This window comes from Falco biarmicus, chromosome 5 (assembly GCF_023638135.1).
Source record: "Falco biarmicus isolate bFalBia1 chromosome 5, bFalBia1.pri, whole genome shotgun sequence".
Taxonomy (NCBI): Eukaryota; Metazoa; Chordata; class Aves; order Falconiformes; family Falconidae; genus Falco; species Falco biarmicus.
Genome location: NC_079292.1, coordinates 35,788,290 through 36,076,647, shown reverse-complemented (window position 1 = coordinate 36,076,647; position 288,358 = coordinate 35,788,290). Strand labels below are relative to the sequence as shown.

General features: G+C 40.8%; 7 protein-coding genes across 15 annotated transcripts; 4 read left to right on the top strand and 3 right to left on the bottom strand.

Annotated features, from left to right (window-relative positions):
- Positions 1 to 6,002: 6,002 nt before the first annotated feature.
- Positions 6,003 to 15,567, bottom strand: IL22 (interleukin 22). The gene is made up of 6 exons (XM_056342034.1): positions 8,907 to 15,567; positions 8,570 to 8,827; positions 7,709 to 7,774; positions 7,467 to 7,610; positions 7,183 to 7,248; positions 6,003 to 6,777 (listed from the first exon to the last, which is right to left on the bottom strand). Exons 2-6 carry the CDS (start codon positions 8,771 to 8,773, stop codon positions 6,664 to 6,666), a joined length of 594 nt encoding a protein of 197 aa, XP_056198009.1. The 5' UTR covers positions 8,774 to 8,827; positions 8,907 to 15,567; the 3' UTR covers positions 6,003 to 6,663.
- Positions 15,568 to 19,841: 4,274 nt separating this feature from the next.
- Positions 19,842 to 47,435, bottom strand: MDM1 (Mdm1 nuclear protein). Of its 4 annotated transcripts, none has more exons than XM_056340706.1 (15): positions 47,211 to 47,435; positions 46,182 to 46,287; positions 43,415 to 43,776; positions 42,814 to 42,945; positions 40,613 to 40,768; positions 38,416 to 38,549; positions 36,173 to 36,272; positions 31,150 to 31,188; positions 30,613 to 30,788; positions 27,978 to 28,256; positions 26,057 to 26,205; positions 25,803 to 25,933; positions 24,566 to 24,824; positions 23,414 to 23,482; positions 19,842 to 21,136 (listed from the first exon to the last, which is right to left on the bottom strand). In XM_056340706.1, the coding sequence occupies exons 1-15, from the start codon at positions 47,256 to 47,258 to the stop codon at positions 21,030 to 21,032; spliced, it is 2,247 nt and encodes a 748-aa protein (XP_056196681.1). In that variant the 5' UTR covers positions 47,259 to 47,435; the 3' UTR covers positions 19,842 to 21,029. The 4 variants fall into 4 exon arrangements, with proteins under 4 accessions (XP_056196681.1, XP_056196679.1, XP_056196680.1 ...); XM_056340704.1 differs by lacking the exon at positions 47,211 to 47,435 and adding an exon at positions 46,603 to 46,725; XM_056340705.1 differs by lacking the exons at positions 31,150 to 31,188; positions 47,211 to 47,435 and adding an exon at positions 46,603 to 46,725.
- Positions 47,436 to 124,329: 76,894 nt separating this feature from the next.
- On the top strand, positions 124,330 to 157,153 carry RAP1B (RAP1B, member of RAS oncogene family). Its single transcript, XM_056340096.1, has 8 exons — positions 124,330 to 124,442; positions 143,003 to 143,087; positions 144,466 to 144,534; positions 147,333 to 147,389; positions 148,812 to 148,952; positions 152,112 to 152,255; positions 153,853 to 153,968; positions 155,912 to 157,153. Exons 2-7 carry the CDS (start codon positions 143,031 to 143,033, stop codon positions 153,937 to 153,939), a joined length of 555 nt encoding a protein of 184 aa, XP_056196071.1. The 5' UTR covers positions 124,330 to 124,442; positions 143,003 to 143,030; the 3' UTR covers positions 153,940 to 153,968; positions 155,912 to 157,153.
- A 6,347-nt stretch (positions 157,154 to 163,500) lies between these two features.
- Positions 163,501 to 195,555, top strand: NUP107 (nucleoporin 107). The gene is made up of 28 exons (XM_056339919.1): positions 163,501 to 163,606; positions 164,384 to 164,469; positions 166,222 to 166,311; positions 172,258 to 172,373; positions 173,231 to 173,366; positions 173,886 to 173,989; positions 175,810 to 175,937; positions 176,262 to 176,310; positions 177,610 to 177,681; positions 178,163 to 178,251; positions 179,133 to 179,211; positions 180,248 to 180,361; positions 182,646 to 182,736; positions 183,891 to 183,967; positions 184,506 to 184,565; positions 185,988 to 186,133; positions 186,237 to 186,285; positions 187,448 to 187,517; positions 187,967 to 188,085; positions 189,618 to 189,656; positions 190,005 to 190,155; positions 191,165 to 191,271; positions 192,274 to 192,376; positions 192,555 to 192,715; positions 192,901 to 193,026; positions 193,730 to 193,843; positions 194,121 to 194,288; positions 195,225 to 195,555. The coding sequence occupies exons 1-28, from the start codon at positions 163,599 to 163,601 to the stop codon at positions 195,330 to 195,332; spliced, it is 2,760 nt and encodes a 919-aa protein (XP_056195894.1). The 5' UTR covers positions 163,501 to 163,598; the 3' UTR covers positions 195,333 to 195,555.
- Positions 195,556 to 196,277: 722 nt separating this feature from the next.
- On the top strand, positions 196,278 to 202,798 carry SLC35E3 (solute carrier family 35 member E3). The gene is made up of 5 exons (XM_056339921.1): positions 196,278 to 196,793; positions 196,929 to 197,039; positions 198,654 to 198,812; positions 199,752 to 199,834; positions 200,306 to 202,798. Exons 1-5 carry the CDS (start codon positions 196,404 to 196,406, stop codon positions 200,490 to 200,492), a joined length of 930 nt encoding a protein of 309 aa, XP_056195896.1. The 5' UTR covers positions 196,278 to 196,403; the 3' UTR covers positions 200,493 to 202,798.
- A 17,755-nt stretch (positions 202,799 to 220,553) lies between these two features.
- On the top strand, positions 220,554 to 239,316 carry MDM2 (MDM2 proto-oncogene). 4 transcript variants are annotated; one of them, XM_056339511.1, is made up of 11 exons: positions 220,554 to 220,708; positions 221,263 to 221,335; positions 223,518 to 223,592; positions 223,950 to 224,083; positions 224,243 to 224,292; positions 225,469 to 225,533; positions 225,684 to 225,777; positions 228,293 to 228,450; positions 229,422 to 229,577; positions 231,229 to 231,306; positions 232,796 to 239,316. In XM_056339511.1, exons 2-11 carry the CDS (start codon positions 221,267 to 221,269, stop codon positions 233,363 to 233,365), a joined length of 1,449 nt encoding a protein of 482 aa, XP_056195486.1. In that variant the 5' UTR covers positions 220,554 to 220,708; positions 221,263 to 221,266; the 3' UTR covers positions 233,366 to 239,316. The 4 variants fall into 4 exon arrangements, with proteins under 4 accessions (XP_056195486.1, XP_056195484.1, XP_056195485.1 ...); XM_056339509.1 differs by having other exon boundaries at positions 228,290 to 228,450; XM_056339510.1 differs by lacking the exon at positions 220,554 to 220,708 and adding an exon at positions 220,897 to 221,145 and having other exon boundaries at positions 228,290 to 228,450.
- A 677-nt stretch (positions 239,317 to 239,993) lies between these two features.
- On the bottom strand, positions 239,994 to 272,995 carry CPM (carboxypeptidase M). 3 transcript variants are annotated; one of them, XM_056339513.1, is made up of 9 exons: positions 272,578 to 272,678; positions 272,267 to 272,417; positions 253,838 to 253,935; positions 245,666 to 245,838; positions 243,982 to 244,166; positions 243,565 to 243,735; positions 242,593 to 242,745; positions 241,429 to 241,577; positions 239,994 to 240,668 (listed from the first exon to the last, which is right to left on the bottom strand). In XM_056339513.1, exons 1-9 carry the CDS (start codon positions 272,593 to 272,595, stop codon positions 240,435 to 240,437), a joined length of 1,332 nt encoding a protein of 443 aa, XP_056195488.1. In that variant the 5' UTR covers positions 272,596 to 272,678; the 3' UTR covers positions 239,994 to 240,434. The 3 variants fall into 3 exon arrangements, with proteins under 3 accessions (XP_056195488.1, XP_056195490.1, XP_056195489.1); XM_056339515.1 differs by lacking the exons at positions 253,838 to 253,935; positions 272,578 to 272,678 and adding an exon at positions 272,789 to 272,995; XM_056339514.1 differs by lacking the exon at positions 253,838 to 253,935 and having other exon boundaries at positions 272,578 to 272,684.
- Between the last annotated feature and the right edge of the window lie 15,363 nt (positions 272,996 to 288,358).

Here is a 288,358-nt window from a genome sequence, read left to right as displayed (position 1 = left end):
AGTATAGAAAAGATGAGTTGTTCCCTTCTTCCTATTTTCAGAGAAACCTCACATTTGTCTCACCTAAAACACATTCTTTATTATGTATTAATTTCCAGTGTCACTTGATTACCAACATAAATTGAAGTTCCTAACTGCTAGTGTAAAAAGTACCAACAGAACACAGTTAAGAAATGAAAATCGAAATCTAAATTCACATTCTTATTGCCAAAAGGTTTCCAAAGTAAAATGGCATTGAAAAAGCTGTTTGTTCCTGCTTCTTTCTCTTGCCAGGAGCTTGACCCACAAGCAACGTAAGACCCTGAAGTCTATGCCTGGGATTTGTCACACCCAACCATAGACCACTGGAGGTTGGACGTCTCAGTCTGACGGAGAGGACCAGGTCTCAGAGGACACCTCCCCTCACATGCCTAACACCCTTGCTGCTGATGGAGCCAGAGGTGGGCTCTGCAGCTGCCTGTGGGCAGCACCTCAGAGTCTGCTGGCTCGCTTTCTGGCACCAAAGCTAGGGCAGACGACTCATACAAGGCTGTTATCAAAATGAGGGAAAATTGTGGTGTTTTACCAATTCACAGCATCAGAGTTGGTCACTGATTTGTTTTGCTCTCCCAGTCACTGCCCAGAAGTCCTTGTCATGTAACAACTGAATCTCTGGCAGATTAAAAATGAGAGCACAATGCTAAGGCTGAGCAGCTCCCTGTTTTGGAGGCTTTGACCTCACATGTCATGTTAAACCAGACATTTCATGTGCAAGTAATTGTCTTGCATTTTCTGGTACACACGTGTCCCTTCAAAACAAGATGCTTTCATAAACTTAATGGAATCTGTTACATACAGGAGCAATGATCACCATGTTGAAATTGACATGTTAATGCCTACAAAACAATCATATTGTTTGCCAAATGCTGTGCTTGACAAAAAAGTATTCTCCATTTTTGAGTTAGCAGAGTAAAAAAGAGCATCAGAGTTTATAACCCCTGACTCTGGGATTACCTACCTAAAAATTCTGTTATCTTTTTTTTTTTTTTTTTTTTTTTAAATATAAAAAGAAAAAAGACAGAATCTGAATTTTCTTCTATTCAAGACTGGTAGGCGTCAAATTATAAACTGCTAAAGGAGAAAGGTTGTTCAAACCAGAAATTTTAAATTTTAGAGACATGTTTGATAAGAAGTATTAACCTAAGACAAAGCCTGGATAGTTTTAAAACAACAAAAAAAGTCAATGCAATGATAAGCATTGTCCAATGTTTATTTTGGAACTTCTGCTTCCCAAGAAAGTGTCAATATATTGGACTTTCTGGAACAAGCCTTTTATCGGAGCAGTCCAATTCATCACTTCCACCTTAATATCTGTGTTGAAATTTTTCATCTTTTCTTTGTAACATAATTAACTTGATACACTCACGAACTACAAGCCTGGTCTTACACGCTTTGAAGTCAGTAGGAGTATTATTTCTGCCTTCTGCAGAGCAGGGCGAGAAACATGATGGGCTAAACCATTGGGGAGCTCTTACCTCTCAAGGCCTAATGCAAAAGACAAATCAGAAAGTCAGTCTTCACGACTGCACAGCTTTTAGGCTTTACCACGGATACCTGATTTCCCCTATCCCTTTCACAGCATTATGAACATCATCTCCACTCCTTACATGTGCTGCAGGCACCAGGAGCAACCCACTTTTGGAAAACTATCAGGCAAAATAGACTTTAAATCAGTGCAACTTTGTAGTTTTTGGAAAACTGTATCATTTTGAATGCCATCGCTTGAAACTAGGGCTACAGTTTCCATTGAAGAACCTTAGTGGTTCTTGCAGAAACAGCCATACAACAGTTTCAAGTCAGTTAGTCAAAGGCACGATTTTCAGTCTGTGTTTTTCAAAGTATTTTGATTCATGTTGCCCTGAGCAAAACAGAAGAGGTTTCTCATTTAGTAAGATTTGTCCTTTCTCTTTATCAGTCCTAGGGAAGAAAAATGGGCTGATCTTGGGAATATGTAATGCTGTGCCTTAATCCTTCATACTCAAAAAATGCTTACAGTTGGGTTTCATGAGTTAAGTTGCTGAAGATAGACAGTTAGTTCTCCTCAAAATTATTTTTTTTCTCCCCTTAAAGGAGGAAAGATGTAGGAATATCTTCTTTTCTAAACCATACATCAGTGAATTCCACATTAAATTATAGCAAATGGTATCTGCGAATTTGGCCAGGGATTTGGAATTTAAAAGTTAAACAGAAAGAGTGATTTCCTAGACTTCAGAAGAAATTTTTTCACTTGCATTGTTGTTTAACACTTTTGCTAGCGATGGTATTCATACAGTTCATCTGATAAGGTCTGAAGCTGCATGTTAACCAAGAAAAAGGTGTTACAAATGGAAATGTGTTAAGAAGCATGAGTAGCTCCAGAAATGTCATCAGCTTTAGCATAGTTTGTGTTTTGTAATTTACCTCACAAATAAAACTTCCTAACAAATTCTTGAAAGGCACAGCATCCTGGTCTGGATCCCCTGAGAGGCTGCATTACTTTCCATCCTAAATATGTTATTTTATGTAACATCGGATTGGGTAGTAGCCTGGCAAAAATACCCTGGGTCCCATGGAACTGCATTGTATGTTTTCCTTCTTTCCACGGTCATTACCTTCTCTCTGGCAGCATCATTCATAAGCCTGAAATTGACTGTAATGTCTCTGCCAGTCCTGCTTCGCATCAGCAGGCCAGTTCTGCTCCGGGTTACACCAATTTTACAAACATCCATCCAGTACTGATGACGGCTGTGACTGAAAAGGTTATCAGGCATTTGCTGTTGTTCAATTGCAGCCCATACCTTCTTCAAAGCAGCTAATTGTTTAGCTAATTGTGCTTCAAAACACAGACTGACTTAATCCCATGCCTCTGGCTTACCATCAGGATAGCTTCGGTTCTTTTTGTATTGTCTAGAATACACTTCCAGTAGCAAATTGGAAATATCAACCTTCTGTTATTCTAGGTCACTTAAGGAGTATATATTCGGGCATTAAATATGTAAATCTCATAACTGAGTAACTCTCCATGCAATGTATTTAAGAGAAGTTTCTTAAACTGTCACCAGTACTTACTCAGCAGGATGTGGAAACTTCTATTCATGCTTTGGGTTCCTTTATCTTCAAAATATGAAGTTTCAGAGGTAGTTTAAATGTTTTATAATTATCTATGCAGGAAAAAAAATGCCTGTTCTTGTCACCTAATGTAAGCAAAGGAGAGGAAGAGCCAACAAAATGCAAATTTAGCAGTAGGTGGCTCTGTCAGTTTTTGTTCTGGAAGAGGTTCTCCAGCCTCTGCAATGGAGGTGTCCTCGATGAAGGATGTGAGGCAGGTGCCTTCCCTAACAGTGATAGGTCAAGGACTTCTGGGAATTACAAATAGTCCATGACTTGGAGGTGGTGTGAGAAAAGGAAAATAGGGCAACGGAAATTAGAATTTTGTGAACAACAGAGTTTCTCTTTGGTGACCCAACTGAAAAATTAAACCAAAAAAATTCATTTTGGGGTCAACCCAAAGCACTTGTCCAACTCAAAACGAAACAGCTCATTTTGCTTTCAAATCTCTTTTCAAACTTTGAAAGAAAATGTACATAAAATTCTAAACCAAAACAGTATTTTGAAGTGTAAAGCCGAAATAATTTTATTTAGAAAATGTCAGAACAAAACATTTCAGCATGATTTTCCTTGTTTGAGCTATAACTATTGACTGAATTGAAAATCAGCTTGCCTGACAGGAACTACATCTTTATTTTCTTTTGGTCAGTAATTGTTTGTCCCAGACATTTCCCCTGGCTGTAAGGGAAATCTCCTCCGACTTCTACTTCCTTTGTCTGTTCACAATTGACCATCACCTGCCATCCTTCACACACCCACAAGTCACATGTGCCCTGCAAGAAAACCTATGGTGGAAATTCTGCAAAATTTGCTGTGTGGCATTTCCAGGGCTCCAGCTCATGAAGTTCCCATGATAGAGTCTTCTAGCTAGTGGTTTTCAGGGTTGGAGAAGTTAATAAATAGTTGACGTGTTTACATTTTTGCAGACAAATGAGTTTTCATCTGGGTTTAGCCCCAGTGTAGAAAGCTTGAGAGATAGATTTGACATTTCTGAGTAGGACAGCCCAACAAGGACAAGGTGGAAGAGCCCTAAAGGAAGTAGAAGAAGGAAATAAGTTAATTATCCATTTGTGAAAGATGAGCTCAACAACGGACAGTATGTGTGGTTCACAGTCTAGACTCTTTATAATCAAGGAAGAAAACACGTACTTTTACAGCAAAGTCTCGTTATTCCGTCCAAAGGCACAATCTTTATAAACCTCTAATGCAGATGAGATGAATGACACCTGGATAATTCCTATTTCCCTCCACCGACTGTAAAGGGAACCGGGTGTTGCCTAGGGATAGGCAGTGTCTGTCAAAGGTCAGTGAGATGAACTCCCCGTTTGGTGCTTACCTTCCTCCTTTGCTGTCAGCTGTCACAATGATAAGAGAAATTATCAAATGATAAGAGAAATGATGTTGGCTAACAGCTCTTGACAACATCATCCCTATGAATGCTGTCTGTCACTGTTGGGTCATTTCTGCCTGGACTGTGAACAGGTATGTAATTCATATGTTGTGAGATGCAAATGGAAGTGTGAAGTAAACTATGTTGATTGCATCTAGTGTGACAGGTAACAGGCACCCATGACCCAGATGGATCATATACCAGTCTACTATGTGGGTTCCCACAAGGAAGTGTTATAACTTCAATTCACAGAAAGCTTGTTCACATTAGGTATGGGTGGATGCTTTTGTCTCAAAAATTGTCTGGTTCAGGAACAAGACAGGATAGTTTAATTTCACTTCAATGCCATCTAACTTCAATATCTGATGTAAGACGTGTTGAGACTATTTTTGGTCTAACTAATTTCTCTTTCAATTTAATTTATGAAGCTGCCAAGACAGGTCAAGGTAGGTTTCCTGCCAACATTTTTCTCATATTACAGTATCTATTCATGGGGTGACTTCTAGATAACCTTTTAGCAAGAATTTTTGCATTTGTATGTTCCAGATACTCTGTGTTTACAAAATTCACTCTCCTCACCTGCAGTGCCGCCCTGAGTGCTTTTTCAGACCCGGACAGGATGCCTGTTGCCCTGATAAATAAATGGTAAAGCCTTGCTGAAGAAGTTTTCACCAGTTGCTGAGAATCTGCTATTACATATTTCCTCTGGCTTTCTCACTATTTGTATGCTTTTCATCTCTTTAACCTTCCTTGGTCCAGCCACCAGTGTCCCTGGCTGCACTAGAGGAACTCCTTTGTCTTTGCCCAGGGGACATTGTTGAAGGACTTGTAATGATAGAATAAACTGTTCTTCAGTGACTTGGATTTTTTCCTCTGTCTGGGAACTTGTGTCAAGAGTAGGCACCAAGCACTTCTTTTCTGAAGCACTCTCAAATCCCTGATGCTGCAGAGCACCACACCGTTTGTCCTCAGCATGCCTATGGGGCACAAGAAGGCAGCACTCTGAGTTTTCAGTAGCAGCTGCTGCCTGACTGTCTCCATCTCATCTAACCCAGGGGGGACTTTTCACCAGCAGCTGTTCAAGATGGGATCTTGTCTATGGGCATACTGAGGCAGAATCAATGAACCAAACCAATGACTCTCAGGAGTGATGTTATTTTTCCCGCCACCCCCGCACAAGAAAAGTTGACCCACATGTTCCCTGCTAAGCCCTGGCCTGTGACAAGTTGAAATTGCAGCCTTATTGTGAAGAAGCATGTCCCAGACCGAGCTCGCAGCCTTTCTGGATATAGAAATACCAGAATACATAAGAATACAGCCACTGGCCCAGTAGCCCCACAGGCACAGTAGCCCCACAGGCACAGTATGTAAATGACGCATATTGTGTGGCTGACATATATAGATGATCCTTTGCATTTGAGTAAAAGAGAAAAGCTCTGTAAATGGCAACATTTGAGGACCAAAATATTTATTATAATAACTTAAAGAGTAAGCATTTATAAAACAATCCATCTGCATATAAATATCACACAGCATTTTCTTTCTAATTTCATAGTTCACTTAAAAGCCTCTGATACAGCTTCATAAATACATTTCCTTGGATATTTTTCAATCAACTCTATAAATAAAATTACTGTATAATTATTACCTTAAAATAAGTTACCATATAAATATGAATGACAAAAATTCTCTCTGAATTAGTCTGAAATACCAGCTTTTCAGGTAAAGGTCAGAAGGGGGCAACATATGCAAGAGAGATTTTCACGTAAAAGGCTCCAAACACCCTGGCTCAGTACTGCTGCCTACCTGGAGCAAAGCTGGCTCCTAGGTGTCAAAGCTCAGCATATAAAATACAGAAACAATTGCCTTATTCCTATGGAGGTGAGGAGGACAGGAGCATGCCTTTGAAAATAACTAACGTCCCCTGTTGAAATGGAGCTGCAAACACTGTCCTGGAGTTTTCGTTCTCAAAGGCAGCAGCAGTATGTGTCCTGCCTGTGACCATTTAATTTGCTACTTCTGGCACAAGTGAAAAATATACTGCATCTAGGGGAGGGGAGGGTGGGGGGCGTCTGCAATAGGACATCAGTCCAGGTCACAGCAAGAGTTTCTTAGAGACATGTCTTCAAACTGGATCTGAAATTCTTTCAGTTTTTCATCTTTTTCCCTCCCTTCTTTGGGGCATCAGTACAGGCATTCTCTATGTAGTCAAACAGTAAATCCAGTTCTCCAATGGCTTTAGTCTTTCCATTCTCTCCCAACTAGAAAAGAGCAGAATGTAAGTTTTAGCACTTTGTTATTTTTCAGAAAATTGAAACCAGGTCTGTCAAAGCCCTTGAAATTAGAACTCACTCTCATTCTTTCAAGTACTTCTGTTTGAGTCATTATACCCTAAGATACAAACTAGCTCGTTCAGCTCTAGTTTAGCATATACAGCTACCTGCAATCTGACTTCTGAAGGTTTAAATTTCCATAACGTGTGCAGAGAGTTAACAGAAGTAAAGGGGTGCTGAAAGTGGAAACATCACTAATCCCCTATTTAATACCCCTGCAGGCTTCACTTCCTAAGTAACTTCCAGAGTTTGTTTCATAGTTAGGTCAGCCTTAATCCAACTAAATGACTGGGGTTAGGAACTGTTCTTTTTAAATGTTGGGGGGAAATGTACCTGTTTCATTTTGCTCTTCATTTCTTCCAGGTTCTTTTCTATGTGCTCTCTGTGTCCTGAGAATTCCTAAAAAACGAGAACATTCAGACGTTACATTGGCAACTGTATGCAACGATGTGCTTTTTTTTCCTTTTTCACACCTTTCTATCAGCCTCTGGTCCCATATCTTTGATCTGAGGTTTCCTTTCATATCACTGCCTTTTGCTGCTGTTTGCAGCATTTTGAGATTCAGGAGCAGTGTCAAGAGCCACAACTCAGAGGGAAAGAACCACAACACTACTCACACATTTGCTCAGCTCCGAGGTCAGGGATGCCAAGAACTGTGCCACCTCCTCAGTGTGTGGGTACTGGTCCTTGGCCTCAGTGAGGAGGACATCTTTCAGTACAATCTCCGTAATCGTCTTCATCATATAGCAGCGGTTGGTTTCCTATGTATGCAAATTATGTTAAATATGTTAAATCGTGGCAAGAGATCAACAAGTGCTACAGAAGGATGCACAGAGCAGCCTCCCAGTGTAAGGCTTACCTTGATGTTAGCATAGAGTTGCTGCCCAATGAGCCTGTTGTCCGTGTCCTGGTCCGAGACCCTAGCCTGAGAGGAAAAAAAGGAAATGTCAGGTGGGGGTGGGAACCTTACCTAAAAATTAATAATAAACCCTAAGTTTTTCATCAGTAATAGTGCAGGTGAAATGAGGGAACGGACACCACAGATAGCCTGCTACAGGTGGATAAGCTTGGACACTGTTCCTGTTTCTCCCCTTAACTGGGTGAGACTCAAGGTTAGTATCACTGGAAAATAAATAAGCAGCAGTCTGAATTCCTGTGACCCTCTTAAACGTCATATGTCACAGTGGTTATGATGACTAAACCAGATGCCACAGGTGGCCGACCTCACGCCAGCCCGCAGCACTGCTGGGAGGTGCTGCAGCACTCCATGGAGCCCACCAGCGGCAACACACCCACGGTGAGAGCAGCCAAGGAACCTGCACAAACGGAGCACCGTAAGATGCCAGAGGAGCTGCCTGGCCACGGCTGGAATCATGGACAGGCCCAGGTCCAAATGGACAGGCAAACACAGAAATTTAACCTCATGTTTCACAATTGCCCCAGTCTAGTAGCAGCCACCTGGGAGAAGGAACTGTGCTGTGCCAGGGGCTGCCTTTCCCCAGGGGAGCAGCAGGACAAGAGGCAGCATCTTCCCCCAGCTACGCAACCCAAAAGCAACAGACACACTTCACATACCCGAGCTCTCCCTTACTGCAAATGCACGGTTTTTTATGGAGAAATGCATGAGAAAGAGAGAGGAATGCCGAAGGTGAGAAGCCAGAGTACTGGCAGAGGAGGAGGTCCTCAGATCCCACCATGAAGGACACACAGGTTACTGTACCATTTTAGCCAAGGTGTAGGTGCGATTCCTGATGTAGGGCTGCTGGAAGTTGATCTTCCTGAGCCTGCAGGCACGATGGGCAGTAGAAGCCACCCCTGCCCTTTTTGGAGGCAGAGGGCTGGTGAGAAGAAGAGGAAGACAGCAACAGCAGCAGAAGACAACCCATCCTGAGAAGCTCTTGGTCAAGGTCTGCATGGATGCCATGGCCCCCAACCCAAAATCGTCCGTCCCAGCACGTTGCAGGTACAGCACTCAGCACTGGTGAGAGAGAGCAGCGTTAGCATCAGAGGGAGTGGGCAAGGCACAGCGAGAAAGGCACAAAGGCTGCACACCTTACCTTTGCTGTGATTCTTGATGTGCTCTGCAGGAGGTGAGATGCACCTTATATAGGGCCACCAACATCTTTCTCAGCTTTTTTTCTTTTTCGGGTACTGGTGGTAAAATAAAAATGACATCAGCAAGTCTCTTACTTTCCAGTATCCTCTTCTGAGAACTACTTAACCACTACAAAACCCACAACTACAACTTCAAGGCCATTATAATCTTTAGTTTCTTATAAAATAAACCAGATTTTAATACGAGGCAAAAGCAGGGGCTTTTACTGGGGCAGGAATCCTGAATTCTTTTTGCATAAAAATGTTCAAGAAGTTTATGGGTTTGTGCCTCCTGTCCTGATTGTAACACACTAATTGGATTGGCAATTTGATGGCAGATAATACTACTTACATAAATTTTTGTTCATTTTCTGTGGTAGTAGACTGGTGCACTGCTGCTGCTGACTGGTATGCACAAGTGGTCAGAGACTGCACCAGACTTGAAGTACTGACAGCCTATGGTTCCTGCGATGCAAATACCCTTTCCTACACAATGGCTCACTGGAGTCACCGCCCACCTGCCCATCACTGCCCTTTCTGAGAGATCAGAAAGTGTGTAGGACCAACACTGCATTTATCACATCCCTGATCTCCAAATTCCCATTTTCCAAAAAGTTATCCATATTCCAGGCTGTAACCAGGTGTAATGACCAGAGCTGTGGTCATGCACTTACATATCCAAGGGATTTCCGTCTTGTCAACCCTGTTCTACTAACATAAAGGCAGTGCTGCACCTTCAGTCTGCGATATTATGCAGGGTGCTAAAGGGAAGCTGTGCTCTCTTCAAAGAGTCATTTGCAGCCCAGCTGTCGACAGTAATACATGAGGACACAAAACCAGTAGAAATGCAAACTCCTGGCTCTCTAACACCCACAAGGCACACAGGTGACAAATGTCAGAAATCAGACCTGGAAAACCAAGCCTCCAGCTCTGCCTCTGAGAGTGAACAGGGGCATCCCTGGGGCTGGGCTTCACCCCTTCTCATTGAGGTTCTTGGTGCAAGAGCCAAGATCAGCCTTGCCCCTTTCAGTCAGCTGAAACGCCCAGCTCTTGTGCTTATACCTGAAGGGAAGCAGTTAAAGGCACCAGCTTTACACTTTAGCCTCCTCTGATGCATCCGCAGCACAGATTCATCTCTTCCTGCCTCAGTCCTGCCTCAGTTGCCCTCAGATATCTGCCCCACCAGCTCTGTGCCCTTGAAGCTGCACCCCCTTGTCCTGGAGCCATCATCAACATGTCCTTTTCCACGTCCCTCTCAGGTACCCACTCCCATGCCCGTTCTCCAACAGCACCCTGACTGCAACAGACAGCAGAAAGCAAGTCTGGGCTCAGGATGTCAGCAACCTAGTTCACACCCCAAATGTACCACAAAGCTATTCAAGAACATGTTTATAAACCCTTTTCCACAAATTTTTCATTTGCCGGGCTAATAGGGCCAGTGGGGAGCAGGATAATGAGAATATGGGAGGCTGATTTATACTTAGCCAAAAGACAGACACTGAAGACCAAACTGAGAGAAATCCAGAGAGGCTGTTTCAAAGGATTGGCCTCCCCCAAAGTGCCTTTCTGTGAACTCCTCTCTAGGTGTTAAACACAGTCTGATAACCAAAGTTTGCTTCTAACTGAGGTTTCTTGCACTTCTCCACCCGCTCATCCAGCAGAAGTCAAGTCCCAAACCCAGAACAAAAGCTGTGAATAGGCATCCAGACCCTACCTGGTCCAGATCCCCCGTCTTTCTGCCCTTCTGGCAGATCCCACCTCTCCACCCCTTTGGTCACTTACTCTTGTCAGACATGGGTCCAGCTTGCCTGACCTCTTCTTGCGGCTCCAATCCCATGGAAAGGGTTCATGACCAGGGTAAGTGCTATGCCACTCTCACCTGTTCAAACCGCTGCGAAGAGCCCCCCTGCTCCCAAGCTGCACACACCGCCTGATGGACATTTATGCAACATCAGGCAGAGGAATGAGGAATTAGATGTTGAATCTCTCTTTTGCCCTCTTTTATGCAGTCATCACAGCATCCCTTCTGTCTGCCTTCTCTAGTATTGGAAACAATACACTGGGAAATACCTATTTTCAAAGAAAATGTTGTTAGACTTGAGAAGGCTCTCTTTCCCCCATCTATACTGTTAGCCACCTCTCTCAGTCATACTACTTTTTGGCTGTGCCATGATGTCCTTCTTCTAAGGCTTTAAGAAAAGCTTTGTTCAATCGTTCAGTTTACTCCCTGCCTCTAGTATTCACCTTCATTTTCCAAACATTGAAATGCTGAAATGCATATTGTAAGTTCATGAAGTTGTATTTCACAAAATCCTTTTTGATTACATTCCTAAAGCCTTTGCATTATTTAACCTTTTGTTCGCAGTTGTGAGTTGTAACAACTCGTATTCCATCCCTCTAGCTTGCTGTGAGTATGGTCCAGGCCAAAAATGAACATTTAAAATCTTTCTGGAAACTAATTTTAGCAGATTGTGTGGTTCCCGTGCTCACCAGTCTACTCCTGCCCTCTTCCCAACCACCTTCCACCAGGTGACTGCTGGTCCTGGATGTACCACTGAGTAAGTGGCATCACAGCCATGGCTGCATTATTTCCCGTAGCGTGTCAAGAGAATTTCTTTGGAGGTGGAGATACGCCTCCCATTCCCAGGGTCTGCTATTTCTGTTACAAGATTGCATTGAACAAGGATGTGACCAGCTATCACTGTTAGCACTTCTTTTGACCAGCTCACCACACCCTGGATGGCAGATACACATCCAGCATTGCAACCTATAGAAAGATGGGACTAAAAACCTGTGCTACCGCTAGATCCCACTCCAGTTCCCAGCTGAAGTCTAGAGAGGGAGGAAGGAATCCCGAGGTTTTCTGCTACAGTTGAAGATGAAATTCTTTCTTCTTGAGATGAAGATACTATAAACTTCTGAAAAACAAGCACTGAAGGTGAACCTCAGGGAAGTGCTTACTTAGACACCTCTCCCCAGACAGGCTGCTCTGAACTGTAGAGCTGACAGAAGAGATCAGTGTTAGGAAAGCTGCATTAAATTTAAAATGTGGTACCCTGGCTGAAACCATCACCGGTGGTCTTACTCTAGGGAGAAAGAATAAAGTAGAAAAAGCAAGTCTGAAGAACATGTCCTGAAAAAGCAGCCTTTCTCACTATTACTTTCCCGTGTTAACATCTAGCACGTGCTACGGGAACTGGTAATTTTGTAATTTCTCTTTGAGCCTGAACTATTGATGTCTTACGATACATGATAGTACCAAACTTTTCTTTACAAAACAATATTCTCTTGAAAACAAACAAACAAAAATGAACCCCCAAAAAGACCTCTCCAAGCTCAGGTGGCGGGGGGGTGGATGGGGGTGGGGTGGGAGTGGTAGAAGACTGTGAGGTAAAAAAGTTTTCCCTTTTTAATTTTATGGATTTTTCTAGGTTTAATGTTATTTTTAATGTTTAAGGCTAGTAGCAGTACTTAAAATACTAAAATCTTACAAGAAAACATACCTGCTATGCTTTAATTTTAATTAAAAACTACCAAAGACCTCTGAACTTCTATAAAGTATCCTCTGCATTGTTTTTTAAGTATAATTAATTTTGAAATTGTTCACAGATCGTATTTTCTTCCCGATGCTGTCCCACGAGTTAAACGTCTATCATATCACTGACCTTGCCGATAAACTTTTACAGTGTAATTACACGGGGTTTCCCTAATTCATTAAGAAACCATAGTGGTTGAATATTCTCGACAATGACTTTTGACCCATATTGAAGGCAGAGGATTTTTTGAGGAGGACTGGAACTCTACATCACATCTGCCTCAAAAGCCACAGACACTTCCTTCTTACTTTGAATGAGGCCACAGGTGAATAACCAATACTGTATTTTGATGTTCAGCTGTTCCGTATCAGCAGCAGCGTGCTGGCACACAGGAATTTTCTTTAGTACATTTACGATCAGCTTGGATTATATTGCATTACTAGAAATATCCGCAGGAGCCGACACCAGGCTAGAAGCATTGTCAAGAGTAGGCATATCGAAAAGTGAGCTTGTGTATTGTCTTGGATCTTTTACCTGGCAATTAAATTCTCCTCCCTTAAACATCTGTATGAATGGACCACAGGTCACATAATGCCTAAAACATGCAATCCATATGGAAACGTCCTTAACTTTCAGGTCACACTCATCCCCATTTTGCTTCAGCTCATTTGTGAGCTAGCCCATTGCGTTTTACCTCAGTTCTTCTCTGCTTTTGCCTAGGCTTTCAAGCCTAAAAAGATGAAAGCAGACTTTAAAAATGTTTCAGTTCAGCTCAAGCTCCAGAGTCAGCTTTCTGCCCAGCAATGAAAATGCTAGCAAAGGAAATTGATTCTTTACAAAACCAGAACATAAGCTTTTCTGTAATTCAGCCATTCATTATGGAAACATTCTAGTACACAGGTAAGTGTCTTCTGGGCACGATCATTAGGAATGGCAGAAGGGATTAATTTTCTATGGAGGAAATTATATCAACACAGAGATTGGGAGAGGACATACAGCATTTGACCATTACATTTTTGCTTTTTTTCATGATAGGTTTAATGCTGTGTAAGACACTGTGAACCTTTTAGCAGAAGGAGGAGAAGTATTAAAATTGCTTAGCCTGGGAGTATTAGTTGACTTTGGAAAAGACTCTTGAGTCAGATCTCAGTACAGACACTGCTGACTCAAGGCTTTTTGCAGAAGATGTGCAGTTCACCTACCTACCCTGACAGTAACACTTTTGTTACACAGTGAGTAACACATTTCCTCTGACAGTAACACTTTTGCTTGTATGTCTGGTACTTCAACAAACACCTTTGTCTCTGACCTTCACTTGGTTCTGTTACATAATTTCTGGGTCTGCTAAGTATAAGATGATATATGTAATAAACATCACAAACCTGTCATAAAAAATGATCTGTCATAAAAGATCATAAAAAAATCTAAGTGGAAGGGAACTAATAGTTCATTGTGGTCTCAATTTTAAATTACATTCTGGGACAAAAAAAATCCTTGGTTTCAATAATATTATTCTCACCTCAGAAACATTCACGTAGTGAAGATCCAAGAGGAAGCCACCCAGAGACATGCCGAGATCGTACTATACAACTGCTACAGTTATTACTGCTACTCCAGGACCACTGATTTCGTAACTTCCACTGCAGTGCCGGGAGGATTCAGTGATCAATATGAAAACAAACAAAAAAAACCCACCCAAAAACCAGTGCCAATGCAAGTGCAATAGATGTTAGTCTAGTGGTCCTGCCTCTGCAGACAACTGCTGCCAACATCGGTAAAGCACAAACAAAAGTTTTAATAAGACATTGGTAGGAGCCATTACACAGACAGGAAAAAAGAGAATTCTTGCTGCACGCAGCCTCATGCCACCGAAGGCACCGCTATTAACACTTCCAACAGATGGCTCATTTTTTAAATTCAGAGTGTAAAATCACACACATATTATGGGACTCTGTCACTTTATCTAGTGACCTACATATATCCAACCATGTCTTGCGACTAGTCAGGTCAGGCGAACCAAAACTTCTGTGCTTCCTGTTAATGTGGTGTGGTTGCACAGCAGTGACTCAGTGACATGGCAAAGTGGAATTACTGACATAGCGTATCTCAAAGAAAACCACTTTAACTGGGAACGGAATTTTGCAAGCCGGCTTATAATCCAAAATTCAGTGACAGTTACTCAGGTTAAGAAATAGCCCCGGTATTATGCACCTTGATTTACCAAGTACTACCAGTTTTATCATGTAATAAATCAATACCAACTTGAGTAATTAAACAAAGCCATTTTGCAGGGAAGCAATTATTTAAGGTGAAGTACTTGTGTCCAGACACTGCCCATACATCAGCACTTCCACTGAGGCTCTGAGCTCAGCATCATCTCCTGAAGGTAGAGCCCCTGGCCGCTCAGTTATTCTGTGTAACAGGGCTGCCAGCGAAAGAGGTGACAGTTCCCATGTTGTTAACAGCAGTCTTCTAGCCAGTATCCATCCCTAGGAAGTCAACAGCCCTTCCCCTGCCCAAGGTTATGCTACTGCCCATCTCCCAGGAGAGCCTCTCAGTCAGCAAGTTTCCTGTCGGAGTGGGACTGTTGTCAAAAATACAAGATTTATGGGGCCAAAAGGAGACCAAAAAAAATGGCTACAGTCCAGCAATCAAGATGCTGTTTTCCTGTGTTATCTGTTTTTAGCCACATGTCACATCAGCTAAAATATGTAAACAGGCTGGAGCCAGCTTCCCACTGGATACATGAAGAGCATTTTCCTCACGAGAGCACTGTTCTGGGAATTCAGGGAACCACTCAAGATGGGGGGCACCGAGCCTTGGCAGGTTTCCCCAGCCCCACAAGAGACCTCAGGATGAGAGCTGGGCACCCAGCTCTCCAGAACAGAGTGCATCTGCAGATGCCTGTATCTATCTGTTACACTAACCCAGCAACCTGAAAGGGACTTAGGAACGAAGAAATCCAGAAGTACAGGCTTTCTGCATCCTGTCAGCCATTCCTATTCTACTTTGTCTTGAAGAAAGTGCTTTGGAGACACCCAAGCACATGACAGTATTAAACAAACTCACCTTGAAACAAAAACTATTTTATATATACATATCTATATACATACACACACACGTGTGCATATAAAATATGTGCGTATATCAGATATAAATAGAGTTTAAATGAAAGGCCTGCTCAAAAACTGCACAGGTCACTGCCTTAGTTACCTCAGGAAAAGTAAACTGGCATAAATGTGCATCAGTCACATTTACAAAGTTGATGCATGATTACCAGAAGACTTTATCAAGACCTTTGAAGAAAGTGGGGAGTGAGCAGCTTTAGTTGACCTTCTCTTCTCCACTAAAGAACTGCCTGCACTACGGAGGATTTGCTGCCACAACCGTACCACCAAACTCCCCTGCAAAGAGCAAGCTCATACCAGCAAATGAGTGGGTTTGCTCTTATACTTTTATTCCAGCCCTATGAATGGAATAAACTGACCCAGCAAAAGATGTGTGAGCTGTAAACATCATCAGGCCTTGCTTGCCTTCCCAAAAGGACCACCATCCTCCAGACGAATCTTGAGCAGGTCTCAGTCGTCCACCCTAACAAGACACTGCAGGACCACTGAGTGCCGTCGTTCAGTTTCTCAGGACTCTTCCCACATGCAGCACATTTGGCATGCCAAGTTCAGATCTGCTAGGCAGGACCCAGTTGCTCCGCTGGCTTCTCTAGTACACAGCCTGCGAAACAGACACCTAACAAAGCCAGCTGACATAGGACACAGATGAACTGTAGCAAGTATCAGACTATTTAGGAAGCTCATTCCCGTTTTTTAACATGGAACTCCAGATGTCCTTCTTCAACACAATATTAAACTAGATCGAAAAGCAGAACAAAACTTGGATTTCTATGAAACTGGAGATTTCTGGTTAGCTACCATCCAGTACTCTCTCTCCAGCTTTTGTGGTCAGTGTGATCACTCCCAAGTAACACTTTCCCACCAGGTCCCAATGCAGAGCAAAGCCAAAGAACTGACTGGGCCCCAAAGAGTTAACCACAGCTCCACCTTCCTCTCCTCTCTTCCCGAGGCTCCTGTCTGCAAAGGTTTGAATAACTGCCGAAAGCAGGACGTAAATTTAGGTGTCATCACATGAAAATTACTTGCTTTCTTTATCACATACTTGTGTGCATCTGGGTAATGGAACAATTTTGCTTCAGGCTATGCTAAAATTTGGTCAACAAGGACACAGCAGAACTCCCACTTGCATCAGATGGTGATGGGGGTCTTTGCTGACAAATTTTACCGGATGGTAAGAACTGCTCTGATATCAGAACATTAGGTGCCAGCTCAGCCTTGCAGGAGCAGGCAGATGTGATGAAGCAATCTGGCATTATGCAAATGAGCACAGACTAAATTGTTCACAGCAGCTGTGCTTCCTGCCCCATCTTCAAGTACTACGAATTTACTTGTCAAGTATCATAGCTAGTATTTAGAAATCCCTTTTTCCTCCACTGCTATCTGCCAGAAAATGATGACACCAAGTGTCAGAGAAGGAAGACATCTTGGTACCCGGAATCAAAGAATTTGTGAGTGAAGAAGAAAGCTGGTGGCTGGTACGTAACTCTGCTTCTTTTCACCTTCCTGCAACATAAAGTAGGTTTCAGGCTGTGGTCCGTAGGTCCAGGAGGAACTCAGGCTACCTGCAAGGCATCGGTGAAGGCAAACCTGTTTTCAGGAGGTTGTTACTCAGTATGTAGGGATCTATTAACTGAAAAAAAGATGAAAAAACCCTATACAACAACATACCCATAGTGACTTAAGTACCACTGGAAGAGCACTGGGTGGCCTTAGGACTTAACCCAGACTGTACGTCTGAAAAACATGCCTTGTTGCCTACACCTTCCTTAAATGCAGTCCAGCTCTGATAGCTACACAAACTTGACTGCTTGCATTTGTAAGGTTAACAACATTGATATACTTCACATTATGTTTCAGAACTCACCTTAGTAAGGCGTTAAAATTTGAAAGCAAATTTATTGCAAAACTAATGCATTTTAGCAGGATTTTTTTAATTGGATGGGATTATCCACGACCCCCAGTATTCTCCCAAACTTCCCTGCAGACCTGGAAAGCCCCAACCAATTCCTGTCAAACCGTTCAATCCGGAGTTTCAGGGGCAATTTCAGCATTTTAAGTAGAGAAAACCGATGTATTTGTGAAAGGCACTGGAAATTGAGACTCTCAAATGAAAACCCAGAGCCATAAAAGGATGCAAGTGCCTAAATACTATCTTGCTGCTACTGTAAGCATTTGCGTAAACCCTCAAAACCCCTCCTCATGCCCGGGGGCATCCAAACCTCCCTGGAGGAATTGCCTAAATACTAAGAAAGGTGCTTCATCCCTCCTGCTGAAGTCATTCCAGCCCACTTGATTGGGCCAGAGAGAGGATGTTAGAGTGAGCACAGCTTTGGGAATATGGAGATCATTGTTTCAACTCCTAGGCCACCAACCATTTTTATCAATAAAAAAAAAAGATTCAGCAGAAGAAACTGAGAGCTTGCTTCTCATTCCACAGACAGGCAACAGGCTTATTATCTGGCAAGATGGGAAGTCTTTGAGAAGTTACAGACTGGAATCAAGTCTGCTCTTTGTGGGTTTGCTGGGGGAATGCTTTATTGGCAGGAACATTGGGTAAAGGCAGGCCTTTTCCCAGCTGGCAGCAGTCAGTGAGGAAGAGCCACCTTATTTACTTGTACAGTGGTTGAGAGCTGTAAAGCCCCAGCAGGTATATGCAACTTGGGAACAGCGGCTGAAGACATTCATTTCAATACTTACTGACTAGGTCCATTATTAATGTGCTGGTTTTGCAAATCTTGACCCTAAGTCAACAAGCTCCCAAAGCTGTTTATTCCTTTGATGTATCTCCTATTGGCAACTGCCTTCCCCCTTGTTTGTCTACTTGCTCTCTCCACTTCAAGGCTTCTAAGATTTCCCTGACAGAAAACAATACACGTTCCCTGAACAGCACGCACTTGTAATTGTTAATAAAGGGTGCACTTTTGAACCCTTTTTCCATGTTCAGCTTGCTGGAAAACACAACAGGAAACATGTTTGAAGGTTGGTCTGAAACATTCAGAAAAACAAAACAAAACAACCTCTTGAACTAGATAAACAACAATAGCAGAAAGCAGGCATAAAGAATTTTACATCTGCCTTGAAGAATACAGAGAGCATCCTTCAGAAGCCTTGCACTACCGTTACTCGAAAAAGGTATTTTGTCTATGTTTCCTTTAAATACTTCTGTCCAAAAGTAAATTCAATTAGAACATTTCAGGGAAAAACTAAAATTTGCTCAGATAGGAAAATAACGTCATGATGATGTGTGGGACACCAGGGGCTTCCATTCTCATCTCCAAATTGGGCTTGTACCCCTGTGCAACAAAAATGTCTCCCTCTTTTACCACGTCTACCGTCTCCCTGGCAGAAATCAATATATATGTAGCATACAGCACACATCTAACAAACTCAGAGGTACCCAGATGCATCACTCACGGTGCTAAGCAAAGCTGGCACATATGCTGTTACAGTATCTATGACTTAAAAGCCTCAAAATCGGGCCTGCACACAAACTCTGACAGAGCTGTCAGATAGCCAGGCAAACCTAGAAGATTTAAAAAGAGGACACAGTACAGGTACTACAAAGGGATGAGAGCTCCTGGCCATGAGAACATGTCGAATATGAAGAACGTAGACAGAAGACACCCAAATTAACCCACCCACAATACATTGCAGCAATATTCCCTCCTAAACAAAAATATTTCCATTTTTTAGCCATTGCCAGAAGAAAATCGGCGATTTTCATAAAGGCTGTTGCACACAAATACAGTTTCCCTTTCAGTAGAAACTTTCTGACCAGTTATAACTTATATATTAAGTGCATGCCACAGAATAATCCCAGAAGTCCTCAAGATAAAATACCTTGATTTGTTTCAAAAAACTCCACTTGTAGAAAGCTACTGCAATGCACAATTTCTGGAAGAAGTAGACACTAATTTCTAACACGATCAGTGCCAGATAGCACTCACTTTTCAAATCAACACCTTATTTGTTGCAGACTGGCCTTTTGGGCATTGCAGCTTTCCAGCCTGCGTAGCACCCATCTGCCCTGGGTCACAATTCCAAGTACCTGTACGGCATTCATGATTCCAAGTATCCAGCTTTAGTAACTTAGTCTTTCTGAATATCAGTTCTGAGCTAACACCTTGTCTTTCAAAAGTCTACAGATACTCCAGCTGAACAGGTGAAACATAACTAAATAGACAAGTGCCAACATAAAAGGCTCTATGAATTTATCTGGCATAACCTGGACAGAAACAAATCAAACAACCTTTTTTATTTTCAGTAATACACATACATTATTGCATACAAAATCAAAATGTGAACAAATGTGTACAAAATTAAAATATTTCTTGTATAAAATTTCCAAATTAAGTAATATTAGAACCTGAAGCCACACAAGAAGAACCAAACTGCCTGCTAGCTACCTATTTCCTCTACTTCATGTTAAATTGTTTGCATCACTTGGAAAGATAAAACAAGCTGTCAGCATAAATCACAAACATTTTTCACTGTGACAATGTGACTGACACAACAGTATGTCAGTCTCCCAAAACCAGGGAACTAGGAGGAGAGGTAATTAAAATGTCAAAGTCAAGAAAAAAACATTCTTCTGCATTTACTTTCAGAGATCAACTACTCCTAAATCCCTGAGTTTGAAGTGGGGCTGGAGGAGGCCACTGTTTAAGGTGGCTGAGGTTGCTTTTTCTACAGAAGTTGAAATTAACACCGAACACAGATCTTGCCCACAATAAGACAAATGTTCACATCAGTACATCTGACAAACTGCAATACTGTACACATTGAATTGTAACAGTCATGCTGGCCAAAAAAATGTGGATCGTGAACAAACCCTAGCACTTAAGTGTCCTTTTCTTAAACTCCTGTATGTTCCATGCTAGCTTCATTAAGAAATAATTTTTTGGTAACAGGTTAAAAGTACCAGTAAGTAGTAACCTTTTGTTACAGCACTGTGTTGTACTGACAATTCATAAAGTAACATAAACAAACATACCACGGATAGCTGGTTAAAATCAAGGGAGGTGTTTGGTGAATGATGGTGTTGCCCCTGAATACTGTCCCAGGTCATACTGCACAGCTGCAGCAGAATACCTTGAAAAGTAACACGCAGGTTGCATAAAAAAATAATTATCTCGGTTTCAAGAGGTGCCACTGTAAAAAAAATAAAACCCCACATGGCTGTTGTGATATAATGAATTAAGACATAACTCTCAGATGTAAAGGACCTACATTTTCAACACTGGTTTAAATATTGAAATTTTACATTGGGATGGCAAGTCCTAAGCGTTGGGCCACATTAGTCATAAGTGAAAGGATGCTACATGATATCTACAATGACAATTCTTTGAAATGTACACTACAAACTATAAAAAAAAAAAAAAATAATTTTACAGAACAGCTTCTGTACAACAGGTGGGAGGTATTATGTCTTGCCCCAGAAATCCTTCCTCTTCTGAGCTCGTTCCAGTATCTGAGATGCAAGAGAGCTAGATGCTGCCGAGCGAGCAGAAATCTGAGACAACCTGTCATCTGTGATGAAAAGCAACAAGGGAAAAAGTAAATACGAAGATTAAATATACATATTAAAACACAGTTGACATTCAGGGCAGGCTTTGAAAGTGCAAATATGTTTATGCCCTCTTTCACAACAGATGCTAAAATAGTACCGCAATACACTTTAATTGTATTACTTGGTAACCGATATGCTGGAGAAGAATCTCACTAGAAAGCTACCAGGCTGCGAGGTAAGTTTAGGAGAGCTACATGCCCAACTCTTGACAAACTCAAGAATGAGAGAGATCCTTACTGTCACCTGGGAACTGCCCAATTCTCCAAGTCATCTTTACATTTACTCTCCTGTGTCAGAAGACCTCAGAAATTGCTCCTCTGCCACTGAAGTCTGTATGGACTAGACTCTGATAATAACGTATTCATGAAAGCAACCCACTGTTTCAAGCAAAGCAGACAACCTTAGAATAACGCATGACTAGAATACCAGAACCTATGTTGCCAAAAGAGCCCTTCTATGCCAAACCTGGCTACTGTGTCACAAGCCGAAGAAAACAGGAAGTTTAATACAAAGACAAGAAGAAGCATGCTTTAAAAATGTACTTTTGAAAGGTCTTCCTTTTGAATACAAGGTCCACTTCGCACCCAGCAGAACTCTTAAAATTAAGCAGCTTGGACGCTGCTTCTCTGATAAAGCACAACATTATACTTTAGCATCATTATTAAAATGTTGCTACAGCTCTGTCAAGATGCTCTCTATGAAAAATGACCTTAATTACACCCATTCTCCTGCAACGGATTAAAAAGAACGGTATCACTACTTCCCAGTCCTGTCCTCCACCACCAAAAAAATTTCCAAAAAACAAAAAAAAAAACCTGAAAAAATTCCACAACTCAATCCTAAGAGGACCTGTACTTTGTCAGTGTTTCAATTAACTTTTCAACAGTATTTCTAAATTCTTAAAATACAGTGATCTAAACAGCCCATACCCGGCTCATACACTATGCATAATAACTATATTCCCATGTACGAGAAAACTGCTAAATGCACTTCTGCAAACAGACGTGTCATTGGAATAACTCCCAGGTTGTATGTACATGAACAAATATGGGCATATGAAATATCTGTAAGTTGGCACATTGCACCTGTTTCTGAAAGCTCATACATCATCTTTCGGCTCGTAAGGGCAAAAAAAGGGGGAAAAAAAAGAAACAGCAATTACAGCACTTAGTCTGTGTGCAGCAAGCTTGTGGGAAGCTGCAGACTACTATAGGATTTTGCATGTTTTATGTAGACACACAGATGCTTGGCTGAGCCATCTGCACAACCCACACATTTTCCAGTCAACTGCAATGAGTAAAATAGAGAATCAGCCAGAATCTTGGTTAAAACCAAGGAGCAAACAAGCACAAGGCGTACAGAAAAAAGCTTTTGGTTGCTCTGGGGTATATCTATAAATAAACTGCAATCAGATACAAGCTTGCTCTGCCCATACTCTAATCTGAACTAAACACAGGTGATTGCAACTAGCACAGCACCACACCAAGCTCAGCCTCATATACCATGCAAAGAAATAATGTATAGCAGATCAAGCTAATGAGGCTACAGTGCTCTTGGTTGACTCACGCTACTGAGTATATTTTGTCTGCCCACAGAAGGGCCAGGAAGATGCACTGGTGGGCTGTGCACTGGCTGCTCCCCTAGGTTAACTTCACAGTAAACAGAAAAAAAGGCCAAAACAGCAATCAGAATAACAGGATGCCGTAAGCACCACTAATGCACTGAGCAGAAGAACAGGTGTGAAAATTAAAGCCAGAGAAATCATTTTATGCTGCATATCTGGTGCTGAAGTCTCACAAGTAAAATCTTTCATTTAAAATTTTTCGATACCTTTTTAAAGTTGCAACAGAAGTTACTGCAGTTGCAACCTCGGCTGTGATCATTTTGCAGTTTGCTTCTGTTGCTATCAACAGAAAGGCTTAAAAAAATGTGTGAGGAAGCAACAATTTTAGGTATGGAACCGAGCAAGCTACAGCAACTATATTGAGCTACAATTGTCTATTTAATTTTCAACCACATTTAATGATTTATTCATACTAGAAGACACCTTCATATCTACACTTCAGATTACTAGGATGAATATTTTCAATTTTGATGAAATAATGAAGTAGTTATTCATGCAAACACATAAACTAGCATTACTTACTGCATTCAGAAACTTCTCACAATAGTGCAAGACTTAAAATTAATCTAGGTAATATACACATGATACAATAATACTTTGGGATGAGAAATACCTTGATCATTATAGTTTCTTTCCTGAAGGGGTAACTGGAAAGATCTCATTTTTGGATTGCCAACATTCCCTAAGACAGAAAGTCAAAGGCACAGTTTTGAATCATTTCAAAATAGACAAAGGATAATACTTCATTTTAGCACATTTAAAAATGTTACAACACTATTTCCAAAACGTGAGTTGTATAAGTGGCAAACATACCGAAAACTCCACAAGACTCCTTTAGGTTAAGGTAAAAGAAACTTACTCCACTGTATTATTCTCAAGGTACATATCTCTGGTAGGTGCTACAAGTTACCTTAGTGAACTGTACTTAAGGTGGAAAGCTAGAACACAGCACCGATTCTAACCTCTTTCCAAGGAAATTCTCTGGATTTCACCATCCTACCTAACCTGAGAGCTACTTGTTCCATTCTAGAATGGAAATGCTACTTTAGTTTAGCTAATCTTCATAGTAAAAGGACCAAGAACTGTGGGACCTTAAGCAGCTACAAAAAGTCTTTCTGGAAGGGGGACTTAAGCACATAAACTTTATTTTGACAACAGGGTGAAGGGTGCTTTTCTTTATCAAATTTATGTCCCCAGTACCCTAAACATTGTTTAAAATCTTTGAAATGCTCCAGCACAATTTCCTTCTCAGCCAAGAAATGGCTTTTTTCAATATCCAATAAACCTTTCATATATGCCTTTTTTGTTTGCATATCCTGCAGAAACATTTAAGGAGCTTATCTCTCAGAAATCCAGAACTCCTGCAAAAAAACATGACACTATAAAGGTCCCCAGTTACGTACCACTGTTGGTAACTGCAGCTGGAAACGCATCCAGTTGTAGCCTAAAGATTAAAAATTACAACTGTCCATGCTAAACCAAATTACTCTCATAATGAGTAAGTACTTCTTGAAACTAGTAAGGCAAAATTAGACAACAGACAATTAGAATACAACATTAGTGAAAGGTGAAACTAAGGTGGAGAGTTGTGCACAGTTCCTCAGCAAGACTAAACATATAGTAGAAAAGCTTTTGTTTACAAACAACACATTCTTTGTAGAGTCTGTAAGGCAGCAAGCTCAGCACTCTCTTGTCCTGAACACTGCACAGTAGACATTTCCATCCTGCAGCACTCTATCACAGCCAGTTAATACACAAAACCCACCATTATGCTGGAATTCTGGATCCTTGAGAGTCCCTTGAATACGACGAGAGGGACTCCAGTAAGGCATAGAGCAGCTTTTGGCTGTCTTCAGCACAGGAGATGTAGGTGAATGCTCTTGATGGGCTGCAGCAAGAGGAACTTGCTCATCAGTAACACTGTTAGGAGACCACTGATGCTGCCTAAGTGGCAGAGGATCCATAGTTCCCAGCCCAGCAGGTGGAGAGGTAAGGAGTGAAGCAGCTTTCACTTCCACACCAGGCTAAAACACAATAGAAAAAGGGGAAAAAAAAAAAGAGAAAAAAATCCCAAACAAACAAACAAACAACAAAAAAAACCCAACCACAAAACCCCAACATCTCATATACAGCCTTCCAGCACAGATCCCTACATATGCACCAAATGTTGGCCTTACACTGTTACACTTCTCATGAAGGTACTGGAAGAATAAGTATTTCAAGCTTGTGAGACAACTTAAAGAAAATGTATTCCTAATAACGTATTTAACACGGTCTGAAAGTAATCCAGTCAGGTCAAACCAAAGGCATATTTTTTTCACAGCAAAAAACTGTGTTTGTATATTTTAAACCTACATAACCAACTTCTCATGCAATTGTGTCTCCTTCTATTACAGAACTTAAGTACAGAAGACATACACAGTGAAATGCTAGCTGTGTTTGTAGAATGCAGACTAAGTGCAACTTGACAAAAAAAAAAAAAAATCACAATTTTGAGAGGAAGACAGTTAAACAACTCCTATATGTTTCTATTTTCCTTTTAGTAACTATGCAAACTGCGAAGTAAAAGAAGCACAAAAGTAAGGAGAATGAAACTATTATGGCACATTCACCTATCTTGTACATAGGCAGCCAACCTCTCCTTGAATTTCTTCCAAGTCAAGGAATCTGGAGCTGTGCCCTATGTCAGTGGCAAGCTACAGGAACATTAATGGGGAAATGAACAACTCCTGATGGTAACTTATCTACTTTTTTTTTTTTAACAGATCCTGTGCATTTAGCAGAAAAAACCAAACTGGAGCTCACTCCAAAATTCTTAACTCCTTGCTTAACACTACAAAAAAAATTATTTATTCAGACATCAGCCTTTTATAGTCACAGATGCTGAGAATTTTAGAATAGTAAATGGCAACTCAATAAAACGATTTATTAAATAGATTATTCATAATTACTTAAAAAGCACATTCCTAAATGCATAATGGTAAATCTCTTTTCTGACTCACCTGGAAGGACCTTCTTTTTGAAGCTTCTCTTGCACCTTGCTTAGCTGAAGAAGGCTCTGTTCCTAAACCTTGTGTTCTCCACTGTGAAGATGAAGACTTGCATCTTGGAGGAGATACTAGAACTGCACCTCCTATTGTAGTGGAGAAGATGAAAAATGCTTTATTACCTTAAATAACCTAATAAATCAATTCATACATGTCCTTTTTTTTAGTTAGTTCTTGAAATACTGCTTTGCATTTAAAAGTCTTTTTACCAACGGCTGGGGTAGTGAGATCATGATGAGTCCTCTGAGCTCCACCAAGTGCTCTCAGCTTTGGAGTAGGAAGCCTGCCGCCTGTCCTCGAGGATACAGACGAAGAATCTGACACAGCTGCAGAAGAATTCAATACTAAGGCATTCTCACTGGAAAGAAAAAAAAAAAAAAAAAAAAGAGAAATAACTAAAATATTAGCTAAGGACTCAGGTTCTTGCACTCATGCATTTAGTTTCTAATACATTCCTACAATGAAGCCTACGGCAAGACAGCGCCATAAAACACTAACAGCCTGTAGCTAAAACATATGTTTGCAATGGGGAGTCCTGGATTCCAGCCCCTGAGCCTCTAAAACACAGTTTCTGTATTTTTTTTTTTTTTTAATGTAACTGGATAAAATACATAAACAGTCTCAATGTGCAAATTCTGGCTCCCTCTGTCCCAATAAACTTTGAATGTATTGCTGCGCATTAGCAGAAACTCAACAGGAGGGCTGGAAAGAGTACTCAACCAGAAAAACTTTGAACCCGGTGGCCACCTTAGAGGTGGGAATCTGAGTTTGACTCTTTTCAGTCAATGTAGTAGAACTGAAACCAAGTATCCCACGCTTATGTAATCGCTCTAGCTCCCAGGTTATTAAACACATCAGCACTACCACTTCTGTCTTCTTCCTCCAGGTGCATTTCAAAAGCAGGTGGTTGCATATCCACACTGTGCAAGGAACCTGATCCTATCAGTGCATGCTAGACAAGCTCTTAGGACATGTAGGCAAAGAATGCCTCATTTCTAGCTCTCAAGCAGGCACAGGTAATGCGCAGGTGTTCAGCTGCTCTGCACGGCCAAGTCCAGAGCATATCTCAGCACACACACGACCACACTGCGGGATGAAGGAAAATCTTCAATGTCAATCAGAGACTCAGAGACACACCTATGAACTAGATAATCTCTAGAATTAGAAAGAAACTTAGAAACGTTTTCAGGATGATGGTTGTGAAAGCCTGAATTTAATTTCTATATGAGTCTAGCACCTCAGTCTTTTCTTTGCCTGGGTTTTACATACAGAATATTATCGCCAAAGGAGACAATTAAAATTCCTTACCTTTAATTTGTCCTGAAACACCAAAGATAAAACCCAGTAAGGAATACAAAATGCTTAGATAGTACGGTGACAAGGGCCAAAGTTATTCAGATTTAAATATCGACCAAACTAAAATATTGTTCTACTGAAAAAAAGTATGCAAAATTTGCACAGTAAAATGCCAGAGACTTCTGTAATTAGATATAAGATGGGTCCTTCCACAGTCAAATACAGTGCTACGTACTGTACTATGCACATACTGAATTGACCTCTTATTATTTCTGTATACTGCTCCACCATCTTCTCACCTGTGCTCAGTAACATAATCACCTGCAACTACTGGATGCTAGTTATTTTTTTTCCCCAAGCCCTTTATCTTTTCCCATGAATATTTAAGAAAAACAGATGCTTAAGTACAATATTAGCATGCGTCCTATCCTTTCAGTCCTATCAACACTACACTTTCAATTTGAAGCAAATGGTAAGCTTCAATTTTCACTACACTTGGCTGCTGTGTAATGAACAGTCTGTTCTGAGAGGCCCATACTACAAATTTTATAGTTTTGGGAAAAAAAACCATCAGCATTGCTCATGCTTCTACATACTTCCATCTTGCAAGTTAGAAATCCAGTATTCCTAACGACAGATCCATTTTCATCAAGCAGCTCAGTGTCTTGAACCTTCTCATTCCTTAACATACTATTAAAAACAAAAGTAATGTCACACCAACTTATACTCTCTTAAATAAATCTCATTTAAAACCAAAAATGAGTTAACCTACAAATTGTTGAGATGTTAGAGGAAAAAATTACATATATACACCACAAAAAAGTTCAGCTTTACCCTTCAATTTTCTTATCTTCACTGGCATCCTTATTCTTCTCTTCTAACTGCTGAGCCACGACTGCAGTCTGTTCATCTTGGTCTTCTTCCTTTTCTGTTGATTGTTGATTCTCCCTTTCTTCAGTACCTTCTTGTTCACTCCAAACTAAACGCCTTTTGACAGGAACAGTTAAAGCATCTGACATGTCCTTCTTCTCAGTGCTGTCCTGGTGTGGCTGTTCTTGGGAGTCAGGTTGCTGCAGAGTTCTGGGGCTTGGTGCAGTCTCTTTTTCAGAAATTCTAGGTAAGAAAGAAAGCAGTGTTCCATACTATTGACTTCCACAATATGTATGTGTCTATGCAGAATACATTCATCCAGTTCAGTCCTTTGCCAAAAGTACAGCTCAGATATGAAAAAGTGGTATAGTAGACATGATGAATGGTTAAATTTACACTGAAGTTTTACCTGACGTTTAAGCACAACCCATTTTCAAACTAGTCTATGAAAATTCTTTCTGGATTACCATTTCCAAAAATGCAATGTAAAATTAGGGCTCTTCTTCCAATTTAAACAAGTTAGATTATCAGAAGTGCTCAAAAAATAACTAGTTCCGTGCATAGGGACTGCCTGACGGCACAATTCTGAAAGCCAAGCAGTTTGAAACTACTCTTTAGGCACAACTTAAAACTCTCAGCTGCTCCCAGAAATCTGCATAAATTAGCCCAGTGCACAGAAATGAGATCAGTAAGAGGATCTGTTTAACATCTTCCAGTGGTGTTTAACATCTTTGTCAACAACACAGACATTGGGATTGAGTGTGCCCTCAGCAAGCTTGCCAACGACACCAAGCTGTGTGGCGTGGTCGGCACGCTGGAGGGAAGGGATGCCATCCAGAGGGACCTTGACAGGCTTGAGAGGTGGGCCTGTGAGAACTTAATGAAGTTCAACCAGGCCAAGTGCAAGGTCCTGCATGTGGGTCAGGGCAACTCCAAGCCCAAATATAGGCTGGGCAGAGAATGGATTGAGAACAGCCCTGAGGAGAAAGACTAGGGGGATGCTAGTGTATGAGAAGCTCAGCATGAGCTGGCAACATACACTTGCATCCCAGAAAGCCAACTGTATCCTGGGCTGTATCACAAGAACCACAAGCAGCAGGTCAAGGGAGATGATGCTCCCCCTCTACTCCACTCTCATGAGACCCCACCTGGAGTACTGTGTTCAGCTGTGGGGCCCCCAACATAATAAGGGCATGGATCTGATGAAGTGAGTCCAGAGGAGGACTACAAACATGATCAGAGGGCTGAAGCACCTCTCCTATGAAGACAGGATGAGAGCATTGGGGTTGCTGAGCCTGGGGAACAGCAGCTTTCCAGTACCTAAGAGGGTTACAAGAAAGCTGGAGAGGGACTTTTTACAAGGGCATGTAGTGATAGGGCAAGGGGTAATGGCTTTAAGCTGTAAGAGGATAGATTTAGATTAGATATTATAAAGAAATTCTTTACTGTGAGGGTGGCAAGACACTGGAGCAGGTTGCCCAGAGAAGTTGTGGCTGCCCCATCCCTGGAAGCGTTCAAGGTCGGGTTGGATGGAGCTTTGAGCAACCTGGTCCAGTAGAGAAGGTGTCCCTGCCCATGGCAGATGACGTAGATGATCTTTAAGGTTCCTTTCATTCCAAACAATTACATGATTCTATGATGTGTATTTCACAGATAAAAAATCAAACCAGTAAACCAAAAAATTTACACCATACTTAATATCACACATTGTAGTGTAATAAATAATGTTTTCCATCACATCATCCACTAACCCGTATTAGAGCTACAGTCATGCACATGGGTAGATCTCTCTCACACACAGAGGACTACTGTGTGTACGCAGTCTAAGTGGACTACAAAGAGAGGCACTCAGGGCGCTGTTTTTAAATCACATCTCAGAGAAGACAAATTGCTTTTATTTTCCTCCTTGCTTCAGCAATAGCAGCCTGTACATTTTACTAAAATACTAATTCTGAATTTTCCTGGCAAGGGATTTAACATCTGCCAATTCTGATGGCCTTCAAAGAAAGGAGAAAATGGATGTACACCATTCCAGTTCCTAAGTCTACATCTCAGAATTAAATGGTGTCTGAGACTTGACCACAAGTTTAATTAATCTGCACAAGAACATTAATAACATCTGAGTACACAAAACATATTTCCTTATCATTCCACTGGAAAGAAGAGTATTACTTCAGTATGACTCAAGTGTGAAATTCCTCCAGACTTGATGAGACTAAGGTTGCCACACCAAATATGCACTTGTAGACAATTATAAAGGAGTAACTTTCTCTTCTTCCAGAAGACTGAACTTTGCCTCATTTTCAATTTGAGCACACATCAACTGATGTACCTGTGAAAAGGCAAATGCCCTCATCTGTTCTGCAGAATTTACATATCATAGAACTGTACAAAAATCTAGGTTGGAAGGGTCCTTGAAAGACCATTTGGTCCAACTTTCTATGGGGAAAGGGAGCCTAGATGAGATGATCAAGCACCCTGTCCAATTCCATCTTGAATAAAGTCAAACATCCAAAATCTCACAACTATGCTAAGTCTATATTCAGCATTTTACTCTGTTTCAAAGCTGAAGAATAATAGGCAGGAACGACAACCTTACCCAGCAAGATCTAGTGCTCTGATGTTGTGGCTGATGCCTTCTTCTGAACTGGAATTTGAGGACACATCCCAAAGACTGTTATTATCGGACAGGATCTGATTAAGATGATATCGGGAGAAGTGTGTTCCCTCTACTCGTTGCCTGTAAGCCTTTGCTCTTTCTCGAAGTTCTCTCACCTACACATCAAAGTTTCATGAGTTGCATGTCTGTTTAAAGTTCACTAATAGGCTATTATAAAGTATTTGCATTAGCTAATGGCAGCTAGAGGAGAAAGGCAAGTTACTCATAAAATAGGGCCACCCACAGCACAAACACTGCATGCTGCAGTAAATGCAACATAAGGAAAGCAAAAATAACAAAAGTATGTATTTAGTAAGCCTGTTTGAGCCACGAAGACAAAGCAAGACTGTCAATTATTCATTCAATTAGCACGAAAAGTTATGCAACAACTATGAGTAAGTTTAGTGCTGGATTCTAATTTTTCCATCAGCAGACAAGTGCTCCAAACACTGAAACAGGAACTTAAATGCAACCAACCTCCATATACCACATGGAATTTAGGGTGTTTTGAGATGCCTAAAAAGAGGAATACAGAATTATTTTTAAATTTCTTATTTGTCTTTCAACACTGTATTGTTATTATCGCCCTTGTAACTTTATTACAGTCTAAGTGAGAAATTAAATACTAAAAATCTGTCAACATAGCTCTATGCTGCCTCCCTAAGATTCAGTTTAATAGCTGTAAAACAAGTATCAGCACTGGTATTTCACCAGTTCTTGCCAAGCTTGAGGAAACTGATTTAGGTTTCTATGCATTAGCACTCAAAAGTACATTCACCACTAATTTATGATTATTTCAAGTCAACAGGTCTATGTGCATGTGTAATACTGAGTTTGCAAACTGTGAAAACTGCAACTGTCTCTAGCTATATTAAACTTAGCAAGGAGCTAATGATAACATGAAAACTCTTGATGCGACTGTAAGACATAATAAAAAAATCATTCTTTCTAGGCTACCAGTAACTGTAGTAATGAGATACAAAACTGTTCAGATGTCAGGTTTAGTCTTAAAATAATAAAAGTGATGAGCCCTCTCTTTAGAGGTTATACTGCTGATTATACACTATCGTTTTTATGGTTAAAACTATTTAAACACTCACACCATTTGTGTCCTCCACCCAAACACAATTAAAGTGCAGGAAGAAAAAGCAACAACAAAATTTTATGGTTTAAGTTATTTAAAATAACTTTGTGATATTGTCTGAATTCTGGCTTACTAAAAAATGGTTCACAGGAGAAAAGTATTTTGTCAAAGAGCAGGAAACAAATACTGACATTTCCCCATTTCCCCTAGCACATTTACATAGCTTTTCTTATTTGGTCTTCTTTCATTATAGACTTTGCATCATTCTTCCTGTAACGAACAGAGTTAGCAGGCCAAATTCTGCTAAACCCACTAAAACTAACTGGATGCAGCAGATGGAAACCCACTAAGCCCACACCAGCTAACATCCCACAATTTGACCCACAAAACTTCCAAAGAAAAGCCCATTAAAAATAGATGCTTCTCATTTTAAGAGGACAGTTTAAAGTTTGAGGTGCAAGTGATTTACTGGGTTATTCACTTCAAGAAGAATGAAAAATTAATTATGATAGACACAACAGAAGGAATATAAATCCAGAGCAACGGGACACTGCAGGGGGAGGAAGAATACCATGTTTCCAGTAAATTGTGAAGAAGTACAAAGGACAACTGTGTCCTTCAGTGACTCAGCGGGCAGCATTATCTCAGCAGGACACAGGCCCCAGAGAGTCCTACTGTGATTATGTATTGTCTGCATTAATTTTTCAAAAGCATAATTCAAAGAGATTTTTTCATTCAACTGCTGAAAAAAAAATAATATATTGTAGAGTAGCAGTCCAGGAATAATTGCTACAGCTAAAGTCATACCAGGATTCTATTACGGTGTTCACCTGTTTGGGCTCAGAACTACAGACCCAAAGTTACCCATGTGTGGTCGCAACTGAGGGGGAAACCAGACTGAATCAGTCAGAGCTTATCATCTAATCACTTAGACTAAGTGAGAGATGCTCTGCAGGCACCTTTGGCAGGGGTGAGTCTCCACAACCCACCAGATGTAGAGGTTAGATACAGGTTTGAAGAACATTTCATGTCTGTGCATTAGCACAGGAACCAGAATCAAGTCATGTAGAAACCAAAAGGACTATTGGGCAGCCTATACTGTGAATGGCCAAAGTACCTTTGTTGCTTTACAATAAAACCAATGCACTTAACCTGCTGTTAACATATCTCTCAAATGGCTAGATTCTTTCTTATATCTCAACTGTGAATGAAATACTTTATTCAGTCCTGCTATTTTAGCCATGCTGGATCCTATCGTGCGGTTCTTAAAACAAAAAAGTTGATGGATGCTACAAGAAAAACAAGTTTGGCCAAGAATCAGGTCTATCACAATTTTTATTCTTGTATTATCAGAGGTTTTAAGAATTAACCTTGTTTTTCTTCCAACCTGTCTTGAAGACTGGAAAATTCCAAGCTTTAACCCGGTTCTCTGCTTTTACGACACCCACAAGAAGCTTCTTAAGAATTATAACCCTCAGTGATGCATATGGAAATACTAACAAGACAACAGCAAATTTTAAAATGCCATATAGAAAAAAATCCTACACGGGAACACATTTACACAAGCTAAATGTTAATTCTTTGCCTACTAGCAAAACTAGTTTGATATGCTGTACTGGTCTTGGCTGGGATAGAGTTAAATTTCCTCATAGCAACTCCTATGTTGCTATGTTTTGGATTTGTGCTGAAAACAAGAGTTCGTAAACAAAGGGATATTTTAGTTACTGCTGAGCAATGCTTACACAGCATCAAGGCCTTTTCTGCTTCTCAGACTGCCCTGCCAGTGAGCAGGCTGGGGATGCACAAGACAGGAAGGGGACAGCTGGGACAACTGACCCCAACTGACCAAAGGGATACTCCATACCATATGGCATCACACCCTGCAAGAAAAGCTGAGGGAAGAAGGAAGGAGGAGACATTTGGAGTTGCAGTGCTTGTCTTCCCAAGTAACCATTACACACGATGGTACCCCACTTTCTGGGAGGTGGCTGAACGCCTGCCTGCCCACGGGAAGTAGCGAGTGAATTCTGTGTTTTGCTTTGCTCATGCACACGGCTTTTGCTTTACCTATTAAACTGTCTTCATCCCAACCCACAAGTTTTCTCACTTTTACCTTCCCAGTTCTATCCTCTATCCCACTGCAGGGGAGTGAACAACTGGCTGTGTGGGGCTCAGCTGCGTGCTGGGGTTAAACCACCACGCATGCTCACAGGCATGGGGTTTGAAGTCTAACAGAGACGGGAGAAATTCACGTAATTCCAATTATAAAAGGCTCTTCTACATGAACTCATACTAAGATCTAATGTAAGCATGCATACATAAAAACATGTATGTAATCACAAATGTGTAATCTAAGCACATTTGTCATCAATAAATATTTGTTATTATAAAAATTAGTTTGGTTCTTCCAGCTACTCCTTCATTTAGAAGGCCATAAAAATTCTGATAATTCTTTTTCTAATTCTTCATGTCTACTGCCAAGTGACTTCTTTCTAGTCTCCTGTAATTCCCCTGTCAGCTAGAAAATCTCCATGGAAAAGTCTACAGTGTGGGAATCTGTTGGTTCTCATACATTCTAATTAAATGGTGCACATACGTACTTCCAACATCTCTGAAACACAACCTCTAAAGGATCCTGCCTGGTAAAACAGAACATCCATCCTCCACTTGCAGTCCCCTCATTCCTTCCCTCGACTGTACTGCAGTGACTCCTCCCGGCAGCTGTGCCGCAAACACAACGTACTCCAAGGCAACACATCCCTTTCCCTTTACTTGCCTACCAGTTAGCTGCTCTTGAAGCTGAGCACTGCTCCTGTTTTGAATGTAACTGATGCAACATTCAATCTTACATGCCATTAAAATGACATAATATTCTACAGAAGCATTCTGTATACCACTTAGGCTGAATGCAATAATTCAGAATATTCTACAGCCTTAGTTACGGTAAATCTAATGCATGTATCAATACATAACAAAAATAAAAATATTGCTTGTTTTCAGTCCTCTAATATCCTCTTGAGGCTGTTTGCACAGAACTGATTACCTGATGCACACATATACAAAATTTGATTACAAATCAGTGAATGCTACGATATACTTTAAACTCCAAGACCTATTTCTCATTATTTTGTATGTATTCAATATATACCTCTTTTTGCCTAAAAATAAAATTACTTGCTAGGTTAAGTCCAATGAGAAAACACAGAACTGAACGCTACCACACTACTACTGCAGTTCTCAGAGAACTTTATTTTAAAATCTCAAAGAGCAACACCCTAGAGCCATTTGCTCCAGTTCCACCTTCCACATCAGCTTGGTCCCAAGTGATGAGGAAACTCACATTTCAGCAGCACACAGTGGATGCAGAGATAAACCCATCTGGACTGTTGCATTGTGGCAAGATGTCACTGCCCTGGTGGAGAACCTTGTGAAGGTATGTCACGCACATGCTCATGCACCCAAGAGCTGGGCCACTGAAGAACATCAAAGCAATCAGCAGATAGATCAGGCTGCCGAGACTGATGTGGCTCAAGCAGATCTCAGGCCATCAAAGAGAAGATGCAACACAGATGGGTGGACTTGACCATGGAAACTACTGCACGGGTTATCCATGAATTCGAAACATGCACTGCAATTAAGCAAGCCAAGCGTTTAAAGCCTCTCTGGTATGGAGAACGATGGCCAAAATATAAACGTGGGGAGACCTGGCAGATCAACTATTATCACACTCCCACAAACCCATCAAGGCACGTGCCATGTGCTAACGGTAGAAGCAACCATCAGATAGATAGAAACATACCCTGTGCCCCATATCACTGCCTGGAACACGATCCTGGGCCTTGAAAAGCGAGTCTTAAGGTGACATGGTACCCCAGAAAGAATTGAGTCAGACAACCAGGCTCATTTCCAAAACAACCTCATAGACACCTGGGCCAAAGAGCATGGCAACGAGTGGGTGTATCTCACCCTCAGTCATGCACCAGTCTCCAGGAAAATCCAACAATACAACAGACCGCTAAAGACTACACTGAAAGCAATGGGTGGTGGGACCTTCAAACATCAGAACACACATTCAGCAAAAGCCACCTGGTTAGTCACAGCTAGAGGATCTGCCAACCGAGCTGGCCCTGCCCAATCAAAGCTTGTACATACTGTGTAAGGGAAACAAAACTCCTCCCTCACTTTGGATGTCACATTAATATATTCTTTAAGTCACATCATCTCTAATTTTTTTTTGCTATATAGTATACTGACTTGTCAGGACCTAATTGTCTTTGTATACTCATGTTTGGGAGCTTAGTCATGAGCATTACAGTCTCAAAACTGTATCTTATAAACACCACAATTCAAAGATTTTGCATCTATAAATCAAAATACAAATCATACTCAGGTTTCAGATTTTTTAAGAATACTCACCTGGTTGGGAACTTTACTCCTAATACGATACCAAGCTCCATCTTTGTAGAAATACTGGGCTGGAGACAAAAATTTTGACCTATATTCAGTGTTCATCTTCCTAAGAAATCAAGAATGAGGGAGGGAAAAAAAAAAAAAGATGGAAAAAGTAAAGCTTGCTATCCAGAATACTCTTTAAAAGAGTTATATCAACAATCTTAAGTAGATTTGCATTTAAATGCCAGGGTTGAGATGTGAAAGACATGCTTTGAAACACAATTCATCCATACCAACACAACTAGGAAAGCTGTGAAAAGGCTCAGAGCTGGTGGCTCTTCCCGTAGTTACTCCTGTTGGTTTTTCCTCACAACCCTTCTGCCAGAAGCTTTTGCCCTGACAGCCGTCTCAGCAGATCATAACACACGCATCAGTCTCAATCACTTCAGGCAAAGCACAGCACCTTGGTTTAAGTCACTGATGGAAGGTGCATTTAAGTTAAAATGTCTGGTTTGCACTAACGTATCCAAGCCCTTTCTTTCTATGAACTTCACTCTAGAGGCACTCTGCATATCAGAGCAGAGGGGGTATGTGTGTAAACTCTTGGGGCTAGAAACACCTGACTACCAGAACAATGATCAGTATAATTCATGTAGGTCCTACTGGCTTTGATCTTCAAAAGGCCTCAGCACTTGAAAAGATGGATTCTTTTTCCCTACTGCCACACACAGAAAAATTAACATCATCTAACCTATAGCAGGCAATAAGCAATACTTCAAGTCCTTAAGCACTGAACTGTGGATTTATCAGCTTAAATCTGAACAGGTTTTTGTTTTTAATCTTGCTTCAGAACACTACTAACTTTATTTTAATCTCTCTTTTTCAGTTCTTCTTCCGAAACGGATCATAAAGGCCTGAAGTCAAAGAATAAAATGCACCTTGTAAAAAGAAAAATACCAGTACAAAAAAACCCCTTCTTTCCATATGTGCTGTTCTTTGAAACTGACAATTTCCTTCAGTTTTGATTGCAAAATTAATGGATTAGCTCAAAAAACACATCACTGCCATGCCTTGATCCCAGTCATTCTGCTGCAAAAGCAGGTCATGCAATACAGCTTGCATACAAAGTGACAGTCCTGTCTGCATATTGAGAACCTGCACATTTTGCCAGTTACCTGCCCAGTGACTGTTTTAGAAAACTTTGCCTTGTGCTACCACACTGAAGGCGTAAAGGCAGAAATTTGCCCTTAAATGAAAAAAGTCATAGCAAATGATCAAGAATTTTACACACTGCTCACTGCAAAACTGACTACAATCTAATATATCAAAGAGCTATGAAAACTGGAGTTAAGGGTTTTGCCTACATTATAGCCACTCACTTTTCCAAAAAAGCAGTTTTATTTCATAGAATTCCAGGTGATCATTTTGTAATTATCTCCTGATATCCAACAGCATTCAGACCTAGGTAAGTCTCCTCTCCTATCTTTAATCTAATGCCTTAATGCTGCCAGAAAGTCATGCAAATGAAAGCAATCACTGGGACATACAGTAAGCACAAAGACAGCAGAGATGGATTAATTTGTGCATTTTAAAACCTACATCCACTCTGGGCTTTTATTTCTCTTAGCATATCTCAGATATGTAGAAAATGGAAACGAGTTCAGTTCCTGCAATGTAGGTGTGTGGCAGAAGAAAAAAGATACTTTGATAGTGCTCAGTAACATACAATTTAATTTATTTCTATGCTTGTCAGATTACCCTAAATGGGACAGATTTCTTTCCTCCCCTTTACGTCATGTGTTTGCTTTTGTTACTCTGGGACAGGTGGTGGTACAGACTAGAAAAAACATACGTGAAGTACAATCACCACAGTTTTAAGGTGTGACAAACAAGCACGGGAGAGCAGTTTCAAAGGTGACTACAACGTCCAAAGCACTCACTGAAGTAGCAGCACTACACCAGTGTAATTTCATGCACGTTAAATTTATTAGTAATATTATTATTGCATCAAAAGACTCAACTGAACGAGTGTGGATAACCACACTCTCACTCACGATAAGCTTCCACTCTCACTGCCCCAAAAAGGGGATGGAAATTAACACCATCTTTAGATGTACCCACAGGAAGCTCAATCCCAGTACTGCAAGGGGGCATTTGCTCCTGCAGCTAGCTGTAGTATGGTGTTGTTAAAATCCATCATCCATAATTCTAAACATCAGGCTGCCATATACCTATTCACTAAGCTATTTTTCCTATTTTATACATACCCACGACTTGCATGTACAGAGAAGGGCTTTGGATTGGTATGTTGCTTATTTTTTTGTTTAGGATGTTTCTGTTCTGATTTCCCTTGTTTTGCTGCATCTTCTGCTGGCTTTTGAAATGGTTCTTCCCTCTTATTCTAAGGCAAAGATAATTTTAAAAATAACACATTAATTAACAATCTGAAAACCCTCATATTCCTTTTGACATCAAGTTTTCACAAAAAGATTATTTTTAGTGTTAGCTGTTTTGCATATTTAATGCAAACAAGAATATTACGTTGCTTTGTTAATACGAAAATAAATTAGCGAAATGCCAAAGCTAAGGTTCCGAGTACAACATTCAGCCAGTTTGACAATCCATTTTGTATGCTTTATAAAATGAATTTAACACAAAACACAGAAATAAAATGATAGCTGTGCATTCTAACCTGGTGTAAGATTTAACATGTATATTTCTGGAATTTGTAATTAAAAAAAAAACCACAACCTCTTAGCTTTATACTCAAGAAATATAAACCCATTCATAATAAACCAAAAGGCAACTTTTTAATTTGCTGCCATTCTGGTTAATAAAGGGTCAGACTGACTCCTTCAGTTTTCACATCAAAGATATTTTTTTTCCTGCTTATTTTATCCTCTTGGAAATCTCAAGCATGATTTCTGATTCAGGTACAGATCTTCACACATAATGTTCAAATTCAAGAAGAAGAAAAAAATAAAAAGAAAAAAAAAAGCCCACCAAAATCCCCCAAAACATTTTCAAATTATTAATCACAGAAGAGACACCAGTAGAAACAAAAAGGTTTTGACACTTTCACCAAAATTCCCTTCTCATGCCTTCTCTTCCTTCATTTTGTTAGCTCTCTTGGGAAAACATAACCTGAATTTCCAGTATTACAAAGAAATGCTTCCTGAAAGCTTCATGCCTTTCAAGCTTTCTTCACATCTGCTAAAAGAGACAAAAGGGACATAAAATTCCTCATTCCCAGATGAGATTTATGAGTTGTAAATGATCAAGTCTCTAAGCCAACAATTGTCTTTAAGAGCCTCAGAAGTACCAACGGTTTAAACTGAGCTACAGGCAGTCCACATTAAGTATGCATTTTGCTCAGCAATGGGCAATGACAATGGCTCTTTCTGTTTTATCAGGGAACAGAAATGGGTACTGAAGAGACTTGTATGTGGTCCTTCTACCTGAAGGATGGTTAGCTAACCTGCAGAAATTTAGACAACACTACACTTGGCAACTTGCTACAAACATAGACATTCATATGTCCACCTTGCAAAACAGGTTAGCTGTCATGCAGTCTGAATTGCTCTCACCTGGTTTTAGAAGGTCTCAGTCTGAAACAATTCCATTTTCATTAAATGTATCTGGTAAAACAGCCGTAGCAATGTTTCCTAAAAGTCCACTTAAGTTTGTCCAAGCCAACAGCAAGGCAAGGAAATGCAAGGCCTCAGCCAAATTACTTTCACAAAAGACATTTTAATGTTCTGAACTGAGTAACAGCCCATGTAGGCTACACAACGCCCTGTTACAGCCCTGTGCTAAATACAGTTACTTACCTTGCAACTTATCAAGGCAAAGGGAAATTAATTGTAACCCTGCCTCCATGTTTCTTCAAATTACTACTGACTGAAAATCAGTTCCAATTGTGGCATCTTCCATTCACCAAAGTATTTTTTTTTAATTCACACTATGTCTGATTTATGAGATCCAAAAAGTTCCAGACCTCCCACTCAGCCCTCCTGCATACCAAGAGACTACACTGGTACCAAAGAGAGCATAAATCCAAGATTTATATTTTAGAAACTATCCTAATGACTAAAACCAGTATTTCGATTTTCAATTTAAAAAAAAAAGAAAAAAGAAAAAAAGATAAAACAAACCACTTGAAAACTCATAAATTAAGGTGACAGGAAAAACACACTTAAAATGTCATTGTACACCAAACAAATGCACTACAGAAACTACAGAACCCGCTAAAGAAACCCCTAAGAGCAAACAGAGCTGTACAGTGTTGTTTTCAGTCTTTTATACTAAACCACTACTGAGTCCAGTCCATTAGCAACAGCTCTAAAATGTAACTAAAAAATTTCTGAATAAACCCACCCCCACGTTACAGAAAAGAACCATCAGAATTATAGAAGTATACTAATGTCTTTTTTTTTTTTTTTTTTTTTTTAGGGAAATATTTACTTGTTCACAAACTGGAAATTCTTTCTCTTCTGAACCATCTCTGTCTTGTGGACCTTTAACAGGAGAAGACTCTTTGAAATTCCTCTCATATGCAGTTTCAGAAGCAATTGCAGGAGATTTAGATGGAGGCATGGATTTACTTGTGTTGCAAATAACCTTAGGGGGAAAGAAAACAAAAAAGTATACGAGTGTGAGTTGCTTAACTTAAGGCTAAATTTTCAAAACCAGTTAAATAATTCATGCAAACACACTCACATATGAGCAGAGAGATGGCCATGCGTACAAATACAGCACATGCAGACTAATTTAAGTTCTAGGACAAACTGAAGAGAAACTTAATCTGATAAAAATACATTTAAAAGTGACCATGTCAGACACCATTAAACCTGTGGTCAAATGCTGTTTTTACTATAGCTCACTAACAGAGGTTTTGTTTATTTCGTAAGACAGTTCACCTTCAGAGTTGTATGTAGGATCATATTTTTTAAAACATATGCCGTGAGTCCTCAGTACATGTCCAGTCCATAAGTAACAGACAACTGTTCTGTGTTTTAGAACTGGATGCTTAGGGCTTGGGCAATTTGAGCCATCCACTATTTTCGAATCAATATTGTATCACAAATCAAGGTAGAGAATTTGCCCAATACATGGTCAGGTATCATCTCCTCATGGGGGTGCCCAATTAAAACATCATGCCATATGTCACAAGCATACATTTTCCCCAGCTTTGCTGTGACAGTTTAGGTCTGACTTATAACCTACCTTGGATACTTTCACTGAATCTCTTCAAGGGAAAGGTATTATCATTATTCAGTATTCAGGTATATTCTCCATCACATCAAGAGCAATGAAAAGAGTATCAGTTGTTTAAGATGTATAATTTTTATCACTAAATTCTCATCTTAAGTTTAGAACCTGCAAACATTCATATATATTTAAATTTTTGCAAAGTTCTATTTATCTAAGGATTTGTAGTCCCTACAGACTTATTCTTATGGCGTCTTATTCTGTATAAGCTGTGAAAAGAAGTTTGCTATTTTAGATTCCACAGTCTTTCTTCTGAAATAGCACAATGTTCACAAGCATCAATAATGAAATTATCAAACTGATTTCTAATAGAATCAAATGGAATTCTCTACGAAATTTTCCATAAGGTGACTTTCTGGCACCTGCCTCTTCCTCAGACGGTCCTTTGGCTTCTATACTATTGTCATGCATTTCACTGAGTTTTCCTTGGATAAGGGACTGCTGGGAAACAGGTATCTCACAGTAAGTCCAACAGAAAAAGACAGGATAGTGATTGATCCTACTTATCAACATTTATTGCCTCTGCAAGCCATTACAGAACAAATCTGCTACCTGTGGGTAAAAACAGAAAGTGCACCATCTGTAGCAATCCCATTAATGTATATGCTCCTAGTGAAGAAATAGAAGGCAAAATAAGAGCAAAGTGCCCATTTTATACTGAAGAATGACCAAAAGATGGACTGTCTCTCCTAAGTCCTGACCCCAGTAACAATGAACTGAAAACACATCCTTGTGGTCTAATTAGAAATAACAGCATTTCCAATCCTAGAAAATCCTAACACTCATAAGACGTATTAAAATGCCACAGGAGGATCTTAAAATCAGAAGCCTCTACCTATAAACACAAGCAGTCCTCATGACAGAAAAAACACTACAGAGAGGCACTTTAGGGCTTAGAAGCATACATGCACAGAGATGGAGACTGAGAGTAAGAAACTGTGTTAACCCATAAAAGACCATGAGAATAAATAGCGAAACCTGAATGATTTCAGTGGCAAGATATGTTATTACAATACAGAACACCTGAACATTCCTCTGCTGATTAGCTATATACTAGGTAACATGAAAATGATAAAAATTAAGGGTAATGTTGAGTAGGATCTCAGTCCCTAAGGTAAATTAACGCAAACAGAAGAAAACAGTCCTGTTAGAAAGGACAGAATACAACCAGGCGTAAGCAGAACAAGTAATTAGGCCTGACTACAACAAAGAATAACAGGGAAACAAGTCTAATACTTCCGTGTATTGGGAGGAAAACCAAAAATAATAATCATGTAACAACATTCAAGTCTGTCATTCCCCCATTAAAAGAGCAAGCAAGGAAATCCTGGAAGACAAGCAACTTTGCTGATATATAAAAGAAAATATTTACTTTTTGGATTCTTTAAAGTTACCTCTTCAGCCGCAAGTATTGGTGACTTTTCATGAGGGCTCTTCCAAACAAACTGGCTTTGATATTCAGAATTTCTGGGGAAAGTATTTAAATAAATATTCATGCCTGCTTTCCTCTGAAGATCTCTGTGAAGCTGACAACATAAAAAATAAAAAACAAAAAACAACACCAATTGTTCCCTTTCCTAGAATGTTTTGCAAGTCAGGTATCTTTCGATGCATACTTTCAAACCATTGGTTTAGCTTTCAGTTGTATGAATTACATGAATGTAAAGCACATTTTCTCATTACAGCCAACAACCCCAAAAAGTCTGTAACTATTGGCTAAATCCTTGTTTAACTGAAATCAGTAGTGATGGCACATGAAGGGCAAATTCCTATTGACCTAAGTGGAACTAAAATCTGGTCTCAAAAGTACTGTTCTCCCAACAGCAAAGCTGCAATGTAGAATATCAAAATACAGAACTAAGACAGAGTTACACAACACAGGCTGGTGTATGTGCATTAAATTACTGTGAATCATCAGATTAGTAATTTTTATACTGGTCAATTAAAAAAAAAAAAAACAACAACAACCAGAAAAAAACCCAAATCTTCCCTTACCCCATTACCCATTTTTTCTAATTCCTTTTTTGGAGATGAAAATGCTTCATTTTGATTTGGTGGAGCTGCAGAAGGTGATCTCTTCATGTTGTTTTCTGCAAGGGCAAAAGCTGTTTCACCTCTACAATCTACTGAATGTGACTGAACTTTTGGGGGGAGTCTGGGTCCTTCTGGTGTTTCAATTTTTTCCTGATTCACAGCACTGTTATTGTCATCTGTGTGACCCTCTGCAGTCGTAACAGCTTCAGCTTCAAGTGGGTCATTCAAATCACAATCTGCTGTCCATTCAAAGAACTTTGAAATCTGTGGATTGTGGTAAGGTACCCTTCTCTTGGAAATGAATTTTGGTTCCCTTGCAATTCCTGAAAAAGACACATTAGGTTTAACAAAAACATTCTATTGAACACATAGTACTACAAGAATAAACTGGAAGTTTATCATACAACTGATTACTAGAAAAAACTATTTTAGGATCTGAACAATGACAGCCTATGAATTATGGGCATGTCTATGAAATTCTGCCTTCCTTCCTACCTGCAAATGCCTTTTCTTTCCACTAAAGAGGGATGCGAACATGGTGCTCCAGGCCCATGTTGGATAAAACCTTAGAAAGCAAATATGGCCCCAGGACAATCTTTTGCAGCTTGATTCTGGGAGCCGAACAACAACAACATTAACAGACAGTGAAAAGAATGCAGTTAACAGAATAACCAATCTGCAGCAGTAAGAGTATGCCACAAATACTTCTCATTACACATGGACAACACAACTTGTTGAACAGGTTCTCACCGATTGCAATAGGACACTGACAGATCCCTATCCATCTAATACAACTGTGATTTAAAAACATCTCAGCTGGTGACTTTTTACAGTACAAACAAAAAAACAATTAAAAAATTGTAAAAAGACTATGTAACAAAACTAGGTATCAGGTTATTGTAAAGAATTGCTGGCCTTCGCACATGCACATGAAAATAACACTACCTCACCATTTTAAGAAAAGCATTGAGTAACTGAGCACATTTAGAGCAGGAAATCATAATCCAACTGCAAACCGCTCAACTGCAACAGAAAAATAAGTGAAGACCCCTAACTGGCTGAAAGAAACAGTTTCTTAGGAGAGAGAAAAACCTCCATCTCATGAAAATGCAATGTAGAAAGAGAGAACAACCTACAGTGAAAGGTATACAGAATGTCTGGATGCCCAACCACACATACATACAGGTGGTAGGAAATAATTCCAGCAGAAAAACACTGGAAAAGCAGCAGGAAGGAACTCAGAGCACCTGCTGCTGTTAACTTTTTGTGGTGATGTTCCAAGTCATTCTCAAAACTGCTAACTGTGTTTCAACAGGAAGCACCTTAAGTGAACCATCAATAAAAGCCTGCAAGTCCTATGAGGTGACAAGTGACATTTGAAGACATAGCTCGTTAAATGGCCAGAAGAGGTGGGAGTGAAAATGAATGCAAAGATGCACCAAGCATGACAAAAACATCACTACAACGTGAGGAGGAAAAATTGCTGTACTGCTAACTCATGACTTTATTGCAAGTTTTGTAAAATTTGCAGTTTTGTTTGACTAAAAAAGAAGTATGGATTACAATTTTACAAAGAAGTTAGTGGTTGGATGCTTGGGTGTTTCAGAATTCAAGGACATTATACTCTTAAATACAGGCACCCATACACTAGGGAAAGCAAGGTTAAAGAAATATGTATTTTGCAGTAATGGAAGAAAGCAGTAATATATATAAAGCATAGTGTTTAGCAAGAAAAGATTATTTATTAAAATGTCTAGCATCTCAACTAAAAACAAGCCCTACTCCCAGTAGTCAGTTCTTAATTACTAGGCTGTAATTTAGAAGAGTTAACACATCGTGGGAATGAATATACTGGACTCCGACTGCACAGTGCCGCTGCACTGAACTGCACTCTCTTGTTAATCTGTCTTGTTCCACTACAATAATTCCTACTTTTTACCGCTCCTTTTCAGAGCGCTGCAGTTGTCGTCATTCTCCACCCTACTCCTATGCCTCAACTCCCTACGGGTCGTTCAATCCAGATGCTACCTCCTTTGTCTTTTGCTTCCAGTCCCCACATTCCCCTGCCATAATGCCTACAAGCCCTAACTCCTAGACTACAGCACAAGTTTTTTCCTTTAGTGCTCATCTTTTTCAGTTAGTTGTTCCTGTTAAGTCTTCACAAAAATCTTACTTTGTATAAGACTTTGCCCAAAGTTAGTCTCTTAAATATGGAATTTCACTCACTGTTTCCATCACTACAGGTAATGTATGGGTTAACACGGCATCTGCGCTTCACCTTTGGGACTCAACTTAGGCCGCACCTGGGCAGCAACCACGTATTTTTTCAGGTTTTACTAACACTAAAAGCACTAATATGCAAAGAAAGCTTCAGCGTAGCCAGAAAGAATACGGCACTCAAAAACATATCCTAAATCAGGGGTCCTCAAACTTTTTAACCAGGGGGCCGGCGCGCGGATGCAGTGGCAGGCAGTCATCTGCGGCTGCTTGGTTCCCCCCCCCAACCCCCGGCGGGGGCGTCTGTAAATACCGGGGGCCGGACTGAGGACCCTGGGGGGCTGTATCCAGCCCATGGGCCGTAGTTTGAGGACCCCTGTAAATGATGACGAGGAATGTACTTTTAACAGCGTGAAGCGCACGAACTGCAGGCACCAAGGAGCCACCTTGGTCACCGACCCCCGCCGGGCCCAGGCTCGACCCGACCCCAGCCGGCTCGGGCTGCGCTTACCGAACTGATCCGACCGCAGTCCGGCCCACAGGCACTTCTGCTGCTGGGAAGGGCTACAAAACTCTGGGCTTTTCCATTTGAAGTTTCTCTTATATTCACTGAGCCCCTGCAGCAGAGAAGTACCGAGAAGTACGCAAAAGGCCTGTCTGTATCTCCGAGTAAAGTTTCGGGAACAAACACAGCCCGATCCCTCCCGAACCCCCGCGACTGAACTCGTTCCGTCTGTACTGGGCAGCGCGCCTCGGGGCACGGATCTCCCCCTTCCCGCCTCGCCGGTGGCACCCCCGGAACGGCTGCACCCCCTCCTCCTGCCGGCTGCGGGGCGCCGCCGGGCCCGCCGCCCCCCAGGCCCAGGGCCCCGCCCGCCCGGGCAGCGCACGGCCCGCCCCCGACGCGGCCCGGCAGCCCCACGCCGCCTCACCCTGAAGCGCACGGGCATGGCGGGGCGCGGGCCTGCCGGGCCGCGGCCGTCAACACCGCCGTTCCCTGGCAAAGCCGCCGGGCTGGCCCGCCCCGTCTCCCCGGGCGCCTGCGCGGGGCCCGCCCAGCGGGGGCGGGGAGCGCCGCGGCCCGGCCCGGCCACATCCCCCCGCCACATCCCCCCGCGGCGCTGCCCTCGGGGGCCATGTTGGCCGGGCGCGGCCGCTGCCCGCCCTCACAGCGAAGCCCTCTGGGGCCTTGCGGGTCGGGGCCGGCCGTCGCCCGCCCTCACAGCGCTGCCCTCGGGGGCCATGTTGGTCGGGCGCGGCCGTCGCCTTATCCACGTTAAAAGCCTTTTCCCCGACCTGTGTCAGGGTAAGGACGCTGTGCCGCCCGTGCTGCCCGTCTGGAGGAGGCTGACGGGCAGGCGTGTTCGCCCAGCAGCCTGTCAGCCAGCCGGGCAGGGCGCGCGGAGCTAATGTAGCGCAAGGCCAGGGGAATACTGGCTGCCCGGTTAAAAAATAACACCAAAAACCAACATGCCCGTGCTGGCAGCGTTACGTTGGCACAAAAACAGCGTTTAGAGAGAGGAAAAATAAGACCCCTTACCTTTCTGGAGCCTGTGCGGTGGCATGCCAGCTGCAGATCCTCCTCCATCACCTGGCCTGACCTCGCCGCGGTCAGCAGATCCTAATCCACCTTGTGCAGCTCGTCCCTCAGGCTCACTTTTGTGGCTGCCTTCCCGCTGCTATTCCATCCTGACTCTTGGATTGCATCAAATTAAGGTGAACCGAGAAGGTGGTAAATTAAGCGGTTGAGATAGAAGTACTAAACAAAATGGTATAGGCGATCTGTCTACAATCCCTCTGCTTGTGGCTGCAGACCCTCGTCTTCCTTCTCAGTAGGGCCTGACTCTGGTTGCTGATGCCTCCAGTGCAGTGTAAACTTTGTGAGCAAGGGCTTTGTCAAATCTGCATCTGCACCCTGCCAGGCATGGGAGGAATGATTCGGTGCCAGTCACACTGCCTTAAGTGGAGTTTAGGTCTGGTCAGACCCTGTATAAAAGGTGAGCAACAGTTTTTTACATCAGTGCAAGGGAGGAGAGAATACCAATCTCTAACAAAAGGCTGGCGATCAGAGTAAAACATTATTCTGCAGCATAAACAGTGGAGGGGGAAAGGAAGAAATGTGCTGCATTGGTAGTGTTTCCAAGTTTCACACATCTTTACTAATGAATTTCAAGATAAAGACAAGAATTTTGTTATTGCTGATTACCCTTGAAACTGCAAAGTCCACCAAATAGTTTGGTTTATTATTACAATTGTTTATTTCGCAATGTTCAATCAGGTCTTGTTCAGTACATTTTCTAAAGTAATGTGCGAACTTGTTACAGAATGTGAAAAGCCAGCTGGCATACTCCTTGTTGAAAATACAGATTGCAGGTTTGCCAAGAATCTCTCCTCTTTGATATGTATGGAAACCAGGCCAAACATAATTTTAGTATGTTTTTAGGGTGTTTTCCAGTTAACCAAACTATAATAATGCGTTTAAAGGTGGTTTGGGGCTGTCTGGATTCAGACAGGTCTGATTCTTTAAAGCAGAAACATAACATGACACCAACACCATCCTGAAATGCAGGGTATTGTATTTCTTAACAATGTCTTTTCCTCTTTTTTTTTAAAGATAAAGCAAAATAAATTAACCTGAAGCAATGGAATTCACATTCCTCTGTATGCACTGATTGATTTAAGTTGCATTTTAAATCTTCTCTTTATAGCTAAGAGATATGTGGAGGAAGCGCTTTAAATATGTCAACCACTGAGCTACTGGGATCTTTACCTCATGCACTTTATCACTGCTGATGAATACTAGCTACTTCAAGTTCGATGTATACAGATTACTGAACACACAGTTATTCCAGGTAATATGATGTAAGAATTCTAAAATGCTTATGCTGGTAACAATATTTTAATATGAGTGCTGAATAAATAATGAAATCATAAAAATGCATCCATGTGTAGAAAAAATTACAGTGCATTCACAAGATCATGGTCTTGAAAAGAAAGAAAAGGTTGTTTCCAGTTTTGTGGAAAATAAACTAGTTGGGACTGACATGAATGTGCATCCCTCAGTAACTGGTCAGTATTATTAATTGGATCCCATTGTTTAAAAAAAAAAGCATTTAAAGCTTGTGTTGCTACATAACACATTTAAATAGTTCTGAGTTCAAGTCACTTCACATTTCTGTAACACTTCAGAGGTTGGCCATCTTCCTCCTTTATTTTCTATACAGCAAATATAAGTATTTTATTTTGCCTTGCTGATACTTACTCCAGATTTAGATCTTCTTGTTGCTGTTCTTCAAATGAATCGACAGATGTGGTTTATCTTGCTAAACCACATATGAAAATGCTTTCAATTTTTTATGTATGTAATTTGAAATGGATAATTTGTGACCCATATATTTTTCTTTTCATATCGTTTGTTTGCCCTTTATCTTCAGTACATCTTGCTGCATATACAGACCCTTATCTTTGACCTTCCCTGTCTCTTGACCTCAGCCCCCCTGAGTCCTGACTTCAAGTGCTTAATTAAGTTAAATTTTCCCTGAGCACCTTGCACTTGAATTTCATTCAGCCTGTGAATAGCTATTACATCTAACTAAATGGGGGCCTTTTTACGACCTGTTTCTCATGCTGCTTGTAAACTCCTATCACAGGCAACCCTGCTTTAAAGAGTCGGTAACCTAGAGTCTCCTTCTTTCCTTTTGCTTCAACATTGATGGTCCCTCCTGCCAAAATTCAAAGCATGATGTATCAGCAATCTTCCCTCCAGCCAAAGAAGGCTAGATACAGCTTGCAGTGGAGCCTGTCAACTCCACCCCATGTGTCAGCCTGAAGGAATCAAATGAGAGCAATGAAACATATTTTCTACCTCCAGTCTGTAGCCTCTGGCACTTACTAGTACGGGAGCAAAGGAGGAGCAGTAGCACAGCTGGCCTGGCTCAAGTCCCATGGTTTTACTCTTAATGTTTCTCGTGCAAACTTGTCCCAGATTATTTTACAACTCATTTAGAAACTGCAGTGTTAAAACTACTTTAGGTTTAGTAGTCATTTCAATCCGCTTTTCAAGTGACAGAGCTGATCCAGCAGTTGTTGAAAGGCAGTGTTTTGTTGCTTATAGAGGTCTAGGTTCAAAGGTATCCTGGCTTCACGTCTCAGTAGTGGTTCTTGAGCTTGGCAAAAGCATTAACTGTTACCATCTCCCACTAGTCTGTCCCTCTGATATAATTTCATCCTGAATTGCAGAGAAGCCTATGTAGTTCATCTTTCTAATCATAAAAGAGGTTCATAAAATGAATGTGAAATGTGGATAGACAGGTCTCAGCCCACCATCCACTTTTTTGTGTATTGTGCACTATCTCTTAGGGCAAAACACTGTCAAAAGTGACTGTTGCCTTTGACAACTTCATCTTTTACCCACCCAAGGCCAGACACATACAGCAGTTTTCCATAACTGATGGCTGCCGGCCGCCATGGCAACTCAGGGTGATCTTGAAACTCCAAAATGTCTCAGATAGGACCACTTTTGAAATCAGCACCCTTAGCCTTTCTTGGCATTGCTCCCTCTCTAAAGTGAGAATAATATGAGATTTCTAACCATGGTTTAGTATCTGCTAATCATGAGTTTATTTTGATTTATAAAAGCACAAGATATTTTTAAAAAAGTGTAGAATTCAGGTTCAGAAACAGAACAAGGTATCTCAAATGTGTGTAGCTGATGCAAGGGCAGCAGTGGCTAACTTTGTTTCTTAGATTTGAAGAAAAAGCAAAGTAGGAAAGCGTATGTCATTTTGATCTAATTTTGATCTAATGTTTGCCTGGAGAGCACAGCAAAACCACAGCTGCTCATCCTTTAGCAAGGAAGCGTGCACCAAACTTGTAGCAATAAACAATAGCGATCTCTGTTTCTGTAGGATGCACAGGATGTTACTTTGTGATATTGGTGCAGCTCTACACACTCACTCATTACCAGTCTACATGGCTGTTCATAATGTAGAAATAATGTCCTTTCAGTTTTTAAAGGTGCATAAGATTTACACACTGCAGTAGCAAAATTGTGCAATGCTGGCATAAATAATCTGTTATGACAACCCCTCAGGGAGTAACTCCTGTTGGCAGGATGTGTGTAATTCCGGGATGGTCTGTGCGTTGGTAGCTACACCGTAACAGTGGAAACAGGATCTTGGCCTCGGGTATCTCACGGCTCGGGTAGGCAGGCTCAGCTGTGTTGGCAAGGTAATGCGGTTCAACTTCAAAAGGGGAGGCGAAGAGGCTAATAGTCACTATAGAGGGCCATCTGCTAGACAGACAAAACTGTCTATGATGTATTAAGAAAACGTTTTGTAAGAGACATGCTGAACTTTCTGATAAATGAAACCTGTAATTTTTCATTTCTTACTCTGCTCTGCATGCCATCTGTAACAATAATCTGTTATCACACTGTTGGTGCTATATACACCCATCAGTAAGAAATCACACTTCTGTGGTGCTGACTCATAGCCATTTAGAAGGGAAGGCTCATTAAGGAAATTAGCCACACTGTCCAAAGGAGATTGTCCTTTACTTTTTGGAATACAAATGTGAGCAGCTCTGCTTCCCTGGCACACCTGGTGATGTCCTTCAGGAGGTGGACAGACAGAAGTCTGTTTCAACAGCCCTGTAGGACAGAGTGAAAATGTTCAAACAAGTTCAGGTTTTGTGTATTTAGGTCAACACAGTTCCTCTGGCAATACTGTGGCAAAAGAACATCTAAAAATTGTTCTTGCTCTGGTAATAATGATTTATCAGCGCAGTTTGCCACAGTGTCTGTCATCTGTGCTGGTATCTCTATCTTTTCTATAAAACTATCAACTATAAAAAAGTTGATAATGCAATAGAGTCATGTTTTGAAAAAAATAAATGTAAAACTACTGTGTTTTATAGTACAAATATTGAAAGAGATATTATTAATAGCTTGAAATACCCCGTACCAGTTAGCCGGAACAGTGTTGAGGACAGGCTGGGAAGGGGACAAGCTGCAGGAAAAGCCATTAGTGGCATTTGCATATTCCCTCTCCTTATCAGGAACTCATCTGTGGTGGATACCAGGGGTAGTTGGCTCCAGACAGAGAGCTTGTTACCCCCTTTCTCCCTTACTGGTGGCAACTGGAGAAGTAGCATATTACTTTGTAGTATGCACTTCTTGGGTCACCACAGCAGCTTATGGTGATGGTTTTCTGTCACAGAGGCAGAGAATTATTTTTATGAAGTGGCAGCAGTTCTCAAGATCCTGAATCATATCAAATTTTTTATCTGCCATTGTGTCCATTAGCCCTCCAGTAACTGCAATGCAAATGTTCTTGTTCTTCTTGTTTCCACCTTTTGTTAAACAAAATATCAGCAGATAGCAAGCCTTCACAGCTTGATCATATACCTATACCAAACACAGACCAGACTTTGATCTTCAGCCTTTTTCAATCGGTGCCTCTTCCATACTGACTCCTACGAGCACACAGGATTAACAATAATGCTCCAGCAGTTAGATTTATCCACATTTATCCACAAACTACAAAAATTGTTAGATATTACTGTGCCAGCTACATCGCATCTAGGAAAACTAGATTTGATGCACACAATTACTTGACTAGCTCCAGTGCATTCTAATGAGGTGATTTGAAGGCATCGATGAGAGCAGCGTAGCAGAGGTACCCAAATTGTATTCATGCATTCTCCTCGAGTAAGTATGTTTTGCAGCCAGGTATAGGACCTGCTGTCACTAGCAGTGGCCACCACCACTGCTGCCACTGGTGTCCCTGCCAGTGATGGTACCTGGCTTTAAAAGCCTGTGAAACCCAAATTGAGAAACTTGTCTCCTCTCAAAGAGTGCCAGTAAATACAGCAAGCAGGACATCTGAACGTGCCGTGCTCTAGCTGCCCTCAGTAGACAGGCCAACACAAATCTGCAAGTAAACAGGATCTTGTAGTCCTGGACTAACCACCAGCCTGAATACCTTGGTCTTCCGGCATTTTTCTGCACTAGGTACACACAGCAGCTGATATACGTCTCTTAGCTGTATTCAGGTATTGCAAGGAATCTGTTTGTGTACCTCGTTCTGACACATGGTTCTGTCTGTTCACAAAGACAAGAGCTTCTGAACAATCTGTATAAGCCTTTGGTTACTGCAGCTCAGCTTTTCAGTTGGAATTATATTAGGAAATACACAATAATATTTTAGGGCACTGAATACTGAACACTGGAGCCTTATGGTGCAAAGTGCTGCAGGCATGTATCTGAATGTGCTAAAGAAATGTTCCAGTTTATATTGGTTTGAGTATATTCTGTCCATACCATGCCAGTTTTATGCTGGACTAGATATTACCAGTTCCCCCCAGACAATATAAAGCCAGTATAAACACCAGATTGCATACTCTGGATAATTCACCAGAAGTGCCATCATGTGTTCCTGCCCCATCCATTTGGACTGGTAGGTGATCCAGTGGCACACAAACCAGATTTTAATGATCTTGTCAGCATGTCCTTACTAAAACTGAAGTTTCTTAATTGTCTCAGCCTTTCTTCTGTCTGGCATACATATGAGCACAAAGAAATCTAATATTTACCAGTGCAGCTGTTTCCTACCTCCTTCCCCATCTGCAGCCCCCTGGGACACCATGCTAATAGAGTTTTGTGTAAATAGCAGTTGGCAAAAATACTGAAGTCCCTCCTAAGGCAGATATGACATCACTGTGACACATGCATCTTGAGTTTCTTTAGAAAATTATATCCAAATAATATTATAATCCAGATAATGCCCACCTGAGAAACTGAGCAAGCTGAGGGTGTTCCTGGAGGGCCTCATCCATCTCCAACTGGAGCTAGTGTCAGTCTTTGGGTGGGCTGCAGGGGAGGCAGGTGTGGAGCCACAGGCAGAGCCTGGTCCTACTCTGGTGGTCCTGGGGAGAGGCCTGGTGGTGGTCCATGTTGCTCTTTGTGGACTTGCTAAGTGCACAACTTGCATGATTGATCCTGACTCTGCACTTTCCCAGCTGAAGGAAAGCCACTGCATGGGGATGGGCTGAGGCCAGGCAGCATCACAGCGGGAACTGTCGCTCAGGCAGGGACCAAGCACCGTGGCCTTGGCTGGAAGCAGCTCCCTGAGGACAGGGGTGGTTCCCAGCTGCAGCCTCCCTGTGGGACCGCCTGAGGACCTCTTCCTTGGCTGCACTGACCTGCATTGTCCCCAGGCCCTGGCAGCCAGGCCTCCCGGTGGGGCGATGCTCTCAGGGCCTTTACAAAATGGGCACAGTGGGGCCTTCCCATGTTTACAGCTGCTTTGCACACACACGATGCTTTCTCATATTTTTTTTCAGTCTGGAGCAAAATCTGAAGTTCCCAATATTGTTGGAAAGGAAAATGCCACCCAGCCAGAAATCTGGTCCTTATCGCAGCTGCTCAGTCCTAGTGCCCAAAAGTCCAGTTTCAATCGATTTAGTCTTGGATGCCTTTTTCAATTTCAGATAAACCAGAGCTTTCAGTACTTAACAGCTTTTAGAAAATATATGCAATTAAATATGATATATTTGATTCATTTCAAAATACTTGACTTGCAGTGGTAGACTTCCAGATATAATTTAATTAGGTTTTTCTTTCCGTGACAGTACCTGGAACAAAATCCTGCAATTACCTTCTCATAAGTAGCTCCCACTGAAATCAGTGGAGCAACCTCAGAGGTATGGTCTGCCGAAGGTATCTCTTCTCTTTCCACAGACCAGATTAACTGCTTTACAGGCCAGATCTAGACATAGGGTCATTGGTTGATCATCTCTGCTAAGAGATCTAAAAAGGATTATGTATTATAACCTATGTTCTATTCAGTAGCCAGAACTTGGCCCATGTGAGCCATGCCTTGATGTCATTCATGGGAGCAGTGTGTAGTTGTGAATTCTGGCAAAGCTTTTTCTCAAGTAAGTAGACTGTCTCAGGTAAAATCTGAATAAATTTTGTAGTTTTTTAATCTGAAATCTGGAATGGTAGCAAAGGGTTTTGTAATCAAAACGGGTACGTCCCCACCTGCAGATGTGTTGGGTGTCACCATCATCAGCTGGAACAAGCTGTCAAAATCCAGCCCTCAGTTACAATATACAGTAAAAAGATAAAGTTGTAGCTGTGATGTCCAGAAAGTCCACTGACATAAGGAACAACATTCCTGGTGACCTCAAGAGGAGGAAGAGCCATCCTGTTCTGAAGACGGGGATGGTGAAAGCATTAATGCAAAGAGCAGTATCATAGCGATTGAAAACCAACAGTGGTGGTACTTAACTGTTTTTAAACATTACTTCAGGTAGGTCTTCTACCACTTCTAGTAGCATAACCAAATTTAAATGCTGTCAACAGAACAAAGCAGTTCTTCATCCCCACCAGAGTGTAAAAGTTGCAGGAAAGAAGCCATGTGAGTAGTAGGTAGATTTTAAAATACTAATTTAAAAATAGAAGCGCATAGGAAAAAGCTTATTCTCTTGGCTGACTTATTCTGGAAGTTTCCATTTGGGTTTGGATTTGTGCATACAAAAAAGTAGGGTTAACATTTTCAGAATATCCCATTGGTCCCTTTTTTTTTAATGTGTAAATACCCCCCTGACTGCACAGTCTCCAGTGCAGCAGCATGGTAAAGACAGGCTATTTGTGACTGCTTAACACCCATTTGCAAAACTGTTGGGGCCACCAAGGCAAGCAGAAAACTACCACCTTATATTTGGAGAAAAGTGTCCAGGGCAAAGCACTGCAGAACTGTAGTAAATACTTAGCTATGTATCCATGTGTATCCTCCAGTGTGACATTAATCTCCCACAAAGTATTTTCTCTGGTGGAGACATGGAAATAATTAGAAGTTAAATATTTCTTTTGCAATCACCTGAGGAAAAAAATCCTAAATTTTCCAATTGAAAGTCTTCACATTTTCTAAATACTTCTTTGTTGGGGAGAAAATTAAAAAGAAATAGGAGTCACAGTCCGCTCTGGTCTTAGCAGAAATTAGACTTTGTAGAAATAATATCAGAAAGAAGTTTGAAAATCATTAGATATGTTAATTGAACAGTAGCAACAAGATCCAAGAAGGCAATCCAGCTTGATTGCATCAGCACAGCTGGTGTATTGGTCTTACTTAAGAAAATAGGTGGGTTTGGTTTTCTCTCCATTAAGCCTGGGTCATGCTGGCAGTCTCTGTGAAGTTGTTGACTTTTCAAGCTTAGAAAAACTATTTGACAGTTAATGTTTGATTTTTTTTTTCTGCTCCCTCCCAGACATAGCCATCCTCAAATAAACAATTTGCTGTTATAGAGGATGTTAGTTGGTTTCTGTCACAACATGCTGCATCTGTTCAGACTTCTAACTTTAAAATGTAACTCTAATGCAGCAGCTCTTCCAAGTGATTTTCCTCCTAATCTTTGTACATCTGTACTTGCTCCACCCCTGACACTCACTGAACACTGAAAGCATGGTATTAAGACCGCTTAAAGATGACATATTTCTCGCATTTCTTCTGTCTACAAAATACTTAATCCTCAACAAATGATGCTTTTCTAATCCATTTTTTACATTCATTGAGAACCATGGCTCATCTCTCAGACATACTTCTCGTTGTGTTTTGAATTGGATTATTTAAGAAGCACTGATAAAATGCCTTTGTTGGCATAGCGTCACCTCCATTAGACTCAGAAGTTTTATTTGCTTCCTGGGCACTTTGGCTAATCCAAATGGCAGAAAGGCTTGCTGGAAGAGGGATGTGTGGCAGAACACAAGACCAGGGGCCACACATCACACGGAGAGCAGGACCAACTACTGAGGTGCTGGAGTAAAGGTTACACATTGACAGGAGCTTTTATCAACAGTTTCTGTCAGAAGAACTCATAGGGGATCCCAGTATTAATTTAAAGCTCAGCTCCTAACAGCTTCCAGAAGAGACTGGCAGAAGTACCACATTCTTCTGTGCTCATGGGGAGTGACTTGTCAAGCAGCTCAGGGTTTCAGATTGCTTCCTGCCTCCTCACCAGGGCAAGTTGAATCTTCAGTCTCTGAATGGGGACAATGCAGATTTTATGGCATGATGGTTTCTCTGAAGACCTGAGTGCTGAGTTTCTTTTCAGTATTGGCCTGAATCCGTTAAACCGTATATTAATGCACAATACTAGAAATCTTCTACTGTAATCTAGTCATTAAAACTGCGGTCTGTTCTGTGGCTTGCTCAGTGCAGAAAGACTGAAGTCAACAATTTCTTCTGTTGTGTTTTGGTCAATAAATCTGCTGGTCCAGATTCATTCCTGGTACAATTCCAGTGCTGCAATGTGGATAGATGTAGTCTTTTTTTCTCCCTCCCTGAATTAAATTGTCCAACCAAAAATATGACAAATCTTCAAAAGTACTTTGCTAAAGCAAGGCTGAAAATATCATTGAACAAAGACAAATGGAGGAATTTTAATTCAAAATTTACTGCAGGTTTGCTGACAACTGGTTGTTAGGCTGATCTATTCCAGGTTAAGTTTAGACAATAATCATAAATCAAAGTGAAATACAAGATGAGTTAAATAAAGCTATTTAGAAACATTTATTTTTTCAGATGTACCTTTCAGGGCTTCCAGGCAATGCATGGACTGTTGACAACTGTGTGATGACTTGGGCAGATGAAGTGGCAATGAGTGAGAACTGCCTGAGTAAAGCACTTTTCTATTCTTCTGTTTTATTACTGCATTGCCTCTGGCTTCAAAACCTAGGCAGAGGCCAGCTGGAGTGGGCAGGCAAATTTACAGATGTTAGTGCTTGCCTTTGGCATTTTTTTTCACCAAGGTCCAGGATATCATCTGCAGTCTTCTAAGGGCTGATGTTCTGTTCGGAGGTGAAAGGCAAAACGTGCCGGAGCGTCCAGGGTACCGATTGATAACGTAGGACATTGTGCTTCATCATTTGAAAGTATATTCTCATTGTTTTTCATTAAGAGAGAGATGTGAAAACCACAGCCCGCGTTGCCACTGGGACCCGGCACGATGGGACTGTCACCACTAGGTGGCACGAACCTGATGCAGCAGAAAACATGTCTGAAAAAATGCTGAAACGTTTAATGCTTTGCCGAGCAGCTGCCATCCAGTAAGTGAAAGGACGGTACCACCACCACGCTAGCCATCAGCACAGGACTGGACCTGAAAGTGCACATCTTTCTGGTTTGCACAACAGTCTTCTAGATAACGGGGGAAGGAGGATGTGTTTGGAACAGAACCTCTGCGTTGCCTTCTCCCCCTGGGGCAAAATGAAAGTCCATTACTACTAATGAGCTTTTTCTGCATTTCTGCAGCCAAGTATTTAAAGGACACACTTTTTTTTCTCCCCCCACCTGGAGCTGCAGTGATTTGGACAGCTAGGACCACATCATAAAAATGAGGCTAGCTGGCTGCTATTGCTGTCCCATTCCCTTTGGCCATGGCCACACAGTTCACTCGGTGCAACCTTGCTTTTAGGCCTCAAGGTTGTAAACTGAAGTGTCTCAGCTCTGCTTCACCTCCAGGCCAGCGCTGACACTGCGCTGCAGGTCCGGGGAGAGCAGCTGTCATGGTGTCCTCTGAGTGAGATGTCAATCTGGAAGCTTTGGATGGTTCTGCCAGCAGGTATTAGATACTTCCAGTTAAAGCAAGTGATCCTCAAGATTTTTGTAGGAGTATGCACTCTGATGTACTGCTGACTTTTTATTCAAATTTGCTAATATCTAATCCATTGCTTTAAGCAGCATTTTTAGGTAAATGTGATAACTGATCTCAAAATACAGGAAAACTGGCCTCACTGTTTACAACAAAGTTGACTGAGAGCTACAGAAGTATGTTCTGGTTAGGCTTACAACTCTTGGTTAAGCTTTTGTAACAATTTTTTATTTCTGCATCATTATAGATGTGGAATGCACTTTAAAGAGTGAGAGTATGTGCTTTAGATGTGTTATCATATATGCAGAAGGCACTCAAAACCAAGAAAATGGAAGGTCCTGGTACTAAAACACCTATGCTTTAAATGAGATTAAGTGCAGGATAAGATGACAATAAACAAAGGCCTGGATGGAAGGCTGGCAATGGTGAACAGTCAGACTTAGTAATATGACCATATCTTATTTCCTCCTCAGATTTTTTTAATACAGTAAATTTATTGTAATAGGATTTCTGGACAGCATCCACTTTGAAAGCTTGTGCGGAGGTTAGCAATAGAAGATTGTCTGGAAAAAAATTGAGGCATGTCAAAGGATTTTAAGGGAGTCTGAGGTTTCAGGAAGCAAAAGAACAGAGACTATTTCTTTAAAAATACTTTTAAAACTTCCCATTTCTTATACAGACAGCATGTTTTAATACATCACTCTTATATAAGTTCCTGAGTCATTCGTGTCAAATGTGAATTTGGTTTGGTTTCCTGGAAGTCTGATGCTACACCCAGACACTACAGTGACGGAGGCTTTACACATGAAGCCAGTCAAAAACTGCGTGCAGTGGTAAGAAAGAGTTTCCTTACAGGAAACTTGATTTTTGGCATAAAACAAAGAAAGTTCTCAATTTTGGCCAATGAGTTAAAAAAGGGGGGAAGTGTTCTTTTTTATATAACACGGAGGAAAGCAAACTATTTCTGAGAAAATCTTCATTTTGCCAAAGCCTGATTTTTCATCAGCACAAGTTTCAGGTGACAATTCTCAAACATTTCTAAAGCATGTATGTGAATTCTCGCACTGTATGTCCCTTCCCTGAGGAGGACTGCAGTTTACTTGTGCTTGTCAATTACATGCGATTTAGACACAGATTTATTGCGGACAGCACTTACAAACAGATGCTGGTAGCCACAGAAGCCCTGAAGCTTGAAGCTTGCACAGGGGCAGGAGTTTTGTTTGAGGGTCTTTGCTTGGAGCGGGCCTTCTCCTCAGGCAAAAATGTTTCACCATCCTTTTCTCCTGTCTGTGGAGCCAGAGCTTGGTCCCACCGTATTTCCCCTTGGCAGTGACAAGCCCTTGCGAGGCACGGGGCTGCTGTGGCCACGCGGCCATTACAGGGGCACAGCTGATGCCGGGGAAGAGCCCAGGAAGCAAAACTTACCTGCAAAATTGTAACCGGTTTTTGAAACAGTACCTGCAAAGGCAAAGAGTGAATTACTGGGACTCTGTATTTGCCAAATAAATAAAAAAAGAATGAGCCTACCAGCTCATATCAGGGACATACGATCAAAACTCTGCAAATTCAAAACATCCAGTATTCACCCTCTATCCTTTCTAAAGAGAGACTGGAACCGGGGATGTTTCGCAGTCAGTCGCTGTGTGCTATTTCAGAGGCCAAAAGAAAGTCAGGGGGAGGCACTCGTTGCAGCTAGATACCAAAAAGCACAGCCTTGCACTTCCTCATAAAAATCTGCTTTGCCCCTTTCCTGCCCAGCCCTTCACAGGCCCCCACCCAGAGTGAAAAACATTTCTGCACCACTTTCCTGAGCAGAATGGCATGTTTGTTAGTGATGGGCCTGTTACATTTGGATCTGTGTTACAATCAAAGGAAGTAATTTTGACCAAATCTTCCTGGGACAATCCCCCAGCTTATTAGATCTTTTTCTCTAACATCTGTTCCTTCTAAAAATATATCTAAAGATCAGCAACTGGAAATCTGTTGTACTAGTAGCAGCAGTTGAATTATTAGTATTTTATTTTCCTGAAGGAAAGTGTTTTCTTATGTCAAAACATGGCATGATAGTGCTGTCTGAGGTGCTACACAGAACATCTGTACTCATTTCCATTAACTGCTAGCACTCTGGATCAATATTCAAACGCAGGCATTTGTTCTCTGTGATACCACCAAGCATCTAAAAACTGTCTCTAAAAATTGGGCGGTTAATGTGAACCAGGCATTTTTAAATAGATCAGCCAGCCCACCCATGATTATAAGCCTGAACATAAGGGAGCATGTTTTACAAGGTCAATTCCAATTAAAGCTCCTCTCCCAACCCAAATATCTTTAATCTCTGAAGACTACTTGTATGCATCGTTTCACTTATGCAAGTCTGTTTTGTGATTACTTCCAATTACTTCCCTACCCACGTAGCTTTCTCACCCTCATCACCATGGCTATGAATATACACGTAAAGATGAAACTGGCCCTAGCGTACTACAGCTGCTTTCCTCTGCTGCTTTTTTGTAGGCCAGCCTTCACAATGTGATTTAATACTTGAGAATAAGCTGGCACGTGGGGGAAGGGGAGAGAACTGCTCAGATGATGATGCTTAGTACATCACTTTCCTGCTATTTTAGTTAGCAGGAGTAACATTTTTACTCTAGCATAAAGTTGCAAATATGCTAAAAAGAGCAGAGGAGAGGGTTTTTTTGATGGCAGAAATAGAATGAAATTCTAGTCTTAAACATGGATCAGAGTCAAAACTCCAGGTCTAAACTGGAGGGAGGTTCAAATGTCAAGAGCAGATTTTCATCTTAATTCTCTGCAAAGAAATCTGAAGGAGCTCCACACTTTGTCAAATGTAGTGTTTTCTTGGAAACCTCACTGAGAGCACAGTTTGAATCAAAGTGTGTGTATCTAATCTTTGGTATTTTGATTTGAGTTGCGCAAGAAACCCACTTGTGAACTCTGGCTCAGTCCAGGATTGAGAATAGAAACTTGTTCCAGCCCATTTTAATTAAAAGATATGTTTTAGGAATGTTAATACTGCAGAAGTCAATCAGGACACGGACCATTGTATTATTTGAACAGAGTAGAAAGGCATCTTCCTCCAAACTCTACCAAAATATACTGATTTATTTCTTACTTTTCAACAGACATAAGAAATTATGGGCTTCTGCAGCTCTTTTGTGCCAGAAAATAGGAACGATTCTGCCTGATTCAGTGTTTGCTTCCCTACTTTACATCAGCCTGGTAGTACAAAGGGAGGTGGGAAACAGGGGGTCTCCTGAGCTGGCTGACAGCTCCCTGGGGAGCTGCTGGCTGGCACTGAGCTGCTGGTACCCATCAGTGCACGCGAAGAGGAAAGGCGGGGAGGGAGGTGGCCGAGCCTGCCATGCTCCTGTCTGGTCCCCAGCTGCTGCCCAGACCAGTGGGAGGGACACCCGCTCCTCAGGACAGCAGAGCAGCCTCTGGGCTATAACTGGCTTTTCTGAGACAGCTCAGCTCAGCTCAAGCGTGCCGGAAAATCAGGCCCAGTGGAGTTACACCAGTATGCATGACAGCAGGTTAGGGCCCTGGCTGCCCTGGCTCTTTAGTTTCCTAGTTTCACGTTGGTCACACAATATGACTAATTTGTTAGGAATAATAGCGCTGCACTCAGATATGGCCTCCTCAGAAATACCTTCCTTGCAGGCTTATTAAGGGCAACCTTTATAAAAAAACAAATGCATTTGCTTTAGTTTCTAAGAGCAGAATGACTCTTCAAAGTCACAGAAACTCCCTTCAAATGACACCATCTTGCTGATGGTATTTATCATATATTAAGTATTATATAAAAGTATATATATAAAAAATGTATTATATAAAAGTATTAGGTAGCACCATGCTGCATTTGAATGGTGCTTTTGGACAGGCTGCTTCTCCACCCCCTCAAAAAAGAATACATCTAAATCCATGTTTTTGAACAGGTATCATCTCCTTTTTACCAGACATTCCCTCCAGTACCGAGGCCTGGGGTTTGCTGGTGTGGGACTGTCACTGCATAGTACGCTGGTAGTGCCAAGACCTTGAAATAAAGGTCTGAATTAAAGGAAGCAGATATTTAACAGAAAGGAGATCCCAAGCACATACAGAACATTTCTAATCAGTGCTCATAAACGCAACTGATAGTAAAGGAATCCTGCCCTTGAACTGATTGCTCCAATCAGTTTTAGTTTTAATTGAGTTCAGATGTAAATGGTTTTTAAAAAGGAAGCAGTACTGTAAAAATAACTAGGGTTTGCATACTTCCAGTTGGGATTGGTGGTGAATTTTGAAATTCCTTTTCTACTTGTGTCAAGTATGTGAATTTCTAGCATATTTTTCTTTCTCTGGCATAGGAAGATAAAAATATCTGTATTGGTGCACCTCACCCAAAACACAAGGAGCCAGAAAGGCTTTATACCTGAGTGTCCTCCTATAGGTTCAGTCTCCATCACTTCTGCAGGTCTAGCAAATCTAGCCCCAAGTGTTAAGCATGGGTTTCCTAGGAAAGCTGGTGATTGGATGAACATGAATAAAACCGGCATAAAATGGCAAATGTTCTGGTAAAATATCAGCTTCAAGATAAAAGGCATTCCTTTGAACATGGAAATATTTTGGGGAATGCCCGGGAAATTTTCCATTGCCCACAATAACAGTTAATCTGTAAACTCTGCCTCACCCCTTCCCACCGTATTTCAACTTGAAAACTTTATAAGGTCATATTAGAAAACAAGAGGTACTAGGAAAGATGATGTATTAAATCGGTATATTTATTACATATACCTACAGAATTGCTTGGTTTTGAGGAGAAAAAGAACAAACATATACATTTGAATGAAAGAATATAGTATACACTTATGAAAGTTTGCTGCATGGAGCACGTATTTTCTACTTCTTACAGAAAATCTCCCAGACACTTGTGGTCTTCACAGAACTTACTACAATAAGCGGGTTAACAGGCAAACTCTACCTGAAATGTTATTCCAAATAAGCACACTTGATTGAAGACTTTGTGTACTTTCTGCGGGAGCTGCCCATGTTCTGAGGAGTCAGGAGTTATACCTGTTTTGACTAAAGTAGACCTTTGGAGCAGATGTTGTATTGATCAGATTTCTAGGACACACATCACTGTAGAATCCAAGTCACCTTAGGCAGCATATTTCAGAGCCATGTATAAAGAACATTGATTTTTGGATACCTGTTTCTAAGTGGAGAAAATGCAACATCTGCATCTTTCTTCTCCCTGAACTTGCACCTGGTATTTCCAATTCTTTCCATGCAGGCTGGCTGTAAAGCACTTTCTTGTGTCATCCCCTCTGCATGTTTCTAATACCTAATCCCACTGAAGTCACAGCAGCCATCTTCCTGTGGACAAGATCAAACCCTGAAGATGCAGAATAAGACCAAGGTGAAGGAGAAAGGCATACACTACTTCAGTTCCACAGTTTCACACTGAAAGCCCCTTTTCTGCTAGTAAACTGTATATAGTGCTTTGTCCAGGTAAAAACACTTTGGAGGAAGCCATGCTGTTGCCAAGGATCAGACAGCAAACATCTGTCCTTCACCCATTACCCCTACCAGCTCATTCTTAACTGATTCTCAGATTAGGAAGTGGGGCATCATTATAGAAATAGAGAACACACTGAAACAAAATAACGGTCCTGTGAGAAGAAAGGAGATTTTTCACAGACCAACCACTTAGATCTGAAGGCAGAAGCAAAGGGCTATGCTATTATTGGTACCCTTGTCACCTTGGCCACCAATATTCAAGAAGCCCTGCCTGAAAATTATTTTCTTCACACGTTTTTGCAAATGCAACAAAAAAAAACATGACCACAGAATAAGTTTAGGTTTAAATCAGCAGTAACTCTTGTGGACTGGAGACTGTCATTACATAATGGTGCTCAGTGACGCTTGTAAATTGAGGTGGTCCCTGCAGGGAGCAAACATTGCACATGGCCATGTGTAATACACTGTGCTCTGCTTCTTTGAGCAGTGGCACGGCCAGACTCTAAGTAAAGTCCAGAGAGTAGGCCCAGCTCACCACACAGAGGTATACAGCATATTTGAACTTCATCTCAAATTTTTATCCAATGTTGAGAACTTTAGACAACCTGCTCTTGTAAGCTACACTGGTAGATACAGGGGACTCGCATTAAAATCTTGGCCTTGTTGATGAATATAGGCTATTTTAAAAGTCTTGCGTTAGTAGCACTGCAGTTAGATGTTGTATGACTAAGGCAGGTAATTATGGAGAGAGAGAGACTCTTTATACTAATTGATAGGTTATGTTCTCTATTAATGTAGGGAGTTCATCCACTATGCTTTAGCTAGACACATGGAAGGTTTTAAAAGTGCCTTTGACACTAGGAGCTACTATGAAATATATTGCAACATAAAGTTATTTCAGAAAATCTAGCCCTGTTTATCACAGTGACATTAGGAAGCCAGTAAGGATTATTTTTGTGAGCAAAAGGTGCAGAATTTGGCCCAACTTTTGATAGGCTGCCTGAATAGATCTATGCAATTGTTGCTGCATTTATTTCTGTTTGTAACTAAATGCTAGTTGCTTTCTATGGGAATTTGAATTGTGTTCTGTGTATTATTTACACATGTTGAAAGAAGCATTGATGTACGATAGGAGCCAGTATAAGACTGTAGCAGGGGAAAGCTATTAAAACATATACACGCTGAACTCATTAGCTAAATTTATCTTGTATTATTTTTAGTAAAAGTCCAGATGACTGTGTATCCCCATTACATCTCCCTGGGCTTGTAAATGATCTATTTGTTAAAAAAAAAACAACAAAAAACCCCACAACACCTTAATACAAATTCATCACATGATTTTTCTTTCAGAAACATGTTTCATCCACAATCTTGCACAAGACTGAGGGGCCACAGAGGCTGCCTCTGTAGCTCAGTGGTTGCAGCACTAGGAAGACCCACATCAAACCCCCACCTTCAGCCTGTATGTCCTGCCTCCCCAGCTGAGTGCCTTTAATTAAGGGACAGTTACTCTGTGTATAAGGGAACCTCTGCAGTAGAGGAGGCAGTGCAATAAAGTAAGTTGAAAACTGGTGGCTTGCTGGTCTCCTGCAAAGGAGGTGTGGAGTCAAGCATCCTCAGGCAGTGGAAGGTGTCCAGCTTGTATTCACCACATCTTAGGTCCGTTTGTCTTCAGGAGAAAGAAAGACAGCAGAGATCAGGCAGCAAGAAATCCTGAACAGCAGCAGAGGCTCTTAGGGGGACAGGCTGCTAGTCACAGTGGCTTTTATAGCTCCCCTGGCCAGGTATCTTGTTGTCCTCTAACTCCATGAAGTGCTGTGGCTCAGAACTGTAGCTCTAGCAGGTGAAAGCCAGTAATTTACAGAGCATTTCATCTTGGCCTGTAGCAGGGATTTTGCCATACTCCAGTGAAAGTCAAAACTCAGTTCTAATGAGAGCACCATTAATATCTACCAAGACCTCCCAGCTGAACAAAGCCCTCTGCACCACTGCTTGCTCCACCCCAGCATCACACTTCCACACTCATTTTCCCTGCTGCTCAAGTGTGAAGTGCCCTCAGGATGCTGGCAAGCCATCATCTTCTTCCAGCCTTTCCTCTTCTCAGATGCTGTTCTCTACATGTCATTCAAAACCAAAACAGGGAACAAGAGCACCCTGGCTAATTATGCTTTATTCCACTGGCTCCTGACATCTTTCCTCTTGGAAAACAGTGAGACCCTGACTGTGGCAGGGGAAACTGGGACCTGCTGGGGGAGTTATACAGCAATTGTATCTATTTCAGGATAATTCAGGCACACCTCATTACTTCTGGTGTACCATTGATTTTACTGCAGTTAAATCCTGGAGGACTCAGACATTCACAAAATGGATGCTTCCTGGAGATGCTTTAGTAACACTTCACCCCTCCCCCACTTTTTGATTCACCAGCTCAAATAAACTTCAAACAGGAATCTTCCTCTGATAGTGTCAAAATGTTGGCTAAAATGGCTGGAAATCATTAATACTTCAACCTTACCAGCTAAATTTATACATATTATCCAAGGAGAGGTAGGCATTTGGTGCCAACGCAGGTCAAGGACAACAAGGAAATGAGAAAAATATTGCAATCATATAGGAGCCACTGCAAGGTAAAACTAAAATACATAATGGGAGATGCTTCTCAGGAGTCAGGCAAGTTTTGACACGGAGAAAAACATAAGATAGAGGAGATGGTGTATTTCTGTCCCACCTAACTAGACCCGGTCTCTCGTGCACAGCACCGTGCAAGCTCTGTGGACCAGCTGTGTTGACTGGGCTTGTCTGTGGACTTCATGGAAAAGGCTGTGTTAGCAGGTGCTAAAGGCAAGCTCTGGGCTGGAGGTTCCCATAGCCCTGTTTCCACCACCCTGACTTTACTGTGTTGGGTGGGCGCATCACCCAGACCCTTCACTGGGAATTAGATCCGTTTATTGTGTTTACTTATCCAAGAAGAGCTCATTACACCAATACCACTGTCATGCTCACACAGGAGAATTTCTGTTTGTTTCCAATGCACATGTGCTACAAATCCCTATTGCATCTCGCCTGCATCCTAGGAATAGCTTCCCTCCCTTCTTCTGCTCCTGCAGTGGAGAAGGGGAGAGAGAAACAGCATTTTCATAAAGGACATGATAAACATCACTGATTATGCTTGAGAGATCTAGAGGGTGAACATTCAAAATATGGTGTTCATTTTGTCAGACACTGTTTGAAAACATTCTAGATGGGGATTAATGAAAACCAATAGTGTACTAGCTAAGTTTATTGTTTTCTCATTTAATTAGGGACTTAGCTCTACGTTCCAGTGTCAACAGAGCCAGCAAATATTTAAATGAGATTGGGATACTCATTCCTCATTGCTTTGCTATCAGGGGAGGAGGCACTTTGCTCTCTGTCTCTCCATTTAATATTTTATTATGAAACAACAAAGTGAAGTTTTTTCCATCATCCACATCTGTGTACTGAAAAGAGGGGGGGTAGAAAGCATGGCAACAGATGCCACTTAGGAGGCGAAAACACCTTGCCTGTGCATTACACAGGAACACAGCTGGATTATGGACAACTGATGCCCCAGGCAAAACACAACACAGAGCTCCCCGAGGCTTTCTCTGCTCCCCCAAGGACACGCCATGTCTCCACGGCTACATGGAGCAGCATTGACAGGGAAACTAGCTCCTCTGGCAAGCAGAGAATTGCCTTCCAGCCACTCCTGGCACCATGCTAGAAGCCAAGGGACATCTGACAGCATTTTCCTGCACCTGGATGGAGTGGCCTGCAATGTCACACTCTTCCAGCAACACCTACATGGAGTGCAGTCGCTCCTGGTTTTTAGGGTTTGCACTCTCATTTGCCTTGGGCTAGTCTTCCAGGTGCCAGCAGGATCAGGCATCGCTACATCCATTACACGTTCATCACCCTTCAAAGATTTTTTTCCTGACCGTGAGATCTAGAAATATGTACGTGCTTACATTCAGATGCAGTCACGTGACTCCCAGACACAGAGACCAAGGCGTAGACTTAAAGTACAGCTGCTAGCACCACATCTAGCGTGGGGGGAGTTGGAAGCATTTGCTGCGGAGCTGTTGGACAGAGGGTGAGAGGTACCCCAAGTATGAACCGAAAGAATAGACAACAGCACTGGCACACCACTATGTGGCTGGGCTTTCTTCATGCCAGCATTCCCTGGCACACTGAAAGACTGGGAATAGAAAACTGCTTCAGATGTAAAGGTAGCATCCATTTGTATTTAATAGCTAGCATTGATTTCCAATTTCATATCTGCTGAACAGTAGCCACCAGCCACATTAAAATTCATCATCATCTTCGGTGCACCTTCCAATTCAGACTCTACCATCACCCTTAATGAATCAATCCATGTCAGCATACAATGCATATGTTTTTAAACTATTCTTGGTGCCTTCATAAAGTAAATTCAGCTGGACTCTGAACAGCCTGATTTTAGTTCATGGGGCTACAAGGAAGATTTAAATATAAAACATTCAAGCAGGTCAATGACATATTCAATCTGTATTGAAAAATTTAATATTAGACTATTTTTTGTCCTTAAACCACATCATTAATGCATGATAATAGTGTTTATTCATCATCGTGAAGCTTTACTGCTCCTTACAGCAACATGGGAAGCACCAGATCAGCTGTGTTTCTCTTTGCCAGTACTGAGCGTAGCTGTCTGCATGGCTCACCCTACGCGCTCCGTGAGCACCAGCCCAGGCTGCCTGGTGGCTGGGTATTTGGGAAGGAGGAGGGGATCCCCGTTTTTGTCCTTCAGTCAAGAAAGGGAAATGAATATTTAGTTTCGTGGCTCTGTGGCTTTGTAGCCAGTGGTAAGTTTTGTACCTTTGTGAGAGGGTTGCAGAACCTGCTGCCCAGTGGCCTTGCTGGTAGCACCAGCAGAAACCCTGGAAATGTCAGCGGTGCAGAAGAGGGAGACCTCAGGCTTTTCCAGCCTGCAAACAGAAACATGGCATCTTCATCCCAGGGATCAATACAGGCTGCTGCTTGCTTTGTTTCACATGACCCGGAGCCACCCTACTTTTTTCACCTTATTACAGGACAGCAGTGAAGTGCATGCTAATGCGTGTTGGGCTCAAAGGCCTGTGCAGCCCTGTGTAAGGAAAAGGCACAAATCTTCAGCGCAAAGGCTTGTGAAACACTCTGACAACTGACAGCAGCAAACTCGTGTGATTGCTTGGTGCCACGTTCAAAGAGGTTTTTTGCTCAGCGAAGGGCAGCTCTGCTTGTATCGTGTTTTCCTTCAAGAGATTAGTTCTCCCTAGACCTAATGTTAGCACAGCGAGTCCAGAGATATTACTCATCAATTAAAAATTCAATGAAAATAAACTGTCATTATGGTAATCCTTCATACTGGGAAATACGGAGTTGAGGGCTTTATCATCCTGGACTCTGACAAAAGCCCCAAAGACTGGTGGCTGTGGTGTTAATTGATTGTGTCATTTATAAGTAATTTAACAATCCTGAATAATTTATTCTGCAGTGACATATACTGAAAATATATAGCTGCGCAGGTATGTGCACAGCTTCGGAAGAAATGGTGCTAAACAGGGTGTAAGGCAAAGATTAAGATTCAGTGATCTCCTTTGGAGCACTTGCTCTCTGGCGCTTTTATTACAGCAGAAGTGTATGGATCTGACAATAGGACTGCATAGATCTGGGTGGTCGAGACACGCAGGCTCGATATTCTCTTTCACAGCAGGTTACCCATAATGAATTTTAAAAGCGAGGGAGGTGGATGCCGAGCAGGAAATGTGCAGCACTGAAGAAGACAGCCTTGCCGAACCGCAATAAAAATTGACCGCCGTGTTTCCTCAACGAGGATGCTGGTGATGGGAAAAAGTCTAACCATTTAATCTCTCTCCAACCAAAATGGAATAAAAATTCTTGCCGTTGAGTGACTGCAGAGCAAGTTTTCCAGGGGTCACTTAGTGGGGAGTGACTCTCATTAATCCATGTTGTTTTTACAACTGCGTGAATAGCCTGAGCTGATATGCTTTGAAATCTGGAGGAAACACCACAGAGAGCCAGAAAGACTGAAGAGGCTGGCAGCCAAAGCCAGATCTCTTCCCTTACGGATGCACAAATGAAAAGTTCGTGTGAGCTCTTATTTGCTCAGGCAAAGCTGCCCTTAAAGTCAATGGCTGACGACCTGGGCCTGTTTCAAGTCCATGTCACCCCTTGCTCGGGGTGAATCCCAACCCCGCAGGCCAAACCCTGCTTCTTTTCAGTTCTTTGAGGCACAGAAAGCTTTTCCCTAAATTCCATTTTACTGGAATGATTAGTTGTATTGCTGGGAGTTGTTTCAAAAAATGTTCATATGCATTGTAACTGAAAAGTCTAATCCCACGTGAATTTGTAAAAGAACATGGAAATCAACCCCAAAACACGCAAGATGAAAGGATGGGCTCCTCACAGCATCATTTCTGTGCTGTCACATCAAATTTAAAAAGTAGAGAATTATATTCTTAAGACTTGATTCATGTGGCTAGCTTAAAATTGCCTTTTTTGAGTATTTTTTTAAGCTTTTTAACGAGTGTTGCAGGGTGGGATATTTCTTTCAGAATGTTAGTTTTTCAAGCGAAGTGATGATGCGGAAATCCTAACTTTCACTTCACAAACTTTATAGATCTTCAATCTGCTCCTGGAATGGAGCCTAAAAATACAACTAAATATAGCTAAACGTCTCAGAAACTAGTGTGGCAGGAAAAAGAGCATGCAAACCTTTATTTCAAACCATTTTTTCCCCTCCCTCCCCACTCTGACCTTGTTTTGAGGCCCGGAGGGTGATCCTTCTAACCCTGAGTGCGATGAGCTCTACCTTCTCCGTGGGACTTCTCCATGTGCACAGCGTTTGCAGAGCTGTGCTCGTTTGTGGGGAATGCTGGCTGCAGGCAGCAGATCCCATCTCGCTCCAGAGAAGTCAACAGCAGAGCTCTCCCTGACTTCAGTCAATGCTGGATAGCATCCAAAGAGAGCAAGGGCAGGAGGGAATATACTTGTTTTCATTATTCATGTTGGTTGTGTAAACAGCACTCGCTTGTGACTGAGAAATATGTGATTTTATTTCTGTCATTTTTAGGAAAAATGTTTACCAAGAAAATAATCATTTACTACACACTGATTGCTCATTTTTTCCATTGCTCTGCATGTCAGAGCACGCATTGGTACAAATACAACTGATCTGGTTAAGTGTTTTAATACACAGGGGAGTAAATTGTTTGGGATGAAAGAAATTCATTATCCACAGTTTGCAGGGCTGAAAGTCTGACTGTTTTAATGTTACTGCTGAGTAAAAAATTTTAAAGTGCATGCTGCGACAAGCTGAATACAACCTTAGATTCTATTCTAGTACAGTAAGCACATTAATTAGATTATTATTCATTCTTTCAGTAATGCTGAACCCCAACACGGCTGGTAGGATAACTAAAGGTAATCAGCCAAAGAATAGCCAATTTTCCCTAGATTCTTTTCTCATTAATTTAATTCACAATGGGGAAAACTCCTAGTTCCCTCCTGAGACAGGGACAGGGAAAACCTAAGTGGTAAAGACAGACTATCTTGAGCGGTCACACATGAATCCAAGAGATAATGTATTTGCACGGGGAGGCAGGAGAGTGTATCAGGCTGTGGACTGCAGCAGCGTGTGTGCTCCCACTCCAAGCGATACAGATTAGAGCCTGTCCTCCCCCTGCAAACAGAGGGCTCCTGTACACAGCAAACACAGCCAGGCCTTATACAGACCTCTACTATTTGGACAAGAGATTCTGCAACAAAATTAAAGGACCTCCTCAACAAAGCTTTTGCATCAGCGTTTTCCTATAGGATCTTTATTTTTATCCATACTGCCTTCCAGCTTGTGCATGGTAGAGGGAGAGGACACATTTATTTACTTACATATTTGTATTTCACCCCTACTTTGGCAGAGTTTCACGATTCATAAAACTCACCTTGCACTGTCTGAAGGGATTCCTCTTTAGGGATACTGTGGGATTAACATCTTGGGAAATTAAACATTTCCCACCTGGGTTTTTGTATGGGGCTGCTACCAGATCCCCCTTATAGCCATGAGGTCAAGACATTAAAAAGAAACCATGTCCAATTCATTGAAAAGCTTTGTGGGATGGGATGGTCCACAGTTCAGCATAGAGTTCTTGTTATAAAGTTAGGTTTGCAAGTGCTGAGTTAGTTGGCTTCAAAAGAAATTACATTCTAGGATTTTTTGTTTAATAGCCTCAGCTTTTTTTTTTTTTTTTTTTTTTTTTTTTTTTAGAAAATATAGCTAGATTATATGGCTATAAAGCTGTAGCATTGCTGCACATGACATGCACTAGGAGACAAGATATAAACCATAGAAGACCCATAGAAGTAAGGTTTTTGACTGCCTTGGAATAACTGTACCACCATCAAAAAAGAAAAAAGGCCCCGACCATAAAAGCCCCCTCCAGCTCTCTGCCTTGCCCTCTGCCAAAATTTGCCACCTCTGCAGCAGAGGTGGCCAGGAACAGACCCCTGCCCGCACTGCGGTGCTGGGGGCTGAAGCAGCGGGGAGGGAGACTGGCTCTGTGCTGACTGCAGCTGACGGCAGCCCCGAGGGGCTGCGGTGGCATCGGGGAGTGGGAGCCGCCCCGAGGGGCCTGAGGCAGGCACGGGGAGCAGAAGCCCCCGCCATGCAGGTAACCACTCACATAGCTGTGGAGGGTCTGTGTGCTCCTCAGCTGCCGCAATTTGCAGGCTGGCGTGTAGCGCAAACTGTGGATGAAGGTAAATTAGCAGCATCACGTCCACGGAAATTCCAGCAGCACCGGCACACTTTGATGCCCCTCCCAGGCTGCCGTCCCTCCCTAGAGGAGCAAAACTACAACTAAGCACCCTACAGCTATTCCCAGGCAGCCCCAATTACAATTCTCTGTTTAGGCAGGCTCTGCACTTCATAAATAGCTCAGTCACGCTGCTGGGAGCCCAGCACCTCCCCGAGTCAAGCCCTTCCCTGCATCACAGCAGGGCTCACACAGGTTTGTTATCCCTGCAGCTGAAGGCACCTCAGCAAAGGTGCTGCAAGGACCTGAGGTCGCTACATATTCATGGCATTTCCTTGCGCTGCTTCAGAGCTGCTGCCAGTATCGCTGCCTGGCCCTGTGCTGGCCTGCACGTTCGCGTGAGGGGAGTCAGACCTCTTGGGAGTGGGGCTGAGGTGGTGGACAGAGAATGTGTATCTCATCAGTATTTGAGCCTCACATTTCTTCTGCTTCCTTTCTAACTCAAGGGACTGCTTTGCCCTTGCGCAGAAAATGGTAGTAAAACCAACGGAGTGAAAAGCCATTAACCTGGATGTATCACATCTCAGTTTTTGGGTGCCTAAGCGGAGATGCTGAACTGTGCCTGATATTTACGGCTGGGAGCTGGTGCCATTCCAACAAGCACCAGTGGAAAGATGGCACCTCATGAGCCCTATCTGGAAAAACAGGCAAACAATTCAAACTGAAGAGTAAAAAGTGGGGTCATGCAAAGCCAGTGGTGATGGTAAAACTGAAGGAGACAGTGTCTGCTGAGGGCTGCGCTGGTGCTAAGCTCAGCGCTGCGCATTGAATGTTACAGAGACAAAAATTTTGTCAGCATCTGTCTCACTAATGCTGGTTTGGGGGTCCTTGGTTATATTTAAGTGGAAAGCCTAAAAATCAACAGGTGCAGAAGTGCTTTGCATAGATGCTTCAGACAGATCTATCTCCTTTCTAAGGCCCATCCTGAGAAACTGGGTTTGGGCTAGCAGGGGCAGAGAGGAGTGTCCTTCCTCTGCTGCTGCAGTATGTTCTCTAAACTGTGCTCTTCCATCTGCCTCTCATCTGTGTGCTGAAAAATGCAGCAACATCTGTAATTTCAGTGCCCTGACCTGATACCGCTGGCAGTTTTACCTCCACTCACTTGCCCCAAAGGCTCTGGCATTTGCTAGCGCCAAAGGGTCATAGTCCTGTCCTCTCCCCCATGGTCCATCCAGCTGGAGAGAAGGGTGCAGGATTTGTTCCTTCAGAAAGAAAAAACCAGAGTTGAACATGCAGCATCTCGGTTGCTCTCTGAGCGTCAGCATGGCCCCAACATTGTACTGTTTCACGCTGCAGAGCCACATGGCCCTGCTTCAGCCAGGAACTGCAGCCCTGGCCCTTATCAGGTACTGACTCTCTAGGAGGACAATAGTACAAGGAATTCTGTTTGCTCAAGTAATGACACCTTATTACCGAGCAACTGTACCGTACCAAACATGTTTAATAATTAAGCAATGAGATATGACAAGAGGCAAATTCCAGCACAATTTTTACATGCCTTGGATTGTATGATAAGGCCAAAGGCCAAGAATTTTCATCAGAGGTTCAAACTCTTTTGCATCTGAATCACCTATTCTGTCTAGTTTTCTGCACTCTGTAGCACAACAGTGATATTCTGTCATAAATATTGCAAGCATAAAATTTCTCATGGTCTGAGACCTTGGAATCTATTCTCCCAATGATAGATGTGTATCACCGGCATGCAGAACAGTGCAATACACCCCTTTGTCCATGATTAAGTCTGGAATTGATTTTCAGACTGCAGTTAACAGGTCTGAAAAACAGGTTTGCTGATGGAATTGCTGACAGATTAACTACGTCGATGCAAGGGACATCACCTCAGTGCCATGGCTGCTAACTCTCAAATATTTCTCCTTACGCCATAAAAAAGACAAGAACCTGATATTTCAAGGCAATGCTTGTTCTTATCTGCTGCAAGTTTGATGAGAGTTCTGTTTGGTTCACGCTTGTCTCTCTACTTTAGAACTTGAGTACATTGTTATGAAATGCAATAATTTCCACAGAAACGTCACACTAATGCAGCATCAACTCTGAGACTTTAATCCTACAAAAATCAGGTAAAGCCAGAATGAAGATTCTCACAATAAATTCACAAGCAGCTCTTTGTGGTATGTTTTGCAAGGACTTCCTTTATGCAGAGAATATAATATCAGGCAGTGTGACGTGCTGTACAGCAAATATTTATTGTTGAGATAAGCATGAAGGCTTGAAAGGTCTAATGAGCTAATTGAAATAAATAAGGCTCTGCTGGAATTCAGGGTCAGACACATGTAGTGGGGAGGGGGAAGCTGCGCAGCTGCTCTGCCACTCCTTCTCTCAAGACCAAACTGCTGGTGGGCAAGATATTATAGCTTTAGGCTGCTGACCCCTCCCCACCTCTGCTCTGGGTAATCCATACCTGCAGGAATAATAGAAGTCATAGGAATGGCATTATATATAATAGGCATACATAATGGCTAGAACGTGCTGTTCAGAGGGAAAAGAACAAACCTAAAAATTAAATGTTGAATGTTCTGTAATATAGTTGTACATGTCTGTAATGTTCATTAGAGATACCAACAACGTAATTGTGACTCCTGCCCTCAAAAACTTCTGCTTCAGCAGCAACCTGAAGGTAAGGGTGTGCTAGAGACCAAGTCCATAGGACTAACAGGCAACCCTGTCTCAAGGCAGAGAGGCATCATGTGGAGATCAACCATGGCCATGTAGTAGGGTAGGTGGAGACAGACCAAGCAGGTAAATGCTGGACAGTCACCTCAGAGCTGCTCTTAAATGTAGCGCAGATGAGGACCTGATTACAATACAGAGAGTCAAGGGTGAGGAAAGAAGGCATCAATTAAGACAGGATCATCTGGCTGTGTGATTAGGTATTTGCACATCTTCCTGTGTGCTCAGCCAGCTGTGTGTGTGTAACAGCTGGAGTTAGGAGGGGGACTGCAGCTGGGACACAGTCCTTTCTTGATACCTGCAGATAATCAGCTTTTGCCCTGAAGCACCACACTTTGCTAACCATTTTCTTCAAATCCAATTTTAAATGGACTGTGAGATCATACTGTAACACTGGCTGGCCAGTACAGCACATAAATACATAAACTGAAGGTATGACATATACATTACAATGCATTTCAGGCACTGGTGCAGAAGGAAATATGTTGTATTAAAAAAGACAACAGCATTCTTTCTACGTGTCTATTCTTTTTATTAGATGAGCTATCTAGATTTTTACCATTTTCCTGAATAAGTAAGGGCTGTTTCACAGAAGCTACAGGGAAATGGCTGCATTTTAATACAGTCTAATTGACTTTTATGGTTATCTCTGAGGAGTCCTGGTCATAAAAGCTAATTAAATTATACTGATCTACATATTCAAGAACCATTCTATTTCTCACCCTTGGAAAAAAGAAAGAAAAGGGAAAAAAACCAAAAACCTGAAGGCTCATACTCATGATTAGGACATGGTACAATCTCCTGACACCCCTCTTTGTGCAGTTTGATTTTCTCGGCGTTGCAGGATATATTTAACCTTCCTGAACAAGTGACTGTCCTTACCAGTTTTAAGAATGTCAGTTACATTATTTCAAATCTCTCATTGCAAATGTGTATAAAGATCTATATACTCAATTTACAATTCTACATTCATCTGATAATTCTCTAGAGAAAAGGTTTGGAAAAAAAAAAAACAAACCAAAAAACAGCCAAAAGTAAATTACATAAATCTGTGTGATTGGGGCTTTATTTAGTAGACTTTCTGCATTTTCTTAATCTTTTTTTTTCAAGTGGCCATTTTTTTTCTACTTTTTAGTTCCATGTACCTTGTGAGAGGTCCTGATTTTGTGGTACTAACAGTTTAACAGCATGCCAATCCTGATACTGTAAAAAACAATGCTGCTATTTTTTAATCTGAACTCCCATTATTTTCCTGTATTTATTACCCATACAGTGCCAGATTTCCAGGATATTTAAGTGCCAAACAAATCAGATAAGTGCCAAGTAAGATTTTATGAAGAACACACCATTTCTGGAAGTCTTAGTAGAAGTCTAACTCTATCTTTCAGCACCTCAATACCTTTCAAAACCCAGCCTAAGGCAGTAAGTAAAATTCCTACTTAGAGTTATGTCCATTTGCCCTGACAAAAACTGCAGAAATCAGCTCCTCTAGAGTTAGTATCAATGTATTTCAACTGATTTTTTAAAAGGTGTTCTGACACAATGCACCATACCAATCTCTGTCCAAATGCCTTAATCCAGCTAACACATTGTGCACTAAATAATTACTGAGAATTGCCCAGAGCAGCTCAGAGTACAGCAGGCTCCCTCACACTTGTAGCCACTGTCTTATGGGGTATGAAACGCTCTAAACACCAGCAGTGAAGTGGTAACATCCCTCTTTTGCTTCTCTATTATGGATTGACTGAACAGCTCTGACCGTCTCTTTCACCTCTGCCTGGCTGTTCCTCTCAACTTCTTTGGCTCCAAGTATCCTGGGCACAGCTGTTAACATCTTCTGATATGTATCTGAGAATTATCTGGCAATACAATGGAGACCCATTGTCATTTCCACTGCATCTTCTCACTGCTGACCCGCTATTTTTTCCCAGCTCCAGGGAGCTTTGAAAAGTTCATTTACTAAACATAAAGTAGTAGGGGGAGACATCAAAGAACCAATGCAATTGGCACCCACAGTTATCAGCGCCAGCAAATCCCTCTGCAAAGACCCTCAGTACTGTGGGAGTTTGTAAAGAACATGAAAACCTAAAGGTCACTTCCAACTGGAAAAAGAGAGGAGCTGATTTGTCAAAAGAACTCTACCTTTTTCTAGAAAGTAGTACAAAAAATTATCAAAGTTTGGCAAAATGTCATGAACTCCCATAGGAAAACATGTGAAGAGAAGGAGATAGGGCTTCTTGCTAATTTAAACAAATTGTGAAAGGGGGCGGTGAGGGACCAGCCTCAAGATTGAGCACTGCCAGTGTTTCATACTCTGTAAGGCCATAGCGGTTAACCAACTAGTAGCCATGTTAGGCAGACAAGCCAAAGTTTTCCATTTCTTCGGTGAAAACAGACCAGTAACAAAGCTTCATTGTGCCGATGCCTAGTACTCCTGTGTTCTGTGATGGAGAGGTTTCAGTGCCAAGCTACTAGCTAAGGATCAGATTGCAAAAGAGAAAACCCCTTTTGGGAGAGAGTCTGTACAAAGCAAGGACATTGTGAGAAAAGAATAAGGGCTCCCATCAAAACAGGCACCTCTCGCGTTCTTGTTGGCGTGCACATACAGCACCTCGGTGAAACCGGACCCATGTGCTCTGCATCACTTTCTCAACTCCAAGTTACATAAAATTCAGGGTCGTTGCCTGAGAAATTACTGGCAAAAGCAGACATCTGCGGATGGAAGAGGTCCCTGTTTACAGAGAGCCCACCCAGCAATGCTTCCCCGAGCACAGCTGCGATCAAGCTGGGGAGCTGCAGTGCCGTGCTTTGGCCAGGACTTTGCCAGGGTGCTGCCAGGGTCAGCACCTACCTGGGGCCAGGGGGTGTAGGGGCTTTCCGGGGGGCGGGCAGGGCAGGACTTCACCCCAGGCAGGGAGCAGCTGGGTTCAGCCAAGAGTCCAGGTCATCAGGCACCTCTGTGGTGGTGAGGTGGGTCCAAGGTCAAGCCAGAAAATCAGTGCAGAGGCCAGGATCAAGGGGTCCGTGGCTGGGCACAGCTGTGGTGGTGCTGGAGACGGGCACCCCAACATCACAGCTCAGGCGGAGGTCTAAGGGCTTGGGGTGAAATGGGCCCACGGGTAGAGGTTTGGTCCCTGGTGAGGCTGGGCAGTGCCCGTGAGGCTGTTAGTGCACCCAGGACCCTGAGACGCTCAGTCAGGAAACCTTGCTGACTCAGCTGTTTCTAAGGATGGGGGCTTTTCCTGTGGTCTTCATGCCTTTCCTGTCTTTCCAGGATTTCTGTGATCTTTCTTTGCTGCATTCCCTGCAGGTACATGGAGGCACAACTGAGGTTATCTCCTGCCCTGTCCTCTTGCGTTGGCATCCCCTTGGGTATTCCCACTCCAGCTCCACTGTGGCATCGGTAAGGGTGGAAGTCGCTCTGGTTCCAGATGAGCTGGTGGCTTTTTTATGTTTATCGTGAAGGGAAAGCAGCTTATACACTCACAAAGCTTAACCCAATCCAGAAAAATATTAGCAGGGACCAGACAGTGTCAGGTACTGTCGTAGTTCTATTTGCTTAACACTAAGCCCCTCAGGTACTAATAAATAGTAACATTTCAAGGGTCAGGTTTCAGTGGTGAGTTTGTGCACTTAAAAAGAAAGGCTACCAGCTCTGCGAGGGGTCTGGCAATCAGGAACGTCTTTGTTTTTCACCTGGGAAACCTGACCCCCCAGCTGGGTGCTTGGGGCCGGGCTGCAGGTGCTGCTGACCGCCACAGCATCCTGCGCACTGCCACTGCCTCTCAAGCCATCCCCAGTGACCAGATCAGACAGGTCAATAAATATGGCTGATACATTTTAATTGAGTAGTTTCACGGACCGGTTATGTCCTTCTTCTTCGCAGATGGATTGCTAGGGTAGAGATTCACAACTTTTCTTATTAAAAATGTCTGAAGCTGTTCGCCACCGCTCCTATAACTCAGAAGGAAACTGCCCCAGCTGGACCTTTTTCTTTCCAGCAAAGCCACTCATCTGTGTGTGTTTGATCTAGGGACAACAGTTATATTGTATTAGTGTGCAGGATCTGATAAGCAGGGTGGACAACAAGATTAGAGCTTCTGGTGTTGACAGAAACAGTCCATCCACCAAAACCCGCACACTGCTTAGTGGGGACTCAGAGTCCATTCCCCACTGATCATATCCTGCTTCTTCCTCCAACCCACTCCCACAGCTCTGTTTCACAGTTGTCTCCTTCCCACAAGGCACTGCAGTTTCTGTAACTATTGACTTCTACAATTAAAATGCTTTTCCCAATGCAAAGCCAGGTTGCAGAAGAACTGGTGAGGCAACCACAGCCAATGTTTTGGTTTCTTGCAGAGACATCTTCTACCACACACCTGAGAAAAAGGGGAGGTGCGCCCTTTTAGCACAAGGGCTGTAATGTAACTATGAATTTTCTTGGTCTTTCAGGAAAGCTGTATATCATCCATTAATGAAAGTGGATCCTCAAGTTACTGTCTGACTGTACTATGCCTGCGTGACCAGGGAGTACCAGTCTTTTAAAAATAACTCATATTTGGAAGTCTTCCTTCTTATTGGAATTAGGGTATATTGGTCACTTAAACAGGAGTTAGGAGCCTGAATGCCATTTAGGGTTTAGTCCTTAGCTGCTGCTTCTCAGAAGATGGCCTGCCTACTCAGATGCATGGCATGGGTTTGCCACTAAATTCATTAATCCTGAAGCTGGGTATGAAGGTGCAGAACAGGATTCAGTGCAGGACAGACACGTCTCCTGCATCATCCAGGCTGTTACAAATACATCAAACCATGATTCATCTCTTCTCTCTGGACCTCAGAAGCCCTTGTTAAGACTTTGGTCCTGATCATATGGAAGTTTCTAGGGGTAGATCTAAATCCAGCAAAAAATGAATTTAATATATTAACAATAGAATAGCTGATTGGTATTGTGCTGGAGAGCCAAGAGGTGTCCATGCCAGGAATGGCAGTCTTTGTACAAGGCCTTGTCTAAATAGCACATGAGAAGACAGACCTGGCCACCAAAACCCAAAGAGTTTAAAGTTAGGAAAAGATGCAGGAGATAAGCAGAAGAGCAGAAAGAACAAGCCTAAGGAAGCGATGAAACAAATATTTGTCAATCTAGTAGGTCTCATGCAAACTCATGGAGGCAACGTAGCAAAAAGGAGAGTTTTAAAGGACGACTGAAGAAAGTTTATGAGGCAGCTCTGCGGATGTTTACAAAAAGCTTCTCCTGAGTGTTGGGGACAGCGTGAGACAGAGCATGGAGGCATGAGTTTAAAAAGGTAGCAAGAGGCAATGTGGGTTGATACAGTGGGCTGGTCAAAAACAGAAGTCGGCTTCTCAGCTCTGAAGGAGATGGTGTGTAGTATGAGGATAAACCATGCTTCTCCGTCCATCTCCAGTCAGGCGTGGAGGGAAAGTACCCACAGGGGCACTCACTTAGAGCATTATAGACACTGTCTATCAAGAAGAAACCCACCCCCACCACCTTCTTTTTGACCTGCCATGAGTTAAATAGAACTATGAAGCTGAAATGGAAACAGATGGACAGGTAACTGCTGAGGGAAAGGACTTAAGTGTTTTTCAAATGTTTTTTTCTCTGGTTACAATTCAATAGGAAGGTACTGGAGGTACCTTCTGATGTTATAAAGAGTGATCCACAGTTTGAGAGTAAAGTCTTACTCCCCCACTTATCCTTTGGCTTGTTTGTACTTATTTTTATAGGTCTTCCTTACCACACTGTTTGTATTTGCTGACATTCAGCAACCACTTCTTGCTTCAGCTGTACTTTTTTGTATCAATGTAACCACTTTTCTCATGCTCCCTTGGTGTTCTCTGCTTTTTTTGGGTTAAAAAAGCAGGCCTTGCGTTTGCAGTCCTACCAATTGCTACTTAAATATTTACCAGTACCTACCTGTAAATTCCTGGAAGTTTTAGTGAGTTTTTCATAATCCTTCTGATTATTATCTCTGTTGTCCTTTATAAAGAAAAAGTTTTGTCAGAGTCATCACTGTTCTGCATTATACCATCTCCAGAAACATCCTGAAGTCAGACCTGACAGATGCCTGGATTTGACCCTGCTAGCATGGTGTGTTGGTGTCTTTGCCAGATGCCCAGGTTAAAGCATAGCCCAGACCATCAGACATACAAGTAGGAAGGGGACTACAGCTGCAAGGAAGAGACAACCATACCTTGTTACACCAGGGACACCATGTTCAGAAGTAATCTTCTACCTCACATTGCCAAGGTCTGTGCTCACTCTGAGGAGGTGCTGCATAGGGGTGAGACTCAGGCAGGATGCTATCCTGAAAAAGTTGTGTTGAAGTTCAGGCACAGATGGATCTAAAAAGAACTGATAACTGTCCTGACTACAACACTGTTACCTTCCACACAAAGACTGTTTTTGTCTCTTCATTCTTCTGTTTGTTATAGTCACCTTAAAAGACTATTGGAACTTGCAAGCAAAAAAATCCCAAATTATCATTAAAACTTGTTCCTTCATTACTCTTTTGGACTAACTGATCTCTACCATCTGTGCAGTACACAGGTATTTTTAGCAATTGTAAACTATAGTGATGGGCCAGAAACGTGCAGCTTAGTACATTTCAGTCAGAATCTGAAACTGGGCTATTTGGGTCAACCACATGCAATGTGAGTATTTGTAAAAAGTCACCTATATCAACAGTGTATTTGTCCTCTACTAAAAATCACACTATATAGATTAAAGTAACACAGTTCCCTTTTTTTTTTTAATTTCCTGTTCTATAAATATGGTGATGTGACCATCAGAAGGCAGGCAGGGGCAGTGTGGTAGGTCAGGAGGCTGGCTGCTACAAGCTCTAACCCATTCGTTCACCATAAGGGGGGCTGTATGAACTCACTAGGAAGTGTACATCCAAAGGCTCAAAAAGGAGCCCACCCCCACCATTCTGTGCCTAGGTGCTTATATTTAGCTAACAGTGCTTTAACTGCAGAGGACAGAACATTTCAAAGGGTAGTATTTAAAAATGGTTTAGTCGCTTCATGTTTTTTTGACCTATTGGTTACGATTTACGTATAACCTACAAATATGCAAAAGGAGAAAACTTAGGATTCAAAAGTAGGTGATGGCAAGATCCTTCACCATGTTTCATTCCTGTTATGCGAGATACAGTGTTGACAGCACTTAAAAAGAGATCCACACAACTGGCAGCAGCAAATATTCCTTTGGTTAAAGCACTGCTGAAGACAGTAGTAAAACCTGGACACTTGTGCCAACACTTCCATAGGGGAATGCTGGGAAGGGGACTGGCGAGGAGATGCAAAGCATCAGGTAACAAGGGTGACTCTCAGTTGTGTGTGGTCATTGAGTTTAAGCTGCAATACCTTTAAAAAGTCCAGTACATGCCCCTGCTGGTGTAGAATAAGGAGAGTGCCCCCAGGCCTACAACACTGATATTGCATCTCCTGGAGATGCAGCACAGAATTTTACTTGTAAATTTTATAAAACACTGCTATACAATATTGACGAACAGCTGAATTATTTGTTACAAAGGGTAAGAAAGAAAATGGTCCAGCTGGCATCAACAGGGGACTGGGAGTCAGGAAGGCTGGGTTATGTCCTGGCTTTGTCTTTACAAGGGCTGTTTAATTGTATAATTCTCTTAACATACATGCACTTTGTCAGATCCGTCCTTTAAATAATAATACCCATCTGCTGAGAAGCTTATATCATTTCTAAGAAAGTCATTTAGATACTTGGATGACAGAAGCTTTAAGCATGCATTGCATTATTACTGGCCGTGTGGTCTGAAGCTATCTTCGCTGAAATATTAAGAAATGATCTGATTGATTCTTCTCATGACTTCTTGAACTGAGCCATTACCCAGAGTTAGATGCCTTCTTTGATGATTTGACAAGAAGCCTTGGAGAGGGTTCTAGTTCTCTCTTTAATTCCAAACACCTTAAAAAGATGTATTTTCATGCCTAGAGATTTACCAAACAAGTCACCATTCTGCTGCCCATGGGTCAAGGAACAGCTCTTTGTGCTAGGTTCTCCTCAGAGCTTGTTCAAGGCTTGTCATTTGGGGTTTTTTTCTCTCTACCTCTGTCCCTTTGCTGCTGGGCTGGAAGACGGTTATCATTACTTCCATCTGTCAAACATATTTGGCTTCCAAAAGTGTTATCCAGTAGGCTCACACCAGCTTTATATGGGCCTTTCTTGTGAGTGATGATCTCCTACTTTTTCTTTCATTTGTAGAAACTCCTATTTTTTAAGTTCTCTGTTACAGTCTCCAGCATCAGTGAAGTGCAGCCTTGCACACAACATTTGCTTAACAGAGTGAAAGGCCTGTTTTTCCCTGCCCCCCCCAGTATTCCCACTGACTTCAGCAATATTGTTGCTGCAAACTGAGATCAAAATTTGCCCTGCATTTAGGAGTGCCTTGACTTAGCTGCTAGCAAAGCCACCATTTTTCAAATAAATATTTACATTTGTGTTTTATTTGTGGTTGATTCTATGGGAAACAATTAAACAGGTTCTTGTTCCAACTAAATCTGAATGATTCATATTTGGGGCTAAAAAGTTCATTGTGTGATTTTCACTTGCTTTGCTATATTTTTATTGCTGAATTTGTTATGTTGAAGAATCATGCGTGTCATAAGTAGTCAGCAGGCAACTTAATTAGTCATGAGTATACATTGCTGAATGTCACACGGATTGTCCGGAAGAGAGCACAGATAGCATCAGAAGAAAGCCAGCAGCATCAGAAAACGTTGCTCTAAACGACTAGGAACTTTACGGACAGATAAAGGTTTTTCATACTTAAAAATAACCTCCTAGATAATCGTCCTGCCCATATGTTGAAGGGCTGCTGCTTTGTCATTTCCTTGTTTGTTTAGTTTATATGTTAGTATACACAGTGTGTAGATAGATTGTGGATTGTTTTGCTGTTTTCCTGACTTCAAAACTCTGCAGTTTCACCTAAATTTAGAAGGGAATATTGAAGTTACTTTAAAAGGCGAAGAGATTCTACTGATATTGAACAGTGGGGGCTTTCATGCTTCTGATTCCAAGTGAATGCAAAAAACCATTAGACAAGGCATTCTTAATGTTGTGAGTTTCTCGATGCTCACAAGGATGCCGTGAAAGCAGAAAAGTAAACTGCATACTCCATTTACATAAAGTTAGCTACAAGAAAGTGCAGGGCAGGGCATACATAAAATCTAGACACCTCACCCACAGTCTTCATGCCAAAATCCCACTGAGGCAGCAGGAAACTCCTGTGCAAAGAAGTCTAGCAGGTGTTTTGGATGCTTTTTTTTAGCCTCCATGAAACTTTTGTGTTGAACTATTAATATTTGTTGATACATATCCTATTTGAAAGTGTAACATCTTGTATTTGCATTTATCTTATAAATTCCTTACTCTTGGTACAAGAAATATAGTTTTAAAAGGATATTCCATTGACCACCTAAACAATCAGAGCTTTAATTTTGCTTTCAGTGAAGTTCCAGTTTTCAATAGACACAAGAACAGATCTGCATTCATTACTGCTTTTTATAAGTAAACCAAAAAAAAGGAGCTGCCATTAATATAATGCAGTTTTCCAAATCAATATTGTGGCTTCTTCCTCCCTGATCTGCTAAAATACAATTTCAGAAATGCAGAGCACATTGCCACTTGCGGGGAGGAAGGCACAGAGTACCTAACGTTCCCTCGCTGAAAACGTAAAATCTAAGTTTGTGGACCTTAAAGAAGGGAGGCCAAGGGGAGCTGGTAGAGCTAACGAGTTTTATAAAGCAAAGGACATCAGCTTAAGCCACTGTTGTGCCTGTACTGGCTACCCGCAAGGGGAAGGTATTATCAACCTCCTCCTTGCTTCCTCATGAGTTATTTTTGGCTCCAGACGAGTCCTTCATTCCTCTTTACCAAGAATGCTAGACTTCCGTCACCATCATAAGAAGAACAACAGCAGCAAAACAATGGGCATGTCTGGGTGTGCTCCAAAGAATGAAGCTCAAGGATAGAAATTGTTGTGACATTTTAAGAGAATAAAGAGGGTTTCTGATTTAGTGACTGAATTTATGTCATAAAATGTTAAACTGGCAAAGATATAACATACTTTGTAAATACATTTTCCAAGCTCTCCCAAAGTCAGCTCATGCTACCCATATTTCATCTTACCATTAGGGTATCTTGCAAAGTTCAAGTAATGTGAACATTTCTGAAACAGTGAGCCTGACATTGCAAAGTACAGAGTCTTAGAGAAACCTGCAGAGGACTACATTTCATCAGAGGACCAAGTTCTACCAAACACTGCAAAACTGCATCAACTTTGTCTATTTCTTGTTTATTTTTTGAAAAGAGAGAAAACTGTGGTAAAACAAAAATTCAGTGAAATATTTTAAACAAAATTAGGTTTTCAGAAAATATTTGGATGATCAGGGCATTTTTTTCCACAAGTGAAACCTCCAGACTCTGTGGAATTCATACCACACATCTGCACTTTTGGACTTTCTCAGCATCCTTTAGGTCTGGAAATCTTACCTGTAGGTGGGGTTCTTCTGAATATTCGTGTCTACATTGGGGTTGTTTTCAACTGAATTAGTCATCTAAGCTTTCTGCATAGCCAATCCCACTGGGAGAAACAGACCCTCCTAAAAAATTAGTTAATCTCATCCCAAACTACACATCTAAAATAGACCTAATAGATCAAGCCCTTTTAAAGTGCCTTTCTATTGATGGTAAAGATAGCCCAGGGTGCCTAGTTCAGGTGTAGATGTTTGAATTGTAGAAGACTCAGGTGAGATGAATTCTGCCCCGTATGTCTTCTTGATTTTGCAAGCTCTCTTGGAAGCAGACTCTGGAGTAGGCAGTGAAAATACTGAGACATTTTTGTTCCCTAAACCAGAAAGTTTGGTGTTCCCCAGGCAGGTCTGCTCACCACATGTCTTTACATTTGTTCTGTATCACAAAAATGACTTCTTGTTGCTTGGTTAAATACAACCGTCTGAAGAAGCTAACATATGGCAGTACTACGCCACTTTTCAGAACTGGAATGCTATGGAGAGCAATGGGGAATTCTGTTTAAAAATTGGTGTTAAGAGCTATTCTCAAAAAATCTCTGCTAAATGAGGAAAAGGAGAAGGTGGGGTTTTTTCCCAAAAGTACCTCTTCTTAAAATAATGATAAACTACTTAACATACTATGAGTTAGTTGTATTAGAAAATGCTTATGGCAGTTGTTGAGTATTGCACTGAGGATTTGATTCTGTGCATCCAAATGCATGAAAATTCTTTACACATAGACAGATGTTTAAGATGCAAATACATTAAAGCTGAACCTGTCAGGTCTAAAAAATCTTCTTTGCATGCTGTTTTCTCCATCTTTCAAGTAACATTCATTTCATTATTATTTTTATGTTCCAGGGTAAGGAGTAAATAATGTAATGGCAACCAGCTGTCTCACTGGCACCAATCTCCCTGCCCCCTGAGGCTTTGATACAGTCAGTAGGTGTCCCATGCTGTGAGAGCCAGCAGAAGAGACATCAGAGGCAGGAGAGAGGATCAGGAGGGAAAATGCCTCCCTGGTTCAGACTGGGCATGCTTTGGGCCAAATTCTTGCCCTCAAGGTACAGAAGGCAGCTCACCAGACCTGTGATGCTGCCCAAGGGCGATCCATATGTAGGACAATGGCAATAATGGAGGCTGTGTCTACACAGCTCCAGAAAGATGAGAATATTGTATAGAAGCTTTCTGGGTGTCACCGTTTCCCTCTGGACTACATCGCACAGGTCCCTCTGAGCTGTGTCCAGGGGTAATGTGGTAGGAAATATCAACAAAGCTGCTTGCTCCTGTGGTATAATACTCCCTACATCCTAACACTTCAGATATCTAGTCATCTTCAGAGCCTTCCTCCCACTGCCTTAACCTCCCTACATCTGAGCTGAGGAAGTCTCAGCCACAGGATTCCCCATCTGCACCGATCACGCCAGACCTTGGGTTCAGAGTAACCGATCTTGTTTCACACAAGCTCCCAAAGCTCTGCTGGCACATCAGCGTTGCCGCTGAATCACCGACATGTCTTAGTCAGCCTGCTTAAAATGGCACAGCTCTGAATTGTCTGGTTGCCTCCTCCAAACTGCATCTGACCTTCTGCTAATCCTGCTCACTCGTTTCTAGCTACTGGCCTCATCTCTGAATTTGCACCCCCACGGTCCTTGAGACACCTACACTCCAAAGGCCAGACGACCATCTGCAGCCCCTTCCTCTGATGAGGTATCAGAGCTTTCTTCCATTTGCACTATCAGACCGTAAACCCTTCAGGGCAAGGGCTTATTACGTGTTAGGCGCTGACCTCTTCCTGTACCACATCATGTACATTTACAGCACTATCAATTATTTAAAATAACTCTGCCTTCAGTTCAGCCACATGCTGAGTTAAGCTCCATAGCCTTTGGGTAGTTTGCAGCAATTTTATTTTTCTTCCTCAACATTTCACAAATTGCTTGCTGCTTTGTATCACTTGTTACTATTTGCTAAGGGAGATGATATGGTGTATTATCACTCGAGAGAAGTGTTTTTGTGGAGATAGTGTTAGCTTTCTTCCCAAAAATTCAACTATGCCTGCATAGAATTGGCAGCCCAGACCCTAAGCCCCCCCCCCCTCCCTGAGGGGCCTTGACTTCTTTAGCACTTTCATTTAGCTCAGACAAGTAATTATTAATATCAACATCCAATTCTAGCAAATCTGACTGGGTGTGCCACAAGGTGACAAGATGCAATAAACATAAAACAATGCAGACTTAGAAGAAGGGAGAATGTTCCTTTCAATTAACAAGACAAGACAGCAACATCAACAAACGGCGATGCATGTAAGTAGTTTCATATTTTTTAACTTAATCTTGTTCCCATACATTAAGTTAATTTTTTAATGCTTTTTCCCTTGAAGTATTGGGGACAATTTTAATTATTTACTCAGTTTAATGAAGAAATTAAGCCCTGCCTCCTGAAATATAAATACCAGGACGTTAGGTGACACAAATGCTATTTTTATTTAGCTCAGGAACAGCTGGAGACAAATGTGATGTGATGCCTGTCTTCCCCAAGGTCTGCCAGGGGCCAGGGCACCCTAGAAAGGCCTGCGGGCTTCCCTCCATCTTCCCCATCCTGTGTGTGCTCGGGGCTAAGCCAGGAACAACAGGGTCAGGACACCCAAGGACACAGCAAAAGCCAGACAGGATGAGAGAGACCTTTCTTGCACTGTGCACTCTGTGTGTGCGCACGCAGTGTGTGTGTATACACGTGTGGTAAAGTCCAGGAAGAGGAATCTGGGAGCAAGACTGTTACCAGGGGACCATGTCATCAAATGACTCATGTATAGCCACGAAGAGTCCAAAAACATTATTGTTCCGATTATTCTCTAAGTAATTATTTTTTTTACCTACTGTGCCAAGAGCATTAGACCCTAAAACTATTGAGCTTTATCGCAGAAGATATAATCCCTACTCCCTCTTCTCAGGTATGCCCCCAAATCAAGAGGTAGGGCCACTTGCTTAAGCTGCTCAGACAGCACACTTGGTTAGTATAATACATGGCAATCCACCTTTTAATGGGAAGTTCAAGGGAAAAGAAACTACCATCTGAACTATGCCCCATGGCCTGTAAGTCTATGCCCAGCCTCCAGCAGTCTCACAGGCATCACAGGACCGGGTCTATTGGGTAGCTGGCCTTGGACACAGCCCAAGGTCTGCAAAGACCGTCCTTACAGGAATGTTTGTGCTGAGCATGGTCAGCTACAGCTCAGTCACTCAAGGACAGGAAGAAGAAGGGACAAAATCCTAAAGCATAATTCCTAATTTTTGCTTAGATGTCAAAACCTCTGTGTTTGGCAAATTCACACCACGAATTACAGAGAATAGTTTCTTTCCCTCCTTGAGCCTTTCTCTAGGATATAGCAAAGCTGAAGTGGTTCGGGGCAGGGCTCTCTGGGATGTTGGAGACTAACACCGGCTGTGACGCTGCCTGGCTGCACACTCAAAAGGAGTATGGAGGAAAAAGTAAGAGCCTGAGAAATGAAAGGACTAAGCCAGCTACTTGAATGCTGCTCTTCAAGTCTTTTCTGTTTCTTTAGACCTTTGGTCAGCAGGACCCCTTTACGCCATATGTGAAAGGGTGTCGCCATTAGGAGTGTTGTCAAATGTCAGTCTGAGAAAAAAAATTCTTGCTGAGATCAAAGCCCATTTCTTTTTGTCTAACTGACATACTTTACACTTCCATTCTTAAAAGGATTTGTATTTTCACCTGTATCTCCAATATCTCAAAATTATTTTAAAATTTTCATCCTCTCCTCCAGTGTATTAACAACCCATCCTCAAATGGTGTTGTCTTCAAATTTAGTAAGCTGTTTCATCATCTCAGTTGTTAATGAACACATTGAATAGTACCAGACCCAGAGAGGCCCCTGTCCAACCCTACTCCATTCCTATGTATGGTCTGTTGGTGAACAATCAATTACCACTTTCCAGATGTGGTAAGACAATTAACTTGGCTAATGATGCCATGTATCACATTCAGGCTCCCTGATAACTTCACCATTGGTCCAGGGAGGTGACTCAAGTAAAGACTCATTGCCAGCCTTCATGGTCAATCCCGCTTCCTCACAAACTCCTCACACTTTTGCTGCTTGCCACACATCCGTCACGTTCATACCAGAGTCATCACAACAACAGGAGGATAGTTCTTGCCAGTGCCACTCTGAGAGGCAGCTACCTTATGGTAGAACCACACACAGAACACCCCACAGCACCAGGTGGGGGAACCCGGGCAAGTTCCCAGTCCTACATTTTGTCTAGAGATGAACCTGGGAATCCTGGAGGAGAAAATAAGACTGGAGTAAGCTTTTACACTTTCACCCCAGGAATCTGACTCTGGGACCCTATGGTCAAATGCCCAAAAGAAGAACTTAAGCAAAAACAGACTAGAGACTACAAATGCTTAATGAGGAGGAAATAATTCTGAAATATTTGCTTGTCCACAAAGCATATTAAAAAGCCACAGAAGCACAGGAGAAATAAGACCTTTAAAAGTAACACTATAAAACTGTACCCTTTGTCTGACCCATGGCTCAGTTTAGGCAGCCTGGGGCTAGAAGTGCACAGCATTCTTGTCCAAGTTTTAATTTATCATTATGGTGCATTTGCCATTTTTCCTATGGCTGACCAAAAAGATCCAGTTAAAATTGCCCACGTCTTTTTCTAATTGTTTTTAATTCTTTATTCAGTGAACCCAAGGTTTTACTCAGTCGCTTAGCTCAAAAAAGGAAAGCAACAGAGGAAAAGAAGTATAAGCTTATGATTTATGTAGATGGTTGGTCCTTTATGTATTCCCCAGATCTCTTTTCCTTGCCTATTATGCATAGACTGGCTTCTTACTGGCCTCCTAAAAGACATACGTTTCAATGAGGAACTTGAGCAAAGAGAACAGTGGCCCTAGTGAGTCCTTAAGGCAATAGCTGCAATAATCTTCTCAGATGAGGAAAATATACATACATATAACTTGATTAATATTCTACAGGATAACGTATTACTTTCAGAATGACTTCTTACGTGAATAGCTGAGCATCTTCGAACATTCAAAGTGGCTTTATGTTAAAAGCAGCGTGCAAGGCAAATAGCATGACCTTGTAGAGGTTACAGGGCGTACTGCTGTGAAATGCATCCAATATCAGCAGTCACATGAGCCAACCTGTCCCATATGGGTAAAGTTGTACGCCTAAGGCATTTGCTGGGTATAGCCCCATAGCTGCAGCCACTATGGAAGTTGTTTTATAGCCTGTCTTTCCAACAGAATTAATAAGCTTTTCCAAAAATAAAATACTACAAACACTGTGTCTTTGCTATCAAATTTGGGGTAACAAAATAATGCTTCTCTGAGGCATAATGTGAGGATAATCATGCGCTGGGAGTGCTTTCCCCAAGCTCAAAGTCATTCTTTCTCCTGATTAAGGGACCATTCAGAAACAACTGGTTTTCAGTGACTCCAAAAACCAGACAATTGCCTCCTTCATACCAGAACATATATACTCTTAAGGTGTGTTTCTGTGTGCCGCATTCCTCTTCAGTCAAAATGATTTTACAACAGGCAGGCACATCCAGACTATTGTTAAGAGGGTTAGCAAGCATAACAAAAATTGGTGGCATGGGCAAGTGACTACTAAGTGTGCCCAAGCTGCTTGTACTCCAGTTGCTATCCTGTGCTGTCATACCTTTACCACTGCTGTTACCAGCATGAAGAATATTAAAATTAACACAGGTAGCTCATGGGTATACCAAATCTGCCTTGAGCAAATATTTATAGTCTGTGTAGACATATCCAGTTCAAAAGCCAAAAAAAATGGAACAAATGTCTATGAAGATGCGCTCTTTTTTCTTTTTTGCATATTAGCAAAATAAGCTTCCTCTGTGGAAGTTCTTATTATAGTCTTACTTAGAATAGACTGGCAAGCGACAGGCTGAGTCATATTGGGTTCGATCTCCCTTATATGGCAGCAAACCAGGAGTCACTGCTGAAGTTCACTGGACTAAAACTAGGCTAAGTGGGATCAGAATCAGGCCCACAAACTTGTGTGAGAGTGTTATAAGTCCTGCTGGTGATACACTTATTTTAGAGTTAACCCTCACCTAGTTCATCACCAACACGGTGATGGTAACAGTTCTCAGAATTGAACAGGAGTCCAGATCCACACGGAAGAGTATATGGCAAAATGACGTACAGCCTGGGAAAGAGGTTTTGCTTTGGCATATGATGTATGAGAGTCTCTCAAACACACACTTGATACTTGCATCCCATAATGGTAATGGGACTAAAAGCATAAGTAAGAGTTACAAGATAATCCCTGACATAATTTTACTAATGCCTTACGCTCATTTTTTTTCTGACCCTCTAGGCTGTCATATAACTAAGTATTAAAAACTACCAGGGGATTCCTTGTGATTTAGCTCTAAAAGCTCGTTCATGAATCTTGTGATCTGACTAGCTTAAAAGGCCAGTTGCTCCCTGACATGTAAGCAACATCATAACAACATTAAACAGCACATCATCTCATCTTCAGACAATTCCTGAACATTTATTATTGTGTAAGTGCTATCAGTTTCGTTGGCGAAGACTGTACCAACAACTTTCCAGGGTGTATTAATTTCCAACCATTTTTATTGCAGTCCCTGCTGTTCTTCTTCATTATTTTTATCCTCTATGGGCCATCCACCACTTTGCTGAATCCAATGTCTTTTCTTAATAGCCAGTTTTCCTTGCTAAGTTGTTAATTTTTTTTCTGCTGGCTTTGATGTCTTTCTTCAGTTTCCCAGTGCATCCTCAGAACTCCAATTCATTTCAGGCTTTTATTTCTGTTCATGCCTGCTCTTTAATATACTGCTACATATGCCAGCAATTTACAACTGTCTGCTTTCTTTAATTTGAATTTTTCACGCAATAATAAGACACTAAGTCGATGCAGTGCTATCAACCTAAAGTGCAAAAAAATAGAAAAAAAGAATGTACCAAACAACATCCTCAGTTGGTTTATGATGCTAAGACTTTGTGGCATTTTTGGTCTTCTAACGTAAAGGTAAGGACAAAGATATGCAAATTATAAACAACAAACATAACCCTGAAGGAAAGTCCAGTGTATTTGAAAACATAGTTGAGATTAGCAATGAAGCTAATATACACACTTTTCTCCAAAAGGTATTCTAAATCTCAAGCCAGAATGCCCAAGGCCATTTGAAACTTGCTTTCAAGAATTGTTTGAAGGTGAACTGTTCTGTCAGGGTAAAAAACCCAGCTCAACCATGCAGCACTTGCACAGAGCCAGTGTTACACCCTTCGTGGGGGTTACAGAATGGGGAGAAGGGGAAGTAAGGAGTAGAGAATGAGGCAGGAAGAAACAAAGGCTTGTGGAATTATCCTCTGGCTTCTTACGTGTCCCTCAGAATATAGTCTGTGTCCCACTGTTGCCCCTTTATCTCACTACAGGACACAAAAGCACCATTTCTCTGCTTTGTAGTTCACCTTTAAGACCTTACTGTCCTGAAGTAAACTCCTTGTAAAAGCTCTGACATACAGGATAATTCTGCTCGGATCACAAGGAACAGGCTTGTATTTTATGTTGATGTAAACTATAAAGGCAGCATTTTCTGTATGTGGTTAAAACAAAGAATGGAGAATTTAGCATGCTTGAATTCACAATGAGAAAACCTGAATGTACTTCTAAGGAAAAAAAATGTCAGACACCATTCTCCTTGTTGTATTCATAAAACCATCCTTTCTGAGTGATTCCTTTTAAGTTCAAAGCACAGTTTTTTAGTAAATGAGACAAGGGGGAAATGGTGAAAACAGTTTCCCTGAGGAAAACTATTCCCCAGTTCTTGAAAAGTTTGAACATATTGAAACCTTAGGGAGATGAAAGTATTTTCTATTACATTTGTGCTTTTCTTCTTTCTTTTTATTTTTTTTAAATTATTTTTTACAGAGTGTAGCATGGGGAGAAAGAAAGGAAGAGATCATTCAGATCCATAAATGAGTTCTTGCTTGGGCTACACCAGTCTCTTCCTTCTCACAATTTTTTGAAAGGTTTCCCACCGTTTTCAGTGGTGTGTCATGGCATCTCTTGCTGTCCTCACACTGGCCCTCATTCAGCTCTTTCACGGCTTTGTAGGTGTTTTGTGCCTGGGGTGTTGATTACAGAAGAAAATCCAGCACAAAAAACATCTAAGCAGAGTAGTTTCAGTTATGTCCCAGATTTTTAAAAAATATATTTCCATCTGAAATACACTGGAAATCTTTACGTATAGCAATAGGCTCACAAACAGCAGGCAGGAAGGGACCTTGGAGGTCCTCTAGTTCATCCCATGACCTTACCCACAGTAGGATGGACCATACCTATGTCACTTCTCACAGATGCTTCTGCAGCTTCCTCTTAAAGATCGCTAGAACTTAGAGATCTGCTTCGTAGGACATATACTCCAGTCCTTCGCTATCCTTACCATTAAAAATCTTCACTGATACCCAAACTACATGTTGCACTTGCATTATCCCCCTTAGCACATTGTTTTTGGTCTTTATTCAACATGAACACAGAGGTCAGTTTCCTGTCCTCTCCCTGGCAGGCCTCGATATGTCTGAAAAACACATTTGAAGGCTGACATCATGTCACTCCTCTCGCTTCATTTCTCCACAGAAAATAACCTCGGTTCCTCCTGCCTTTCCTCAGAGTCTGTGCCCTCATGATTATTTCTTGAGCTCTGATCATTCTTGTTGCTTTTCTCATGAAATTCTGCCAATAGTCCCCTTGCCCTTCTGAATCCAAAAATGAATTCTGTATGGATGATAAAAAGATCCCACCCTTGTCAGACCCTGCCTCTCAAACTCACTGTGGAATATCAATATGGAAAATCTTCACCAGCCACAGTAGAAACAAATAGTATTTAAGGATCTATTAAGGTCAGCTTTCAGGAAATCGCATTTTGGCCTCATTGTGTTGTTTGCCAGCACTAATAGGCATTAAGGCTAGTACCACATACACTAGTGTAAGGGAACACGCACCCAGAGGGAAGGAAGGTTACAGGCACCGTTGGATCCAGACCTGGAGTTCCCTTAACTGCCATGTCAGGGCCTCCACCATAGTGTTCCACTACTAAAGGTCATTTGCCTTCCTCACACACGATAAAAAAAGAGATGCAGAAAATCTGAGATGAGAAAGTGCTGACCCACTGTAATTCAGTCAGTGCTGGTACAAAATGATGCTTGGATAGCAGGATCATATCTTCATTCTTGCCTTGTTCTACAAAAACTCAATCTGGTTCACACTCAATTAGTGTAAAGTTTGCTGGAGGCTAACTTTCAGAGTTAATCTCCTGAAAGACTGGTCAGTATCTTTAATAAACAAGGAACCTTATGTTGTGTAGCTGCCCAGGGCTTCTCTCATGTAGTATTTAGGATTCCATTCAAGAGCAGTTCCCCTTTGTTGCCTTCATAAATAACGGATACATCTTGCGCTAGAGATTAGCAAAGATTGTTAAGCTTCCTTTTTTGCATGTGTAAAATTTGGTAGCTTTTGAAATATTGGTATAGTTGTGCAATCTGGTGCACCTATTATAATTTTAAGCAAGAGTTTAGAAATAAAAAAAAAAAACAAACAGGAAGAAAATTATGGTAGATCTAAAAAGCAGATCTCTGTCACTCAAAAGCATCAGAAAATGGGATCCATTTTTAAGTCTATGGAGAAATAGTTGCATTACTAACTTTTGTAATACTCTTTTAAGAAGACTTTACAGAGATTGCTGCAGGTTTCAAAGCAATTACAGTAGGAGGTCATGAAAAGCCTTCAGGAAATGCTGCCAAGGTACTGCACCGTCTATAAGGAAGAACACAGTGCTGGAAACTTTTCAAATCTGATTGAGAGTAGACAAAGGAAGACAAATTTTCAAAGTCCTCTTTACTCATTCCACTGATACTATTTTTAATGTAATACTTCACAATTACATCTTTTCTCTGAAAACACTTTCATGTTTAGCTTTGGTATTCCTTTTTGGAAAAAAACTCAGATAATCCACTGCAGGTTTTGGTGGGAACCAGCTTTATCAGGATTGGTGAGTTGTGTTTTTTCTTTCCTGTGCATGCTACCTAGTTTAACTGTCTAAGCACTGACATTGTACTTGTGGTTCTTTGTATGCAATGAAGTCCTATTTCCAGCTCTCTAGCCCATCCCTTCCGCATATCCCACAGACAGGACTGTTAAATGCAGCTTATTACAGGGACAAGTTAACCGGTAATTTCATTGTGTTCCATGGCTAGGATCCTGAAATGCAGGCTGCCTAGCCAAAAAAGGGTGGACAAAACCTAAAAGACTGCATTAAATAACCATAAAAGTTACAGGGTCTGATAATACATACAGTTATGGCAAAATCATTGCTTTCATGCTGTAGCCAACTCTGGATAATCCAGAGCTATGAGAAAGGAGGAGAAGAATAAAGGCTTGAAATAACGTAGCTTGAAATAACCATGCAGGCAACATGGTACTGAGCAACTTTGTGCCAAGGCATTTGAATGGTTTGCTGTGAAGTCATCCAGGATGGCTGGATATGTGCTAATATGCCCTTCTGGAGCATGTGGATGCCTTCAGGACCACACAAGTGTGTCCTTTTGTCCATGCTCCAGGTTGCAGGGATGCTCAGAGCTGGGTGAGGAGCACAGTGCAGTTGTGGTCAGGGCTCTGCAGGAGTTAGTTAGCTCAGGTCCGGCTGGACTTAATACCTCAAGATTAGTGCCATACTTGCTAAACTGAGGCTGGCTTCATGCAAAGTCACCTTGAGCCATGGGGTGCTTGGATACCCAAGTTGCCTCTGTACAGAGCAAACTTCAGTCTGCTGGGATTAAATAGTTCAGTGTGCAAAATTTACAAAATTGGCTGAGCTTCCTCAGAGACAAACTTACTTTAGATATGCCTGTCTATGCAACACTGTCTAAACTACCAAGCCTGGTCAGATCCAAGCTGCCTCTGTAATCATAATATAATTTAGCCTGAAACCACAGATCGCTGAGAAAGGACTGCTTTAAAGACAAATCATCTGAGATACGCAAAAGATAAGAGATTTATTCAAAGTCTCATTGCATGTCAGTAAGAAGTGCATAGCTGCTAACTATCTCAAAGTTTCCAAGCTTTAGGTCTTAGTCCAGGCTACTCTGTCAAAACAAGGCTGGAGTCTCTGTCTTTGCCTTCCCCAACTGCAGGGAATGGCAGGGTGGGGGACTCCTAACTTGTGAAATGAAAACTGCAAAACTGATCATTCAGCAGACGGAAAGCAGAAATAACAGGACTGAATTAATGGGGACTGAAATAATCAGCTTTCATGACTACATAAGGATACCACAAAAATGATCAAGAAAACAAAGCTATTTGGAAGTTGAAAAGCAGGGGACAGGTACTTTATACCCAAATGGGTTAGCTAAGGCATCACTGACTAAAATTACATGTGCCTTTTTAAATTACCCATTTAGCAGCACTAAATGGGTATGTGAAGAGGGCAAGAGATACTGACCGCATTGTTTCTTTTGACTCTGAGGCAGACTGTTCGGACTGGAAGAGAATCGGAACTTGCAACAAGCTCTTCACTCTTCTAAGATTCATCAGGTTACACACAATGCATCCCAAAGTGACTTAGCCTCTCCTCACATCATAAATATGTTGTGGAAGGAGAGTGGGAAAATACATGGAGAAATGACAATATTCGGAGATTTTCTTACTTTCAATTTTCCTCCTATTGACCTCTATTCACGTTCCTCTATGAGTTACCATTTGATTTCTCACTTCCTCCAACTTTTCCTGTAAAGGAATGTGAAATAACCCACAGAAATCTTTCAAAACATAGAAACAGGGACACCAAGTCAAGGAACATCAGCACAGCCCAGTATGCCATCTGTAACAGTGGGCAGCTGTAAATGGCTAGAAAAGAATGTAGGAACAGAGCAAGTGCATGATGTTGTTCCCAGAATATCTATCGAGCACACAGCAATTTGTGGTTCGGAGGATTCCTGAACCAGACATGGTGAATTGGCATTTAATAGCCCCCAGTTGATTCATCTTCCATTAAGTTGTCTAGTCACTCTGGAACCCATGCTAATTTTACTCATCTACAGCATTTTGTGGTGAGGGGGGTCACATCTTCAGCATTCAGTCCTCCATGTTGTTGCTTTAGGTTCTTGGTTTTGATATCTGAAGGAGATATTTCAGGAAGTATTTCAAGAATTGACAAACTAGCATTGATCTCTGACCTTGAGATGAAGAAATGTGATTCTCCTTCAGAAGATCAGAAAAATGTACCTCTGCCTTTAAACAAAAAAACCCACAGCTGAGCACTACAGTAGCATATGTTTTTACACAGTTCAAGTACTTGAGTCTGGTTTCAGGTGCAAGCCTTTTGTCATGCACAGCTGAATCCATTAGAAAAGTTCTCAAGAAGTAATCTAAACTTGGCTGCATAGTGGGACTGTGCAGATGTATTGCTTTTTGATAAGTATTGAACAGAATTTATGCTGCAGTGTAGCTAGTAGACTCACTCCTGCGGAGTTTCATAAGCAGCGTCTTCTGTTTTCCACTATTCCTTCTTGCCAAAGGAGACAGTTCCCCGTGCAATTCCTCATAAGTTTCAAAGGAATTCACAACAAAAGTGTGAATTCTATCATATACTCAGAAAAAATGGATTCTTTGTGCCATAAGGTAATGGAGCATATCTAAAATAATACAGCACAAGCATTAAGCTTAGCAAGAAAAATTCTGTGCTGTTACCACTAGCTTATTGTCAGAAAATGAAACTGAAAAATTTGGCCAAGCGTACTTCTGTATTTTCTTCACATCTGGCGGTTGTGTTCAAAGGCCTTCTCTTTTCCACAAAATATAAATGCTCCCTGTTCAAATCTAGAGTTCATAACTTAAGAATTTGTTAGCAGGGAAATGTTTTTATTGTTGTTACTAATGCTACTGAGAAGAAGGGGGAAAAAAAAAAGTTTACTAAAGCATTACAGACAGAAAGAAGGGAAACACTAAGCAGTGAGATGACTTTGGCCATCCTGGCCAGCAGCAGCCACAGCACCCTGCTGGCACACCCAGTTTGACCTGACATCAGCTGGGAATTGCCCCAGAGTGAGGTGCTAAGATGGGGACAGAAAGCTCTGGCAGAGAGGTGGAAGTCCAAGATACCCACAGGGATATGCCACCTGATTTTGCTGAAGGTGGGCAGGGAGAAAAGAAGACGAGGGAGAATTTGCCCGTAGGACCTGTTTAGAAACCTGGAAAATGGAAAGAAAGGCCTTCCAACAAAAATGCTAGAAGAGGAGCTGGGAGGAGCAGAGAGGGAAATTGGTATGATGGGAGACATTCAGTATGATATGACCCAGCATGGGACTAACTAGGAGCAGGAAGTGGTTAGAAAGGAATCCAAAATTTTATAAACTCCAAAATGCCTTCTGTGAAGATGTGGGTCAAGAAATATGACGATAAATGAAATTTTTTACTCTAATATGTGCAAGTATCTTCCCCTATACAAAAGTCTATCTTTGCAGTGCATTGCTGCTTGCTGCAGTGGTAAATAAATTCTGCTTTTGCAATTCAGGGAGGACGAGGTCTGCTTTCTGCTTCCCTCTGAGGACACCAAGGGCCCAGACACAGTGGGATGGTGAACAGCAGTGGTGTAAGCAGGAGAGGGGACAAGATGGCTCCATGGATTACAATGGTCCAGCAAGCAGGATTTTGCAGAGGAAGAGTGGGCAACTGGACCACAGGGCTGTTGTTCAGCTGACTGACTGCTTCTGAGCGAGACAACACAAGGTGGGAGCTGCAAGCAGCCACGAGGCCAAGCTGTCCAGGGGGAGAACCAGAACATCACTTGTCTCTGTGAAGTCCACACTGAAAGGAGGAGAGAAAGTGCCTTCAACTGCCACACCCCCAAGCATCCCACTTGGGCTTCTGCACCCTCAGATTGCGTGGATGAAGATTTTGCCCTAAGGAACAGACATAGATTGCTCTTCAGCCACTACTATGTCATACTGTGCTGTTTGCTGTAAGTTTACATTCAAAACAGAACTGGACTTTTGAACTGGAGGACCCCGGGGAGGCAGAACTATGTACCATTACTAAATTTAGATGCTTCTGAAGCGGAAAATGGCAAAATGTTTTGCAAATAGCAAACTTTTCAGGATGCGGTGCACAAGAGTTGTTCCACACAGCCCAGCTGCTACAAACAGATGATAGGAAAACAGGCAATCATTAATCTCCTTCTGGAAAGACATATAGACTCCTAAACTGTTCACAGATCACTTCAGATACATCCAGAATGAAAGGCCTGATTTTTCTTCTTGGCTCCAGTTGCACACAATATTTCACACTGGCACTTCTGCCTAGGAATTGCTGTTCCCCAGGGAGGCATTTGAACCCTCTGCAGAAACAGATGAGTCCATGTAAAAGCTGTCATATTTCCTGACAATATTTGGGACGGGTGTTTTTACCCTGTATTTGGCACTTCTCTTTTTGGGGAAGCTTTATAGGTATCATCAAAACTGATAATCTACTATGTCAGGTAATCATGGTATTTATGGCTTTTATCACCTTCAGTTCAGTTCAGAGTATTTAATTACACTTCAGGTATACTTACATTTCCATGTAGATGTACATCTTGTACTTTTCTGTACATTTCTTAATATGGGTACATAGTGCTAATTAGAATACTTCACTCCTTTGTGTCTTGCTATGGCTTGTTTACAAAGATCTGTAAGAAATTTGGCTTTGGATTTCTTGCCTCTTCTGTGAAAGATCATCCACTGCATTGCATTGCAACATCTGCTTCATGTAAGCTCCTTGAAGGTCACTGGGACTCGGCATAACAAGTAGTAACTAGGGGTTGGCTTGACTGGTGGAGGCAAGTGAAGATTCATCTGCAGAACCTTTCTGACAAGCACTGTGGTCACTACCAGTGATCTGTGTATTTTCATGGTTATTCAAAACAGTAAGTCCAAATGGCTTTTGGGATGTACAAACTGGAATAGATAAAGAGGAACAGAAAAAGCCCAAAGCTATGCTTCCTCCTTTAATTTTTATTCATTACCAATAGAGAAGCCAGATGCAGTGAATAAAAATGTGTGTACTTAAGACCAGAATGCTTTACTACTTATATAACAGAATCATTTAATAACAAGAGGTAAAATCCTATAAAAAATAGCATTTTGCCTGTCTGATGTGGAAGATATGATGCAGACTGGTGGTTCAGAGTAAAACTAGGACAATACAGTTGCATGAATTATGAGACAATATAACTTAAGAGAAAATGTAATTCTGTTGCAACACCATCTCTTGGTTGCACAGCAGGCCAAGGGTTTCCTAAGACAAATTTGATAATCACCACAGAGCTTATTTTCTTTTTTTAGTTGCCTAGTTACAGAGTTTGTAAGCATATATTACAAGGTTAGCCCATTTCCGAGGTATCCTGAATATGTTAGGCCTGAAAACTATAGCCTTGGCAATGTAACACAAACCCAAAGGTTTCTTACAGGAGACTCTGATATGCATCAGTTTCCAACAAAACCTGCAGATGAAGATAATATTTGGCATACAAAAAGGTCCAGGTTAGACCCAGATGGACAATGACCCAGTGTTTCTCCATGGGTTTCTCCATTAGGCTTCTTTGTGATTCAATCATCTTGATATCTGCAATATGCAAAACAAAAGTCTATTTCCTTCATTTCTGTGAAGAATTTTAAGATCTAAAAATAAGAGTTGTATAACAGAGCTCAGTACTATTATCCTAACTCATTCTACTGTTGTGTCTTAAATCAATATATCTATATTCTATGATTCATAATTTGCTCTCTTTTTAGTAGTAGTTTATACATTTTTTTGTGGTTTCTTGATTATTTTCTGATGTCATGCTCTAGAATTTGCAAGGATTCACTTTCCTCAGGATTTTAGAGGTGCAGAACCTAAATAGGCAAGGTGTCCGCTCCTCTCCTGTATGGTCACAAAGGTAACCTTGAAACTGTGACAGTGTCATCAACCTGTGTAGTAATGTCTTCCTGAGGTTGTAAACAGTCTGAATTTAGCACAATAAACTGCCTGTTCGTGTTCCAGGTGATCATGCATACGCTGTGATTCTGCGGCTAGGGTATAAAATTTGTCTAAGAAAAAATAGGCAGTGCCTTTTTTCATAAAATATTTTCCTTCTCCAACCTCTTCTCCAACACTTTGTTTACTTTTTTTCTGTCCTACCATGACCTCTCTGAAACTGCCCTTTTTTCAGCTCTTTAGGAGCAAATTAATTGGATCAAGAAACTCCTCCTTCAACCACCAGGAAAGGAAGTAGGCTGTTAGACACCCAGTCTGCAGCTCTTCAGGCAGAAAGCTGCGCATGCAGGAGGCAGAACTAGGCAGCTCAAGGACCAGCTGGGAAGCTGGGACCAGCCAAGTCCCAGGGCAGAGCTGCTGAAGCCACCTAAAAGCAACCTCTTTCCTTTGAACAAATGGAAGGAAAAGAAGGTGCTGAATAAACACCAACCAAGCCAAGACTCAAGGAGCAGAGCCTAGCCAAATGAGAGATGTAATGTAATAATAACCTTTGTTGAGAAAAATCCCATTAGTTTCGCTGTCAACTTCAGCAACAGTCAGTCATCAATTAACCATCATGGATTATTCATCCTGCTCTTGGAAACACCTAAACCAGCTCTGCACAAGCCCAGGTCAGGTCTAGAAACAGTATAGGCCCTTCATGGAGAACTGTACCTGTCTGGTCAGCATAAAGCTAGCTTGCTGTTTTTTCTCATTGTATGTCTTTACAGCCTGACTTAGATATGTTTCATATTGGTCTTTTTTTTTATTCAGGCCAAGTGTTCACCTCTGTCTTTGCCTGCATTTTGCTAGATAATTAGCAGCTGTGTGAACCATACTTATGGGATGAAGGTGGGCATGGAGAGCTGAGAGCAAAGATTAAGGCCCCATTCTTTCACCTTAGAAACAGCATTTTGTTTCAGAAGAGCCTATGAGTGTTGCCATGGCACTTAAGGACTGGTTTTGTGCGTTGGGTTCCACTGTGTGGTGACTTACATAGAGCTTCTTTTAATTTCCTGGCATTTTCAGTGATGAGGCTAAATTATAAATTCTCAGATCTCTGAACTTTGCTCCTATTGTGTGGTTTGAGCTCATTTTATTGACTGATAATGATTTTATAATAAGAGAATTGTTTCACTCATTAGCAGTGCAGTGACTGCTGAAGGTCTGTGCCCAGTGTAAATTACTTAATCCAAGCTGGCCAGATACTTAAATCAACCATGCATTTTAGCTGTTTCAAATGAGGACCATTTTCATTGAACTGGTTTCTATTCATTTTCACTGCCCTCTGACAGCTGCTGCATCAGAGTTTCCTTTCTGTAATTAGTTATTGCAAATTTGTATATATTAACAGTTTTTAAGTACAAAAGGTAGCTGACACTGGTGCCATTTGCACTGCCAAAGTGGGAAAATGAGTGCAGCAGGAAGAATAGGGGAGACCTTACAGAAGTGAACTGCTGCCGTGTGAAATGTCTTTTGATGTAGTGAAAGGCCTTAGAACCACACAGTGATCACACAGCATGCAACACCCACCCAGCCACATAAAGCCATGGCCCACCACAACCAACCAACAGTCCTCAGGAACAGCTCCCTCGCATTCTCCTGGACCCCTCTGTCATGAAGCTGACTCTGCTGCCATGCATTTAGCAGGCCAGATATACCATAGGTTGCAATGAGTAGTCAACATGAAATGCTGGTTGCAAAGAGTAAGGCCATGAAGAAGTGAAGCTGCCAGGCTAGGTTAGCCATTAGTGCTCTCTCTACAGAGACACCTCCAATGGACAGGTCACTCACCATCCACCAGCATAGCAAATGGGCAGCTTTTCCACTGGTATTGACAGCTTAACTGGGTCTCACCATTTCTTCTAGCCACTCATTTGTGCCTCCACAAGACTGCCTCAGCAGGTCAGAAAAACTCTATGTGGCCACTCTGTGACCACCAGATCAAATGACCAATGTGGACACAATTCGCTGCATCCCACCAACAGAAGCTTCAATAGCACCAGTCATACAACAGTGCAGAGGAATGAGAAGGCAAGGAGACAAAAAGAGCTGCAATTTAATTAAAGCCGTTGCTGACAGCAAAGGAAATATCTGTGAAGCCACCACGACCACACTAACTGCAGACCGACTGAGCCTCCCCTGCTACTTGTCCCACTCTGCTAACTACTGACAGAGACAGGAGACCTCCTCAGGCTAAACACCTAATTTTGAGATGGTTAAAGTCAGATTAAAAACCCCACCCAAAAAATCTCTGGTCTTTGGTGTGAAAGCACCACATCCTGGTACCTTGTTTGCTAACCAGACTATCAAACAATTTCTGATCATGTACCTGCCTTGATGCCCCCTCACTACCTGCTCTTTTTCTCCCTATCCTTTCAAATTGTATTTTGACCCTTTCATTTGCTCTGGCTTCTGTTGTACTTCTTTTCCGCTTTCTTTCATGTTTTTTATCTTCTCTTTTTTTTCTTCTCTGGTTTCAGCTTTACGTTTCCGTACTTCGCTTTCAGTGAGCTGCTGCCTTGTGGGTTGTCACAGTAACACCTTGTACATAATTAGCTCCTGTGCTCTTCCATTGTACTGTTGGCTAGAGATCTAATTGGCCTCTCAGTTTCCCTGCTACAACTCCATAGCCAGGCCAAAGAGCCTTGGTTGTCCCTTCCCCTTCATGCTAACCATCACCATTGTCCTCCTGAATGTTTCTTCACTCTGCCATCCACATGCTGTTGGCAAGGAAGTATATGATGTAGCCTCAGAGCCAGCCGGCTTCCTGCTTTAGTAGCTCATCAAAAATTTGCCTTCCTCAAAACCTAATTTGGAGCTGGCAACTCCAAAGCCAAGCTTCAGCAGTCACGTGAGCATGTGATTTCAGGATAGGGTCACTGACTTGGGGGAGTTGGATGCACCAGAACTGCCCTTGGCCCTCAGCACCAAAACCTCTGAAAGATAGAAACAGAAATAATTCTGCAAATTGAATCCAGGGGTGACTGGGAAGGGCTGGGGGGTGCTGCGGGGAGGAGGGGGAACAGACATGCTCCTCAGTGTTTGCCAAGAGACAGCTTGCTGTTCAATCTGCTTTATAACCATTAGCTTATAAAAAGGTACTTCTCAGCTCTGCTGTGCAGTAACACCAAAGAGTCAGTGCTCTCCAAGTTGTGGAGGGCCTATGCACAGCCTGTTGTAACCAAACAGTGCATTTGATACATTTCCTCCAGGTACTGCCATACATAAAAAATATCCCAGATTGTTTAGCTCCATTAAAGAAAGCAATTACACTATGTTCATTCAGCTGGACTGGCAGGCCAGTGCCACTGTAAAGGAAATTCATCTCCAGGATCTGCAATTGACAGACCTGGCTCCCCTGTACAATAAAGCTTACTGCAGCAGCATTTAGCTGCAGTACCATTCGTTACATTCTGCTTACTCTGTACAATATTGGGTAACTTGATATTGCTCCAAATGACATTTAAATTTAAGTCCAGAAGAAAGCTGATTGTCATCTTTTGTGAAAACATTACGTGAGAATTTTAGACCCCTATGTCACTTGAAGTAAATCAGCTCTGTATATAAAAAGCTACTAAACTACCCTCAGACCCTGTAAGGGCTATAATTTTCACATAATTTTGGGGTGATTATTGTTCAGCCATTTATGTGTGACTATGATAAACATACACCCTTAGAATTAGTCCATTTAAAAACACATTTCCATGATCAGCTTGCCCTTCTTAGCCCTTCTTGACCCCCACTTGGTAATTTCTTCTAAGCCATTTTATTCATGTTTTATCATTACAAGGCTTCTTAATAGGACAGTCTACCCTTCCTTTCTCACTGCATGAACACTGCTGCTGGAGCTTGATTTGCATGACCTAAATGATTTCTGCAATCACTGCTCTCCAGTTGTTTGTCCTGGAGGGACAGTGAAGGATTATACTGTTTTAAAAGCATTTCTATTTAGCAAATACCTCATTTGCAATAAGACATCAGCATTTACCACATTCATAATGCAGCTTGTCCTGTTAATAAATTTCGTTTCTGCTTCAATTTTCTTGCTTCACAGAAGACCAGAGACAAAGATTGCGTAATTGAGATCCAAGAGCAGGTAATAATTCCTTGCCCATTAGCCCTCCAACTGCAGAGCTGTAAGCTCATTCAAAACACCATCCATCCTATCCCAAGGACCCCACATGAGGACCTCCACATCCCCCTGCATAAAAAGGAAGACCACGCTGCTGAAGCCTTGAATTTCTGTTTCTCATGCTACTGTTCCTTTCTGTCTCAGTTTCCCTTCATTTTAAAATAAAAAAAATGAAAACCCTGAGGCTTTTAGCACCACAAATACTTTGACATTAAAGATGGTATTTCTTGTGTTTGAGGATCTGATCCAATCAATAGGAATTTCATTATTGAGTTAAATCACTCCTAGTTCAAGCCCATTTTTGGGAATGGGGAACAAAAAAATGGTGAGGTGAGGTGAAGGGATGGTGTTCAAGCCTTTTCCAGCTGCCCTCCCAGATGAGCTATTCTCTATAGCTAATGGAGGTAATACGCACTAGGCCAGGAGCTATTAAGCTCATTTCCTTTGCTGCCACTACACGGATACACTGAGGATGAGTTAGGTTAGAGGAAGAAGAGTCTAAAGTTTCCCCCATCACACTGCAGCTATGCAATAAAAGAGGCACGATTCTCTTCATAACTGTAGGCTAAATGGAAGTTTTAGAGTTGATTAATAATAGTGGCAGAAAAAGAACTAGTAGTGAAAGCACTTTTAAGTCACTGTATACCTTCCAGTCTGGTGAAGGATTCTTAAATGTACTACATCATGCAGTAGTTGCTGTTAAAGGAAGGCATTCATCTTGCATTATTGATATTGTTTATTCATACAGGTCTTCAGAATAACCACCAATGCCATGTCAAAAGCAGAAATAATGGATTTCCACATCACCTTGAAATAGCCTGTCTTTCTTAAAGCAGGGTATGTCTCTGCCACGTTTCTGTCATGCCGAGGACATTGATATTGGACCTATTAAACTTCATCATAATAGAAGGAGTAATTATTTTATAATCCTTGTAAGAGCACTATAACTCAATAACTCAATAAAATACTTCCTTTTCTCAGCTCCAATACCTAGATGATGCAACACCATCCAGCTCCGCAGTTGTTCCATAAAACAGGTCTGTTTCTGGCAAAGGGAAGAACTTCTTTGGGGAAACATTTATTTTTTTTTCCATCTGCCGTTGAATCCAAAACAGTCTCTCCCTCAAGACCACCAGCAACCCAGAATATTGCTGCTTGGAGCAGAGCACACTTCCCACCACACTGCAGGCCTGCTTTGTAGGGGATAAAAAAGCAGCTGAGCCAGCAGACACTTGTTGAATTCTGAGCATTCTCCATCACCCACCACAAGCAGTGAGGGCAGCTCAGCTGCTGGCTGCAGCAGGAGCAACACAGAAGGCATATTAACAGAATAGACCATAAGGCATTTTATCAGGTTACACAAACACTCACGCACACAAGTACCCACACACTCACACACAAGTACTCACAGGCTCACACACAAGTACACACACAGAGAAATAATAATGGCGCAAGAGAGATAAAAGCAATTTATAAGGTTTGCACCTTGCAGTGCAACAGCAAATTAGAAGAGAGACAACTCCCTAAAACATGGCAGCTGGCCATAACTGGAAGTCTCACTATTAGCATTCTGTTTCTCTGCTGAATTTGGATTAAAGGGGGAATCACAAAATCTGGTGTTGAAAGCATAATCCCCTATAGAGCAAATAACACTGTCAGAGCAGGTGAGGTTCACAGTGAATTGATACAGCTCATGCAACATCAGGCAATATGAGGTGTCATTTACAAAAAAAAAAATATTTGGCAGATAACTTTGGGTCTGTTGGCTGAAAAAGAAAAAGCAATCAATACACGTTGGCAATATTTACTCACTTACAGCACTGCCAAATGTGAATTTGCAGGAATGTATCAGCTGTTCTGAACTGATCTTTGACTTTGTCTCTCCACAGACGAATGTGGACTGAAACTAGAATAATCCACATTACAAAGGAAGAGATATGGCAGAAATGCACAGGGTCACCCCTATTATTTGTTCTTGCTGTAAGAGTCACTGCTGAAAAAATTAGGTCAGATACAATTTCCAAAGGGATTAAGTGAGGTAAATCAGATTGATAACAGAATATGAGTCTGAAAAAACTCACTGTGTCTGACTTGATCACTCTTCTACCTGAAATAAAACCTAGATTTTAAAAAAACTGGAACAGAAATATTGGATTTTAGAAGAACAAGCCCACATCTGGTGAATTATGTTTCCAGCTCTCTCACTCTCCCTTCCTCTCTCCCCTCAGGCACTAGCTTTTAGATGCACCCCCTCAGAAACACAGACTGAGACATCAATGACGTGCTGCAAGTGGACAGTAATGAACACCACCTACAAGACACAAATGCATCCTATGGCAATAAAAAGGACAAAAATTACTTCTGCTTATATAATTTGGTTCATGGTTGCTATTACAGTCCATGCTATGAAAATTTCACTTAAAAACAATAATGATTCCAAATATCAGATCCTAATTAAAAGCTGCAGAAATGTCCCACTAAGCCAAGCTAAAGATCCATCTCATCCAGTATTCTGTCTTCAACACATGCCTTTTTGTCCTGCTGATACTATCTGCTCCCCCAACCTCCCTTATCACTTGTGTAACACAACAAAGCCTTTCTACTCTATCCACATCTTCCAAAGGAAGGCCCAGCTGCCTCAGAGAGACAGACCTTGGGCCATAAACATCAACATGTGGGTCCCTTCCTAGAATGTCTTCCTTCTCATTTTTCAGAGGCCAAGAAATAGTTTGAAACTGAAGATCTGGCTTCTGTGGGACAGCAAAGGCAGGAGAGGAAAGTTAGCTGTTTGCAAGGTGCCAACAGAAACAGGGCTCTCCTATGGTCATACAGAATTTTGAAAAAACTAAGCAACAAGCCTGAGACATGGAATAAATCAAAAGAAAAACTAACTATTGTTCTAAGGCTTTTGCTAGCATTTTTAATTGTGAAAAGAAATGAGAAAACTGTCAAGTGAAATCTCTTTGATATGACTGCATTAGAGGATAATTTCCATTTCCCCGATGCGTGATCTAACTCTTAATGAAAGGTGTATCCTGAAGAACAGAATTTGGCCTTATGTGAATCTAATGAACACAACATCTTTAGCAGGCTTCTCAAATACTCCTTGGCTCTGCAAAGTGCTTTACTGTACTATTTACATGAAAGAAGCTGTACAAAAAAATTAGTCAGATTAAATGCCATAGGGCCAGATTTCATCTGACCTTTCCATGATACCCTAGTAAAAAATTAAAGGAAGATCTTGTAAAGGGAGTATTTCTTTTTACTGCATGAAGCAGAGGGTCTGCTCACTCACAGGGAAGGAAACAAGGACTCAGGCCTAACTTCCCTCTGCACTGGAGGAGATACTGAAAAGCTGAGATCTGCGTATTTCCCCCACATAGCAAAGCTAGGGAAGAATAGTGCCCAAGGTGTAGCCTTACTTTTCAATTACATTTAGCTTATAAGAGAATTGTGGCTTTCCCTAAAACTGTGTCTGCAGGGCAGAGCTGCTTGTAGACTGTGGGGATGAAAGGTGTATAGGGAAGGTTGGTATAACTGTACGAAGTTGGAAAAAATTTTCAAAATAAAATAAATCACAAAGCTATACTGTCCCAAGCAGCTAATGAATTCTGACTAATTAAAAGGTTAATTTCTCTTAGGTCCCTGCAGGACTAAGTTCAAGACAAACAGAACAATAGGCACCAGGCCTAGGAGGACCTATAGCTGACATGAAGCACTCTGGAAGAACTGCTGCTACACATGAGCTCTGTTCAACAACAGTACAAAACAGATTGGGAGAATGACAGTAAGACAGACTTTGGAGATGCTATACAATCCTTGGGGAATGAGAAGTATTTTGGAGGTGATTTTTAATTTATTGACAGAACTCTTTAAATGTGCATGATAGAGAAGGAGATATGTTTTCTGCAGCTCAGTTAATAAATTCAGGTTCTGATTTATGTGGACATTCATTACAAAGAACTGTTATCCTGTAGATATGGCCAGACTCTAATTAGTGGCAAATCTAACACGGACTGAAGTTACAACTCTGTGTCCCCTACTCCTCACAATCACTAAAAGCCAGCTTTGAAGCAGATTTAGAACTACTGACTATATCTCAGCAGCAGAGTAGCACCAATGTAAGGGCAGGCATAAGGAGCTGCTGTTGCACAGCACACTGTGTAGCTGCTGGCTCTGATCTGGCTGAGCTGCCCCAGCTGGCTCATGCCCTTGTGCCTGGCTTTGGGGGTCCAGCCTGGGAAACCGGCCACTGAGCTATGTGCTTTCTTGTGCACTGAGGAAGGCAACCTGGTGGACCTCCACAGTCTCGTGGTCCTCACAGCAGTATCTTTGGACACACACCCCACACATCACCCTGGTCCTTCCTGGAGAGGTCCTGGTGTGATCTCCAGCAAAGCAGCAGAGGTGTGGCTCTCATCAGCCTGATCTTGCAGTGAGCACAACTTGTCTACAAGTCGGGGATGGATACATGGCATTAAATCCTGGGACAACTTCAGGCACCTGATCTAGTGCCTCCTCATATGGCCACTGAAACTTATGAATATTTAAAGGTCCAAAAGAGACTACAAGCTGTATGAGGATCAGTAGATTGCTCCAAATTTTGGGTTTGCCCCTCCCCATAACTCTGTATTTTACGTGGTGTTTCTACTGACAACTGTAATGGAAACACAGGCACTTAACTCTTCCATGTATTAGAAGCCACCACTACTTGTTTGTGAATGCTTTCCCACACCTTTCAGTTGAGAAAACTACATAAGAAGCCACATATAATATCCAGTTTAAACATGAATGGTCACCGATTTTTTTTTTTTCTGAGAACTACTTTGAAAAATCTTTGTGAAATGAATGTAGTATAATGCAATGAGGTAGATGACACTAAGCCAGTTGTTTTACAAGATGGGTGTGTGGTATGAAAGGAAACATGAGTACAAGAACCAGAAAAGAAAAGAAAAGAAATAGTGAAAACCTAATATGCAAAAAAAAAAATATTTAGGAATTGGAATGAAGGAAATATGTACAAAGAGGTAGATTGGGAATTTTGCAGGACTCAGACAGCAACAGCAATACTTCATTATCAGTTAGCAAGGGTTAAACCACGACAACAATAAAGTGCTACAAATATGAGATGGAACAAAGGAATTTAAAGGGGAAAGATAATAGTCTAAGAAGCAAGAGAGGGAAACTGATTTCTTTGTCTTTTCCTGTGATTTGTCTTCATGCTGATAAAACTCCAAATATTTAGTGCACAGCATCATTAGTGGCAAACCTTACTCTGAGCTTTCAACTGTTTTCAGACATGTAGTCAGATTTCAGCGGCACAACTGCTCAACAACTTCCAACACATTCACAGACAACAGGTCCACAAATTACTATCAAAAGCACCAGGTACCCTTCAACACCCCCAATACAACAGTTCTGGATGTTGGGAATATGCAAGGAATGGCCCACAAAGCATGCCAGAGTTTACTCACTATTCTACCTGTACAATGTCTCCCACCTGTGTTAAAGGTAGATTTCAGGACCAGATAGATTGTCAGTTTAATCTCATAGGGCATTTCTTACATGCTTGTGTTCTTAAATCCTTTCAGAAATGTTGTATTAGATGACAGAGTAAACTTCAATTTAAGTTCACAACCCCAATCTCTCTGTTGTAGTGTCCTATGTTATAAATGTACTGCGGGCATTCAGGAAAGCTTCTGTCACACTTGGGCAAAAAGAATTGCAGGATGGCCACAATAGGCCACATTCCCAAATTATTTTCTGGTCCAGAGGAGTCCTTTTAGCAGATCAACATCTTGGACTAATTGTTGGGAAAACCTTGTAGGCACAATACAGAACATGTGGACTGGAAATACCCAGAAGAATTAGATTACTGTGACAGGACAGGAGAAAGGGATAAAGTTTTCATTACTTGAAATCCAACAGCCAGTTTCTTGCACCCCTTTTGACTATCAATACAAATCTGAAAATTCCTGCTCTGCTCAAAAGAGCTCCTGGTTAATATAAATACAGTCTTCATATAGGACTTTTTCCTTAGCATTGCTTTGATTCTCATGTTAATACTTTATGAGCCAGCAGGAAAGGAGCTGGCACCATTTTACACTTGACCCACAGGTTCTAGTGTGAGTAAAGAGTACTCATCATCTCCTACCATTGCACCCGGTAATTATCTTTGGGATAATTAGCATATGTATCCTGGAGATCTCCATCAAAACTCCTCTTTCTATTGCGGACTATAGCTATTAGGTTGGATCTCTGGCTGGTATGAAGTGGTGCAGCACTCTTAATTAACATCTTCTCCTCTCCCTCCAAGCTGGGAGGAAGCCTTAGCAATAGATGTTGTTAAGGGACATTCAAAGCAGCTATGAGCTGAAGATTTCAGTCTCTTAAAATCCGATTGTGCATTCCTTGTGCACTCAGAGCTCTGAAAGTTTTAGCTTGGTCATAAACGTGAGATCAGACCCTTGACTTGTTTAAATGGAGGAATATTCGCTGCATAGAATGCAGTTATCATTAAACTGCTAAACCTTGCCCTGATAGAAACATTTTTTTAACGACTGAACAAATTATTTTCAGACCTTAAAACCTCACAGCCACTATCTATGATGCAAAAGTGCTTGGTCTACCATCCTTCTTATTTTAATTAATATAATTATAATGGATTAGTTTGTATCATTCAAACAAGTTCACATATCTTCATCTTGCAAGCAAAATACCAGTGGTACTTCATGGACCTATCTCAGCTTGAGAACAGCTGAGGTTATTACTATTATTATTCCTCTTTCTCTGTTTGTTGTAGCTATGGCCTGTTTTGTGTTTGCTGCTGAAACCTGACTACAGCCTATTGTGGCAGCAGATCTATGTGCAACCTGGGAAGCTGTCAGTGGGAACAGGGAAGTTATGTCCCCACTTCCTTTCAGTGATAAAAGCCTCAGGATAAAATGTCTGTAAAGCCAAGTGCTTCTGAATAAACGGTTCAGAGGAGTGGAAGCAGGCCGGGATTGAAGTCTAGCTATTTATCTCTTCCTACAGGAGATTTGTGAGTGTTCGCTCTGGAAAGAGGAGAGACTTCAGAAGCCATCAGTGTTCACAAACCACAATGTTAGAGCAGAAGTGTTAACACTTTTCTGTGGCAATGTGTTGGTTTTGTATAAAGTACAGTGACTTCTGCCTACAGATAAATGCTCACAACATGCATCTCTCAACTTGTGGGGAATCTATCAGTAATAACAATAGGGTTTCTGTACCCCCTAATATTTCTCTGGATTAAAGTAAGGTATGAATTTTAATTATAATGACAATTCCAGGACAGCTACTTTTTCAGGCACAGGTAATCTACCACAGTTATTTTGGTTAATTTTTTCTCTGCAAATAAGTACCACTAGTAATAGCTAGCATGTTGTTACAATCCTCTTATGATCTTTCTCATCACATACATTTACACACAATTGCTATTATTATTTTTATTGTTGTTGTTGTTATTATTATTATTATTACAACATAGCCCTATATAATAATTATATATGCTATAGGTATATGTAAGTATATGTATTGTGTCTTTAAAATATCATGCTGTATAAAATGGCAGGTATTAGTGTATATGTAGGTGCTTTGATAAATATATGCACAAGGGAGTGATGGATACTTTGACAAAGGGTATTGTATTTTGAATCACATATGAATAAAAAATTGAGAAATAAAAAAAAAGGAGCTATGTTAGTTCAAACTAAATTCCCTGGAAAGAAAACAAGAGAGAAGAGCTAAATAAAAGCGGTGTATAAAACATAGCCTACACATAGATTCTGATGGCAAGTCAGTGCTATAGATATTCTATCAATATCCAAATTGTTAGTGATAAAGTATTTTTTAGGACAGATTAAAATAAAATTACCCCCCCCCAAAAAAAAAAAAAAAGTTATCAACAATCAAACTATATTTTCTTTTCTTTCCCTCATAGAATGACTTTGATTTTTACTGTATTCAAATAGATCCCAAATCCAGGAACTGCCATCAGGCCACTTGTTATTCATGGGGAAATACAACAGAACTTGTCTTTCAGTATATGAAACAGTAATATCTGATATTGCCAGTATAACATCAGCACTTTCTATTTCATTTGGATGCAATTAATATGGAAGTATGGTAAGGTCCCAGGAAACCAATCTTTACCTAGTTTTACACAGCAGAAACAGATACCATTTACTGGAAGAGTGGCCTCACTTATGTGGCACAGACCTTCCAGTTGGAGTTTCCAAGCACCCCAACATTTCTATTTTGCCATGCTTCCTGTAGGGTATATATCCATTTTCTGTGCTGGTAGTAACATAAGCTATGAACTCCAGGTGTAGTGACACAAAGTGCATAGCCTCTGCACTTGAGCAGGGAGGAAACCGCAGGACATTTATTTGAAGATTTGGGTGACATATGCAGCAGGAAAAAATGGTGGATGTGTAAAAAGGAGCAAACACACACTGAAGATGTGAAGCTGAGAGGCAAAGAGGATCATCTTCAAAACATTCCTTGACAACAACACACACAGATGACAACTGCAAGGTCTCCAGCTCCAGTGGAGTTACAGGCCAGTTTTGCATCCATGTGGTGGCCCTGTGAGGCTTAAAACTCCTCGCTCCCTAGATCTGCTTTCTATCATGACTGCAATCACAAGGATGAGGCTTGTTTCCAAAAGTTGCCTGATCGGGAAGTGAAGATACCTACCAGGATGCCTCTGTCGAGCGCTGCATCTTACCACTGCCATCCTCAGATGCTGGCAGCTGTTGCTGGCACTAGCCAAAACCAGGCATAAATAAATTTGCAAGAATGTCTCTGCATGAGGTATTCAAACACAAAAAAAAAGGCAGGTAACACCCTAGCCCATAAAACTGCTATGAATATATTGATATTTAACTATTGTGACTTAATCAAGATTTGTAAATACCTTAGAATGAGTAAGTGATACACTCAGTGTCAATTAAAGCAAGAGGATGACACAGCACTGAGTTGATAGTAGCCAAAGATATTTCTTGATGATCTGAAAACCGCACCTATCTACTGCTGATGCTTGGGGCAAATTATTTCTGTAGGCTCAAACAATCACAGATACCGTTCTGAATGATGTTTATCTAACACGGCTTTCTTCACAGTAAAGACTGTTAATGTAGCAGTTGAGCAACTACAGGAAGGCACAGTTATCCTGAGATAATCAGGAGCCTGAGGGCTCAGAGGCAGTCATCTGTGTTCTCTGCCCCAATTTCATCAGTATATTAATTTAAAAAAAAAAAAAATCAGTATGTTAATACATCATTGAAGGTCAAACATTTCATTGCAAAGAAGTGTGGAAATTCAAAGGTAGGATTCCCACCGCAATTCTAACTGTATGTTTACATGTATATAGGTATGGTGTATTTTCCCAGATATTTTTACTGCTGTCACTCAAAACCTATTAAAAATATGGACAAATTATTAGGAAACTGATGTCTCAAAAAATTGCATATTTGTTTATTTGTCTCCGTGTGTGTGTTTATGAAGTGTGTGGGTAAGCAAATAACCAATTACTTCAATTTTGCTTTGGATATTTATTTAACAATATTCTTTGATGAATTTTGTAATTTGTTTATATATTATGTGATTGCATATATAGGAAGGCAGAATTAAGGTTCATCCGTCCATCTTAAAAATTCCATGTAACTACCTGGGATCTATTTTATGCGATACTGGTACCAAACCATAGGAGATTGGGTGTATATGTTTTTAACTGTCCTTTAGAGAAATGACAGCTTCCATATAGGTTCAGCTGGCAAGCTTTTTGCTAGTGATATACTCTGAAAGAAAATGGAGTTGAGATTTATTAGTGGTGTTTAGGTTTCCTAATTATGGGCAAAGCAGCCTTGGAAATCTACTAACAAACCTGAAATGAGTTGTAACAAGCTGACAGGCATCTGTCTGACAGAATGGTTGATGACTCTGTTGTGAATAGGTGGCTTATTACAGAGCATCGAAAACATACATCTCCAGAGCGTCACTTGGACAAGTATATGCACAGCTTTTCAATGTGGGTGTCATCAATGTATGCGTATGGCAAGGAGTCAGGACTGACTGTCCTCCCTACACTGCAATAGGAGAGAGCCATCTAATCACACTCTGGCTAGATGAGCAGAAATCCCGAGTATGGAAAATGCTGGGAATTACTGGTCCAGTGAATTGACAACACTCTGTGTTCTCTGTACATTAAATAATGTGGACAGCTCTGTTCACTTTCTGGAGTACATGTGCCTGAATACTGCAAACTCCACACATGCAGCCTTCATGAACAGCCTAAACCATGCACAGAATGTTCCTAGGAACTAAATACAATGTTATGCCTGGACCAGGGCAGATACAGGGAGACCAGGACATGGGCCAACCTAGGAAAGCCTGAAGCACCTCAGAACTTCTATAAAAGGAAGGATTCCCTCCTGAGGGCTTTTCCTCCATCACTGAATGGCCAAAGACAGACAAAAAAATTGCTTAAATGATAATAAGCTATTTGCAAGAACTGGCTATAAAATGACTGTTATCTCCAAGGCACTGATCTTTCTCTGAATCCACTGTTACCCATCAAAATTGTTAAGTAACATGGTGCTAATCTAAGAGTGTTTTCAGAAAAATAAGCTACATTCCTCTCTTTTTATATCATTCAAGGAACATAAAGAAATAAAGTAAGGGTAAATGCTGATCTCTGAGCATAAATTTCAGCATTGTAGTGAATGAAAGGAAATGTAAAGACTATCTTGAAGTTGATTATATCACACAACCCCACCCCAAAACTAACTTGCAATCTTTAAACTGCTGTGTTAAAGCAAAATGGGGGACAAGATAAAAGACAGAGACAAGAAGAAGGGGGGAGGGTGAAAATTGCTGTTTTATAAGATGATGGAATGATATATAATAAAGCTTAGACAAAAATACATGAGTTAGAGAAAGATGGCATGACATCCATTACTGCAATTCAATGTGTCCTCACTGGAGTCTAAAACTTCTATAATTTGTTCATTTTTTAAGGAAGAGAAGAATGGAAGGAAAAGGAAAAATGTAGAAAACAACAAGAGTTAGGAGAAGCAGGGAGCAAAACTAACAACTCAAGAGGCAATACAATTTAAAAAAAAAAAAACAAAACCTAGAATTTTTAGTTTACATTACATCATTAAAATCACGGCCCTGTGTCTTCTCACACTTGAACCGAATTTGGAAAAGCCACATGGCACACACAAACAGGCTGTACAACTAGCATAGCCAGTGGAGTATCACCTTAGCAGGTGAAACACTGCACCAGGGCAACAGGAGTATCTTCTTCAGGCAAGGAAATGCAACACCAGAGCAACAGTTTCCATTCTGTCCCTATCTTTGGTAGTGATTCATAGGGCTCCCCTTCACCCAGCCTCCTCTGAATATGACAATAACGTCTAGAGCTCAAATTAGAATAAAATTTATGCTGCTCGAAGTCGTAATAGAAGATTCTGTGTAGTGCAGAGGTAGTTAAAAGGCTTGGGACCTTGAAGCAATCCTGAATTTGAAAGGAAGGTTTGGAGAGGATAGCATTTTCATTTCAAACGCGTATTTTTATTGATAAAAATTGAATATAACAACACAGATATCTCATGGGAATAGGATATTATGAAATCTTCAATTTGAAGTTCAGCAGAACTGCATAGTATAACAGCAGTAAAATGAAAGGATTCATAAAATAAATCTATTACACAAATAATCTATTTATAACCTCAAACCAGTTAAGGAACAAGAAGAGATCTGACCCCCGAGTCCTTCTGAAAGTGACAGCAGAAAGGGGCAAATAGGCTGTAGGCCTACTAGCTGGTAAAGCACCCTGAAAGAAAGGCTAAAATGAACCAAGCAAGTTGCAAGGAGTATGGCAAGCAGGAGGCAGAGGAGGCAGAACAGGGCATCAACATGTCTCCACACAGCTCTGATGCCATTGATTATCACAGCACCTGTAAAACACGAAAGAACATCAAAACTTTCCCAGACCAGACTGAGAGCCATGGCCTGTGGCAGATGCAGCAACTTACTTGGAGATGGTTTGAATATATGCAGTCACCCAAAATCAGCAGTCAACATTTTCCTGGTTTTACATTGGTTATTTACGGCATACAAAGTTTCACTAAAAGATCATGTTAAAACTAAAATATATACAGTTGGGTTAGCGATAAACACTCCAACAAAAGGTCTGTTTGAGGGGTTTGCCATTTATGGACTTGTTAAGAAAGAAGTCAAACAAAGACATTTTTATCAGCTAAAAAAACCCACAATGCATTCTTTTTGCAAAAAAAAAGATTCATGAAAAAAAAATATTACCCCGCTTTTTGGCTAGCTTTAAAAAGCAAGGAATATGCGTATTCCTTGGTGTAGACTTTTAACTATCCTCATTAAGACCTCTCTCCTGATTGTAGTTTCAGCAACAGCTTCCATGGCCAGAGGGAAGATATGGCAGAACAAGGCCATATCTACAAAGAAAGCTAAGGAGAAAAATACCTAACAAAGTTATGAAATAAATTCTCCTTTCAGTTTTGTTCTTCTAACCAAACCGAGTAACAAAACTAATGAACTGCTAATGTAACTAATGATTTCCCTGTGACTGCTTTTGGCCCATTGTGTTTATTAATGCTTGATTCTGAAGTGGACAGGAAACGAAAAGAAGCAAAGAAAAATCATATCTATTTCTATATTTCAGGGTAAATTACTATGTTAATTGGGATATAATTCTGCTGCTGGGGGAAGCAGGACAAAAAACACCGAGTATTTTTAGACCTGCCATCATTAAATATACTTGCTCCTGTCTTAATATTGACATAAACCAGAAGTGAATATATGTTTTAAATGCAAATATTGCTAAATGTTGCACATCCCTCAAGGGCTGAATTTAAGTCCCGGTATAAAGCTCATTAAAATCAGCAGCAACTTTTCCTCTGTCTCCAGAAGAGTCTGAATCTGGATACAAAGGAGTATACTAAACAAGAGTAACAATGGAAAAGAAAAAATTAAATAACTAAAGAAAGGTATGATAGTTAAAATGTTGATACTGACATTCAGTTATAATTATAGACACTCTTTTCCCAAGTCAAAATTCTGTACTTTCCTGTTCTGGTAAAGCAGAGTCAAAAGTACCCACTTGCCATACTGCCATGTTATCTAAATTGTGAGTGTATCAAACATCATCATTGGTTACCAGCTGTTGCACCCAGTCCTTTTATGAAAGACTTTAAAGAACTATCTAGGTATCTGATTAAGAAGGTAGTAACCTTCTTCTACATCATATACTGCTAAAAGTGTACTCCTGGAAAAGCAGGGAAGTAAAACTTGTGAAGCTCTAAAATTGTTAAAATACATGTGTTAAAATGCTTTTTTTTTTAAGATAAGTGGTTTTTTTTAAGATAAGTGTTCTCCCATATCCTCGACAGATCTGCTCCAGGTAATTACATTCCCTCTCTAGTTCCAATTGGCTACATTATTCTTCATTTACTCTTTTAAAACACTTACATTGCTGTGGCAATCTTGTTCCTTATCTGATCAGCTGGTTGTCCAATGCAATTTGAAAGATGTTTTCAACACCGGATAAAATAAAGTAGGCTATTCTTTTTATCAAATTAATCCTTATTTTTAGGAGTTGAAATTCCAGAGCTCAGGGCATTTTCTTGAATCTCTCTGCAATTCAGAGTACTGTGCTTTCACAACAGCCATGTTGTGAAACAGCTATTCCTTGCTTTATCTGAAGTAACTGCAGTGACATAAAAGTAGTCCCTCAAAGACAGGAGAAAATAGATTAAAACATGAGACCCTTGTAAATAAATGCTGACATTTACAATTTAAACTGCAGTAGCGTCCATTGCCTGTGCTTCCCCAGCTTAAAAAAATAAAAGCAAATTTTGCTCCTCAAAGCAGTTATCACGGGGTAGGGAGGGAGACAAATCACAAGGGAGGCCTATGTTATATGACCAAATAGTCAGATTTGGGCCAACGGCAAGGAAAAGACTTAGCCCAGTAAGAGATATTTGCAGATAAATTGGAAGAGTCATAGAACATCCCTAAGAGATAGGAAAAAGCACTAATTCAAGGTAGTTTTGAGGAAGAGGAGCAGAGAAGTGTCTGAGGATTTTCCTCAACAATGAGGTAAACATATGGCAAGTGAAAGGCTGGGGAAAAAAAATAATCTTGGAGTTAAGTTTCAGTCAAGCTTGTGATTAAATTAATTTAAACGCTTTCATTAGTAAATGGCAATAGATCAAGAAGATGCAATGAAGAGAGGTTAAGATGCAGGACTGCATAATGGAAGCTATGTCAAAAGTGAAGATGATGAACCAGCAGAACTGATAATTATCAGTGTAAAAATCTCAGGCTGAAGTTGTATCAACAGATATGAAGACACTGAGAAATTGCATCGAGTTTTCAGGAGAAGGCACATCTCTGAAACATCTCAAGGAGCTATTCAGGCAGGCAGGTATTCCCACATTATGTGGATAAATCTTCTGAGTATGGAGAAACACCAAACAAAAATCATATTGAAAGATAAAGAATGATAAAGAGCTCTCACGCATCTATGTCTCAAAAATAACAGACATTTTTCGTTAGTGTTGGAGATGTTGTCTCCTTTTTGCTCTCACAATCCAAAGCACATGCTGATCTAGTAAACACTCTCTTGCTGGAACAACCAAGTGTCTGAGCTAAGAATCCACCCCTTTCAGTCCATTCACCAAAGACAAGAACTTTGCTTCCACTCTGAAAGCAAAGCATCCTCCTAGATTAACCAAATGACATTTCTTCTCCCTTCAGGACAAATTTCTAGAAAAGTTCACAGCTAGCTGGCATGTAGCCAGCACTACATTCCCTGGCACCACATGCCTATTAAACTTCAGGGTTTGCTGGCACAAGCCAGCTCTGCATTCTGTCCCAGAGATGGCTGTATTTCAGCAGTAATGAAACTGCAGTACACATAGAGCTACATTCTTTGCTCCAACACCCATGCAGCCCCAGTGAAAACAATGCAGGCAAAGTTAGAAAAATTGTATGGAGGTGACCAAAGGCCACCTTGTTAAGCTTTTATTAAAGCATTATTTAAAAAAAAAATATTCCTTTGTTTTCCCCAAATAATCTATCAACTCCCCCTTGCCCCCCCACTAGTTCCACAGAAATTCTTAAGATCCGTCAGTACTTTCCTCCTCTTCTTCCATCAGAAGGGATCTTCTATGTTCCCTTGTAGCTGTTCCTCACAATAGCCATGACATTATCACACAGCTCACTGTGTTAGTGGTGAGCGGGCTGAATCAGTTCCAACCAAGTACTGGTCATTGAAATAAGAGGTTTTTGGAGTACGGGCAGGCAACTGGTAAATTGGGAGACAGAAGTTACAGCACAAAGGACAAGTGTTTTGGAGAGGTCTATTTGTCATTAAGGTTTATGGACATAAGCAAGTCTCTTCTGGTTTTTTATTCAGTTAGCAGGCAGCTGGGTATTTGACCTCCTTCTTTTAAAAACTCCAGATTGATGATGGGCACAGGCAGGCCTGCTAAGGAAAGCTGATGTGTCTGTATTGTTCCTATTAACACAACAGCACTTTGGCCCTATCTCCTCCATTTTTTCTGTATTCCTGTTTCTCTTGGGAGTTGCTCTATCGTAGGGGCACCTCTGCACTAGTGCAGTCGCTTGAGTGACCATCAGTGAGCAGCTCAGGCACGTGTGAAACACTTAGCAAGCTAAGCAGAACAAGCCCTGTAGAGTACTGGGTGAGTATGCTTAACAAGCGTATCAATTTCTATTTGCTCGTCACACTGATATGAGTAAAGCTGGTTTAAGAATGATGCTGAGCATTAGCTAGATGGTTCACAGGAATATCCAAACTTAAGGGCCCACTTTACATTCAAAGTATGTGGCTGAGAGAGTTGGTCAGAACGGATCCTAGTTGCTTATTTCTTCTAGTTACAGTGATCAATCTCCAATAATGTCTGCATTAAGTAACCCATATGTGTAAATACAATTCTTTTAGAACACTGAGTTTCAGATTCCCCTGTATGAAATTCAAAACACTGAGATCTGCTCACAGGAGATTCACTCAGACTCCCAAAGGCCCCTTCCTGTTTTGTCGTTGTATAGCAAAGAGCAGTATTTGCCCTGCTGCCTGTAAAACACAAGGCAATTAAAGGCACACTGTAAAGTATTATTAGGGTAATGACACACATCTGTTCCCAGAACACTGCTTGGTATTTGTGATTAGTTCACTGAAGAAAGTTGTGAGGGCAGAGGATATATCTTTCTGTTTGTTCTTTTCCTCTGAATATTTTTGGGTGCTGATAATAGTATTTGCTGGCAGAAAAGACTAAAGAAATAGAAACATTTTTCTATCTGGTGAATAAACACGCTATACAGCAAATAATTGCATGAGATGCTCTTACGATTTTTACTTGAGAGATCATATTTTACCTATTTTGACATCTCTCATAAACAATTTTTGCCCTGCATGGGACGCCCCACTGAGAAAGGACTGGTTTCTATACACTTGATTTCTTACAACCTGAGCTCTCTTGCATTACCCGTCATTTACAGGGATTCATTATCAAAGTACTGCACAAGGGTTTAAGCTGTAAAGCACCAAGAGATTTGTCTGGACTTTGGAAGAGATTTTATGACGTCTGGGATTTAGGAGCAACACTCTAAAAGAAAAACATTTTTAAATGCGTCACTTTCTGGACGCCTTGAATCTAGATGAAGCTTCTCTTACCAAGGGCAGTTCATTTCACCGGTCATTCTTTGATGGCATTTGCTCTGAGCTCTAGTGTCTCTGTCTCTCAAACATCACCCAAAGCTGTATGGTCTCCAAGCATTTACAGCAAGGAACTCTCCATCATGCAACTGGGGGAAATGTAATCTCTCTCTTTATCCCTTTTCTATCTCTGTCCCACGAACAGAAAGCCTGTGCTTCCTCCACACCCACACTCCTTGCCAGAAGCCTCACTGCAACTTCCTGTCAGTTTTACACACTCTGCTGTGGACTTCCTCTGAGCAAAAGTTTTATCTGAAGGTACCACGTTAACTATTTGCTTACTGTTTCCTAGAAACATAAATGCTCATTTATGTTTAACCTTTATCGATCAAACCCTTTGTAACTGGAAAATACTAGTGACACTCTGGAAAAAAGTGACTTATATTATTTAGGACTGAAATAAGAGAAAGGCTAAAAACCACCTCAATTATTTGCAGGCAACAGGCATCCTGCTTTGTATCAGCAAGGGCTAATGATAGGCAGTTTGCATCCAGAGGTGTAATAATCCACAGTTGTAAAAACAGCAGTATGTTGCACTTGCAAAACACTCTTCACCCATGGATCTCAAACCCCTTTTAGAACTGTAAGTAATGCTGCCCTGGCATTTATGTTTCCGGCTCTTGATGTTCTAAATTAACTTAAAGCAACCGCAACGTGCTTTTCACCCACCTTCGAGCTGTAGCTAACCTACGGCTCCTACCTGGGGCCAACGAGAACTTGGGGAAAGAGGGACTTGTGTGACCCCAAGGGACGTGCCGCTACGGAGCACGAGGTGTCTTCGGGAACCTCTGCAGGCCCGCAGGGCGCCCCTAGGCTCTGAGCTCCAGCCCTGCCGCGCTTTCCCAGCCCCTGCAACAGCACGTTCAGCCCCTGCTCCGTCTCCCGGCGAAACCCTCCAAGCCCAAAGCAGCACCGCTGACGACGAGGGCCCGCCCCCGGCCCCCACACGGCCCGGGCCCGGCGGCGGCCCCCGCACTCGCTGCCACCGCAGGCGGCAGGCCGGGGACAGGCCGGGGGAGGCCTCAGAGCCGCGCGGCGGGCGGCCCGGCCCGGCGGGGTTTCCAGCCCTGGCACCATGGCCCGAGCAGCGGCCGCCCCCCCACCAGTCGCCGGTGCCGGGGGTGTGCCCGCGGGGTGTCAGCGCCCCGCGGGAGCGGCGCCGCCCCTCGCCGCCCAGGCGGCCGCCCCGACGTGGGGCCCAGCGGGCGGGGGGCGCGGGGGGTGGGGGAGGGGCGGCGCGGCCGCCCTGCCGCGCGCCTGCGCAAGGGGAGCGGAGCGGCGAGGTCACCCCTCCCCTCCGCGCCGCCCCCGCCCCGCCGCGCCAGAGCGAGGCTGGGCGTGCGGCGTCACGGCGACGGCCCCAAGCCGCGCCCCGGCACAGGCAGCGAGAGGGAGCGCAGCGGGCTCGGCCGGCGAGGCGGCGGCGGCGGTTCGGCGGGGAGCGGGGGCGCTGTCCGGTAGGTCGCGGCGGGGGGTGCGGGCCGGGCCGCTGTGGCGGGGGAGCGGGGAGCGGCGTGTCTGGTACAGGTGGCGGGGCGGGGACCGGCCGGTGGGGGCGGCGGCGGCGAAGGCGGCGGGGGGGGGGGGGTGAGCGGCGGCGGGGAGCGGCGCGCTGCCAGGGAAGGGGCACGAGCCTGAAACATGGCGGAGGAAGAACTGGGAGCCGCCGCCTCGTCCGGGCTCCGGCGCGGGGGGACACCGCAGGGGGGCGGAGAGGGGAGAGCGGGGCGCCGAGGGGCAGCTGCTGCCAGCCGGGCTGAGGGCCCGGCCCTGCCCTTCGCCGCCATCCCCCTCCCGCCGGTCCCCGGAGCAGAAGTTGGAGCGGAAGCGGAAAGTTGTAACCCCGCGGCTCGGGGCCGCGACGTGGGGCCCGGCCGGGTGCGGGGAGGGGCGGGTGACGCCCGGCTCGGCCCCGCCGCGGGCGGGGAAGGGGACGGTCCCCGGCTGCCGCCGTCGTTGTCAGCGGGAAGTCCGAGCCGGAGCCCCACCTAGTCCGGTCGCCGGAGAGAAGCCGCTCGCTCTTTCCGGCCGGCGTGCGGGGGCGAGGCGGGGGGGCGGCCGGGTGCGGCCCGCCGGTGCCCGGGGCGGCCGCGGAGTGGGACGGACGGGCAGCGTCGCGGCCAGCGAGTTCCCCTCCTGCTTATCGCAAAACATAAAGGAAAAGGGGATGACAGGGATGTTCGTCTCGTCTGAACACCCGGCCACCACCACTACCCGTGTCAAAGCAAATGGAAGAATTTGACAGACGCTTCCTGCGCCAAACCCGGCTAATAAGCCTGAGATCCGCATATCCTTCTGCCTGTGTTGGTGAAGAAGTGGTGGAACGAAAGTGAAGTTTGCAGAGGGGAAAATAAAACCAAATCCGAGTATTTCTGCACTGGCCTCGGATTACAAAAAGGATAATAAACCAAGGTTTCCTGCAAAAAAAGATCGGTGTGCTTTTACTCCCATTTCCATCTTAAAGGGATGGGTTTTGCCATGCAGGGTAAAACACAAAAAAAGAAAAGAAAAGTCTTTTTCTATACTGTTGTGGGGTATGATAGTAAGGTAGTATGGTTCCAAGACAGAGGGTGTTTCAGAGATGCCTGGCTTGAAAGTCGCACAGATTGTCTGTGTGTTCTTGCATTCATATGTTTTGATTAGTGTAATTTGTTATTTCCAGCATGTAACGGCTACATCTTATCCCAATGCGAACTGTGTACACAGTTTATGACAAAGGCTTTTCAGTATTCTTTCATGGTAAAATATACATTGAAATTACTGTTATAAAAAAGAAGATACAAAACAGTCTTCTTTTTCATAGGTTATAATTAAAAGGTAAAGAAGCAATCACATTGTCTTATATCATAACCATTCAAAATCAAATGTAGTTCCCTTTGGAAGGAGTCGTTTTCCCCTCTGTTGGAAACTTGAAAAATTAATCAAAATGTCATCTTTTGTATGACTTGCCTCTGTTAAAATCGCAAGTGGGGGATAGACACATACACACACAAAATAACCACTAACAAACTTGATATAGTAAAGTGTTTTCACTTTCTTTACTCGTTGCATCTTTTTTTATGCTTGCTCAAAGTCTGTCCTGTAGATTTCATTGTAGCTAAGAATGAGCTGAGTGAATAGTGGAGGTTACCTTGGCTGTTCACATCAAAGGCTTTGCAAATAAAGTAACTGATTAGATGCAGGGTTTTATTCCTTGGTACCTGCATATTTTCAGGGATGCTGCTTCTAGTGGTATGAACTACTTTAAGTTCAAATTGCAACTGTGGTGCAAAGCTTCACGATTATCTGTAGCTAAATAACGGAGTTTTGAGTTGCACCGTATGATATAACTGTCATATATCTTTTTGCGGCAAAACTGATCATACTTGGAGCACCAGTCTGCTGGGTGAGTGTGAAATAATGTGCAAAACAGAACTGAAAGACTATAAGTGTAAAAACAGAATTTGGGGGCGGGGGGAGGGGGCAGCGGCAGCAGCAGAGCCCCAGTAGTCTTTTTACTGTCTGTAACTGCGTGTCTTGCTTCTGTTACTACATACGTGCACCAGATAAGTTTTCTGAGTGGAATTAAAATTGTGCTATTTTGTTCCAAAGCTCTGCTGTAGGACAGTTCATCAAAAATAAATCTGAAGTGAGCCATGACAGTTCTTTTTGTGCTGTGCCAGTTTTGCAGAGTAAAACTTGACTGTCTTTTTAATTGAGAACCTTTCTGGAGCAGAGGCAAACAGATGGGAATCTAGGTGAGGGCCTACAAAAGGAGAGAGAAGTTACTTGTATGGCTGAGGAAGGAAGTGTGCTGAAGACTGTGCACTGTAGCTTGTGATCTAACAGTTACTAAATGTGACTTGGGAACTAAAACGATTGTCCACCTATCATGTGGGATGTGTAAAGTGCAAGAGTAACAGAAATACTTGATGCTTACTGCTGTAGTGCCAATCCTGTCATCTGCAGAGCTCTGCTAGCTGCTCCTAGTTAGGTATGAGGTGCTCTTCAGGGTAAGAGCATCTTGTAGGTAGCAACAGGCATTCTGTTGTTCTTGGGTGTATGGTAAGAGGGTAGGTGGGTCCTTTATGAATTGGCCTAAGTAACACTTAGATGACTTTTGGATACCTAACTGATGTTTGAGAGTGTTCTTCAGGGTAAGTTCAAGCTGTTGTGAGTTTTAATCAAAATTGCTCTCTTAATAAACAGATCACTAGGCATACCCTGTGCAACAGAAGTTCATGTTTAGCTTGTGGCTGCAAGCACTGCCACTCTTTTGCCTCAGAACAAATACGAAAGCAGACCGAAGTGCACTGTGTAATGTCAGTGTGTTGAATCCCTGCTGAGTTGGGACGGGCTTTTGCTGTGTTCTGTTGCATCTAGGTCAGGTAGAGGGATATTTTAGACAGCCTCCTTGTTTGGAGAGATTAAAGGAGTATCTACAGTAACTACACCTTCATATTCGAAGGTAAACTTTGTTTTCCTGCTGAGACATGGCTAAGGTTGTCTGTTTCTATTCTTGCATAAAGCAGGGAGAAGGGAAGGGGTTTTTTTGCTACTTGAATGCTTGTTAATAAGGAACCTGTTTTCAGAGTTGTTCAGCAGTTGACTACAGTAGAGCTTTAGTATCTCACTTAAGCATCTAATGTATCACTTTCTCCTTGGGACCTGTCAACCATGAAAAAACAGAGTGGGACAGGCGTACTAGAAGCAATATTCTGATGAAGTTTCTATGGCACTTTGCCTGTAGTAGGCAAGCACTATTTGTAGAAAGTCAAAGACCTTGTCTGCTGGCACAGAATGTTTCTTCCATGGAGCAGTTGAATGAGGCTACCTTTAAAAGCAGCAGCGGGTTCTGGCTTGAAGCTGGTACCTCTTGAGCTTTAGAATGCCTAAAGAAATGCCGGACAACTAAAAGGGAGAAGGGTGGGGGTTTTTTAATTGTTGTGTGTGCCTGTGTAGTATATGCTGTTGTGAGCTCCTGACGTGTTCCTCTCCTCTAGCAGCAAGGAAAGGGAGGAAGGCTATAAGCGCCAGGTTGGAAATCTGCCTACTAGGCAACTTTTGAAATATAAATTTGAAATATAAAATTATTTGGGGGCCCTCTAGCTATTCAGGATGCTCGTTTTTCAAGAACAGTGTTTTAATAGTAACTCTTACTACTGAAGCAGTAGAGTGACAGTTATTATAAGACCCTACAGGAATGTGTGTAGCAGAGTTAAAGGAACTTTTTAGAGTTGAACCAGGAAGAGGAGGCATTTGACAGTATCTTGTATGCTGTCCCACTCACATTTCTAGTTATTAATCTAAGAACTTGGTGTTATTTGAAGTAAATCCCTGATAGGCAACTATGAAAAGAGACTGCCAATTACAGTACACATGGTTAGTTTATTCCTGGCCAAGGGAGGAAGGCCAGACCATAGTGCAGGAGGGGGACAGCCTAACCCTTCTCATGGACTGGTGTTTGTATCCTGTGGCAGAGAAGCAGCATCTCATGTTTCTCTCCAGACGGAGATTCTCTTCATGGAACCCCTAGTTTCTTAGATCGCTTTGTATCATTCCTGCAACTGTTGCAGCACAGCAAGGTGTCCTAAATCTGAATGACTTGACCAGGTCTTCTGCTAGAAGGATATTGTGTGCTGCTGTTACTCGTTCATTAAATAATTTTCAATATATGTCTATTTGTAGAGCTGTGAGAAACTTTGTCATTGAATTTCTGGACAGTATTGAAGAAGTGGAACAGGAGAAAAGGTTCCCTACAGTTACGAACATAAACTAAAAGGATCTGTAGTTACTCTTTTTTTCACAGAAACTCTGAGGAGAAAGTGCTTCTTGCACAAAAATTTGTTGACATTGAGGTGAATGTTACTCTCACTTGCTTTAATTATAACACTTATTAGAAATACTTGATTTCTGTAGGTAATCCGGGTTAAAGGAAAAGATGTAGTATAACAACATTTTCTTTAGTGTGGTTTACTGCATAACTTTATGTGAAAGTTTGGGGTTTTTTCTTACACGAATTTGCTGTTGCCCAAATAGTGTAGCCTGCTTTTCAGTTAATCTAAAATAAGATGTGAACACAGATACTCCCTGCAACTGTTTCTTCTTGTTTCTCTGTATTAGTTGTTAGCTTTTGAATTCTTGTTGTAGTTTTTCCACTCATAATCTCTGTTTCTGCAACCTAACCAGTTGTGCCTTTACTTTTTTTCATGTCTGCAATGAAGGGAAGTTTCTTAAAAGCATTCTACATATATCAGGAAGAAGCAAAAAGAGTACCACCACATCATCTGTGTTAAAGATGAACTGCAGGTAACGTGAGTTGCCTATGTGGAGTTCAAGAGGGGAGATACAGGAGACAGCAGACGTGTATGTTGCTAGGGGTGGCACTTCAGCACTACTGAAATCGAAGTGTTTTCAGTAGTTGCAGGGCCAGACCAGCTACTTCTATGTTTTTCTAAAGGTTTTGTTTATGGTCAATATTTTTTACTTGAGATGAAGCTAGAATGCCGAACAGTGCTTGGACTGGATCAGAACGCAGACAATACTGATAGTTAAGTTGTGCGGTTAATCAAACTTCTATAACATCTAGTCTGATACTTCCCCCCTAAAGTGATTCATTAGAAAACTAGTGGAAAGCTGCTATGTGTTTTGTTTTTTCTGAATGTGGAGAAGGCTAGACTGGAATGTGGAGTGGAAGTAATCTATTAAGTGGAAGTTACTTAAGAATCTTACTCTCTGCAATAAAGTATTTAGGACTAGATTTATTTGTTTATAGTGTGTCATTTACAGTTGCGCCTGGACACAGAGCCATGCACAACTCAGTCTCATGTGCTCAGTTAAGTGTAGGGGCAGACAAACAACATACTGTGCAGGAACATCTTATTAATCTTGCAGATGTGAGGTGGTTAAGGTGAATTGTTAGACGTTAAGATGCAGTCAGTAACCCTCCTATCTTTCATTGTGAAGCTACTTAGAAGGTAACTTTCTGAAAGTTTGATGTACAAGATGACCCATAAACATAGCCTTTGTGTGATTGCTTTTTGTGTTCAGTATTGATGAAGGATTTTCTCAGGGTTGGGAAAGTGTATAAATGAATACAGCATGCAAAATCTTGACTCTTAGTTTCTGGAGTTACGCAGCATGTATAAGGATATACCATTACTGTCTTTCTGTGACCCTTCTGGCTTGTTTAAAATGGAGATTTGATGGGCAGTAGGCATTCTGTGAGTGTGGTGGGTTTATTTCTGTTCAGGGAGTGGTCCTTTTGTTACTTACTATTGTTTATATTGGTGCAAGTGTCCAGAAAATACTATGTATTTTCGTGGGTTTTATGATGAGCAGTATCAGAAATGAGTTCTTGGCAAGTGTGAATTGATCTTCAGAGTTCTTGCACATAAACCAGTCCACTGATGAATTTTCAAGATAGTTTTATATTAACAGTATTTACTGAATATAAGTATACAATTTGAGATGCCTTGGACTTGTGTTCTCAGTGGGCTGTAAAATGCTGTGTTCAAAATCCAGCTTCTGCTGACATTAGTTATTTGAGAATATGCCATGCTTCTCCTGATGCTGAATTGTCATCTTAGCACTTGGTGGAAACTAAGTGTATAGTACTCCTGTGGCACCAAGAAGGAGCACTGGAAGAGGCAAGAATAGCTGATGGTCATGCTGGAGAACCTCTTTGATTTTTCCAATACATCTTTTTTGACTTAAGTTGCACATTAGGTGGGATCTCACCAAGGAAGAGACACCCTGTTACTTGATATAGATCATACTGGACATCGTATAAGTTTGGAGGCCAAGAGAGAAGTCTGCGATACTATAATAAGCAGACATTCATAACTCATCTTTTAACTGGATGCTTGGTCTTCAAATGTTCTTACTTTTTGGTGTACAATTTTCTACTTGCTTTTTATATCTGAATACTAAAGCAGAAATAGGTATCATTCAGAAATGCTTCTTTCTCTCTTTGTATGTTCTTACAGTTTATTGTTACCTTTTCACCTTTCTTTGTATTTGAGCAAGTCCTTTGCCTTTTTTTAAGGATACTTTGGTGGTTTGGTTTTTTTTCTGATCTCCCTAAACTTTTTATTTCAGGAAATGCTCTAAGCTAAATTGAGGTTCAGCCGGAGATCTTGCATAGAGAATTTAAGTGTGGTAGCTGAAGTTCTTCAAAAATTGAGTGGCTGAAAACAAGGTTTTACAATTAATTGCTTTAGACCACTGTATTTGCTGGTGTTTGGCATCCTTTTGATCTTTGTGTTGCTTTTCATCAAACTCTTAAGAGTAATATCAGAAAAGCGCTGTATCTATATGAGTAGGAATTACAGTGAGAAAGAAAGATTTCATGTGAAGCCTCGAATAAAAAGATCAAGTAAGTAGCACAGTTTTATTCTTGAAGAACAAAGAAATCCTCATGCTTTTCTGCTAGAAATTTGGGTTCTGTTTAGCCAGGAAACTGGTGAAGGAGCAGCATGAAGTGCATGTTAGTTTGGACTTAATTTAATTACTGTAACCAATATATTAAACAATGTGCAGTCTTGCTGACTGAAAGTACATCCTGCTTCTAGCCAGAGGCAAGATCTTAAGACACAATTTGCAAATACTTTTTTGACAGACAAATATATAAACTTGAAAATATTTGTATTTTCAGGTAATTTTCTCCTTCCATTGCTTAATCTTATAGTGGACTACATGAAATCTGGTGTGATAAGTTTTACAGAGAAAAGCTGAAGCCTCTTTTCCAAGCTGAATGCTGAATCTCCTTTAATAATAAAAGTGAAAATAAGGAACCATTCATAGCCTTACCTACAAAAGGTCAAAGTCATAGATCCCAAGAACCTAAATAGAGAGTGCACTGGTTAAACTGGGAGCACCCAAAGCAATGTGGAAATACAAGGCTGTGGTTTCATGAAGGATAAATTTACTTTGCTGGAACAGTCAGGGTGGGCTAAAGAGTCATTCTTCCGCTCAGGCTTTGACCAAAATATAGGTTGTTTTGAGATGTGTATCTTTAACTTGCTGAAAGTAAGTGTCTTCTCCAGTAGAAGATTTAGGATGTTCTAGTAACACTTCTTTAAATGCCGTGGTGGTTGTCATAGTTTAAATAATAGATGACTCTTAGAAGACCAGACATGCTGATTTGTATTCAGAAAGGTTTTCCCATTCAAACTTCTGGAGCTGATTTTAAATTTCAGTATGCTTTGGACATCTTCTACTACCTTATCAAAGTAAAGCAAAGTGAGTCTTAAGGTACAATGGGATTCTTCAGAAAATGGCAAGCTTTGAAGATGCAGAGGAACCAAAAAGCATGGTCTAAACAAGAACTAGAGTGATCTTAAGAAGATTCAAGTAGACTCGATTAAAGAAGTTTAACCCTCATTAATTTGGTAACTCTCTGCTAAAGATCTAGTCCATATAATAGAAAGTGGTGTGGGGATGAGTGTGATTCAGATTCATTTGGTTAAAATTACTTTTTTTTTTCTTTTTTTTTTTGTGTGTGTGTGTAGGTGTCACTGTGTCTATGAGCTCAGGCTTGCAAGTGTGAATTGCTTACCTTTGGGTTCCTGCTCATAACTGTCAGATTTTAACCTCTCTGAAATACCTGACCCATTAAAAATGAGACTTGGGCCTGTCTAAGATGTATCAGCTGCTCAAAAAGCAGATGCAGAACGATGGCAGTTCACAGCTTGGCATGTTATGATAAGTCAGCATTTGGTTTTGGGAGGAGGGGAGGCGGGGATGGTTTGGTTTGGTTTTTTTGTCTTTTTTTTTTTTTTTTAAATACTCTGCTCGGAAGCTTGTGACAACTTAGCAGTTACCTCAGAAACAACCAGGTTGTTGGCAGAGTTGCGGAGGTCAACTTCTACAGTTGTCATCTTCTAGTCAAGGTGTGTTTGAGTTGAATGTTCCCTGAGGAGCTGCCATCCCTAGGTTCAAGATACTACTGCCTCACTGCCCAAAACAGAACAGGATGTTCTGCCCAAGTTTCAGCCACTTCAGTTAAACATTTCAGACCTTTTGCAAACCCACCTTCATCAGTGGATTCAGCTAATAAAGTTAACTGAAAAGAAGCAGTTAAGGTTGCACCTCCATTACTGCAGGGCCAGCAAAACCATGTGGCAGAAGATGGTAGTTATTGGTGGGTGTTGGTGTATACTTTTTTCAACTTAACCTCAAGACAGATGTCTCAAGCTTTAACAAAAGAACTGTTTGTGAAATTAGGTATACTTTGGGTGACCTCAAGTGACTTTTGCTGCTCACATTCAAATATTGTGTTTCTGTTAGGGAAGTATTGATTGAGAGGTCAAAACAGACACGAGTTACAATTACTCAGGACTTTGCTGATACGGTTCATTTATCATGGAAGAACTAATTTTGTTCCTGTTAATGAGTGCTAGTAGCTAGTATTCTCAATTTGCATAGAATCAGTGTCCTTTCAACAGATAAAACTTCTAAACTTAATTAAAATGACATACGGGAATTTGTAAGACTGCTCTCAGGCTACTAGCATGATTTGTAATAGAATTACTGCAAATGATATATGGAAGAATACTTTGTATATAAAGGGCCTATACCAGCCGGTCTTAAATGGTCAGTAACAATAGATCATGCAGTCATGAAGGAAACATATATCTGTGCCTTGATGATGTGTTAGTAAGGTAAACATTTGTGAATTGAAACTTTTAATACCGAAGACAGTGCAAGAAATGGTACCTTGGGATACAAGCTCTGGCATTGCCGGGGTTGTATATGATGTGTTGGTTATAGGGAAGAATAGACAAGAGGAACAAAAATTCAGGTGGTATTGGAACTGCAGTTGAACTGAGCATTGCATTATGTCAGTAGAAGGAAACCCAATACAAGGCTTTACTGGTTCAGCAGCCAGTGTCACAATCAGAGTACAGATAGGATTGCCAGATGTTAAGCAGATATCACGTGGAATTTGAGGCTAGGTCTTGTTTCTACAACAGAAGTTAATCTGCCTTTTTCCAAAGTAGAGTATCTTAAGCCAACTGGCAAGTTTATTCTTGAAGTAACTTTCAAACTGCACACGAGTGCATTTTTACTAGAGAGGTATCTTGACTGCTGAAAATTTCCATGCCTTACTTGTCCTGCTGTTTTTAATTGTTTTTGTAGCTTGAAAGATAAAGTTACTGTAACAGTTATGAGGAGAAACAAATGCTTATACCTGCTTTTAATCAGAAGGATGCTTATCAGGTAAAGCATGTTGCGTATACCATGATGTGCCAATCCATTGATTGCTAAAAGTTTTAGAGCTAAATACTGTTTATTCTCTGCAATGACAGTAGAGCCAAATGTACAGCAGTAAATTGCTGTCTCAGTTCTCAAAACTTGCTGTATGGTTGAATACTTAGCTTATGCATAGCAAGGTATCGTCAAGTGGTAATTATGCATTCTCTGAATTTAATATATTTGTATTTTTTAAAATCTGAGTGGTGGTCTTTCTGTTTATTGTCTGCCTGGATTTTCTTTGCAAGCATAAAAAACATTTGCAATTTAATTTCTTCAGGAATTCTGAGATCATCTTTTCAGCTGGAAATCTGAATGGTAGAACATGCAGAACTTTCATGGAGGACAGTGACTATTTTACAGAAGTAGGGAGAAAATGCAAAACCATAGCAAACAGTTACCAAAAAATAAGAACAAATCTGATAAATGTTACAAATTCCAATTGGGGCTTAAATAGACACTGTAGCTTAGGTTTTATAAGGGACTCAAGTTTTGAATTTTTGCACGAAGTTGAAACTTGAACTCTGTGTTGAAGCATAGCATATTTTTAGTAGCTTAATGTTCATTGCATCACTTGCTTTGAATTTACTTTTTACACTTTGTATGAAACTACAGCAAGTTGCACATGTCTGTTAGTCTTTTGTGTTAGGAAGCTTTCATCTTGAGATGGTGGCTTCAAGCAGGCCAGTTTTCATCCTTAGAACCTGTGTTAAGTTTATGTTCAGATTTAACATCTAGCTGGGAAGTAACTGAGTTAAGGGAGAAAAAAACCCCAAACCCACCAGATTTTATTCAGCTATACTAATTATAGACAGTGGAACTAGTCTCACAAGGTAAGCTCATGTTAGCTGCTTTGTGGAACTTGTCACTGTGTGCAGTATTACTCAAGATAGCTCCCTTCAATGAAAGGAGGAAAACTTAGTTAAGCTGTGGATAAGTGTCCCTATAGGCAGGTCAAGGAGCATCTTAAACCTCAGCGCCATGTTTGTGCTGTAGTAACTTGTTCTGAGGTGGTTGGTATGTTTTCATGTCACTGGATAAGCTTAGTCACCCAGACAGCTTTTTGAAAATCCTCTGAAGATTCTCTAGTGTCAGTTAAAATATTTGAACATGATTGAAGAAATACCGTTGTCCAAGAGAAATTACTGTATTGGTGCCCATAAAAACTAGCTGCCCAACTGATAAAATACGTGTCTGTTAAGAAGCTGTCTCAAAACGAGGTAAAAACTGGAAATAAAAATTGCTTCTAGCTTTGTTTACGGAACAGTTGACTCACTTCCAAAGAGTCTGCATTAGTAATGAAATTCCAGGAGTCCTGGGTATAAAAGCCTTTAATTAGACCTGATGAGCTTTTCAGTGTATCTTGTCTTCAGAATTGATTTCTGAGTAATGTTTTCTATAAATAAGTGTGAAAGTCAGCTCTGGAGTATTTTAGCTTCTTTCATAAGACACACTGCTTACCCTGTTGAGTAAGGATTATCTGAGTTGCATCTAAAAACTGGTGAAAATGAACAGGCTTCCACTTCAGGTTATGTTGTAGGTTGCTGCTTATACCCTGAGATTACTCTGGGGAAAAAAGAACCTTCTTGGAGCTGAGGGATAAGAATTTTGGACTTCCCCTTACATGTAAGTATTTGGGGAATGTTAAGAACAGCACACATCCTCTCTTCTCTAATTCATTGCTTCCCTGAAGAAGGGATTCTAAACCAAGAGACTCAAAACTTAGTGGAATCCGGGTGGTACAATTAGAAAGTTTGGCTGTCTGAGTCTGCTCCAGTACCAGAAGTGGGAAACATCTTGTCTGGAAAGACTTAATCCTCTGACCTTGGTTGGTCCTGTGACTGAACTAGAGCTATTTTTCCAGATGTCTGACCATTGGTGTCTTGCTCCATCTCAGCGCTAGTATACCCTCTGAGAAGCAGGTTTTTAGTTCCTTGGCTTTTTTTCCCCTCCACTGCTAATTGTAAGCAGGTAAACCAGTTGGTTAATTTGCTTTGTCTGTTATGTTAATGCTTGAAACTTTTTCCTCATGCAAACAGTTGAGATTAATTTAGGAGTGCTATTCCCAAGGTGGTTCTAACAAAGCATCTCTTCCAGAGATAAAAATGTGCTGGGGCAGAAGCATTATGAAAATTTTAGTGAATACACTGCAACTTCTCAATACAACCAGAATGTCAGGGTCTGAACAAGAATCATGGTGTCTGCAAAGTGCTGAATAATCATGATGCCTTTTGAAAACGATAATGTTTCTCAGATGAGTATTTGTTTAATTCTGTACTTGAACAACTAGTTCAAATAAGCAAGTCTTGGGGATGTCTTTGAGTAGTAACTGTATTTAGTTCATGTCTTTGGTCTGCAGCTGAGCTCTAGTTACAGTGTCATTTGATTTAATATCACTTGGAAAGATTGTATTATTAACTTTCCCATTCCTCAGGTAACAAAGTTGAATCAGAAATGAAAATTTGAAGCTGAAGGAGTTGAAAGAAAACTAAATTCTACGAAAAAAAAGAAACAAAACCCCCAAAATCCACCAAAAACATAACAACGCGCTTTCATAACTATCATATCAAGCTCAGTTATCAATGGTATTTGAACTTTCCTGAATTCTTTGTTGCGTGGTTGCTTTTCAGGAAAGCTTTACAAAGCAGTAAGTGTGCAGTTTCTTCATTTGCTGCTAAAGTAGGATTTCTTATTCCTCAACTTTCTTAGCATCATCACTTTGGTTTGCCTTTTTCTGGAGACATGCTTCAAGAAAATGACGGAGAGGCACTTTTTCCTGGTTTATCTGACAAGGGCAGAAGTGGAAAGCAAGTTCCATGTTCATGGTCTTTGACAGATGTGAAGCTTTTAAGATGCTTCATTTCTAGTGACTTGTTCTGGTTAACCTTTCTTCTGTGCATTTATTCAGAGATCTGTTCATCCTTCAAAGAGAATCTTTATGGGAAAAAGTGTCCATTTCTGTCCATGTGAAGCTGTTGCTCATCTAGTTTATCAAGTGCTTTTAAGAGGTATGCCATGAAGAAGGAGAATTAAGCAGTTAAATTAATACACTATACTAATACATTCATACATGCATTAATTAGAGAAAGTAATATGAACAGACTAGTGAGAGGGGCTTCACAGATGTGGTGGTTTTATGGACTGTATGTTTCCAGAAGTGTACAAGGCAGTTACTGAAGTGCCACTGGCAGTTAATGGAGGCAATCTGAAAGCAAACTGTGTAATTTCAAGGGATTGTAGTACTTGACATCATTAGAATCCAGTCCAGTTCATGTGAAAATGCTATGTCTTGAAGAGTAATTTCCCTCATTTTTCTAGCTGAATCTTGCATTAGACATCTCCAGAGTTCACAGTTATGTCGAACATCTGTCCATATAAATACTTGACTCAGCAGTTCAAAGCCAAAACCTGCTCCAATTAAGAGGAAATTTCTTTAGCACCTGCATGGAGACCAGTTAACAGTATTTTCCTGCCTAAAGATGGAGGAGCAGAAAAATGAAAAAAGCAAAGGAAGCTGGCATTGCTCTCGCTCTTTGCAGATCTGTCATTGTAAAGGTAGCCAGCATCCAAAGCAAAATTTCTTTCTTGAAATAGACTCCACTAAATGAAGAGGGATTCAAACAGGTTACTTGATTTACTTGGTTAGGAATAAGTTTAAACTTGTATTTAATTATTGAGTGATTAGGTGGATACTTCTCATCAACTGTCTAATAAAACTGGGAGGTTTTTGCTTATCTGTTAGTTATCATAGTCTCTTTATTTCTATTGTGGACCCTTGACTATACCAATTTTACAGCCCTGAGATGAGGTGTTCTGGGGAGTACAGACAAATACTATTGTTAGGCTTAACACTATCATATTCTAGAAATTACGGCCATGCTGTGATACAGCTGTAGCTTTAGAATGCTAAGTTGTAGATGAGGAAACATGTAAACCTGAATGTCTCCTTATTTGAATGGCTGAGGTCGTGTGATCTAATGGTCCTTTCTCCTCCTTTCCAGTTAATACATTTCTTTCTGATAGCTTTAGAACTGAAGGGTATCATTGAAATGACTGGTCAGTGCAGACTGCTGAAAATTATTGTTCAGGTGCTAAATTGAGCTCTGTTTTGACTGTACAGATGGTTTCATAATTACAAATTCCTCCAAAGTTCTTCCAGTAACTTATTTTTTTGGGGGGTGGCAGAGGATGACAGTATGTGAAATGCAAGGCACAGGCTTTATAAAGAGGTGTTCCATGCAAGAAATCCAGTATCAGTTTTAGAATGGCTAGAGAAGTGCACTTTTTTTTTCCAGGCAGAAAAGGGAATCCACCAGAATTTTGCACTTCCATCCTGCCTTTTATAGTTTGCATCTCTTTCAGCAGTTCAACTTTTTACTTCTAATGTCTTGCTTGAAGCTTAATGGCTTCTGTTGTTTCAAATACTACTATTGGGTAACTGAAAGGTGCTTTTATGGCTTAAACCTCTACTTTTATACTTCATTGTCTTCCTCCTCTGCCCCTACTCATTTGTCATAAATGAGTCAAAAGGAAATCCTCTTGGCACTGGATAGAGCTGAATACAATATTAGTTCCAGAGTCAAGCATTGTATCAGTCTTAAAAGTAAAGTTACAGCATGGTCGAGGTTTAGGATGCAAGCAGTCTGTACAACCTGTGATATGAAAAAATGGGTTTGAGCTACAGCAGTCAAGTCAGGCTAGTTGGGAATCGCTGGAAAGTCAAGTTCAGGCAAGATCAGAGCCCTAACTCAGTCTGGAGCACGCTTGCAGCCAACAGGCATACTGATCAGTGAAGGTGCATGATAGGCTTTTATTATACCAAATAATTTGGCAGACCTCAGTGTTGTAAAGCAGCTCCTACCTTCATGGGCTGGTTGCTTCTTAGCTGAGAAGGTGGCAAAGACCTGTATGTAACCAGAAGTTCTCTTAACTAGGAATTGAGGTTTTCTGTTAGAAAACAGTAAGAGAAAGGTAAAGTGACATCAGGACTGTTCCTCAAAGCTGTTGGGGTGGTGGATCTAAGCGGGAGCAAATGATAGATGGTGCTTCTGCTGCATGCTGTGTTAGAGATCTCCAAGTTTGCTTTCTTAAAGTGTTTTGGAGAATACATTGGTTTGTGTTTCATTCCAAGATGTCATGGCCAGACTATCTGATGATGATTGATGACTTGCAAGCTACTTCTATGCTGTATAGGTGTGTGTATATATAAAGGATTACTGTGTGCTCCCAGTGAGTTAGGGAGTAACTGTACAAATGACAAACAAGTTCTTATAGAGAAAGAGGAAATCGGTATCTAAATTGCTCATTGCCCAAGTTTGGGTGGAAGGTCAGAGAAACATTTGAGTGAACTACAGTCTGGCTTTGTCTCATCTTCAAAGATCTTAAAAAAAGCTTTTTGCTTGGGTGCTTCAGAAATTAAGATGATTGGCTAACCAATGTGTAATAGTGTATAATACTTTAATTATGTACCACCACTTAAAAGTAGTGAAATTGGTTCCAGAATGTTGTACAGCAATTGGATATTTAGGGCTGAACTTCTAAATCTAGATACTGAAAGAAGCTTTGGCTTGCGTTAAATTCCTAAATCCCTGTTTGAGATCCAAAATGGAATTAATTGCTAGTCTCTCACTAAAACCAAGTTTGTTGGCTGCTTCTTCCAGTACTTGGAATTTTCTTTAAGGAATTTTAGATCATTCAGTAAGAAAAAGTCACAAATTACTCAAAACAGTAGGTAAAACAGGTATTTGGTACCCGCTGCTTAAGTTCTGTTACTCCTAAATTAGGCACTTTTGGTACTGACATCTCCATATTTAGTTGCTAACTTCAGACTGAAAAACTCAGTTTAAACTGTAGTGAAATTACTGCAATTCACTCAGATTACTGTACTGGGATTTCCCCTACACTGAATATCTTTGTTATTCTACTGACACCTTTCCAAAATTAAAGGCATAACTAAATGTTTTAAAGAAATGACGGGTAATGTAGTTATAGGCTTAACTCATCATGAGTTTGAAAGGTGTGTTTCAGTACAGTTAGAGACAATCCTTTATTCCTCTCCTTTGTAGAAAGGCTGGACGATTTACAAGTCTGTGGATCTAATTGAACATCTACAGTGGTGCCAAGTAGATGAAACTTGTGGTGTGAATGGTTCTGGTGATCCATGTTTGCAAAAAAATCAGTGTGGGGAAGGAGAAACAGTTTCTTAAAGTCAAGAGTGAAAAGTTGTTCTGCTAGGTGTGAAAAACACTGAAGAGCCCTAAAACGTATTGGTAAGAGAAACCTGTGGAGACCTGCTTTGCTGGGCATCAGGTCAGTGATTTTTCCTTGTATTCCTTTTGCTTAAGGTGCAAGGAATGGTTTTGGTAAGCTGAAAGACTGCTCATTATGTATTTTGCAAGAAGAAAATTAAAGAGGATCTGGCCTCTTGCTTTCTCAGTCTTCTGACAACGTGGAGTTAATCAGTGATAGTAAAGATGGACAGTAACTTGTAGGTGCTCTTTTTCTATGCAAATCATCTTACCATTTTGTGCTAAACACCTAACAGATGGTGTGACTCCAGAGATGCTGTGAAATTACTATTGCTGAGAAGGGTCTTTCTTACCTTACTTCTGCTGCTTGTCTTGTACAAGTACTTGTGCTGGATTCCCTTCGCTTCTCTCCCCCAGCCCCCAGGTTATTTGTCCCCAGATTATTTGTCGGCTGGGGAGGGTTTCATTCTTTCCCCTGGGGTGGAGAAGGGAGAAAACAGGTAACTCAGTCGGGTAAGTGCTAGAGCCCCTGCAGGAAAGGAACTGAGATGAGACCTCCGTCCCAGGGCAGCAGTAAGAGTCCTGTTAGCTCAGTTGCTAGCAGGACTGTTTTCTTGAGCATTATAACCCAAAGATGTGTCCTTAAATTTTGTTTTGTTTGCTGGTCAGTTTTGAACGAAGATGAGCAAGCAGATCTGGCAGACAACTGTAGGCAGCCCCACTAGCTAGTGTGGAAGAGGGGAACAGAGGTAGCTTGTAGAACAATGGTCTCGAAAGAGTATTTTAGTTGCCTCCAGTTATTCATGAAACTACAGTCATTATAACTGCAGTTAGATATCTAGCAAAACATTAATCAACTTTCAGACTTAAGAAGGGATCAGTTTGAAAACTGACTTCTGGGATCCTGCTGTTCTTTTTGAGAAATGTTTGTTTGCTGGAAGGAGGTTGGTTTAATTTTCTTACACAGATCTCTGTGGTTCTTTGTTTAGTGTTTAAATGTTTCAGAATGAGAAAATGCATGTTACATCCTCTTGGATAATTGTTTCTTATTAATAGTAACTGTTAGCTTTACTGTAGTAGGGTTTATTCAGTATTTCTTTATGGGAGAACAGTAATGAGGTAGAGGAAATACAGTATCTGATGGTTTGCAGCATTTTATCGTAGCTGCATTAAGAGTTGATAGTTTGAAAATGGCCACTATTAAAAAAGTTAACTAAGCCTTTTTATCAAACCCTGCTTAGTGTACTGGATTTTAGCATCATGGTTGTACTTTGTGCATATAGATCAAACTTTGTGTCAGTAGATTTGGTTGTTACTTCAAGTAAATAACTGCAAGTAAAGAAATGCTGTTGCCTAAAGAAGTTTCCCATTTTGTGTGGGTTTTTTGTCAGCATGCTGATGCTTTCAGCTCTTCAGAGGGGACTGGAGACATTTCATGTGTATCGGCTTGTACGAACCAATTCATTTACGTGTGTACATACATGCAATTACAAAAACTTGTGTGATATGAAATAAGTTTGGGGGATGGGTGAGCAGAGGATGTACTAGCTGTGAAATCTGAGAAACTTTTTTAGAATTACTGTGTTAGTACCGTAGGTAACTAACATTAGCAGCTGTTTACCTGATAAACCTATACAATACTCTGTAGCTGTTATAAAACTGCAAGCTCTTTAGGCATCTGTGTCGCTCTTGGAAATACTGGGTTTGGTCTGTTGTTGCAAAATGTACGGTATGAGCAACTTGTGAGTGAATGAAAGATCTTGAGAAACCTGTGAAAAACCTTAATACTTGCTGTGACTATAGCTGAAAGGTACTACAGGCCCGTTTGAATGAAGAGATTTTGTAGATTTCTGGAAAATGTTATGAGATGAATATGCCTCACTGGATGGTTTACTGTAATCCAAGTAATTGGTCTACCAGTTGGGGTGAACTAGTTTCTATGCCTGATTCCTGCTGTAAATAAAGGAGTTGAATTCATCCAGAGGCCTCTGAGGAAGTGATACGTGCATATGGGTGTGAGCAGTTCTTGCAGATACTCATGTGCTTTCTTTGAAACACCTGAGATGCTTTAGCAGGATCATGATACTGAGGTCTTTATTACAGAGACTCTTAATCTGTGCTTGCCTCTTATCTAAATTACCGTTTCATGGGATATAAAAAAATCGGAATTTTAAAAACTTGCCAAGTCTGTACTGTGAAATTAGGTTAGATAACAGGTAAAGAACCACCATTATCCATGTGTTAAAACATGATAACAAGAAAACCTTGGAGGTACTTTATTTGTGCTGGATGAAAAAGTAGCATCATTCAGCAACTACCGTGTCTTGAATAAATATCTGTAGTTTCTGTATGGTGTAATAAAGTGACATCTTGCTTAGGTTATGCCTGGTTATGATAGTATATCTTGTGCATTTATCAGTTGATCGATATTTAATTGTTCATGTCTTGTTATATATGCAATCTTGCAGTGGCTGTCGTAATGGTAACATAGTTGTCCTGTTGATCGAAATGGTGAATAATTTATTGTGTTTCAGGTATTGAGGGTGATTTACCTCTTGCATCATGCGTGAATACAAGCTAGTGGTTCTTGGTTCTGGAGGTGTTGGAAAGTCTGCTCTGGTAAGTATTCTGTGAGGCAGTTCAAGTATGTTTTCTTAAGCTTCTTTTCTCTAATACACTCTCTACTACCTCATTTCTTTAGGTAAGCGTGCACAAATAAACATATCTGTAAGTAATGACTGCTGAGGGTTCCTGGCTCGAATAGGTACATCCTTTACCGGGTGTATCCGCATCTAGCGGTGCACTCTCACATGCTACTATTTTTGTATGGGGTTGGTTGAAGGTGCGTGGTCAGTCTTTTGCCTGCCCTATGCAGCGAAGTGCATAGCTACAGCATTATGAAGGTCTCTGGCTTCACTGGATAACCCAGCCATAGGTCTGTGGGAAAAGCTGCTTCATGAAACTCACACGATGAAGTGGTTTGCCTATGTCTGGCCTTGGTAACTGCTGTCTCTAGAAAGGTCTTCAGGGTGCTGTTTGCTTAATGTTGAATTGCAGTCTCTAAAGCTCTAGGGTTTTTAGTGCAAATACAAATTTGCATGTTTGTAGGAAGTTTAAAATGTTTTCTACATCTTTCCTTGCAAGTAGATGTATAGAAATGGCAGGTAGATGATTGTAAACCCAAGAGCTCATGTATTTTAGTTAAATGATTACAGAGAAGTCTAGTCTGACCTAGGCTAGCATGGAAAAAGTTTGCAGAATATGATGTTCTCAGCCCACCTAAGAACTTCACGCCTTCCAGTTTAATTGTGCACCTTATCATAAGATAAGGTCTAGAGGTCCACTCTTATAAGGTAAGAACTCTTCTCTTACAGAGCGGTTCCTAAAGGAAAACCTAAAATGACAGATCATGTTAAATTGTGAAAGAACTTTTTCTTCACCTCTGAATTCTTTATCTTACTGCAGCATTTCTGGATTTGAACCTGTCTGCTCTGACTTGGCCATTGAGTCTTAAAGTTCCATATGACTTGTGCTAAAAACGTCCTGCGTGCTAGGTATAAGGAATATTCTACTGAGTCTAGTTAAGACTAGTAAATGCTGGCAGTTGTTTTTTGACTAATTCCTGTGCTGGCAGATAAATAGCAGAAGGTGCGGTAGTTCTAAATGTAAAAGCCATGCAGCAGTATAGTATCCTATTCAACTAAAACCTAATAATGATTCCAAGAGTTAGACAAACCTTAAATCAATGCATGCTTTAATTCTTACACTCCTAAGTGAGAGTGCATAAAGGAAGGTGTAGCACTGCTTCATCTAACAGTACTTAAACAGGCATATGCATCTAACTTCCTGTTCTTTCTTACAATTCATAGTTATGTTGATCACTTGCCTTCAAAAATGTAATGGATAACAGAGTATACACCTAGAACAGTAATTTGTCTACAGTGTTTACAATATGTCACTATACAAGAAGAATCTTACAAGAACTTTTGTGTTGCAGACTGTACAGTTTGTTCAAGGAATATTTGTTGAAAAATACGATCCTACGATAGAAGACTCCTACAGAAAGGTATATGCAAAAGACCTGTCTAGTGTTACGGAAACTTAAAACTGCATTATATGTTGTTAGATATTTGAGTCATTGCTTGAAAAAGGGTATGCATGGTGATCCCATGTAATACCAAGTAAGAAGTTTGAAATGTAATGGTGCTCTTAAAGTCTGTCTGAAAGGAATAATTCAAAGCTAATTTTTTTATGTTTAAGCATAATACCTTACGAGCTAGTCAGTAAAAGATGCTAATTTCATGGTTAGATTTGGGAACATTGATTTTTTTTAAAAAAAAAAGTGTCAGTTTTTATTTTTTTATAATATTTACTATTAGTTTGTGTGTTACTATCTGCAGGTACATTTGGACTTGTATGTTGGAGGTTCTAAGCTTTGCTACTAGGAAAGTCTGCTAAAAACAACTTCATGCCCACCTTCAGAACACTGGAGGCATCGTACTGTATTTCTAAAAATTTGACCAATAGCTTGATATGCTTCCATTGTTGTTGTTTTATTAATAAGTTAACACAAACTTATCATAAAAGAACAAACACAGTGGGCTGTTGGTTTCTCTCTTCCTATCTTTGGCGTGACAGGCTGAAAGGTCTGACTCTGCTTGCATCATCTTGAATCTCCATATTGCTCGCTTTTCAGTTTTAGCTGAGACCGTGATTAATATTCCAGACTGAGATAGTTTGTCTGGACTGCTACTAAAAGAGTTAACCATTTCATGAGGCAGATTGGTTTTTGGCTGTGTCAATTTCTTAATCTTCTTTTTTTAGCTGAATTACTTTTCAGATACATTGATAATCTGATGTAGCTCACCGTGTGGCCACAAAAATGCCAGTGTCTATACAAGGGAGGCAAGATGCACAAACCCAAGATGGGAATGTGCAAAAACTGCAGGACTTCCTGTTTCAGGACTGGACTACATTTATATTGGTATAAAGAGACTGCATTAACAGCCATTGCAGCTTACAGTCACCAGAATCTTTTCTGAACAGAAGAGGAATTAGCAAGAGCAAAATGATAATTTCAGACTTGTTTTCTTTGACCTCATAGAAATCTGTACGCTGGAAAAATCCTAGTCTGTTTTAAGCATGTGGGCTTCCAGCCAAAGCTAGAGCTCTTATTAAAGAGGCAACAGCAACAACAAATTCTATATAGCCACTTACTTTTTCTGTATTAGAGGAGCAGGAATTTTGGACCCTGGCCCAGTGTTTGGTGCAGGCCTTTGCTGGGTCAGGCCCAGTAAATTACTCCAGAAATATTCACAAGCTGTACTAAAGTGGAAATGTTTCCTTTGTTATATATTTACATTCTTCAGGTTATACTAGATTCATGATGTTTGCTGGGTGGATTTTTTTCCACAGGTTGTTTCTGTGGAGCCTGAAAAAGTAAAGCCATCTTAAGAAATTTTGCCCTTTGCTTTTTTTTTTTCTTTTTGCACACACACCTCCCCGCCCCCCGCGCAAAGATCTTAAAATGCTCCTTTCAGGTTTGGTCCTGAAATGACTAGGAATATCTCTGTGTATTCTTTTCAAATCGGCTATACTGTTGAAGGAAGCCTTGCTTAAATCTGGACAACACTTTATGCAGTTGTTTTCTTCCCCTGACTGTTAGTTACAATTCTGTCTTGCTTCTTGACTTGGGTGACTTTAAAATATATTGGTTTGGCAGTTGCAATTCTATACTATTAATGTTAAATCTAATTTTGTAATATTTGAAGTTGAGAAGACATGGCTTGAAGTACTTTGTCTATAACTACACTGAGCATGAAGTCTTGAAATTTGATGCCTTGGTTTACTCCCCAAATATTTCTTTATAAAGAGAATAGATGCTGCTTAACTAGCTGAATAACTTTGTCAGCAATACATACTAAAGTAGTGGTTGTTGAAGGAATCTCCATCTCTAGGGGATTTGGGGGAGTTGTGAGAGGAGTGGAAATATTCCTCTTCCCAGCACCACCACACACACACACACACACCCGCCCCCAAATCTAGATACAAAAGAAAAGCTCAAAGTTATACTAGTGATAATGCATACACTGGGAATAGGGGACACAAAGTTCTTTCTGGGTGCTGATCTGCCAACTAAAAATTTTACATGCAAATGGAAATATATTAACAGCTTGGAAAAATAATAAGAAATTGTGGATAGCATGCTTGAAACAGCTTGAGGGCATTTCCATGTCTTTTGCTGCCCTTGCAGGCTTGTGGGATTTTTTTGAGGTAGAAACTAGATAAAGGAACTCTGAAATATATGAAGAAATTGATCTGGCTTCTTAAACCTTCTGGGGTTTTTTCTAAGTTTTTCTAAGCTGGATCAGTTTCCTAATTAGTATCACTAAAAGCTTGTTTTGGGGACAGCACCCTTAGTGTTTTGCTTGGTTTATTGTTTGCTGTGTGCTACTTGCACTCTTGTTCATCTGAATTACTATTAAATGAGCATTAATATACCAATCCAACTTTCTAGCTTTCACTTGTACTTTTCTGTGAATGATCCCTGAAACAAGTAGAAATTGTGTGAGTTGCTGATAACAATCATTACAAATTTAGTGGTCTCCTTTTGAATAATCAAAAATTCTTGATCACTTTGCAAAGTGATTCTTGGCTGCTGACTCTGCTTTTGAAAATGTCACTAGGGCTTTTTGAAAGGCTTCTTCCTGCTGTTTTCAAAGTGTATATCCATATGAACTACTTTAGCCATTATGTTGCTTTGTGCATTATGAATTTGCTTATAAAAATCACACAATTCCTGGTGTCTTTGGAGGGGGGGGTTGCAAGAAGAAGAATTCTAACCGCATTTTTCTCTCTTAACAGCAAGTTGAAGTAGATGCACAACAGTGTATGCTTGAAATCTTAGATACTGCAGGAACGGTATGTCAGACTTCCTGAAATATTGACGTACAATGTTAAAAATCATCAAAAGCTGTAGGGATGTAAATGGTGACATGTTTCCTTCCTTATTCTCTAAGGAGTAACTGTGATTGGTGTATTGGGTTAAAGGATGTTCTTTAACATAGTGGTATTTAAACAAAACTTGAGTATGGCATCAGAAAATGAATTGCAGGTTTCTTGTGAGTTGATGTTCTGTAATAGGGGAAACACGAGACCAAGCATTTTAAGATTATGCTGCTTTCAAGTTTATATTGCCCAGAGAAATTTATGCCCAATAGTTACTCAGGTTTGATTTCTGTTGCTGTAGAGAATATGTGCTTTCTTCTCATCTCCTTTTTCTTTTGTGTGTAAGATGTACTCTGACATTGGGATAAAAATCGCTTTAGTCAGCTTATGGGAACTCAAAGCATGGGGTTTATGTGGACCCTTTGCATACTGGTCAGGTTTTTCTCTATCTTGTTACAAAATTACTGAAACCAATAACTTCCTTCATTGATTCCAATGAGCATAAGCTCAAGACCCTTAGAGTGTAATGTGTTCTCTGAACTGCATCAGTACCCTGGTCCAATAATAATAATAACTTAATTTAAACTCCTTACTAGAGTAAGGCCATGTAAAACTATAGCAAGATGGAGTGGCTGTTCTCAAAATAAATTGCACTTTTCATGTGATGTACAGTAAGGGACTTGGTGAGTGATTGATCAGGCACAAGATAGCAGTCATCAGTGTGAGAAAGGCAAATGCTATTCCACAGTCATTACTGGTGAGAGTTTTCAAATGGTGAGAAGTCCTAATGCTGCTGTGCAGTGTACCAGCAGCTCTTAATATGCAGTATCATAGTTGTCACCGAAGGCTAGGAAATGTGGCGAGTCTGTTGAGTGTCTTCATCCTATAGTCAATCTCCTTGAAAATTAAAGTGGAATCTGATATAGGCAAGTGCCTAGACTACAAAATGGAGGCTGAAAAGTGATGCGTTTATTTTTTGATGCATTTTAAAGAACAGTCAGGAGATGGGGAAGAAGTTGGTATGTAAGGAGAGATTCAGGAGGAATCTAACTTCTGTAGTCTACAGATTACACTTCATCTTCTATTGCACCTTTCCTCTCTTAAGAAATCACTCTAGTTTCTGTGCTGTTTTTCCCAGAGTATACCCCTTGGCAATATCTAGATGTTGTTCAGCTACCCCACAGATACTGTCCTAAACTTAAGATTTCTTTAAAAGCAGTTTGGTTTATTGTAATATTTATAGTCGAACAGTTAAATACTGGTCAATTTAAAGGTGGGGAGGGAGGGGGCACAAATGCATCATACTTGTGGATCCATTTGTGACCTGAAGTGTATTGTAGTTTCTGCAATGAAAGTGCAGATTGAATGCAATATCTGTATCTTTTTTAATTACAGGAACAGTTTACAGCAATGAGAGACCTATACATGAAAAATGGACAAGGTTTTGCATTAGTATATTCCATCACAGCACAGTCCACTTTTAATGATTTACAGGATCTAAGAGAACAGATTCTTCGAGTCAAAGACACTGATGATGTAAGCATCTCTAAAAATGCTTAATACTTACGTTTAGAGTTTTCATTACAGATATTGTAATATATACACTGTGAATCAGATAGCTTCCAAGCTTGAAATTAAGACACAAATCAACCAGCATAATACAGAAAGGCAAACTGGAGAAATTCTAATTTCTCATGTGTCACATAGAGAATTGTCTTTTTAATCTCTTCCTTTAAAAGACTCCATCTGAAACTGTATGTAACCTTGTTCTCTAATACTGCAGAAAACATTTCTAAAGCAACTCTATTCTTACCTCAGTAGCAATGTACATTTAAAGAAAATCCTACAGTTTTAATGTCTTCAATATGCTTACTGTGTATGGTATTTTAAAAGAACAAAATTCTAAGTTCTTATGGAAGACAATACTGTGAGCTTAAAAGCTGCGTAACATGCAATTTTAATATTTCGTGTATACGTTTGCAGGTAAGTTTGGTCATCCTATTTCTACACAATTTTGATATGCACCTCAGCATTTTTAAAGATATAAAGTGAGGCTAAGACATTCCAGATTATAATTGATTTAAAAAAACCACTGTGGTTGTAGGAAGCAAATGCTCCATCCCTTAATAAAAGTAAGAATGGTATTTCAAATGTGAAACAGCGCTAAGAGCGTGTTTTTAACAGAAACACCTTGTAGGTTGTAGCCATTGGGCAGGAAAATCTTCCTTTGGGGGAGGCTGGGGGGGGAAGCAAGCAGTTTTAAAGTGTGCCCATCTCATTTAAACTGTGCTCATGGAAACTTTCATGCCCTCCTTAATGCATGTACCCATATATGCTTCTGCTGTCAGCAGATGTGGGATGTAGTAAATGTGTGGTGGGCTGACCCTGGCTGTGTGCCAGGTGCCCAGCAAAGCTGCTTTGTGACTCTGCTCCTCAGCTGGACATGGCAGAGGAAAAATATAACTACAAGCTTGTGGGTCAGGATAGGGACAGGGAAACATCACTCACCAATTACTGTCACAGGCAAAACAGACTCAACTTGGGAAAATCAGTTTAACTTACTACCATTCAAATCAGAGTAGGATAATGAGAAATAGAACCAAAACTTAAAACCACCTTCCCTCCCGCCCTTCCCTTCTTCCTGGGTTTACTCTTCCTGGGTTTAACTTCATTCCTGAGTTCTCCATCTCTTCCCTGCTAGCAGTGCATGGGCACAGGAAATGGGGGTTGTGGTCAGTTCATCACACGTTGTCTCTGCTGCTTCTTCCTCCTGACACTCTTCCCTTGCTCCAGCATTGGGATCCCTCCCATGGGAGACAGGTCTCCACAAGATTCTCCACCAGGAGTCCTTCCCACGGACTACAGTTTTTCACAAACTGCTCCAGCATGGGTCCCTTCTGTGGGGTGCAACCCTTCAGGAACAGACTGCCCCAGCGTGGGTCCCCCACGGGGTCGCAAGTCCTGCCAGCAAACCTGCTCCAGTGTGAGCTCTTCTTTCCACAGGGCCACAGGTCCTGCCAGGATCCTGCTCCGGCGCAGGCTTCCTGCAGGCCACAACCTCCTTTGGGCATCCACCTGCTCTGGCATGGGGTCCTCCATGGGCTGCAGGTGGATATCTTCCACCATCATGGACCCCCATGGGCTGCAGGGTCACAGCCTGCCTCACCAAGGGCTTCACCACAGCCTGCAGGGGAATCTCTGCTCCAGCACCTGAATCCCGCACCTCATCCCCCTCCTGCACTGACCTGGGTGTCTGCAGAGTTGTTGCTTTCACCTGTTCTTACTCCTCTCTTCAGCTGCAGTTGCCCTTGCAGAGGTGTTTTATTTTTGCCCCTTCTTAAATACATCATTACAGAGGTGTTACCACTCACTGATGGGCTCAGTCTTGGCCAGGGGTGGTTCCATCTTGGAGCTGGCTGGCATTGGCTCTACCCAGACATAGGGGAAGCTTCTAGCAGCTTCTTACAGAAGCCATCCCTGTAGTGCCCCCACCTTGCTATGCAAACCTGATACATAATGTTTCAGGGAAGTTCATTGGGACTTTTGTAATGCAAACCACACTGCAGTTTCTTAATCATAAGCATTTGCAGGTCTTGTCTATGTTCAGCAGATTTCTTCTAGAAGTGATTTATTGCCAGTTATCACAAATGTAGCTCAAAAGGGGATAGTATTGAAATTGCATGTACCTTTCCCATCCAGAGCCTACCAAGTTACAGCCTTGTATAGCATTAGATTAATTTTGTACACTAAAATAAAGATAAGTGTGATGATACCTGAAACCTTAGTTCACATGGTATATTTATGTTCACTAGCATAAGCTGTCTTTGGTAGTATTTCCTTGGAATTGTATTTCTTTTTAGAACACTCCCCTCAGTCTTGAAAGCCATTCCATAGTGTCAGGAGAAAGATAATAAGCTTTAAGTTACAAGCTTTCACCAGATTTTCCATTAAGTTTTTCCTGTGCCAAAGCTGAGGCATGACTTGCCTTCTCAGTGGGAGGAAATTAAATGGCCAAAATATTGTAAACCTTTTTTTAGCACTTGAATTTGGAAGAAATGTAGCTATGTCCTTAAATTAGTAAAAAAGTTTAAAAAAAACACGAACAACTTTGTATGATTACCTTCTCTTGCTGCAAAGGTCAATTCAGCATTTTCTGTCATTGGTAATTTTGTTAAGGTAGCATGTTTCTTTCCTGTGTGGGCACCAGCTTCCTAAGAAGAACTGTGTGAGCAAACTGCTCTTGAAAAGAGTGCAGATACGCTGGAAGTAGAGGAATGGTGAAAGGAGCTTTAGTGTCATTCATTGTGCTACCCACTATAGGCCTCTTTTTCCAGGATTTCTGAACACTTAAAAATCTGGTAGCAGATTCTTCAGTAGACGTGACGCCTCAAACATCTAGAAATGAAATTTCATTAGGTCACCTAGAAGATGTGAAATGCGCTCAATTGGCAGTGTACTGATTCCTCAAACCATTCCCACCACCATCTGACCAAACAGCAAGCAAAGAATGCAGTTACTTTGATTTTAAGATTAAAGTATCACAGAACTGTAAACTTAATTTTCAGTTATACCAGAGCTTGATTATTCTGGAAGTCAGGATCCTCTAAGGATTCAGATAAGATTTTAGGTGTGTATTCACATTGTGCCTTCCCAAAATCTTAATGATTTTTTTGCTGGTACTAAATTGTTTTTTAGGTGCCTATGATTCTGGTTGGCAATAAGTGTGACTTGGAAGATGAAAGAGTTGTGGGAAAGGAACAAGGTCAGAACCTAGCAAGGCAATGGAATAACTGTGCATTCTTAGAGTCTTCTGCAAAATCAAAGATAAATGTTAATGAGGTAAGGCCCATTACCTGTGCGGGGGGAGAGATGGCAAGGACAGAAGGATGGGATGCTGTTCTAGTAACCAAATATTTACAGTTTGTCAAGGAAGAATGATTAACAATCCATGTAATGGACAAAAACTGTACCCTACTATTGTGAGAATGTGAGATGTATCAACTGAGAATGTACTGCTAAACTACTTTTTTAAGAGTGAAGTCCTTAACACTATTTAATTGAAGTTATTTCGTATTACATAATTTGAGATAGTAAGAACAAGAACTCTCTCAAGGTTTTTGTCAAAACTAACAGCTCTGTTAAGGAAAAAATGGGCAAAAGCTTCTTCGCTTTCTAGCTACTTATTTAGCAGGAGCTGACTGATCAAATGTGCATTTTTTGGGACTTGCCATGGCACATGCCGCCTTATCCAGTGGGGGTGCCAGCATAAAAAAAGAATGCAAAAATTTTTACAGAAAGAAGCTGTGTCAGTATTTACATTTCTGGAACAGCTTGAATTTTATGATAAACTCTACAGTGCATTGTGTCTTCTGGAAAATGTTGGCCATATCAGTCAAGTTGAAAGGGCCTCTGCAAGACTTGCATGTAATCAAAAGAATATGGTGGGTTTAAGCACAGCTGATTTTTCTTAAAATGAGTAATGTGTATTTAATTATTTGGGAATTCCTGAAAGCTGTTCAGTTTTTCTTAAATACAAATTAATTGTCTTAACTATATAAAAGTCATATGTTTAATAAACTAGAACTTCCATCAAATGCTAAAAGCCCTTCTTGGAATGTTTGCTGCTTTGCAGCCAGTGCTTAGGAAACTGCTAAGATGGTTTTAGTATAAGCACTTCCTTGATTTAGGAGATGCAGAAATAATTGGAACAATGTCAATTATGAATGAAACAGATGCTGTTTAATTGTAGTATGTAGACTTGTCTTACATTAGCCTTTCAACAAAATAATGTTCTAATTAGAATTCTAGGAGACTCAAAGTGTGAGTGAGTCTCGTACATGAATTACTTCTCTAGGAAATGTTACGCTTATGTCATGCTGCAGTCCTAGAGAGGCTGCTAAATTAATTCTGTGGACTTCAGTATTTTTAAAATATCTGGAAAAGCATGATCTCATTCAAAAAAGGGAGTCTATTACTGAATACGCATTGTACTTCAGTTACCATGAAAATGTGTAGTTAAAACACAATAAAACTTACTTTATAAAAAATATCCTTAGAGTGATTTGAGTTAAAGAAAGCTGTGCCCTGTTTCTTGACCTCAGTGCTAAATTGCAAAGTAACAGCATATAGTAGTTGATCGCTATGGCATGTATCGTGCATGTTCAGATTAACTTAACCCAGAGGTTAAATAGATGTGGATTACAGATGCCTCTTCAGTTGGCTTCATTGAAAGTGGAAAACCCTTGGCAGACAATTATCTTAAACAGAAAAAAACCCCAGGTATTAATTAAGCATACAATGTAACTTTCTGCCTTTGATAACTAAATATTTACAGGGGTTCTTGAGTACGTGAGTACATTATGTGTGAAGATTCAAGGCTTAAGGTTATGAGAGAAGCCTCTTAATTCCAATAACCAACTGATTTTATTTTTCACAGATCTTTTATGACCTTGTGCGACAAATTAACAGAAAAACTCCAGTGCCTGGAAAAGCACGCAAAAAGTCATCATGTCAGCTACTTTAATACATAGTTGTACTGTAGCTCTGAGCCAGGTAAACCTTTTAAAATTGTCTGTGTATTACGTCTATTAAAAACAAACAAAACAAAACAAGAAAAAAACAAACCTAAACAACTGTGGTAGCTGTTGATGCAGAATAGCATTGAAATTTCTTGATTTACATTATCATAGAAATTTTTAAGGTCTTCATTTTGCCTTTCCAAAGTCAGAACTACAAATAGGTGCAAGATATACTGCTCACACTAGCATCTTTTTTTATATATATATAAGATTTAATGTGTTGGTAGAGCCAGATTAACAGTGGTGTTCCAATAGTTCAGAACTTTAGCGTTTGGAAACAGGGGTGTTTTTTTTAAAGGCTGATCAAATATACTGGTCAGGAACGCATGCTGTAAAATATTGCAGTTTGCATGCTAAAGTATCACTTTCTGCTTTGAACTCCTGAATATATCTGAATGATGTCATAAGAATTTATCTTGCTTTCTTTGAGCTACATGGGTATTTCACAGACTCTATTGTGATTAGTACATTTGGAAGAGAATCATGAAGTGATCATTGTAACATTACAAATATTTGACCTGGAGCTGTTGGTTACTAGATCAATTTCTTACTCATTGGCAGTTGGCTAATGTTCTACATGACTAAATCCATGCTTTAAGAATGCTGCTGAAGGCTCATTCAAGCAAGCTCCAGCCTGCTCTTCAAGCAAGCCTTTTCAGAAGTTAGTCAGCAGGCATGGGTTTTTTTCTGCAACATGTTCTAGGGCAGCTTGTTTCCTTCTTTCTACCTCCAAGCCTCAGTATGGGCTGAGGTCTCCCTTGATTGACCTGACATCATGCAGATTGCCTGTTCATAGAACTGAATGGGGGGTTGGAAGGAATCTTAAAGATTATCTAATTCCAAACACCCTGCCATAGGCAGGGACACCTTCCACTACACCAAGTTGTTCAAAGCCCCATCCAGCCTGACCTTGAACGTTTCCAGGGATGGGGCATCTGCAACAACCTGTTCCAGTGTCTCATCACCGTCACAGTAAAGAATTTCTTCCTAATATTTAATCTAAATCTGCCCTCTTTCAGTTTAAAGCCATTCCCCCTTGTCTAAATTTGCTACAGGCCCTGCTTAAAAGTCTGCCCCCATCTTTCTTATAAGCCCCCGTTATATGTTGAAAGGCAGCTGTAAGGTCTCCCCAGAGCCACCTCTTCTCCAGGCTGAACAACCCCAGCTCCCTCAGTCTGTCTTCATAGGAGAGGTGCTCCAGCCTGTGATCATCTTTGTGGTCCTCCTCTGGACTCGCTTCAACAGGTCTATGTCCTTTTTATGTTTTATGTATGTTCATTTTGATTCCTTTTGATTTTACTGGACATATGGTGGTTCTGTTGCTTCAGTGCTATAATCCATTATTTTGTTCTGATAGACTTATTTGTTATGTCCTACCAGGATGCTCCAGTATTTCACTGTCATAAATTTTTTACTTTTAATATTCAGATAGTGCCATGTTTAACTATTTTTGGTATTGGTGTTAAAACTAACTTAATTTGAACAACTTGAATCCGTTCAAAGCAAAACTGAGAGAGTTCTAAAAGCATTAGCTGAGGATGGCAGGAATGGCTGCCTTGTTTCTTTAACAGGGCTTTTGGTTCAGGAGCTTTGATCCTCCAAATGTGTTTTTGCTTTTAAAGCTACTGGAACTGTCATACAGTAAGCAAAACCAGTTCTATCCATCAAATACTACTTCCACAAGTAGTTCCAAGTTCATCTTGGATTACTATATGCATCCCAATTAAGTTTTACTAGTTGAGGTAGACTGTTACTTGTATGTGTATGGTAGAAATTATGTTAGTAGGGGAGAAGTAATAAGGTTATTTTCTAAGTCTGTTTGCTCAGAACTTCGCTAGTTCCTACTTTAGTTCCTTTAACTAAAGAACAATGACAAATAGTTGTTCCTAAGACTAACATCTTGTTTTGTTGTTACAGGTCTGAAGAACTGTTGCCCAATTCAACAGTGCCAGCATTCCAACTTTATTAAACCTACCAACATCTTAAATGGACTTTCCTGTGGTGGTACCCTTTAAGAAATGGATGAAAGCTACTACATCAGTTTGCACATTCTAATCACTTTCCAGTGTCATGAGAGATTTTTACTTATAAATATTCTAAGTGTATGCAACTGGTAAAACCAGAGCCTACATCCAGTATTACTGATAAGAGACATTGTTCATCCACCAATGTTGTACATGTATGAAAACTGTGTACTGTATACTTCAACAACCCCCACTTTCTATTGGAGAGTACAATAATGTAAATCCTAAAAGCACCACTATTTTAGCATAATAAAAGAAAGTCCAAAGAGCTCCTATATAGACTACTCCAGATAACTTTGCTTCATCGGTATTTGTAGCTTATTGTAACTTTTTTAAAGAAATACAGGATCATCATCATCATCGTATTGTACAAAAGCGCTTTGATTAACACAACAGCTATATAGTTTTTTAATTTTAGGAAAAACCTGTGGAGACAGTGATCTAGTCTTTAAGAATCCTTTCAGTATAACGTCTGACTAAAGACATGGCCTTTAATATTTGTTGGGAAGGAAATGTCCAGACTTTTCAACCTTTTATTGTATGTTTCCTTTTCCTTGTTTACATAGGGAACAATGTTTATAGTTGTGTGTACAGTGGGGGTCTACAACAAGAAGTGTATATTTTAAAACAATTTTTTAATGATTTAACAATTTTTTGTAAATCATTTTCGGGCTTCTGCAGCTGTAGATTCTCACTGTGAATTCCCTTGCTTGCTCATGCATAAGTGTATTTGCAATACCAAATATACAGGTTTAGTACTTTTGCCTGTTAGTGATTGTTTTACATGTGTAACGTTTTGGTTGAGATGTTAAATGGTGGAAGAGTACTGTGGATGTGAATGTGGGAAGTAATTTTAATCATGTGTAATTGGTCACAGGGCCTAAGTTGCAGTAATTAACTTTTGCTGATTTATTTAACAATGCCTTGTTGCTTTGTATGCATTAACGTTTGGGTGTAAAGATTGTGTGTATATCCAACAGGGAGCCACAGTATTTAAATTGACCAACCTAATGTTACAACTGCTTTGAGGTGGCCAAATGTAAACTAAAAGCCTTAATTAAAGTGGTGCAATTTTGTATGACTTAGCATCAGTAGTTCAATAAATTTGGATTGCCATGCAAGGGCTTGCATTACAGTTATATACTACTGGAATGTTTTCTGTTTTAGTAGTGGTAGTAAATACTGATTTCTTTAAATCTCTTGCGCAGTGCAGATTCATACACCTTAGGATGAAAAGGAACTACTGTGACTTTGTCTTCTGCCATAGATATTTCATCTAATGCCATCCCATGTGCCAGGGTGGATGAATTTCAGACTGAATCAAATTCCATTAGCAGTTTTGGGACTTGGAATATTCCAAGTTCTGATGTAAGGGAAAGTCTAACAGAAAAGTATGTCTTCAAAGGTTAGACTATCAGTGGCTGTTTTGGGAACTTGAAAATTTGTTGCTTGCTATTTTCCTTCTTTCCAGGAAGAATTCATTGTTAAAATTGACTTAGTGCAGCTAAAAAAAATTCTCCTGGGGAGGAATACATCATTTTTCTGCATGATTAAACCATATTTGTTTAGTTTCAAGGAAATCTGCAGAAGAGCATTCTTTAGGTATTGAGGGTAGAGTTTTGCAGACTTCAAATATCTGTTAACACTGTTGGACTGTGAAGTGGAATGCATGGACTGTGGATGATTTCCTGATTTTGGCAGTGTTGCTGAAAATTAATGGCACACCCAAATACTTGGTACCTCCTGTTTCACTGGCACAGAATTATCAAAGCTTGTTCTAATCCATTCCTGCAAATTCAATCAGATTAGGTTAGCTAATACCGGTAAGCTTTGAGATAGTTTACATTGCCCAAAGTGAATTAAGGAGCCCAGCTGATCCTTCCTGCTGGTAATTTCATCAGTCATCACCACTGTTTAATGGAGGTAATACACTCTTCAGCTGTGCAGTCAGGGTTAAGACTGAAATTCCTTTTTATTTATCATTGGAAACTAGAACATGTGGTTGATGATCCACATAAATATCTCTTTTGGTACTATGCATCCTGATTGGTCCCCAGAGTAGATGAGACTGGAGCACTAGATGCTCTAGTTCTTTTTTTCACTAGGTACCTTCCTCCTTGATGAGCTAATCAGTATTTTTCCTCCCTTCATTTTCAACCTGCTTATTCAGGTCTTATAACACTTTTATGTCCCAGTTGTCCTTTTATCAGTGGTTTTTTTAATGTCTTTTCCAGGCAGCTATATGGTGGGAGGGAGAGAAAATGCTTTGATAATATCAGAGAGGGGACCCTGGTCTGGGTCTTCATGTCCAGCCAAAGAGTACCAATTACAGGGAACATCAGGCTTTGTCTTGAAAGCCCTGTACTAAAGCATTCTTGGTTGCTCTGTGGAATAGTAAATGTACAGTTCCTCAGCGTTAGTCAGTTCAATCAAACCCCAGGGAAGCAAAATTTTCAGGAACTCTAGGCTTTACCATCTGAAAGATTGTGCTAAAAAAAGTTAAATACCCTACCCCCCTATATTTAGAATTTAGGTCAGATTTGTAAAGCAAATGCATAATAACCCAGGTAATGCTGACACTCCAGTGTTTTTCTCCTTGAAAACTTAGGCAAGCTTCAAGGGAGCAGTGTCCTGGTTGTTAAAGGGAAAGAAGATGCATGACAAAATGATGCTGAGGAAGTAATGGACATGAAGCGTAAGGAAAAACACATGAAAAATTTCTTCCTATCTAACTAATTGCGGCATAAGAAGCTGTTCCCGCTGAGGAAGTGAACAACCAGTTCCCCCCAGGAACTGGAACTATGTAAGCGGTTACTAATTCTAGAAAAGAATCCTGTCTGCTGAAACTTTTGAACAAACTTAATATCTTCAGGATAACTGCTTTGTGTACCAACGCTTAAGAAGTTCACGCTTGAACTACTTGTACAGAAACAGAACACTTCTTATAAAGCTTTGGATGAAAACATGCATAATTCATATTTTGAGAATTAATGCAGTAATTTTCAAAATTTAGTGTTAATACACATGTATTACTGCTTGTAAAGTTATCTATGCTTACAGTGCACACAGAGGTTGTGACTGCTGTATTTCCACCCTAATCTGACACTGGTATATATATCAGTATTTAAATGTCTGAGCTTTCTGTGGAGGAAGTAATGTTTATGTCCTGAAATATAGAAGTATTATTTAATGGAATTGCACTCCTCATAGAACTCTTCCTTGCAGTGTAAGTAAGAATACCATACCTTATTCCTAATGCCCTTTTTCATTCTTGAATTCTGTGAAATGAATGTCTACTTATTTAATTTACAAGAATATTTTAAGACATTGCAAGATGTTTTCAGATGTCCAAATGAACTAACTGTAAACTCAAACTACTACTGCTCTTCTGCATAAGAGAACAGTCCAGTTCTCAACAGAACTTCTGGAAACAGTATTGTAGAGTTAGGTATCAAGTTTGTTTCATAACGTGTACTAATATTGCAATGCTAGAAATTGGAGGTAGGAGGATTTTGGAATTTGAATTAAGCTGCGTTTTTTTTCTGGTGTAAACAGAGTTGCAGTTTCCTCATGGGTGAACACTAACATGAGGATTTTCTTATAAAATTCTCTAAACAAGCTATGGATTAATCAAACTTCATTGTTATTTTTCCCCATCTAATCTTTGCTGGTATTGTAAATAACTTGGGGTGAAATTCTGCCACAATACTGTAATAGTTCTAGGTAGACTTCAGTTTAGATATACCAGCAATAGAAAAGTTATTTCTAAATTTGAATGATCAAAAATAGTAGTTTATATACAGCTGTCAGTAGCACTCCTTGAATTGTAAAATGGAGATGCAGCTAAGCATCAGCATAGACAGAAAACTCTTTGTCCAGTTGCAAACTGCTGTCCCAAGAGCATTAAGCTATACTTCAATTTATAGCTTTTATTTTGTCTGTGTATGGACAGGAGAATAAAAGCAAAAAAAAAAGTTGCCCAAATATGTAACGAAGTGCAGTTGCATGTAGCATAAGAGAAGCAGGGCTCTTAACCAAATTAGGTTCTTATTTCTGTCTCGAGCACCTTACACCGTTCCTTGAAAAGTTTATGAACAACTTGGAGATTCATAGAACCTAATTTAACTTCTCCTTTCTGTAAAGTAAACTTTGGAATGATATATTTGTTGCAAACTTTACATTCTTAGTCTGGAACTAATGTTGTTTTGTAGTCTTGATTTTGTCCTCAGTGTTGCAATACCTGGGCTTCAAACAACATATAAATGTGAATTTTCCTTCTTTTTTTCTGTCTGGAGGGTGGGGTAGGTGTTATGTTTTTTTAAAAATAACCTCCAAAACCATTCATTTTTTTGAATTTTGAATGATCGAGTAGAGAGTGGCTTCCTGTCTTCAATGAGATGTTCTTTAGGGAGAGATTTGTGAATGGAGAAAGGAATGTCTTCGTAATTCCACTGTACTTACTTCAGCCTCAAAAAGTATTAGTTCTGATGAATAACAAACTCTACAGTTTCATTTTTTAAGAAAAAGTTCACTGCCACCGGGATTTTATGTTTGTTTTTTCTTTGAGGTTGTGGCTGGAGTGAACTACTTCATTTGAAAGCTATTGTAATTTCTAATTAATTCATGTAATATCTTTTGGCAAGTGTAAACTTGAAGGGAGGCGACATTTCTGTAATCTGGGGATAATGAGTGAAATTAGAGTAGAAATTATCCCTTCTTTCATCAGTATACTTTACCTTTTGATACCATGTTGCATTTTTACCTTACACTTCTAAAGCTAGCAGGGAAGAGGCAGTATCTTCACTCCTCTAGTAAGTACAAAAATCTGCATGTGAAATCACAGCTCTCATAAACTGGGTTTACTGCTTGTAACATGCCCAACACAACAAAAGCCCTTGGCACTACTGTCATGATTTTCAGACACAAATAAAATGACAGTTACAAATGTGTCTCTCATTTCTAATAAAAAGGGGGGTTTAGCTTAGCTTTCTCAATAGGAGTAGGCATAGGAATCAATTTGTTTAGGATAAAACCCCCAGCAAACGTTAATTTGAGTGTCAACACAGGTATTTTAATACTAAGCAAGCACATAAATGCTGTAGGTAAATTTTTGAGTATTTAATTTAAAAAGAAAAAACAACAAACTTTCCTTACATTTTCATTTTTAGAAGTGAGAAATTGCACACTTCCAGGAATGTGTTTCAACTACAAAAATGTGGGATAAACTATGAGCTTTCTTCCTTCTCTTTCAAAAAGGCAAGGTATAGTGTCAGTGTCAAGGTTTTCTTTGTTCTGAATGCAGTTGTGATGCTATTGCAGATTGCACAAGAACTTTGTTGTGCTCTTGCTTTTGATAGTTCTGAATTAAGGCTACAGTTTTGTATGTGCAGATGTCATTATACAGCTTAGCAATGCATCAGGGCAATTTATTTGATTTGTGAGTTGTCTATATTAAAACATTTTGTAAAGGGTAATTGGAGTTTTGAGTTAGTTTACTTGTTTTATTTTAATCTAGTATATCCTGAACTTTAACCTAGTATACTCTGTAAACCCCACTAACTTCATAGAAAGCTGGTAGGGAGCAGAGGAATCTTGGGCATTGGCGATAAATATGCCGTGTTTCTGTGTTAGTTGTGGTAGCTGCTGAGTTGGCTTTGCTCGTCCTGCCTCTAAGTATGGAGTATTACTACCCCTTGTGATATTCTGACAACATGGCTGCAGTTAGGATTACTGTTGATGCAAATATGCGAAACTTAAGATGGATTTATAGTCTTTGATTAAAAATTAAATTCAGAGTCCTTCATATCACTGAAAAATTTACATCCCCTTCTACTTGGAAATGCAAGATGCTTGCATAAGATATTCAGTTTTTTCTTTTTTTCCTTTCCTTTGTTTTAGATAAATATGAAGTAGGATGCTAGACAAAAAACACTAGTCTGAAAACACCTCCAGGTTTTTGCCCTGTCCTGTTCCACCCACCTTCCTTGTCTCCTTAGCAGACCTAACTTGAAGCCTCTAAAATGCTTCCCCACCGTGCACTTAAAAAGGCTGTATCTACACTGAGACAAGTTCTCTCAAGGGCCACAGATCTTGTGTATTCTATTACAGGTTTGGTTGGCTGGGTAGTTTTAAAGCATGCATGCTGCCTTCTTAATTTCTCTTCAGCCTTATTTCTTTTGCTTTGTTCTCATCTGTTGTTACTCTGAATAAACTTTAGGCAGCATGCAAAGGAAGCGTTTTCTCTGGTGTCATTGCATCTCTCATTTGTCTACACTTCTGCCCTGAGAAAGGGCTAGCCCAAGAGTGTGAGCTGCCGGTGAAGAATTGAACCAGATACTATTTTGTGCGTTAGTCTCCTTGAATTTCCCACTGCGCTACAGAGACAATAGTGCTATGCTTTTTTGTGAGGCTAGGTCAAGAGGTAAATTCTATTAAATATGTTATAGTGACTTAGGATACAATAGTTCCTTTAATATTCTTTTAGTTTTCTGCCATAATGAAGGCTGTTACCTTCGCTTGTGCTTTCATGAATAGCCTCCATGATAGAAGGACAACTTCATTTTTTTTACATCCCAAACTAAATTTCCTGAATGACTAATCTACTGTCTAAGGGTCTTCTGCTTGCTTGTGTTCTTGCGTACCCGACCTTCAGCGGGCCCCTCCGCTGTCCCTGGCACAGCTGCCCCAGGCTGGGCTCTCCAGCAGCCTCCCAGAGGCGCCAGGCTCGGCTGCCACAGCATTTTGTCATCTTAAGCAAGCTGTGGGACTTGAGGCAACGTCTCGCAGTTCTGAGGCATTTTGTAGCTGTTCTCAGACCTATGCCTTTGCATGCGGAATTTAAATGCTTTATTTCCTCGAAGCACCCCCTTGTAGCTGTAGCCCCAAATACACCCGAGACTTGCAAGCGTATTTCGGAACTTGTCTACACGAAAAACGCAGTTTGGGCAGTTTTCCTTGTACTAGAGCGCAAGTGGATGAACTACGGTCAGTAGCAGCGCTTTGTGCTGCTAAAAGTAGTGTTTCCCTGCAGTTAAAAAGCGCGCACAGGCCGCGTGGCGGAGGGGGCGGCACTCGGTACCGCTCTGCCCGGGCGGAGCGCTCCCCGGGCTGGGTGCCGGTGTGCCCCGTAACGCTGGGGCCAGCAGTCCGGGTTACACCGGGGGGAACGGGCATAAGTTTGTCACTGGTGAAAACAAACTCCTCGTCGCGCAGGCCGGGAGGCGGGCTGCTCGAGCGGAGCGCCTGAGGAAACACTGAAAACGCATCGCTCGTCCGTCTCTGCGCGATGCGGTAACGCACGCAGCGGTTTTAAAAACGGGGTGGTTTTAAGCTTTGTCGCTGGAGGCAGGATGCTGCTGCCCGGGGACCGGCGAGCAGAGGCGCCGCGGGCTGCGCGGGGAGCCGGCGCCCCCCTCAACACCGGGGCCCGCCCCCGCCCCCGGGCTCCCCCGGCTCCCCCGCCCCCTGCGGCGCATGCGCGGCGCGCGGGCGGAAGCTGTCCCCTCTCCTTCCGGGCCGCGGGCCGGCACTGGCGGAGGCGGGAACGCTCGATCCCGGGCTGCGCCGGGCCCGCGGCCGCCATGGAGAGGTGGGAGCCGCGGGGTGGGGGGCCGGCCCGTGCCGGTGGGGCCTCCCGGGGGGTGTGGTCCCCCCGCGGGGTGAGGTGGGGTGACGCGCCCCCCTGGAGCGGCGTGTACGCGGTGCGGGCTACGGAACGCGGCGAGGCAGGGGCAGTTTTTGAGGGGGTGTCGAAGGCTTTTCTGTCACCCGGGAGCTTTAAATCTGCGTGATTCCTTTGGGGACGTGTTTGTACATTAAACTTGAGTTGTTTATTAGGCCGGAGTCGCTGAGCCGGGCCTTGGCAGGGTGCTGTGCGGGCCGGCCTGCGGGGCAGGCTCAGCCGCGGCCTTCACGGCCCACCTGTAGCTTCTCCTTTGCTTTTTAGTAATTGTTAACGATTTTTTCCTCGTCTGGAAGACATGCGAACTTTCTCGGTCAGAGGTGGTTTTGTGTTTCTGAAGAAAAAAAATCAAATAGTGAAATCACGTTATGCTTTCAATTGAATTATTCAGTCCAAAATTTCATACTGTTGCACCTCTTACTAGCTTGCTTTTTTTGTTTTAATAAGAAAATATCTCTTGTATAGGAGGAACAAAGCATGAGTTTTCAGACAAACTGATTTTTCTAAGCTGATGAGTGATACTAGATGTTCTGTGGAGAAGACTGGACATCAGTACTAGAATTGGAGATGACTTACGCTTTGAGTTTCCCAGTTGTGGAGTTACTTGAAGCAGCAAAACAATCTTGTTGTATGTTCTGCTTGGATTCACTTGCTTACTTTGTGTCTATGTTGCTGTTCCTCTAGAAATGGTTTTGGAGACCCGTTATCCCCCTGTGATGCAGAGGTGACCAGACCTGGGTGGAAGCAAAGCTCTCAGAAAAAAGTTTCCAGTATCCTTTTTCTGTAAAGGCTATTTGTCTTCTCTTTAAGTGTTGCTTGCAGTGGTCACAAGCTGTGTGTAGTTTTACTACTGCTTTGATTTTGAGCATGTTGAGAATAGTTTTCTAATACACAGCAAGTTGCTCTTTGTTTTATACTCATTTAAAGTGAAGAAGGTATGAATGTAACGTGGAATTGTTACCTGATTTGTGAGGTGTTTGCAGTCAAAATTTTGCTATTGCACTATCTCATATTTTTCCCTTCTGTAGTCTGTTTTCTATATGGTATTTTTATGCCTTAAGAAGGAAAAAACTTCAAAAACAAAACTATGATTGCAGTATCTAAAAAACTAGTAGGGAGAGAGATGAATGACTGACTGAAAGAGTGACTAGGAAATCCAGATGAGTTTCATTAGAAAAATACTCTGTTTTCAAAAACATGGGACACTTCTTAGCCTTTACAGAAGAATTTCGGAATAAGCCAAAAGATGCAATTCTTTGCCTTTTTGTAGAATAGTATTTCCTCTGGATGGAATTTTCTCTTTCCCTTCCTTTTCCCCACATTGTAATATCAAACCATGTCAAAGCTGTTGTAGTGATGGTTCAGAACATATTAGTCAGTAGAACTCAGGGAAGGCAAGAAATTGTTGAAATGCTCGTACAGCAATTCATGACTATATTTAGATAATTACTTTGATTGTGGGTTAAATATGGTTGCAAGGGTATTGCATTGCCTATTCTCTGAGCTTGTGCAGTCACATTTGCATAGTGTAGTGTTTTACAGTTTTTCATGGGCTTATGAACTCAGGTTGACGTCAGCCCAGAGAACTGTGTGAGCCGTAGCTGACTTGATCTCAGAGTTTTTGAAAAAAAAATTGAAGTTTTCTTCACTCCATTGTACTTTAATTTTATGGGTTTATGCTCTGCATGTATTATATTATCAGGGTATTGTGTGTATAACTTCCTCTTACTGTTACTGTGGATAGAAGCGCACAGATGTAGATTTAAATACTCGCTGAATTTCCACACACACACACACGTATTTACAATAAGAAGAAAATACCATGTAATTTGACAGCTAATGTAATTGTATTTTTCTGGTTATGATAGCAAAGGAATCCAGTATATATGTTTGTCCTTCAGTTTTTTGCAAGCAAGATAAAACTAGTGAGATACTGGCCCTAGTTATGTTGTCCTTAAGAATCGTGGTGTTCTTGGACACTGATATAACATAGGATACTGAAACTTTTATGCAACTACTTCTTAGTAAACCATACCTAGAGCACTGAACCTAGTTGCTGACAAGAAAAAGCAAAGCAGAGCAACAGAGACTTTTTTTGTTAGTCATCAGCACCCTGGAATAGAGAAAGAACTTTTTTTTAAAAATGTGTTCAGTCTCGGGTTTTCTTTTATTTTTATGTAGCATAGTATTCTTTTACTGTTTATGTAGCATAAAGCAGCTCCTTATGGGGCAAAAATACTCTTTTTTGATCTGACTGGTTATGAGGAGTCCCAGATCTGTTGTGCTCATACATTGCAGTGTCCCTTTTAGCCCTTCAGCTTTTAAGTTTCTGCTGAAATGTTTTGTGATCTAATTCAGTCTTATGAATGAGACTTTCTGCTTTAGTCTGAAAGAAAAGATGTGTAATCTTCATAATATTTGAGCTACCGCAAAATATTTTTCCTTTCCAAGTATTGACAATTGTTTTGAATAGAGCCAAAAGCATGCTTAGGAGAGTGTTTCTTAACTTGCTTATTAATCAGTTCTTACATCCCTGGATGACACTGTTGGAAACATGACGCCCAGAGGACAGTTACTTTCCCGAACTCCTTGTTCATTGCTTCGCCAGCCAGGTAAGACTACTTTCTTTCTCTAGTGTTTAGTTAAAAGAATGATATGCTTGGACTTCATAATTGATAACAATGCATAAGGAGAAAGACGCAGATGCGCTGTACTGGGTCCGGTGAAGGACTGCAAAGTTGGTTAGGGAACTGGAGTATCTGACATATGGGGAGAGGCTGCAAAGGGCTTGGATTGTTTAGCCTGAGACAGAGAAGGCTCAGGGGGATCTTGTTAATGTATGTAAACACCTGATGGGAGGGAGTAAAAAGACAGCCAAGCTCTTCTTGGTGGTGCCCAGTGGAAAGACAAGAGGCAGTAGGCACAACAGGACGTAGTGGGAATTCTGCTTAAACGTAAGAATAAGCTTTTACTGTAAGGGTGATTGAATGCTAGAGCTGGTTGCCCAGATGGTCTGTGGAATCTCCGTCCTTGGAGATAACCAAAGCTGCCTGGACAAGGTCCTGAGCAACCTTTTCTAGTTGACACTCCCTTGGGAAGGGGGGGTGGACCAGATGATCTCCAGAGGTTCCTTCCAACCTCAGCATGGTGGGTTGGTCCTGACTGGATGCCAGCTGCCTGCTAAGCTGCTCCATCACTTCTCTCCTCAGCAGGACAAGGTAACACCTTCCTGCCACCCTTCTGTTCTTCCTGAGCTCAACTTCACTCCAGATTTCCCTACCTCCTCCCCTAAGCAGCACATAGGGACAGGAAATGGGGGTTGTGGTCAGTTCATCACACGTTGTCTCTGCTGCTCCTTCCTCCTGACACTCTTCCCTTGCTCCAGCATTGGGATCCCTCCCATGGGAGACAGGTCTCCACAAGATTCTCCACCAGGAGTCCTTCCCACGGACTACAGTTTTTCACAAACTGCTCCAGCATGGGTCCCTTCTGTGGGGTGCAACCCTTCAGGAACAGACTGCCCCAGCGTGGGTCCCCCACGGGGTCGCAAGTCCTGCCAGCAAACCTGCTCCAGTGTGAGCTCTTCTTTCCACAGGGCCACAGGTCCTGCCAGGATCCTGCTCCGGCGCAGGCTTCCTGCAGGCCACAACCTCCTTTGGGCATCCACCTGCTCTGGCATGGGGTCCTCCATGGGCTGCAGGTGGATATCTTCCACCATCATGGACCCCCATGGGCTGCAGGGTCACAGCCTGCCTCACCAAGGGCTTCACCACAGCCTGCAGCGGAATCTCTGCTCCAGCACCTGAATCCAGCACCTCATCCCCCTCCTGCACTGACCTGGGTGTCTGCAGAGTTGCTGCTCTCCAGATTCTCACTTCTCTCTTCAGCTGCAGTTGCCCTTGCACATTCCCCACCCCACGCCCCTTCTTAAATATCTCATTCAGAGGTGCTACTACCATCACTGATGGGCTCAGTCTTGGCCAGGGGTGGTTCCATCTTGGAGCTGGCTGGCATTGGCCCTACCCAGACATAGGGGAAGCTTCTGGCAGCTTCTTACAGTAGCCCTGCCCACACACACCCCCCAAAACCTGGCCATGCAAGTGTGATACACTCAACTAGTTGGTGATTCTGAAGTTAAATGCATTTATAAATACGGAAAAACCCCACCTAGTAGCAGTCAGCATACATGTTCATATGTTACATATTTATGCTGTTAATTAATACCAATGGATTTTTGCCTTTAATTTTTAAACGGTATTTGAACTTAATTTTCATTTTTTGGCACAAGAGTATGTCCAGTATCATTTCAGTTTCTCTCAAGTACCATGTTGAAACTGATTCTTGCCTTACTAGTCAGCAGTCTAGTTTGTTGTGTTGCCTTTTTTTGCAGTTCTTTTGGTTTTTGCAGTAGCTTTTAGTTCAAGATGTCTGTCACATAGTGTCTCCTCAGATATTTTTTCTGTTGTTTTTGTGTCAGATTAATTCTGTTGCTGACCTTTCTACCAGGTTTATTTATTGGTTGCATTGGTAAATGATTTTCCTCTCCACTAGCAGGAGAGAAATTAGATGGCACACCTCACAGAAAGGCTGTGGTACTGCACACGGTGGCTGGGGTCAGGTTGCCCTGAAACCTTCCAGTCTCAGCCCCTGTGTGTTCTGCACCAGTGGACCCATATTAGGAGTGTGTTGGGGGTTCTTCCCATACTGGCACTGCTGCAAAGATACGAAGTTCCAGAGAGACTGTTTCTTCATGGTTTCTCGGGGTTCCTAGCAATTTCTGTGTAGTCCCTGCTTGTTCTCATTTAGTGTAATACCTAGTGCCTTCTGTTTGGGTGGCCAGCAGCAAGATAAATGATGTTAGTGTCAGCCACCTTCTCAAGCACAAATTGCTTGTGTGTCAGCATTGACAGCTGTCACAGTCAAACTGCAGGTTGTTCTTAGTGTTGACTTGACACTAAACATACTGTGAAAAGGTCTGTAATGCTTTTAGAGCCTCCATCACTGGTTGTGGCTGAAATAATGAAACATGCCCTTTCCTTATGTCTCATTGTCATCACCAAGACTTACCTCCCTTTTCCTTGACTCAGTCTCTTCCTGTAGTCTCTATTTTGTTATCATTCTGGCATTCATATAGGGATTCCTCTTTTTTTGTCATCATCTAGCCAGTGTGTTTTCCGTCAAGCTCCAGGTGGATGGTTGCACCTTCTGCTGCTCCACATCCTCTTTTAAGGACTGCTTGGAGATGGGTGAACTGTTAGTTGTTTTAAGAGAGGAGCATTGTGTGTCATACCGTGATGATCAGATAGCTCTTCAAAATCAAATAGATCTTGGCCACTTTTATCTTCAGATTGTAACATGTGTATACCATGTTGACCCCTATCTGCCTTCAGCAAAGATCTTTATTTCAATTAGCGTCTTGATTTCAGTTAGTGTGTGTGATGGCAAGTTAGCTTGCCATGATTTTGTCACTATGAAGTTTCTGTTTTGTCTATTTTTCAGAAAGCTCAACAGTATAGAATTTCAGTAAGAGGTACCATGCAGTTCGCTTTTGGAGCAGCTGCCTCCAAACCATATAGAGAGTTGATGTCAGGTGAAACTAGAGATTACAGATGCAAAATACTCTGATCAAGAAAGTTTAGTGTTGAGCAGCAGTTCATTTGTATGGCCAGTCAGCATAGAGATGCCACATCAGGAGATGTTACTAGCCAGCATATACTCTATAAACCTACCATCTGTTTTTTAACAGACCTCAGAAGGAGACTTGCTAGTTTCTGAATAATGATTCTCTCTGTAAACTTCCCTAAACACAGCTGACAGCCATCCACATGTGTGGCTATGGTTCACAATAAACTTCCCTGCAACAGCATTATGAGTGGACAGGCAGTCCTTAAAAAGGTTTGCTATTTGATGTTCCTGCACTATTTAATCCAAAGACTTCTTCGTTACAGCTCTGCATCTTTCCTTGGCATTATGGCTTTCTTCTGTTTTACCTCTGCCACAGCATCATCAAATTTTGAGTCACAGGTGTCATCTGGTACATAGGCTAGAGCTACTTCTCTTTCAAACTGTCTGAAGGTTCTGCAACAAACAGAGATCAGCATTTCCACTGCTGTTTCTGTTCCTGTTGTACAGCCCTATTCCTACAGTGGAACATTTAAAGTGTTCTTATGAAGTGCATCCATTATCTCCTCTCCCGAGGAAAAGGTTTTTGCTTCCTTTGATGTCAGTTGTTCCTAATTGTTGATTTGGGGGTATTTGATAACTATTCAACATAGTTCTTTTCTGCCACCCTGTAGTGTGTTGTATCATATGGGTAGAGGGGGTTATAGCAGTTAGTTTCTGGTACTGTAGAGGAGGATGACCCATCAACAATTTAAGTGCTTTGATCTGCAACTTCAGAGTCAAACTGTTAATGTTAGTAGCTGTAATTCTAGTTCTACAGATTGAAAATTGATTTGTCTCTTTGATCTTCAGTATGCCTTTCATGTCTGAAGAGTTTAAGGGAAATTTATTAGTGATGATTTAAGATATGTGCTAATACAAGGACATAAAGCTTGGGACAAACCTTTCATTCTTCAGTTTTCTCAATCTGTGTGAAACTGATGCATGGAAAACTAAATCTACCTGTTGATACGAAGGCTTCTAGAGTCCCTGTACCTGTTTGCAATTATGTTGTCCCCTTATAATTTGGGGGTGTCAGCAATCTGACAAGATATACTCGTGGCAATCTTCAGGACTGGGAGCACTGCAAGAAAGTTCTGTTTACCTCAGGCACTGGGCAGGGAAGTGCCATAGGGATTTGATCTTCTGCTTCCAAACTGCATGGAGTCTGATGGAGACCCAGGGCATGCTCTTTATTTTGTGGTTGTATATGCTGGTGTGGACATTTTTGATGCCTCTGATTCCAGCAGTCCTCAAGTCCAAAGGAAACCATTAATGATCTCAATGCTGATTGAAGTTGCCTTGTTATCAAGAACTGCTGTTGAGGGTCGTACAAGCACTTCTGTCTCCAAATTTGCTAACAAAATGTTGGGACTGTGTCCTTCCCTCTTTACCACTGTTGACACAGCTCCTGATTTGGCTATCACTGTCCTGATGCAACCAATGTTTTTAGATGCTTCGCAGGCTGTTTGTGATTGATAAGGGGACCAAAGCAGCTGTTGTCTTGATGCAAATTCTGTGGTCTTTGGGCTGTATGAAGGTCTGTTGTGCTGTAGCTCCCTGTTGTTACAGGATGTGGCATTTATCATCTTGCAAAGCAGCGTCCCTGTTTTTAACATTGGTCAGATATTCCTGGAACATTAGCCACTGCAGTGATGTGTGGGAGTATCTGGAGCAGATGTAGTGCTTGGTAGAGCAGACTTGTGATTGCCTTTTGCTTTAAGGGTTCAGAGACTAGTTTCCAAGAAAGAGTGACTGGAGATTTATTGCTGTTTATGCTCATGGTGTGTATTTGCTGCTGTAGTTAAACCAAAGGTGTGTCACACATTTGGTGCATATACACACTCGCATTCAACCTGGCTTCAGACTTCTATCTGGAATGCTGCTGGATTTGATGAGGAACTGAAATGACAATAGGTAGGCTTTGTCTTTAAGTTTGGACATGCCTTACTTGAAAAACTAGGCCTTGAATATGACTCAGGCTTGGTTAACAGGGTGTTTGTATAACTTATAACTAGATGTGTAGATTATTAAGATCCATTATTGATAATTAACCTCCTTCCTTCTAAGTGTCATTGGGCCTAAGACTTGTTTTTCTTTTATAATTGGCATTTGTGTGTTTGGTAAAAGCCGTCTGATGGAAGAAGAATGAAAATGGACAGAAGCAGGTTACTTCTCTATCAGGCTGGTTTGCCTGTTTCTTGTGTGACAGAGCAGGGTTTCCTAAATACTTCAGTCTCTGTTGTAAGATTTCCTTTGGCCTCCTTAGAGGAAAGAAGGGACAAGGGCAGTGATCGTCCCCCTGTACTTGGCACTGATGAGGCTGCACCTCAAATACCGTGTTCAGCTTTGGGCCCCTCACTACAAGAAAGACATTGAGGTGCTGGAGCATGTCCAGAGACGGGCAGTGAAGCTGGTGAAGGGTCCGGAGCACAAGTTTTACGAGGAAAGGCTGAGGGAACTGGGGTTATTTAGCCTGGAGAGGAGGAGGCTCAGCGGGGACCTTATTGCTGTCTACAAGGAAGTTTGTAGGCAGGTGGAGTAGGTGTCTTCTCCCAGATAACAAGCAACAGGACAAGAGGAGATGGTCTCAAGTTATGCCAGGGGAGGTTTAGATTGGATATTAGGAAAAATTTCTTCACTGAAAGGGTGGTCAAGCATTGGAACAGGCTGCCCAGGTAGGTGGTGGAATCCACATCCCTGGAGGTGTTTTAAAAATGCATAGATGTGGTGCTTAAGAACCTAGTTTAGTGGTAGACTTGGCAGTCCTGGGTTAACAGTTGAACTTGATGATCTTAAAGGTCTTTTCCAATCTAAATGATTCTATGATTTCTGTTCTATGATAGAGCATAGTGGTCTTAAATACTTTTTCTCGGAAAAGGCACTTTCTCTTTCAGTTACTGCACTGACTCGAAGTTCGATGAAGCAATCAGATGTGTCTGCCCTTCTGGGAACAGGAGGGAAATCTCCTCTGATTCTACCAACTTCTGGACTTTTTGGCAATCTGTCAATGGTAAGATGGTTAGAGGACCTTTTTCTCTTTTGTTCCTGTGAAACTTAGAAGAAACTACAAGTTTACTGTGTTTCAGTGTTGTTTGCACCAATGACAAACTAGGTGGTACAAGCTTGCTAGTACTACTGTTGCTGCTTGCAACTAGTATTATTTATTACTGTGGTGTTCTTTGAGATGATGCAGTGAGGAATAAGAGGGTTTAAAGGGCTTGCTAAATAGAACCATAGAATCATAGAATGGTTTGAGTTGGAAGGAACATCAAGATCATCTAGTTCCAGCCCCTCTGCCATGGGTAGGGAATACACCATGTGTGTTAAGCTAGTCCTTGTAACATCAGCTGGTGACTGCAAAAATCCTGACTTTGCTTGTTTACAAATTCAAAGCAATTCACCAAAAAGGCTGAAAGACAGGTAAATGGTTCTGATTCAAATTGCTTAATTTTTCACAGCTGCTTTACAGCCTAGTCAATGTTACTCTTTTTTTACTTTGAAAGACAAAATACTAAGTAAACATTTAGCGTAATTGAATATGAAAGTTTAGAGTGATTTACTTGTTTTAAGAGAAAAAGTGATACATGGTGTTGTAAAGTAACCAGTCTTATTAGATTAGCTTCTACTTCAGTTATTTCTGAAAAAAAAATAATAAATGATGATTTCCTTTTTCCAGATTAAGATTTACCTTTTCGGAGCTGTTTATTAAAGGCATAGTTGCACCTTATCTAAAGGCAGTTATTTAACTATTAGTTGTTTAGGATTGCTCTGTTTATACGGTTCATATAGAAGGAAAAAGCTTGGAGGTAGGCTTGTAATAGTTTGAGATTGCTATTTATTTTCCTTATGTTGTTCTTATGCATTTAGTTGGATGAAAGTAGCTGGACAATGGCACTCTCACCTCAGCAGACAGGCATATTTGTAAATCTGGACACATCCAATATGACAGAAGATGTCACTATGAGCGCTGTACTGTTGCGTGAGGATGATCCTGGGGAAGCTGGTGAGACATTCTGAAGTTTTCATAATAATTGATCTATTTTTATTTGTGGGATATAAATATACAAGGTGGGTTTTTTTCTGTGTTATTTGCTGACACTTCTTTGTCAAAACCAGTCTAGTTTAAAGAGTTCAGAAAGTTAATCTCTTGAAGCTATTGGTGTTCTGAGAGTTTGTCTTCTGTGGAAGCTGATGGCACAAATGGGATGCTCTGGTGATCTAAGACGCAAACTGGATTAGTTTTGTGGAGATAAGCAAATGAATTTGTTGTTAAAACTTCTACAGATGACAGGTTTACAACAAAAATTTTATAATTATTTGACTTGACTCGTAGCTTCTGTGTGTCTTACTATTTTAGCTGATAAGTTTGTCTGACTTCATGGGTTATAAATAGGTTCATATCATCATTGTCTTCATTTAGATTTGCAAAAGATGAGATGCCTTGTCATCAGATGTATTTTTTTGTAGTCTGGGATTTTGTTGTGTTGACTAATACGGGTGTTTCTTCTTGAATCTGTTCTAGCTACTATGAGCATGTACTCAGACTTTCTGCATTCCTTCCTGAAACATACATCAACGACCATTTTTGAACTTGTGGATGAGTACGAAAGTATTTGTAACAGTCAGGTAAGTAGTTTGCTTGGGTTTTTATTACTTTATATTACAGTCCCTACCCAAAGTAGTATTGCTTTTTTTCTTTAAGCTGAGAAGCCTCAGTGCTTAACATAGATACTTTAAATCTTCTGGCTGGTTGCAGTCTTATGAGTCACTCAGCGCTAGCACTGAATAGCATCTCTGTTTCCTCATACACCACTTTGGCACAGGAATACCCATTGTGTAGCTTGCTTAATACTAAAAATGTCATCTGGCTGCCATTCCACTACAAGTGTCAAGTGACAGTAAACATTAGCAGATGTATAGATTTTTTTTGTTAATAATAACATGTGTTAAAATGCACTTATTTCTCTTGCGTATAAATAAAATCATTTTATTATGATGCTTTAAGAGTTCTCTGCTACATTGCTAACAGGCTGGCAGTAGAGGGCTCAACGTTAGCTTTAATGTGTCTCTGCTTTTAGACATGTTTTTTTATTTGATTGGCTATTGACTGACAGTTCAGGATCAGCAGGGATTTAGTATGAAAGAAAGAAATTATGAATCTTCTATCAGTAAGTGTTGATCACAAGAGAGGTGGGCAGGTATTTTTCTTAAGAGACTTCATACCTGTGTCTGTTAAAATGCATTCTTGGTAGGAGCTTGCTCACCCTGTGTTGTGCAAATTTGTTGTTGGGGCTGAGTTGGAGAACACTGAGATCTTTAATGAGACACATACCACAATTGTGTTCCCAAGTGGGAAGCAGACAAGAGAAGGAAAATAAATGTGAAATGTATTGTTTTGTGAGATGGTGGAATTTCCAAGCTGAAATGGAAAAGAAAGTCTGTTCCATTCCTCCTGTTTGAGAATATGGATACTATCTACAAGATCATGGAATACTGGGTGGTTGTTTTAAGCCATGTGGAACTGGGGGGAGTTGGCTGTTGCCAAGGACCTACAAAAGCAGAGTGAAAGATGCTGCTCCAAGGATTGGCTTGGATGTTGCTGACAGGGCTTGGGATGGGGGTGGAGGGACAGCCCTTAGCTCTCATGCTGTCTCTCAGCTGTACTCTGAGATCAGCCTCGTGGCTCCTAGCAGCCACAAACTCTTTTCATATTTGCTGGGAAGTAATAGAAGGGAGCAGAGATCATGCTTCTCTCTTGCATCATGATGGTACACCTCATTCTTTTCTCCAAACCTGTTGTCCACCTCTCACTTGAAAACTGATTAATATATTGATGCCTGACAAACTGGGTACTCGAGAAGACTTTATTGTCTAAGTTTTCTTCATAACAAATAAAGGAAAAGATTAGTTTCTTTTTGTTGATACTGTGAATTCTGTGGTAACCCACAGTTTGAGTTTCCTCGTTTAACAGAGCTAGAAAGGAAAGAGTATCTTTTAGGCACTGATAAATGCATAAATGCTGTCGCAAGTACCAGTAGGACTGACTTTGTTTGATAGTGATGTATATGGGAGAAAAGTTGGGGATTTTGGTTGTTTGGTTTTAGTTTGTTGAGTTGGGGTTTTATTTCCCCAGTGGTTGCTTTCTCTCCTTCCCAGTCTTCTGGTGCTTTTAAATTGATCAACATAAGCTGGTTTTATCCTAGGTTTTTACGGTACATTGCAAAACAAAGCTACTCTCTTGGTTTATGGCCTCTAGCTGTGTTAATATTATTTTTATTAATAATTAAGGGAATTGATGATGTGGAGTATCATCTACCTATTTTGAAGAGATGGTAATCAAACTTGGTTGTTGAAAGCATTCAGGATAGTGAAGAGATTGCTGTAATGGCTTAGAAAAAAATATAATGATGGGCAATATTAACTATGTATAAATTTATTTACCTCAGGTGAATATACTAGGGAAAATAGTTTATCGGGCAACTCCTGGACAGCAAAAGTTTTCAAAAACTGCCAGTGTCTTGTGGCTTCTCAAGCAGGAGATGGTAACTTGGAGACTGTTGTCCTCACTTTATAGGTAATTCTTTTGAAAAACATGTTATGTTTTTGCACTGAGCTGACTTTCTTGGAAATATTTTTTTTTATGAGTTTGTAGATATGGAGTGAAACAATTAAGTGCCTATTAATAATCTGTTTATGGAACTAGGTACTGATATGTCTAATTATTATCTGTTTACAGAAATGAAAGTTGTAAACAGGCCTATTCTTACTACTTTCGCAACTTCTATTATTTTTTAAAAGAACATTTTTGCAAAGGTATTTTTAAGTACTTTCACTTGTGCATTCTGCTGAATTTTCTTAGCTTATTTTAATCATTAGCGTTTTGCACTTTTATTTCTAGAGACAGAATACAGTCTGCACTGGAAGATGAAACTGCATTTGATATCACAGTAAGCTTGGACTATTTGGTTGTTGGTGTTTTTTTTTTAAGCGATGTAAGAAGCTAAATAAGCTAAATGTTGGGGGGGGGGTGAGAGTGTGAAACTAGATGATCTTTAAGGTCCCTTCCAACCTAAACCATTCCATGGTTCTAAATACAAGCTAAATGCTTGTATTTTGTTTTTACAATCTCAGTATTGCAGCCACTCAAAATTCAGAAGTGAAAGAATAAAAAGAGACTGATATGATTTTTATCAAGACAGATACTAAAATTATTTCATATATTGTGAAAAGTGAATTTAAATAGTCAGCTCTAAAGAGAAAATGCTAGTGTAAAAAAGTATTATACACTGTACTTCATGTTTTATTAAGTATTCCACATACACTTGGAAAACCAACTAGAAATAACTATTTATTTCGTTTTAAAAGTTACATCCATAGCTGTAATGTTCCCATAGGTCAGAGATAATTCTGCTTTGCCAAAAAGGAGAGCATGCAGTCTCAAGCTGTCTAGGCTTTGCAATCATGATTCCGATTTATCTGAAAAGAAATCCAAATTTTTTAGCATTCTTGTTTCAGCTGTAGTCGTCTTGTCTGTGTCAATACAGCGCTTCCAGCCTTTGCTGCCAGAATATGCTTAGGAAAACAACAATAAGTAAATTGACTCTGCCTTTATAACATTTATGATTGCAGTTGCTTTTTTCTCAGTCATATAATAGTTTCCTCTAGGATTCCCACTGCTACGTTGTTGCTATTAAATTAAACACTGCTGTGCCAAAACCCAATATCCTTCTACCTGTGTTTTTTAGGAAAATTCATCTTCTGTTCTTTTTTTATTGCAAGTCTATTTAAGGCCAACTTAATGCAGGACAGCAAATAGAAGGATCAGGGTTCTGGGTGGGGTATTTTGGGGGGTTTGGGTGGGTTTTTTTCTTCACTTGTTTAAGTGTGCATATGATCTTGAAAAATGTAAATTTTTTTATATATGCAGTAATAAATGGGATTTAGGGTAATATGAGTGCAGTCAGTGTAATCAATGGATCTACTGTGTAGAATCTTTCTGTGTTCATACATTTGTGAATTATATTTGGAGTCTTATTTTTACAGTTTTTAGTGTCACTGGATGTAAAAGATCACCCAAATAAAACAAATGCATAGTGTCATCCATTTTTAAAGAAGGGGTAGGGGAGATGTAGCATAACGAACTTGTAGAAAGTTCATGAGTTAGTGTGCGTGCAGTTTGGTATTTGTGGTTTTGTGGCAAGTTTTCTTTTCCGTGAAGTAATAATAATAATTTTTTTCTTAAACAGGTTTTAACTGCTAGTGAAAAAACAAATGTAGACAACTTGTTTCAGAAAGATTCACTTGTTCGACAAAGCCAGGTATGATGGGAAGTTTGTAAGATGAGAATGGAAATAGGTCAGTAGACAAATATTTATAACACTAATGTTCTACACACTTTTAAAAGATGTTTCTAATACTTATTTTTTTATATTCACTGAAATGTATTATTCTTTGTATGTGTAAAAATAAAGCTTTTTAGTCTCTAAAGATCAGAAATGTTTTTCAGGCTAGCTTGGAGAGGCTTAGGAAGGCTGAGAGCTATTCCCATTTGGAGCATCTGTTACTGTTGATGATGATTAATAAATTATTAAGTAGCACTGTAGTAACTGCAGCATCTAGTGAGAAATAAGAGATCAAGCACCTAAACAACCTTCATATTGGATAGTTAAAGTGGAATAGTCTTCATGGTACACCTTTGCTTACCATGTAGATAACGAGTAGGTCCAAGATGAGAGGAAGGCAATTAAAATATTATTTGTTACCTGTTTGTTTTAAAAATGCAATTTAATTTTATTCCAGCTGGTGGTAGATTGGCTAGAGAGTATTGCCAAGGATGAAATTGGGGACTTCTCCGATAATATTGAGTTTTATGCAAAATCAGTCTACTGGTGAGTTTAGACTTTCTTTGATTGTATACATGCTCCCATAAAGTGTAAGGTGCACAGACAAAGAATTGCTCTGAAAAAGTGGATTTTTAAAAAAGAAAAAATAGATGTAAAAATTAATATTTCCTACCCCTCTGCTGAAGTATATCTTCTCAAAAGTCAGTTACTGCATTTGAGGAGGCAAGAATGGGACAAAAACCATCAAAGCAGCTTAATTTAATCTTTAACTTATTATTTTTCATAATAAGACACAGTAAAATATGGTCACCTGCTGATCTGTCTGTTATTTATGCTGGATAAAACAATTTCTATTACGTGTTTATCAGGTGGTCACTTCTTTGTCTGGCTTTAATTTTTGCCTGTTAAAGTTCTTGTCATCACTTTGTGTCATTGGCCCTTCACTAGAAGCTGTTATTGTCATCTTTATTATCAGTGATGGGGTTTATGGCAGAAAAGACCAAAGACTACCTACCTTTCATGGTAGATACCTAGAATAAACCTGCTTTTAATGGCCAGTGGATCACGCTTTTCAGACCACATGTTCATCCTAAGCTGAATTTTTGTCCCAGACTGACTTTATAGTGAATGCTAATGAGCAGTTTTGCTCATGCAGAAACCAGTTCATAGTTAAATACATGAATGGTTGAAATAATGGGTGCTTTGGAAAGAAACTGAAGATATGTGAATTGATTCTAATACTGTACTACTTGTGAAATGTTGCATTTTCACAACAGTAGCACAGACCATTGATAATCCAACCAAACCAAGTTTGTCTGTTCTGTAACTGTATTCCATGTAACAAAAAATACATTTCAATATTTGTGTTTTATTGAAAGATGCTTGCCAAAAAAACATTTTTCTGAAAAACATTTCACTGCTTTCAGGGAGAACACACTACATACCCTGAAGCAGCGACAGTTAAATACATACATTGGAAGCTCTCGAGCTTTGGTAACAGAGTTGGTAAGTATTATTTTAAAATAAGGTTTGGTTTAAGGCTGGGTTTCAGAATTGGTTAGAGAGCATATATGATGTTTTCATAGCCTTCCACCAATTTTTAGGTAGTTGTACTATCCAAAAGTAGTTGAATTATCTGAATATTAGTACAGAAATTATGAGGCAGGACACCTCTGGAGTTTGTTTTGGGATAGGTGAACTTCTGTTTTCTTTTAGCAGTCACTTCCATACCCCACCCCACCCCCCATCACAAGTACCTGTGGTCTATTTGGTGAACTAAATGTCTTTATTGGTACTTTTTATGTCTGAAACAAACTCATGTTCCTAACCAGAAAAGCTTATAAAACTGTTTGGAAGCCCTTGCATATAGGCGCATGCTGTCTTTACACAGTAGCTAGTACAATGAAACCAAGTCCTGATGGGATTCCTTGAGAGCTCTATAATTTTATTTTACTTTATTACTTTTATATTTATTAATTTAATACTTTGATTTATTAATAATTTTACTATATTAGTAAAAGCAATAGGAGGGGAGTGAAGGAAAAGGACTGTCCAGTAGAACGAGGTAACGAACTGTCTCAGTGACAGCAAAGCAGTCATAGAAGATTAATTAAATTGGGGAGTGATCTGAGGTATTGATTGGCTTGAGAAAATGTTTGGATTACACAGAAGCAAGTACAGCTGTTGTGAAAAGCCTTCTTAGAAGGTGGAGGAGGAGAAACAGTCTGATAGGTAGAGAGGCAGAAGGAGAAAGGATGTTTGAAGGTGAGAACTGGAAGATGAGAAGTTCAGGGCAAAAAACAAGGTGGTGGAGTAAATATAGAGAAATTGCAATGGCTCCTTCTGATAGAAGCAGTGACAGAACAGGAATAAAATAAATGAGAGAGGAAAAACAGGGAGCTATCATGCTAGGTATTACATGGGTTGTACAGATTATTGGGCCAATGTGAAAAAATTATGCCAAATTATAAAACGGGGCAGGAAATCATTGGAAGATGCATATAGGCATTGTGTGGGTGGATGGTGAATTATTTCCTTGCAGGATCCAGATGCTCCTATAAGACAGAAACTGCCACTTGATGATTTGGACCGAGAAGATGATGCAAGGTTATTGAAGTATCTCTTCACTCTCATCAGAGCAGGAATGACAGATGAGGTAAGCTGCAGAAAGTTGTAGTATCTGCGTTAACTAGCTTAACCCATTTTAGATCTTACTATTAAAGTTAATGAAAAGCTGTGTACTAAAATGTCAGTTTAAGTTTGGTTTGTAATGATTTAATTTTCAATATATTATCAGTTCTGACAGTGATGGACTGCTAAATTAGTATTTGAATAAAATCTTGCATTTAGTTAAATAATCTGGAGTGTAGAATAGATGTTATGGAAAAAATGATGTATCTTTGGGGTTTTTTGTTGCTTGACTTTTTTTTACTGTAGAGGCTTGATATTAAATAACGTCAGACAAACACACAGAATGTTTCAAAGATCTTTCTAACTGCATTTATAATGATCAGTGGATTATCATACAGGCTTCCTTCTAGATTTAGATCAGATATTAGGAGGAAATTCTTTACTGAGAGAGTGGTGAGGCACTGGAACAGGTTGCCCAGAGAAGCTGTGGATGCCCCATCCTTGGAAGTGTTCAGGGTCTTTAAGGTGCTTTCCACCCCAAATAATTCTGATATTAGACCGGAACGTGCTTGCAATTTTAATGAGAGAGAGAGGGCTTTTCTTAGAAATAGCATTAAATTAAGCAAACTTCATTGTTCAGCTCCTCTAATGTTCCCTTGGATATATGCTGTGAGCGGAGTTGAGGGAGAGAGTAGGGCCTGTTTTTATCACCTTGTATGAACGTTTGCAATGGCACATTTGGAGGTGTGTCCCGGGACTGAGAGCTGGGGACCAGTGCACCAGCTCCATAGGCTAATACTGCCATCAGAAGAAACAGTTTTTTACAGCAGTTACTCTTAACTAGTTAAAATAACTTTTCTTTCTTGCTTTCTACCCTTTGTTTTCTTACCTTTATTGTTTGGCAGGGTCTTCAGCAGTGAGAACTCTGATAGAATTTATCTGAGTATTCTAGAAAGCACATTATTATTCTCCCTTATCTCTTTCACTGTTAGTCTGCTTGTTCCCCCACCTTAGAGAATATATGATGCATATACTTTGCATTAATCCTTAGCTGAGTAACATCCAGGCAATTTTGGTCTTAAAGCTGTTCTGAATAACAATTCCCAGTTGTGAAGTGGCTTTCATGATTTAATCATGTAAATACTTGTGTTGTCTAAAGGCCTCAGCTGGAAACTGATTCCTTATAATTGGCTGTATGTATATATAAAGACATTAATGAGGGGGGCGGGAAAGGGACTTCAGATTCTTGTGCCCAAGACCTTAGACTTAGGAATATGGTTACTTGCTAGTATTCTGTTCCCATATGGTCTACATCTATTCATTTTCTGATAGTACGGGCACATGAGCACATTGCTACAGGGTGATATGAATATAAATTTGCAGCATCAGTTGTTCTGCATTTGCTGTGATGATGTCCCTACTGTGATAAGTATGAAGTGGGTTATTCACTACTGAAAGAGTAAGATAAAATACTTTGAGTTAACTTTGAATTAAGAATGAACCTCTACTCATTTAATACACAGCAGGTAAGCTAGAACAACTTGTCTGTTCTTTAATTTTAGTGTTTGTCACCATTCCCAAAATAGCTGAAGGTGTGCAGCCTTCTAGTGTAAAAAGAAAAAGATTTAGCTAAACAAAACCAAGACTGCATGTTGCAGTTTCTCTCATACTGTTTTATCAGTCCTGGAACACTACATAATCTTTAGCTGACTCTTTTTTTTTTTTTTTTTTTTTTTTTTTTTTTTTTTTGGTATAGGATTGGAAGAATTGTAGGCAAGCTTTTTTTGTAGTTTCTGTGCTACTTTCCACGCTATTCAAAATAGCTTTGAATTAAACCTGTTTGTACTAGCACACAGACTATTGAATATCATTATGGGAAAGGTGGGATTGATATTTTTAATTAAAAGTGCATGAGGGATTTGGAAGGCAAAGTCAATTGGAAAAGTAGATGTCTGTGTGAAGAGATGGATTATATATCTAAGCAACAAGATGACACCTTAAACGTTTAGATCAGAAGGATGCCTAAAGCTTTTTAAACTAGCAAAGATGAGAGCATATTTCTCACATTACTTTTTCAGTCAGTATTTATAGCAAAATGTTTAGTGAAAAAAAACCCACCAATGATTGTTTTGTTTTATTTACTTTGAGATCTTCCAGTAATTTTGAATTTAATATTCTTTGTGCTTATTTTTTGCATAGTAGCATCTCCACGCAAATAAACTGTTACAATAGCGTTCACATTTTTAAAGGAGAAACTGATGGTTTTCCTGCCTTGAAGTCTGTTGCTGAGAAAATCAATTCTTTTTTAGGCACAGCGCTTATGCAAGCGATGTGGTCAGGCCTGGAGAGCTGCAACTTTGGAAGGATGGAAATTGTATCATGATCCCAACATAAATGGAGGTATCTACTTCAAAGTGCATTTGAGACACATGTAAAAATAGGGCAGAGGGCTTTCTCTTGAAGATTTCTCTCTGTGGCAAAGAGAAATAGCTCACTCTTTTCACCTTAAGGGCCTGTTTTGTATCTAAAATATTTTACCATGTCTGTTGAATGTGTAAAAACTAATATGAAATTATTTTAGTTGAAGGTATGAGTTCACTGAATCCACTTAACATTATAAAGTCACTTTCTTTTTGAAAATCAAGCATAATCACTAGGAAATAAATGTCTCTGTATGCCAGTCAGATCTTCTCCACCTCCATATAATATTTCAGTCCGTATATTCTCAACATCTGACTTCCACCACCTAGCAAACACTTTGTTGCTTACAGACTCAAAGTTGGACTCTATATCCAGCTTCAGAAAGGTAGAATAGGACTGGAGTTCAGCAAATGTAAATGCAGGAAAACTACGTGCTTTTAAAATATTTGAAAATATTTCTTCTTAGTTCTGGGGTTCCTTGCGCGTGGTCCTATTTATAACACAGTACTTTTCTTTATGCTTAGGGCATTGCAGGTTTTAGCAAAGAATTTAAGAACATGTGGAAGTGTTGTACGTAGCCAGGTCTGGAGGGTTTAATGCTTTCCTACTTTTCAAATCCTGGTAGCCTGTTACTTTTATCTGCATGCTTCACCAGTCCTTGCCTTGTTTTGAGTGTATCTACCTAGCCTGCTCTTAGGTGGGTTTTAATTCCATGCTGCATGCCCTCAGGCAGGTGTGTACAGAACAGCAGCACTGAAGTAGTGACGTTTTTTAAAAGTTTGTATTCCTTAAGATACAAAATTCCTTTTCTCCTTGTGTTTTCCAAATGTAAACATTGTAGATGTGTTATGGTCAAAAACATTATTTTCTTCAAAGCTAGATAGCAGCTAAGCTTTCAAAATACTGTAACTTTAAGATGTGCATTTACTGAACTTCCCAGAAAAGCCACCTTGTGGTCCAGTCAAAAGCATCAAAATGCTTTGGGAAGAATTCCAAAGAGATTGAAATTGGGTTTAATAATAGCGAATAGGCTTTCTCTTGTTACTGGTTTCTCTCATTTTTCAATAGCACTTCTTTTTGGTTGTCTCCCCACCCACCTCTTTTTTTTTTTTTTTTTTTTCCCTTGCATATAGGAAAAGAGCTGGAGCCTGTTCAAGGAAATCCATACAGGTGCATTTGGAAAATAAGTTGTTGGCGTATGGCTGAAGAGGTGAGATAATGCTGATTTGCTTGATATTGATATAGAAATCTGAACTTTTCCAAACTCTGTAATGTGATATTAAGTTAACCTACTGGCTCTGTTTGCTGCTTATAGGATTTGCAATTAATGTTTCTAAGAGGACTTCTGAAATAACGTATTTATGTCTTGCAGTGAGAAATCTACATAATCAGCATTAATTCTTAGGCCTCGGAAGTGTCTGGCTTTTTTTTATTTGGTTGAAAGTGAAACTGCTGACACTAACTTTGACTTTCATCTTGACTTAATTGAATGGGAAAAGAAAAATGTTGCTTTCTTTCCAGGTCAATATAATTTTTTTCTGGTAAGTTACAAGGGGGTGCCAGTGAAGGGAAAATCACTTGCTATTCCTGTGTTGGCTCCTGATAATGTCCTGTGATTTTTCCAGCTTTTCTTGGAAACTGTTAGATGCAACATTTTCTAATAGATTAATCTCTAATAAAATATAAAGTGACTAGAAAACTTACATGCTTTGTAATTAAAAGTTATAATTTTTTACTGATTATTTTAGGAGCAGTTTAATAGATATGAGAGAGCAATCTATGCAGCGCTGAGTGGAAACCTCAAACAGGTATGCCAAGCCTCCTAGTTAAGTGGTGTTTGGTAGCTGTGCATTTTCTCATATGTGACAGTGATATAATCAGAAATACTGCAATTACTGGACATTGTGCTTTTAAAGATCTAGTAAGCAGGGCGATAGCAAACATTGCTGTTTTAGTAGACGTGTTCCTTGTAGGATTTACGTGCCTTAATTAAATACACAGTAGACTTTTCCTAATGTTATTCCTGCTGACTTTCAGTACAAACAGTTCTAATGTTGTTGGTTTACTTCTTTTCTAGTTTATTATTATTTAAGAGCTTATATAGCTCTTGTGTTCCTGCTTATGCAGCATAGTCTTATGGATGAGTTGCTCTATCCAAAGATTGTTCTGTACAGAAATTTCATTATCGATAGGTTTTCTACTGTAAACTTCACAAAAATATACTTTTATCTTTAAGTAGTTCTCTCTTTTTATTAGTTTTAATCCTCCAGGTGTTTTTGCGCTCTCCCATTCCTAATTGATTTAAATGTATTTATTTATTTATTTTTAAGAACAGTGAGCAACACTGCAAACTATCATAAAAATTTTCTTGCTGTTACAGTAATCAGTGGTAAGCTCCTACTTCAGGAGCTTGATTCCTCTCTCCCACCCCCATCTTGGTATGATGTAGTAGAAATAAAGATAATGCAGAAAATAAAAAGAAGGGGAATAGGGAATGTTTTCAGGTTTTATTCATTGAAATTTAAAATCACTTATTTTACAAGAAAAAAAGCATTGTAAAATTATACAGACTTCTAGAACAGAAGATGCTTACCTTCTTGTGACATCACAGAGACATTTAATGAAATGAAGCTTCAGTAATTTCAGTAAAATTCTGTAAATTCAAAATTACTGTAAGAGAGAAGTGTCATGAAATGCAGTGTTTTCTCTGGAACTTGTCTCAGGGTTTCACTGCTGAAAGAGCCTAGCAAGATTCAGAGAAGAACTGGATATAAAATACTTCATATCACCACAGCGGCAGTACTTTTTCTCCTACCCTTCATCACTCGCTACTGCACCAAGACTTGTGCAACCATGACATAAACTAGTAAAGCCAAGTGAACCCGCTGAAAAGTGATTGGGCAGAAAAGTGGATAGTCTTCATCTGGACTGGTTTCCTGAGGTTGTACACAAGAGGGGGGAGTGATGCTGCCTCTGGAAGGAGGATAGGACAATTTGTATTGACTACCTTTGATATAAAATAATCAAGGAACTAGAGCATTATTCAGTGAAAGGACTTTTTTCGTATCCTGCTTTGATAAAGGAAAGGCTGCTGTTGAAAATAGTTGTTAGTCTGCTTTGGTGCCCAGAAATATGATCGTAAATTGCTGTTGCTCTGTTCAGATTCTGATAGTTCTCCATCACTTACAAATTTTGTGGTGTTTTGTGTTTGTTTTTTTTTTAATATGTAGCTTCTTCCAGTTTGTGATACATGGGAAGATACTGTTTGGGCATATTTCAGAGTCATGGTGGACACTCTTGTTGAGCAGGAAATCCGAACTTCAGTAATAACTGCAGAGGAGATGGAAGAGCTGCCTAGAGATTATTTAGAAACAAAGTAAGTTTTAAGTGAAATTATGTTTCTGCACTCAACAAAGTATCCTGTATAGTCTTTGGAATATTCAAGGTAACGTATTTTGCCTTTTCTTTCCTATTTGAAGCTGGACCTCTGAAAAAGTTTTTGAAGAGCTTCAGGCAACAGACAAAAAGGTACAAAATAATTACAGTGTTTCTCCTCACTGTTTACCATTTTTAACTATTCACTAGGTTCTATTTTTACTACACTATTTAATGAAATGCTCAAATATGCACAGTGACCAATTTATTTTAGGTTTTCTATGTCTGTAATGTGTAATTTCTCCATTCAAATAGATGTTTCTATATGCTGCCACCTTTTAATGATGAGAAAGATACAGGTTTTGTCTTTCCCCATATCTGCCAAATTAGCTGAGTGTGCTAAAGAAACAACTGACTAAAGTGTTGTCAGACTTACAAAGCAGTCAGAGTAAATCAGCTATTTACAGTTTGATAAAATGTGTAAAGATTGATGACATACCATTTTCTTTATAGGAGGTTTCAGTTTTCCTTATGGGAGGTTTGTGTGCATATTTCAAAACGTTTGAAAAATTTGAAGACATATTTCAAAATTATAAAGCATGTTCGCTTAAACAGAGTGTGTTTCTTTGTTACTTTTAACACCCAGGATACTTACTTCATTTAAGATGGCATCTATAACGTATCTTAATTTTGTAAAGATTAAATTGAAACTATGCTTACTTTTGTTCGATGGAAGACATCTAGCATTTATCACATAGCTAAGACAAAGGCATGTTGAAAGACAGCTTGCAGATTGATGTGGTCAGCCCAGCCGCCTTCGCCTGCCTAGTGCAATCGTCACCATATAGCAACTTTACAGGTGGCATTTGAATTATAGTTCATGCATTAATTCCTCTACTGGGGGAAAAAAAAAATTCTTCCTCCTCCACTAAGTTTCACAGGCCTTTTCTTTTCTTTAAGGATTTATACACATGACACATGGTTGCTGCTTCTGTGACTTTGTAGATCTATTCTCTGTAACTTTGTTAGTTATTTTCCCCTTCAGAGCAAAATGCCCTTAGTCTTGGATCTATTCCATGAAAGTATTAACTGCACAGATCTATAGCGTAGTTCTTTCTTTCAGTTTGTCAATATTCTTGTAATTTGACATTGAGATAGCAAGTACCTTTTCTTCTGCTGTTCATGCAGAATACTCTTTGAAATAGGATAGCTTTTTTTCCCTAAGGAACCTTTGCTTTATTTATAAGTTTGCTTTCTTTACACATTAGGCTATAAGATTTTATTCAAAATTTGAACTTTCTTTTTCTCTCCCCAGAGGGTTATAGAGGAGAATCAAGAACACTATCATGTGATTCAGAAATTCATTATACTGGGAGATGTGGATGGTGAGCTTTTCTCGAAGTGATTTTTTTTAAATGTCAACTGACTACATTATTTCTAGTGACCTTTCCAGAAACTTATATGTGAGTGGATTTTAGAAACACACAGCAGGCAAACCCCACCTAAAAGCTAAGCTGCTGCTTTCATCAAGAACTGTAGGGACTTTCTGCAGTTTGACATACACGGTAGTTTTCAAAGAAATCATGAAATCATGGTAATGTGTCAGAATGTATGAGAGACTATTGCCATAACTTTTTTCTGAGAAATGACAAAATATATACAGCAATTGCTTAAGCCAAACAGCTAAATCTTTCTAAAACTGTTGCTGTTCTGTTTTATTGGGTTTTTGAGGTTAAATTTGATTTGTTGAATGAATGCATAATTTCAAAATATTTCTTAGGTGCTTTTTTCCCCCGTGATACAGCTAATACTGACATTTCCTTGGTGGCTATAGGTTTAATGGAAGAATTTAGCAGATGGCTTTCCAAAGACAGAAGTGTGCTCCCAGGACACCTCCTTCGTTTCATGACACATCTTATTCTGTTTTTCCGCACTTTGGGCCTGCAGACTAAGGTAAGTTCACTTGTATTTGATTTCTTGTCACAGCAATATATAGTCTAAATTAGAAATGCTTGTGTGTGCATATATAAGCTAAATGCAGTGGTGGTACCGGGCTGATGAGGAGCTGCATGCTTAAACAGTGTATTTGTTGCTCTTGGAGCCTAAATAACAACAGTCAAAATTAGAAAAGAGCATCATCCTCTTCCCCTCCAGTTCAGCTTGAAAATTATCTTTCGAGGGTGACTCATTCTACTCACAAGCTCTTTACTGAGAAGGACCTGACTCAAACTTCAATGTAAGGCTGATTCATAGCAGCCAGGGTGCTTTGGATATAACCCGATCTTACACAGAGTGTTTGGAATTGTACCTACTGCTGTAAGCTCATAAATGTTTTTGCAGATGGGTCACAGTCATATAGCTGTAATTACTCTTTTCTGAGGCAATCACAAGTAATTAGCTCTCCTTTTCTACTGTTTTAAAATGTAGAAGTGCTTATGTATCAAATACATTTCTGAGTGTAACCTATTTTGGCAGAAGACAAATGTATTGTTTTCATTAGATGATTTAAATATGGCTGAGTTATGTTTTTTCATGCCTCTAATCATTACTCCATGTTGAAATTTATTTTGAAGTCAGTTAACATTTAGCTAATTAAGAGGAACTTGTGTGTGTGTATACATACGCATTTTTTTAGCCAGACTCAAAACTTAATGGGGCAGGTCTTTAAGCTAACGTATGGTAGAACTAGTCATTAGAATATGTTTATAGAGAGGGGACAAAAAAGGTGCAGTTTCCTACATAAATTCCATAGTAGGATTATAAATACCTGGTGATTACTGCCTCTACAATTTTGGAGTACATGAATTTACTTGAAGATTACTTAGTAAACCCTCAGCAGACCTCAGAGGGAAGAGGCAGTTAGGATGTCTTTTATGATGTTCCTTATTTGATGTTTGAGTACAATTCATATAGGTACATGCTTAGGTAAAGATCTCTAATTTTGCTTACACATATAAAACTAAAATGATAGTTCTTCACAGTAATACTTGAATCTTAGCTAAAGCAGTCTCAGGTGCTGACTATATGTTGATTGTTTAGTATAGGCTATTACAGATGAGCCAGGTGATGTTTCTACTCTGTACACGGGAGCTTTAGATAATTTTCTATAAATCAATAGTCCATGTAGCACACTGCAGTCGTCATATGTTCCACTTTTATTTATTAATTAAAAAAATAAGGAAAATATTTGAAAAAACATTTTAAAAGTAACTTTACAGTTACTCTGAAAACTATTATTACCCAGTTGCTGACATAGAAAATCCTTGGAACACTAAATCTTTGAATCAGAAGACCTTTTTTTAAAAAAAATAATTTTCTGAGAGAAAGTTCTTCCAGCTGAGCCTGTTTGAATATGTAGATTACTGAAGCAGGGATAAGCAAATAACCTTGTGTCTCTAATAGTGGTAGCCTGTAAAGTATCTTTCTTTTTGCTTTTTTGCCACATTATCTGATTTAAAATTGAATTTATATTTGTTTGCAATAAGGAGGAAGTTTCAGTTGAAGTCCTAAAGACCTACATTCAGGTAAGCTTTCAAAAATATAGTTTGCTTTCTCTAATAATTTAGACATAAAGGAGGAAGAAAAGGACAGTTAAGGTTACAGGATGGAAAGAGCTACAACGCAGTTAATGCTCTCAAGAGATACATGGAAGCTTGCCTAATGTGCAGAATTTCTGTCAGCAGCGCTTAAGTAAGAGACAGTTTTATTGATCCTTGTTTAGAAGCTGAGAAGTGGAATCTTCCTACATCAGAGCAAAATAATCTGAAATTTGTTAAGCATTTGTTTTAACTTACAACTTGTTCTTATGTGTTTTATGGAATATACATAGGAATATAGTATGTTTCTTTAAACATTTGCTTCTTATTCTGCAGCGGATGATATCTGAGAAGCACACAGATTTAATAGCGTTTTATGTTAGCCATTTGCCCCCAGAGCTAGCTGTTGCTCAGTATGCTTTATTTCTCGAAGATGTTACTGAAAGTGATCAACGTCACCACTGCCTTGAATTAGCAAAAGATGCAGGTGAGATATGTTGATTTTATATCCTGGGTTATTTTGCCTTTCAGTAGATCTTAATGCAAGACCTAGCTATGAAGGTTATATTGTTTCCTTCCTGTGTCTCTTTACTTTTTGATTAAATAAAACTAATTTGCTGATCACTTCTTCAAGCAGGTATATTGTGGGTTTTAACTGACCTGGGATTGCAGTTCTTTTTCTGATAAACTAAGCATCACTTTTGCTTCTGGATTATGTCTAAACACAGCAAGAAGTAAATGCCACCTGCCTGTCTCAAATACATGCTCTGAAGCTTGACATGATTGTATTATTACTGAAAAGTAATTCTAAAAATACATACCTGTTCATGGTTTTAGGAAGGTTATGAGTATCTTAATTTTTTTGTCCTATTTATAGTGCTTTTTCTTAGCCATGGTGGGTTGTTTGCATGAATTGTAAGTTTCCTTCCAGGCCTGTACATCAAACCAAAAGGGAGTGTAGTCAAGCAGCACACTATCCATTGTTTGACAATGTCTTTGTGCCACTCAAAATTCACAAAGCAATAGATTTACTGCAGACTTCAGTGTCTAACTTTTCTCAATCGTTTTTAGTAATTTTCTTTTAAAAACTAAGGGTGAGGTTTCAAAAATAAAACATCCTGCTTAAGCATCTGTAAAAGGACTATTCTGAGCTTTTCCTGGTATGTTCCTTTCAAATCTTAGTCTTGCCATCACAGTTGTAGGAATCAGTGCTATCAGCAAATACATCTGTGTTCCCAGCACAGACAGGAGAACTTGTTAGTTGTCTTACTCTTTTTCCAATGTTTAAGTTCCCTGTCACCTCAGATATCATTATTCTGAAATACCTGCAAGAAATTAGGTCTCTCAAAAGCTTTTAATTTACTCTGACAATGAGTGTAAACAGACTGATAAGAATTACTAGTAATAAGGAATAAGATCAACAGCTGGAGTCTGAAATTCGTTTTGTGGCAAGTTTGAATTTATGATCACTCTTACGTAGTTCTCTCTTAACCCAGGTTTGGATGTTGCAACCATAACAAAAACTGTTGTTGAAAACATCCGCAAGAAGGATGCTGGTGAATTCAGTCACCATGACCATATGTTAGATACAGGCACAACGGAGGTGAGTGTATTTCGTAGGGCAGATACTCCAGTTTGCAATCAACTACAGAGTCTTTTACCATCTATGATCCATATTTATCTTTCAACAATAGTGGAAATTGCCTTGAAAAAGCTTGAGGGAAATACACTTTCTATGTGACCAAGTGAGGAGTTGAATCACATGTAGAAACAGAAGTTACGAACTGATCTTGATCTTCTGGGCTGTGGTATATGTTGCTCAGCAGCATGTCTGTATGCAAACAATAAGTGAAGATAAAGTCCATGAAATGACTAGAACAAGATGTGTGGCAGCTGAGATTAGGATACTGTAGCTTCTAAGAATTATGGGGATTAATACTTTGGATCTCAGATATACCTTATCACATGCTCAAGTGACATATTCTACTAGCTACAACAGATGCTGCCTTTACTGACCGTTTACTTGGCATCACTACTGAGAGTTGATCAGTTGGATCCAACTCAGTACTTAAGTGACAGTGAGGTACTGTTAATAGCTTGCATTCAAAGTACTGTTTAGAAAGCACCTGATAGCTGGCAAATTTGTGGCTTTTTTTTTTTTTCCTGTTCAGTACAAAGTTTAAGCTGTCTAAGCCAAACAGGTAGTTTATCTAACACAAGAATTGGAAAACCGTGGTTGCAGGCTGATGGCACCCATGAAGATTATAGCAAAGGCTTCATAAACCATGTTTGTACACTGCATTCCTATTACAGTTTGAGGAAGATGCATGGTAATCCAGAAACATTTTTGAGAGCTGATGTTCATCCATTGGTCTGAATATCTTGGGAATACTTAGAAATGGATTTTTTAATTACTCTAGATTGCAGACTGTTGTCTAAGCTTTTGATATTGAAGTTGTGAATAAAGCAAAGCAATCCTTGTTAGTATGTCATAATGCTATCCAAAGATCCCTAGAGACTTGTATATTTCATTGACCAGATTTAATGTGTCTAGTATCAGTTGTATGCTGGAAGTTTTAGTAAATCTATATGTTGTTTTTTACAGGTGGATCGACTGAAAATAGATGTAATTGACTGGCTCGTATTTGATCCTGCACAGAGGGCAGAAGCACTTAAACAAAGCAATGCAATCATGAGGAAGTTCTTGGGTACTAAACTTCACAAATATTGTAGACTTTTACAAATGTTGGTTTTGATCTCATTGGCTCTTGGCACTACATTTAATATAACTTTGAATCTAGTTATTAAAAAGCATGGGTATGCCAGTTTTTAAAAATCAAGTATGGAGATTGCAAAGCTGTTGATACTCAGTTCGCATTCTCATAGCATCCAAGAAACATGAAGCTGCAAAAGATGTGTTTGTGAAGATTCCCCAAGACTCTATAGCAGAAATATATAACCAATGGGAAGAACAGGGAATGGATGCTCCACTTCCAGCTGAAGATGACAATGCTATACGGGAACATTTATGTATTCGGGCATATTTGGTGAGTTTCAAATATGCTGTATTCCAAGTTATTACTTAGAAATAATGGTGGCTTTGCCTTGGTGATGAAACTTTAAGCTTTGTCCATTTGGTGTAAATTCTGATTCCTGGATGCACTATAGCTGTGCGTTTAAGGACATCTATGTGAGTCAAAAATGTCCAAACACTATTTCCAATGCAATCCAGGAAGCCCATGAAACCTTTAATGAATGGTTCAAACACATGAACTCAGCTCCGCAGAAGCCTTCTTTGTTACCACAAGCAACTTTCACTGAAAAAGTGGCCCATGAACATAAAGAAAAGAAGTATGAGGTAGGTAAAAGTTCAAGTTATTTACTATAGACTTTCACATTCTTGCTTAGGAGGCAGTCTTAGCTTAATGGAAGTGTAGAAGACTGCTAATTTGTATTGCTTAAGAACTTTTCTAAATTATTCTATTTTTATGCTGAGGGAGTATGAGACAGTAGAATAGTTAATGCCACTGCAAAATAAATTACACTGGTTTTTTTATATGGCTCAGCTTTACATATTAACATTGCAACATAATAGTAAATACTCATTATAATGTGTTGATTGTTAATATTGTTAATAAATCTGAGTACTTGATTTTGCTATTAACTCTTTATTCTTGTATTTGTCACATTTTTTCTAAAAGATGCTGCCATTTTGTTTATTTTGCAAAAAGAACTTTTGGCATGTCTGGCCAGTATAATGTACAATGTACTGTATTCAATTAATACAAGTATTGGTTTTATAAGCATGGCAGAATAAGTTGTTTAAAATTATCTTCCTCTAGTGGCTTTGCTTCTGAATAACCTGTCTGGCTCTGGACAGAGAATTAAGCAAGGATGAAAATAGCTGTTAGCAGCAGGCTTTTAAGTTCTAGCCATTGGCAGAAGATTCTCATTTGAATTGGAGCTGCACTGGCTATTGCATGATAGGTGAAGAGTCTGTGTTAAAATAGCCTTGGAAATTATCCTGTTCTGCAGTAGTTTATTTTTTCTTTCTTTGCCAGATGGATTATGGTATTTGGAAAGGTCTCTTGGATGCTCTTACAGCTGATGTGAAAGAGAAAATGTACAATGTGTTGCTGTTTGTTGATGGAGGATGGATGGTTGATGTCAGAGAGGTAAAATGAAATTTTATATCATGGGGCAGACCACAAAGCACAGATTGTACCCAGCTGTACCTTTTTAGTTTGATACGCCTTTTTAATTCACTCTGGCCTTGTTGTGACCAGTTACAGATTGCTCCCCCTTCCGTTACCATATAAATCAGGTCTGACAGTCCAGTCTAGGCTGGTTAGTCCAGTTTTTTGCCTCTGATGCTACTAATTATGTGGTTACAGTAAGTTGCCTTTTAAAGTAGATGTTCATAATACTAATATGTTATTTTGCTATGGTAAGGATGCTGAGGATGACCCTGAACGAACACACCAGATGATTCTGCTGCGAAAGCTGTGTCTGCCAATGATGTGCTTTTTGCTACACACAGTGTTACATAGTACTGGACAGTATCAGGAGTGCCTCCGCCTGGCTGACATGGTTGCTTCTGAGCGACACAAGCTTTATACGGTGAGTTAGTGAGAGCTGCAGGCAGTTTAACTTCCATTTAAAAGCTCTGTGGGTTGACTGTGGAAAAAGCTTCTATATAGAGAGGAGGATGCCATATGTTCCTTAACATCATAAGTTTCTTTATCTCTTCCTGTTCATTGCAATGGTAAAGGTTTCCTTGTATGCTGATTTAAGGAATCAGAGTTAACTTTGAAACACTGAAGAAGATGCCAGTGTTTTGACAAGCAGTTCTTCTGAGCAGTCCGGTTACTAATTTTTGGATGGGAACTATTGAATTGAAATCAGTTTAACAGTTGGAGCTGATGATCTTAAAGGTCTTTTCCAACATGAACAATTCTGTGATTCCAAGTTGGGCTGTAAAACTGCAATTGATTTTTTTTAATTCCATTACCTTTCAGAACATCGTATAAGCAGGTTTTGTTTTGGACCATTTGGTTTACCCCTAACCTCCTTTCACTCCAAAAGCCTGAAAAATAGCCCCAAAAAACATTGTAACTTTAAAAAAAAAACCTCAAACCCAACAAAAAAACCCCAAACCTAACCCACAACACTGCTCCCCCTGAAAAAAAAAAAAAAACAACCAAGGATTAGAAATCTGAAAAGAGACATCAAGGCTGAGAAAAATACTGTGATGCATTTGCCTGGATTGGCTTGAGATCTTTGCCAGGAATAGCACGAAAATTAAACTTGGCTGTTTACCACTAATCTCTGTAGTAGTTATGAGACACGGAGCTATCTTGAGACTGCCTTCACATTTTGGATACTGCTGCTAGCTTCCAGTCCTTTATTAAACGTCATTCTGAAATGTCTGATGTTCACATTGTCTTAGAAAGAAAGAAACATTAGTAATCTAACCACCATTTACTTTGATATCAGTGATGTTCCTTGGAAATAAATACAACTTCAGTGTGTGAGGGTGGATTTTTTTGTTCTTAGGTATTTTCAAAAGAAGAACTCCGAAAGCTTCTGCAGAAGCTGAGGGAATCTTCTCTGATGCTTCTGGACCAGGATCTTGATCCTTTGGGATATGAAATTCAGTCATAGGATTTCATGTGGATACTTGCAGAATCTTACAAACATGGACATTCTGGTTGTAAAAAAAGATCAAAACCGTGACTTGGACAAACTGTTCTGATCTTTGGGGGGGAAAAAACTCAACCCCTCAGATTTCGATTGCAATTTGAAAAATTCAGACCAACTTCAGAGACAATATTTGTAATACAACCTTTTAATTTTTTTTTTTAATAAAAGTGCTTCACAAACAGAACGTGCTTCTTCATTCTAATCTAAAATGTCATTGCACAACTGTGGTGTTTGTATGAACTTCCTTAATGACTGCTACATGCAAGAGTGCTGGCTGTAGACTAGAAACATCACTTGGCAGGAGCAGAATGCGCAAGGGTGCAGTAGAAAGTGAGAGTGCAGGAAGCTGTACGTGGAAAGCAGGGGAGAAGAAAGCAGACGAAGGGGGCTGGAGGAAAGGAACATCAGAGGAAGAGGGAAAGCAAAGGGCTACTGCCAGCTGGGAGAGAAGGGCTGGCTTGCGTCAGGGCTTGTGCTGTTGTCACCTACGTTATGTAGTTGGCAAAACGCTGCTGTAATCCTGAGGCGGTGCAAAGGTGGTTATACCTGGGAGCTCCCAAGTCAGGATTGTTACCGTTTATTCGCAAACCTTGTTCTGGCCCGGTTACACGTGCAAACGCGCAGTGAGCGGCCCGACCCGGGGCGCGATGCGCGCCGCGCCCGTGCTGCCGGCAGCGCCCGGCCCGGCCGCCCGGAGCCCCTTCGGAGCGCTTCGGGCAGGAGCCGCTTCTGCCCGCGGCGGGGCAGCCGGGGGGTGGTCGGGGGGGTCCTGCCCACCGGCGTGGGTGCGCTCGGCGACCGCTGCCCGGCTGCCGTGAGGAGCGCGGCGGCTGAGGGCGGGCAGAGGCGCTGGGAGCGGCGGCTCCGCCCGCGGGGCTGTGCCGGAGCGGGCGGGGCCACCGGAAAGCGCGAGCCCACGTGTCCCGGCGGGGCGGGGGCAGGCGGCGGCGGCCCGGCCGGTGCGCTGGCGGCCGGCGGGGCTGCCTGGGGCGGGGGTGCCTGGGCCGCTGCTGCCCGGCCCCGCGGGACGCCATGGGCTGGCTGCCGACGCAGGGCCGGCTGGCGGCGGGGCTGCTGGTGAACCTGGCCGCCTCCATCTGCATCGTCTTCCTGAACAAGTGGCTGTACGTGCGGCTGGGCTTCCCCAACCTCAGCCTCACGCTGGTGCACTTCGCCATCACCTGGCTCGGTCTCTACCTGTGCCAGGCGCTCGGCGCCTTCTCCCCCAAGAGCCTACAGCCCGCCCAGGTGCTGCCGCTGGCCCTCAGCTTCTGCGGCTTCGTCGTCTTCACCAACCTCTCCCTGCAGAGCAACACCATCGGTACCTACCAGCTGGCAAAGGCCATGACCACGCCGGTCATCGTGGTCATCCAGAGCCTGGCTTACGGCAAGACCTTCCCTCTCCGGATCAAGCTCACGCTGGTGAGCGGGCGGCGGGGCTGAGGGGAGCGGGGAGGGGGCGGGGCTCGGCCGTCGCCTCAGGCCGGGCGGGCGGGGAGGGGAGGGCGGGAGGCGACGGTGGCGGTCCGGCCTAAAACCGCCTGTCCCCCTCGTTAGGTCCCCATCACGCTGGGCGTCTTCCTCAACTCCTACTACGACGTGAAGTTCAGCGTCCTCGGGATGGCGTTCGCCACGCTGGGTGTCCTGGTGACCTCCCTCTACCAAGTGGTGGGTAATGGCGGGGGGAGAGGGGGAGGAGAGGGCGGGAGCCTCGTGTTGGTTGGTCTTCAGGCCGCTGTCCCTTGGTTAGGTCACCTTTAAACAGCATCCTGCCTGCCAGGAAGCCCTCCTTAATTATTTGTAAAAGAAAAAAATAATAAAAAAAAATCAGCAAACTGTGATAATTCACCACAACCCCTGCTAAATTGTTTAAGGAATTGATCGTCCTTGCTGCTAGGATTTGGGGTGTCATCTTTAATGTGCCGTGAGCGTATTTTCAAGGGTTGAAGATTGCTTTATTGCTAAAACTCCGCTTTTCTGGAAAGCCCAGATGATCTCCATGCTGAAGTGAGGGCCTTGCCTCTGAGCCTTTCCCTGGAAAGGCCGTTTTCCAGTAGCTGAGGTTGGCAGGGGCCTCTGGAGATCATCTGGGCCAACCTCCCTGCGCGAGCAGGTGTCTTTGAGCTATTTACCCTTTCTTCTATTTCCACTCTACACAGTCTAAGGTGTTTCTGTAGAGGGTGTGTTAATATATATGCACAATATAACTTTTATGGCTGCTTATGGTTGAAAAAATAGCTATGTCCAAGGACTGCCTTAGCCCCTTCTGCTGCAATGTTCTACTAACAGCTCACTACCGCCTGTAAAAGCCTCCTGATGTAAAGTCCCCTCATGTTGATGTGATAGTCATCATCATCAATTTAAATGTAAATTGCTCTGTAACAGGTGTATTGTGCCTCCAAAAGAAGTGAGGCTCTTTGACCTGTAGTGTGCAAGATCATAAATAATGGTCTTCTGTCCTGTTTTGACACAGGAGGAGGAGGAGAGAGGTGCCGCATAACTTTAAATGACAGGGTTTGTTTTGGAGAAATTTTAGTAGCTGAGTGAAATTATTCTGTATTTCTAAAAAATACTTAGCAAGTTTATATGCTGGAATCCTTGTTACTAATTAACATGATTTTATGAAGTATGTAAGTGTCATTCTTCAGTATAATACGAAGATGCATCTTTTTAGCTATTAACATCTGTCTTCATAACCATAGATAACTAATGTTTCTTAAAGTATGCTACATTGAAAATCCAAGTTACAGTCAATTATACTCAATCCTGAAGTGAAATCCAGTAAATTTGGAATAAACCAGCAAAAGACAGACAAATGTTTACTGGTTTTGTTAGCTTGTGTGTGGAAGAAAATGAGGAGAAAGGAGCAAAAGGAGATCTCTGCTTAGGCGAAGGCACTCTGCTTCATCATAGACAGGATCTGGAATTTGTCTTGAGAATAGAAGGGACCTAGCATTTTCTTCCCAGCTCTGCTACTTTTTTTGTTCTTCCTCAAGTATAATACTTGACCCCCAGGCTATGGGAAAAGGAAGGTTTAGGCACTCAGGGTTTTTTCATTGACCCTGCATGTGATTTTCTCCTTACGTGGCTTGTGTGCTTGCAAGAGACAAATGCATGGGCCTCCAGTTAGGCAAAGGTATACGATGATGCTCAACAGTCTGTTTGTGTAGTGTTGTCCCCATGAGATTCCCTCTTTGTTAGGAGCCAGTTCGCTTTTCTCAAGTTTTCAATTTATGGGGTTTTTTTCCTCGCAAGTTTAACAGCTTTCTCTTTTGCTTTTAGTGGGTAGGAGCTAAGCAGCATGAGTTGCAGGTAAACTCTATGCAGTTGCTGTACTATCAGGCGCCGATGTCCTCAGCTATGTTGTTGTTCATCATACCCTTCTTTGAGCCAGTCTTTGGAGAAGGGGGAATATTTGGGCCCTGGACACTTTCTGCTGTGGTAAGGCTTTTATTGACTTTATTTTAATTTAAATAATGATCATTGATTTAGTTAAACTTGTATTAAGATCTGTTTCGTGGTGAAACAGGTTTTTGTGCAGTCATCGACTGTAATGAGGTGAGAGGGGCGTGTGTAAGAAAGAACCCTTGTTGCGTCTGCCCCACTTCCTCTTAGAGGAGTCTGTTGTCAATTGATTTACCTCCTTATTCTAGTTTCTGTTTAGAGGGCATCTGAACAACAGGAAAATCTGACAAAAATCGAGAAGCTTCCCCTAGTGTATTAAATTAAAAATATGTTAAGTGCCCTAGTTCCAGCTCTTACTGTTCAACTCAGAAAAGGGATAAGCATGCTCACTTTTGACACTCTCAGCTCCTCTTCTGCGGAAGGATGCCAACATTGGTTGCCCTCTAGAATTGCTAGTTTATTATCACTAAGAAGGCTCTAATTTCTCTCTTTATCCTTCTGTCCAAAAAAGAGCCAGAGGCATATTCTCACCACTGCTGATTTTGCCGCTCAGTGATGGGTCATTTCTTGTAGTGCTGCAGTTTATGAACGGGATAGCAACTATTCTCAATAATAAAACTGGATATTTTTACAAAATAGTTTGTGTTATGAACATAAATAAGACGTTGTCTCAAAGGTAAAGATTACAACTTCTGTGTATGAGTAGCCAGATTTTCCATATCACTCTTGAATGTTTACTGATGGTAAAGGAGAAAAGGCTTGTGGTTGTATCAGTATGTATTTATGGACGTCGTACCCTGAGCTACTTATACATATCACCAGTGTCTGTACTGATTTGAAGCTGTTTCTATTTTTGTTCTCCATATGTTTTTTGTGCCTGATATTTTGCATTTGAAAGGAAACTAAATAACCTGGAATATATCTACAAATGGCCAAAAGCATGTCAGATTACTGACTGTGTCCATTAATCCACAGATAATGGTACTGCTGTCTGGAATAATAGCCTTTATGGTAAACTTGTCCATTTACTGGATCATTGGAAATACATCACCTGTCACGTATCCTTTGTAGCATTAGCTGTTTCTCCTGTTTCCAGATGAATTATGTCAGCATTCATTTGGGCTGATTTACTGTGGGAAAATTGTTTGGTAACCTGCCTGCTTTATCTTAAATGATGAAGTTGGAAAAGCCTGTTCCTATTGTAGTTTATTTTGGTTTTTTGTTTGGGCATTGTGTAGATAATGGTGGCTAACTTACTGACCTGACCTTCTTACCTACAAATAATATTTACCCACGCTTCGGCCACCTTGAGGAAGTGGTGGCGTGTCAGTCAGTTTGTAGTGTATGATGGGTGAAAGACTTTAGGTGGAGGTTAATTCTCATAGCCGCAGAGATGCAGAAAAGTTGAATTAGTTGAAGTCAACGTGACGTACCATTGCATGCTTTGGATGTAATTAATGAAGTTCCCAAGTGTTTGTTTTTACAAAAAATAATACTGAAAATTGCTGTTATCCTTAACAGAGGTCTAGGTATAACATGTTTGGACATTTCAAGTTCTGCATCACTCTCCTGGGAGGGTGCCTCTTATTTAAGGATCCACTGTCAGTTAATCAAGGCCTTGGGATTCTGTGCACATTGTTGGGCATTTTAGCTTACACCCACTTCAAGCTTAGTGAGCAGGAAAGCAGTAAAAGTAAATTGGTTCAGCGTCCATAAAGCAAGAGTTTCTGGAGATTAATAATATTGTGAAGGAAAGCAAGTACTTAAATATGCATTGATTCTGGAATGCACAAAATCGCCTTGTTCATTTAGATCTGTGGGTTTAGTTTAACCACCAGGATATTTATTCTGTAACTAAACCAAACAGACTGAATTATGTAAAATGGTGGGGGTTTGCCATCTCAGTCCGTCCGATCATTTTCATTGAGTTAAACTGGTAACTTAAAAGAGAGGAAGACACACTTCAAATTGCTGTGGAAGGTATACTGAAATAATTACATTTTTTGGATACCAAATGAGATCATGATGGCTACAGTTACCATGCAGAGAGAGAAAAAGATAAAGAATCCTGTCTCTGTGATTGTGCCAGCATTGCTGTTGTGAGGAAACTTGGAGGCACTTTTATGCAGATGTTCGGGTATGTAGTGATGCTTCCTCCTTTTTGTCTGATGAATGATGAAGAGGAAACATACATCATTCAGTAGTTTTAAAAAGGGCCACCAAGTTCATTTCTATTTCTTGTATGCCTTCTTGTGTTTGGCTTCAACACACAGATAGATTTGGGCTGAAGAAAGTACATGAAGATGGAGAGAGATGAGAAGGAGACACTGGAAAACTTGAAGCCACAGGCCAAGCTATAGAAAAGTAGCAATTCAGATCTAAACGATTCACCTTAAACTTTTATTTTGGTCCATCAGGGCATTAATGAAATCATTCATGTTTTAGAGAATTCTGTTATTGCTTTATAATTTTCTCTAATGCCAAAACAAAGGCTTTACATGAGATCTTGTAAATACTCCTGAGCCTAATAAAATCTCTGTTTTTTGTGGTAATAACCAAATATTTTGCAGCCCTTGCACGCAGACACCCATGTTAAAAATAGTTTTTGAGAAACCTTTGGAAAGGTCACCATCTGTAATGGATGTGAAGGTTGCCCAGTTCTCTCTCCTGCCTTCAGCTCCACCTCCGTCACTCCAGCACCTTTCCCCGAGTTACCTTCGGTGGGATCTACAGATTTGTCTGTTCTCGTCGTTCCAGAGCAAGGCCCAGGGGCTGTCTGAGCAGTGCTGGGTAGGCAGCATTTCTTCAACAGACGGTCCCTGGAAATGTGTCAGAGTGACTGAAGAGCGCGAGGTGGGACCTGCTTCTGCTCTTTCAGGAATGCTTTGAAAATTATTTTATGACAGTATCAAGCACCGTTTTTGACAACATGGAAGGAAGAAATTGAGTGCTGTTCTATTTAAAAAAAGAAAGAAAAAATAACTGCTTTCAGTAAATCTGGTGAGAACGTATGTTCACTAGATTTGCAGGGTTAGAATTTATTTGCAATGTCTTAATCCTTACATTTTGGGGTTCATTTTATCTTCATCTACCTCTAGCAGATTTGAAGAGGGGAATTATGTGAACAAAACCAGGTATTTAAGTTTTACAGCCACCGGCAGAAATTATATTAGTTCCTCCAAGCGTTTTACAATATAGGTAACAAGTCTTTGTGTAGGAAACAATGCAAATCTTCTCAAGCTTGTAAATTATTTATTCTGTTACAGAGTTCTTGATTTAAGAAAAAGTTATTTCTTTGTGTAACCTAAGTTTACAACATAACACTCTATATAATTTCAGAGTTAGAAATACCTGAATAATTTTACATCTTTACCAGCTGTTTCTTGGACATTATACTGATCCAAGGATAATTTTTTGTATACGTTTTTATAAGTCTATATAATTAGTTTTAAAATACAGCCTGGACTACTGAAAGATATGTTGAGACAATCTATCTCTGGATGCATATCTTTCAGTACGACACTGAGAAAGCCATTTGCATTAATTTGTGCTGTGCACAAGTTCTACTAAAATGTAGATAGACTGCAAAGACTTAGTTAGAAAAGAAGAATTGAATTAAAAGCCTGTGTAACAACAGTATTTGGGATGAGACAGATGTAAATGTTTATAAAGTCCTGGAATGAACAAAACAACCATGTCTGAAAATACAAGACTCCTTCAGGAGAGAAGCAGATCTGCAAGAGAAAGTTAACAGTGTCATTAAAACAATACATTATAAATACAGTCTGTTGCTGGAGTGTGTAAGTCGTGGAGGTCACTTAGGTGACGTGATTTTTTTTCATATGTTCGAGAACTCTCCTTTGAGATTTGCCTGTTGTATCTGACAAAGTATCTTGAACTTGTCATATGGTTCAAAATATTAAATTCAAGAGGCTTGTGTAATCATGAGATAAATAGATATTTGTATGTATTGTTTCTTTGAATACCATGTATAGGGTGAGAATAAATTTTTAATCACCTGACTGATACCTGCTTATTGCAGGGGAGAACAGTTGTTCGTGACTTTTTTCGTCTTCTGCTTGGATTGCTTAGACTTTAGGGGTCTAGGTGTGTATAAGACAAAATGGTGCTACTTGGATTTCTGTCTATATAAATATTTCAAGGAGTTCGCATGTTTTGGGGCTGAACTCATGACACAAATGAGGGAACTTAAATCCTAAGGTAAAATTGGAGTCTTATAAAAATCAGTGGTACTTACCTGGTGGGAAACTTGCTTATTCTAGTTTTTACTACATCCCTTTAATATTTTTTTCCTGCTAATTATGTGTATTTCATTCAGTTTTGGCTTTCCTGAAAGAGAAATGAGAGAGTGGACATCTTTAATAATATGTAGTCATCACCCTCTGTGTTGCCGTTGCAATTGGAGATTTACTGTACAAACCCAGGTGTTTACTTTTTGCTTTTCATTTTACTTCATATTCTACGTATGACTAAACCATGGTAACAAGATGGACCTTGGTCCCTTTCTGCCTTCAAGTGTTTTGCTGCTTATGTTTGCATTCTTTACTTTTAAAAGCTACCATTCATGTAGTTCTGGTGGAAAAGCTAGCGTATATACCAGGGTGCCATTTGAAAATTAGACCAGGTCCATATTACTCTGGTTAAAATGAGTGACTGGTGGAAAGTTCTCTCTGCTAGCCTTGTATCTCAAAGCACTAGAACAACATACACACGGTTTTCTCATTTTTCCCAAAGGGAGTATACCTTCACTTATGAGATAATCAGTTCAAAGCTTTGTGTTACCGTTAACTCTGGTAACTCAGCACTCATTTGACAGATTTTGCATCTGGTTTTGTACAATTTGCTAAGTTCTTGCAGGCTCTGGGGGCACTGTGCCAGAAGAGTTTTCCTGTTGATGGGTGAAGAGCTACTTTCTCAGGCCTGAGGCTAAAGGAGGGTGGTTTGCTGCTGTGACATGTATGAAAAGGAGGTTTGTCTTGCAGGAAGCCCTACCTTCAGGACAGAGCTGCAGTTCAGCAGGAACATGTCCTCTCTTGGTCTCATTTTGCGAAATGAATGCCCTGTGATGGCCCAGGGCTGAAGCAACATTAAAGCCTTGTTTGGGCTACCAGTAGTCTTTGTTAAACTTATTTTAAAATACTAGTGGCAGTCAGTGGTGGTTAAGCATTAAGGTCAAAATCTCATTTTTGTAATGTCTTATATAATAGGAGCTTCAGAAAGGTGTTTTATAACATGTTGGAGTACAGCTAATGTCTAGCCCATGTCTAGTTTGTCACATCTGCAAAATCTATCAAAAAATGATGGATTTCATAACTGGCTGTATGTATTTATACAGTTGAGCTGCTGATAAGGGGCTTGCTCTTGAGCAACACTGTGCTACTGAGCACTTGGCATACTGTTAATGTATTTAGCAATGATCTAGAAATATCTAGCCTGAAATTTGCCAGCGTGCTTAGGAAAGGAAAAAGAAGGCTTACTGATAAGTGAGCGAGCTTTTTATCTTCTTGCTTGTAACAAGTGTGAGGCAGAATTTCAAGGGAATTTGGAGAGCAGGCCTTAGTGTGTCCCTCAAATCACCTTTCAAAATAAGATTTTTTTTCTCCCAAGGTCTCTTGTTTTACTCCAAGTGACATAGCTGATGTCTTGGGTGGATTTTAAAAGCAGTGGAGTCTGGATTGCAGACTTACAGGTGTCTGCTGGTGTTTTGGGGTTTTTTTCCCTCTTAAAATTTTATGTTGGGTACGCACAGCCCAGCTTCCCTGTTTAATGAGAAAACAAAAAAGAAAGGAATGTTGACTAAATGAAAGGTGGACTGGGTATATAGTGAAGATAAGTTTAGTTTTGCACAGCAGTTTCACTCTTCCAACTGTAAAGATGCAGCTCTATGTTTCTCTAGTGTTACAATCATGTAGCTGCACAAAAGCACTGGCTTTCTGCTTCATACCAATTCACTCTCTTCCTGCTGGTGTGCTCTTTCTGATTGCAGTCTCAGCCTTCCATTTGACAGCTCAGTTGCTGCAAAGATGATTGGGATGTCAGTCGCAGAAGGTTAAGAACATGAAGTGAAAAACTATCAGCAGGAGCTGATATAATTTTGGATAATGAGAAATCCTATTCTAAGACACAGAGATATCTAACCAAAAAGACCTGTGCTGAGCAGCAGGGAGATGTGTGGGTTTATCTCCAGGAGGGTACTGCAAAGAACCCAAGAGCTGAATTGTATGAATTCCCACTATGCTGCAGTAGCTGACAAACTTAGTTTAAACTAGATTTCACTAATATAAAAATCCAAAATCTAAATGCCATGCAAAAAAAATAAATAGCTGTATTCAGACAGTATAAAATCTTTGCCAGACTCGTCCCACAGTGATGGTTAACCTTCCTGAGAGAAGGCAGCTATTGTTCCGCCTCCCCTTCACCCACTGATTCTGGGCTTCGTGAAGGAGCTTTTGTGTTCCTGAAAGCTGGTCTGCTTTTTTTCAACTGTATCAGTTGCTCCAAGGAAAACATATCACCTCTCCCTACAGAGCTTGTCTCGCTGAAGTTGCTGTTCTGCTTTCACCTAACTGACTTGGATCGTGCTCCTGTCTTCCTCCAGTAGCTGAAGGGTCTAAGAGACCCCGGGGAGCAGAACATACTCCATTGCCGCGTGTAACGGCAGTGTCCAGTCAGTCCTGCTGTAGAGGATCCCACCCAGACCAAAGGGTTACAGTTACAGTCTGCAGTATAACAAGAACTAAAGAAAGGGGAAATGAGATCCCCTTTTCATTGTTTTGGTTGCAAGGCAGTTACTAATGCTTTCAAATTTTAGTCTTTTGTCATTTCCCTTTAGTAGGTGCATAAGAAAGCTCCTTTTCCTGTTGTAGGCTGCCCTTTCTGTATAAAGTATAATTATGCCATAGTTTAGGGAATTCTGCAATCGAGACAGAAATTGTATTCACTGCTCATGTAAATATATTGACCTCACAAAAAAAGTGTTGCTTTTTTTTCACTTAGGGACCCTTGATTGCCATTGCAGTCCAGAAAAAAACCTAATTGCTCAAAATACAGGAGTCGTCAGGTTAACTTGAATTAAAAGGTAATTTGTGAGCTCAGGAATTGCATGTGCCTTCCCAGCTACACTAGCTTAGTAACTGACAGGCACAATATGCTGCCTTTATAATGGGAAGGCAGGAACAGACATGGACAGATTAAATGTAATAAAAGTAAATTACATATTTAAAAGCAAGTAGTGGGGATGATCCAAAGGTTGCCTGAGGACTAGCATTGCAAAGATATATTCTGATTTGTTAGTGGCTTCACTGGAATATGAATACAAGCCTTTCATTTGAAAGCACATGGTTATATTTAAGGAGCTCCAAGAAGTCCAGCGTGGTCGTGTGGGTAACTAGCATGTGCAGGCTAGCAGTGTTGTCGGAAAAGGATTATTTTTAGAACCATAGATGGCTGTGTTGCATCCAGGAAGTGCAGGGAGGAGATCTCTGGTTGAAGCACAGCATAAGAAAGTAGTTTTTAATGACCTTGGCACAGAAAACTGTTGTATTTTTTTTTACTTTCTTACAAAACAGAGTCTGAAAAGCAAAGTTGTTTAAAGGAGCTGCGTTCTGATCTGGCAGAGCATGTAGAGTTAGCATGGCTTCTGGGACCAAAGAACAGAGGTGGCTGTGATTTAAAAAAAAAAGTGAGACTGGATTAAGAGAAAATGAGAGGAGTGTACAGCACCATATACATCTAGGCAGGTTTTAAAATATAAGGTATAAGTTTAGATGCTTATCTCCACGATTAGGCATCTGAATAGCTGGGCCAGATTTGTCAGTGTGAACTTCTTCCATTTCAATTATATTTAATGGAGAATGGCATGTGCTCAACATTTCCAGAAATGAAACTGCATAGTTGACAAGTTTGACATTTTGTTTGGTCTCCAACCAAATGTCATATGCTGTTTAACAAAGAAACTGAGCCCTTGTTCTGCTTCCTTACTCTGTGGTGTTTTTAATCCTCCTTACTCTGCAGAAAAATAAATAATTTGCACACTTATTTTCTGTTGCATAACTAGAGTGACTGAATCGGTTTTGTTTTACAATACACTAGAGTTGCATATAAAAAACTTCTAAGATCTTGGAATTTTTCTACATGTACACATGTTGATTCCACTCAGGTTTCTGTCTTAGAGCTGAATAGAAAAAGCCACTCATATTACACAGCATCAACTGTTGTGAAATAAAGCGCCTCTCCAGGGAGTGGAAAGGCAATGTTAGGGTCTTCTGGGATCCAAAGTGGTATACTTGTTAAATACATTTCTTGTGTTGGTTAGTCAAAACTGATTTTCTATTTGTTAATCCAGTCGAGAGGAGAAACTGACTGTGGTGGTCATATGTCCTTCAGGCAGTTATGACACATTTTGAAAACACATGATCTCACTCTTCTGAGTGGTGAGATGATATTCTGATCAGGATTAACAATGTACCAATGTTTTTAGCTAGTATTATTCCCCAGAGAGCCACTTCAGCTTTTTTTGAGGTGCAGTTTGCATTAAGACTTTGGTCTACAGGTAGAAAAAAAAGGAGACATGTAATAGATACATGTTTCCCAAAGAAAGCCCAAGCAAAACTCTTCCATAAAGGCTATTTTGATTCATGGATAGTTTTGCCTTTATCTGGATGGACACGTAAACCTTGTTTCTACACCCTTAACCCTAGGGTCAAAATGAGGTCCAGCTGACAGCAGTGTAGACAGACACATGGGAGGCTGGCACTGAGCTGGGGTTGCTCAGCACCCAAAGGAAGTTGTTTTTACAGAACTAGATGCAAGATTACAGAACCAGCTGTACTTGGATGTCGTTCAAACCTCATCTTGGATGCCAAAGAGAGAAATTAAAATACAGGTCATTTGAAAATCAGAAACTTTGGAAAACTAGCAGATTTAGTGAAAGACATGCTCTTAGTACACACTGTATGAGATGGCAGAGTCTGTGGAAGGTATGTTACTGCTTAAGGGCATGTCCTGCTCCTCCCCATGAACACAGCTTGGGCACTTGCTTCTGCCCCTGGTTCTGTCTGACCTGAGCGATTCCTCTGGCCCCGTGACAGGCAGCATAGCCCTGGCTGGCTCAGGCCCCGAGCCGATGCCTTACTGTGCAGGCAGGCAGGTTCCAGTGCTGGGACAGGAGAGCAGGGAGACACCGCATGCCTGGAAACAGGACTGAGGGGTGCAGGGCAGGGTGGGAGGCATCTCTTTCAGTAGTCTAGATGCAGTGTCCACATGCCCAGCCTCAGAAGGCAGCTTTTGAAGGAGAAGGTTTTGCACATAAACGAAATAGTGAGAAAGCCCTCTTTCCGTGTACAGATACCAGCTTCTCAGCCAGAAGCCTTCAACAAGTTTCTCAAGCACTCCACAACACAGTTATTTACCTGCCTAGAGATGGTCTTGAAGTCTTTGGGAGACTGGCTGGCTCTGAGCTGCAGTGGCTTGTTGCCCACCACTGTAGCATCTTGTGGACTGGCAACTATTTTCCTTGTCCTCTGTATAAAGGGAGGATCTTGGGAAGGTTTGTATTTTGGTCATATTTTTCAGTGTGCTTTATTTAGCTGGACCAGTCTGTGCTACATCAGCTGTTTCTGCTTACATGAAGACAGATTTACTCAATTGAGAGTCTATAATAATTCACAGGGTGTCACAAAAAATCAGAAATCATTGGGATATTATTTTTAAAGGCTGGTTAATTTTCTAATCAGTTACTTGTCCCTAAGCAAGACAGGATTTAAATATCTTTTAGGCATGTATTCTCAGTGTTTTCATTGAGTGTAAGAGTAAGATAAGCAGTCCCCTGATCTCCAGAGTTCCCTTTTAAAAATGGATGTAAATCAATGCATACAAAGACACCAAAAAAAATTACTTTAGGATGTGACATCCTTATTGACTAACGGGATTTAACATTTTGGGGGTAGGAATGACTGAAATGAAACAAACTTCTGGAAAGACACTTCTGCAAAAGTGGCTTGACAGGATTGGGTTGTAGCAGAAGTCAGAGACATTGACATCTAAAGAGGCACTGCTTGCAGTGAAAACTGGAATCAAAACCTAGTAGAAATTGAGAGCTGATAGGTAATATAAAGCATAGATAAAACCATAATGTTTCCTTAGCTACTGCAGTCATCTTTTTGGTCTTGCATAAAATAATTGTATTGCTGCATGGACCGAAAGGACTTTAACTCTTACTCCATGTGCACGTGCTGATGCTCATGTGAGACAGCTACTTCTAGCTTCTCCTCTTCCAGAGAAGATTGTCCTTTCCTGCCTGTGTCAGCAAAGGGGAATGTGTGCCCGTGCTGTGGTGTCCATTGGATGCAATCATGTGAGTAACAGTTTAACATGCTAGACTGTGAACTGAACCCACTGAGATGTGAGTAGTAATCCCTCCATCTAGTTGTGTTGCAAGGGCACTAACTCCTGCTAAGAAAGTATCATCAAAAGCAGAGGGAAGTGATGTCTTGAGCTGGAGCAACTTTATTTGGTAGAGCTGCTTGATCAAAGCTGTAATAACAACAGCAGATCATGCATGCTAGTAGACAAATATCAAAATCATAATTTTGGAACTGTGTGAAGAAGAAGCTTTGAAAGTGATGGAAGTATTAGCCACAAGATGAAAAGTGTCTCACCTCTCAGTCTTTTATCAAAAAGTTGCCACAGTAAAATGTATTTGCTATCACAAAGGAAATTCCTTTACTATCTGCACAAGTGGGATGCAAAACACAAAGTTGAAAGGTGCTCTCTACAGATGTTAAGATGTACATTTTCAAAGCAGCTTTCACGGAAGAGAACAGGTTCAGCTTGAAGTACAGAGCAAATGAGCTATAAACCAGAACGGCCTGAAAATTACCATCAGACCTGTTTTCATCCTTACAGTCAACCCAACTCATCTTGCAAAGAAAGCTTGCAGCTCCTTTGCAACACAGGAAGAGCTGGCTAGGGCTAGCTAAAGTCATTATCAGTGGTAAAGTGCACTCTTCTCCCTAAGTAACACCTGAGGGAAAATTCTGGGAATTTGGAGCCAGTTCTATCACTGGAGATACTGCAGGGTCTTATCAACCCAGGTGACAGATACCTCAGGTCACAGTAGAACATTCAAGGTGTGGCTAGATGATAAGGGAAAGACCACCGAAGGAGTTATTTCCTGGTTTCCTTCTCTGATTCAGTTGTGTGTTACCGCTGCTTTCCTTGTGATGTCTCATGTGACTGAATGATAAAGCAAGCTGCCATACTAGCAGCAAACAGAAGTAAATATCCTGCTGTTGAATCGGCTAAATCTGGTCAAATGAGCCAAAGCCAGCTCAAAAATACGTGGCACAGCTACTGGCAAGACCATTGTTTCACTAGGGTATTAGATGGGCTCAGGGCATTCTTTCAGTGGGGTATTGATGGGCTCAGCTGCATCACCTAACGGTGTAAAGTGGCAGAGTCAATCCAACACCACACTGCTTCGAAAAAAAGGTCTCGCCATCACAGCTCGCAGCCAGCTGTGAGGAGACAAGGCACCTCTTTTACGGTGGTGTGCTCTGAAATCAGCCATGCTTTCTGTAGGCTTTGCTTTCGGTAGCGCTGCTGCCTAAGCTAGCTGAAACAGATCTCACCCTTTCTCCTGCCTACCTGGCTGTTACCATTCCAGTGATGTCCTGGCCCAGCCGCGGTGTAACTACTCAGGGCTACCTCAGGGAACCGACAAAATACATTATTTCTCAGGTGTCCCAAATCACTTTATCCACTTTATGTCATAGATGGACAAATATTTGTGCCAGTGTAACAGAAGGGGCATTGAGGACAGGAGAGGTGGATGGGAACAGATCTTCAGGAAGTAACATGCTGATGAAATGTGTGCTGAATCTTCAATATCTCACCAATAAACACAACCATTTTGGTGTGGGTGTGCAGCTAAGTAAGCCCCACAACTGGTAGGTTTCTTTGAGCAGAGCAGGTATAGTAGATAATGTGGCTGATTAGGGGTCAGGAAGAACGTAAGACAGGCCCAGGTCAGTGATTCCCTGCAGCTTTACCTATATCCCATCTGGTAACAAAGAGAAAAATAGATATTGTGGCATCTCCTGCATTGAAGGAGGTAAAGATCAGGGTAGGCAATTATCCACCAAAAGGGATGGTCTGTATTCTACCAGACCTTCAGTAGATATTCGGGAAAACAAATGTGCTCATGAATCTTCTTGAAACTCAGTATTTTGGTGCAGAAATCCAAAAGACCTGTACTCTCAAATATCTCGCTGCAGTGCATTTCTGGATGTTTGTGTGAGGCTTGTTTTGCTTATGTGAGGAAACTGCAGCCTATCTCCTGACAGCCAAGTCACGATGCAGCAGTATCTTGGAGAGCCACAGTGACGGATTTGAGATTTTCCCCTTTCGAGTAACACTACAGTGGTGTATTTCTCTCAAGGTGTTCTACCGTGCTGTCCCCGCTCTGGCTTTGGCTTACATCTGAACAACATGGCGTTAAGGTAAGTAAGGTGGATCAGAAGTCAAAGCCTGCATATCTCTCCAGGCAAAAAAAAAAAAAAAAAAAAAAAAAGAAGCAGAAGACACTGCCAAGAAAAAGGCACAGACTCAAAGCTACCACAGATAAAAAAATTACTTTTAAACAGGGGTGATCTACACTAAGATGCTAAAATGGACCCTGTGAAACCAGCTGAAGGAAGGAACGCCAGAAGTCCATGCACTTGCTTTCTCTGGAGGCAAAAGATAACCGAGATATTAATACTTCAGTGGAACCAAAGCACAGAATGGTATTTTGCATGGCTGCTTCATCTGCCGTCAGAATTTAATTTGTGTTCTGCTTTTCCAGTGGCATCAGTGGGTTTGTGCAAGTTTTCTCCATTTATTTCCAAGAGCCTTTCTTTGTGGTCTGTAGGTGGCAAAAACCCCGTTTCTCCACGGGATGGCACAATCCCCACAGACCTTCGCTGACAAACCTCCTGACAAGCCAGAGGGCTTGTGTAGAGTTTTAACCCAGCTTGTTGAGAGATAATGTCTGTCAGACCAGCTCATGGAGCCGGGGGAGGTGCCAGAAAAACAAGCTCAATGGCACACACATCCTTCAACACTTCCTATACCGTTTGGGTTAATACTTGCGCGCTCTCTCTCTCTCCCTCTCTCCCCCATAACCTTTCCTTCCTGATAAAAACTGTAAATGTCACCCTGATCTGTATTGCCCACCGGTACTTAGGTTTCAGTTTGTTAGGGCAGTTGGGGTAGGGGATTCCCCTTGCTTTTCCTGTTTCATATTTAGTAAAAAAAAAAAAAAAAAAAGTTTTAAAAAATATATTCTGGTAACAAAACTGTCTTATTCAAGTTTCTCTAGTGCAGCTGGACCCATCAGAGTCCTCCTTGGCCTAAAACATGCCACGTACTGGAAACCAGTACCAGATGGCTTTCAGGTGGAAGCAATGAAGAACTAAAACTCTACAATAAAAGAAGAAAGGCAGGGTATGAAATATATGGCTATTACAACACTTTTAAAAAGGAGTAAACCCTCTTGCTATATGCTTCCTTATTGATCCAATTCTACATTTTCACATGTAAGTACCAAAAATTAGGACACATTTGCAGACTAGTTTGCAACCTCTTTGTATGAAACTATTTCTTTATATGTCTAGAGAGTATATATATTAAATATACTATGGATATGTTAACAAAATCTGAAAAGCAGCAATGACATGGAGGGGGAAAGGAGACAAAGAATATGCAAGTACAGCAAGAAAAACACCACAAGGAGCAAATGGAGAAATTCTGAGGTGAATGTAAAAAAGAAGCTCAAGACAGTGATGGTGATCCCAACCAGCATCTGGCACCTGAACTCCAGAATGCCAGAATCACACTTTCTTAGTGTCTCTAACTGCAACTGTGAGGGTGCAAAACATGTATGAGAGCTTTTCCCTTGACTCAGGAGGAAACATGTGAGAGCCTTCCCCTTGATTTCTATCACTGTCATGTTCCAGGGCTTTGGCACTCAGCTTGGCACAGATTAACCATCAAGGCCGTTGCAGCAGAACTGCCTGCTGCATCTCTGTAGGTCACAGGACTCCTCCTGAAGGAACACCCAGCTATCTCCTTAGCCAGCTCAGTTCCCTAAAGTTGTCTGGACCTTTGGAAGGGCCTAGGTGCCTGTGCTTAACACCTTGCTCCTGGTCTTACAGGTCTTCCACAGAAGGGTGTTATCTATGGTAGATTGCCATTGAAGGACAAATACTTTTTGCACAGAGCTTTAGGGACAGTTCCTGTTCTGTTACAGCACAGAAATATATCCTGCTTTGATCTTCTGTGACAGGAGTAGTCCATTAACTCTGGGAGACGAGGTTTACTGCCTATTTTCTCATCCCTTTCTTGCTAGACATTTGAATAGGAAAAAAAGAGCTGTAAGATGAACTGTGAGTAGCGGCAGAACGGGAAATTGATACAATTGATGCACAGATGGAGCCTTAATGCTGAGCCTTAATAGCCGCTTTCCATGTTTTAGGCAGCCTCTCTGAGAGCAAGGGAGGAACTTTGCCGATCAATAAAAGGAATAGGTTGAACAGGACCATTAAGAACATCGGTGAACAAACAGCTTTTATCACATCCTTAACATTCATTAACATGATTATGCCATATTGGTAAGGTACTTTGACAATCCTGTCAGGTTATTGCCAATGGAAAGCAAGGTGACTAGTTATGTTCTCTTTGGAGATGCAAGTACAGAAGAGCTATACTGTAGACTGGAGGAAATACATCACAAGATCAGCCATAAATAAAAATGAAGGATGCAAGTTCTGAGATATTTCAGAAATCTAAACCCTCCAATTCCAACTTCTGCTAGAAGATTACTCTAGATTCTGCTAGAAGATAACTCAAGATGAAAGTAAAATGTGTGGCCCACTACAACTATATCATAACTAGGTTTTCTGGACGTTAGGGCAATTAAAAAAGAACCTCTGTATATGTCATGTGTAAATCTCCTCCCTTCAGATCTTTTTTAAACCAGAGTACTAATATACCACTGGAAACATAATAAATAATTAAAAAAAGCAACTTTACTTGCATATTCATTATGCTATGCAAACTTAAAAGATCACAAGACCATATGCTTCAAGATGACTGCCTCTCCAGTATAGCCTGTTTTCTGTGTAAAGCTCAATGTGCTTGAGATGTCTTATGGGCTGCTTTGCCAGCTAGGTAAAAGGAAAACTTGGTACGAGTGTGTAGCTGTCTGGGATTCATTGGTGAATTTATTTTCTACTCTGCCAGCTTGTCATTCTTCTACATACAGACACTGGCTCTTGATCTAGAAAACCTGCCCTTTTCTTCTGTTTCTTTCCCATAAGAGAGTCTTTCAGTCCAACCAAATACAGCCACCATTTTGAAGTGGAAGGAGCAAGAGGACTGAATAACCACTGTCTGAACATAAAGTTACGGAGCGATTTGGGCTTGCCGTTTACAAAGAAAGCAATGCAGTGGATACAAACCTACTATTAGGAGCCCATGGATTCAGTCCTCTATTTGGTTTGGGTCTCAAGTGGAGTTTGGGTTGATTTACTGCCTGTGATTCAGAATGCTCCAGGCTTCTGTGAACATCACTTTATGGGTTTCACCAGGTGGACAAAATGTCAGTTTTGTATGATGCTCAGAAAAGTCCATATCAATATAGTCACTGAGAAAGGACAGGACTAGCACAGATGTAGCTCCCCTCCTAGTAGAACTGCACCAGATCCCTCCCATACATCGTTACTATTCCCTTGTTCCAGAGAGAGAACCTTTACTGTTTTGGTGCATGAATGTGTTCCTTAGATGCTGTTGTTTGATGTTTGTGTTTAAACAAGTACTAATTCACAGGCAGGCAAGTGGACACTGTAAAAAATTTTTCTTGCGTGGCAACAAGTAGTTGCATGCCAACTATTAGGTGGTGAGGCAACAAATGATCAGGATCCACCTGAATCAAGAGAGGGCATGTAAAGAAAAACACAGCTTGAGTAGCCAGGAAAGCAACATGGAACTTCAGAAGGATGGGTTAGTAAGGTACATCTGTTTATTTCAGGACGTGTATGGATCCATGCCTGATTTGGGGGAGACTTAATCTGAAGGAAACTCCTCCCCTTGGCAAAGTGGGCTTTGGAATTTATATCCAAGACTGATAACGTAGCCCTGTTTGTGATGGCAAGGTACTCTTGGAGGGAAACTACTCAGATCAACCTTCAAGGTTTCAAGTCAAGGCTAGTTTTTATTTACAGATACTAGTAAATGCTCCAAACAATTTGTCTAGCTACTAACATTGTTGTTTATCTGCACATGCTGCAAGCTGTATGTTAAAAGCTATACTGACAAAGCTACGCTCTCAGAAGTAGAGAGCCATTTAATACCAGCAGAAAGGTGACTTTGTAATCCATCAGCAAAATCAATGATATTAGCAAAAGGAGAGTGCTGAGGCTTTTCTCAGGAATTAATCTCTCATTCTGCATCAAGTAAAATCATACACCGGTCAGTAAAGTTGCATCGAGCAAACACCACGTTGGGGAGCAGGCTACAAGGCAGCCTGCAAGGGAGGATGTTACAGAGACTTTGTGGTCCAAAAGAAAGGATATATTCTTTGTATAACAGGCAGCTAGAAAGCAAGCATGGAAGCATGTGGGGAAGCAGATACACAATCAGATGCATTAAATGGGTCTGAGTAAAGAAGCTGCTTGTGTAATTAAACACCCTGCTCAGTTTTGTTGTTAGTAACAAACAGTTTAAGTAACAGCCAGACAGTTAAAATCATTTTTGTCTTCCCCTCCTCTAACCCAAACTGCAGCCTCACTTTAATAATATTCCAGGCCCGACCTTATCATCGGCTGTAGTTCTGTCCATACAAGGTATCCCAAACCGACTGCATTTGCACCAAATCCTGCATTTGCTCTCAGCCTTTCCCAGATCTAGGTCAGGTCCCTGAATGCATTTCAGTTTCATCAGGAGCTTCTGAAAGACAGTCTCTCAGTCTTTCATGTGAGTCCTGTTAGCCTGTGCACACCCCACACAACCTTCTGAGCCACTCCCTTGAAGACAAATACATTTTGCACTGGACTGAACAGCACATTTGAATGACAAATGAACACTGAATTAAAATAACAATTCTAAACTGAACTGGGGTAATCGCAGTCTGCTTAAACAAGGCAGATGACCATAGTTAAACCGACGATTGCTCTGATCTAATTACACGCAATCAAGTACTTCTACAGAGAGATAACTGGATTGTTTAATTTTCACAGCTACAGATAAGTAAAGCAGGAAATGGTCAATCTATCCGCATACTTTGCCCCTATTTAACAAGTTGAGCAGGAGAAAAGCATGTTTCTTCACTCAATGATGTTCCTAACCAAAACTACTCAGAGTAAGAAGAGCCTTTTTCGTGAGATTTTTCTCTTTCAGTTCTTCAGAATTGCTCCATGAACTTCTTTCAAAAGTGAAGACTTTAACACAAAACTAGAGGGGGGAAAAATCACCTAAACCTTCCATTCCGTGTTAGATGTTGAGCACTTGTAAGCAGAAGGTCAAGATAATTTGTTTATATTTTTGCCAGTTGTCCTCCCTTCAGAAGACATACACTATTGTTTTGTTTAATTTTGCTTGTGGCTTATAGAGTTGCTACCAAACAGGAATCAGATTTGAGCAGACAGACGGGTAGTCTCCCAGATGCACAAAGAAATGAGTGTGCCAACTAAACAAAAGCAGAAGAACTGCTGTCTTCTGATGTGGGCTTGTTCCAGCTCCAGGTGGTTTTGAAGCAGCTTGTAGTTAAGGCTTTCAAGATCAGGGCCCACCTGAATTGAGTGCCTGCAGGAGGGAGGTAATAGCTCCCAAGCAGCTGCTAGAAAAACATTTTGTTTGAGACCATCTTTGCTAGTCCACCTGAAGTAATGTTACATTTTCCAAAATAAACAAGGTTGAATCTGGAGTTATGGAAATGTAGGGGACAGCCAATCTCATATCCAAAGCACCCATAAATACTGCTGGTAGCTGAGCCCAGGGTGTGCACACAGGTGAAGCTGCAGAACATCTGCTGTGCCACCCAGTCCACAGAGCAACTGGGGTTGTTGGGAAGGTCAGTGCAGCCCTGGGCAGCTCAAAGGCACAGCTCCTGCGCACTAGAAAAACACAAGTTTAACAGCAAAGTACAGCTTAGTGTTCCCTGTAAAACAGCTGCAATAGCATCTTTGCATTCCCACTGCTGCTGCGAGCCTTGCTGTTGATTTGTGCTTGTCATTACTGTCTGTTCAAAATTGCCCTCAGGAAGGCCGTGTCCCCTTTTATTTAGTAAAATTTAGGTGTCATTTATAGGAAGAAGTTTCCGGTGTGGTACTGACAGACCTCTTCATTGGGATAGGTCTTAGGAGTTTCCCTGAACTGAATATGCTATTACTGGCATGAGGATTTCTTATCAATCTATGTTTTCTTACACAAAAACCCAGGAATTTTAAGAAAACAGCAAATTATTTCTCCTGTATTTGTACAGAAGTGTCCAGACCCACTGTCTGGCATGTGGTGGCACAGCTCCAGCACAAAGGCCTGGCAGAAAGTCCCATTAAGCCACACGTCCCAGCTACATTTCAGCATCCTTTTTCCACTGTCCTTTTATGTTGTGGTGCCTGGCAATCTGCAGCACATCACTGATCACAGCTTTTTGTGGTACTAATAGAGATGCAGTCTAAGGCTTCAGAAAGGATACATCATCACAAAGTAAGGCCCCAGAGGCTTTTTTTGAATTGTTTTATTTTTGTCTGGGAGCAGTTGATAGCATGTGAGCTTAACCTGTCTGATAGCAAGAAGCAGCAAATGGGCTGGAGATGAGAGCTGGCAAACCTTGGCTGCCTGTGCCTCTGATCAGCATCTGGGAACTTCAGACCATTTTGTGTGTGTGCTGGATACTGACTAGGTAGCAGCCAGGAAAGTGTAAGCAGGACATGTTGGGGGAAAAAGAAAAAAAAGAATTACAGTGAGGAACAAAAATCTGAAACTGAAGTCTTCAACAGTCCATATGTTCACTTGAGTTGGGCACCCGTGCAGCACAGTGACCCATCTTCCCTCTGGTATATGTGCCTACAGGTAGACCAGATCCATCTCAGAAAATAATTTAGCTTGCAAGCATTAAACAATGAGATGTCTACAGTCAGAACCTGAATTTATATTAAAAAGGGTCTCATACCATGTTAATTAACCACAATGTAAAGTGAGTATCTCCAGTTAAGGCAGCTGGGCTACATCTGCTCTAATTATTTTCTGTAGCATTATAAATAAAATACACAGGTAGGTCTTGCTGTAGCGATGTCTTCTTTTTATGACCTTGAAACAGGGGGGAAGTCAGGTCTCATAACTATATAAGCTTATTACTCACCCTTCAAGTAAAACTTCTTAATTATACTGGTCCTAAATTATCAAGCATAAGAAAATAATTATGCATATTGATGACATACCATGTGCTGTATTAGTGACAAACTAGTGACAAACAGAAGTAGTGCAGCACTGCAGGTCAGAAAATATTCCTCTATCTCCCTAAACAAGTACAGACAGCACATTTTACCTACTTAAGCCTCCTCTTACTTGAGATTAGTCTGTCTGAGAAAAGAGATAAGATTGTCCTTGAAAACTGATAAAAATTCTAGACAGAAACTGTTGGGGGTTTTGGTTTGGTTTTTCTTTTATCCTTGGCAGTTAATAAATTGGTAAGGGAAGTTATTATTTAAAGGATCCCACTGTAATCTCAAAGTCATTGGTCACAAGACACTTATTGGTTGAGAAGTGGAAAAAGAAACTCACAGTTACCAGTTTGGTAGGTCTTTACTGTAGAAAATTTATTGCTAATTTAAAAAGCACCTTAATTTCCACACAGCGTTAGCAAAATGACTCTGTGGCTTAAAACAAGGCTCATTAATGTCATACAGGTTTGGGAGAACTCCATAAACATTCTGGTCTTGTTTTGCTTCAGTTCAGTAAAATGCATTTTGTATAGGAATTAGATAGTTTTCATGCCACGTCATGACAAGATTGCGCATCAATAATACTGCTGTTCAGTGTTACATCGACTGAATGTAGCCATTCAGTTCCATCCTCCTGTGTTTTTGTGTAGACACAATTTTCTCCTCATGATGAAGCTAGCTAGCTAAGGACCTTTGGAATTGGAGCGCTGAGTGGGAATGAGCAGATATCTGACTTTGCCTGTGGCAGGACATTCCACTTAAACCAGATTTCTGTTTGCCTTCAGAGCCCGGTACTAACAGAAGGTGAGCACACTTTGCAAAATTATGGCAGCTTCTCAGCTGTCCCTCACTAGACCCTGAACTTTATGCTCTACAGGGCTAACAAGCTCATCTTGAAAAGCTGTCATCACACAAATATCTAGATTTAAACCATTGCTGGAATTTTTACAAGGTGCCGTGGTTGCTGAAAATCTGGCCAACAAACAAGTCCAGGCAGTTATCCACTGCTTGTTTGGACAAGTTAGTTGTCATGGAAAATTGCCATTATATTCACTCTGCTCTACCGTATCTTTAACACTATCTGCAGCACTCATGTTCTCTAACAAATCTTTTCACTATTCAAATACAATTTTACAATGTCATCTTGAGGAAAGAAAAACCTGAGAATTAGAACAGGGAGTCAAAAAAACCCTAACCAGTTCTACTTGAAGTTTAGCAATTAATAAGTACCTATCAAAATAACATATTTCCAAATACCCTACACTTAAAAGATACTCAGAATTGCAGAATGGAAGATTACAAGAATATAGGAGAATATGACAGCATCCGGGTCTCTTTGGATGTAAAGTTTTCTCCTAGTTTCCTCTCCTAAATATCAGTGAAAAAAGCAACTTAAAAGGCACAAATGACCATTGCAAATCAAACTAGTATTCAAAGGTGTCATTAGGCAGGCAATGAACACTTTTTTATTCTTGTGTCCCTGAATTTCTGTGGACTATAAGCAAGAGCCTCTGCCTTTATTAACGTTGAAAGAAATTGACGTAAGTTTTCTATCACTAACATATGCTGCAGCTGGATTTGTGCAAGTACAGGGTTGCCATCAGAAGTCTTAAAAGCTGTTTATCTATCCCCCCAAAAGGTCTGATGTTTCAGAACTGGAGCTCACAAACTGGGGGTCCAGAGGGCTGCCACCGGCGGGGACGGCATGGCCTTGCCCCACGCGGGCATGGCTGTGCCTCAGAGCTACCACATGAGTCTGAGGGGAAGTCAGATCTGCCTGCAGCCAAAGACGTTTTAATTTTGGCAGAAATGAGGGTCCGTAGGGAATTCATACACTTTTAGACTGTTGGCTTCAGCTCTGTCTCCCCAGTGCTTCACGTCCACAAGCCACGACGTTTTGTTTACCACAACCCGAGGGTTTCCTCGGTCGGGAGGGGTAACAGGGACGGTGGACAAGAAGAGGAAGGACTTAGACGAGAACATGAAAAGCCACTGGCAAAGCGCTACCCGAGCATCCTACTTCCCGCAGCCCTCGGCGTGGGTGTGGGCAGCACCTGCTGCTGCCTGGCCACGGCCACGGCTGTCCCACAGCCCCGGCTGTCCCACAGCCCCGGCCCGCGGCGTGGGGCGGAACGGAAAACCGCTTCTCCGTTCGGCCCCACGCCGCGGGCCCGGGCTGTGGCTCTCAGGCCCGCGGGGCCCGGGGACGGCGAGCAGGCCGGTGCGGGGCCCGCAGCCGCCAGTGTGACACCGGCGTCGCCTCAGGCCCGCGCGTTGCCCCGAGCCCATTAGGGGGCGCTGGGGAGAGCGCCGGGCCGCGCGGCGCGGCGGCCAAAATGGCGGCGTGGGTCACGGAGCGCGCTGCGGCGTGGTAGCGGCCCCGGCCCTCCGCCCGCCGCGGGCCGGGCAGTGGAGCGGGCGCGGCTGGTGGTGCGTGGGGATCCCGGCTCGCTGGGAGGGCAGGGACTGGGGGGCCGCTCGGGGGTCGCTTTTCGCGCGAGGCGGCCTCGGTGCTGGGGGAGGGGCGGCTGCGGCGCGGCGGGGGAGCTCGCTGGCGGCGCTGAGGTGAGCGCTCTGGCTTCCGCCGGCGCGGGGGGAGAGGCCGGGGCGGGAGGGCGCGGGGCCGGGGCCGCCGCTCCCCGCCGCCGCTGCCCCCCCCCGCCCCGTCCGGTCCTGGCGGCCGCGGTGAGTCAGCGTCAGCCCCCGCCCGCCTCCCGCAGTGACTCGGCAGCGCCGTGCCGGGTCATGCTCGGGCATGTCGGGCCGCGGCCGGCGCAGGAGCTAAGCCCCGACATGCCGCCTCTTGGCAGCGCTATATAAGACCCGGCCCGGCCCGACTCGGCCCAGATACCCGCGGCCGGCGAAGGGTGAGTGGGCGCAGGCGGGGTGGCGGCTGCACCCCCGCGTCTCGGGGCGGGGACGGCACGACCCCGGTTGTGTAGCTGTGTGCCGCGTTGTGAGGTTGTTCCCCCCCTTCGTTGCAGGCAAATGTGCAATACCAAGATGTCCTCCCTCACGGATGCCTCCTCTGTCACCGCTTCGGAGCAAGAGGCGCTGGTCAGTAGCTCTGTTGGACGCGCGAGTTTTTCATGCTTTTTGCAGAGTTTCTGGCTGCTCGTTCAGAAGGGCAGCAGCCTCGCTCAGCCAGCGCCGGGTAGCGAAGAGCCAGGAGATCCGCTGAAGATGGGCTGGGTTTGATCCCGTACTTGTGAAGCAAATCTTTCTCGTTCGTGGTTGAGACCTGAGGGTGATGGTTTAGGCCTGGGCTCTGTTTCCTGGAGACTTTTGATGGCCAGGTTGCTTTCTTGTAATAAAAAGGAACTTTATGGTCCGGTTTGATCACGGTAAGTATTTGGTGGTGAGAATTGTTAATAGTTCATAACTGAAGGGTTGTGGAAGATCTCCGTTGTGGAAAACGTACGTTGTGAAATAATCTTGTCATTACAACTGAAGGTTTTCGACTTCGGCATTTTCATTTTATCCTTTATTGGAATTCATAAGGAAGTTGTAATAAGAGGCTTCGTTTGGTCTGTGTTTATGACTTTGCGTATCTAGGCTTTCCATCATACAGTGACAGTTCTGCTGTCCTGGCTTTCTGACTAAGTTTTCTTGAGGGTGGTAAGTTTTCTTCAGGGTGGAAGCCTGTGTGTTAGACCTGAGATGTGATTTTAAAAAGGCATGTGAATAGCCACGCTTGAAGTGGATTACTTCTTGTAGAAGGGTAAAATTTAAAAATGTAGACCAATAACAACTTCGAAAAAGTGAATAGCAGAACAGCAGACAGTTTGAAGTTGATGTTTTTTTCTCGTTTATTTTTTTTTAAAGTTGTCATAATGTGATGCTATTGTCAAGAACTTCATACATGCAGGAGTCGGGGAGAGAGGGCTGGGCAGTAAAAGCATCTTGAACCCATGGGTCTGGTTGTGGATTCAGAGATCTGAAACTGTTCTTTGCTTTCCTATGCTCAGCTGTCATTAGTAGTTTAATAAGTTATTGTTTGCTTCCTTTATGAAACTGTAATATATGCCAGACGCTCTAAATAATTCAGTACTTAAGAACGGGTGAATAGACATCCAAGGTTGTCCACAAGCTTTATTGTTTTCATTATGTGTAATTCATGGAACTAATCTCTTGTTAATGAACTACAACTTAAACGTTGGTTTTAGCAGATACTTGAAATGGAATGTAGGGAAATTCCCCCCCCCCCTTCCGTTAGGCATTTATTCCTTGTCTTATGAGACTTGATTCACACTGATTCACTTTCCTAGAAAAGAAGCATTTTATACATTTTTTTTTAAATTTTAGGGAATACATTAGGATAGCTATAATATTAGCCTGGTTTTAGAATGGTTAATGTACTGTTAAAAGTGGCAATATTAGAATATACTGCAGTGGGAACCATCAGTGGCTTCACAGGCATTTTGTTCGCAGTTGTGGCAGCAACTGCAGCCTGTTCTCATCTCCTGCCCTCGTACTGGCACAGCTGGCTATGGAACAGTGTAATGAATGGGATCTGGACGCAGCTTGGGCCAGAAGAAAAATAAAAAAAGAGGGCTGGGAAAGTGATTTTTTTTTTAAAAAAAAAACCAAAACTTTAAACTTTTCCCTTTTCAACCTCAGAAATTGTCATAGACTGGCCGCACATGTAACTGTGCTAGCACACGATGGGCCATTGCTACGTAGGAGTGATTGAAGTACAATGGAAAGGACGGGGTGTGCTTATCCTAGTTAAGAAAAGTCTTCAGAGATTTGCAGCCCAGCTGGCAGGCAAATGCAAACCCAGCAACTGTCACAGGAAGAAACGAGGAAAGAGGTGGACCGGTGTTCTGCTTTGTGACTTGCACTCTGGACCTGACAGTCACAAAGGTCCATTTGCCTTCCTCCATCCCCTTTGGGAGTCACTCACTGTAGTGACTGAAGGAGTGAAGCTGAATTCCTTAGGACCCAGCCGTGTACTTTGAACTACCAAATGAGTCCTGTAGTTCAAGTAGAGGAGTCTTTATGCAGTGATGAAAGATTAGGGTTTGTGCTGACAGTGTATGAGGACTTCAATATGATTTGGTTCCTGTTATTTTCTTTAAAGTTTAACTGCCAAGTCAAAAAATCTTGTGTGTGGATAGGTTTTAATGTAGTTGTGTGTTTGTATATCAACATAATACAGAAGGAGGAAGCCAGCCTCTAAACAGTGTTTTGTTTGGTGAATAGTTGATGCATTCTGTTTTTCTTCTTCCCCACACAGGTTAAACCAAAGCCACTATTGTTGAAGTTGTTAAAGTTAGCTGGTGCAGAAAAGGACACTTTTACTATGAAGGAGGTGAGAACTTTTAATCACTACAGGTAGATTACAGTGAATACTGTAGATTGTTCTTTTGTTTTGGGTGAATGAGTTCGTGGCTTATCTAGAAGATATTAAGACTAGGTATTGTTTTTATTCTCCTGCTGACAGGTTAGGTGGCGTTTGTTTAGAAACTAGTTTCTCAAAATGTGAACAGAAGTATCTGGTGATCTATAGAAGAGCGGAGTACTGGGTGAATGATAGATGAAAATTGTACCTCAAATGGAGTTTTAGGCAATCTATGAGAAGAGCAAATTTCAATGAATTTAATGTGTTTTCTCTCACACTTGAATCAACCTGGGTATTTAATGTCTGTATATGCTATTTATTTTACAGGTAATATTCTATCTTGGACAATATATTATGTCTAAACAATTATATGATGAAAAACAGCAACATATTGTACACTGTGCAAATGATCTCCTGGGGGATTTATTTGGAGTAACAAGCTTTTCAGTAAAAGAACACAGGTAAAATGGGATTCTTTTCTGAGAGTCTGGTTGTGAAATAATGGAGAACGTAACGCGTATGGCCTTTTTTTAACTCTTTGAATCTTCAGAGATGGTAAGCTGTCTTTTGCAATTACATGTAGCTAATTTGCAACATCTCTTTCTTTATCCCTGCCTAAGGAGACTATATTCAATGATTTCCAGAAATCTGATAGCAATCAATCAACAAGGTAAGCTAGTTTGGGGAGGACCTTTTGTTTTGGGAAACACTAGTGGAGAAAATGTAACTAACTTCAATCAATGTATCTTGCATGTAGTGATCAGATAACCTTGATCTCTCCATAATTAGCTATTCTGTAATTTTGTCTGACTAGAACCAGAGCAAGTGTAGAGCTGAACACAGAGGACTACATTGCAAAATTAGTTTCTAATATGACAAAAATAGCTTCTTGAACTTATGCCACTAATGAAGTCGGGGCAAATGCTTTTTGTTTTTTCTGTTAGTAGTGTTGTGTTTCGATTTTAAAACTGCGTGTGGAGTACATTTAGAACTGGTCACTCTCAGCTACACTGAGTCCTATTTTAAAAGGTCTGTACATTTAAAAAAGTAGCTTTGCGATAACTTTGTGGATAGCTACTCCATAAATGGAGAATTTTTTCTTACAGTTATCTTTCCTGAAGTATAAAAACGCTCAATATAGTGGTAATTTTTGACGAATGTAAGGAGTGAACCAGAAGTTAGACAAGGGGAGCTATTTTGTAAATTGGCTTCTAAATCCGTATTAAGACACCCTTTGTTTCTGATTAATCCTAAAGGCAAGTGTTAGGTGCTAAAGGTGGGAAACAGGCTCTCTTTATTATCCCTTATTGTTACACTTGCAGATTTAAATTACCTCACACATTCTTTTCTTGAAAGATAATTTATTAATTCAGGGTCCATCTGGTTGTAAGCATATATAATTAATAACAAATATTTTTCTATTCTAGTTTGTCTTTTTAATTCAGCATTCCCATAAGATGATAGCTAGTAAAATATACTTTGGAGAGGAAGAAGTGAAAAATATTTCCTGCCTGTGTTCTTTCATATCTGCAGAATCCCAGCTGATGCACAGCCTTCACTTGTCGACATTTATAATAAAATTTTTTGCAGTTGAGGTTTCTTCTTCCTCCCCACTTTCCCACTTTAGTAGTGTCACAAGGAGAGTGCTGCACACACCTGAAAAGCAAAGGAACGGGGTTGATTTTTCCATTTTTTTGCAAAATGTCTGAATTTAAGTTCTAAATAGAATTTACTTTGTAAATGCTGTGTGCAGTTAACTTCTCTCCCTTGCTTTTATTGTAATGTTTTTGAGCCTGAAACTAACTTTTTCTGCTGTACTGTATTATGGTGTTTGGTTTGGTTTCAGACTCTGGGCTTGCTGACACACCTGAAGATGATGACAGATTTCGGCTTGAAGAAGAGAATGTTACGGTGATTTTTTTTTTTTTTTAAATAAATGTTCTGAAAGTATAAATTCTACTTAGTTTTGCATGATAGTGTCTGTGGTTTAGATGCAGGTAGTTGATTCTAGCCTTTTACCACATACTTGTGCTCAGGCTTACTCAGTATTTTGTTAACCAGGAATCCATGCAAGAGTTAGAAGAGAAGCAGACTTCATCAAATGTGACTTCCAGACCAACTACATCTACTAGAAGGAGAACACACAGTGAATCTGGTATGTGCAGATTTATGATGCAGAGCTTTCAGTAGCATGGCCGCTTAGGAAAAGTACATTCTGTTGCCTTACTGACTTTAAAAGATGCTGACATACTATTCATGTTTCTCTGCTTATCTAAAACAAAATGTTCAGTCTGGAAGAAATACACAATTCCTTGTGTTGCTCCAGTGTCATATTGCAGTTTGGATCTCTCAGACTTTTTAGTAACATGATGGAGTAACTTGTTCCACAGATCTGTTAAACTTGCTCACATCAGCAGGACTTAATCAGTTGTGTTGTCTTCACGATGAGAACACTTTTTGTTTATAAGACTGGTGTAGTCAAATTCATTTTAGTTCCCTCTGTAGATAGCCACAAACTTTTACATTTTGTTTGCTCTCTAAAACCAGTTTTCATTGGATTTCGATCGGTGACAGGTGTCAGAGGTCAGGTAGTAATATGGCATGAGTTCAGATATGTTTAGATACCTGACCATTCATTAAGCGCTTTTTAAAACATCTGGTTACATAAGCATCATATTTGTATCCTCTTTCTCTTTACTGTGGTTATTCAGTAATCGCTGACAAACACATTTTCAGAATCCGTAATATTTCTTCCAATAATCAGCAAATAACAACTGGTCAGTATAAATAACACTGAAGTTTCTCAGTGGAAGTGTTCTCTACAGTTCTACTTAAATGCTATTCTGTGGAATTTCTTAACGTTAGTTTGTTCCATCACTTACCTCTGTTACCTCATGACTTGGTGGTTGTAATTACTCAGGCAGTGATTACCTTCCGTCACTGCATAGAATTCCCTTTTCTTCAGTTGCTTGGGAACATTTTTCAGTTCCTCAGCTTGTGTGTAGTATTTTTTTGTGTTCATCGTCGGCCACTTATGTTGGTCAGTCCAGAAACTGTGCTGCATTGCTGAGCGGTTTGCACTAAATTAAAAGAACATTTTAATGTTGTAACAAAAACTAGTGAAGGGATGGAAAGTCTCAGTTAAACATCATGACCTGTAATATTTAGGCATGACCCAGAGCAAATACGGTTCTGTGTTGTGCTTACTTATTGTAGGCTTGATTATTAACTCTTGTCTTTGCATCCATTTATTAGTTTGTTACAACCTTAAAAGTTCTTTTAATATAGTGTTTTTATATACACTTTTTTTCTAATTTATAGGAAATCTTCCTTTTAAACCACTATTCTTGTTAAATTGGGATGGTAGCGGCTCCTTTGGAGCCGCTTATGTAGTGTATAGAAACCTTGTGGTGATACAGTATCAGTACAGCATGGAGCCATGACAACTAAATGAGGACAACGATGGACAGGAGCAACCCTTGGGCCTGGGGGCACCAAATTTGGTGGGGCTCTCAGGGCGGAAAAAGAAAAGAGAGGGGCTGAGCCAAGAAGCACCAAGGGAAAGTAAGAGAAGTCTCAAAGTATGTACAAGTGTTTTGTTCTCTTTTCTTATACAATGAAAGATTCAAGACTTGAAGACTTGTGGATTGTCAGGGTGTGTTTTCAAGGCAAGGGAGAAGCTGGGCAATAGAGGGTGGGTGCAGAAGGCACCTGTAGGAGGGCAGCAGGCTCTTACTGAGGTCTGTTGGATGAACCAAGGTGTCAGGCCTCTTTGGGGGAGGTTTTCACTCCGCTGCACTTACATACTGGCTTTACAGCGCCTAAAAGCGGAGCTGAATTTTGACTTGCCTACCCCTAAAATGCTGTCCCCCTGCTCCTTACACTGCCATAGGTGGTTGTTTCAAAACATGATGTATTTTAAAAGCATTGTCTTTTTGCCTTCCAACGAAGCGTATCTAGTAAGCACAGCTTAAAGCAATGCTTTCGAGTTCAGTTTTCATACAGTATGCCTTGAAGATTTTCTTGCTAGTGTGGTGAAAGTCATAACGGTTTGTTACCAAAATCCTGTTGAGTAATTGCATATAATGCAACTATTAACTGATAAATTCATTGAGGTGTCCGAAACTTGAACCTGAACTTACTTATCATGCATAGCATGAGGTTCTTTGTATGTGTGTTACCTGGGAGCTAGTTGCTGTCTCCCTGCAAATTCTAGGATGAGCTCGGACCCCTCTGAAAGTGCCTTTCTGTCTACTGACTGTAGAGGGATCTAGGACAATTAAGATCCTGACTGCATTTCTTAAAATTATCAGGGGTTTAACATGTCATGTGTGAAGTGGAGTAAAAATGCTTCCAAATTTGCAATTATTTCCTGCGTGTGGAGACTGCCATTTACAAGCCGTACTGATGGGACAAGTGGGGAAAGCCAGCCCCTGAAATCCTGGTTTCAGGAATGTTTCTCTTTTTTTCATGTTTCTCAGTGCTTCTGTGTCTTTTTTAAACAAGTTTTTGGTGTACTTTTTTTTTCCCCCACAAAATAATACTGAATTACTTTATTTTTCTTAAATTGTTACATAAGTAACATTATATTTTACGCTTCTGTTAAGCTTAAAACTGCACATTGCATAGATGTTTTTTTCGTAATAAAAATTCTTGAATATGCCCAGAAGAAAATTCTTCAGATGATCTGCATAGTGACAGAAGAAAACGACACAAGTCAGACAGCATTTCGTTGACGTTTGATGAAAGTCTCTCATGGTGTGTAGTCAGTGGTCTGTGCCGTGAAAGAAGCAATAGCAGTGATTCAACAGATTCTCTTTCCATTCCTGTAAGTCAAAAAAATATATTTTTGTGGTACAAATTTTGCAGATGCCACAAGTGCAAATTGCATCTTAAAACATAATGTTCTTAAGTAAAAGCAGCAATGCCTTCAATGGTATCTGAGGGAAGAAAAGAGGCTGAAAGAATAGTTGTGTGGGTGGAGTGGGGTCTTTTGTAGATCTGTTGACAAAGCTGAAGTAATTTTTTTTTCATATATTAACTACAACTATTCTTTTAAAAACAGATTCTTTCTGCTTGGCATGTATTGAAAAAATGCCAGATGTATTTTGTGTTTTAAAATAAGTATTCTGTAGAATGCTAAGAGAAGAAGAGCAGTCACAGACATTCCACAATTTGGAATAGTTGGTAGCTCCAGTACAGATTCCGTAACGGAACGAAGTAGTGACCTGATGATATACTATTCATTTTCCAACCCTTCGCTTTTCTTTTTATTGTCTTCAGGAATCACTGAGACAGATATCTGTGGTTATATTAAGTTACGAAGATCTAAACTAACAGTGTTCATAGTCATATGCTGCACTCTGAATTGACAGAACTAGTAATATATCTTAACTCTTGCTATTTTATAATTGATTAGCTGCTGTCTCAAGGTTAATAAAGTCGATGAGAATAGAGAATTTAATGACATGTAGCCAAAAGACTGCATCTGCTTGCAGTTCTCCCACTTTTTAGGAGAGCCTTTGTGAAACAGTACCTCTAGTCTTCCAAGCTGGCTGTAGGTTGACTGCAGACTCTTATTACAGAACTGACAAAAGGCTTTCAGAACTAGCTTTATTTTTACCTACTTGGTATAGGTTTGTCTCATAAAAGTTGTTTTGTCTAACAGCAGCTGGTCTCATTTCTTCCATAGCTAATTAAACTTGATAGTTCAGTTTTACCATACAAGCTATCTTAACGGGAATGGTTATGGATATGGGCTAGTGAGGTTGAGCGTGTACTTTTTCCCTCCCCCCTCAGGATCTTGATGCCAGTTCATTAAGCGAAAACTCCGATTGGTTTGACCACAGTTCTGTTTCAGACCAGTTCAGTGTAGAGTTTGAAGTTGAGTCTATTTATTCAGAAGATTATAGCCATAATGAAGAAGGACAGGAGCTCACAGATGAAGATGATGAGGTATACGATTTATTCTGTTTGGGTTTTTTGTGACTGGGGGGGGGGAGGGTAGTGAGAGGGGGAAGGAAACTCTACAGGAATACTTCATCTTGAGGTTCCAGCAAGAAGTAACACTTCAGGTTTATTTCAGGACTACATGTGCCATGTCACAGATGCACCCAGTTGTTCAGTAAGTCAAATTACAAGACTGTGCAGCTGGGTCACCATTATACACCCCACTAGGCAGTAACCAGAATGGTGCTAAGACTTTCTGCAGGTTGTGAAAAAGACTCTTGACAGTCTGGAAAAGTCTCTTCAGCTTCACACGGTAGCTGTTGGAATTGATGGTAGCATGTCTGCTTGAGTGTATTTCTCCATTTTTAATTATGGAAGTACATGTTGAGCTTTGACAACACTTTTTATACTGAATGAAAACTTGCCTAGTAACCCTTTGCAAAAAGGGGTATTTGTGATTCATTTGCCTTCATGAATATAAATGTTTTATAGAGATGCTGAGGTACAATTTTAGAAACTTCTATTAGGAGGCAAGATAGTAAAACTGCAATTAACATCATTTTCCAGAGATCTAGATACCTGGAATATTAGGAATGAAATGGGAAACTCACCCCACCCCCACCCCCCCACCCCCCACCCCCCGAGTTACTTTTGTATTACTCCAAAGAGGCGAGTGAATCAGCCTATGGCAAGATTGGGTAAATACCAGAGCCAGAATTCACCAGGGACTTACATGATTGTGATACTTGTCAGGCTGAATGGGACTGACTGTACTGATGTACACTGCGTTATAGTGCTGCAGAGCTGCACCCTGAAATAAGATGGTGATTTGGAGAAAGAAAGGATTGAGGTGTGCCCCTGCTCCCAACAGCATTGTTGAGAATTGGAGAATGGCAGAGGTTGGAAGTGGCCTCTGGAGGTCATCTTACCCACCCCTCCTGGCTCAAGCAGAGCTGATGGCCATGGGCCATGTCCAGAGACTTGAATATCTCCAAGGATGGAGGCTCTGCAGCTGCTCAGGGCAACCTGTGCTAGTACTTAGTCACCCTCACTGAAAAGAAAAGAGAAAAAAAAAAAAGTTTCTCCTGATGTTCAGACAGAGCCTCATGTGTTTAAATTTCTGCCAGTTGCCTCTTGTCCTGTTGCTGGACAGCACTGAAAAGAGCCTGGCTCTATCTTCTTTACCTGCTCCTTTTAGGTATTTACACACATTGATAAAACCCCCTTGAGCCTTCTCTTCTCCAGGCTGAATTGTCCCAGATCTCTCAGCCTTTCCTCATGTGAGAGCATCTCTAATCCCTTAGTAATCTTGGTGGCCCTTCACTGGACTTTGCAGTAGCTCCGTATCTGTCAGGCACTGAGGAGGCCAGAGCTGGGCACAGTGCTCCAAGTGTGGCCTCACGGGTGCTGAGCAGAGGGGAAGGAGCACCTCTTCTAGGAAGTGGTACCTTCTGTCTGTCTAGTCTCTTCAAACTTACGTGTTACAAGTGTGAACAGAATGCCCCAAAACCAGTCATCAGATTTTGTGGAGTTACTTGCTAATGTAAATTAACGTATTAGAGATCTGTCAGAAAATCTGTTGAATTAAAAATCTGTCATATTTTTAATTGAATGCCAAAAAACCAGTTACATCAATACTTTTTTTTATTTAAACCAGGTATATCAGTTGACTATTTACCAGGATGACGATAGTGATGCTGATTCGTTTGATGAAGATCCAGAGATTTCTCTAGCTGTGAGTAAAAACTTTACTGGCAAAGCATCACAAGTTGGGTGAACTGACAGAGTAGATCAAGGAGTATAGGTGATTTCTGTTGCTACCAGTGATTTTTTTTTTAAGAATTAAATTGACTTTTTCTTCTGTGCTTAAAGAAAAGATTCCAAGACAGTATTTTAATTGTTGAACATGTGATTATTAATAAACCTTGATATTTATTTTTTATTTAAAATTAGTAAACTACTTAATCCATTAAAAACTTAGTTTCACTGACTTAAATGAAGGAAATTACTTGGAGTCTAAATCTGACCTTTTGCACAAAATGCAAAAAAAAAAAAATCTTAGTTGCATATGCATATATTTAAAAAAATCTTACAAATCATAATACTTAGTTTTATTGTCAAACCTGAATTAATGTGTAGCATACTGATACGAAGACAAACCTGTTTTCAGAACAGTTAAGTGAGGCTTTTTCTAAATTCTGTGAGACCATTTTTGGTGTGGGAAGAAATTCAGGGGTTTGAGGCAAAGTATGTAGACATATGTGGGGAAAAAAAACACACACTAGAATTAATATGCAGTGTATCTTTTTGTATATATTTGCTTTTCACAGTTGAAGCTTGAATAAAGCTGTTGTCCAAAACTGTCTGAAGTGTTCAGTCCCTTGATGGTCTGTAGGACTGAGGGTGTAGAAGGCAGAGCTAGCCACCACCTAAAAGCATAGCGCTACTTATGTATGGAAAAATATGTTGCTTTTTAGGAATTGAAATTGGTCTTTCAAGCTTTTGATATCACTGATATTATTCAGGACTCAGTGCTTTGAGTCTTCTAAATAGGTTTTGGGGGTTTTTTTTGTTTGTTTTTACTCCTGCTATGGCACGCATTATTTCAAAGGGTCTCCTTAAAAATTAATATTTTCAATAAGATAGTGGCTTATTTTCAGCATAGTGTATGGTGTAATCTCTTGAGAGGGATTCAGCTGTTTTTTTCTTTTTTTTTTTTTTTTTAAAATGGCTGACTTTTTCTATTCTTTAATACTACTGTGTCAGAGTGCCCTCACCCGACTGGTTTGCACACCAGCAGCTTAGCATACCACAGGTTAAACGTCCCTCCAATCTTTAATAGTTTCAGTTTCGGAAGTCTGTTGTTGAAAATAACGGGAATGGTGGCTATTTTATCAGAAGGAAGTTTTTTCATGAGGTTCTCTGAAGACTTTATAGTCTTGTTTCTTCAGTTTTGGATAGGAAATAATAAACCATCATTGTTCTACCTCTATTTCACAAATCTGCAAAAAGAAAGAAAATCAGTCTTTTTTTAAAATCAAGGCTGTTTTAATCTAGAACCATGAAATGGGGCCAAACACTGAATGGAATTTTAAAATTGTAAACAAGTCAGTAGCTCAAGATAGTTATTATTTTGGGAGTAATAAATTGTTTATAATCTCTGAATACTTCAGTTGTAAGCATTCCAAGTAGCTTAAGCTGTTCCAACCTTTAATTCACTAAAGGATTATTGGAAGTGTCCCGAATGTAGCGAAATGAATCCTCCACTTCCACGACATTGCCACAGATGCTGGGCCCTTCGTGAGGATTGGCTTCCAGATGAAAAAAGTAATAAACTGGAAAAGAGCAAATTGGAAAGTTCCTTCCCTCTAGAGTCTGAAGAAGGTTTTGATGTTCCTGACTGCAAGAAAGTGAAAATGACTGAAGATAAAGGACGAGCTGTGGAGGAGAGCGAGGATAAAGCAGTACAAATTTCAGAGTCCCAGGAAAGTGAAGATTTTTCCCAGCCATCAACATCGAGCAGCATGTTTTGCGGCAGTCAGGAGGACTATAAGGAACCTGAGAAGAGAGAGATGCAAGACAAAGAGGAAAACATGGAATGCACTCTGCCCATTACCAGCATAGAGCCCTGCGTCATATGTCAGAGCAGACCTAAAAATGGCTGCATAGTTCATGGCAAAACAGGACACCTCATGTCTTGTTTCACGTGCGCAAGAAAACTTAAGAAGAGGAACAAACCCTGCCCAGTATGCAGACAGCCCATACAAATGATTGTACTAACTTATTTTAGTTAGATGGATGTTGACTGGAAAGCAGCAAAAGGAACTTCGTAGACTGGTTAAGAGAGTAAGAAACTATTTTTGTATGCTTACTGGAAAATTAATATTTTGAGTCTCTTTGGTATGAAAAGCAATTGCTGAAAAAAATGCACTGGAGGTTAGCCTAATGTTCATGAGTCAACTTGGAAGATTTTTAAATCCGTCTCAATAGAAGTAACCAATTCCTGTAAACTACCTGCCTCTCAAAGTGTTTTATGTTCAAGTTAGAGCACTTGTTTTAGTGGATTAAATACGCTCATTAAAACCCCAAATTCAGTAATTATGAGAGGAGGGACATGTTGAAGAGTTCTTTTGAGTTCCTCCTCTTAAGAAGATAGAAGATTCTCCAAATTCCCCTATCTGTTGCCTGGTGTCTTCACCAGGCTCAGTCAGAACCCTCGCAGAGTCAATTAAATAAATAAATAGAATGTTGTTCTCCTCATTCCCAAAACTTAAATTTCTCCAAGTAAATTACGGGGGAGATCTTAGCAGAAAGTGGGGGAAGATGCAATAGAAAATAATTTTAAGGTTTTAGAAAGAGAAAAGGGTATTGTGTGTCTTTCATTTTTATAGTGTGCGTTGTAAACTTCAGGACTGTGTGTGTCCTGAGAAGTCATTGATCAGAGTTCTGTCTTACAGTTATCTTTTAAACGTCCTGAGAAACTGGCTCTTAAAATGCTTGGTGGGTTTGGAGGTCTGTACTATTCCGATGATTATTTTAGCAGTGCGAGAAAAGACACGAACAGGTAAGATAAATGAAGGAGACGCCATGTAGTCGTCAGGCAATACTAGTGGGACAATCGTATTCTTTTTCTGCACTAGTTTTTGACTTCAGCAGTATAGCGTGCAGCTTGACCGCTACATTTGCTTTAATAAAAACAGTAAGGAAAAAAAAGTTCACCTCCATCCACAGAAGCGAATAAGCTGTGTAATTCTAGTTCACATAGACATTCTTTAAATTCAGTACTTTTCCCAACTTAGCTGGTTTTATCTGTATCACAAACACTCTGAAAATCTGTTGCAAGGTGTTTGGCCAACTGAAAACAGGTCTCACTGGACCTGTCCTTTAGTGCTTTTAGCTCTTGTCTCCTCCCTGCACTTTGACGAAAACTTTGTGAAACATACCAGATCCTTTATTAAGGAGCCTACTAACCGACTCGGTTCTGTAGTGCATTCAGAGTAGGTAGCATGAGCCAGTTTTTGTAAGCTCAGGTATGGTCAGGGTCTAGTTTGATTACTCCTGTGAGCTGTTCTTCAGGTGGAGAGTTTCTGTGCCAGTGAGTTGTATTTATTCCTTTGGAAAACTAGGTTACAAAAGGAGTTGTTTTATTTTAGCACCTTTTAATTTTACAGGTAGGTGCTGATGTATCTGCCCATTAGAGAATGGCAAATCCATAAGTAGACAGGGGAGTGCCAAGAACACAGAAGTTGTGCTGTGCATCCTGCAGGCCGAAGTGAAACGGCTTCCTCACCACCACCGGTACAAAACAGTTGATGCGTCTGCACAGAGACTCTTACCGCTGTAGCTGCCTTCATGTCAGAGCTAAAGTAGTTAGCATGAAGTGTCTGTAACCCAGGGCTGCAAATGCCTGGAAGGGAAGTCTCTCGGTTTCAGAAAGTACCTAGGAAAGGGACACGAAGCTGTATGGGAGAGACTCGGCCGGCAAAGAAATACCTTCATAGGTAGACTGAATTACTGGGGTCGCTTGTGTCTTGTTCATACATTTGAGCCAATTTTTGAAAAATACTATTAAAAGTCACTGGTGTATCTGAAGTTTTATTATAATTCATTGTAAGTAAACAAAATGTAAAACCCAGTTGCAAGTTTCTTCACATTCTTACTTGCAAATTTCTTGCCCCTTGCAGTTTGAAAAATTGACAGCAGGTGTCTGGAAGTTCTTGAAGTTCTTTGGTCAGCAGAGACCTTTCATGGGATCAATAATCCTTCAGCTCCAGATAGAGAAGTCCTTTAGGCAGGTACTTAATTTTTTTTGAAGTAGGGATGCTTCCACCAGATGGCTGTCTGCCTTAAGTCACACTGCTTACTATTTATTTTTCTTAGTTTTGGATTTGATAAACAAGTACAGCAAAGCGAGGCTCTTCCATGGCACCTGCAGGTCAGAACCAAACTGGTTGTATTGCAGTCTGGAATCTGCAGCTGAGAGAGAATTGTAGGTGTGTATATTCAGGAGGAGCATTGATCAATCACTTGGGGACTGTACTTAAAAGGCTTTGTCAGTTGTACTGTCACTTATGCCTTAACACTTTGTCAGCGTGATACCATCTCTAGTCACTGGTGTTTGTGTAACTGCAGGTGGGGGTGGGTGGGGGTGGGGAGCAGGTGCTGTTACCTAGTTCCTGCTGGGACAAATTATACCATCCCACTCTTGGCATTCTCTTTTCAATCAGTCCCCTGATCGAAAAAAAACCCGACCACCACAACCAACAACTCTGCTCACAAAAAGGCATGTATTGTCAGAGCAATGATCCTTGCTGTTCAGTCACTCGGCTTTGGATTTTTCTTGAAAACCAGTGTACTTTCCCGGTAACATTCTCTTTTGTCAGAAGATAAACTGAGAGCACACAGCGTAATCGGCTGTCCCTTTTGGAATCTAAACCTGTACCTCCCTGCATGTCTTCTGCTGTGGAGAATAGCCTGGAAGTACCTTTCGCTCCGTACAATGCAGAGGAAATGGGTCATTTTTATTTCTGCATCTATGGCTAAACTACCATGTGGGAGTGAATCTTTTGTTTTGAATTACATTTTCTGGCTCGGTATTCTTGAAAACTTGTAGCAAGACCTGAGGGTTTCCTTTGTTTTTTTCCCAAAGCATGCCTTACAAATAAGGGAGTGATGAGCTTGGGTGTCTCAGTCCAGTTCAGGTAGGAGACTGTGGCAGGCATGTGCGTGCGCCTCTGGTCTGGGGGTTGTGTGCGTGTGGCGCCGTGAGCCCGGTGCTGTCACCCCAGCCCCAGCTGGGTCTTCAGTCCGGGTGGCTGAACCTTTGGGTCTGCCTCCGCGCCATTGCCCCGGCCTGCGCTCCGTGTGCGTGGCGTGAGTGGTGACCAGCCTGCTGCTCCTCGCCCTCTTCTTCCTGGCCTGTAAATGTGCTTCTGGCCTTGGGTAGCAGCACAGAAGTTAGCCACGTTTTTAGTACAGAAGTTGACAATTGTTACTTAGTGAGATCCTTATTTAATATCGCACACATTTTGCTCTTTAATTTATTTCAGTTTGTAAATATTCTTGTGCTCACAGTTAGTGTCTTGAGCTTTAATTTATTGAACTAGTGTCTCGGTACGTGTGTAGATACATAAACATGCATACTTAGTAAATCAGTCACAAGCAAAATATTTAAGAAATTGTAGCATTACCATAAATACTCAGATCATGTTCAGATTGAGGGGCATGCAAGATCTATGGCTTTGTTTTCTTTTATCCTTCCCTTAAAACAACTTCTGCATTGAACCCAAGCAACGTTTATTAAATAGCGACGGAGGGTGGTGCAACATCAGCGTAGTGAGAATATTGTGATAGTGTTTGTTTCCATTTGGAATGCCATCTCCAAGTACAGCCAAGAAACTGACTGTTTCGTTGTGCTGCTAATGTCAGAGGTGATGGTCTGGAAGATGCAGTGATGTGATGAAGGATTTCAGGGTTCATTTGCAGCTGGTGTTAATTGCTTTTTCCTTTTGAACACGTGACCAAGAAAGTTGAAGGGATGGCAAGATGCTGACAAAATGTGACTGCAGTTTTCAATAATTCTCTTGGTCTGTTCCTTTGTGCACTTCAGGTCGATGGTGTTTATGTACAGATGCTACAAGAACTTGCATTTATTCTTTATATTTTATAAAGTACAATCAACCCACCTTTTGATTAAATACAACTTGTTTCACTACGTAGCTGTTTATTAGTATTGAAATTCAACTTTTGACCTAAGGAAGTGAGGTGCAAGGTGATGTACTCGAGGCAGGTGGCAAAATTGCTTTATTTCTACGTGTGACATTTCTCAGAAAGGCCAGAAGCATTGATATTAAAATATGTCACAACCTTTAATACTGAGTCTTCAATTAAGATTTATTAGTTATGAAGTCTGCTGCTTTTCTCCTTTAAAAAGCTTGCATTGCTGAAACAAGGAGCTGGATTGCTGAGGATACTGGACACACACTGCAAAGATGCTGCTTTTTATAGAGCAGCGCCCCTTGAATGTTGTGGTGTTCCTAAGGAGCACGCTGGAAGAAGTGTGCGCTCTGCCGTACTGCGCAGGAGGCTGTGGCTGCCACGTTGCTTGGCAGTTCAATTTAGAAAGGGTAAAAGTGCTACAGAATTTTGTATGAAGAGTGCTAGGTTTATTCTAACAGCGTGGTACAGTTTTTATGACGGAGTTCTGTTGGCTGTAAATTTGTTTAAATGTCACTGTCTGCAATGTCTGTCTGTGTGGGTATGAAGCTACATGTAAGACTCAGGCAGATTTTCCCCCTTAGAGACTACTGTGAAGGAAAAACAATTCCTCATTCTTACAGGAAGCATCAATAAGAATAATTGTTTCAGAAAATTGCGATCTTACAAAAGAGAGATTAGAAAATTATTAGAAGCATAATGGAAATGAATAAGCTAAACTGAATAAATATAATTCATGTAGAGGTGAAGAACTTTTCTACCCCATCTTAATCTAAAGCTACTGTTGTGTTAGGGCATAACTTTAGAAGTAGAGTTTATAATTTTAAAGCAGTTAATTTATTCAGTTTGATAACTTGCCACAGGTATGGTGGGGCAGCAGTTACCCCAGGACGATAAGGACATTTTGCTGGCCTAAAAAGGGACGTTTGCTGTTGCAGCACTTCCCTGCAGAAAAGGGCATTGACCGTGTGCATGGGACTTGTGGGAGGGCTGTGGTGGTACCTTTCCTAAGCTCTGCTGGCCGCTCTGTCCTTCGTGGTGCCAGCAAGTAGATGCAGGCTTTGGGTGTACGTAGGGTCACCTGTACTTCATAAGGCGCGTGGTGTAGCATGTTTGTACTCTAACGCACGCCCCCTGCGCTGTACGTCCAGCTCCCGCAGGCCGGCGCTTGGCCAGAGCATCGGCTCTCCCGGCTGGCAGGTGCCTGCCAGCTCCAGGGGGCTTACCTGCCCCACCAACCAAACTCTTCTGCTCTTCCATACCCGAGTCAAAGTCTTACCTTGAGTTACTTGTTTAAAGGTTGCCAAACAATACAAAGCAAAAAAGAAACTCCCCAACCCTGAAACCTGGGTTTAAGGTATCTTTTAATAATGGGCTGCACTTAGTGAACACGAAAATTGCTTTTAACTAATGTATGCTTTTTTTGTATTTAGCACAGATGCACTGAAAGCTTCAAGTGGATCCCTCTTGGTAGTATGTGTATATATGTGTGTGTGTGTATATAGATATATCCTACATGTAAAATTTGTTGGTGGTACTTAAAAAAAGGTGTTGCTCCACTTTTGAGTAGATGTTGCTTTAACTTAACATCCTGATTTTAAAGGACAGTTCTTGGTTTTGAGCTCAGTTAGTGGCTGTTGACATGACGATTACACAATACGAAAATACCAAATAGCTTTTCCAGAAGCCAGGTCTTACTTTGTTGTCCGGCTACTAGCTGCAATGACTGTTCAAGAGACTGGTTTATAGTGAATTTAAATAACTATGCAATTTTGCCACTACTTCTAGGTGATGAACACGCTTTTAAGAGCTTGTTATGGTGCATACCTTCTAGATAACCCGGTGCAAGTACTACCGCAGTCGGTAACCACGAGAATACAAATATCGGCTCATATTGCACAGATCCATTTATGAGGAGCATTGTCATGTGTATTGAGTTTGTCTTTTGGTTTTCAGGTTTTCCTTTTCTGAGGAAACTAAACAGTATGTTCCATTTAAAAGCTTTAAATAAAGATTTGTGGATACACTCCTTGGTGCTCTTTTTTTCACGTCAGTGACTTGATCATTAGAAGGTTTTTTTGGTACTTGGTTTTCATGTAGATTTTTAATTCTGTGAGCCAGCGCACAGGCTCGCTCTGCTCTTGCTCAGCTGCTGGGCCGCTGGCTTCTCACAGGTCTCTTGCTTTTGGGGGATGTTAAACTCAAGGGATCTCTAGATCTTCAGCTGTCACTGAAACTAGCCTCTCTAACCGGATGAGGTTTGCGCCTTGCTGAGCATGTCTGCCAGCTTCTGGTGGGTGTTTGTTAGGCATAACCCAAACCGTGTAGTAACAGGGTTGTGGAACATACTTAAGCCATTGCTGAAACTATTCAGCTTACACAGTTCTGAGATGTATGCGGTTTGTTCCAAACCAAATTCAGTTAAAAATGGGTAACAGCAACAGTATAAAGTTGTCGGTGATTGTTTGCACGTTGTTTTCAACAGCTCTGTCTTAGGAGAACACCAAAGACCTGAGTTACTCTCTTTTGCCTGATGGCACAGATTATCATTAAGCTTCCAGCAACGTGGCCCTTCAGCATGTAGGTACGCTTCATCTCCATCTTCCTGTCTTACAACATGTCTGTGTTACTGGCTTTTACCTTATTTCAGCCCCGAGCAGGTTCCTCTGTCCAGGTATGAAAGACAGTATGTAAAAATACCATTCCTTATTTTTAGCAGTGGCTTTATTACAAGAACTGGGCACTGAGCTAAGCGCTTACAGCTGTGTGGCACAGTAGCTGTTGGTTCAACAAGGAACCTGAGCTTTCATGAAACATTTGCAGTGCAATCCTAGACTTCTTTGGGCTGAGGCAGATTCTTCAGAATGTATTTATACTTTCTGCATCAAAATCCTACAGTTGCCTCCATAGGCTGTACAAAATTTCTTTAGAGTAAAATACTTACGTAGAAAAATATGATAGTCTCTTATAATTAAAGTAAAACATTTGATTGTCAAGCCAGTATTTTACAAAATACAGTAAACACGATTGTAAATCTGAGAATTTGGTTTATAAAAACATACGTTCTTTTGCTTATAGAGTTCCTTGTCTGAAAAGCCACACTTGTGCAGGAAGATTTTGCCTTGCTGTGTCATGCCATTCTTGACTTTATTTGAAAATTACAAGCATAGCGGTCATTAAAACCAAGATATGCAGAGTTGGCTTTGCTGCAGCTGAAGTCCGTTCGAGCTCTTGGTAGAGGGGAGTTTTGGGACACGAAACAGCTGTTGACTTGATAGCGACTTCTGAGAAAGAGAAGTCTTGTTTCAAAGCACTGAAGTTGCCAGTATTGTCAGGTATTTCCACTGTCTTCAGCATCGATTTAAATCCCGGGACAGTAGCCTAGGAGCAAACACGAAAGCTTTCTTACTTGGTTTGAAACGTTGAGCTCAGCTGCGATACTATCAGTGTCTAATGTGTTTATTTAGACTTTTAACATGTAGGAGGAAGTGTTCTGAACAAAATTTTGAGGACATGGAATAAGAAAATAGTAAAGTGTCCACGTTACAGCAGTAAGACTAAACCCCCAAAACTGGGAAGGAAACTGTAACAGAACATTTATTTGTAACAGGGGGCACCACATGCTGTGCAAGAGGGGGAATCCTGCAATTACACTCCAGCCTAAGCCCGCGGCAGGCAGAGCCTGCGCTGCACAGATGTTCTCTGCTACCAGCTACTGCCAGCCTCCACACAGAAGCCATTTCAGCCCAAGGAAATAACTGTCGCTGGTGGTGGTGTTGGCCCGTTGCTGCCCGGGGCTATGTGGATCCCAGCCTCCAGCTCCTCAACACCTCTGTGGCTTGTTTCAGATGCCTCCAGCTAGTGTCACTGTGGACCAGGTGCTCGTCCCAGCTGGCTCCACCACCCAGGTCAGATGAGTGCTTGTCTCTAGACACTGTGGGGACTCAAGATCTTGTATCAGTTTCCCTTCTGCTGACTCATGTTTTAAGATACCATTTTCTTTTAAATCTGCTGAAGAGTTTTTACAGCTCCTGTGTATGACTTGGGCAAGTTCAGCTCATTCTCCATAAGAATGCAGCCTCACTGTTCTCAGGAGCTCAATGCAATTAGAAACAGTAATTTAGCAAGTCCCCACACTTACATTGATCACGTACGTCCCAGGCAAAAGGAGAAGATAGTACTCCCCTTGTTCATTTGTTCTGTAAGGGCAGACATGAGGCCTTCCCTTGGCTTCCACGATGGCATTGGGAATAGGATTCCCATCCTTGTCAGTAACTTGACCCTTGACGCCTGTGAAAGAGGGAGAGGAGAGAAAGATCACAACCTGTAACTGTGTGAGCCTCCTTCTCTGAGGAAGTCAGACTGTTTTGTTGCTAGATGCACCCAAAGGCTACTTCACTGATTTTGAGCACATCTAGTAATATCCCTACTTTATCTTACTGAAGGGAATTTAAATCGAAAATCCTTTGTTGTTGTTAAGTTTACCCTCACATTAAGTTAAAAAGCAGCATTGTAATCTCTGCTTCTAAATCTCATTTGCTGAAAGCATCATGCGTACATTGTATGTGTCTCTTACTGAAGGGCTTCACTCTTCTGTAGTGGTTTAGGGGGGTTTTGCGCCCCCTTCCCTTTCTTTAATTTCAGATAAGCCAGCCTCTTACCTAGTGCTTCCCAATGGCAGAATACCAACAATGTCTGCTTACAAAGTAGTTTCCCTAAATTCTCACACACCACCTTCAAGGCAGCACTGGCATTTTAAGCAAAAAACCAGCAGTCAGACATTCTGAGCAACGAAATGCAAGATAAGCAGCAGATCTGTGCAAACCCTTCACCTCATTGTGAAGTACCGCTGCGCCACTGAGCAGCAGCTCTCCTCCAACTGAAGTCAAGGTCCCACCTAGAGAAGCCTTACAAAAATACAAAATCTGAGCAGCAAAGACCCATGAAACATTGGGCACGTGTGCACACGCACATACATTTAGAGACCTCTGAAATAAATGACTGCCCCAAGGACTCCCGGGGTGGGGGTTATGTTAATGCGGCCCCAGGGGCCTGTCCCTTTATCCTGCCCCAGTGCATTTTAAGCCCCTCGCACCACTGTAGTAGTGCCCATCGCCCCACACACCTGTAACTTCTCCTCCCTTACCCATCCCTGGCCTTGTAGCACTTGCTATTTAGAAGCGATAGCTCCCAAGTTCATGCCAGAGCTCCTCACCTGTGAGCTCTGACAGTGACCCAGGCTGCTGCAGAGCTCCCACTTTGCCCGCTGGCCTGCTTTAAGCTCCTTCTCCATTTGCATACCCACCTAGATGTACTTGTTTTATATATTCTATCAGAGCAGCTTTGTTGTCTCTCCAGAAGCCTTCCAGTTGGTCTGCTGGAGGATATTTACAGCATGACAGCTCCAATGTAATTTCAAAACACTGTCCCCAGACATAGTTGTAATCTTGCATGCCACCTTGAAAGTGAAATAAAACAGAGTGTTCAGCTGCAAAGCGGCACTGAGTTCAAGCTAGAATAAAACCAGGAGAGTTAAAATGTTCGTACTTGCATCACACCTACAAGAAAAGTAAACCAGATAAACTGTGCCTCAAAGCCACACTCTTATTTAAAGTCTCCTGTGGGAAACCCACTTAATTACTCCATTGACATGTACAGTGTTGTGTTCTGAAGCACAGTGGCATTTTGGGAATTACTATTATGGCTGAGAACGGTGGGTCTTTGACTTCATTCAAGCACTCCCAAATAAATAGGGACAGATACATTCACAGGCTGGCATCGTTTGCCACCGCCAAAGCCACTGTAAGAGCCTTTTAAGGCTTTGAATTCAGACCGTGAAAGCAAGATGCAGTGCCACAGTACACGGGACCCACATTTGATTTGGCTACACATGAAAACGTTCTATTTCAGTCATCAAATGTTAAAAAAAGCATGGTAGATGAACAGAAAATTGGTTTTCCTTCTGAAAGGACAAGACCTTGGTGCTACACCAGTGCATGCACGTGTGTGTAACCTACGCTGCTATGCAGGCCTTAGGAAAGGGCACAGAAGCAGCTGGACAGCAGAGTCTGCCTCAGCGGCTTGTGTAACTGCTGACTGGGAGAGTCTGCAAACACCCAGGTCCTGCTCAGGGAACCCACGTGAATCTGTGGACTTACTCCCCTCATCAGCCCTCTACTCTGGGCAACGTCACAGCCCTTTCATCATCAAAGATGGCAGGAGAAACTGAGAACATCATATCCGAAACAGCTGAAAGAAGAATCACTGACATTCTTACCTTCCAGCTGGTACCAAGAATACCCATTGGTAATGCCTTCTGGAAAGGTCTGTCTGTTGTCACACCCGTTCCCTTTGTACATGCTGGCATGGTTGAAAGAGTAGGTTTTTGCCAGATGAATAAAGACATCATCATCTGGAGACCTGCTGTAGCCTTTCAGGGAGCCAGTAACTGCAGAATAAAGGTAAGCCACCATGTCACTCTCATTACTGGTAAAACACACACGTAATGCTGGCTTACATACAAGATAAACGTCTCTCAGATAGCCATATCAGGCAGTGAATTTTGATGGGGTTTATCAAAGTCTGCCCATCCCAGCTCAAAAGCTGGAAAAGCACTGCAGAACATTTTGCTTTGGTACAACTGGTGTTCCTAAACCAAATGAGCTGTGGAGAAGAGAGTTTGCTGCTAGCTTACCTGAGTTACCATTATCAAAGGTGTAACTGGCAACCAGGGCACCCCCATGCAAGTTTGCTGAAAGAACAAACGTTTCATTTTTTATCCAGTTCATTACTGCTTGAGTCTCAGGCTGGATGCTAGCATTGTTACTTTCAAAGGCATCAGGAAAATTTCTGTTCAGATCTTGTCCGTTCTTATTGTACCTTAGAAAGAGAGAAGAGATTCCCATTACTGTTTTGCCTACAGACACTTCCACGTTGCCAGCCTCCCAGTACTTAAGGTCTGTGGCATGCTAATGTCTTCAGGACACAGGCAAGATGACCGTTGCAGATCTCAAGCGTCAAGAAGATGGACTTCAGTTTGCTTTCTGGCAGCACTGGGATTTTCACAGGACACAATAAAACAATTCTTCTATTGTATTTCAGGTGGGAACAGTGAAGAATATTTAACGTGCGTATAGTACGCACACACCTACATGTGAACTAGAAAAACCTAGGCCAGATAAGAACGTATGTGCTTTTCCCACTTGTATCGAAGACCAAGGTAACTACCGGGTGGCTGTATCCCTTGTACTGCTGTCACACAGCAAAAAACCTGACTCAACACAGGATGCATCCTCTTCTCCCCGTACCTGAAGGTCTAGCCTGTGCAAACACTTTCTTTCTTTTTCACTCAGGTCAGTACAAGAGCAGACAGGGTGTTTAGTGTCAGCTGTGATAGTTTTTAAATTCTCTTATTTAAACTGTGTTCATTTGACAGTGAGAGGATAAAAAATACCACCCTCCGTAAAAGTCCTATAGTCCTATCTGTTTGCTGAGGAATAAATTTCTTTCCTAATAAAAAGGAGGACCTACACTGGTCACCTCTTAGAGAACTAAACTACCTTTTCACTTGCTTCTGATGTTGCCATGGCCAGTGATTCAAGAGAGCTTCTAGCTCATGAGTTTGCTTTTTCTGCACATTCCAGCTTTATCCCTTTGGCATTTCTTCCCATTCTCTCACTCCCTCCTCTTCTCCCCTCTTCTAGCTTGTTAAAACTTTTCCTCCCCTTGCCTCTGCAATAGTTACATTAAAGAATGCAAAAGTAGCACATGATGCAACGCTAGATTACATTTTCTTCTGCGTAAGTTTTTTTTTCCTAGCACTACTATTAGCACAACACCTATTAGCACTATTTTTTCCTAGCACTGCTATTAGCAGAGCACGTAAGCAAGCTCTGCTTGCATAACTCCTTCCTCTTACTAGACCTGCGTTCAACATGATCTTTAAACACATTTCTAGAAGTCCATTCAACAAGCTTATACACACCTTTTTCTCATTAAAAATGGTTACAGAGTTCTCCAATTGAAATAGGTCCCTGTGGGTGGAGTTTTCCTTCTTTTTTTTGTAGCACCCTAAAGGTCTAAATAGGTAATCATGCTTCTATTCACAGTCTGAGTCTCCTGCCTAAAAGGTTAGGTCATTACACCATTCTGATCAATTTTCTCTAGCCCCACCACATATAAACACCAGTCTGACTCAGTCTTCCATAAACTCCGTGCTGTCACACTGTGTCTTCAGCCACAGCACCGGCCAAAATTAGCCCTAACACATCCTCTAGGCTATCGTCTCCACCAAGTATGATTCAGTCTCTTGGCTATCTCAAATTATTACTCCCCACTCATTTCCTTTACCTGCTCCCACCCTCCTAAGCCACCCTTACCTTCCTTGTGTGTAATAACAATCAGGCACTTTTGTAGCTTCAAATCCATCAGGATTCATTGTTGGCATGATATGAATCCGGGTATTATTGAGTAACCGGGTAATAACTGGGTCACGTCTATAGCTGGTCACCAGGAAGTCTATCAAATGCAGCAGCATTTCTCTCCCAACAGTCTGTATAAGGAAGCAAAGATTTTATTTTAAGTCTGCTATAGAGGAAGAAGGGGGGAAAAAACAAGACCCACCACCTTGCACTCACACGTTTTTCATACTGGATTACACAGACATATAAGGCATACAAGAGTATTTTGGTCAACGCTGTTTTGTTTTATGCTCTTCCCCCAAATATATGTAAAGTAATTTAATAGATGAAAGTAGTCACTGAACGATTTTAAACCCAGATCAACCAGAGCTTTTTTCGTAATGGGAAACTGACTGTGTCAGCTGCACTGCTTAACTCTGCATGGCTAAGGCATAGCCTTATTAAAAACTAAAACTGCACAGGCTGCCTGTTAAAGATCACGCGCGCCTGGAAACGCATCACTGCGCTACCTCAGTTGTGCTGCAGAGTGACAGCTCTGTGCTGATGCCCAAGGGACCCTGGGCCCTGCACATAAGCGTCAGTGCCGTGCATCACCACTTGGCAGTGATGGTTCAGAAGGAAGGAAGGAGACACCTTCCATGTCTTCCAGGGTGCTGCAGAGCAGGATGTTTTCTTGTTGATCCCCTTTTATAGGAAGTTAACTTTAAGACAGGATCAGGAGAGGCCCCATAAACGCTTCTGTTACATTGCTTTATTTTAATGCCGTGACCACAGGCGCTGAGGAAACCAAACCAAACCGGTACATATAAATCCTTAGAAAAAAAGAGGTAAGGACATTTGGATGCAGACTTTAGATCAAGGAAAGCAGTGGCAGAGAAAAAGCTAAATACATATTTTTGTTTATGTAGAGTTTGGGCAGGTCGTGAAAGCTGGCAGGACATCTCCCTTTAGTCTACTCCATGAGATTTCAGGCAAAATAGTGGCAAGTTCCAGCTCCAGTGAGTTAAGAACAACCCTGTCCTACCCCAGAAACCACTAGCAGTGTTCGCTAGACCATACTTTCCAGGAGTATTTTCTGCACCACTGTGACCCCCGCCTCAAGGGCGCTGTGGGGTTCCTAAGCCATGGCTGGTGTGGGAACAAATCAAGACTTGCAACTAGATGTTCTCTGGAGATAGCTTATCTCTGAGATCAAAGCCTGGTAAATCACTGCAGGCTCTAATTCAGAGCTACAGTGTTTCAGTATCTTATAGAATGAGTCTTGCACCACTCAAGTGGAAATACTGCAAAGAATTTTTTTTTTTTTCCTATGGAGAGGAACATGGGGTGGCATTACTGGATGAACCTGATGTCATAGATAAACATCTTGCTTTCAGACTGGTACACGCTAAGGTAAGAGGTAGGTGAAACCAGGCAGGGGAAGAGAAATATTTCTCCACAGGCATTTGCTGCACTAGTAATTTGTTGAATTTTCACACTGGTGCATTTTAAGTGGCAAACTGTGCTCTGGGTGTTAAACAGGAACACAGGCACCATCCAGCAGGAGCTCTGCCTGCAGGAGCTGGGTTGGTACCTGATGAGGCAAGGAGGGCTGGGTGTAGCTGCTGTTCAGGTCGGTAGCAAACTATGTCTTGCCAGTTAGCTGGCAATTGCTGTTTATTGCAGGAGAAGCAAACAAGCAAATGACATAGTGCCAAATATGATTCCGCTAAGCTACGGACCACACCGTTCCAAGTATCACACTTGAAGGCAACCAAGTACAAACAAAATGCTGTTCATACAGGGAAAAAGAAGGATCTCTTCCCACCCTGCCCCCCAGCAGATTTGTTCCCAAGTTTTCTAACCTTTGCCTGTCAGCTCCTTCCGGTCACCTGCAGCCACCATCCAGGAATCTCCTACATGAAGCTGCTTTACACAAATACATATACTGTGCCCAGAATTAAGCGGTTCTTTTTCTAGATACTACAGCAAACGGGCTTTGAAAAGAGGGGAAAAGGTACTTAATTTCCTCCATTGCCAGTAGCTTTCAGAGCAGCACCTGAGTACATGAAAGCATACTGCTCTGCAGGTTTGATAAATTTTCTCTGTGAAATTTAAGAAGGGATGCAACAGAACCTGTTTTGTACAGGCAGCTCAGTTCCAACTCCGGGTGATAAGGCATCTTGGGAAGCACGTGGAGCAGGGAAGGGGGGTAAAAGGAAGGGAGAGAAGTCAGCCAAATCATGGCCCTGGGCATAAGAGATAAAGCTAGCAGACTCAGAAGCATCAAGAGCAGGCCTACCACAGAGACAGCTAAACTACAGACAAGACTGGACTGTTCCCTGGAGAAACTGGGGAAGTACCTCTGCTCATACTGTACTTCTTTTCAGTGCCTAACAAAAAGAAATCCAGAAAAGAAAGGGCATAGAAGCAAGAACAAGAAGGGGAAAACAGATAAAGCAGAGCAACAAGAGAAAGTCGTGCAAAAGGACAACGTTTATAAAGAATGGGAGACAGCCAGTTTTCCAAAGATGACATTCTTTGTACTTAAAAGTTAAACCCGGACTTACATATACAGTATTTTAAAAACTAACGCTATTTTGTAAGATTCCTTGTATAGCTATTGTTGTACCTGAGTATTTAGTACATTTTAAAAAACCAGCTACTCTCTGTCACAGAGAGTTGGTACTTTGATCACTGCCCAGTGGGGGAAGTGTATTTATTACCGCTCCATTTTGGTGGGATGACAGAGGGGTGGTTTCACTTTGGTCCAGAGTGCCTTGCATTTCTTGAGAAAGCACAGCTGGAGGTCTTTGAGGGGAAGGTAAGGGAAAGTTTTTTGTTTCTAGAAAAGTATAGCTCAAGTTTTGATCAAGCCCTTGGAAGGCATCTGCTGCCCGGCCAAGCTTTACCATGTTACTAGAGGGGTCAGCAGTACCTGTGGACAAAAGTTATGAGACATTTATTTTCACTTTAGAGCTTCAAATAAAGGATCCAGACACAGCGGAGGTAGGTTGCTGGCAGCAAAGTCAAGGGCAGACACTTGAACTTGCCTCTAGTGTAGTATGAAGATGTAGAGCCTTTATGTGCTCTAGGGCTTTGAGAAGACATGAAGAATATTTGGTTTTATTGCAGTATCCCAAGGGCAATGCCCAGGTGCCTTGTTTTGCTGTAGCTCAGATGAGGGGTGACACAAAAGCGAAGGCAAACCCTTTCTCCCCCCTCTAGAATACAGTTAGACATTAAGTTTCTCTGTGCACTTTCAGCTGACAGTTCCGTTGTGTGCCCCAAAGGGAGAAAGTCAGCAGGCCTTCAGTGATCCTCAGGGGAAATCCCAAATGAAGATGCATACATGTGTCAGGGCACGGATCAACACAGCAGAAATGGGTGCGACTGCTGTTTCTACAGACATACACCTCACACTTCTCAACTATCGCTTCTGGCATGGCCGGGTCAGCACCCTGCTCAGCTATGAAGGGCTTACTCAAGAAGCCCTAGCAGCAGCCAGTTAAAAGATTAAGGTTAGCTGCAGTTTCACCTGCACCGTAACATTTTACCACAGCACCCCTTTTTTTAAAAACGTTTTTGTTACCATATGATAGAGACCTAATACCACAGGACTATGGGTGGATAGACTCTGCCCATTTTTATGATGAAAATTATTTCCTTAAACGTGGCCTGGTTTTTAGGTTGAACTATGTTGAAAGTAAGATCCAAACCATCAGGTAGGACCTGTTTCAGAGCAACATGGTCTTGCCAGTCTCCTTGCTCCAGCCCCGGCTGCTCTACAGACCTAGCACAGCATACTAGGCACAACCCCACCTAAGGAAGTGGAGTTACAGCAGGGAAACTGATAGTCCAGCCTGGTGTACCACTTAAATACCACACTTACCAGGTGTTCTTTTTTAACACTTGTACAGTGTTAGTTATTACATGCTGCTGTGACACACCCCACTGTGTTTGTCCTTTACTAAAATAAACCAGTGTTAAAGCAAACTCTTTGTGCACATAACCATTTATTTCTGTAGCGGCAATCACTATGGAAATATGAGAGCCATCACATGTATGACCAAGAATTGCAGTTCTTTGGTTTATCACTGAAGGGAATTGCAACATAAAGCCTGCTTTTGGACTAGTAACTGGCATAAGATATTCCCACCTGGACAAATTCCACAGGCTTCTCAGCACAGGCTCTACCTGGCAGAGAAATGGATCACTTTTCACCCCCACTCTTCTGAGTGGGAAAAGAAAGATAAAGGTAACTGGGGTGAGGCAGCAGCTGTACCAGTGTTGATAGAGAGCTCAGCAGCATCCAGTTTTGGGGTTTTTTTTTTGGTTTTTTGGGTTTTTTTAAGCCTGTTCTTAGCAAATAGATTTGATTGCTTTGCATTTTGAAGTCTCTGATGCTTCTGACCTTTACATCACATCACCTGGTACTGAAGCCAGGTGGAAAATAGTTCACTATACAAGAAACACTTTTTTTATTCTTTTTCTAGAGCACATAATTGTTTCCCTGCCACGCCACTTCCATACTGTGTTGCACAGTACAAAGGATATTGAAATATGTGCCGAAAATTCCTTACAGCAGATTGTGTAGTATGTGGACACAACTCTTTCTGCCCAACCCAGTGATTAAAAAAGTGCCTTTTTTTGATGGCATTTTGATAGTGTAAATGCAGCTTCCATTTGTTGGTTGTTATTTTTTTTTTTAATGACAGGGAGAAATTCTACACAAGACTCATTAGTTTGGTGTTTGGTTTCTTTTTGAACTCCGGTTATATTGAACACAAATAAGCCTACCCCGGTCCTCAGTCACCCAGGCACTAATAAATCACCATATCTCAGGAGACCCTTCTGTGGATAGGACTACATCTATGATGACAGGGAAAATAGGGTCTAGTTGCTTTAACTTAAATCACAAAATAAGCCTGCAAGATAAATGCATCCTTTCATGCAGGCTAGCTCCAGACTATCAGTACAGGCTCAGCTTCACATAATAAAAGTGCAAAATACTATTACACTAAGAAAAGAAAGTGATCAGAAGTGGTTGATTTAGGAGAAAAGGGTTGCTAGCAGCATTACCATCCTGAGAAAGAGTTTATCTTGTGATGGCCCACTTACGCTACAGCAAGGTAATGGAGCCATATACTTTAATAAATTAAAGTGAACAAGCAGAAATGTACAGGTAGTTCACACTTTGTTCGACATGCTTTTCCCTTAAAGGGCTTCTGTTTAGGAACAGCCTTCCCATTAGAACCTATGGTTCAGTTGTGTAGCTTGGACTTAAGTCACTGGCACAGCTGGTCAAAAGATGATACTTCTGCTCCGTTTGTGACTTAGGAGTGTCTGGGGGTTTGATTGCGGTTGATGTTAAGCGGTATGAGCTCTTCCCCAGAGATGGAATGTGTGAGTGTACACGCTGAGGAAAAGTAAGAGTACGAGCCTGGGACAAGAGAGGCTGCTGCCTAATTCAGAATGACAGCTGCCCCAAAACAGCAGGCAACCTCCCCCCCCACCTTCCTCAGTGCAGACTTTATTAATGTTGCACAGGCTTATGCATTTTGTACCATCTAGTAGTGCCATTTTGATTAAGTCTCACATAGCTGCAAGTGACTAATTATGAGTTTTAATTTGGTTTGGGTTACACAAGAAGTACTGCTAAAATGGTGTCCAACTTCATACAGGCACACAAAGAATGGAAAAGGCCTTTTGTTGCATCTCTGGGGATCTGGGGCAAAAGTTCACTCTATTTGGCAATAGTGATTATAAAATAAAATACTTTAAACCTTGGCTGGTCCTGTCTTCCAGTATTATGAAAAATAAACCTACTTAAGTAGATCTTTCCGGTTCTGAAAAAAATACTCTCCTCCTAATATTGTGTACTCATATTATAATAATATAACTTCCCTGTTGGCCAGCTCTCCAAATAACCTGCGTTTTCATCCAGCAGCATGAGTGAACAGACTGCACACATGTAATTCAGGCTCTACCACACCCCGCCCCCCCCCCCCCCCCCCAACTTCTAGCTTTCAGGAGCAGTCAGCCAGCTGAGACAAAACAGAAGTGTCATTTGTGTGATTGTGACAGGTTAGAAGGGCAGCATCACCAAACAACACCTGAGAACAGAACTTCTCACTTTGTACCATTTATGGAAAGCATCACTGAAGCATGAAAGACCTAGAGTAGATCAATGAAGACATAATGCCACAATTTTAATGTTATGGAACACTGTGGAACACAGATTGAAGATTTTTATACAGTTAGTGCAAAACTTATCTACTTAATGTATTATAGGGGTAGTCTAATCTTTCCCCAGTGACTAGTCCAGCAGAATCTTAGATTACAGGAAAAAATACTCAAGTTCTCGAATGCTTCTCTATACGAGGAATTCATTTCCTGCCATCTGAAATACATTTATGGTCAGATAGGAAAAACAAACGCCAACTGTGCGTTATATCCATACACAAAAAAACCCCAAACATAAGGCAAAGATCATCATGAGGGCCTGAAAAGGATGAATAGTTCTATTTCCAGAATCTTCCCTAGGTGCATGCTTGGTCTAATGAACAAGCTAGAACGCAGTATGGTGTTCAGCACTATATGGTACCTAGGCAGCTCAAGGATCAACCCTGCTCAAACTCAGACACAGTCCCAGATACTTAGAAAAAAATTCTTGCCTTATTCCCTCACAAAGACAATATACAAATTTAGGTCCTAGGCAATGGTCCAGGTTGCCTGACATCCAGCAATTCCTGACCTTACAGACACATAACCAGTGTGTCTCTTCATGGTCAAAGTTCCTTGTGCATATCCGGCTGGGCAGTGATAATAGCAGGAGTGCTTTACTGTGGAGGTTTCAGTAGGAAGAGTCGCCAGCTGCAGTCCGGCGATACTTTTTTGTACTCTCAAATACTGGATTTGAGAGCCAGGTGATTCTGGAGGAGATCATATCCTGCTCTCCATCTCTTTCCCACCAAAGCTGGGTCATCTGTAGCCACAGGTTTGCAGTTCCCTTCAGCAGTCCGCAGGGACTCGTATGGACTCTCACTTCCTAGGCACCCTGGGCTGCCCTGCTGACACACACCAGGTTTTAGGAGTTGCAAACCCCATCCTGGGCATCCAGTAACACGTGCACCCATTTGAAACCATGAACCAGCTTCCTCCCACACAGACTTAAATTCCAAAGCAGTCAGACTCCCAGCAGCACTTTGAGCATGGCCACTGCCAAGCAAGGTGAAACTAGTCTAACTTGGGGAAAATACTTGGCACATACTGCTACAAGTGCCTGTAGGTGTGCTCACACATGATATTGTTAATAGTAATAGTTTGTGATATGTTAAGCTTTATGCAGGATATACTTCCTGCTACATCTATTTTTCTTAGTTGTGGGAATTCAGTCCAGCATTTATATATATAAATTTTGCTGTTTCTGCTGAATTATTTATACTTCACATTAAAGGCTACATAGAAACATATTGTGTAGTTTAAACTTATCCTGAACATGACTCATATAAGCAGGTAAAGCTAAAGCTTAAGAATAAGGGAAATCGAAAGCAAGAAAAGATGATAGGGAAGAGTGAAGATTTGACTCTTTCCGTTCCAGATTAGTGTACTATACCAGGAAGGCTCATAAGCATCATTTTCTCCTTTATTATAAGTGGGCATTCTTACCAACACAAGTTAATTCTGAAATGGCTTTTTGTTTTGTACTCACTGTGTTCCTTAAGGTTCCCAAGAGAAATGTTCTTCTTTAAATTAACAACTTGATGCTTCACAGCAATTATTCAATCTTAGGATGTATTTGAAAAGTTCTATCAGTCATACTTCATGCCTAGGCAATAATAACATACAAGCAAACTACTGCTTCTGACTCATTGCCAGGAAACTTAAAGACTCTGGGTTTATTCACATGGAGAAGCCAAAGCTCTCTACTTAAGAGAGGTCTTAAGTGTAGGACCTTAGGATTCTTCACTGTGATGTAAGGCCTCCCAGAACGTTATTCTTGACATTCCTCAAGAAATACACACATATTAGGTCCTCTCTGAGGTATGTCACACCTCAAGAATAAGTAGCACACACCTGAGAGAAGTTCACTCTAAACCTCCGGTAAGCATATTTGGTATAAATGACATTGCAAAAGTTGAAACGTACCTCATCCCCATGCATATTAGCAACATACTTGAACTCTGGAATGCCAATCTTATGATGGGTTGGAAACCTTCCCAGAACAAGAACCCACAGGTCTCTACCTTTAAGAGGGGAAGGGGAAAAGACAATTTTTTAAACAAGCATAAAATCATAGAAACCTTAGAGAAAAAAAAAAAAAAAAAAGATAAAAAGAGTTGGTCGTTAAGACCACTGCACAAATTCTTGTATTCCATTGCTATCCAGTCAGTCCTATATATATGGCATATCAGAGTAGACTGGTTTTTTTTTTTAATCCTCTAAGTACTTGCTATATTAGTTACAAGAATAAGTGTGTTTTGCCTTTTGACCAAAAGTTTATAGTGAACCCTGCAATTTCAAAAGCTTTTAACTAGTGCTAGCAAACAGTTTGGAGTTTTTTTGTAACAACCATTTTTCAAGTCAAGTTTAGCAAGCAAGATCTTGTCAAGCAAAGTCAACAAGCAACTAAAGAGTATTTAAAATAAAAGACACTCTTCCCCTAAACACATTAGATCATAAGGATTTTCTGAAGTACATCAAAAAGTTTTCATTATCACAAATAAAGAGCATCTTTTTCGTATTAAAGACAACACAGGAAAGCTAAACACATTCATGAGTTACTGCTCAGAAAACAGATCCAGCTCTGCTCAGTATCAGAGACTTATTCCAAAAAAACCCCAAAAAACCCAGCAGGCAAAGAATTAATAGCTGCAGAAAGAGTATTAGTTAGGACCACTAAAGCCGCACAGGAAGCTGAACTTTAAGTAACAAAATAAACAAACAAATATTTTGGAAGTCCTCATTTTGGGGGGAGGGAGGGGGGCGGGCAAGGGAACAACACATTTTTTATTATAATTTTTAGTGATATTTTTAGTGTGGCATTTCAGATCTCATCTGCAAAACTATGCTTCCCACTAGCCTGCTCAATGAGATGGAGAGCTCTAGTTTCGGTAGATGGCAGCAATGAAACTGGACCAGTGCCCTAGTAACAGCAGTCACAGCCCATAGATTCCTGATGCCCAGACCCTGTGTGCATGCTGCCTGTCCCCACCTCTCACACAGGGCTTATTGGGACCCATGAGCTGTCTCGGAGGAGTCCAGCTGTCACAGGAAAGAAGAACGTAGGTGCTGCTATAGACAGTACTATAAAAAGCATTATTTCCTAAAATCTTTGTGGATCACCAGATCTGCAGTAAATAAACTCTGGAGCAGAACAATTTCCCAGTGGTAGAAGCCATGACCCTCGTGATACAGCTGCAGTGAGCTAGTCACATAGCTAGAAAAGAAAAACAAAAATGCTGTGGCAACTGTAGTATCTTCAGGAATGGGAGAAAAAAAAAAGTTGAAGAGGTCAGAAGGAACACTACAAGATGTGCTGAAACAGCTGCAAGACATGTAAAACTGAAGACAGTAGTTGCCTAACTAAATTCTTACTTAAACAGGTTCAATCAGAATCTCAGGCTTAGGATCAAGAAGCAACAAGACAGCACTGAGAGCAGACAGATTCAGCAAGGAATGGTCTCAGGATCCCTTCATTTTATACAGCTCCTCTAGAAGACATTGGTGTTCATATATCCATATGCTATGCACACAGCTGTGAGATGCTACTACTGACTCTTTCATTAGAAGACAGTGTGAACAAACAATCCACACTTAAAAATAAGTTCATGGTAAGTACTTTGTAGAGGAAGCTAGTTATTTAGCTTTGTTGTATGCAGAGCCACTCTTTCATTAGAAAAAGAAAATAGTTTGACTTCTGTAAGTCTAGACAAGTTACAGAGTGAAAAAACCAGATATGCTAGCTTTTAAGTACATCCTACTTCAAAAAGGAAGGAGGAAAACCATAAAACCCCGCCACCCTAGCCTTCTCCCCTCCAAAACTTCCAGGTATCCCTTCCAATCTCAACTACCCTGCAATTCTGTGAAAACAGATGACAAGTCTTGCTGCAGTAGTGTTAAGTTTTGAAGCGAAAAAATCCTAGCCATGAATAGAAGTAGCATGTTTTTTCATAATTAAGCATGGACAACAATCTCAATTTTCATCTCTGCAATGTGTCATCCTCTCCATGGTTGTATTCAGGAACGACCTGCAATGAAGTACCAGGGAAGTCCTTCCAGAATGCTCCTATAATTCTTTGTCCTTGTGCCCTCTTCAGCCATTCTGCCCCACTCCCCCTCCCTCTACTGGAAGGGAATTTGAGACATCCCTTCTCGGTTCCCAACTGCTGCACCAAGAGGAACATACCTGCTTTACAACTGCAATTGCAGCCTTTCTCCCATAGCACAAACTTAAGATGACTACTACAAACCTACAACGTGCGGCTCCCCTAACGAGGGACTCATCAGACCAAGACGCAGTGCCAAAGAGCACATCTAACATCTAAAAGACAGTGGTGAAATTACAAGACTAACATAACAAAGGACCTATGTTCGAGACCTGATGGTGTCCCAGCCCTCTCCTAGATGGAAGTGGATACAGCTAAATTGTACAACACAGTTTTCTACACAGGAGGCATATGCCTTCTATAAGGTTATAAATTCATTCAGCCCTGGGACTGCCTGTTAACAGTGTGAGTACCAAGCACACAGGGCTTCAAAATGTCTGAGCCAACAGGTTCAGTGAATTATGTGTAAAAAGCCCTTTCACTACACATGAAATAAGTGCTATTCAAAAGAAATAGCTTCCTCAAATTGTTGATTATTTCCTACACAAGCACAAAGTAGTGACCTAGAAGGCAAGATGGTTTAATATCCTGACACTGCACTAAGCTAACCAATGTAATTCCTAAATTTATATTATCTTTCTGTACACAATTATTATCTAATATATAAAATAACCAACCACAGCAACCAAACAATATTGTAGTCCCTAGAACATGAAGCATCTTATCTCATCAATAACCAGGCATTAAGATTAGCCCCTGGTTTTATTTGAAAGGAAGCAGATCGCAAGGGCTATTTCAAATACTAGCAATGATGACATTCACATCTATTACATCAAGGTTTTTTTTGAACATCTTATGAGCCAATGTAGAACAGTGCCGTATTCTTTAGCCACTTCCCCATAGCAGCACTAGCACTGATTCAGTACTATACATACACTAAAGCAACAAGATTCTAAGTACAGCTAAAACGCTACAGTTATTTCTGTCATTTAAGACTTTCTACAGATGATACTGTAGTCCCATTTCTAGTGCCTTGCCATCAGCAGTGCTCATTCCTGCTGCTATCACTGCAAAATTGCACTCATGGGAAACACAAGGAAGAGCTAAGTATAGACCTAGCATTAAGTACGGATTTAAATTGGTCTTTCCAGCATTAGTGTTTAGACTGTTTATAGTTTGTGTGCGGGCCATCTAAATGATAAACACTCCCATGAACTGAGACACCAATTATTTCCTGGCATTTCCAGCTTGTGAGAAGTATTAAACCTACCATTAACAATTAAAATAAATTCTTGGGTCTGCTCAGCCTGCAGTACTGGATAGTGTACCTATGAAGGATGATGTAAGATTTCTTTCGGTGCAGCAGTAATTTACTGCATATAAAAAGATTCAGCATATAGAGAGTTTCCTTTAATCAGTTAGGCTTAGATAACTCTGCTTTTGTACCTGAAGTAAACAGCTAAGCTACATCCCATGCTTCGAATCAACTCAATGTATATCAAAAAGCCATTTCTCATTGTCAGACTAGAACCAACTTGAAATACAAATACAAACGTGTGTTTCTAACTGTGTCTCTCAGGACAAGTAACAAGACTTGTATTGGAACAGAGCCAGACCACACAACTTTTAGTAGAACGAGCAGTCTTTTTTAAAGTTCTTCTAGCATTGCCACAGTTCATGCCATAGTAATGGTTTTCTGAACAGATCTACAAAAACTGGGAATTAAGATGGAGAATTGAAACCGATTTCCAGATCTAGTGGGAAAGAAACCAAATCAATTTGTAGAAGTTTCAGTCTGGATTGCCCTCCCTGGTTTGTTTTGTTCTGAAATGTATTTCTACTTTTCTTCACTTTGTTCTTTACAGCTTCATTTACGAAAAATAATGGCTGTCATTTCCAAGAAAGTTATGGCTACAAAATGAAGTGACTGGGCAACGCACCAGACCCACTCTCAGTACTGCTCAGGCTAGGCCACTGATACAAAAGTTCATGGAGGTCCACTTTGACCCAGAAAAAGAAACAGGCTGACTATAGTCCTCCTGGACTGGCTGTGTGTTGCACACTGACTCATGGATAGGAACTGCAGTGATGCTGATCCATGTTGAGACAGTCTCTACCTAGAAAGGTGCAGGACAGAGAGAAGAGGAAGAAAGGCTGACTCTTACACTAATGCAAGGTCCCAGAACAATTTAATCATAAACAATCACAGAATCATAGAACAGCCCAGGCTGGAAGGGACCTCAAAAGATCATCTGGTCCAAACGCTTTCATGGGAGGATGAGCCTAGAGGAGATTATTGAGCACTCTGTCCCATTGCATCTTGAAAACCTCCAGCGATGGGGATTCTGTTACATCCCTGGGGATTCTTTCCTCCAGGAAGGAGAGCCTGAACTCCAGTCTTTCCTCACAGGGCAGGTTCTCCAGCCCTTTGATCATCTTCATGCCCCTGCTTTGGGCCCTCTCCAATTTGTTCACACCTTTCTTGAACTGTGGGGACCTGAACTGGACACAGCACTCCAGGTGCAGCCCGACAAGCACCATGTAGAGTGGTATGATCACATCTTTATCTCTGCTACTAACACCTCTGCCAGTGCAGCCCAGGATCTGATTTGCCTTTGTTGCAGCAGCAGCACACTGCTGACTCATGTTGAGCTTGTTGTCCACTGGGACCCCCCAGGTCTCTTCCAGCAAGGCTGCTCCCCAACCACACAGATCCTAGCCTGTACTGGGCTCTTTGGTTATTCTTTCCTAGTCTTTGTCAAACTTCATACTGTTCTTGCTAGTCCACTCTTCCAGCTTGTCCAGGTCTCTCTAAGATGGTTTACCCTTCTGACTTGTCCACCTTACCACTCAGTTTGGTATCATCATCAAACATGGTGACAATGTTTTCAATCCTATTGTCCAGATCATTTATGAAGCTGTGGAACAGTGTTGATCTCTGGGGACCCCACTTGTGAAAGGCTGTCAGCTTGAGTAAAAATCATTACCATCCTCTGAGTGTGGTCTGTTAGCCAGTTTCCCACCTATCTCCAGGCCACCTATCCAATCTGTACCTTGACAGTTTGTCCAGGAGAAGGCTGTGGGAAACAGCGTCAGAAACAGTTTAGAGCACTGAACATAGCTTGTTCTGACACTGGCTAGAAAATTTATTTATTTAGATGTCTAAATCCAAGCCTCAGATATGAATCTACTTGGATCCATCTGTTACCTATAAAATGCATAAAGCTAGATTGTGAAAAAAGACATTGTACCAAATCAACATAATGACCTCAAAAAATTCACTTTTGAGATTTGATGCAAGCCACAACAATTTATTTCATATCCTCTTCCTTAAAACTTACTAATTTTTACTCTTACTTATCCCATGTTTGGCAACAAACTCTACAGGTCAAGTAGCATATTATCAGGGTAGTGTGCATATTAACCAGAAAGATGTGGCCCTAAGCTGTAAGGAAGGCCACTTAGTAGTAAGAAAAGATAGAGAAGTTGAATAGAAAGTGTAAACTACTTAAAAGCTTTGTCATTATTTTTCAGATTGTTATTGCATTTCCCTAACTGCATTTGGCAACATATTCTGCTGTGTCTTGGGATACTCCATCCTCACTGGCTACTTGTAATACTAGTGTAAATCTACATTATTTCAGCAGTCCTGAGAACTTAGCCTATTAGGGTTTTCTTCTATCATGCTCCATACAAGCTTTTAAAATGTATGTCTCTGACCCCCAAAGCATACAATCAAAGCACTGCAAAATAAGAAGGGGGACCAGAAAGACAAGGTTTTATTCAAGAGAATGAAACAGGGTGGTGGCTATGCTTTAGGCATAGCTTGTGTCAATCATGTTCAAATCTAGTATAAGCAGAAGAGCTTCAGCCTAGATTCTATGATGAGAACACCAAGTAACAGTAGTGAAATAAACATACCAGCTGATTTTTATAACAGCTTCCACTGCAAGAGCAACCACTACATAATTATGGTTTGACAGAAGAAAAAAATGATGCAAATAACTAGCATCTGCATTACTTATACAAAATATTGTGGGGAGACAGGGTGGCATGAGAGTCACTCCTTGATAAATTCCTCTGTAGATATACCACAATTCCCACATAATCTCTCATATGCTCTTTAATCTACTTTAACTATGCATACTATTACTGAAAACATTTCCCTAACTGCATTTGGCAACATATTGTGCTATTTCTTGGGATACTCCATCCTCACTGGCTACCTGTAATACTAGTGTAAATCTGCATTAGCTGCTACCATGCAAGATACTAAGGCATCTTTACAGTTTTCTTTTTATTGTAGAACTATGTCAGGGTATCCTCTCAGCTGCATCTGACACATTTTCTGATACTAAGTCAAACTATGCTTATTACTACATAAAGTTCCTTATATTGCAAGGAGAGATATATCAAGAAATCAATCCCAGCTTTATCACTAACTTTTAAATTACATTCATGGTAAGTCTGTTTCCATGCTAAAACAAACCATTCTTTGGCTTTTAGTCTTTCTGATCTGTACTAGTATTCCCTGCAAAGCTCTGTGCTGTGAGCATGTAACATAGGAGTACAATGCCACCCACATGCACGTACATAGGCAAGAAGGTAGAAATACAAAGATATTAAATACTTCCATAACTTAGTGTCTTCATATCAAAGCTTGGAAATATGATAAAGTGTTAGTTTCCCCACAACAACAGTAGGGCAACACTGTCTTCCAGCAAGGTATTACCACAGCTAATGAAGGATTTAGGAGCAACTCACTTTCACTAAGCAAGCACCACGAGCATCCTTGGCCTGCGGTACTCGGATTTGTCACCACCAATTCAAGCTGGAAAATCTGAAGCCGTTTTGGAACTTGTCTTCCAAAAGTGGACTGCCCAACAGCACACATGGCTTGATTCAGATTCTAACAGAATTTGAGTTACCAGCACGTTATTTATATAATCAGAAATGTCTAATCAGATTGACCGATACAGTAGCATTGCAGCAGCAGCCTTACAAGCATGAACAAATACGTGAGTTTAATCTAGCAAGACTGTTGAGTAAAGCACCCTCCAGATTACAGTAAGTAATACATATGTATCCTTTGGGGATACTAATTTTGTAAATTATCAGCCAAAAAAGGCAGCTGTCTCCATTCGGAACACAGATACTCTAAATGTCTAGTTTACACTCAGAATAACTTACACACCTGAAGCTGGGATTGGATAGATGTCTGTATGAACTGTAGTACCTCAGGTTCCTCTGTGAGAGTTTATCCTCACTTTCAGTACACCACGTTATCATGGTCCACCGAGACAGAAAAGATTATCTAAAGACTTGCAAGGCCTGTATTAGCATTAGTAATGGACAAAGCTGACATTCCAAGAAGAGCTAGGACACTTTAAACGTAAGAAAAATCTTCAAGGTATTTTGGAGGGTTAAAAAGACACAGATCAATCATACATGCTAACCAGGCATATCTGGCAATATTCAGCATGGTGCACAGGTAAGCAGAACAGACCTAAAAGAGCTCACAGTAATGTTAGACTGCAGGTCTAGCACAGTTACCCCCTCCCCTCCCCACCCCCCACCCCAAACTGACAGCACTTCTTACTTAGTGAGGGGAGCAAAGGTTTTATTATTTGTTTTGTTTCCCCAAGTATCCTGCTTAATGGAGAGACTGTAAAGGAGGTCATACTTAGCAAGAACTACTCTAACCACACCGTTCTTAATAAGCTATTGGAAGGAGTAAAAATCATTGATAAAGATGCAAATGCTTGTTTGAGGATAACAGGAAGTGAGGCCAATCAGTACAGTACCTGCGTAGCATTTTTTATTTTCATTTCAAAGTGTTAGGACTATCCTGTGCTCTGTATTTCTACTCATCAACTTTCTGAGTGCTAGTACAGACAATTCCATCTCAGCCAATTTGTGGTATTTCCTGTCAGCAACAGACGCACTACCGCTGACACAGTTACGATGCTGGAGCCACTGCTTAACTTAATATTTCTGCTCTCTTCCCATGTATCCCTTATTACAGGTGTAAGCCTACCTCTCTCTCTCAGGAAAAAAACCAAAACCCACAACACAAAGTTTCCCACTATTTAATAAATACTTATCTACTTCCAGAGACGATGCCAGCCAATCCCATTTAGAGTTGGTACCTTATAAGCAGAACTGTAGGAACAACCAATAACTCTCTAAAAAAAACCCTAGATACTGTTTATTTGTAACCAAAGCACTTGAGAAGGGAAGGGAATCAAAACAGTTCATGGTTCACATGCTTGCTTATCTTCCTAAAGGTCTGGTTGATTGCGAAGTCTATAGTTGCTTTAGATATTTTTGTAAGAGTTGCATCTTATGAGAATGACAACCCTTTCTTTCCTAAATATATGTGACTCACCACACTGTACCATTTCCAGTTCTCATGATCGATCTGAGCAGACTCTTTATACACAAAAAGATAAAAAGTTGCCAATCCAGAGCACAGTCTCTACAACAGCATCTTATAGTTTATTTGAACACAAATCAAGAAATAAAAATAAATTACAAGAATCCAAATGAAAACAACCCAGAAGGGAAGGCTGTTTTAAAATTAACATACACTAACCTTATTCAGTATTGGTTACTGAGAACAAGCACCTAGAATTATCCTGAACTGGTTTCCCCCACCATTTCCACCAAGTGGTTTCATATTCACTCCCAGAAACCAAACAGACTATTTTTCCCTTTTCACTAGCTCTTGTTTCTATTACCACAGGGGTTATAAATCTAGTTCTAGAAATATGTGCTTTATTTTCTCAGAAAGGTGTGAAACTGGTATGCATCTAATAATTTTCAGAAACACTACTGTATACATAAAAGAAAGAAATACTACACATTCACAGTAGTAGTACCATTGGATCATCATGAGCAAAGAGATTGCTTACAATGCAAGCCAGGCACAAGGTTTGTTTTTAAGTGCAGTTTATCCAGATTCAACACTTATTTGGCCTACCCTTTTACCACCGGAGGCAGAGGATGCCAAAACTCTTTCTGCCACTTGAAGACGCGAGAGGGAGTAGAAAACCAGGAGACTATAGGTTGTTGCTGTTGCATGGCTGAGGAGTTACACTTTGAGGGTTTCCATGCATTGAAGTGCCTCATCAAGAGACTTATTATGCATATTCTGGAAAGATCCTTGGCAGATCCCAGACATTATGTTTGCTCAAAGAATAGGAAGCTCAAAACAATACACATATCAACATTGGGAAGCAGAGTTCTACAAAATCAGACAGTAAGCAGTTTCCTCCCACCCCCTCTTTTCTTAAATTGGCTGGAAGGGGAAAGAATTGCAAGATAGATTATCTTTCAAAAAATAATCCAATCCTTATCATCAACATCATCTGTTTCTGGTTTAGTTAACAAGCTACATTAGTTTGACCAGTTGCTTCCAGATCCTCTCTCAAAATGGATAACAAAACATCTCCTTAGAAACTTTAGTGACTGCCTTTTAGGAAAGGCAACAAACACTACAAGGAACTAAAATTCAGATAGTGTTACTACCTACAAACAGAGTAACTTTGTCCTTTGTCTCTTCAAGAAACATGTTCCGGTGGCCTTTGTTTCCTCTTGAATTGAGATCAGCCTAATGCAATTGCATATCAAAGCAAGTTTTGTACTCTAACCTACTTTAGGCCAACCATGGTTAAGAAATATGCTTTGTCAGAAACAGCCAGGTTGCACATTGCTGGAAATGCATACTGGGGAGGTATCTATCATGCTGTGCCTACCCTATTCCTAGAATTTTTTCTAGCTGTTATTGGGGGGGAAAAAAAAAAAACCCTGGATCAGACTGTAGTTTTGAACTGACACAGTAGGACTATACTTAGTGAGTACACAGTTTGCTTTTTTAGGATGTGTTACTTTTCATTTGCGAAAGCTCTGCTTAAATGCCCCAGGTAACTGCAAGACCCATAGATGGAGAACACATTGGCTAGGAACAAAGAGGAAACGTATCTCAACTGTCCTAAATCCACTGTGAACTCAGCATGTTACACAGCAGCTACAGCAATTTAATTAAATAACTCCAGCTGCCATGGTCTGACCTTTCCCATTTAAGCTCTACACATCAAACTGCAGGATCATCTTCTAACCTCCTCACATCTGATCCACTGCATAGATTACAGGAGTTACTCTGCCAGAAGTGGAACAGTTTACAGGGAGGATGATCTCTCAGCTGTGAGAGGAGAGCTACAGCTGCCCTATGAATTATTTATTTCCATCTCCAGTATCTACCTAATTCATAAAAAGTTCAGAAAGCAGAACTAGCAGTCATGTGCACATCTGGCTTTCAAAGAAAACACCCAGCCTTAAAAAAATATAAAGATCTAGCTCTCCCTTGTATGCAAAACCATGTGTAGAACAACTGCCTAAGGAAAAAATGCTTCAGGGTAAGAAGTCACATCTTGTCTATCAACTAATTAACACGTTATGAGTAGGTCTCCATTTGTACTTACGTGAGCTAGCTGAACACCATATGCCATACCATAGCAACATACAGTAAGGCTTTAATTAGGCAGCCCTGAGAACCAGCAACACTGGTAGCTCCAAGGATCCACAGCTAGAGGTCCTGGGCAGAAAGGCCATCCAGAAGGGATGAAAGGCACACTGCCCTTCTTTTGTCAACAGAAAGCTACTAGAAACACTTTTCTACTAAAAAGCTTCATCCCCTGGAGCTGGGTAGGAAGGATGTATTACTGTGCTCTTGAGTAAAAGGAGAATGTAGACAGATTGACCATCTGGGTGAAACACAGGCACAGGGTAAGAGGTTTATTTCTTTTTAATTAAGTTTTCCATTACAATAAATCTAAATATTAACAACATTGTACTGAAATTCACCTAATTTTCCGTATTTCTAGGGAAATACAGGCCTTCTAGCATGACCCAAAGACCAGCAAATGTAGGCTGTGACAGGTTAATAAAGAGACCTAATCTGGTGGTAGAAGACCCTTAATCAAAGGCCATCTCTTGATTAATGGTTATGTTTTCTCTTTTTTTTCTTTACTGGAGAATCTTTTACTGTGCTACTCTAAGTCATGCAAAAAACCAGCAGTTTGAGGAAGTGAATACTTGAAGACCAGTGTAAGTCAAAACAGAGTTACATATAAAAAGTAACCTGAAGTGAGCATACAGGTTTAATCTGCCCCTTGCAGTCAGCAGACCATAAATTACAGTTAAATTGTCAGTATAGTTATGAGCTATATAAAGGATCACAAGCCATGTTTCAAGATCACACCTCTTATTGTATCTTTATGTACAATGCTCCAAAAAGCAGGTTCTTGAAAAAAACCCAGTAGTTTATCTGTCCATTGTACACCATTCTTAGTATCCTGAGCTCTATGTTTTTACATTTGGTTGGTTGTAGTTTATTTAAAAAAACAAACAAACAAAAAAACACAACTACATACTTACCTTCTCAACACCAGCTAAAGGATACGGAGACAGACAAAAATCAAACTGTACCCACCAGCTGCAACTGCCAATTCTGTGTTACATGAGCTCCCCAGCTTTGCTCACTTCACTGACATGAATTACAATATCCAGTGTCAATTCTGCCTACTTGTAAACAAAGATGGAAAGCTGTGAAGTCTTGTTGAGGGAAACAGAATGGCTGCAGGCTTAAGACCTTTACTGCTCTGAAGAAAAGCTTGACAAATATATGCTGCAACTAGGTAACCACAAAGCAAGGGGTAGAGATTTTTGCCACAACACCAGTTTTAAATAAACGCTACTCACAGGAGCAGAGGACTATTTCTAAATAGATCAGAACTTTCCATTTCAAAGTTAACAACATAAAGATTCCATTCCTAGATAACAGTTTTTATGAGAAGTGTTTGATCTATGTTGCTAGGATAGGTTCCCTTCAAACAGTTGTTTGAAATTTTGTTTTTAGGCTGAGACAGAAATCTCTGTTAGGGCAGGTTTCACAGGAAAATTCTTCCCACAGATTTTCTGTAAGAACTGTATTTAAGTTTAATTTGTGTGTGTGTGCACATGTGCATGTATGTAAAAGAAAACTGCAACAACACATACAAATACATACACACACTTTCATTATTATTTCTAATTGTAGGAGACAGCATGGAAGTCAAGACAAAGATGACTGAACAATTCACAGCAAGCATGAAGATTTAAGCGAATTATTTTACTTTCACTGCAAGAAAATAGGAACATGCTCAGAGTCAGCGACTGCATCTTTAAGAGTAACATCTTAACTTGTCAATCTTTTAAACATCTGACATTGACCAAGCTATGTACTTTATAAGTTTAGCCATACTGACAGGAAAGCAATGTTAAGCCATGTTATCATTGGACAAAATCTTAGTACTTGGCTATTAGAAGACTGCACACAAGCTACCTGTGTCACATCACAGCAGTCAAGCTATTATCACAGGAGTTCTATGGCTTTTCTCCTATAAGTAAACACTCACAGTATTCACATTTAAACTAATTATGTAACTAAATTGCTAGAGGATGCAGTCAGATGAAATATGAAACTACATTTCAACATTTACAGACTTTTTAGCTTCAGTTAGGACAAAAGGACTTTAGAAGTTGAAGCTAATGCAGGATCAGCGAGTTCCATTTAAGTACATGGTTTACAGCAAAGCTCAGTTGGAAGCCAAAGATTTTTAAAAAATACAGGCTAATACTTCTTGTTTATATGTCATAGTTTAGCTTTGACTAGATAACTGAAGGAGCCAGTCTTCCTCCTCCTGTTTTTTTTCCCCTTCCTATCACAGTGACTCAGATAATACACTGCAAACAGAGTTTACAAGGCTGTTAAGATCAAGCCCATCCATGAACCAAAACACCCTTGCAATAATGAAATGAACATATAAACCTACCTAGAAGCTCGTTAACGTATCTTTACATGCCACAAGTACTGACAAAGACTACAACAAAGTTGGTTATGAAGAGACCAAAAAGAACAAGTGCCACACAAGTGGAAAAAAGTTTCCGAAGAGAAGCAGGCAAGAATGGGTAAAAGTTTAACTATCACGGTAAGTTTTGGAATGCCCATTTTTAAATGAAACTCTGGACATGAGCCAAGTGACTTTAGTATGCTTTACACGAGGCCCACCAAGTGGGAAGTGTCTCATTCATTTTTGTTTCTAAAAATGAACACTTGAAAATCTCAGTGCTTATATTATCTACATATGCCATGCTTGCATGATGAGCCTGTAATTCACAGTACTGAGGAAATTTGTGGGGTTGCAGATGGGGGGGGAGGGAAGACATTATCAAGGACTGGAGACAAGAGGAAAGCCATTTGCAGCAGTCACTCAAATGGAACAAACAGAAGGTAACAGTCTCCTACACAAACATACCTCACATCATGTAACCACAGAAAAAAAATAATTGCAATACTCTCTTTAAAGAAATCACATTCCCTGTGGGTTTTCCTCTACACAGTTTATTTTCAAGACAAAAAAAAAAAAGGTTTTATCACCTTTTTCTTCCTTCCTTCTTTTTAAATACACTAGTACTTACTTTTAGTTTGTACAAACATTTAATAATGAGTAACACTGAGAAACTTACCTTCAAGTACACTGGGCTATGTATAACCTTTTCATTCTATTTTTGTACAGTGCCAGGACCCCTGAAACTAACCTGGTAAGAACAATTCCAGTAAACTACAAACATTTTATGGATATTTCAGTTTTGTTTTCTCCAGCAGTAAAACTTGTTTTCTAGTACTTTAAAACAAAGTAAAACCATCCAGAATAAGTGTTTCTAATGTAAATTCAATAAAATTTACAGTGTGTTTTACTATTGATGGTAGTAAGCCAGGCTCCTTTCATACTGTATCACAAGAACTGTCTTAAAATAAGATCTTATTTTTCCCCAGGCAGACATCATCTTCCAGCTACATACACAGACTATCAATACATAGACTAGATAAGTACAATACCTGGCCTTCTACTACTAAATATTTCCACTGGAGTGCAATGAACCTGAAGTTAGCACTCTCCTGTTCAACAGCTGCCCATAAATGCCTAAAAGTATCAATTGCACTGTATCAGAAAAGTCAGGAGATTTAAACTGATCTCTGGCATATCTTGGGCATGTGTTCCACCGATGTTTGTGCAGAATGATGTCAGGGACAGGTTAATTGCCTATTAACCCTACTAACCAGGCAGGTGCACGCTTCCTACTGCAATACCTAATCCCTAGTGCTCCCTTTTGCTGAAGTCACAGCTGCTTATCAGATGGAAACCTAGGCATATGCCACACCCTTCTGTTTTCTGAGGAGGGAAGCCCATGAATGCAAGGCAGGAAGGAGACATAACGAGCTCCAACAGGCACCAAGCCTGAGCCACTGAGAAATCCAGCTTGCTGGGAGCCCTGCTGACTACACCTTCCCTGTAGTACATGGTATCCCCTATGCATACAGCCATGTGGAAGCCCTGCGTGAACTTTAGAAACCAAACCAACCAACGAACCACTCACTCTGCATGCTTCAGCCTCTCTCTTTGTAAAGCTGGGATAGCAGAATGCTGGCAAGTGAGTTGTTGGGGTTTTTTTGGTGGAAAGTTAGCAAAGTGCTTAAAAATAATGGATGGAATGTGCCAGTTCAAGGGCAACAGAGAGAACAACTGAATAGTAAGCAGCAGAATAGGATTATTAAACCACATGGTTCTCACCTAAAAAAAGTTTTCAAAACAGCTGTTCTGCAAGAGGCTTTTCTGAAAATTTCTAATGAAACCACAGTGAATTCTGGTCAGTTTTTGGTCTTTCCAATGACAGAATCTGCCAAAGAGATGTTAATCTATGAAGTCAGCTTTAAAGCTCTTCATTAGGTAGACAGAGGTACTTTAACCATACATAACTTTTTTGCTCAATGAGCAGGAGCTGGCTTAAGGACATTTATAACTTTTCTGATTTGACTGCAATTCTAAAAATGCAGACTGGCCTCCAGAGAAGCTAGATCTAAACCAAGCTGTAATTGGCATGCTATCGCTATCAGAATCCAGAGCATATCTGAGAAGACTTTTTAAAGAGTGTGGATCTACTACAAAACTCACTCAGCTCTTTCAACATTGCTTGCCCTTGCTCTCCTAATAAGGTCATCAGGTCTATCTAATAGAATCCTTAAATCTGCTTCCCACCACTCTCATTTTCTTCCCAAAGAAGAACAGCACAGTACCTTGAACAATGACACACCACAGATCATACACTTACATAAAATTTCTTTTTGATAATACACACTAAGGTCTTCTGGTTAAAGAATCAGTCTGTTTTTCATTGGGGTAGGTTTAGGCAGGACAGGTTAATATGATTACACCAGGTCCCATCCTCCAGACTGACGCAGCTCTGCAGCCTCCTCTGTTATTATAGAGTGCTCATACTGTACTGAGGTTGGATATTGTGTGTATTAGAAAACAGAACTCCTGCCAAACATCTTTTATGAGCTTATTCAACACCACATCTGAAGCAATATAAAAGAATCAAGGTATTTTCTGGGCCATCACATGTCTCTGCCTACCTGTTTATAAGATCATACCGTGTCTCTCACAAACATACAATTCACCCACAAATCCTGAGGGATTTGAGGTTACCTACTAAATTAGGCCAAACAGATAACACTCAGTTTTGTCAGCCAATGGGCTACATCATTTTAAGCTCCCTTCTCCCCTCATTTAAGGATGAGATGCATAATTAAATATCATAGCTTCTAAGTGTACTGACCTGAAGACTAAAAAAGCCATTCCCAGTCTAGAACACATTCTTCCCAGTAATCTGGCAAAGGGGTGGTGAATTTCTCTATGGTAATGTAAACCACCACAAACAGATTGGACATCTTTTAGTTTGTTTTCCACTGGGGTTCTTGATGCTTGTTCTGTTGTGTACGTTGCTGTTAAAGTCTACATACATCAAGTAAACACACTTTGTAAATCTCACCTCAGATTTATCCATGACAAATCATACTTGACTGCTTACCTTTTATGCAGAAAACTGGCTTAGTGGGAGAGAGGAAAGCACTATTTCTTTAGTCTTGACCTTAGCAAGGCTTCCAGAATCACAGAATCAGTTGGAAGGGACCTCTGGAGATCACTTGGTCCAACCCTCCATGCTCAAGCAGGGCCACTTACAGGACTGTGTCCAGATGGCTTTTGAATATCTCCAAGGACAGAGACTCAACAACCACCATGTTAATTGGTAGTGAGATACTAGCACATTGATACACGTAAGCACAGGTGCATACAAACATTATTGTTTGTATCAGATAACTGAGAAAACAGGAAGACAACTTCAGCCTGTTAACCCAAACTGAAACTTCACTTTCACCAAAATTATTTAACCCCTGTTATCACAAAACTTTCTTCTACTATGAGCAAAAAAAAAAAAAAAACCCAAACAAAAAACCAAACACTAATTCAGTACCATCCCCTACCATATTTCAGGGGACTCTAAAAGCACATTTCTTAATGGCAGTAGCTTAACATTTAGAAAAAATAATAGAGAAGCACTAAGCATTTTTCACTGGCATTCTGCTTTATGTGGCACTGAGGAAGTTTTGACTGCCCACCTACTCCATCCAGAGGAATACTGCAGGCACACTGAACATGCAGAAAGCATAAGAGATCACTTTTCTGTGTATCATGACACGTAGCCAGCAGCACAAGGGAGAGCTCAGGCAGTTCGGCAAAGCAGAAGGCAATACACCAAGTTCTGAATAAAGTTTCAGTGCATTCCTCAACCATAATCAAGAGATGATGCATTTCCCATTTCTATGCTGATGCAACTCAGAGAAGTTGAACACTTGATGTTATCAACTTTCAGATGTCTAGATATGTAAAAAGCCAAATTTTCAGTCTCTCAAGCTGGATGAAATGTTTTGTCCCGCCTGCAGGAAGATAAGCCAGCAGAGTTCCTGCCAGAAAAGCCAGAATTTAGTCCTATCATTAAAACATTATCTAAGTCCCATCAAGGCAGGAAAACGAAGATGTGAATAATCACGAGTTTGTACCGGAGGGGACTGTACTTAAGGGGACTAGCCTTCTCTTACGCAGATGACTAACATAATCCAATATGATTCTGGCTGTGATGAAACCAAGAAGAACACAGCTTAAATAACTTTAAGATTCCTTGGCTACTTTGGGTATTTCCACAATGCCACTTTCTAAAGAAATGAGTGCAGACATGCACAGTGACAAGATCATGTATCCATAGCAACATGGCAGCAGTTTGATACCTCACTGAAACAGAGCCCTCTTTTCAACTAAAAGTTATGTTCCAGACAAAAAAAGTCAAAACATACATGGTAAGACAAGGAAGGAGGTATGAAAAGAAACTACTAGCATTATTCATGATTACCCAGAAGGATGCAGCTTTTATTTTTTTAAACACAAGCACAGATTTGATAATAGATGCTACAACTGTCTCCTTCCAGTGGTATTAGAGGAACACAAGTTGTTTCTAAAGAATGAACTTCTCCATCTATTTTTATACCTCTTACTAAAGTAATTTAATTTTCTGACTTGAAATTACTGAAGCTTTTTTTGCTAAAACTAGATAGATGTACATTATTTATATGCTAATAAACACTAAACCTTCTAATCTCTCTAAACAAATGAAAAAACTCCTTTTCCCCTATAAGTTTATTTTAGGGAAGTACCGTCATAGAGAGAGAAATTCAAATATCTGCATAAGGCCAGAAAGGTGATTATTGATTTCAGTACATTTTCCTGTGGGGTTTAAAACTGAAATCCCATTCTTCATTGAAATCACAAGACCTTGAATCAGTATGGAATTTGAAATACTTTTTGTAGTCTGCCCAGATCTACCGGAATAATTGGTAAAGCCAAAAGAGAAGATATTTTTAGCATAGCCATATGTGAGAAAACACACACTGCTATTAACAGCCCCACCTAGAAGGGGCACTTGGCAAACAGGGTACCATTTTAAGCTCTTTAGAGACAGCCCCGTTTCTGAAACTGCCACTCAGGAGGTTTCCAATTCTCAAGAAAATAGGTGTTGGGAGAACTTCTACCCTAGCTGAAGGGCGTCACCAGAGCTTGTTATTCACGCTTAAGCAAGAGGCGGAGGAAACTTCCCAGAGCAGTGAAGCAGACAGGCACCCGGCACTCGCCATCAAAGCAGCCCCTCCGCCAGCCAGCGCGGACACCGCAGCCACCTTCACCCACGCTTGTCCCAAGTTAAATGTGACAGAAACCCTTCGCTTCCCACCCACCCCGCCGCACCCCTCCGCCCCTACCTTCCACCGAGCGCCCGATGCTGTGCAAGTGGGTGAGGGAGGGGTACGCGCCATGGACCCCCTTCAGGTACGCCTCCAGGTCCCCGGCATGGTGGTACTTGAAATCCAATGCGGCTACCACAGAAACCAGGCAGAGGATGCCCACCACGTCCTGGAAAGAAACAGATGAGCCAAACCGCCGCGGGGACCGGCGGGCTCGCCGCCCTGCGCCGGCTCTGCGCTGCCGAACGCGGGGGGGTCCTCCCGCCTCTGCCCGCCTCCCCTCGCAGGGAGCAGGTGCCTCCCCCGCCGCCCGCACCCGCCGCTCCTACCCCGGCGGCCGCCCGCATGGTGCCGTCGCTCTTCCACAACTGGAGCCCCAACGCCGGGCGGGGACCGCCATCCCCCGTCGCCGGCCTCGCCCTGCCCCTGACTGACGCGGGCGCCATCCACTCAGGTCCCCCCGGCCCGCCCAGGGGTCGGCGGGGGCACACCCCCCTCCCGTCTCCCCTCCCTGCTGCCCGCCTCGCCGAGGGCGCTCACCTGTGCGCGGCCCGGCTCCTGTCAGCGCGGCGGCGGCGCAGCCCTCGGCAGCCCCTGGGGGTGAAACCCACCCGCCTCCTCGTCCTCCGCCTGCGCCTCCGTGTAGGGTGAGGGGAGGGAAGCGGCTCCGGCGCTCGGCCACGGCGGCGGGCGGGCGGCTGCCCGCGCTGCGGGGCGGCGGCCTGAGGAAACGGCGCGGCCGGCTGTGGCGGGTCGCTGCTGGTTTCACCTCAGTTTTCGTCCCGGAGACGGTGAGGGGTGTCAGGAGGGAAAAAAGGAGGGGTTGGGAGGGGTGAGCGGCGCAAAAGTTCACGTTTTGACTTTTGGTGATTTGTTTTCATTCACAAGAAGGGTTTTTTAAAAAAAAAATGGGGTTTCTTTGTTTTAATTTTTAAATAGGAGATGTGACAGCTGCCCGGCTCCGGCTGACATGCACTGTTCGTACCGCTGCTCTTCCTCAGCTCTGTGTGGTCCTGGGGTGTGATCAGACTGACAGCACCTGGGGCCCAGAGACAAAACCTGCTGCGTGCAGAGGAACTCCTGGTAGAATTTATCTGCCCAAATTAACAAAATCTCTGACTAGCACTTTTTGTAAGATGAGTTTTGAATAGGCTTATATTCACTTACTGAAAGGACTGGATTCTATCTACAGAATTAAATGCTTTTCTTGGTTTTGCGCTAACCACATTGCCTTGGGGATATCCTAGTCTTGGGATTCACCACAAAGACTTTTTCATCACCTTTTATTGTCTTTAAGATTGAAAAGGACTAAGAGGGAAAAAAAATGAAGCTAGCCTCCAGCAACAAAAACTAGGATAGCATCTACATTTATTTAAAAATATGAATGTGGATATAGCTGTTAGAATACAACTGCTTATAAATTCTGTATAATTTTTCTGAGAAGGAAAATAGCAGTTTTCATTATAACCAGCAGCAGGATTTCATCTGCTGCCTTCTGAAGTTTGCTACATTGCTCATTGTCAAAAAAAAGGGTATTGAAGGAAATGTTTGTATGAGCCAATCCCAAATAACAAGTCCTGCATTCCAAATAGAAGATGCTGTATTTAATAAAATGTTCTTGTTAAATAAAAAGTTACTGTTAAATTAAAACTACCATTTTTGTAAGAAAGCTTTTTAAAGAAGCTTTAAGAAAAAACCCAGATTTTATGTTTTTAATGCAAGTATCTGTATATCCCAATGTACCAGAAGCATATACGTCTAAAAATGGTGGTAAGATATTTATTTTCAGTACCCTCAGGTATTCTTAGTTCATGGGAGGGACTTCCATATGACATATGACAAGGGATGTATGCAATGTACAAGGCTACTTGGTTAAAAGAGATATGTAATATTACACTTCTGTTGAACAGTGTTCCTTCTAGCATGGCATTTTGGGGGAGGGGACAGCCCCAGAGCCTTTCTCCCATGCTCTGATTCCACCATATTTTAACTCTCATAACTTGACAAGACCTCCTCTCACCCATCACAAAATTCTTGAAGAGCTAAATAGGGATGTCTTTTACCTTCTTTATAACAACATAAACTCCAAATTAATAATTGGTTAGATTTGCTTGCATTTGCTACACGGAACGGGAGCCGGAGGAAGGAGTCAAGTATGTGAGCTCTACATCTGAATTTGTGAGGCTTGAATATATATATTTAGGCTCCTTGAAAGATGATCTGGAGACACCACTTGAGTAAGCAGGAAAGAAAATACCCTCAGGTGGTAATCCAACATATACATCCTTGGAAACTGTCCCAAGATAATCCCATGAAATCAGAGAACTCTGACTCCAAGACAGAGTAGGGTGTTGGCAACATAGCAAAAATCACAGGGGGCTGTAGAAATTTATCTCAGTGAAATGACTAAAATCACCTTTGATACTAGGTAATCACACAGCATTATCTCTTTGGAAATTACACCAGCCTTTAATGTAGTCAACACAGTCATGGTTAAATGAGAGCATTACTGTATTTAGGAATGTTCAAAATGATAGATTGTTTCCATGCCAGGTACTCACAAGTTAAGACAAGTCAGCCTGTTTGGCAATATTTGAGTTACATGTGACAGAATAAAACTTTTTTTTTTTTTCTTTCTTCCCCCAGCCCTTCTTCCCCAGTCAAAGATACCTGCTGCTCTTGAATCACTTTTAAGAACACGAGTTTGATTAGCCTGGGCAAATAATATTCTGGTATATGCAGTTGTGGGTAAAAGTCAGCACCAAAGACCAAATCCTGTATGAAATTAATCACAGAATCATAGAAGGGTTTGGGTTGGAAGAGACCCTGAAGATCACCTAGTTCCAACCCCCTGCCACGGGCAGGGACACCTTCCACCAGACCAGCTGCTCACAGCCCCATCCAGCCTGGCCTTGAACACTTCCAGGGATGGGGCAGCCACAGCTTCTCTGGGCAACCTGCTCCAGTGCCTCACCACCCTCACGGTGAAGAATTTCTTCCTAGTCGGCAATAAATCTTCCATTAGCATCAGAAGTTCAAAATCAGGGACTACAGGTCTGAACCTGATGCAGCTATTGTTCTCAGCACTGCAGTGGGCAACGACGCTTATGAAGAAGTGATCATCTTATGAAGAAGAGAACAGCATCGATTGTTCTCCTCCTCTCAGTGTCGTTCCGGATCGTCCAAAAGTATCCAACAAGTAAGTATTAAAGCTAGCACCTGAGCATGGGGGTTGTAGGGAAAAAAAAGCAAACTTTGACGTGAAATTCGCACCCGTGGAGCTCAGCGGATTGTTGATTGGAAGCATAGCGGGCTGGTGTAATGACGTGGGTCGCTGTGCTGCCCTCTAGTGACAGGTAAAGAAAATGCTGTCGCCAGCAACAGGTACGAAAAACGCTTCACGCAATAGTTAAGTGGCACCCTAAGACTGACACTTCACAGACACACAGCTAAGATAGGTATCAGCAGTATAAAGATCTTCTGGAAGCTTTTGTGATTTTCTGGACCGTTCACAGAGGTGATCTTGGAATATGAATTCTTACTCAGTGTTGTGTCATCTTTTGTGCAGGTTTTCTGCACTTTCCAAAGATCAGTAAGAAAAAATGAGTGCCTCACTCATTTGGCAAGAAACACAAAAAGGTCACTAACAAGGATTAAGTTTTTTAAGGATCACTGCTGCTATTAAACCTTCCTCATTTGAACTCATGCTTTAGGCATACAGACTACAGCTTCACATTCCTTGCACCAATGTAACACCAATGACCTGACAATCAGATTTCTGGTGTGGGAAAAACATGAGATAAAGGCTTTCTCAAGTGAGCCCAGACAAGTGAGTTCAGTACAAGTGATGACACACATGAATTTGATATGACAGCACAGTCTGGATTATCCTAAACCCAGATACCAATCACCTGAATAAAGAGCAATGAAGCCATTCTGGTGTATAAAACCCACACTGATGGATTAACAGGCTGATAGTAGCATGGTGAAAGATAGATTCCCTGCATGAAAACACAAAAGCACCAGAAATGGCTCAAGCATTCACCAACTTATTAGTTGTCCCTACCGCGACAGGCAGTTCTCAGCTCAGGCTTGCATATTTGGTTCATAAATCTCGTCCCCTCCATCCCAGCACAAGGATTACCCTTGGAGAAGAAAGGGATGCCCTGCTGTGTCTGGTAATCTGCAATTAGAAAATGATCCCGAGGGGGACTGCTAGCAGCTGGTACAGTTTAGAGCTGTCCAGACAAGCACTGAATTAGCTGGAGAATCTGGAACCACAACTAGCTGCCTGACAAGCCTCTCACTCATCCCATTTTGCAAACAGCAAAATCTCCATACAGCAGAGATTTTGAGCTACCATTATGACAACACGTTGTCCTGTGCTACGGTGAAACAGGTTAGTGCTGATTCGCAGGGGCTGGAAGCATGGGAACATGATCTTGTTCAAGACAAATGTCTCGAGTGTTGTGTGTTGGGTATTCTAATACAATTGTAAAATGTTTATGTTTTACCTTTCTCCTCTTAAAACAGCTTATACTTGCCCTTTCAGCAGTTCACACAGAATTAGATGTAATTTGACAACTAATTATCCCTAGAATGGCAGAACTGAATTTTGCACCTGTGGCATAATGGGTCCCTGGGTAGGTAAGAACATAGGACTAAGAATGGGGAAAGCCAGGAAGGTTTGATGGGAAGTTCAGTGGGCTGGGGACCAATGGATTTCAGGGAACTAAATGGAAAGAAGGAAGTTGAGGAATGTCTATGGAGGTCTTGAGAAAGTGGGAGAAGTGGAGGACTTGGGGAGAAGGGTCTCGAAGGTGGAAGGGTTATAAGATACTGTTGGGAAAAAGCAGTTGAGAGGATTTGGCACGGGTGGTTCATATGGAAAAGGGCTGGGACCAGTCTTTCTGCTCAATAACATATTGCTAATCTGACCCGAGGATAACAAAATTTGAGAGATTTAAGATGTTGGCACAACATCTTGTCAGGTCTGCTAATTTGTATATGAAATGCATTGCAGTTAATAGCATGGAAATTACAGAGATTCTTCATAGCTGATTTCTTGTTGATATTAAGCAATACTTTTGAGTAATCTGAAATTTGTCTCAAGAACTGGACTCACTTCAGCTTTCAATACTAGGAAAATTCATCAAGCTTTGAAACAGCATTTTGCCATTTTTGCTAATTACCCTCAGATCAAAATATCTTTCTAATTGCCATTGTCAAGAACAATGCAACACTCTTAAAATGACAGCTAGTCTGTCTCCTTAAACCAAATTCTTCCAGGACACTTAACATATCTGTTTCAAGTAAACAATGGTGCCATTTCCTGAACAAGAAATTAAGACATTTTTGGAAAACTTCATTCTGTAATAAAACAGTCTTCTATTTCTCTGCACTGATTTATGCATAATGGGCCTCTACACAGACAACCAAGTAAACAGTATGTGCTGAAATCTCCTATCAGGGAAAATGACACATTGTGATGTTTTGAACTAACCTTTTTCTTTTGGGAGAGAAATGAAAAGGGAGCTTTCTAGATATACAATATCTATGAATTTGCTAGTCAGCAGTTTAAAACTGAATGTTTAATGGTACAATAAACAAACATGTCACTTGCTTGACCTCACTGAAAGCAGCTGGCAAGTCTTTTCCTGAACCAATCTGTACTGGCTGTGTGCTGGTTAAAAGTTATTTATTAAGCCACATGGCTCTGTGAAGGCTCCATTTCTCTGAAGATATGGGTATGGTTCTGTGGCCAGCTAAACCCACCTAAAACTGAGCTGTGCCTGAGAGAGGAATTCCTGCACCCAACCCTGCTGCCTCCCTTTTGCCAATGTGCGCACTCAAGCAACCATGTGGTCAACTGGTGTATCCGGAAGCTAACTCGAACACACACACGCAATCCAAAAAAACCCTCTTCATTTTCACCTGGCTTAGTTCCCTGATCCTGCCCATATAAGCCAGTGCCTTGGCTGAGGGAGCAGAAGGGCTAAAGGGCCCATAGAAAGTGAGGATGAACTGAGAGTGAACTGCTGGCTAGAGCCAGGTAGGTATGTGATACCACAGGTCAGAAGATAGTTTCCTTAGAAGAACAAGCTGCGCTTGAAGACACTCTTGTGCTCTGCCTCAGTTCTGGCAATGGCTTGTTCCTTAGAGAGAGGTTGGACATGAAATCCTGTTACTCTCCTACCCCACTAATGATATGGGAATAGTAGTGCTGATTTTAACTGTAGGTTAATTAGTGATTGTCAAGCAGCTTTGTAAGGCCACTTAAATAAAAATCAAAGAAAGAGAATGCTCTTTCAAATACGGGAACCTCTGTTAGGCTTAGTCTGATAATGTTGCTTGTTCTGTATAGAAAGTGATTACGGACAGTTCCTCCAGCCAAATGAGGCTTCTAAGTCAACCCTTCATGACAGAAAGCTTATTAAAGTTATCTTGATACAATCAGTATTTACAATCACAACAGCCTGCGCAAAAGAACACTGGAAATAATTACTTTTATTCATAAATGTTTGTAAATCCATGGAGAAAAGCTACTTCCATGGTGGTTACAGAGGCTGGCTATAGAGCAGCCCTTAACAAGACTCAGCCTGGAAAGAAAGAGTCTTCCAATCCTCAGGCTTTGAAGGTAGTTTAGTGAAGGTCATGCATAACCTCATCAGAAAATTAAAAACCAGGATGAAAAAAGTTGTTGCTGACACCAGAGGACATTTGGGTTGGGTTTTTTTTCCTAGTTCATGTTTTATGGAATGTTTAGAAAACTAGAAAAGTAGTCAAGCTTTGATATGGAGCAAGAAAGACCAGGTAAGTTTTAATTTTGTCTTGGCTCCTTGAATTTTTATATGATTAAGCTCTTCTAATACTTATTTACAAAGACTTTTAAGTGATTTCTTGCTTCAGAATGCTTTGTACCTAAACAAAATCATGTAAGAAGAATCATTTTGCTACCACAATGCTTCCCTAAGAGTAACCACTCAGCAAATTTTCCCGTCAAATCCATGCTTAGAGAAGGTGTGTAGGATAAGGGACGCTCTTGCATTCTTGCCACATCATTGGAATGGATGTTTCAAAACAACATACAGCACAGCAGTCTGAAGCATGATTGTCAGGCACCAAACTGACATTTGAGCAAGCCCCATATTTCAACAATTTCCTGTACCAGCTTCAGAAGGAGACAGATCTTGGAGGTCAAATGTCTTAATTTTTATTCTGTTTATATATGACTGTGGAAATACAATATAAAATTCTCCATTGGGAATGAGGATTTCAAGTGTTTAGAGAAAGAGTAGTCTCATCTCATTTGCATGAGATACAAATCCACTCCTCCTTGGCAGTCTCCCACACAGGAAGCCTGAAAATACACAAGAAGGAAAACATGAATTCCCCAGAGAGCCTGTGGTAAGGAGATCACTAAATTAAGACAACTTGAAGGATGCCCTGATTTCAGGACATCTATTCAAATCTCCTTAACAGATAGCAAGGCTGAATGTTGCATGCACTGCATACCAAAAGCTTTTCTGTAGTCAATTGTTTTTCATGTAATTTTAGTTATAGTTCATCCTACAGGATTTTTAATGGACGATTATGGAGCTTCAATCTGCCCTTTCCATTACACTCCGAGTACCTTTTCTGAGACTCTCTTTTACCATGACTGCTCCTGTGCAAGCCTAACTAAAGAAGGATCCTGTCTTTGATCAAAGATTGGGTGTTTTAGAGAATCATTTGACTCTTAAAACTATCTTGTTGTGGGCTAATATCTCAAATTGCACTACATATTACAAAAATTTCCATAGATTGCCATGGATAGATATCTCATCATTCAAAAATTTCTGCTTCCCATATCTGCCTTCTCTGAACATAAATTATTTCATCTTGTCCTAATACTCATAAATTTATTGTGCTCTTACACTTTGTATTATTTCAAAGTGTCTGTCACAATCATAAATATATTACAATATAAGCCTAATGTGATTGCTAGCTTGCAGACTCATGGTGCAGATCTCAGCTTCATGGTAGCAGATATATGTTTTCCAAGACTGGAACATTAGCCAGTTCTTATGTGAACTGAAGAAAGTTCTTAACTTTACCTATAATAATTTTAAATAATGGACTAAACGTAAGGAGAACCTGAGTTGGCAGACCGTGCATCTTCTCCTGATCCTATGATGTAAGCTATATTTATGTAAACTCATATTTTTTACTTGATTCGGTTCCTTTACATTCACATTTTATGAGATTGGACCTCTAAATTTGGCCCGTTAGTCTAAATGTAACCAAAAAGAGTGGTCACTATACTAGGTCATTTTATCAGATTTCTTTCTTTGTCTTTAAACAAAAGATTTTTTTTTTCCCTGCATGTGAGAAAAAGTCACAAAAGGTATTATTCTTTGCATAAGTTTATATCTAGAACATTATTCCTTACAAAAGGACCAAAATTTATTTCTTCCTCTCCAGTCAGTGTTGTCCTAGTTACTCTCAGTATTTTTGGTACTTTTCTCTAGATCTAGAATTACAAAAAAGATCTTTATCTCTATCTGTTGTACAGCCTTACCCAACTGCAAATAGAGACTGAGCCAGTAAATCACACAACCATATGTTCAACAACTTTAAACTTATGCCAAAGTCTCTTGACATCAATTACAGTTAAGCATATTATTAAGATGACGTGTGTGGTATCTTGTAAGAGATGGGATAGGCTTGGGATCTTTCATAGTTGAGGCTTCTACTGTTCTGGAAATGTCTGTCTTCATTAGTCACTCTAGAGTTTACATTACTTTATATAAACCCAAAGCTGATCCATGGACATACACATCTGTAATTTTTGTTGTGTCTTAATGACTTGGGCTCAGAATTTTGGCCATCATTAATTCCTCTAATCCAATTTTGAAACAAATTTTTAATGAGTTGCTAGGCCAATAGTGATTCATGAACTGTCCCTGTCCCATATGGGTGTTTTATCTGGTTAAAATATGATATTTTTGTTTACTCTTGTTTGAAGATCTTTTCTTCTGTGTGTTTATGTTCTATTCAGAACAGATTGATATGGAAAAAAATCTTACTCCAGCCTCCTTGAAGAATTAAAGAAGTGGAAATTATTCCTTTTCATGCTTCATTCAAGATTCTAAACTCTCTAGACTCAGTTTTGCATTGCCCTGTGTTGTCATTTATGTGTAGAGTAATTGAAAAGTGCAAAAGTGATAAATTAGCATTTTCGATACATTTGGCATTGATATATTGATTGGGCCATGGAGAATAGGCCTACTACCATTTGATATTCTTCAAAGACCATGGGCAAGTATAATGAAAACAGCTGCTTGCAGAAGCTTTGTATTCGTTTAATTGGTGAATTATGTCAATAGGGTTAATTAGAAAGTTGTGGTGCTTGTACTTCTGTTGACTTTAGCTGAACTTGAGGTAGCAATAGCTCATTCAAAAGGTTTATTGAAAGTAAAAAATACTCTAAAACCAAGGCAACGATGCACATATCATAAACATGGTAAGAACACTGGTTCATGTTTATGAAGTCACTGATGTTGAACTAGCACCTGCATGACCTTCCACAGAATATGGAGGCTATGGTAAATGATCTTTGCTTCCAGCTGCTGGAAAGCCAAACACCACCACATTATTATCTATGTATTCTGTGACAATCGGTTTTATTACTGGTTTTACTACTTGCCACAATGCTGAGGGACTGTTGCAGTATCTGAATGAACTTGAGACCAGAGGGACTGGAGTCCCTGGTCAGTGGGAAGGGCAGGCCTCAGAGATGATGGAGCTGAAGTAGACAGCTGAAATAGTTATATTTCCACTAACTATTTTTTCTTTAATGAGGCAGAATACACTAATAAGCTCTGAATTTAACTAATTTTAATGGAAGATTTTAGACCCTGTTCTGTAAATCTCAGCCATAATTCTAATTTCAATATGGTTAGAAGTACAAAGGAGTAGTTTTTAATACAACATTTTAGTTTCTTCCTTTGAAATAGCTTTTATTTATGAGTTCATAAAAGCTTACGTAAAATGTCTTACTATATATAGGATTAAGTTATTTGGGGAGAATTGATAGTGTTGTTGATCTCAGTTTATGTAGTGATCCTCTACCTGATGTATACACAGAACTAAAAAAAAATCATAGAGTTATAAAATCTAGCATAGAATAAAGATTTTAAAAATAAATTTAGCACAGAATAAAGATTTCTGGCACAACAGTTACTCTGATATTTTGTGCCTGTATTATGATATTTATGATATGATCTTTTTTTCTGTACCCAGGACCTCTGTTCTTGTTAGAGTACAGAATAGGGCCATTTGATGAGGAACTATTTAATTTTTTTTTTAATATTCATTTTTCAGAGGGTGGTCTGTTTTCATCTAAGAGATCAGTCAACATTCAAGATCTTGTGAGTGTTTCCTTTAACAGGGGAAAATAGTGATGGAATCAAGCATTTTGTTAATTCAGTCCCTTTAATTTAGAAAGAATGGACAGTCATGAAGTGATATTTTGCTGAACTCAGTAGGAGTCAGACAAGAAGCATTTTCTTTTCTTATGTTTTCAAGCAAAACTAGCATCAATTCTGCTGTTGTTAGTCTCTTTCCTGCTTCCACTGGCATCTCCATCAAACAATAACTAGTCCCTCCAACTAATGTTCATCTAGACAGGAAGCTCAGCTTCTGACCAACTTTGTATGTAATCTATATTTATAGCTGACTTACTTTCAAAAGAAGTGTAATCCTCCTATTTTTTATTCAGGGTGATCTTTAAAAACAGTTTTATTTACATGATACTGGGACATTTCAATAAACCACTATTTTAACCACAAAAAAAACATCAAAAACCCTGTTAGAAGGACAAATTGTTAATTTCCTCAGATTTTTTTGCCATGTTCAAAAAAATAGAATATGAATAATTCATGAGCATTAACATATATTCATAAGTCTCTCTGAAGATTGATGTTATCCCCATTTTACAGATGAGGCACTGGAGCAGATTAAAAATAGGATCAAAAGTTTTCCTCTGTCTTAGAAGCCAATCTGAAACACCAGCAAACTGATTTTTGGGGACAGTTGGCATCGTATTACTTTTTTTATACTTAAAAGAAAACTTTAACTGACTTCCTCTGCAGCTGTAAATACTAGAGGCTCTTACAAATTTGACCCTTCTGTATCAGTCTAGGTCCCCCAAAATAAGGTACATAGCACACCTGGTCAGTAATTTTATGAACTGTCATCACATAGTAGAGGCAGAGACATAATACTGTTCAAGTGGACAGTATTTGCAACCTTAAACACAGAGCTATTTTCTTTGTGCACACCATGGTCTCAGATAATCCCTTCCAGCATCAGTGGGAGATGAGGCTCGACTCAGCTATGACCCTTATTTACAGCCTAAACTCAAGTGTCAGTTAGTAGGTCTGTTACAGGGCCTACACATGAAGGAGTCAGCAAAAGGACACATGGATGTTCTACTTCACAATTATACCCTTTCAGTGAAGAGACTCTGTATCTAATCTTCCACATGAAAAATTCAAAGCAAGTAGAACAGGTATTCAGTCCTGTGAGATGTTATCCTCTATACGGTTCATGAACAAGGTTGTATTTGCTTTCTGGCAGTTGAGCTAATAAGACCAGCAATGGTTTATTATTTTTTGTGTCAACAAGTACATCTGGGACCGTGCCAGCACCTTTCAAAGATATTTGGTGCCATCTGAGGTTTGGGAACCGCAGAGATCTGTTATTGGCTTAAAGGAGGGCACAGAAGCTGCTTGTACCCAGCTTGACTTGTACCCGCTGCACACTGACCTTTTCCAGCATGATTCATCCTGGTGCTTGGCTTCTTTTTCCCGGTTCCATTTTCTTTACTCACGAGATGTACCAAAGACATTCCTAAGCACAGTTTGCCTCCATTTACCTAAAACATGCTATTACTTCTATATTGTTTCACCCTTTGTACTTACTGACTGGCTGTTAGCTGTTTGGTGGATATAGAGGAGAAGCTGCATGCCTGCAGCTGAAGCTGACGCTGAGAAACTCAAACACTAAAAGTGCTCGTCTGCCTCAAGGCTATCCCTGTGACTTCTTTTCTGTACAGACAACAGCACCAAAAAACATCCTCTCACTTTCAACTTCATCAGGCCTAACAAGATATATTTCTATCCCAGCATTGTATTCAATTGAGTACTTGAGGAATGCATATAAACTGAACTCCTGTACCCCTGGAATGAATATAACTCTTGCCTGTCATGTCAGGCAAATCTGGACAACACTGAAATGCTTACATGCTGTCATTTTCCACAGTCAGGGTCCCTAACATCAGCCAGTCAATTTGCTTGTTTCCTACCACCTCTGTCTGCCTTATTTATATTAGCTCAAGTGAATTGCACAAGTATTTGGCAACTGCTGTTCTCTTTGTAAGATGGACTATCATTTTACCATATTTGCTAAAAGCCTAATGATCTGCAAAGACAGCACTGTGAAGACTGAAAAATGAACTGAACCATTTGCTGTGGAATCTCCAATAGACTGTTCTTCCCCTTCAGTGTGATTACCAAGCATCACGAGGTACCCAACAGGTCATAAGGGCACTCTTCGGATTGCTCTTAAAGGCTACAAACATTTTTTTCTTTCTCTCCACTAACACCGGGGAAAAACTGATGGCCTTCTCAGTAATACTTAGGAAGCAGTCGAGGTCACAGCACACCAAGCCATTCTAACCATTCATCGATCAGCAGCTTCTCTTCTTTTAGATATCAGTGTGCCTTCATGTCACCAGTGGCCACAATGTCTCAAGTCTTTAGTGACTTTCAGTTCTGTCATTTCTATTTTAACTGCTTGCCCCCCTAATAGGACTGTGACAATAAGGCAATAAGTCATTAAATGCTTTGTGGGTTTTATTACTATGGAAAATACTTAGGAAATTAGGAAAACATCAGAATAAAATTTCTACTTTATGTCAGGTTTTCAGGATAAAACAAAAATTATACTGGGACTTCTAAGAACCCTGGCTTTCTGATCTAACAGATGACACTGATTTTCCATGTCATGCCAGCTACTAATTTCAACTTTAACATCTGGTTTGAAAGGAGTTGTGTGTTTTCATATACCACAATATATGAGTTCTTATAAATCTAATGTTGTTTTCTTTTTGTTCACGTGATTTTCCCCTTTTGTTGAACCTTTTTCTTGCTAACATATAGAAAAAAGTTTGTTCATAAAATATAAACAATTACACAACTATACAGATAATTAAGTGGATAAGTGAGCATTACCTATAAGAATAAATATTCCTAAGATTTGCAAAAATACTTATAAAACCTGTTTAAACTGTACATTCAGTAATAATCACAACATGATACGTTAACATCCAGTCACAACACCAAGTAGGATGTTTAAACAGAAAAATGCCCTTTGTTATGTGAGGCTGAGCATTACACAGAATACGTATTTTTCCAAAGTTTATTAGCTATAGTGCTTTTGGGATTTAAAATTTGTGGGCTTTTATTCTAGCCAAAAATACTTGGGGATCTTTTTTTTTCAGAATTCACTAGATGCCTTTCTCCCTGCATCTTTAAAATTGGTTAGAAATCTTTCTTTCAGTAATTTTTAACATTCTTTTGTGTTACTTCGACTAATACAAGAAGTATCAGTCAAATGCTTAAGTTGGATGGTTTGGATTTTAAAGAAGAGTAACATTAAACCTCATTGATATCTTAATTTATCTGTTTCCTTAACTTGGTGGGAATGGCCAATGTGTACTGGAAGCTTCAGTCAATTCTGATTACTTCTGTGAAAGAGATAAAAGTGGGGGGAGTCAGGAGAAGCTGTTTGAAAGGAGTGTGCTAACAAGCTTTGAAAGCACAAAAACCACCTAAATGAACCTGGGGAGAGCAGACACGTTCATTTAAAAGGATAAAATATCAGCAAAAAAGAGGAAAGAAGAAAATTTGAGTTGGAAGTGCTCACTGATAATACACAGAGTGTTTTTTGAGCATAGTGTGAATATATCTCTCCCCACCCTTCAAAATCCAACTATTTTCACCTTTTTTATCCTCCCACCTATACCTGGAGTTCAAACACAGAGTTCTGATTAGTGGGAGACCCATGTAATTGAAGATGGCAATCAGGCTGCTAATTCAAGGATCTCAGGTTCTGATGCAATGCCATTCATCCAGCAAAAAAAATCTGAGCACTTGAGAGTCTTATCAAGAAACCACAAAATACATGAATTGCTAAGCAATTCATGGATATGAAGTCTTTGATCTATTTATGTAACTTCAGTGAAGAAATAAGTCCAATGGATTTTGTGTAACTAATGACATGATTCATGGCTAATATAAGCTCCTTGTTCCTCATTCCTTATTCACAAAGCAAACAGTGGGTCAAATTCAGGTTTGCATAAATAGATGCAAGTACCTTCAAGTTCCTGGGAGATATATCCACTTATGTAAGGCTGAATTAAATCTAAATATATATATAGTTAAAGATTAAATGTAAGTTTCATAAAGAAAAAGATATTGGAAATAGAAAGTCTTAATATTAAGTATTAGAATATAAAGAATGACAAGACATACACAAATAAATTACATTACCAGGACATTAAAATAAAAATACTCAAATATTAGTGAAACTGAAATATTAGGGTACTGAAACCCAAGGCAAAACCACTAATTTTTTTTGTAAAGTCATAGAATCCAGACCTTAAGACTAAATCTAGACTCCAAACTGACTACCTTGACTCATACTTTTCTCTGTAAAAAGGACAAACCCAACACTTCATACCTGGAAAAAGACTCAAAAATCAAAAAATCAGTTTCATCTCTAGTTGAAACACTCGGGCTGTGCATGAAGTAAATTGACAGAAGGCTCATAAATGCATTTAATGCAAAGTCAATTTAAAAATAGTAAAGGCAGAACAAAAGAGCCTTTCACTAAAATTTTCTATAACAGATTCTCATATTACAGAAGGATACTGTCACTTCATTATAATCAGAAAAGGCTTTAAACTGAATCATCACATAAACTGCTTATCCTGATAGTGTAAAATTGCTCCAGGGCACAGAACAGAGTTTGCAGCTGCCCTGTTGTACCTTTGGCTCTTTCAACTTGTACATGTAAGCAAAGGCTGAAATCCAGCTTCCTGCTGTTTGCTTAAAATGAACATTTTATGGACATTTCAAAATTATATGCCCAATGCTTTGGGAAAATTAGGCACTAAATTCAAAACCACAAGAAACATATAGTGAATCTGCAGTTACACCCTGCAAATAAACACAGAAAAAGAGGGTAGGTTTACGATAGAGCTGTATGGACTGCTGAAAATGCTGCTATTTTGCTTAAACTGCCATACATTCAATTTGGTCTTATCTCACAGGTGCTCTGCACTTTATGCTATAATAAATGCTGTAGCTCCACTGATGTTAGTATAGCTCTGCAAACGGTAAGTTAAGGTAAAGAAACGAAAATGCAGACAGGAGATTTAAAATGTATGAACATATTACTCAGGAGGATTTAACCATTTAAAATGTTACAGTTGCCAGAAAGTGTTGTTACAATTGAGAAGGCTATTTGCACTGTAGTACAGGTTCAGGCCTTGACACAGGAGTCTAAGGCAACCCTTCAGTTTTACTGGGAAATAGTTAGATCCACTGTTACATGATTCTAAGACTGCTGAGGCTAATTTGGAAGCACCAGGCTCTTGCAAACTATGGTGTGAATAATTCTGTGTAATAAATTCGTGAGTGAAGAGTCACACAACAGTCACCCTGTGTCAATAAATGATCATCTCTCTCTGTGATGGCTTGTGTGGCTGCCACAAACTGATATTGGGTATTGCATATCTTTGTAGTGACGAGGACTCTCTAGATAGGTTTTTGAACAAGTTTCCTGAGAAGACTCACACGTCAGGCTCCCTTACCCCTCACTAGCACTCTTTTCAAAATCACCCTGCTTTGCAGGGGTATTTTCCTACATTCTGAAAGATTTAATATTGTGCGTAAGCCACTAACACTGCACTGTTGCCATCTGGTACGGGCTGTTACTGTGTTCGTCTTCTGTATTCATGGAAATAAGCTACAGTAGGGCTGTTGTCCTGCCTTTCTGGGA

Coding starts and splice junctions, on each gene's coding strand:
- IL22 (XM_056342034.1), bottom strand. CDS start 8,773: ATGGCATCCATGCAGACCTTGACCAAGAGCTTCTCAGGATGGGTTGTC. Junction 7,249..7,466: donor CCTCGGAGCTGAGCAAATGT/GTGAGTAGTGTT, acceptor CTCGTTTTTTAG/GAATTCTCAGGACACAGAGA. Junction 6,778..7,182: donor TGAAGAGCAAAATGAAACAG/GTACATTTCCCC, acceptor GCTCTTTTCTAG/TTGGGAGAGAATGGAAAGAC.
- MDM1 (XM_056340706.1), bottom strand. CDS start 47,258: ATGGAGGAGGATCTGCAGCTGGCATGCCACCGCACAGGCTCCAGAAAG. Junction 40,769..42,813: donor CAATACTTGCGGCTGAAGAG/GTAACTTTAAAG, acceptor TTTCCCCCTAAG/GTTATTTGCAACACAAGTAA. Junction 24,825..25,802: donor CAAAAAGAAGGTCCTTCCAG/GTGAGTCAGAAA, acceptor ATTGTGTTTTAG/CCTGGTGTGGAAGTGAAAGC.
- RAP1B (XM_056340096.1), top strand. CDS start 143,031: ATGCGTGAATACAAGCTAGTGGTTCTTGGTTCTGGAGGTGTTGGAAAG. Junction 144,535..147,332: donor TAGAAGACTCCTACAGAAAG/GTATATGCAAAA, acceptor CTCTCTTAACAG/CAAGTTGAAGTAGATGCACA. Junction 147,390..148,811: donor TCTTAGATACTGCAGGAACG/GTATGTCAGACT, acceptor TTTTAATTACAG/GAACAGTTTACAGCAATGAG.
- NUP107 (XM_056339919.1), top strand. Junction 191,272..192,273: donor TAGATACAGGCACAACGGAG/GTGAGTGTATTT, acceptor TGTTTTTTACAG/GTGGATCGACTGAAAATAGA. Junction 192,377..192,554: donor AATCATGAGGAAGTTCTTGG/GTACTAAACTTC, acceptor GCATTCTCATAG/CATCCAAGAAACATGAAGCT.
- SLC35E3 (XM_056339921.1), top strand. CDS start 196,404: ATGGGCTGGCTGCCGACGCAGGGCCGGCTGGCGGCGGGGCTGCTGGTG. Junction 197,040..198,653: donor TGACCTCCCTCTACCAAGTG/GTGGGTAATGGC, acceptor TTTTGCTTTTAG/TGGGTAGGAGCTAAGCAGCA. Junction 199,835..200,305: donor GGAAATACATCACCTGTCAC/GTATCCTTTGTA, acceptor ACAGAGGTCTAG/GTATAACATGTTTGGACATT.
- MDM2 (XM_056339509.1), top strand. CDS start 221,267: ATGTGCAATACCAAGATGTCCTCCCTCACGGATGCCTCCTCTGTCACC. Junction 223,593..223,949: donor ACACTTTTACTATGAAGGAG/GTGAGAACTTTT, acceptor TTTATTTTACAG/GTAATATTCTATCTTGGACA. Junction 225,778..228,289: donor GAGAACACACAGTGAATCTG/GTATGTGCAGAT, acceptor GAATATGCCCAG/AAGAAAATTCTTCAGATGAT.
- CPM (XM_056339513.1), bottom strand. Junction 253,936..272,266: donor CATCGGGCGCTCGGTGGAAG/GTAGGGGCGGAG, acceptor CCCCTCTTAAAG/GTAGAGACCTGTGGGTTCTT. Junction 243,736..243,981: donor CTTTGATAATGGTAACTCAG/GTAAGCTAGCAG, acceptor TTTATTCTGCAG/TTACTGGCTCCCTGAAAGGC.